The sequence below is a fragment of the Malaclemys terrapin genome, chromosome 17 (assembly GCF_027887155.1).
Source record: "Malaclemys terrapin pileata isolate rMalTer1 chromosome 17, rMalTer1.hap1, whole genome shotgun sequence".
In the NCBI taxonomy this organism is placed as follows: Eukaryota; Metazoa; Chordata; order Testudines; family Emydidae; genus Malaclemys; species Malaclemys terrapin.
Genome location: NC_071521.1, coordinates 1142572 through 1426556, shown reverse-complemented (window position 1 = coordinate 1426556; position 283985 = coordinate 1142572). Strand labels below are relative to the sequence as shown.

General features: G+C 45.2%; 1 protein-coding gene and 1 long non-coding RNA gene across 3 annotated transcripts; one reads left to right on the top strand and one right to left on the bottom strand.

The window, feature by feature from the left end:
- Positions 1-64660: 64660 nt before the first annotated feature.
- LOC128825409 (uncharacterized) lies at positions 64661-101951 on the bottom strand. Of its 2 annotated transcripts, none has more exons than XR_008442667.1 (3): positions 101877-101951; positions 72122-72301; positions 64661-65343 (listed from the first exon to the last, which is right to left on the bottom strand). It is a non-coding gene; the product is annotated as an uncharacterized LOC128825409 (long non-coding RNA). The 2 variants fall into 2 exon arrangements; XR_008442666.1 differs by lacking the exon at positions 101877-101951 and adding an exon at positions 101156-101352.
- LMX1B (LIM homeobox transcription factor 1 beta) lies at positions 101525-231371 on the top strand. The gene is made up of 8 exons (XM_054007899.1): positions 101525-102026; positions 102584-102770; positions 214186-214418; positions 220980-221158; positions 221835-221912; positions 222386-222452; positions 224809-224970; positions 226859-231371. The coding sequence occupies exons 1-8, from the start codon at positions 101888-101890 to the stop codon at positions 227014-227016; spliced, it is 1203 nt and encodes a 400-aa protein (XP_053863874.1). The 5' UTR covers positions 101525-101887; the 3' UTR covers positions 227017-231371.
- The last annotated feature ends 52614 nt before the right edge of the window (positions 231372-283985 follow it).

The window sequence follows — 283985 nt, the reverse complement described above, 5'->3', positions numbered from 1 at the left end:
TAATTTTGCCAAATTTTAATCTTTCAGGCTGCAATTTTCCATGCTGGGAGTCTGCCGTAAGCTGGATGTTTTTGAAAAGTTTCATCTAAAATGATTCAGCCGTTTCTAAGAACCAGAGTAGGGGAGATGGATTGTTTTGCTAATGTTAAAGTCTTACAACCATTTTGCTTATCTCCAGGCTGTGAAACGGGAATTTGAAATTTGATGGTGGGTGTCATCCTGGTGTTGGAGAAGTGCCTTTTTCTGTCCCTGTGAGTTACAAGCTTCTGACAATTGTCATTTGCATATGCTCATTAGAGGCCTGTTAGAGGCGGGCAGCAAATTCTCTGAACATTCCATTTTTTTAAAACCTTAGAAATTGCACCCCAAAAAGCTGTTAAAGTTGAAAAATCAAACACTCAAAAGCTGGGAAAAGTCAGAATTTAGGGATTCTGTGGAAAAACAGTGAATCACATGAATCATCTACATGTTTCCTGAAACTGGGCATGTGCCAGTTGTATTTAGCTGTAACTGTGTTGGGTGAATACTTCCAGTCCAAAGTCTCTTCGTTAGTTACAAAGTTTAGCGACCTCAAAGTCCTTGTAATTAAAAACTGTATTATAAAGCATACCCAAAAGGGGGCCAAATTAAGGTTGCACAGGCAACCATAAATCTGGCTTTTCCAAACATTTCAGGGCTTGGCTTTGCAATCAAAACAATCTTATAACGTAGGGTCTCTGTCAGAGAGAGAGAGCGAGAGAGAGTGTGTGTGTGTGTGTGTGTGTGTGTGTGTGATGCATCCCTCAATCCTGTACTGAAACCCTTTGCTGTATCAAGAGCTCCAGGATTAGCACTAATGCAGTTCACAGTGACGTGTCCCATTGGGGAAGCACCGGCCTCAGAGTGCCAAAGATTTCTATTGGCCGAAGTGGCACGATGCATCCTGCTCAGTATGGAGCGTGTTCAATAGGACTAGTGAGCACTCTGTGCATCGTGGGGTGGGCTCGCTTGTCACCATTCCAGAAAGCTCAATCAACAAAAATTCGCTAAGTCCAAACTTTCAACCTCCCTCCAGTTCCCTGGTCACTGCTTCCTCCCAGTGACTTGGCAGCACTTCGGCTTTTCTTCACCCAAATGGCCACCCACAGAGCCACTCTCCGTTCCAGCGTTTCCTGTTTGAAACTGGACAGACACCATGAATCCAGGCTGCATGTGGCTCCAGGTTGGTCCCTGCCAGAACTTGAGAGCTCTCTCCAGGCCCAGAGCGGCTCTAATCAGCTCCAAGTTCCAAAGCCTTTTTACAAATGTTGTAAACTGGAATTCTGCAAAGTTTTATAATTAACTCTGAACTACAGCCCCGGTCTGAGTTCTGGGGCAGTGCCCAGCTCTTACAGTTCACTGCTTCCCCTGCACAGAGCTGGGCTGCACTTCGCTTGTTGACTACCCCGTGAAAACTCTTGTAGTTGCACCAGAGGGATATTGCTGGGGCTGGCACTGAGCAGAGAGAGGCGGGACTGAGTAGCAGAAAACATTTCCTAAGGTGAGATCTGGTCGACGGTTGGCTCCTAAAGGGAGTGGGAAGAAGCCCCATTGCTGAGCCAGGGTTGGAACAAAGCCTTGAAAGAAATCCCTGGTTGGAACAGCCCTGCCTTGCCTGGGGAGGGAGAGAGGGGTGCGATCACGGCTCTTTTATCTCAAACTGAGATTATCGGATTTCATCCTATTTTTTCCCTAGGAAGCCTAATGGAATACACTGCTCTGCCTGGCAAGTGTCACCGTACAGCTTGACGTGTCCCCCATGGCTGGAGAAGGAACTTCAGGTCCCAACTGACCTCCCTCTGGAAGGCGACTGTGGGGGTCACACGATGTTTGGACTGAACAGAGTGCCGGAGCTGGGAACGATGCGGGGATGTGGCCGGCACATCACAGCCAGGCGCCACTGGAGCCTGTCCCCAAAGGGGTCCCAGCGCCCCTGGTGTGAGAGTACCAGGGCACAGGCAGTAGCTAGGGTAATACCTGCCCAGAACGTGGGGCTTAAGCCTGGTCCCTGGTGCTGAGGAGCTGGAAGTTCTGCAGAGACAAAGTGCCCAGAGGGAGGGAGAGCCCCATGTCACTCCAGCGACTCCTGCAGCAGATGTGCAAGGAGGAGGGTGGAGGTTTGCCATGAGGCGGAGTCCGAAGCAAAGTGTTTGGTGCTGCAATGGACTCAGGGCCTCCAGGGGAATTTCTCGTCCCTGCCCAGAGGGTCTCTCCCCAGGTGCTTCCGGTGCCAGCAGTTCGGCAGTGCGAATTGCAGGTGGTATCTACATCTCCCGGAGCTGGGCGTGGCCCAGTTGTGTATGGTGGAGGGCTTTACGCGCAGGGCACTGCCTGGGCATTGTCTCGTTGTGAACTACAAGGACTACCAGCCATACGCTGGCCTGGGACCAGATCTCCCTCACTAGCGGCATACCGCTCTCCACAGTGTCCTTTCACCCAGCGCTGGGACAGCACAGAGGCATTGTCTGGAGTTGGGACCGGTGTTGTGGGTGGATAATGAACGTCCTCAGGGCTCTCAGAACAAGTGGAACCTTCCCCGTGTCACCGTGCGGGTGGGGAGCTCCAGAACCCAGCCTAGTTAATGTGCCAGGGCTGTTTCGGTGGGCGCAGGGTGAGCTGCCGGTGTCAAGCTATGGCCGCCCGTTTCCATCCGGGCTCGACACTGAAGTAAATGTTTACAGCTTGCACTGGCCCTGCAGACCCCCGCTGCAGAGTAAGTGAACAGCCAGGAGGCCGACAGCAGAGATTAACTGAGAGTGCATCACAGGCCTAATCCCGCACCTGTCAACAGCTACAGCCCACCTGAGGGCCATAATAGGAACATGTGTCTATGTATGGGCAGCGGCAAAACTCCAACCTTGGGGGACTGGAGAGACAGGCTGCCCCAGAATTCAAGACATGCCAAATGAAGAGGTTTGCCTTTCGTGCTGGAGATTTACTTCTAAATTGTACCCAACCTGACACAGTAAATTGTGACCTTTGGCTTCTTCTTTCACCCCACTCCCTCTTGCTAACTCAAATATTTAGAGTCATCTTTGAATTCAATCAGGTGAATACCTGACTCTCTGAGATTCTCTGCAGGCATGTGTTTTATAACCTCCCTTTTCAAATCAGCACCATTTCCCCCACCAAAAAATAAGAAACTTCATCTTAGAATTGCTGTGGGCACCTCCCTGGCCCCTGCTGACTGGGCAGGCCCGTGGGAGGAGGTGGGTGCGAGGATATAAAACAGAATTAGCCCATCCCGCACTTCCATGATTGAGTTCTTCTCCTACTGTCCATTTGATGCATTTAACCCCGAGGAAGAGTGCTGTGCTCAGGTAATGACTGCAAACCTCAAAGCACCTCTGGGTAATTAGCTCTTGCTACTATAAGTGGCCAGGCTGTCTTGCCCTTCAAAGTGTGAGATTCTGCATTTCTGGGCAATAGAAGTACAATGTTCTTACCAGAACAACAGTGTCAGAGAATCACGCAGTAATGTCTCCAAAGGCCAGGGGGCAAGTCGCTTTCAAAGTCTTATTTGTATTTGTGTTTGCACACACGCATGTACAGGATGCAATACCCTAGACCAGGGGTGGCCAACCTGAGCCTGCGAAGGAGCCAGAATTTACCCACATACATTGCCAAAGAGCCACAGGAATACGTCAGCAGCCCCCCATCCGCTCCCCCCTCCACTCCCAGCGCCTCCCGCCCCTTCCAGCCCTGCCAATCAGCACCTCCCCCTCCCTCCCCGCACTTCCCGATCAGCTGTTTCGCGGCGTGCAGGAGGCTCGGGGGGAGGAGGGGGAAGGAGTGAGGGCACTCCAGGCTCAGGGGAGGGGGCGGGAAGGGATGGAGTGGCGGCAGGGCCTGTGGCAGAGTCAGGGGTTGAGCAGTGAGCACCCCCGGCACATTGGGAAGTTGGCGCCTGTCGCTCCAGCCCCGGAGTCGGTGCCTATAGAACGAGCCGCATATGAACTTCTGAAGAGTCGCATGTGGCTCTGGAGCCACAGGTTGGCCACCCCTGCCCTAGACTTTACCGAAATCCCTGTTCTCCTGGCTTCTCCTAGTCTCCCTCTGCTCTTTTCATTTCCCAACAGAGCTCATCAAAATGTTGCCATTTTTGTTGAAACGTCCAAAAAAGGGAAGTATTTTTCAACCCAAAACTGTCTGTCTTTCCCAAGTAACTGATTCCCAATACTGCCCCTGAAACAGTTTCAGCCCCGAGGCTCTGTTCTGAAATTACTGTTGTCATTGGGTTCATCGCTGGGGGGCAGGGAGCTACAGTGGGAATAACACCCCACGGTTAGGAACTGCACGTCTGTTCTGTGGGAGCAGGAGAAACCCTCTAGGCTTTTAACTGCTTCAGTGGATCACCTTGGAAGGATGGTGCCACCTTCGTCCTTTGCTTGGCAGAGTGAGGTGGTAGAAAAGCTTTGACTGGCGTGTTCCGATATGAGATCACACACTGCCCATAGTGATGGGGTTTGGGGAATTAAGGTACTTTCCTGTCTGCTGCAAAACATAACCTGCTGGAGCTGATCAAACCAAGTGCAAGGGCTGCAGAGCTCTGCCTGGCATACTGCTCCCTACCAGCAGCAAACAGGCAGAATTCTGAATGAAATTGTCTTTTGTTCTAAAAACCTAAGCCACTTTGCTCCATAAATCTCTGCTCATTGAATCATCTTCTCCCCTTCAGCTGAAGTGCTATTCTCTGTTTGATGTCTCAATTACTCCTCCTCAATTCCTTCCTTCTTAGACAAACTACAGACTTTAAACCTCCACCCTGAGGGATTTATTGGAGCAGAATACAGAGCTCAGTTGCTTGGGTCAGAGACATGATTTCCCCCTGAACTATCAGGGAAGATTTCAGTCTGTGGCTGCTTAAGGGGGTTGGACAGGAGGGAAATGGCTGGCTGAACTCAGTTCACATTCCACTCCTGATGGATCTGAAACTTGGCAATCCTCATACTAGCTGCCAGGAAAAAAACAACCCAGGCACGCATACAAAATACCACAACTTGCTATGCACTTAACGGCACAAAGCTGAAATGCTCTGAGTTTCTATAATCAATAGATATAATGAATTGAGGATTGCATTCAAATGAACTAGTTATCTTCCACATTGCCACCAGTATTTACAAATACTGGTTTGCGTTTTCCTTGCACAGATCTGTACCTGGTGCACGTGAAGCAAAGGGAGACTTGTCTCTGGTGCTGCGGTTTGTTTACTAAGGAAATGGAATAAATGAATTTGAACATTGAAGGCCGACTTCTGCTCTGTTTGATACTCAAACCACTGAGAGCTGCAATTTGTCTTCAAAAATGTCACTGCCTCCCAAATTTTAACCCCAAAACAGTCTTTGTTTTGTAAAAAACAAGGAACTACATGCATGAGAGTTAGAGAGAAAGCCAGCCAAAGGACTCTGGAGGCCTGGACACACACTTTGGGAATTTGATTGGTTGGTTTTGTTTTTCACTATGGTTTGTTTTTCCTACAGTATTAAAAATTAACTTGCATTGGGAATTTTTTCAGATATTTGCCTTTTTAGCACATATCTCTGAAATGATTGATAAGCCACCTAACTGATTGTCATGGCCCTGGAGAGGGAAACATCTTTTGCAGTTTAATAAAAAACCCGCTCACTTCTCAGTTAATAAGTGTTGAAAGAAGCATAAATAGAAATAACACAGGATTTCCATGACTAACAAGATGACCACATCAGTGAATGTTGTTTGGGGTTACAAATGACTCAGCTTTTGCCTCCCTAGGGTAAGATGTTTTATTCCATTGCAAGCGAGGCTGCCAACACGACTTTGAAGGTCTGACAAACTCAATATAACTTGTGTTCAAAACTCGGAAATGTTTGAATGCACAGTCAAAAAAAATAAAATAAAAAAACTTTTAAACTCTACTCCATGTGTGCAGATTTCTTAAAGATAAAGGAGCCCACAGCTTTATCCGGCTATTGCTGACTCTTTTCTTTTCAAAAGCCTTTTCAGATGTTTTCACTTTTCTGCTTGCTTTGTTGAAAGATGTAAAAATTTAAGACAACCACAAAGTAAACATTTCAAAACTTTCTATTTTGAAAATTAGTGACATTTTCAAAATCCCTTGAATTCCATTTTCAGAAACGAAGATAATTTTTTTAATTTAGTTGACAAATCATCCAGCTAGATTTTTGTTTATTCACAGCCTTTCTTTTATTTTTCAAAGAAAATAGATTTATTATTTAATAGAAACACTAGATAAGTAGATGTCTTTTTCAAAATAAAGCAGGTTTTCTTTATTAGAGTGAAATAGTAATGAACTCATCTGCTTCCAATATTTATAAAGAGTAGAGAAGGCCATTAATTCTACTGGTTGTGAATAAAACCATCTGTGATTTCTTTCCATTTGATGTGTTTTGGTTTTAATATACATTTTTCACAAATAAGTGCAGGGTTTTTTTGTGAAAATGTCACATTCAGAATCTCATAAAGAAAGAACGCAAAGAGAGGGAAACGAAATGTTTTGTTAGCTAAGTAATTTCTCACCTTGCATACAGAATAAAATCCATGCCAACTTTAACACATTAGGCGACAGAATTACACGTTCAACTCTAATGCAATCCATGACATGTTACAAGGCAAATAGAGTATGTTTTGAAGTTTGTTTTCCTTTGGGAATTATACAGTACGTTTAACCTAATCTGTCCTGACACTTGAATTATAACATGATGAGCTTCTTCAGAGAAGCATAACAGTGGATGCCTCCTTTAAAAGCAAAGCAGAAGTTAATAAAATGAGCTAGATGTCAGGGGGAAAAGTCTAATCAAATCATGGTGTAATTCTCTAGAGAACATAGGTTCAAGTTATATTTTTTTCCACCAGAAATCTTGGAAGTCTAATGACATACTTCTTCCCAAGGTGAAATTTGACCTCTAGAATTTTGCTTGATTAAACCAAAAACTGTGAGAATGCCCCAAATGGGACCACTTTGTAGTTTGACTTATGAGTGTTGGATCTAAATTAAAATAAGTATTCATCCAGCTGCTCTGCCGGACGTCATTTTACATCCTTCCCACCAACTTGCATTGTGGAGCCTGCACTGTATTGTAGTTGTCCTTGTTGTCATGCTGAACAACTGGTTATGGTGCAGGTTACACACACACACACTCACACTCCTTCCTCAGGAAACTTTGCGGAGATGCGGTGATGGTTGAAAAACAAACCCAAGGTAATTTTCTTTGAGCGACTTTAATGACTCTTTTGACATGCCCACTTTAAATGCTGGATGTTCTGCAGCGGGTGAAGCAGAGATCCTTGAACTATAGGATTATACTACAGGGGCCTGATCCAATGTCCATTGATTTTAATGGGATTCTGGATCAGGCCCTCATATTTTAATCCATTTGAAGAGACTTAAAACAAATATGTTTCACAAAAGGGTAAAACTTCTCATCAGATGCGCTCTGTAGCAGTGCAAATGATGGAACTGTGACAGATTAATTAATCCCAATGATACATCAAGCAGAAATTCTGCGAAAGGCTCTTGCAGCCTGGTCCGGGGAGCAGAGGGTGCTCGAGCTGTTACTGGGAAGGTCTGAGTCAGTGCTCAGTACCGTAAGCCCAGGAAACTCTCACTAAAACAAAGCCGCCCCTTAATAGGCCATTTCACAAACAAGCTCACTGTTTCCAGCACACGCTACATGCGTTTTATGTAGACCACCTGTTTGTTAATGTGACCTCCTTTGGTTCTGAACAGTGATAGATCAGACAGGATTTGCTGGGACCCTAGAAGTGATCTATAGGCTTCAGCTTTACTGCAGCTGAAGCTAAAGTTATTTATGTCTATTAGCAGTTTGGTTATCATGGGAAAGCAAAGAGGGCTTTCAGGGAAACTTGAATTAACATTAAGTAGGACCAGATAACTTTGGCGCACGTGGTATTAGGCCTAAGAGATTGTACTGATGGTGTGTTTAGTGATGATACAATACCTCACTTAGAAATTACCATTGTCATCAAGTGACTGTAACAAGATGCACATAAGCCCATATGCAAAACCCTTCTTATTTAGTTTTTCTCTCCCTCTCTGTTATAACTAGGACTTCAACTTCCACAAGTCCAGAGGTCCTACTCAGGAAGGCGTTACCCAAGACAGATCTGCAGCTGTCCTTCCCAATGGACGCCCGGAGTCTTCCATTTCATACTCCCCTATTCCCATCTCCCCAGCCCCTCACAGGAATCCCTCCTACCTGGGCAAATCATGAGCTGGGAGCTCGGAGAGGTCAGGCCTGTGGCATTTCCCTCATCCAGTGACCTGCTCTGCCCTGCCCAAGAGGATCTTACAGCCCCTCAAAGGGGTCACTGACACATGTTACTGACAGACAATGGCTTTTGGATTAACTGGAAATTCTCAGGAAAACATTTCCATTGTCCTCAGTTATTTTGGAGATTCTTATTTAAAAAATGAAAACCTGAAGGAAACAAAAAGGAAGGGGCAATGTTTCTCTGTTTCTGTTACTGTCCTGTAGGAGGGGTTCTGACTGAGTCACTGCTTGTGCTCTCTGCTGTTTCCTGGAGCTTTGGTTACACATATTATTACACATCGTTTTTATATTTTCAGCTTTGTTTACTCTTGAGTCATCTTCTCTTTACCTTTGTCAAAGTTCACAGTGTAAGCAAGAGCGGCGGTGTGGCTGAGGTAAGATGAAATGCCTTTAGATGGTATTTTGAATATTATAACATTATTTTGCTAGACTTATTTGTGTCCTGCTATTGTGGGCTGTAAGAGCAACTGTTAAAAGCAACTGTCTGTGATTAAGTTTAAAACTAACCTATCCCAGTGTCTCTGGGCTTTCGGAATGCTGTCTCCAGCAAGCACTGATGAGCCCACTAACAACATAGAGAGGATTTAAGAAAAAAGAAAGAAACCTTGAATTGTAAAAAATAGCACATTTTTAGTTAATTTCCAACATGTTCTATTTATTGCCCACAAAACAATGGACATGGCTCATGCAGAGCCTCATGTGAAGGAGAGTCTGTTGCTGTCTATGACACATTAGCCATCTAGAGCGTCCTATCGGACAAACTAAAGAAAGCAAGCAGTTCGCTATCTGGGCGAATAAGTCTCTCCAACTGAAGTCTTGAATTGCACTGGGATGTAGCAGTTTGTGGAGCTGGCAGCTTTCCTGCTGGGGACTGTGGGACCATCATGCTGCTGCCAATGGATTTTCTTCTGGATTCTGCAGCAGGAGGCCTGCACTTTTCTGTGGCTTGCCTGAGTTCTGGACTTTTCATGAGAAAATTACATCAACACACATGCACAAAGGAAAGAAAGAAAACAGGCCTTACTAGTTCAGTATTGAATAGCAGACGGATAAAAAAGGTCTTACTCAATTTGCTCATATTTTATTTTTTAACTTAGTTGTGGTCCAAAATTGAAGGGGAGATGCCTGTGCAGGCAATGGGGCTCGGTCTGGCTGTCCAGTAGCCACCTGATGCGTTTGTTAGGGGTAGCTAGTTATATTTGCCTAGGCATATGCACCTGTGCGAAGCCAGTGCTTCCAAGGGTGAATGAGATGATATTGGTGGGGGAGGCTACATTACATGTGTTTGTTAAAATTCAGAACAATGGTAGCTAAATAAAAGCAGCATAATTCTACTGCTTAGTACCAAATGTGTGTATGTCTAGAAACCCAGTACTGTATCCTTTGGAAATGAGCACTTCATAAATATACCTGTTTTACTCACATACCTAAGGGACTGGCACAACCCCAAAGGGGACATACTGAGGGGAAGGACAGGCAATGACATTTAATGGCTGCTGTGGGAGAATTTGTGTCTCCTCCCTAGAAAACCTCTGCTGCATGCATCATACGTCTGCTACTCTTCCTGCCAAGTCTCTGACATATTATATTTGCACATTCTGGCCCTATTATTGTAATAAGTGCCAATGAAAAACCATTCAGCAATCCACTGTACGTGAGAGAGAGCTGGAAATTACAGTGGGAAAATGTGTGTGTGCATTTCGAGCAGCGAGAGCAGAGTCAGATACACACAGGGTGTGGGCAATAAAGCCAAAGATCCAACATGACTCATTAATTCCCCCTTTCAAATTCTATGTCACAGGTTGAAGAGTAAAATTTGGGTGTCACAGTGTGGCTGGCCCTTTAAGGGAGTTGAGCCCAGCCTCACCTGTGATGGATCAGCTAGGAATCTGGGGCTATTAAACCTAGCAAGCAGGGTTGTGGGCTGCATGGGGCTGGAAGGGTTCTGTCTGAGATCAGTGCTTGATGGAAGGGGGGTTGTGCCTGGGGCAGGCCTGGGAGCAGAGTAACTCCCAGGCAAAGGGTCTCTAGGAGACTTGGAAAAGAGCTTCCAGGAAACTCCTGGGTCAGGGTGGGGGGGAAGAGCACAGTCTGGCTGACCCTCAGGCAGGGGGCCTGGAGTGTGGAAAGCTGTAGGGCATAGAGAGGTGCCCGTGGAAGACCCTGGATTGGGGGAAGGGGTGATTGATGTAGGATTTTTGTTACCAGGTTTATGCAGAAGAAATAAAGCTGAAGCCCTGAGGAAAAAGGCCTTGGCCAGACTCTGGGTGTGGTGGCAGGGCTTCCTGGGCTGAGGGAGCAGGCCTGTGGCTGACAACAGATTAGTGGGAAAACTAACTTGTGTGTGCGGAGCTTAGTTAAGGTCAATGAACACAAACACAGCTGATCCCTGGAACCAGGGCTGCCCGGGGGGGCAAGTGGGGCAATTTGCCCTGGGCCCCACAGGGGCCCACACAAGAATATAGTATTCTATGGTATTGCAACTTTTTTTTATGGAAGGGGCCCCTGAAATTGCTTTGCCCCGGGCCCCCTGAATCCTCTGGGCAGCCCTGCCTGGAATAACCAAGGCCCTTCCAATAGGTGTACAACACCCTGCTTGTTTGTGCACGTAAGTAGTTTCCCTACTAATGCCTTGTACGTGAGATGCTGTGCGTTCCTTGGAGCTGCCAGTTAGAGCATTTTGTTTCAAAAGTATAATCTGAGTCAGTATGACACAGGCCACGAATCCCCTTTGTTGCTGAACCGAACAAATTAAATTGTATCAGTTTGGGGTGTGGGAGGGACTAAATACGCCCGGGTTAGTTTCATTTTCACCTGAAAATGTAAAACCTATGGTGCAGGCGGCTTCACTAAATAGGCCACAATGTCCATGTCTGAGAGCAGAGCGCTCGATGCTTTTTTACTGCCCAATGTTGCGGGAACACTACGCTTGGATTGTGTAACCGGATGTACTAGATACACTGAAGCTGAGGGCGTGTTAAACTGTCACTGTCTGCATGCGAGGTGCCTGAGAAGGCCATAATGTCTGTAGGTGAGAACTGGTTTATCATGCCCACAAAACACCCTCAGACACTCAACCAACAAGCCAAACGCCCAAAGCCAAAAAGTACATGGTAGAAAAACTTCACAGCATCTGGCCAAACCCTGCTGGATCTGTCGGTGGCCCCAGATCACTGGTAGCCACATGCAAAACTTTGTTGCAAGTACAGTCTGAAGAGTCCGTTTGGGGCTGGGGCTGGTGATTGCAGGTTAGTTTCCCTCACCAGGGGAGACAGGTATTAGAATGAAATCTGCCTCCTCTTGCCCTGGCTTTTCATGGGAGACAACTGTGGCGCTTGGCAAAAAGAGCTCTCCAGCCGGTATGCGTTTCCCAGCAGGGCGCAGATTCAGGACAGCCCTGGTCTCCTTGGCATGCAAACCTGTGCCTGATTTCTTCTCAAAAGGGCCCGAAGGAAGTAAGCAGATGTTCTTATTAAAAGCATTGAGTATCAGCAGCTCCTGAGATAGTCAGTTCCTTAATTAGCTGACCAAACTGGGGAAAGCAAGGTGTTTCCCAACTTCTTAGTAATGAAAATAAGACCTCCAAGGTTAAAAGACTTCTTTTAAACTGCACCAAGTTTATAGGTTGCAAAATGTTCTTTAATCAGTATATCCTTAGAAGGCCTAACCACACGGTCACGGGAGTAGGTGGGATATGAAGTGGCACTGCTGGGAAACATTAGCAGCTCTAATTCTGAAGCATTTGCTGCCATTTCTAACGGCTAAATACTTGGTTTCTCTTCACAATAAACTCATTCAAAATGGTCTCTTTATTCCTTAAATCCATATATACCACAACGATTCACATTAGCTCTGCTCCCAGGAATCTAAACACTTTCCAACATTATTTTAACATTTTGTCGTTCGTTTGAAAATTAACCCGATTCTCCCCCCCCCCCCCCCACCAGTTTTTCATTCTCCATTTGACATCCTTTCATCCTCAGGTGTTTTCTAAGTCTGGAAGGAGCCAAAATATGCAAAAGTGGGCATCATAAAGGAGCCTTGAAAGTTAGAAAGTGTCCCTGGGTCGCTTCTCTGTCTTTGCTCCAGCCTCTTTGGCAAGGCTGACGTCAGGACCCTCCATGCCTAGAGATTGGCTGGCAACCTGCTCCTACTATAAAGAGCGGGAGGGGAAGGAATAGCAGCCATTCTTCAAATTCCACACCATCTGGGAGTGTGCGTGGAGTTGGTTCTTTTAGTTGAAGGGATATTTAGAAACTGGAAGGCACTGTCAGTTCGATTAGAGTAAACTGATGACAGGTTAGATTTTGAGCAGAGGTAGCATTCATTATTGGTGCAGCTCTACAGGACAGTGGGCATTTCTTTAGGTGCTTTACAGTTAATATTAAACGAGTTTTAGATCCAAGATCTGACCAGTGTAAGCTGAGAAAAACTTGCCTGGTAAAGTTTGGTTCTTTATGCTCCAAATGTGACCAGATAAAGTTTAAGGGGAATATTCAAGGGGAAAGGGGTATGCGCAGAGGGCAAGTTTTACTACCCAGCTCTCCCTGCCCGCTCACTTTGGCTTTTCCTATTTGAAAGTTGCATAAGCCGCGTCCAGCTGAACTAAGCTTGGCACAGGCACTGGGAAGGGGAGAGAGGCACCCGTTCGAAAGCTCCCACCCACCCCGAGGAACGGGGGCCAGCAGCCTAAGCAAAGCCCACAAGAAGGATTTAGCTGTGGATTCAGCAGTCCAGCATCTCTGTGACACTTCCCCTCCTGCCATGCATCACTTGGGTGTATAATCATGTGTGGATGTACTTTAGCATGGCTATATTTAGAACAGCTGATAAGTAGTAACTGCTAGAAATAGGTCTGTGTGTGCGCCAGTGAGGAGGGGGCATGTTGTGATAAATTGACCCTAAGCTAAATTGTTTGTCTCTGATTTTAAAGAGTAAAACGATTGGGTCTTGGGGCGGTGGTGCAATGGCTGTTTGTGTGTCACCATAACTTGGGGGGGGGGTTAGTTTTGTAATTTTTTAAGGTGGCAATTTATTTACTTCCCTGCTGCTTCCTAGAGGGCTTTCTGACATGCCCTTCGTTTCAATCCTAATCTGTGTCATTGACTAAATGTACCTAGTGACTCAGAACCAAACAGAACCTGAAATATCTGTCAGAGTTTTAAGAAGTGTCATTGTTTTTCTCGGTTTCCTCAGCCTCTGCCCCTTCTGGCTTCAGCCAGGTCTGGAAGCAGAAAAAGTGAAATACAGCTAGTGAGGCTCTTGTGAAATCTCACTGCATGGAAAGCAAGGCATCCTGCAAAACCCCTGCAGCAGTCTGACCTTAAGAGCTACACACGATCTACCCACCCATGGCTTTCCTAACATGCTTACCCCTGTGGTACCTTCGATCCAGCCTGGTTCATCTAACAGACTCAGGATACTTCACTTCAGGCAAACCTCCAGCTCGCTTGAGGTTCTCCATCACTAGTGCAGTGCTGCGCTGCAGAAGGCTGGGGGGTATAGGATCATCCATGGTGCTAGGAGAGCCATTGTCAGCTCATCAGAAGAAAAACTGAAAAAGATTAAAAGTAGACATTGAACAGAGATTCCTCTTCTCTCGGAGTGCTCATAGCGTACAGCTCCTGGCACCACATGCATTGCCACAAATATCACTGAAGCTTTGGGGTTGCTTTGCTAAATCATTTGGCACTGAGACCTAACACACAGCTTTCCCTAGACAGCCTGGCTCCTTGGGATCTGGATAGCCAGTACTCCATCTGGAACCCAACCCAGCCATAACTTCACATTCCCTTCCTTTTACAGGTTTAAATCAGACATGGGCCATTCCTGGGGCTGAGATGTGTGAGGGGAGGAGAGGATTTCATTGTCTTTCAGGAAGGATGGGTTTCTATGAGTTTTCTTTGTAAGTTGCCTGAGAAAACCATCCTGGGATGCATGAAAGCATTTGGGGCTTCTCATGTCAGTAGAAATCAGGACGGGGATGATTCTATTCTATTCTAGAGAGATTCTGACACCTACAGTCTTGCAAATCTGCTTGATCTCCATGGCCCAGGTTTGTGGATTGGATGCGGCTACGAATTTTGTATCCACGCAGGGCTCTACTTATGCCAGGCTCGTCACTGTAGTATCTGAGCACTCTGCAGTCATGCATGAAGTGATGGGACCAGCATGTGTGTTGTGTTTGGTCTCTCATCATCTCCCTGGGGGGGGTAAGGGAGGGGGGAGTGTTTGCAGTAGAGAGTTTTGCTCAGGAATTATTTTATAATAAATTATACATGCATGTTGCTATGTGTTTGTGTTCGAGAAGGCAGGGCAAAGAACTGTGCCTTGCACTTGGTGTGAAAGGATATCTGCACTGTGTAAACACCACAGAGTGAGACAAATTGTGCTGGGTGCCCCGGGGGGGATAACGAGGAGTCACAGAGTGAAACTAAGCCAGGCAGATCCACAGGCATAGGGTCATAGGCCGGAAGGGACCTCACGAGGTCTCTTGTCCAGTCCCCGGTGCTCCTGACAGGACTAAATATTCTCTGGACCATCCCTGGCAGGGGTTTGTCCAACCTGCTCCTAACAATCCCCAATGATGAAGATTCCACAACCATGGTTTTTGTAGAGGGAAATCATGCCTCACCAAACTACTAGAATTCTTTGAGGGGGTCAACAAGCATGTGGACAGGGGGGATCCAGTGGACGTAGTGTACTTAGATTTTCAGAAAGCCTTTGACAAGGTCCCTCACCAAAGGCTCTTAAGCAAAGTAAACTGTCATGGGATAAGAGGGAAGGTCCTCTTGTGGACTGGTAACTGGTTAAAAGATAGGTAACAAAGGGTAGCTATAAATGGTCAGTTTTCAGAATGAAGAGAGGTAAATAGTGGTGTCCCCCAGGGGTCCGTACGGACCCAATCCTATTCAACATATTCATAAGTGATCCGGAAAAAGGGGTAAATAGTGAGGTGGCAAAATTTGCAGATGATACAAAATTACTAAAGATAGTTAAGACCCAGGCAGACTGCCAAGAGCTAAAAAAAAATCTCTCAAAACTGGGTGACTGGGCAACAAAATGGCAGATAAAATTCAATGTTGATAAATGAAATGAAAAGTAATGCACATTGGAAAATATAATCCATACTATACATATAGAATGATGGGGTCTAAATTAACCACTCAAGAAAGATTTTGGAGTCATCGTGGATAGTTCTCTGAAAACATCCACTCAATGTGCAGCGGCCGTCAAAAAAGTGAACAGAATGTTGGGAATAATTAAGAAAGGACAGAAAATATCATATTGCCTCTATATAAATCCATGGTACACCCACATCTTGAATACTGTGTGCAGATGTGGTTGCCCCATCTCAAAAAAGATATATTGGAATTGGAAAAGGTTCAGAAAAGGGCAACAAAAATGATTAGGGGTATGGAATGGCTTCCGTATGAGGAGAGATTAATAAGACTGGGATTTTTCAGCTTGGAAAAGAGATGACTAATGGGGGATATGATTGAGGTCTATGAAATCATGACTGGTATGAAGAAAGTAAATAAGGAAGTTATTTACTCCTCATAACAGAAGAACTAGGTGTCACCAAATGAAATTAATAGGCAGCTGGTTTAAAACAAACAAAAGAAAATATTTTTTCCACACAATGCACAGTCAACCTGTGGAACTCCTTGCCAGAGGATGTTGTGAAGGCCAAGACTATAATAGGGTTCAAAAAAGACTAGATAAGTTCATGGAGGATAGGTCCATCAATGGCTATTAGCCAGGATGGGCAGGGATGGTGTCCCTACCCTCTGTTTGCCAGAAGCTGGGAATGGGCGACAGGGGATGGATCACTTGGTGATTTCCTGTTCTGTTCATTCCCTCTGGGCACCTGGCATTGGCCGCTGTCAGAAGACAGGATACTCAGGCTGGGGAAATGGTGGCCTAAGAACAGAGGTGAAAGTCCCATGGTTTGGGACTCTGTTAGAGACCAGTGTGTGTTGGCTGCTGGGTGGAATGGCTGAAGTAGGCGGCCTTTCCCATCTCTAGTGTCCAGAACGCTGAGTTTTCAAACACAAGCTCACTTGCTATTTACATTGAATATTTAGAGCTTCTCTTTCCATCCTAAAACTATAAAAATAAATGGCCCAATATATTCTGTGTTATAAAACCCGAACTGAACTGATCTGTGAGCAGGGCATCTTTTGCCTGGAACCTGGTTTTCTGAGGGCCCTTGAAAACAACAGCATTCGGAGTACACGAGGCCAGACTCGTAGTAGCCCAGGGGACGCTTGTAAGATGAGCACTAGGAGGAAAAGGCTGGCTTCCAAGAGAGGCTTGAACTAGTGTAATTCCCCTCATCTAGTGCCGAGTGGACACCTCACTCGGTGGGTTAATTACCACAGCATGAGCCTTGTTACTTAATTACTGTTACGTTGGTAGCATGTTTCCCAGCATGTTTGTCTGGCTTTGTATCTGAATTCTAGTCAGGTAGTTGGAGTTGGGAACTGGGACTCAGGACTCCTGGGTTCTATTTTGACTGCAGATTTTCTGGGTGATCAGGACCAAACCACGTAACTCCTCTGGGCTTGCATTTTGCTCTCACTTAGTTGTCCCCTGTTAATTTCAGAAGAGTTAGGCCTGATTTTCACCTGGGTAAAAGAGCTCCAACTGTGGCCCTTTATGCAATAATAATAATACTGACCAGCAGCACCTCACAGAGGTGTTGTGATGAATGAGCAGTTTCTGTTAGCAAATCACTTTGAGATCCTAGAGTGAAAGATGCTGTTGTTCTGCAAATGTTGTGCCATTAAACGTAAAAAATTTAAAAACCGGAAATGCCGTGTTTTTTCCACCACTTACTGCTTACACATATTGGGGAAAGTCCATGTCCTGTCATTGTAACTGTTCTCTCTATGCTCGACTGGGGAACGGACCTGGAAATGCATGGGCATGTGCAGCCCCCTCGGACGTCCCTGGGAGTTACACGCACAACTGCCAGGCTAATTGGGCAGCTTGTGGGAACTGATGATGCTCAGCAGTGTCACAACTAAGGAGGGAGGCAAATTCATTTTCTCTAAAAATGTTGGGGGAGGGGGGAATATGTAGCTAAATATTTTAGTTTAATTTTTAAAAGAATATACAAACATCTTTATCTCGAAATATCCTTGGCACAAAAAAGAAAACATTCGCTCTTATCAGCTTCTATCATTTAGCATTTTCTTACATATTTATATAATGTTCAGGGAAAAAAAAACAGTTTTCTGGACATTGAATAAATGAAACGTGCACATCATTTTGTGGTGGGAGGGAGAGGGGGCATGAGTGCAAATGCAGAAACTATCAAAATATTATTCATACAATTAATGCATTATACAAAATGAAATTATTATTTTAATCTGGGGCTGCCAGCCAGCTAAGAGGCAGAAGACACCTTTGTGCCAGACCCTTGGCTAGAGCAGAGAAGTGTGTAGTGCACGTTGGGGTGGAAAGATGGTCTGTAGCTCCCCTGTGCCTTCTCCCAGTCCTGCATATGTTGTGTACAGGGCCAGCCCCCGGCCAGGTTAGAGCAGCCCTCAGGCTGATCTAGCTGAGACCAGCGGCTAACAGCCCCAAGGGGCTTGGTGCCACATCGGCGCATCCTCCAGCCACGCCTGCTATGCTGGCCCCAGGGTGGGGGACGCCATAGGAGCCAGTGTATGGTTCTTTGCCACTGGAGGATCCCCGTTCCACTGACGTGATCACCAGCTGAAGGCCAGAATCTGCTAATATGGCACAAAGCAACCGTGGCCATCTCGCAGCATCTATCTCCAGAGCAACACTCATCTGAAGTTCACAGACAAGGAAAACAAGATACTTTACACACTCCCACTTGTCTCTCAGGTTCCAAAGCTCAGAATATACTGAAAACACATGGCAAAATATGGCTGTACCTCCCACGGGACTGTTCTGAGCTATACAAGGGGTATACTGTGACTAGCCTTGGAAAGGCTTGACTTGGAAACACAGACTTGGAAAGACTTCCTAATACAAAACATTAAAATACGCCTGATTTGGGAAGCTGTGGGTTGGCCTCCTCAATCCCAAAAGACAAGCCTGTTTGTAACCCAAGTCTGAGTGACGTCCGTTTGCAGACAAAAACAGAACCAATTTCCCATATGAAGACGCTTTCTCTCTTTTAGTAGTGTATCGATAAACTGCAGCACAATCAGTATAATTTCATACTGGCATGCGCCTTAGAACTGTGACTTGCTGCAAAACTCAAACTATGGATTCATTAAGAAGACACCACCCAGAATAAATCCAGAAGGATTAAAGTAGCAATTCTGCACTATTCTGTTAGAATGTACCATGCCACATATTGCATTTGGCTGTGTGCATGCTGGTTAGGTCACGGAAACCTTATAGTGCATGAAAGCATTTCAACTAACTGAAAACAACACTAGATACAGGCATATTTTTATATTCAAGGAACTATTTTGGAAAGTGGAATTTTGTGATTTAAAAAAAATTCAGGAGTCCATATATAGTTTTTGTCATAACACCAAAAGGGAGCTAGTGCAATCTTTGTCAAATTAGAAACAGGCTTGAGTATTAGTCTTTACGCTGATGGTACTCAGGTATTAATCCATTAAAGTAATCAAAAGAGCTTAAATAAGAATCTGAAGGCTGCAATATATATGTCACTGAACAAGCTGTAAAACTTCCTGAAAAGGTGATTTCAAAGCCATATTGCCCAAGGTTGGCAAATTGCATATTTAATTATTTTGTCAGTCCCTCTTTCTACTCTAATCTTTTGGTAAAATACCTTTAGACATATGAAATCAGTTAAGATAATTAGGGTATGATGGAATTAGGTGTTACTTGATTTTTAAGAAAGATACTATCCTCTGCCTTGGTATAAAATGTGTACAGAGCCCAAAAGCTAGCCTGTATTGTAATGTTTTCTTTTCTATAAAGATCAAAGGTCTTTAGCCCCTTTCAAGATGTCTGCAGAATTTGTTTCCTAATTATACCACATTTACTTACTTGTGTGCTGGGACATCACAGTTAACTCTTTGATTGTAAAGATGATATTGGACCTTCATCCAGATGACTGCTGGCCAGCAAAACCCTTGCATCTCTAAATTGTTTTTTTAGATTACCCTGGCAACTCTAATTCTACTATTTTGACACGGTGTTTGCTTTATTTTTAATACTCAAATCCTCTCCAGAAACAATTTGTTTTTCCGCAGTACGAGTTTATACTTTCATTACTACCTTTTACAAGTTTACATATTCTTCATGAACAAGAGTGAACCAATCAGGCTTTGATTTGCCCGGGAGTTGGAATTGTTCTGACCTGATTGTTATGCTCTTTCCATGAGGTGGTGCCTGAGTTTCTATAAAAGATTTGGAATTAGAATTTTTTGGCTCACTTCACTGACTTTATTTTTCCCCAGCAAGAGAGATATAAAAGTGTGACAGGCCACCCCAGCAATGTGAAAGCAGGCTGGACGGTTTGCAGTTTCTGTTGTGAAGTTACAAAAATCAATTTGATTAGAATAGCATGAAATCTATAAAATAAAAAGCTAAAACATTCATAGGAAAAGTCTAATATGAAACATTTTTAAACAATGTGTTTTATTTAGTTTTTATCCATTTCCTTTCTCATATTCTTTTGAACTTTTTTGAATCTTCTCATATGTTTCCTAATTACATTTGCCTTTATGATTCCCGTCTCAATATTTTTTCCCTTCTACTAAGAGTCTTTCAACATGAAACATAAAAACACCATGCCCAGCCTTTTTGAGAGAATATTTGGAAAAAGTCAATATAATTCAGAAATCACAAGTGCCCACAAAACAGTGGAAAATGAAGCTAATGCATAGATAAAATAAGTGAGTTTATTTAAGATTTTCTCCTTTCTGGCAGCTCCAGAAACCTGAAAGAGGCTGTTAATACCTTCTCTTTATTTCAAGATTTTCATTCCTACTATTTAACCTCTTTAAAACGCTACTGACTTAAACTGACAGGAAATACAAATTACTCTGTTTGGACCTGATCCTCCAGGCCCTAGAATTATTAACTGGTGTTAGCAGGCATTTGGCACATAGAGGACTGGCAGGATTGGTCCCTCCATGGAAAACAAAAATTGAATTAATGTTTCTTTCCCCCCCCCCTTTTTTCCCCTGGAGGGTGAGTACGCTTTGGCATAACAAACATTTCTCTTGGTAGCAGATAGAATGTGTTCCAGGCTGAATATTTTTCAGAAATCTTGAGAAAAATTACCTGCTAGCAAGGATGAGGCAGACCCTCCTTGCATCTAGTGAAGCAGCACTCCTAGGAGTCTGCGCCATAAGATGTGACAGAAAACTGCGAATAATGGTAGCCCCTTATTACTATTGGCCAAGATTTCCAAAAGTGACTGGTGATTTTGGTGTCTACGCTGGCGCTCCGCACTTTGAGAGTCAGGCCCTTCTAAGGGGTCTGAAGTTGAGCACTGAAAATCACCAGTCATTTATATCTTGGCTTTTATTTAGACCACCCGACTCTCTTGCTAGGGTAAAATTCAGCTCTCGTGGCATCTCCATGCAGGAATGGATATCTCGGGGACTGGGGTTTGTCCATTTGGGATCTTGAAGGATCCCGAAGCACTGACCGACTGTGCATTTGTACGTGCAGCCATTCCTTCCCCCACGGCCACCACTAACACATACTGTGCTGCACCATGCGGCAGGAGAGAAATTTTGTCTGCCTGTGGCACCTTGTCATTACCCAGGCCGTAAGCTCTTTGGTGCAGAAACTGTCTCTTTACTTCAGGTCTGTACAGTGTCTGGTGGAAAGGGGCCCTGACTGGGATCTGGAGACATGGCTGTTTTACACATTCATAATCCCGCGGCTATTTATCTGTTTTCCAAGAAACATGCAACCTGCTACTGCTTACTGACAAGTTTAAAATAATCCCCACCCTTTCTTGTAGCCAGTCCTAATGGTGCATTCAAGATTTCACAGTGCTTCTCACCAACAAGATCTCATCCAATTTAGAGACAAACTAAAAATTGAATGGATTTTACTGAAATTTCTGGGAAAGGCAAGAATATCTCCTGTCACTGTTTATATTCTCCAGCTTCCTTCTGAGAGGATGCCAGGGTGGACAAAAATCAAGGATTTTTTTAATTAAAAAACATTAAATTTTATAGTTTAAATAGTTTTATTTTTAAAAAGGAAAACATCATTTAAATAGAAAAACAATTTAATATTAAGTTTGAAAGAATGACAACTAATATAAGCCCTAAATTTACAATAATCTATTAAAATAATTTAAATTATTTTTTAAAAACAATATCCAAGCAGTACATGTTTGCTGCCCAAGTTTGAAAGAAACTCAGACCACTGAACTGCTGGAAATCCTTGAATAGCATCTGGAACCAGAGTTTGTTCAAGAGTTAACCCAGCTTTTGAGAGCAGTAGTCAGAGATAATATTTTCATTTCAGTTTATTCAAGTAGTTCAGGTCAATGACTAGTTCATTCAGAGTTGAGAAACCGATAGAAATTTGAAAAAGCAAGAAAGCATGTTCTCCTCTTCTAATCTATGAATAAAAATGAGGTGTGAGGATGAGATCTATTATTTCTAAAACTTTGAAGGATACAGTGACCAGAAACAATCACAATAATTCTCTAACTATATTTACATAGTTTACATTTACTTCCTTTGTTAATAAGCTGGTTAATTTTAAATGCAAAATATATTTTGATAAATTTTCTTTTTTCCCTTATTATATCCAGCACATATAAGGAAGTTTTATTTAACCAATAAACAATTTTAGAATCCTGGTTTTTTGCTTTTTAATTAAATTTAAATTTCTATCTAAATGTAGCTTAACACAAATTATGAGTAAAATTAATCAGCGTCTAGTAAATAAGAAAAGCATTATTCACCATTTTCTAACATACTAAAAATGTAAAAATTAAGAATCTGAATCAATTTAAGTTATGGTACATAACTGCTTAAATAAGCGTGCACTGGTATCACATACCCTCCCGGTTACCAAAGAGCAGTAGCAAATGTTGTGGAAAGGCTGTATCTAGTTGCTAAATAACCTGTTTTAATGGTTACCAAGCAATGAGAATCCACCTTTCTTTAGAAAAATAACTAAAAAGTACAAATGCAAAAGAAGATTAAAATCTATCATTTATATCAAGGTTTCCTGTTGCTGATTTAAATCACGATTAAAATTGGTGTTTTAAATCACCTTCAATCCACCCTGGAGGGATTCAACGCATTGCAACACACGTTGCTGCTTCCCTTGGTCTGGCTGAATCAGACCTTCCTAACTGACTGCATACTCGGTCTTCGTGAGGACATGGTACACGGTGACAGTACTGATCAGTCACTTTCCCGTCACATCTTTCATCCCGCAGAACATCAGAGTCTTTTGCCCTGAAGTGATGTTTTCTCTCTACAATTTGTAGCTGCTTCTGACATTGACTCACATGCAAATAAATAAATCCAGGGGATTTCTAATGTCCTCCTCACACAACAGACTCAGGTGAAACCTCAAAATCAAAGGCCTCCACATAGCAACCGACATGGAGCTCTGGGTAAGAACCAGGGCTGAGCTGACTCTCCAGGGAGTTATCACGTTACTGATGCTTAGAGCATCACATGACCGCAGCAATAGTGTCATTCCCCGCTGCTCATAGGGGCAGATGATTGCGCTTGGATATCCGCTAAGAATGTTGTGTTGTTGTCTATCCTGTGATGCCTTGTAGCTAACTTGCCATGCAATGCTGTCCGCCTTCAGCTCCAGTTTTGTTGTTGGTGGTTTTTTGGTAGGGGCTGGGTGTTAAAGTTAGAGGGAGCAAGGAGAAGTGCATCTCACCTGCCTCTACTTGAGACCACAGAGACATTTCCCCCGCCCCTCCCCCGGCAGGAAGAAGCAGCTCCCCTTCCTTGTTGGCTGATGCAGTGAGAGTTCCCCTTCCTGTTTCAATCTATTTTGGGTCCTGGTAAAAGCCCAAGATTCATGTCCTGATTGGCCTGTGAGTGCTGGCCTGGGGCAGTATCCATCAGACATGGAGTCCTCCTTGAGAAGCGAGGACATCTGCTATTTGTAATACTCTCTTTAGTCCAAGACCCTCAGTGTAGCCTCATGCTATGTTCTCGTCCTTTTACTTCTCTGGTTTGAATGTTCCATGAAGACACAACTTCTAATTCCTTCCCACCCACTATCATCATTTTGTCTTTCCCCAGACCACTTCCACCTCCTCTTCGCCCCAAGCCCTTTATCAGCAGAGCTCAACTGCTGTCAAGGAGTTTCACGGCCCCTCAAAAATAATTATGGTGGGAGTGTCTACAACTGGATTGCCATGGCTGCATCCTGGGGTCACATCAATATGTGATGACATCACATGGTGGCATAATAATATCACCATATTCAGTGCATTCATCCAGATAATATCACCATATTCAGTGCATTAGCCATCATAAAGCAGTGAAAGGAGCGCTCGCTCTCTCTCTCTGGTTATTTTGGGTTCTGCCGCTCCACATCAATCCATCCTGACTGCTCATAGGGGGGCGGGACTGGTGGCTGTTTTTGTTCTTCTGGATGTCAGGTGCCAGCAATTTAGTACATATACTTAATACTCACATGTACGAGGCAGTGGATCTAGCCCTCCTGTGATTGGTGCTCATAACACTCTGAGCCCTGATGGCACCAAATAGCTACACACAGCCAATTGCCCCTGCTTTACATTGTCCAACACACTTATCCCAAGCAGCCTTCTCCAGAACCTTATTCATTGTGTGTAGGTGACCCTTGAATTAGGAATTGCTTCCTGCTGTTCTGAACTTCAACTAACCATAAGAAGTCCCTATTGTCTGATCTCAAGCTATTGTCAAACACAGATGTCTTCCACATTTCCCTTTATACGTGTGAATACCAATGTCCCAACTGCCTGGTGTACTGCTGTTCATTATAGTCACATCTCAGCGATTTGTTCCCTGGTCTGGTATTCTTCATCTCATGTAACTAGCATAGCACCTACTCCTACGCTGAACCTCTTCCTGCTCCTGGTGGCCTATGCAACTTTTTCTGCTGGTCCTTCGGAGATGCCTTGCAAATGACAATGCATCTTAGTCTCATTCCAGGAGAGTGGAATGCCACAAGTGAGTAAAATTACCACAATCTCCCAGTCTCTTAGGCCCTGATTCAGCAAAGCACTTTAGCATGTGCCTAATTCCTTTTGCCTTCAACAGGATTAATCATGAGCGCAAGTAAAGCATGTGCTTAGGTGTATTGCTGGAATGGAGACTTAATTATCTTTACCCTAACAATTATTTTTCCATTCTTTGCCCAGCGTTGAAGTTAACTATTGTTTCCCTTTCATTTTCTCTTTTACTCATTTCAATTGGTGTTTGCTTTAGGAATCCAGCATTCTTCTCCCTATTTTCCATCTTACCCTTGGCCTCAGCTCTTTGCACAGACACATAGTGGCTGGTGTTCAGTCTTGTCTCTAACATTTGTTATTTATTCAGACAAGACTTCAAATTTGTCTTGTTTCATTATTCTCAGTTTGGGAGTGGTTTTCTCCATAGCACTGAATATATTTTTCCATTTAATCAGTGATTAATTATTCAGCTTCTGCTCTTCAGAAGCTCTGCGTCAGTTTGGTATGTCTGTTTGCTATTCTTCTTTTCTTTGCAAAGCTTTCGGTTTCAGCAATGTTGGCTTTTTAACTTCATGTTGCACTATCCCACATATTGGCCCAATTCAGTAGAGCATCAAAAGAACTCAAGTGTATCCTTAAAGTTAAACACGTGCCTAAATGCTTTCCTGAATCGAGGCCTTCTTCTGTCCAACGAAGACATGTCCATAAAAATTTCAAATGTAATTTTGATTAAGAAGCCTATGTCACTTTTCATGGAACAATCAGAACGTTCTACGGTCCTTGTTTTGTATATGGGTAAAATTTTCAACAATGCCCTGCACACATTCTGAAGAAACTGAGGTATGCAGGAGCCCAAGTCCCACTTGAGTCAAGGGGGTTTCCTAAGTCTCTTTTGAAAATGGGACTTGGGCTCCTGAGACTCAGTGCTTTTGAAAACATTTATCCTATGTCTTATTGAAGGACATGTCCAATTGCTTCATTTTTGTTTCATTTCCCTGCTTTTCACAAACTGTATTTGGTGCCGGATGCTAAATGGGGTGTTGATGGATTTTTGATGAAGGAATTTCATGTGGTCTCTTCTTGAAAAATTTCTGTGTGAGCTACCAAAAATCCCCAGGCTCATATCTGAATTCCATCTGTAACTCTACCCTTTTGTCCATAGTTTGTGTAGCCTAGTAAACAAATATTCATGGAGAAAAGAATGGGTCTTGACAATAGAACTGTCATTACAACTGCCTGTCCCCAACAGCTGGACTTTCATGTTCAGGTAAAATATATAGAATATTTAATTTTGCAGACTAACTTGTCTGCACTCAGGATTTCCTGGACAGCAATGGTTAATATTAACTAGCTAATCTTTAGAAACATTTCCCCCTGGAAACATCTCCCACTTTCCCATACCTAGTGGGCATAATTCTCTGCTTCTTGACATTGTTAACATTCCAGTAGCAGTAGATTGAGAAGACACCAGTAAAGGGATTGTGGAGCAACAATGAGAGAGTTTTAATATATGCACATAGAATTAATTCTGGTGCTAGGTTGGAATTCTACTGACATGCAGTGTTCTTATTCCTCACTTTTGAGAGAAAACCATACAGAATCGTTCTTCTTTGTATAAATAATTACAAAACTACAGTATATAGCAAAAACTTTTTCAAAATGAGGAAGTTTAAAAAGACAGTTTTAAAGGCAGTAGATTTCATTTGTACTATTAGGCTCATTAAAGTTTACTTTAAATAATTACATTTATGTCTATTAAATTTAACTTAATTGAATAAATGAATAGGAGACATTTAAGGTTAGGAAAAATAATTGTTTATAAAACATACATTAATTCCATGAACATTCTTAGAAGTTCACACTTATTTTTTATTTTGTAATAAGGAGGAAAGAATCATGCATTTTTCCCCATGCTTTAAGGCATTTTATAATTGGAATTTATGCCATAACTTAGCTTGTACAGTTATAAGTATATTTAAAGATATGTTAAATTCATCAAGCATTCACTTGTTAAGCTGGTTAAATATAATTATAAATATTCAAGCATTTACCTTGTTGTGACTAGGTGCAGCAGACACCCTTTAAGGTGAGACTCAATGATCTTCGTATGCTGAGCTGAGAAGAAGCCCATGGAGGATTAGGGTGTGTTAAGTTTCTCTTCAGACAGGTGCACAAACACTTCCCCCTTGTAGGTGCTACCTGCTCTTTACTGGACATTTATTACAAGTCAATGCAATTTCACAAAGCACCTGCATGCAATAAAAACCTATTACATGTGTGAGGCCTTAAGGAAATTAACAGTTCCTCCCTAGGGATGCATATTTTGTTAAGATGTTTATTACAGATGAAGTGGTCCTGGGGTAAAACATTAACAAGTTGTAGAGTGATAAAAGGAATTTTATCATTTCTCAGTGACATAAATAGGAAGAAACATTTAACTAAATCTATAAAATTCCTGTTTCCTAATGAATTTGCTTTAACTATTTATTAACTGGATCAACTGGCTGAGGCCACATTTGTTTGTTTGTTTGTTTGTTTTCAAAAAGCGAAATAATTCTATGACCAAAATCTGCTCCCAGAAATAAATAAATAAAGAACAGTTTGCACAGAGTAAGAAACATCAATAGTCTATTGTGAGATTAAGGAAAGCACAGCTCTAAAAGTCAGTTTGCTGTTGTCATATTGACTTAAGCATTAGATGTAAATTTCACCTTCTGTATTAAATTATAATAATAATATAATAATATACTGAGCTCTGAGCATCATATTTTGTGCCATAGTCCAGCAATTTATTTTTGGTTAGGATTACAAAAGCATATTATTTTTTTAACACCAGATTAACCAAGTTTGTCTGTGCTCCATTATTAGAGATGAAAGCATAGAGTACTGCCTTTGGACTAAGAATGCTGAATCTAATTGAATTATATGAATGTAGTTAAATGTCTACTTCAGAAAGGCTAGATTCACTTTCAAGATTAGTTACTTCAAGAGTTAATGGGCTATTTAAACAACATAGTCCAAGAGCCAAACACAGGTGGGCTGTGTTAATAACTTTATTTAAACCGCTTTTCCCCTTTGAGAGGCACAAGCCATCCATTAATGCATTCATTAGGGTTTATGGCATAGTTCTGCTTTTTTCCTAATGACACTATCCAGACTCAAACTTGCTCAACTAATTTAGCCCAGCTGCCCTTTGCCTCTCAGCAACAGGTCTCTTGTTCTTCAGTCATACATGCTAAAGTGTCACAGTGATTAGTTTTTGTTGCATTGCTACTCTTTGCAATATTGTTTTGTGTATTCTTTGCATCTGAGCCCACCTTTCCTTTGGGTATTTTCCATATGGCTCTGGGGAAATGCCCCACCGGGCAGCCATTGGAAAAGGCAGCGCAGCGTAAGAGCTAAAACCAAATTCCCGACAGTGCTTGCATTCCGATTTGATTGAACATAACAGTTTATTACTTTCCTCTAACTAAAGAAGCTAACAAGATTTAATATCCAGTTCTGCTGCAAGTATTTGTAACAGTTCCTTGCTGTTGCCACACCTTCACCAGTTCCCTGACTTTTTAAAGTGTGCTAAACTGAGTCCAAAGATGTTTGTCCCCAATGACGTTAGCGTTGTAAAATATATAATTGGGGACTGAAGTGCTCACTTCCACCAGTAGCTAAAACACAGGTAACCTGTGTCTGTTTAGTAACTAATTCCCCAGGTACTAATGAACATCACAATGAATAAGAATGACCAATGTGTCACTCTCAGATTAACAGCCAGGAATTGCATGTACAGAGTATAGACTCAGCCCTGTCAGCTGCTGAAATTTGCTCAGTTTATTTGGGGACTTGTTATCAGATTAGGGTTTGCAGGTCTAATATTCCTGGGATTTGGCTTTCAGGCAACTTGTATCCAATCTGAAATAGCCTTAACTTGCTCAGACCTCAAGCAATGCTGCGACCTCCATTCTGTTTACTGCAGCTGCTGTTCCAGTAAGAGCATATGCCCACTAGTGTGTATTAAAACCTGGCAGAGGTAACTGTCCCAGGGGATGGCATTGGGTGAGTTCTGGTTGGTGTTTGATAAAATATGTACGATGTTCCCCAAGTTGGCTCTAGTGTTCTTTTTCACCTGAATTTAGAAAGTTGATACAAAGTATGCAATACGCTGTAGGTATAAAACATGGTCTTATTTCTATGGAGGTGAACGATATAAATAAAGAACCACTACTACTCTACTCTGCCAAGGTCTCTCTATTGAGGAACTTCCGTTTCTAGTGTTAGATTGTAAACTCAGTGGGGCGGCAGATGTCATTTTATTAATCTGTAAAGCACCATGCGCCCACTGGTACTATATAAGCAATAACAGTAATGGGTGCTGCCTATTGCATTGCTTTGGGAGAGACAGAAGTATCCCCTTCCGGCAGATGTCGTCTCGCTATTGCGCGCTGTCTCTGGCACCTCGGACGGAGACAGGGGCAGCGTGGCTTGTTAGTAGCATGGCAGTCCAGGCTTGGAGGTGACTGGGGTTCAACCAGCAAGACAAAAATTGTGCTGACTGGCTATGGGGAAATGGAAGGGGTGCAGTGTTTTCTTAGGGCCCATCTGGCATCTTTATGCTGCTGCTCCAAGCAGGGAGCCAATATTTGGAACCTGGCAGAGCTGTTTCCACTGGGATTGGGAATCGACAATACGAGTCAGGTCTGTTCATGGTGTCACCTTGTTTATTTACAAGAAACGTACACCCAGTCCTGCTTCCCTGAACACACCGGAACAAACAGCGGGCAACTCCTTGCTCAGAAATCCCTGGGGCTGCCATGCCAAAGAGCTCTGTGCCCAGGATGCATTCTCCCTCTGCTTCCTGTCAGGGTCCTGCTCACACCCCTCACGGCTTCCTGCCTCCAACACACGCAGCAGCTTCTCAGTCCTCACAGCTCAGCTCTGATCTGCCATGAACAGTGCAGAGCCTTGGGCGTGGCCTCCATGGTCTGCAGTGGCCTTTGCTACGTACAGGGGCTAAATTGCTCCTTCCACTGGGCCTGAAAGAGTGCTTGGCTCCAGTGGCTGTAGCGAGGTCTGTGATTATCTTTGGACTCCCCCGAGGGCAGTCATCAGCACCTTTCTGTGTAACACTATAGTCTGTATATGCAAGACCAGCCCTGACGATTGACTGCTGATGGAGAACTCTCGGTGCATAGCAGAACTCACTGGACTTCCTACACCAGCTGCCTCCAGTCTGCAATGGAAGGGGTCATGCCCGGCATTCGAGGGCAGTCTGTGGGTAGAAAGAAGGCCTGATGGAGCCAAGCTCTGATATACTTGGTCCTCTACGGGCATAAAATCCATCCTTTATATCCATGGCATAGACAAAAGCAGGGCCCTGTGGGGCCAGGCAGCTGCGGATCAGGGAGCCACAAACAGTTCCCTGTAGCCGCCACTCCCTACTACATCTCCATGCAGCTCAGGGCCAAAGAGATCTGTTAAAGTGTGAGTCCATGATGACTGGTGACTATGGAACAGTGGAACTTCATCCACCCTGCTCTCCGTATGTATCAGAGCCAGGGCTACTGACATCACTGATAAAGTAACTGGTTTGTTGGGGGAGGGTCTGCTTTTTATTGTTATTGGCCAAAACCACAATGGGGCAAGGATCCAGCTTCCATTCTCAGTCCTGCAGCTCCTGCCACTTTGGCAGAGGGGGGTGAATTCCGTTCTGCCTTGTGCATCGGTAACAGAATTGTTAATGATGCTGTGACTCTGTTCTCTATTGCTGGTGCTGCTGGAGCCAGAGCCAGGGTGAACTTGTAGAGACGGCAGGTAGAAAATCATGTGTTACTTGTCAATGGAGCAGATTTGATCTGGACAATAAACACAGAACCACTTTTCAGATTAGAACTGCCCTCTTGATGTGGAATAGTCTCCCAAAGGAAATGGGGGAATTTCACTACACAGGACACTGAAAAATAGACTGGCCAAAGCCCTGGACCTTTTGTGGGCAGGGGGACAGAGTGGGTGGGGTAGGTACAAATGGCTTAATGCTCTAACTTCCAGGCGGTGTCTTGTATATGCTGATGATGATTTGTACTGCAGTGGTGCCTAGGGGCCCGTGCCCGTTATGCTAGATGTTGTATTATACTAACTGAACTGCACTGGTGCTCGAGGAGCAGAGCCCCTGCCTTGCTGAGCTCACAGTCTTATGCAATACAAAACCCGCGTAACAAAGGAGTGCATGGAAGGAGGAGTGTAACACTCAACCTCTCAGGGCTGCATGGGCCAGCCCTGTGCCCAACAGAGTGGTTCTAAAGCACGTGAACAAGTATTTCAAGACAGCTGGCGGGTTCCTGCGTGAGCTCTGGGGAGCTCAGGACCAGGGGCGGCTCTATGTATTTTGCCGCCCCAAGCACGGCAGTCAAGCGGCTTTTGGTGGCATGCCTGCGGGAGGTCCGCTGGTAACGCGGATTCGGCGGCATGGCTGTGGGAGGTCTGACAGTCCCGCGCCTTCGACGTACCCGCCGCTGAATTGCCGCTGAAGCCGTGGGACCGGCGGACCTCCCGCAGGCATGCCGCCGAAGGCAGCCTGACTGCCGCCCTCACGGTGACTGGCACGCCGCCCCCTGTGGCTTGCGACCCCTGGCACGCGCTTGGTGCACTGGTGCCTGGAGCCGCCCCTGCTCGGGGCAGGGCTGCATAGGTGAGCAGGGTTGCAGGGATGTGAGGACAAGGCCTGTTCAGTTCTCTTGCATGTTCTGAGGGTGAGCACAGCCCCCTAGTGTCAGCACCGTGCTCAGACTCCGTGACCTCCCCTCCCAGTGGCAGGAGCTGCAGGCCTCATTCCATTCCCCCATCCTCCCCTCTCTGCTGTGCCCCCCCGCATGCACCACACGCAGTCAGAGCCACAACAATGGCTGTGACGCTGGGTTTGAACACTGCTGCATGGCTTCAGCTCCTTCTCCTGGAACAAGAAACGTTCCTTGGCAGCACTGGGCTGCAGTTTTGGCAGATTTTCTTTAAGCTTCTGCTCTGTGCCCCTCCCAGCTGAATGGGGGGCTCCAGGCCTGGCTGTTTGGTTGAACGGAAAAGCCTGAGGCAGTGAGGTGGCTGGCCAGTACATTCCCCTTCTAGCTGACAGCTGGCTACAGCGCCCGTCTCTGGGATGATGGGAGCTGCCTGAGAGCCGGCAGCATGTGCACTGCAGATCCCTTGTCCCCGTGTGTCCAGCTCAGACAGGGGGTCATAAGGTTGTAGCCACAGAACGGGCCTGTGAGGGGGTGTCCACCCCACACTAGACTTGAAGGGGTTTAGGGGACCAGGTGGGCCAATTAACTCCAGAGGCTGCACCTGGAGGCGGAGCCAGGGAACAGGTATTAATGAAATGAGGCTCAGCAGGACTGGAACGGGAGGGGCCTGAAGACAGCCCAGGAGCTGAGAGCAGCTGTGGGCTGCAGGGAAGCAGTCTGCAGTCGCTCCCTGGGGTTTTGGAGGGAGTTTGGGCCGGCAAAGCCAGAGAAGGGAGAGCCGCAAGGTAGGAGAGGCTCAGAGGAAAGGCAGCAAGGGATGAAGTAGTGCAGCCTTTCGCTGCTGAGGAGAGGGCCCCTGGCTGGCACCTGGAGTAGAGGGGGGCTGGGGCCCCCTGCCAACTAGCCACTGGGGAAGTGGCACAGACGAGGCAGTGGAGAGCCAACTGCCTGGGACAGTTCGCCTTGAAGCTTTTGATCTCCAGGAAGGGAAGGACCATAGTGACCGGGCCAGAGGGCCGAGTCACGAACAGGCACTGCAGCTCCTGGAGCGAGAGGGGCCGCAGGGTGAGAGAGGAAGATGAGTGGAGAGACCCCCAGAGGAGGGTGCAGCACCTGGAGAGAGCTAATGCCAGAGCGCCCAGGAGGAAGCCCTTCTAGCGGTGAGTGGATCCTGTGACAGGGCCACAGAACTGAAGAAAGGAAACAGATGAAGCGGAGCAGGCTGCGGGAGCCAGAGCTGCGGTAGGTCTGGCCATGGAGTCGGGGGTGCAAATGCCTGTGTCTCCATGGGGAGGAGCAGCATAGGCATCCGTTCACATCTGGCGTTACTGCCACTCATTCTAAAGGCCGGCGTGGGAAACGACGGCCCAAAGAGAGGAGTGCAGCCTCCTCCGAGCTCTCGGCTCGACCCACGCTGATCCCAGCCCCTCACAGAGTGAGGTTTCTACATGGCAGACAGAGGGACATGCAGCTGATGGAAGGGAGGTCTTTGCAGAGCCGGGAAAGGCAGGAAGTGTGACATGCGTTTGGAACAGGGTTGCCAGGTGTCCGGTTTTCGTCTGGAACACTTGGTCGAAAAGGGACCCTGGTGGCTTCAGTCAGCACCGCTGACCAGGCCATTAAAAGTCTGGTTGGCACGGGGCTGGTAGGCTCCCTACCCGGCTGCGTGAGGCTCCCTGGAAGCGGCAACATGTCTGGCTCCTAGGCACAGGGGTGGCCAGGGGAGCTCCGTGCGCTGCCCCCATCCCGATCGCCAGCTCCACAGCTCCCATTGGTCGGCAATCACGGCCAATGGGAGCTGCGGGGGCTGTGCCTGCAGGCGGGGACAGCACACAGAGCCCCCCACACCTCCATCTAAGAGCCAAGGGACATGTCATCACTTCAGGGAGCCACCTGAGGTAAGCGCCTTCTGGAGCCTGCTCCCAGCACCCTCTCCCACATCCCAACCCCCTGCCCCAGCCCAGAGCCCCTCCTGCACCCAAACTCCTTCCTGGAGCTTGTATCCCAGCACCCCCTCCCATCCTCCAACACCCTGCCCCAGCTCGGAACCCCCTCCTGCATTTTGAACCCCTCGACCCAGCCCTGAGTCCCCTCCTGCACCCCAAACATCATCCCTGGCCCCACCCCAGAGCCAGCACCCCCAGCCGGAGCCCTCGCCCCCTCCCACACCCCAACCCCCTGCCCCAGCCCAGTGAAAATGAATGAGTGAGTGTGGGGGAGAGCAAGTGATGGAGGGGGGAATGGAGTGAGTAGGGGCGGGGCCTCAGAGAAGGGGCAGGGCTTCCGGGACAGGGGCAGGGCTTCCGGGACAGGGGCAGGGCAAGGGTGTTCGGTTTTGTGCGATTAGAAAGTTGGCAGCCCTAGTTCAGAAGTCCCATCAGGGTGCGCTCTTTTCCGGAAGATGGCAGGCACGAGGTTCCAGGCAGCCAGGCGCTGTCTGTTGTATTAAATGCAAAGTACATGACTCAGTGTCTTCCTTGCTCCTTGTCCATCTCAAGAGATGCAGAAATGTTTTACTGGGAAGTGGAGATGCTCCAGGACTGAAATACCACAACGAGCCTGGCAAGCTCCAGGTGTATGGGCAATCCAGTTCTTCTGGAACCCCCAAAATGCTGTGTATATGATGGGTGAGCGGGCGCGTGTGCATGCGTGTGTGTGTGTGGGAGAGAGAGATCCTTACCAACTTCTAATGATGCTCCCAATCCATTCATAAATGGCTTCCTAGCACACCTCACTTATCTGTGATCAGCAACATTACCTCCTCGCCGCTGCTGCTGTTCGCCAGTGAAATGGTCTGAAATGGCTCTAAGCTGCAAATAAATAGTCCCTACTGGTCTGTAGCAGACGTGCCTGCGTATCTCTTCGTACCAGGCATGGGTCTGTGATATTGTCACCGCTGACTCCGTTTCCCGTTTAAGCTGCGAAACACATGCCAGGAAGTAGGGGCCAGATTCTTACAGGTGTTTGGGAGCCAGTGAGATCTGCCTAGGTGCCTGGCTCCCACTGAAATCCAGTGAGCAGGGGACCCCTCAGCCAGCCTGGCCCCTTCTCACTGCACACAGGCAGGCGGGAGGTGGGAACTGGCTCCTGCAGCAATGCTCCTGCGAAGTGATTCTCGAGGACTGTCGGGTCCAGGGTGCAGGGGACTGGCCACCGAAGATGCTCACAGCAAAGGCTGGTGACAATGAGCCTGTGACCAAAGCGACCCCACATCTGCCCTTCAGTCAGGGCGGATTTCCAGTTAGGCAGCACCGGTGTTCTAGGGGCGCCTTACCTCTCTAAAACTGTGTGCAACATGGAGGTCAGCTGTGGGCGGGGGGGCTGAAGATGCTGTGCCTAGGGGCACGTAAGGTGCAAATTCGGCCCTGCCTTCAGGCATCCTCCTTGGCTCTAATCCACACAGGGCTTTTCCACTGGCCCCTGAGCCCAAAGGCCTTGCAGTGCAAGAACTACCCCAGGTGGCACAGGGGCTGCACAGCAGATGCAGCACGGGAATGGAATGGACAAGCCCATGCATGTATTACCTTTGGCAAGTAATCAAAATGACCTAATTGGTAACACAGTATTTGCCTTTGAGTCCCTCCCGTTGCTGGTTCCTCAGCTAGTCTGTCCCATTTCTCCTCTGAGGCACCCTGCAGCCCAGCCCTGCAGAGCTGTCATCTGCTGGCTTTTCCGCCCCTGTACAATGTGTCTGGCAGGGCTCTGCCCAGGTCACAAAGCCACTTCCACGACTGGCTGTCTGGGTGGCAGTCTTGGCCGGAAGGTGAGTGTGGGTGAATGTGCCCAGGAGAATGGGCAGCCCACCCAGTCAGTGTGTGGGAAGCTAGTTTTGCCAGTGCACCTGTCTTGTGGAGAGAAGGTCTCAGGACTGTTGTCTGTCTGGCACCTTTCCCCACCATTAACTCTCATACAAGAGAAGAGTGAAATTGGCTCTCCATTTGTCACTCCAGGGTGCTTTCTAAAGTACCCATTGTGCTGTTTTACACCTGGACACTGGTGTAAAATAAAGCTCTGGATACATGCAGAATTGCACCTGAATGACTGAGGAGCAGAAGTCTCCTTGTGTCTCAGTGGGAGGTGTGCCCCTGAATCACACAGGTTCCTCTGAGAAACCCTCCCAGACACATCCTTATTCACAGCTCCTAGACACCTCTCGCTTCCCACCAGTTAGCCTGCACTGGTGGCAAGGGGGCCATCATGGAACCCTGCAAAACCCTAAAGCCATCCCATAAATTGTGTACTGATTCCTAACATGATATACTGTGACACTCTGGGCTGATAACACAGATCTTACAGTTCATTAGAGGATTTCTTCTGAGGCCATAAAAGCAATGGAGGGGAAAAGAGAGAGGCAGGGCTCAAACATGCATAAATCTCCCTAACTACTGCTCGTATATCACAACCTGTAAACCTGCTGGAGAAGGAGATTGTACCTTAAACCTCAACAGAATAAAACATTTTCCATACATCTTCATTTTTGGGTGGTCTTAATTTTGTCTTTGATTTATCATGATTTTGCTTCTAGTTTGGAAAATAATTCTGTGCTGCATACATCTTACTTATAATCACATCCCGTGTGCTGTCCTGCGGACCCATATGTATATTAGTGTCCTTATGTCCTTACAGATTTTGAATTTTAAAAGGAAAAATATTGCATAAGCAGCTGTTCACTGCTCCCTTTAAATTCCTACAGTAAGGCTGGAGCTGCTGTTTTCTGCTCTAGTTTTTATTTGTTTGCACTATCACATTACATAAACTAAGATGCACAGTACTACAGTCATGTAATACAGTCTGAGACGAAAGAGTTTCAGGCATAAATAAATATATGTCCACTAGCAAAAACGAAAGTAATTCCACACATAATTAACTCCTCCAGATTCTCCGTCATAACTTAAGAAAAACGGTAATTGGCAGCCTTGATGATGAAAATCGTACTACAGGTGAAAGGATTCCTTTGTCTTCTACTCCGTAATGCTCTCCTTGCATTGTGAGAGCCGTGTGGGGATGTGCTAATGAAATGAAACGACTGTACTCCCATTTCTATGGCCTTGGCTTCTCAGCATGGGCTGGGACACAGCTGTGCGATTCAGGATCTCATTTTAAAGCAACCACTAGATGTCACAGAAGGCATGTGGCCAAACACTACTCTGCAAAGGACAAACACCCGTCACATTCAGAGGCAACATTCCACAGGCTAGGAAATAGCCAAGTCATGAGACTTTCTTCCTGTGCTTGTAGGGAAGGGGCTTTCTTGGGTGGACTTTTCCTTACCGATCCCCACCCCTGAACCTGGCCCATGTGTGTGTAATGGCATTTGTCACTTCCCCAAGCCAGTGACTGCACTATGGATGGGTTTGGTCACAGAAGGCAGCATGGTCCAGAGTGGTTAGAGATGGGAAGCGTGTTCTCTCCCTGGCTCCATGCACTGTGTGACCTTGTACAGAGTGGTAAGGAGATTTGTCCCTTACTCTCCCCATTAGGGTAGGTGGAGATAATAGAGTGGGTTGGAAAAGTGACGTGAGGTTTTTTTCCCATGACTGAACGGCTTTAATATTTACTCCCCTTTGTTGGGATTCCGTGCACTACACAGCACTTTCACCCCAGGATCTCTAAGGATCATGCGTTAACAACATTATAATCACAAATAATCTGAATACATTTTCACCAACTGCTTCAGTCCAGGTGCTCTCCTCCGCTTCAGCTCCCCAGGACATTCCATCCCTTTCCTGCCACTCCACAGCACCTGCTGATGTGATCAGTGATCGCTCTGACACAAGTGCCCCTGGGGTGATGGACATTCTCTAGTGACGGCCCATGATAAGCCAGGAGGGTGTGCAGAGGTGAGGTCCCCTCTGAACCCTGCCCCAAGGCCCTGGGCAGTGCAAAGTGAGAGCAGCAACTCCGCACAGAAAGCCTGTGCACAAGCCCCACCCCTACTCTCTAGCGGTCCCTGTGGCCCCATGCGGCTGGCTCTGGGGACCCCAGTCACGGACACAAGAAGAAGAAAATGCACCGGTCTGAGCCTGGTCCGTCCTTCGGTGGCACAACATCACCTAGCAGGGATCCCCCACCAGTGTGATTCTTGGGACTTCTCTGTCTCTGTCTCCAGCCTGGCTCCCCCTTCAGCCAAGCTTTGGGCTCCTGCATAATGTGCAAAGCCTGCCAGGCCCAAGAAAAGCCTCCTGAAAGAACAGCATGGCTAGGTTCCTGCGTGTGGAACATGCCCCTCAAAAGAACCTCCACTTGGAGAGTGACTTCAATGGTTTTCCAACAGCTGCAGGCACGTATCTGAACACCTCTGGGTGATACTTTAGCAACAGGAGCCAGGAACTGGTGCTTTAGTTGTCATCTCAGCAAAAGACAACAATGAATAAGGCCAGTCCGGGCCCAGGCCGAGATGAGAGCAGATCCCCAGTGCTTTAGCATCCAGAGCTTCCTGTCCACGGTGCTATGAATAACTCCATTTAGTGCGAACACTTGGAAACATCCTCCCCCCCCTTAAATCTTTGGTGTGAATTGCTTTATTCCTTCAAGGGAGCTGGGAACTGAGAATCCTGCTGCTGATACTGGCTCTGATGCAATTCATCTGAAAGCAATTGCACTACAAATCAGCTTTTGTCACACTGCCCAGGTAATGAGCTTAGCCATGGTCCGGAGAGAGACAGGGCAAGAGGCAGCCCTGTTTCTAGGGATGGGAGACAATTTATAACTTTCCATGCTAGCTACGTCCTGGGTCTCTTTCTGAGCAAAGACTCGGGCTGCACCCAGGCTGACGACATGCTCTGAACGGCAGGATAAAAGCACGACGGACGATGTTAATAGCATCCCAAACAACTGCTGCTGACGCTGGGTTACAAGGGCAGCAACAGGAAAGACAAAAATATTATTCAAAAAGTAGGCGATTGTTTTAGAGCTGGCTACAGCGACAGAGCTTCTCTGCTCAGTAGCTACCATGCCACCAGGGGGCTGGCAGGGTGGCCCTGTCGGGACTCCCACACTTCCTCTGTCTTCCATCGCTCAAGACCACAGGCGCCTCCCACCTCCTCCTGATGAGTCTGACCTGCGCAGCCCAATTTCCATCCTGTGCTATTTACAGACCGGCCTGTGAGACCTCGAAAGATGGGAATCACAAACAAACAAATATTGGTTTTATAATAGGGTTCCAGTGTGGTCTAAAGCAGAGAGCTGGGTGTCAGGACTCCTGGGTTCTGTTTCTGACGTAACCAGCTTTGTGAATGTCTTGGGAGCCCCAGATGAAAGGGGATCAACAAGGTCAAACCATTGTTATTTTTTTTAGTTATTTATTGATATTGTATCTGTTAGCATGTTATTGTTTGCTGTATCTATTAGCATCTCTGGGGACGTGTACTGAAGAAGCAACCACTCTGGAATCGATATTGGTCCAAATGAGGTTAGTGCTAGTGAATAGAACTAATACAAGAGGTGGAGGCTTGTAACCTGGGTCTGGAAATAGTCTGACTTTTCCATCACCCGCACATCTTGTCTAGTGCTCAGTCCTTATTAGACGAGCACACTCCTTATCAGTGAGTGGGCAGCATGTGACAGATGGAGTCTGGGGTGAGACTTGGAAGATTATCAGATGGGTTTGTGTCTTTTTAGCTACATTCTTGCAGAATGAAATTTCAGTGCAACACGTCTCAAGACAAATAGCTCATTATTCTGTCAAGCAGCCTTCCCGAAATCACGTGCAATGTTATCGGTGGTACTGGGGGAGGATGCTGTGCCTGCATGCACAGGTACATGCACCAGCCAGCCTCTGCCCGCACAGCCATGGTTTCATTAGCACGGCTACTCTAAGTTAGTGCTGGCGTCCCCTCGGGGTTGGCTTGTTCTCAAGCGGAGTACACTTGTGGGCCGGAGGGTCCGTGGTGATTGGGGAGGGTTTCCAGCAGCGAGGGGATAGGGTTGGGGAAAGAGTCATTCCGTCAAGACTTGGCTTCTGTTTCCTTGACCCTCGCATACACTCCTCTTGCTGCCTGCCTGCTGCAAGGCCTTACCCTCTCCACAGCTGAGAGCGGGGGCTGCTGGGGTACAGCTCCACTGGGGTGGGACATGCCCAACATCCAGTGGGGAAGTGGGAGGGGCGAAGAAGAGAGAGCCCCAGGGGAAGGCGGGGTGAACGGAAACTTGGAAGGAGGCTGACGGAGGGAGCAGGACCTTGTTTTATGTAAAATCACCTGCTGTGCTGAGCTTTCCCCATTATTAAGCCTAGAGCTTAATGCCACTGCATTCCCAGCCTGGCCGGCTAGCTGCTTAGGGCAGCCGGCCCAAATCTTTCTTTGCCCCTGACACCTCTGCTTCATTGCAAAGTAGTTTAAAGCTTAGCAGAGATTGCAGGGTACTCAGGGGTGGAGGTAAAATTAATGCTTGCGGGAGCCTCAATGAAATTAGCCCAAGCAAAGAAACAAAATGAATACAATAAATAAAGTGCACTTTGTCCCCTTTCCCGTCAGCTTTCGGGTAGCACTGGGCCTGTCGCTCTGCTCTCATCTCTGCCTAGCAAACAGAGAGAGCCCCTGTGCTGCACACACCATTGTATCTGTAGCTGGCATTTTATACTGGTATGTTTGAATTGCAACTGACAATGTGTGCTGCAAACGGCGGCAGGGACAGGCTGCTCCTTTCCTTTCGTACGTTGGGTATTTATTTCAGCACTAGCTGGTCAGACTGTTTTGACAGTATATTGCAGGAGGGCGGTGAGCGCTGTGCTCGCATCCCTCCATTCCGAAAACACAGAATTGGAAGCCCCAAAAATGAAAGTTAAAACTAACACAAAAATCCAGATCAAACGTAAGTTCAGAAAAAAATGGAAATCCCTCAAGCACGTCAGTCACAAAATGCATAAAGCCCCAGCGCACGGACAGCAAAACCCCCACCACACATTCTGCAGCACCGCTCACTGGAGCATGCGTTTCCAAACTTGCAATGTATGCAACCGAGGACTTAGACACTAACTCCCCCAGTGGCAGCCTTCTACATTCCTAAGGCATCAGACTGCTTGGGCCCCATGTCTGCTCCGTCATCGCTGGGTTCTGTGCAACCATCTTACAGAACCACCTGCTTCTGAGATGTGATTGGAGGTCAAACAGCTATCGACTGGTGTTTAGAAGTCGGTACAAATATTTGTAATGCCACCATCTGACACATTTCAAACTGACCCTGCCCTGTACATGCTCTGTATTAATTTTGGGAACATTTATTAAAATAAAAAGTATGTAATATTAAAGTGCTAGTCATTGCTCTAGGGCATCCCAGTAGGGTCTGATTCGAGGTTTTCCTATTTCCATACCAGAATAGGCAAGTTTTAGGCCTAAACTATCTTACCTCGGGATTGAATTCAAGTAATTTCTTTCCCTATTTCTGTTGCTTCTTCACCTGCAGATACTTGGCAGGGTTTATGCAAATGAATCAATGACACACCCTAATCATTAATGCTAGTGTAGTGATTGGGCCTACAAATTTATCCCAATTGTGAGTTCAACTGTGAAAAGTGAGTGAAAGTTCATCAAGTGTCACAATCTAGAACAACACATGACGATGGGGAAATGTGCAAAAGCAAAAGAGAAACTAAATCAATCCAACCAAAAAGGCTTCTTGAGCTAACTCAAGGACAGTGATAGGATCATGCCTGGTAAACAAGAACAGTGTGGGACTGAAAATCAGTGAACCAAAACTGGGGTGTCAGAAATCAGGGAGGACAAAATAATGCGGAGATGAGCTCTCTTCTACCCATCACTCCCTTTTAGAGGTCGTAAAAAAAGAGACTTTGGAAGGAAACTCAGGAAAGGGGAAACGCTGGTTTCCGGAACGCTGGCTGAGTGAAAGATGGGAGAAGGGGAAGGCGTGAGCTTCACCAGAATGGCTGCCATCCCCACTGGTTCCTGGGAACAGAGAAACATCCTGACCAGACTGAACCAGAGAAAGGGACCCACTGGCTCCCGTTAAATCCCAAACACCGACTGGGATTTGAGACTTTGTCACCCCACCTTCCTACTGTCTCCTTTTCCTTCCTCACCTTAATTTTTTGCTTTCCTATTCTCCCCTGTTGCCTTCTCTCTAAGAAGAGTCTGGCGCAGCCAGGCAAGACTGTATTTTGCAACGCTGCTGTCAGCCTTGACCAGAAAGAGGCAGCTAAATGCAATGCCCAAATCAGCCCCACACTGGTACAAGTTTGCCAGGTCTCAGAGTGGCTGATAAGACGTGTGCTGGGCCTGAGGTTGCAGATGAAAGTTAACATGAGAAACAGAAGCTGCATTTTCTATCTTTGCTCGTCTTTTCTCTCCCCTTTTGTGTCTGTTTTATCTCTGTAGGAAATGGGATTGAACTTCAACAACAGCTCCAGCCCATCTCAACGCACTTCTTTGCTCTTCCCCAGGACAGATGTTACCATCTAAGAGACTGTCAGACTGGGGGGGTTCTTTCTGAAAGCTTTCTCCAGCTGCAGGGACCCGGAAGATGGGCTATGGTTCAAATGAAAGCCTTGGTTCATACTTTACATTTCAAATGCTTTCACCTTTTTCTTTCCTGCCTTTTCTGTATCTTTAAGAAAAGGTTTAAAGGATTTTTAATGGTGTGTTTGCCATGGCACTAAGCAGGCTGAGGTCGCTAACTGCCACACCCTGGACGAGATAACAGCTTGGACTATTTGGGCCCCCGGACCCCATCAACATAAATGCAAGAGAACCCATGCATCTGCAGAGCCCATCTGCCGAAGGAGCACTCCTTGGGCCTACAGCCATCTTCAATGTCCCCTGATCAACCAGGGCAGGATGTTGAAATTATAACCGCATGTGACCTGGGAGCTTTCAGCTGCACCAACAATGAAAGAGTTAATGCAGTAGTTAAAAAGATTTTAACATGGGTCTGAACTGGGGACGACAATCCATTACTCATAACTCTTCAGAAACCTGTTGCCTAATTCTTTGCTCTCTCTCATGATTTACAGAACACTACAAAAAGTAGAAGAAACACTTTGCAGTTGGTTTTTTATTGCACTCTCCAAAGTGAAGAGTTATTATTCAGTGTTCACGCTGGACAAATGTGTTCCAGTGTTTTATGCGTCCTTTTCATCTGATCTGGCCCCATGTCTAGCCTGCCCTCCCACTCCAAGCAAGGAACTTAATGAGTTTCTAAAACTGACTGCAGCTCAAGCAGCCCGACTGTTGCACCCTTGAGGAGATAAACACTATGAACCTATACAGGTAGAAAGAGCTGCTCTCCATCAAGCTAGCGCAGATTATGAGAGGGGGGGGGGAGCAGCCCTGTGCTGTTCCCAGCCGGTTGGTGGTCAGGTTTAGCCGCTTTAGGAGGAGCAGGAGGCGACTGGAACATGTCCAGCATGGTAGCCCTCATCTGTGTCACCATGTTATTGTTGCAATCAAAAATGTAGCAGAAGCTTGGCTCGTGCTGTTTTATTAAAGGAGGCCCACGCACGTGAGAGCTGCCATGCTGGACAGGCGCGTATGGGGCAGCCTCGGAAGGGCACCGTGACATGCCCACGACTATTTGATTTTTCCACAAGAGCTCCCGGCTCACTTCAGTGCAGCCTACATGGGCCAACTGCAGAATGTGGCAACTGGCAAGGGCGGTTCCTTTTGAGCTGGAGCCAGAGAAACCCCGGCTCACACCCCTCAGTGCTGGGGCACTGACGAATCCTCTCAGAATCCCACTTGGTTTGCTGTGCCAGGGAGTAGCTGAGGGTTTTTTAGAATTCTTTTCTTGTGACTGGTTTCCTACTGAAGACTATTGCAGAGAAAGCGACTGCACCTGCAGTATCTCTCCTACCGTCCTGCCAGCTCCCCTCCCTGTGCCCCCCACCACTGAGGCTCTTTCAGGAGAAGGTATTTTCATAGCATTTATGCAAATGAATAAAATCTGTGCAGTAAGTAATGTCCCGCCGGGCCCATGGACTTCAGTGGTGTCACACCAGGGTCAGACTGCAGCAAGCCAGTGATATACCAGGTCCAAGCGTTGTCCAGCGAGTCCCAAACTGCACCCAGTGGTCGGTGAGCTACTTGTGGGTGGTTCCTGGAGACCTGGCTTCTCCTCTGCAGCTGCTTTTATACAGCTAGAAATACCTAGCCATATTTCCTCCCATTGCTGTGCACACAAGCAGCGGCTGTAGCTGCCACCGGGAACTGAGGCAATCAGACAATTAAGACAGGCTCCGTAATTTGAAAAGCATTTGTGAGTCTCTGCTGTAGCTCGGTGGCACCGCAGGCAGAACCCCAACAAGAGCTAATTTTTCATTCTGGACAAGAGAGTTCTGAGGTACAAACGAGTGCCCGAAAGAAGGCTAGTAAAGTGCCCAGGCTTAGCAGCGGTGACGCGCGTATCTGCTGGGTGCAGCGTTAGCCGGTAGGGCAGGCAGCTCCTGCTCAGTGTTTGTCACAGATCAGAAACACTAGCCCTTTGACAGATGCCACGTAGATCTTCATTTCCAAATTCGCCCATCTGAGAAACATCTGTGAACTTAGGCTGGCAAATCTCAAGGAATGCTCTGCCAAGTATTCCACTTCCTCTTTTATAGCTTTGTAATCCTTGCTTTGGATTCTTCATTGAAAAAGAAGAGAAGTGTGTGCAACTCTTCAGGAAAGCTGTGTAGATGCAGGAGGAGTTTTTGAAGAAAAGATTCATGGCATGAACAAAAAGCAGCCGTGCCTTTTACAGACAGGCCTCAGTGTTTTAAACAGTTATGAGCATCAGCAAGGAGGGGAAAGCAGATTAAAGAGTTGGAGGTTAAAGGGCTACGTCTTATTAGAAAAGACATAGGCTTCATATTTTCTCTCTGCTCTTATAAAACAGGGGTTATCCGCTTACATCTCAACAAGGCTCACTCACGTGCAGACAAGTCACAGGGAAAGAAGCGCTTTTCTTAAAGCTGTTTGTATAACAGTCACTGTCGTTTGTCATAAACCACAAAAGGGTGCTCAGGGCTCAATGCAGAGAAGCATTTGACAGTTTGGAGACTTAACTATTCCATGCGTCTCCTTTGAAACCCCACAGGAAACAGGCTTTCTTGCAGGACTTTCAGAACTTCCCCATTTTCAGTGGTGACATAAATACCATGAAAATAGCTCTGGGGTGCTTTGGTGTTTCTGCTTCTGGCCCCAAACCCAGAGGATCATGGAAATTTAAACAGTTACCTTAAGTAGTGGAACCCAGGCCAGCTTGGCTTTTCCTTTTGTTCCTCACTTTAGCTGGCTCAATTTGCCCCCCTCGCCCCCCAATTGTAATACCCAAGAGAAGAACTTCTCGAAGTACAGCCCACAGTCCACTGCTCATAGAGGGTTCTTTATTAGCTCCACACACGTACGATGGGGAGATCACCAAGCTGTCATCACTTCATCTGCACCCTCAGTAGATCCTGCTATTGGTATTTGGGGGCAAATCAGAATGTAAAATATGTGACAATTATTTCTGCTTTTAAAAAGCAAGAAAGAGTCCTGTGGCACCTTATAGACTAACAGATGTATTGAAGCAGAAGCAGAAGCATGTCATGCGTTTGACGAAATGGGTATTCAGCCACGAAAGCTTATATTCCAATACATCTGTTAGTCTATAAGGTGCCACAGGACTCTTCCTTGCTTTTTACAGATCCAGACTAACACGGCTACCCCTCTGATACATTTCTGCTTTTGTTTGCTAGAGAGCAGAGGCAGAAGGTCAGGGTGATGGGGCAAGATGGAAGGAAAGGGCTGGTAGGGGCAGCTGTATCCGATATGCTGTGTTAGTTCTGTTCTAGGTATTGTTCCTATCATCTGACTCCAGCTCAGATGCTCCTCTCACCAGCGTCACACCACTTCAATCCCATTTCTTTCAGTGGCATTTACACCAGTACGAGGTTGGAATTGGACTCCCTGTAGGATAAATGTGTAGAGGTGCACACCAATTCACCGGTGGGGGTATAATGCGCTTTTCGCTAGTTACCCTCCTTTTCCTTTTTTTGTTGTCTCCTTCTGGTTTCCTCACATGACTAGGTCCCTGGTGCAATCTATCTTTAGGTTCCTAGCTTCCCCACTTGTAGTTTTCCAGCCTACAAGACAGGCCGCATAGTGGAAAATTGTTTTTCCCTGTGGCTTGGCAGAGAGAGACCAATGTTCTCCACAGTGAACATGGCATCTCAGGAGTTGCTGTTGGAAGTGCCAGCCAGTTCCCAAGTTGCGTATCTCATCTGGCAGAACAAGAAGATGGTACACACTGCGGGCACCAAACTGCATGGCTGAGCCAGTGGCTGGCTTCAGGGCTGGGAATGGGGACACAGGACTCTCTCCTGCAGTGACTGCGTAGTGTTCCACATTCATAAGTGATGCACGTTCCTTTCCCCTCCAGCAGGGAGCCAAACATGTCTGAATCCCATTGTGGGGCTGCTGGGAGCATTCAGAGTAAGAGAGCATTGGCATGTACTTTGGGTCTGATATGAATCTGCCAAGGTGGCACCTAGGCCATAGGAGAGGGAAGAGAAGATAGTAGGGAGCATGCTTGTCCCGCCATCCTTGAAACACTGAGGAGGGAAACCCAGCACAAGGGAAACATAAAGGCAGGGCAATGAGACAGAAAAACAACATCCGATAATCAGCAATTAACCAAATAGGGTTATCCCCTTCCCCCTGCCTCCTCCTAATTTTAACAAACTTCCCTCCGTCAGCAAGGAATTATAACTCAGGGCAGGAATTCCAGCAACAGGAGAAGCAGCAATTCAGGGAAATGTCAAAATCTTTACTAATCCAATGACCTTTTTCAGACAGCGCCTGGATATTGCATAAAGCAACACTCACATCAGCTGGGGAATGCCTGCGTCCATGGCTCCTGGAGTCAGAGGTCTCTAGGCACGAAGGCTCTCAAGTTCTGACAAATTCTCTGTTCTAAACTCCCCCTTGTCTCCAGGTTGCTGGGATCAATCCGGTTAGGCCGGCAAGGCCCTTGGAAGGAATACAGACGCAGTGAGTCGCCAAGTGTACAAACTGCACAGAGAGATTTGAAGGGAACAGAATAATCCAAATCACCAGGCTAACCTAACAGGGGTGGCCACAAGGTGGCCAATATGTGTGCGGAGCTTCCCACAATAGCAAGTGGTTAATAAGGATCACAGGGTAATGTTCACATGCAAGAGCAGCCTGCGTTTGCTGGGCGTTTGGCAGGAGCATTCTGGCTGTGATCCTTACATTGAGCTGCTGTGCCATGAGCCACACACTGACTGGAACCTGGATCTGGGCCACTAGCTCAGAGCCAGCAATTCAACTGCTTTTCCAAAACTGAGTGCAGATGTGCTGCCACAGGCATATTTAAACCAGCACCTCTTCAGGCAGAAGCGCAAGAGAGTAATGGGAACTTCACATAGTTCACAAGAGTAGAGCTCCATCTCCTTCCCAGAATCATGGCAGTGTCTGTCTGCGTCAGCTCTGTCCGTCCTAGTCCCACTGCATTGCAATGTCACCGCATCAAACAATAGCCCCATGTCCTGACTAAAATGGCCAAGGGCCTGAGACACCTACAGTTACTAATGACAGTGCGCGTCCCTCCATGTCTGACCTGCTTTAACCCCTGGCACCAGGGATGTGGCAGAGACACTCCTTCTCGGCCACATCTATACTTGGCTACAGAATGACAGACCTTTTATGAAACAGCCCAGAGAGTCAAGACTAGAAAAGGCTGTCATATAAAATATTTCTGCTCAATGTTCCTGAATAGTAATACTAATTTTTATGACAATACAAGTCAATAGCTGATTATTAAGATATACTGACCTGAGCGGTAGATACTGACTAAGACTTTTTACTGAATGCAATAAGTCTTGATGTTCACCAACACGAGAGCTCTAATATTTCATGCATTCTGAATGTCTTCATCAGAGATCTCTGGAGATCTCTTAATTATAGCCATTAATGTAAAGTGTGTCACAATTTTTTCGTTTTGAAAAAAAAAGTTAAAGGGGAGGTGAAGTTGGGGATCCAGAAAGTTACGGCTTGTACATAAATTCTAGTTTCCATTGAATTCTGTTTGCCCAAGGCTGCCCAGGCTTCCATCTGCAATGGGCTTGGGAAACGCTGGTTCAGAAATCAGTGGACTTGATCCCTGAAAACTGAAGCCTCAGCTCATGAGTGTAACAATTCAGAGCTCAGTCCTACTAACCCTTAGTCATAGGAGTAATTCTGTTTCATGGGGAAGGAGCCCCATTACTGGACCAGGCTTACTCCCAAGAGTAAAGAGTTTGCAGGATCAGGCCCATAACACAAACTGGGAGGAGAATATTCCCCAGAAACAATTAACAACATTTTGTTTCAAGAGATGGGCTCTTCTCTCTGCCTCTGCACTACCCAGCCTTATGGCAAAGTCCTACAGAATTGAATACAGTTAGTGCTTTTCTGTAGTTTCTTTGAACAACCCTAACAAGGGTAGAGTTTCTTATCATATCCAATAGGGTGGTTTAAAACACCAATAGAAAATGTCTTTTCTAGTAAATTCCACGTGCCTTTCCAAGCTCTCACGCCCTGATAAATTCCTGTTCTCCCCATTACTGCTACAGGACTGGTCCATAAAGGAGCTTTTCACTCAAAGAAACTGCTCCCTGACAGTGTCTGTTGCTATTCATTGACAAATGCCCAGCTCTCCCACCCATCCAGACCCTCCCCACCCAAATCACTGCCCTTGGCTGGGGCAGCCTCCATCTCAGTCACTGCCTGCACCCCGTTTCACACCATCTTCACTTGCCCTCCTGAGCACAGGCCCCAGTCACACCAGCTCCCTCACGTCACTCCCCAGCCTCGCCGCCACCTTCCTTCTACTTCAGCAAACCATGCATGCCCCTGAGATGGAAAGTTGAAAACAGTCCAGTGCATACACAGGAGCCGGCGTGTGCCTGGAAAGTCACTGCTCAGCTAGAACTTACGTTAAAACTACCATAGAAGCAAAACCCACCCTTAGGCCTGGCCTACGCTACACATACGTACGTCAGCCTAATTATGTCAGCAGATGCACTACAGCCTTGTCCCGCCAATGTATGTGCCCTACTACACCGACATAATAACTCCACCTTCACGAGAGGTGTAGGGCTTATGTGGGTGTCGTTAGGGCAACACGGGGTCTGTGTAGACACGGGGTTACTTACATCGGCTGTTGGCTGTATTATAAGTTTCAGGGCTCCATGCTGGGCTGTGAAATAGACAAAAAACTCGGGTAGCTAGCACCAGGCTACCCCCAGGCTCCCCACTCCCAGCCGAGCTGCGCCCACACGGCTCCCCACGCAGGGAGCCGAGAGCCAGGGGGGCAGCTGGGCTCCCGGAGGGGAGCTGCGCGGAGCTGAGAGCCCGCGCTCTCAGCCCCCCACACTGTCCCACTTCAGTCGGTGGAAGTGCTCCTGGGGAGGACGTGCACCACCAACAGAAGGAGGGTAGTGGAGTGGGGACATCAGTCACCGCAGTAATTACCTAACATAGGTCAACTTAAATCCGTAGTGTAGACATGCCCTGCGATAACAGAGTGAGCAGCACCTGCACAGTGCTTGGGGGGCAGCAGCAGCAGCAATCCTGTGCCCTTTCCCGGGTGCCAGGTGCAGCCCTGGGCAATGGGTGCGGATCGGATCAGGGCTGTCAGCGAACTGAATTTATGGGCGCTGGTGTGGCTGAGACAGAGCAAAGGAGCCTTCCGGCCTTCGGGGCAGCCTGGCAGGCAGAGCGCAGCGCTCGGGTGACAGAGCCCAGTGCGAATGCCTGGAGAGCCCAGCTGTGAGGGGCCTGCGCCCCTCCTTGTTCTGCAGGCCAGCCTTGTGGAGTGGCGTGGCTGTAACGAAACACACTGCAGATCCCAACCGCCAGCAGCACGCTGCTGCAGCTGCCACAGGGTTAGTCACTGCTGCAAACACAGCCTGAGGCTGCCGGAGAGGGACCCGTGGGCGTGAGGGTGCAGTGTTGAGAGCACAAAGCCAGAGAGCGTCTGGAAGGACATGGGACAACTGGGCATCTCACCCAGGGCGTAGGAGTTTATAAAATGGGTGAGTCAGAGCTGAGGGATGGAGCATCTCCCCTATGGGCCCAAGCACCCTAGGGAAATCAGGAATAATGGGTTAGAGTTGCTGTTTTGCTCTCTTCTGGGGTTATTTTCATTGGGATTCCTGTGTGTTTGTGATCTGAGATCCAGGCTGCAAGTGAGACTGAGGCCGAAGGAGCAGAGAAGAGACCAGCCCCAAGACTTGAGAATCACCCTGGTGTGATAAAAAGTTCCTTCTCACCCCTACCTGATTTAGGTGCCTAAATGGGAACCGAGCTCTGCCCATTATTGCAAATAAAAAGGGGTTGAAGTCACTTTGGGGCCATCTGCTGGGCTGCAGCTCTAACTGCACCGAGAGCCTGACGGCCTCACAGAGCAGGAGGGGCTGCACAGCTGACGTCAACATTAACTTCTCCTGGGTATGGGGATTGTATAATAGACACAAATACATCAGAACCAGGGAGAGTAAATGGGTGAGAAGCAGGTGGACAGGTTATTTAATCCCCCCAAAAAGCGAGACACAGAGCCTGATTCTCCACTTTCTTTCCCGGTGCAAAGCCACAGTCATTCCATTGAAGTGTAAACCTGGCAGAAGTGAGGGGCTAATGAGGCCCACTGGGCAGGCACCAGACTCCGGCAAGCTTCTGCTAGCGTGTGTTGTGTTACCAAGCTAGCTGTGGCTGCGGCAGTAACGGCGGCGTGACTGTGGGACACCTGATGGCAGGCTGGGGTGGAGATCCGTGGCCTCAGAGTGTGTGTGGATCTGGGTGAAAAACACACCTGAAAAGTGGCGCTTAATTGTGGGTGCTGCAGATTTTGGGAGCCCAACTTGCGACACCTTGGGCTTGATTTTCAGAAATGCTGAGGCCTGCGTCTTTTCCATCGGCACCGAGCAGTCTGGGTGCTTGGCCCTTCTGAAACTAAAGCCCACCTACCCCAAGTCAGGAGGTGCTTCTGGGACTGTTTGTCCCTCACTGTTAAGAGAATAAGAGGGAGAAAGCTTGGCTCACCTAGGTCCCAATCCTTCGAGCTGGTCTGCGTGGCCAGGCTGAGCCCCCTGCAGCCCCAGGGTCCTCCCCACTGAACCAAGACTTTCTAACATGATTTTTATACTTTGTGTGGTTTGAGTGTCTTGGAGCATCGGAGCATGAGAGCGCGAGAGAGAGCCCTCGTGTCACATGGCTGTCCCACTGCTCTAGCAATGTGAATGCTGGCACACTTCTGTCTCCCTCGTGCTCATGTCCCTGTTCTCCTTTTCTTTCCTTTGTTCAGATGATGGGTGGATTCTCCTATTCCAGCTGCACTTGGTTTTTTTGTGCTGTCTCCACCCCATTGGAGTTGTGAGTTTCTATCCTACTTAGACCACAGGGCCCCTTCTCACTTGGGAGATCTGAGTTTGGATTGATCATAGGGACAGGGCAGAGTCTATGGATTTTCCACATACGATCTGCCGCAGTAACTCGGGGCGGGGAGGGGTTGGTTTATTTTGGAGGAGGGTAATTTTATTTTTTAGTCTAAAACAAGCCTTTAGAGGAATATTAATAGCCTACAGGCTACCACAATTTTCCCATTTGTGCAAGCAAAAGCATATTGATGGAGATGTGCACAGACACCCCCAGGCCCCTGGGGTTAGAAATCTTTCACAGGAAATTGTTGTTTTCAGACAGTTGAAAGCAGATCTCTTCTATTTTTAAGCAAGTGCAAGGGGAAAAATAGGAGCTGCTCAGGTGTGTTAATATCATTACCTCGGGCTCAGTCTCTGTCTTGGTGGAGCTTTCAATAGCCTAGTCAGAAAGAAAGACTTTATAAAAGACTCAGGAAAGCTGTTTTTAACAAAAAAATCTCCCTTGAAAATAAACCCCAGTAGGTTAATCACACAGCGAGGCTTTCAATTATTTTCGGCAGCCAAAGGTGAGGACATAAAAGAATTCAGCAGTGACACAATTGAAGGCTATGGTAGGGTCCAAAAAGTCCTCATTTTCAGAGACAGCAGCTGCACCTTGGTAATGAGTCCCAGAATGGAGCCATACATGTCTGTGGTTTGGACTTCGGTGTGTTTCGGTGCTGCTAAACTGTAGTCAGCCATCCAGCCAGCCTGGTCCAATCAGCCTGCTAACAGCTCTAGCCAGCGTTCCCTTCCTCACTCTCCAGGCTGGGGAGCCTTTCCCCTTGGCTACATCGCCAGAACACGGAGGGAAACCTCACCTAATCTCCTTGACCACATCTGTGCGTCTACTGTGTGTTCTTTTTTTCTTCCTGCCAACAAGGAAGGCAGTGTGTTTTCTTAACATTGGAGGGCATGATTTATAAACAACCATTAATGCTCCTTTTAACCTCTTTTTTCATTGTTTAAATTTAAAATTTTTTGGATGCAAACTCTTTAAATCAGTTCAATATGCTCTGAAGGGCTATGCTAGAATTCAGCCTGAATTACTTCCAAATGGAAACACTTAGAATGCGCACACACACACACGCACACACACACACGCACACACACACAGAGCACGTCAGTCATTTCAACGGACTCTCCGCTGTGCATATAGCTTTAAATAATTGAAGTGTTTCCAATATTTATAGATGCTTCTATTTGGTGGTGATTTGGAGTTATGGACATGTTTAGGTCAACTTTCAAATATAGGGTTATTGTGCAGCACGTTTTATAAGGGATTCACTCTGGGTTTAACTGGAGTTCTTGTGAAGCCATGCACAACTTTTGGAATGGAATTGAAAGCCAGGTTTGGTGAACCTGGTCTCAGTGTTGACAGAACCTGGGCCGCTGGAAGGTTTTGGATGGAAACTCACTGGTTTCACCTGATCCTCACTTTGAGTTTGGAGACTTATTTTAATTTGAAGCTCCAGCCCAAATTCAGAGAGTTCTGAACCCAACCCAAGGTTTGTACAAACTCTCCAGACTGGAAGCACAGAGTATTGGTCCTTGTGGAAGGTGTCAGATAGATTGAAACTAGTCAGAGCAAGAGTATGTTGCATTTTAAGAGGCCCTAACTACTCCTCCTTGAAGTACTTGTGATCTCTCAACGGCTCTGTCATGCCTGTGCTCCCCCCTGGTTTTGCTTCCATATTAAATCACAACATGTCGGTGACATATTGCTTCGGTGTCACATGGCCGCTCAGTGCAGGCTTCAGCTCTGCTTGCAAATGAGAAAAAATCATCAGAAGATAATGGAAAATTTACACTGTAACTGCAAGATTTGCCCTCATGAAGTTTTACTGAAGTGAATGCCTTTTAATCCATCTAATATAAAATTCCATAGGTGTGATTTTTACAGTTGAAAAACTACTGATGTAAGAGAAACAAGGTTTCTCATACAATAGCTGCTTTCTCATGCAATAAATGTGGCTGGCTAGAGCTATCTTGGCAGAATAGGAGTTTGCTTTCCTTCTGGCCGGCCAGAACTTGGGCTAGATTATTTGGAAGATGCTTGGCTCTCTTTCTCCTTGTCCCTGCAGGGGAGCCTCCCACTCATTTCCAGGGAGAATGACCCTCTTTGTAGGCATGTGAAAAATCTGCTAACTCACTAAGCAACTGCCACCGTTACTGATGAATGACCCACAACATGTAGCCGACAAACCAGCCTATGTCTAAGGAGAGCTGGAGATTCTTTGGGCAGGATGAAAGACTATCCTGCGGTGATGGGTCTGGGATTGACTAGACAGAACAGGAGGACCCTTCCATCCATAATAGCTATGCACCCTTCAGTGACATTCTTATACGTGGTCTGTACTGCAGACTGTAAAATCCGGTGCTCAAATGGGTGCGGGGTGAAGGGATGGTAGGCCCCAGACACAGGATCAATAGGCACCCCAAATAGGAATCATGAGTACCAATGACCCCGCTGCTTGTAATCAACTTTTTCCCCTTTCCCTGCCAGGAAGAGTGAATGTGTGGGTCTGGCATCCAGAACTCTGATGCCCATTTTGAGCAGTGGGGTTTGAAGTGACGTCTGGCATAACCCCCTATATCAGGCAGGTACTTATACACACACACACACACACGTACACACACATTTGTACCAGATGAAAATCCCACACCATTTCAAACCGACAATTAGCAACATCGAAGGTTAGAAAGTGGCATGATTAAGGTGACTTGATCCCAGTCTAGTGATAGGGCTGCTTGAAATATTTACAACAAAAAGATTTTTCATCAGAAATGGAGTTTTGTTAAAAACAAAATCTCTAATTAAAAATCATGTCAATGAACTATTTCATTATTCAAAAAAAATTCATAATAAAAACATTTTAAAAAATCACAAGGATTAAATCTCTTGTTTTGAAAAAAAGTGGGGAAATTTCCCACATTCAGTTTTTCGCCCTTTTGTTTTCCCCCCTCTTAAAAAGGGGAGAAAGGTTTTTTAAAAAGTGGTTGAAAGTGACTTTACATCTTTATTTTTCCCCACTGGAAGAGTGTGACTTTTCCCCACTTTTCCACTGGGCAAAAAGGGGAAGAAAGTTTAAAAATGAGGGGGGGGGACCCCTGAAAAATTAAAAACAAAAAAGTTTAAAACAATCTATTTTCCAAACAATACTAAAATTTCCATTTCATTTAAAAAAACTTCTTTGCACTTTTTTCATCAAAAAATGAAAAAAATTTCAACAAAACAAACAGTTTGTTAAAAACATATTGAAAGAAAACAAATTATCAAACAAAATAAAACACAAAACCACAACTTTTGACCAGCTCTGCCTAACAGATAAGATTAAAGACAGGCTGGAAATTGAAACTAGACAAATTCGAACGGGAATAAGGTGCACATTTTAGCAGTGAGGTCAATTAACCATTAGAACAGATTACTGAGGGATGTGATAAATTCTCCATCTCTTGGAATCAATAAATCAAGATCTTTTAAAAATATATGCTGTAGTACAACCACAAGCTATTGAGCTCAATGCAGGGATCAGTCAGAAAAATTCTATGGCCTGTGATATACAAGAGGTCAGACGAGATGATCAAAACAGTCCCTTCTGGCCTTGAAATCTATTAACCTGCACATTTCCATTGTCTTTCTTTTCATTTTTTTCTGCACATTCAAATTTCAACACAAGGAGTTGATTTTGTTATAAAAATGGTGAATTCCTACCTTGGAGTAGTTTCACAAAACATCTTATAAAGAAGTGTGTGTGTGTGTGTGTGTGTGTGTGTGTGTGTGTGTGTGTGTGTGTGATTTTATTACATTTCTCTCTCTCTCTAGTAGTATTTTATCTTTGCTAATGTGAAGCTGCCGTTGGTAATGGAAATGGTCAGATTTGGTCCTGGGTCAGATTGGGAATGCTGGTGGAAAACATCAGTTTTCAGATCCAAATCCTCACCAAGCAAAAATTCGTGGTTTCACCCAGCACTAACGACAGAGCAGCTGTAGCAGCAAAGGGGAGTCTGGGATGAATAGAAGAACCATTCAGCTTTTCAATTGTAGTTTTAGCAACAATGACCCTTCTGTTCTTATTTATGTGTCAGGTAGTGGCTGGCTAAAATATTAAGTGCCCTCTGCTTCACCTGGACCCTTAGCACCTTTCACGCCTTTCTTTCTTTTCTTTTAACCAACATAGACCTGCAAATGGTTTGTTATTTAATATACAAGACAGACGGAAAAACAACTGCAGCAAGCCCCTTCTTCTCTGAATTGTAACCGATGTATTTTAAACATTTGGTTAAGTAATTTCCAAAAAAATTCACCATCTTCTAAAAACAAATATGTACATCCATGCCATTCCCTTTAAAATTATATGATTTCAGTTCCTACCTGTATTTTAATGATGTATTTAGGATTTGGATGTGCTACCTAAAATCCACCAATTCAGAATCAAATAATTAAAAATATTAAAACTCTAGTGCCCCTGAATCCATGCGTCTGGATTCCCAGTCAAAAACTTGACATGAAATGTAACAATGCAACAATCTAAGCAAACAGTATCTCATACTTGACACTGTCAAAAACATTATTTTCTCCAGTAACTTAAGTGTGTGTGTTGTATACCAGCGGTATGTAAAATATGTTTCACCTTTTCTGATTGTGTTTACTAGATATTCTTTCTGATTCTTTTATTTCCCCCCAAAAAGGAAGCTGCGGTTTAGTAGTACAAACATTGTGAGCACGCAAAAGAAATGCCAAAAACATTTAAAACACATGTATGATCCAATGTTAGTTTAGGCTCAATTTGAAACATGTCAATATGCTGCTCAGGGCAGTATTTTACGTCTACTTCTAACCTTCTCCAGTTTTAGTCTTGCACACTAAATTTAATAAAAACCTCATGAAGTTCTCACACTCTGCATTTCCCAAATGCCAAGGAAAAGTGACTTGCAGTCAATCATAGTCAAAAAAGAGGTGTACAGTTCCAGCTTTGCAGATCATCTTATTTCAAACCCAGAGCCCTGCGTTGATACTGGGAAAGGGCATTTCACATGCAAGACAATTACATTGCTTCAGAGCATGAGGACTAGTTTAGTGGGGGCACCTTTGGATTCCATTTTCCTATGGCAAACGAAAAGATTTGCTAAAGCGTCTCCTGGAGAGGAGCAAGACCATTCCGACAGCTAGCGTAACAGTCGTTTTCCAAAACTACGTTGTAACTGGCATGGGGCATTTCATACCTATGACAGGATGGCCATAGCCCTGAAATGTAACCCTCTAGCAGAGCATCATGTGGCTGTGAACTGGCCTCTGTGAAATAGAACTGCTGTTCACTGGTTAAACTGCCTCCACATCTTACATGCTCGTAATAAATATGTAGATAGTGCTGTCCTGTAAGCATGGTGGTGCAGCCATGTCTTCCATCTCTCCCTGGCAGCTGCCATCTGGAGCCATGCCTTGGAGGAAGGGATTCCATTGGCCCATGCCGAAGCTTTGAGCGTTGATAAATTTCCATTTGTTTTACACATTCGTATATTTAAATAAATAAATGCTGTTGCTTTGGTATGACAAAGGCCCATTTGGCTAAAAGCAAAGCTGGAGAAAATGAGCAGATCCCAATTCTGGATAATGTTGCTGGTTTTGAAGCTTGGAAATTCAGTGTTGTCAGTTCTTGTGATATTTTATATTTTTTCTTGAGGCCCCAGCTCCTGGAGTCACGTGAACACCAAAGACTATCAGCTTTCATTTGACAAAGGGTAAATGTCTTGCAGCAATGGCAGGCCTGGCATTCACACATCACCCCCTCGGCCCCCAGCATCCCAAAGCAAGTGCACGCCAGTTTCCTGATGGTCAGCTCCTCCCAGCCTCTAAATGGGAACCTGAGTGTATCAGGGAAGGGGCAGCCCCCAGGGCCGGCTCCAGGCACCAGCCTGGCAAGCAGGTGCTTGGGGCGGCCGCTCCGGAGAGGGGCGGCACGTCCAGGTATTCGGCGGCAATTCGGCGGACGGTCCCTCACTCTCGCTGGGAGCAAAGGACCTCCCGCCAAATTGCTGCTGCAGATCGCGATCGCGTTTTTTTTTTTTTTTTTTGGCTGCTTGGGGCGGCCAAAACCCTGGAGCCGGCCCTGGCAGCCCCTCAAGTGACTTCCCACTCTGTGTGGGAGAGCCGCTGGCCTGGGGAGGTGGTGCTTTAGAGGGAAGGGGGGAAGAAGTTTCAGGCAAGGAGACCGAAGGGGCTGGAGGGGAGAATGAGCAGGATTTGACCTTATACACAAGCTTACAATGGAAAAAAATATTGGCCTTAAATTTCATGACAATTTTCTTTTCATACTATTGCAGCACGTTGCATCATGCCATACAGCAAGGGCTATTTGATCAGATTTAAAATATGCTTAACACCACCCCCATAAAGCCTACATTCAGGCAACTCAGGTTTTGGCCAGCAGTGTTGGACTCAACCCTTTTAGTCTGCGATGTGAAAACTGGCTGTTGTTTTAACACTACATAATATTTATTCAAAATGCATTTGTTGTCCAATTGTGAGAGCATTGACAAATATGCTGCATGAAAACATCCAATTTAAACACCCATTAAAAGCATCATAAGGAACAATAACAACTTCTGGCTAGACATAAGAAGATGCATGCCGCAGAAGACTCATGTAGAAAAAGTATGCACATGTAAATCATCAACAGCAGACTCATGCCCAAAACACTGTCTCCTGCTCCAGCAGGTAGTTCATTAAGATATCCTGGGGTTTAGGCACAACTTGTTCCGTCCTCTTGTGTCCCTGGGGAATCTGCAAACTACCCAAGCAGCAAAGGACACTGAGGAAGAATGCCATGATCTAACATACAGACTAGACATATTGAGGAAAGTACAGAGGAAAGAAAAGCTGGATTGCCCAGAGCTGTGTGTGTGTGTGTGTGTGTGTGGCTATGCTAACCTAGTGCAAAGCACTCGGCCTCACATTCTACTTCTACTTCTGGGACCTCCCCTTCAGAGCCCCAGACTAGGAACCTCACAAGGCCTGGGCTGATTTAGACACAGTCTGGGGAGGCCAGGATGCAGAACTCAGTCAAACTTACTGATGGTGCTTCTCGTTTTTCGTATGCTGTGATCCTAATCTTTTGGAAAGAAGGATGTAGCAAGACCAGAGCTTCAGGATTCATAGGGCAGGGCAACAGATGAAAGAAAACCGAACCCAAACCTACCTCCGGAAAGCAAACCAGAATCTTTCTTTTTTTTTTTTTTTAAGTTCGAGAGTATTTGCTAGAGTTGCATTGACACAGAGCCCTCCTTTGGATTCTGTGCTGTGGAAGCCTGGCACCTCCTGCAGGGGCCGCTGCCTGCCCACTCTCTCAGCCTGTGTAGACAGAGTTGGCACAGACGGCAGCAGAGTGTGCCACCTGCCTCTCAATTACAGCCTTTCCTGGGGACTGGCCAGTCTATTTGTTGTGAGTGTGACTGTGTCGAGCCAGCCGGACTGCATTTTCCTACAACTTCATCACCTCAGTCTCCTCCCCCCCTGGGCTGACGTTCACAGAGAGAGGAACATCCTGCATTTGGTCAGAAATTGCTAAATACTGAAATATCCCTGGGCGCTGTTCATGGCACATTGCCAGCCTGGCCAAATTAGTCTCAGCTACGATCTCATGATCTCTGGGGAACAGTCTGCACCTTCTGCGCCTTTATCCAGACCAAATTGGCCGTCCTCATGAGGTTTGTGCTTGACTAAGTTATAAGTAACCAAACAGCAGAGATTCATACACACAGGACCCCAGCTAAGCCTGCTTTCTTTCCTAAAGCCTGTTCTGTACGACAGAAACATTTAAAAATAATCTAATTATCATGCAAAATAATTCAACCTTCTCCCTCTCTTGCTCTGCATGTTAAATAATTCCTGTATGGCTCAGTCCTAGGGCCCTGACATTAAAGAGTGCAGTACCTTGCTTCATGACTAGCCTTACAGAAAACAGCTCAGTGTGAGTATGGGGGTGGAATTGGGCACATGATATTTATCCATTTCACCTTTTCTTTCCGGTGCCCTTGGTGTCACATGAATGTTCTCTCTGTAGATATGGAACTATTAGTTAGTTAATGGGGAAAATGGGAGGAGATGGCACTCAAGAATATGTAGCTTAGCTCCTGAGTTTTGTAGGACCTTGTTGCTATATGCACGGCACATGGCTTCCTCCACATCAGCCCTTAACACCGGGCATAGCCACGTTCAGTTGGGACAAATGAGCTTCTACTGAGCTGTTCAGGTACCTTGCCAGCATCTAGGTAATGTCTGTGACAAACGCACACAGGTCAAGGCTCTGGTGCAAGAAGTGGGCTGAAGTCTTTGGTTGATGCAGATTCCAAGTTAATTCACAAAGTTCTAAGAAATATGAAGATTCCCCCTCTCCACCGCCTACCCCACCCCAAGAACAGTTTTCAGTGCTTTGACATTTCCCTGCCCCATGGCTAAGGCTGGGCTTGAGTCTCCCCTTAAGGCCCCTTTATGTTACTCTGGCAGTGTCAAAAGGCCTTAAAATGGGTGGAAGCAGCCCCCTGAGAGCAGCTGCTCTACAAAGTGGTCTCCCCAGCCAGTGCAGAGGTGAGGTCAGGACTCCATGCTGACCCTGCCCCCAGCCCCTGCTGTAGGGATGGATGCGGGTATGGCTGGAGAGCTCTGCACTCCTGCTATTCTCTGTTTCCTAGGGCCTGGCTGCAGGGTCCCAGGATGCCGAAGTGCCACATGCCACATTTAGCAGAGTAACCGGGAGGCAGGTGCTGTGGGCATCTCACAGTCTTTGCTTTCATGACAAGAAAAATGAGTATATCCCTTTTTTTTCCTTTTTTTGCCATGTTGCACAGCCAGGACATTTGTGTCATTTCATCGATTGTCTACATGGAAATGCCCAGAGAGGAAAATAAATGGCTTTAAAGGTGCATGATGTCTTAGAAGTGTGCAGCGTGCTTTGGTCTCTGGGGAGTAACTTGCTTTCCCACTTTGAACCAGCACTTCTGATAGATTTCTGTATGTCTCCAAGCTATTTGCTCATCATTTACAGCACCCACTTCAAGCCTGAAATGAGGTTACTAATGTTTTCTAATATTTTTTATTAACCGCCTCCGCCATCTTGTAATTTAAAGCACCTGTCTATTTAAATTCTCCTTCTGACCTACTAAATAACCCTGCATGATACATACAATGAAACTAATGGCTTTTGGATGGTGTTGTTGAAAACTGACTTATGAAAAATGAGTTGAATGAGCCATACTGCAGGAAATCCTTTTCAGACCCATTGGAACACGGAGCTGGGACAGCGTTCTGCTTCCACACAGAGGACTGAATTCTGAAACAATTATCACTCACTTTGCACTTAAAAAATGAGGAACTTCTTGTGATTTTTCAGCATCATTGGGGCCACCATGGACCCCCTTCCTGGCATTCTGTGAAGAACGGCAGGGGCTTTGCATTCCACAGGTGCACAGGGAGGCTAAAAGCACTTGCCCCTGAGTACAGAGTTATGTGAAGAGACTTTCCACCACTCTGGGCATCACTTACTCTTATTCTTACAAAAATATTCGGCTCCGTTTCTCTGAGGATGAATGGTTAGATTTTTCCAGCAGAAGCAGCTTTGCATTTTTGCCTTAATTATTCCTTTACTTCCTCCGAGCCTGAACATACATGTCTGGAAAGGTAACAAGGGGACCCAGAAAATGTGGGTGGGAGGGGAAGCAATTACACATATCTGTGGTTTTGCAGCATATTTTGCAAAGGAGTCTCTGGTGGATACCTAAGGCAGAGAAAACCCATTGGGACTTGCCTCCAAACCCCATTAAAGACTATTCAAGTGATTTAATTATAAACCACTTAAGGCGACTCAGCCAATCAAATGAGACAAGGACTGTGTATCTGAATCTATACAGTGATACTTGCTGCGTGAATAGCATGTACCTAGATACAGAGACCGTAGAAACCACCAGCATCAGGGGTTCTCAAACTTCACTGCACCCGACCCCTTTCTGACAACAAAAATTACTTCACGACCCCCCCAGAGGGGGGACCGAAGCCTGAGCCTGCCCAAGCCGCCCTGCCCCGGGTGTGGGGGCCAATGCCTGAGCCCCACCGCTCCGGGCAGGGGGTCAAAGCTGAAGCTTAAGGGCTTCAGCCCCAGGCAGGGAGCTTGCAACCTGAGCCCTCGGGTTTGGCTTCAGCCCCATGCGGTAGAGCTCAGGCTTCAGCCCCAGGCCCCCACAAGTCTAAGGCAGCCCTGGCGAACCATTCAAAGGGGGTTGGGACCCACTTTGGGGTCCCAACGCACAGTTTGAGAACCCCTGGATCAGACCAATGGTCCAAACTAGGCCGGTCTCTCAACTTTCTTTCTATATGAGATAAAGACTGAGACGTCTATCCAGAGCAGTCCGGATAACATTGATACTGAGAATTGTCTGCAGCACGTCAATTGTTCAGAGCACTCCACTAAATCAGTCACCTTCACAGCGCCCAGAGCCATTGTGTCAGAGCAGGAGTTCCTGGCTCCTAGTCCCAGGGCTAGTTCATTTCAACATGCTGCCACACAAGAGACAGAAGCCATGGAAACAACCCTCTCCACTCCCGCTGTGTGTTACCAAGCCCTGTGAGTGTTAACACTGCTGCAGCGACTCCCAGGGCAGGCCGAGGACTGCAAACAGGGCTTGCAGCACAGCACAGCAGGCTGGGCTAGTGGTGACAGCATTGCCTGTGAGCAGTGAAAGAGGCAGAGTTCCTACTTACAGCTGGACCGGAGTCCTCACAATCAAAGAAAAATTAGCAAATATCTTGTAAGCAAGTTGCGGTAACCCCGGACTTCACAGCTGTCATTATGCTGCAGTCCCAGTGCACCTGGAATTCCCCAGTGACCGCAGAGAGCACGCTGAGCCTGCCACTCCAAAGGCACAAGCCTCAGCAGTAGCTGTTCATAGTACAGGTCACATGACACACCATAGAGCAATTCTGATTTTAGTCAGTAGGTAGCAGTGACGTGTGCTCATGCATCCAAAACTAACCAATTTATCCCATTTTCTGTTACTTCAGCATTATATAAACAATAGGGCTGGTAGAATTTTTTGTGCAGAAAGTTTTCCTGTAAAAATATACAGTTTTTGTTGAAACCAAACTTTTTTGAGGGAAAAATGTCAATTCTGATTAGATTCTTTTTGTCTCATTTTAACTTTGTGTCATTTCAGTTCAAAACTTCCTGTGGGAAAACTAAATTTTTCAAATGAAAAATTTCTAAAAATTTTTTTTTGGTCAGAATTTCCCTCAAAAAAAAAAACTTGGTTTTCCACCCAACTACCAGTAATAATTGATGCTTTAGAGCTAGGACAGCCCAGAAAAGCTTAACAAGTGGGGGTTTCAAAAGCAGGGCCGGCTCCAGGGTTTTGGCCGCCCCAAACAGCCACACACACAAAAAAAAGCCGCGATCACGATCTGCGGCGGCAATTCGGCGGGAGGTCCTTTGCTCCCAGGGGGAGTGAGGGACCATCGCCGAATTGCCGCCGAATACCTGGACCTGCCGCCCCTGTCCGGAGTGGCCGCCCCAAGCACCTGCTTGCCAAACTGGTGCCTGGAGCCGGCCCTGTTCAAAAGTGCCTGAGAGACTTAGGCCTGGTCTACACTAACCCCCCAATTCAAACTCAGGTATGCAACTTCAGCTACGTGAATAACATAGCTGAAGTCAACGTACCTTAGTTCGAACTTACCGCAGTCCAGACGCAGCAGGCAGGCTCCCCCGTCGACTCCGCGTACTCCTTGCACCGAGCAGGATTACCGGAGTCGATGGCGAGCACTTCTGGGTTTGATTTATCGCGTCCAGACAAGACGCGATAAATCGAACCCAGAAATTCGATTGCCTGCCACCGAACCAGCGCGTAAGTATAGACAAGCCCTTAGAAGCACAAGTCTGATTCTCTTAGTTTATTCTTTCATGGGAAACATTTCACAATTATTTACAAAGTTCAATACCTGTCAGAACGTTTTATTTGAAAACAATTATCATGTGTCATATGTTGCACCAGGTCATCTAAACCACGGATTGTGGCTACCACATACATATCCACGTCAGAAATACAAGAGGGCAATTTTGCAGCAGAAGCCCAGTAAGGCAAAGAGTGGGAAGGGCTGGTAGGACTTTCAGACATTTGTGTTCTCTACAGTGGGATGTGGGAGGAACTAACAATCCATTTCTTCAAATGCTGAGGAGATTTAGTAAGAGAAGGCCCTGGAATCCTGCCCTCCCTCTTCTTTCACCTCACCAGTCAGAATGAATTTAATTTTCCTGCTTGGTCACTTGTTTTTGACACCATCTACCCCCCTCGCCACCCCACCACTATCCACTCTTCCCTCTGAGGCTCTCCAAGAAACCCTCTTCCCGTTTTAATTACCGCAACAGCAGCAGGCACAGCAGCATGGCAGAGCCAGTTGATTTCCCAGAGCCCTGTCCATACTTCCCTCTGCCAAGCCCTTTACTTTCAAAACCAGGGGCACCTCTCGGGGGAGGGGGAGGGCATGAGGAGCCATCGTCACCCTGCCCAAGGACTCTCATGGTTCTATGTTCTTCTTACCTTCAGCTCATCAGCCACGTCTCCCACACCATGACGTCTCTCCACAAAGCCACACCCCCTCTGAAAGCTGTGCAGGGATGAGCACGCTCGGGGGCAATGGGTGACCAATCCCTAGGCTGCCCCAAAGAATAGCAATTCGACCTCAAAGAGACCCTCAGCCTAGCCAGACAAAAACATGATATTAATGATGGTCAGCTGATGAACAGAGATGCGCTTCATTTCTGATTCCCACTCCCATAGCAATCAGCTGGGCCACTGAGGTTATAACACAAGCCTTGAATGGCATTGCTGAGGTGAAAACAGGCAGCAAGTTGAGCAGGGGCAGGGGTGTGAGGGGGTTGGTGTCTGTGTAGAGGTGGGGAGAATTGTGTAAAAACTAAAGAATCTGCTACTTCAATGGCACTCATTTGAGAAAGCAATGTGCGGGGGGGGGGGGCACTGAGAGGGAGCCCTGAGCCCTGGGGAAGGTGCAGGGTTTGATTTGTACTGAAAGAGGTGCCGGGGCTCAAGCAAACATTTTTACTCTCATAAGCGGTACGGCAAGCCCAGCTCTGAACTGCCAGGCCCAGCGGTGCCGGGGCTCTGAACCGACAGGCCCGGAGGTGCCGGGCTTTGAACTGCCAGGGCTGGAGGTGCCAGGGCTTGGAACTGTCAGGCCCGGAGGTGCCGGGCTCTGAATTGCCGGTGCCTGGCTCTGAACCGCCAGGGCCGGAGGTGCCGGGCTCTGAACTGCCAGGCCCAGACGTGCCGAACTGCTGAGCCCAGAGGTGCCGAACTGCCAATCCCAGAGGTGCCAGGCTCAGCCCTGGCAAAAGCCTGGCACAAATTAAGCCCTGGGAGGGTGACAGATTCTCCACTTGAAAGGACAATGCCCTGTTTGCTCAGCACAGCAGTCTGAATATCGCAGGGCCAGCTGCATCCCCCACCTTGTATAAACTGTGAAATGTATTTGCAAGTAAAGGTTTTCATTCAGACTGATGCTTTCACGCCTACTGCTAGCAGCTGCCAACTCACAGGAAGATGCCCTCCTTTGTGTCCCCAGCAGTGCAGGAGCCCAGCGGAAGTGGCTGTAAATGCCATCTCTAGCCTGCTTCAGTGCTGTGCATTACAAGATACACCGTACAGACATCCAAATCGTTTTGAACCAAGCCCTGTGTTTCTTGTTGCATCGTATGATGCCAGGGTCAAATCTGTGCAGTATGCCTATGCCATGGATTGTGTACATACAGCAGGTTTGGTAATGGTGTGTCCTATGGAATAATCGGTAATGATGCGTCATTGTGGGTAGCAGATAGTATCCTTTACCCTTGGATTAGCCCCCGCAGTTAGCTCAGGGACAGGGTCTGGCAGAGAGTCAGAATCTAATACCAGTACAAGGTCTGCAACAGCTCGGGAAAGTAAGACTTAGCCAACCAGTTTGAAATGGTGGAAGGGGTGAGATAATAAATATATAAACAGGATTTAGTATCTAAAATTCCAGTATTACCTATAGTTATAGGTCTATCAGAGTTTATTTTATATACTGTGCTTAGAGCTCTGTAGCATTATTGCACCGCCATTCCTTTTTATGAATAATTATTGTATTAAATGTAACATTAAATATATAGAAATAGTGAATCGAGTATTATAGGCATTAAGCTGAGTATGTGCAATGCACTGAACAACGGTGTGTGCAATACATTGTCTAAGAAAATAAATAGCAAAGGAGGGGCTCGGGGTGAAATCATAAAATGCAAAGGAATACAAAATATTTAATACAGACAAGTAGAATAAGTCCCCATAGTCGAAAATGGAGCATACAGCCAGCAAGGAATACATGGGACAGGGCTTGATAAAGTTTTCTTGAGTTTTAAATTAGATCTTTGAATTCCTGAACGCACAATTCCTGAAGCAGCAGACCCATGACATATCTGACAAGCCCGGGGTTTCCCAGGTCAGCGATGCTTTCCATTCTTTGGGAATTAGAGATGGGCCCATCCAAATACCTCCAAGAGTCGATAGAGTGTAGACTGCGACCTAGACTCTAATGAAGCCTAATGGATGCCTTTGTTCCCTCGGGTTTGTACGAGACCAGCTGCTCCAAGTGGCCTTGGATTCTAGAGAAGTTTAACAGTTTCTGTCCTGTGATCTCCAGCAAAGACAGCATCTTGGGCAGCTCTGGTGGGCCATATGTTGTGTTCACATGGTGCTGGAGGTACTGCTGGCCTGCAGGGGGGTGGGGGGGCGAGGAGTACATCCACACATCAATAAAGAGATCAAAAATCAACTGCAATTCAGCATTATGCATGAAAAGACACCTCTTTTGATTGGCAATCAGGCCTTTGCTAACTGTGCAAATGGGAAAGGCCTGCCTTAAGGCTCTGAGATATGTCACATATCCAGAGAGAGGAAGGAGAAGATAGTTGAAGAGTCAGGTAAGGATACATGCTCAGTATTGGAGGCTGCAGATTAAAAAAGCAACTAGTAGCAAAGCAAAATGACTGACACCACTTAAAAGGGCAAGAGAAGTGGAATGGCTAGACACATCATACTCTAAATAAGAAACACATGGGAAATGTTGATCAGAGAATGCTGGCACACAGCTGAGGTCTCTGAAAAAGAAAAAAAAAGAGGAAACAGAAAACAAGATGGGAAGATAACATTTCAAAGCAAGCATTAAATGGGTAGCAGTTCCAGCTAATAGAGACCTGTCACAGTTTTTCCCAGTAGCACATAGAGAATTGCTGATGATCATTAACACCTTTTGCTGGGGATCCCAGGACAGAAACCTTTAATCCCCTCCAGAATTTATTATCAGCAAATGCAATTCTATGAATTTCTATTTCTCTCCAGAAATTGTTCTATAAAGTTAGTAAAAACAAGTGAAGCCTTAACTGCAACAACAACAAAAACCTATTATTAATTATTTAGATTTTTAAATAATAAATACTTGGGATTTAATAATATGATATTCATTAAAGCAGCCACCAGAACCACAGGGACCTCAAGTACATCAGCTTCCTTCTTATCTGTTTCTGTTTTTTTTCCCCACACCACCTTTGCTTCCTATGAGTAGCAGCCACCATGGACCTTTGGCACAACAGTCAGCAATGAGGAAGGAGGACTGAGACCCAGTTCCTGGCTCCCCAGTCTGCTGTGCAATTTCTTAGAAAATCTCTCTTTAAAACGCAAATTCTTTTTAACAATGAAGGTGGATGCAGTTTTTTTCAGCAACATGGTGGCTCATTCCTGCCTGTCGCTCTCTGTAGAGCTCTGCTGAACATGCTGCATTGTCTCCATTGTCTCTGGAGTGAAGCTGTGTGCCACTGCAGGGATCTGTTTTCATTGGGCTGGAATGTCAGCGCACCTGCTACAGAGAAAAAAACCCTGGAGTTCATTGACTGCAAGGGCAGATTTGTACAGTGCCCTCGATCAGCCTTCAACTACCTGAAGGGGGATCCAAAGAGGATGGATCTAGACTGTTCTCAGTGGTGGCAGATGACAGAACAAGGAGCAATGGTCTCAAGTTGCAGTGGGGGAGGTTTAGGTTGGATATTAGGAAAAACTATTTCACTAGGAGTGTGGTGAAGCACCGGAATGGGTTACCTAGGGAGGTGGTGGAATCTCCTTCCTTAGAGGTTTTTAAGGTCAGGCTTGACAAAGCCCTGGCTGGGATGATTTAATTGGGGGTGGTCCTGCTTTGAGGTGGGGGTTGGACTAGATACCTCCTGAGGTCTCTTCCAACCCTGATATTCTGTGATTCTATGATTACTCCTCAGGTGTGTTGGTTCTTCACGTCTGCCTATTTGGTGAAAATGAGCAGCAGCATCCGTTCCATCCGAGAGCACTGTCTGGGCCAGATGCTCAGCACATCTCAGGGATGGGGCAACACATGATGCTTTCAAGGGGAGCAGGACCAGGTGCCAGCTGTATGCCACCTCGCATATACTTCAAAGGCCATTTAAGCCAATTTTCTACCCTGTTGGCACTGCCAAAGCAAGGCCAAAGACATGGAAGAGAGACCAGAATGTGGCCCACAATCTTTCCAGCAGGTTCTCTGCCTCCACACTTCCTGTTTGACTTGAGAACTCAGTTCCCTACATCCTTTGAGGTTCTGCAGTCACTAGCCCCAAAGAGGGTGTAAAAGGCTTTGACACCTGTGCCTACTCATTGCAGGTTCTGGAAGTCTCCCACTGCTCTTGCCAGCTCTGCTCTGCCTCCCCAGATCCTGCAGGAAATGGTCACCAAGTGAACAGTATGTGTGTCAGCTGAACTGAAATTTGGTTTGGGTTTTGCAAAACTTTAGAGGCTGTGACTTGGTTTCATAACATGAGAGGTGGAATTTGGAGGTAGGGTTCTTGTGTAGACCTGCCACTTTTGGCCTTTGCTTTTGGTACGTACAAAACAGAGACAGGACCAACAAGCAATCAAGGCTCCAGACACCAACCAGTGGGAGACGTGGTTCAGTTGCTCCTGATGGCGTTGTGTGTGAAGTGGTGTGCAGCACCAGGGGCCGGCACAGACTCTCCCCGCGGAGCTGGAATATGTAGCCCCAGGAGTTGCAGCGCTGCAGGGAGCTAGCTCGGAACAGCAGCATGTGTTTGCTCCAGCCACTCGCTAAGAGGCCCCTTTGTACGGCAGGCGTCTCACTGGGAGAGAAGAGCAGCAGGTACAATAATAGGCGGCTGTAGACAGGCCACGGTCGTAGGAATCCGAGACATCATCTCAACAGGGCCACCCGGGGGAGGGGGAGCAAGTGGGGCAATTTGCCCCGGGCCCCACAGGGGCCCCCACAAGAATATAGTATTCTATAGTATTGCAACTTTTTTTTTATGGAAGGGGCCCCCAAAATTGCTTTGCCCCAGACCCCCTGAATCCTCTGGGCAGCCCTGCATCTCAATGAGACGTTGGCCATGAACAGGACATTCCTATCATGGAGACATTAGAAACCAGATGCATTTCTTTCTGGTATCAGGTGATGGCTGCTGCCCATGGCTCCCATCTGGGAGGGCAAACATCTGGCCTGGTCTCCCCTGGGCCTGCTCCATATTGGGCCTGCTGCTGACATCCATGTATAGCAGGAGATGCGCCATTGAAGCCACCAAGTCACACAGGGAGAGTGAGAGGAGAGTTGGGCTCCTTGTCTCTGGCACCCCAGCACCACTCGCCTGGAGATATCTGCTGGCCCAGGAGTCTGGCAATGGCTCTATTAACTCAGAGCAGGTTTTCTCCTAGGGCTCTGGAAGCTCTAAAACCAGCATCATAACTGCTGTGTGGAGGGAAAGTCACAAATCTGAACCCCTGCACCAGCGAGATGAAAATGACTACAGTGGGTACCATTAAAAAGGAAACATTGACTGCAGAACAGCATGAGCCCCCCGCTGCACTCTGCATTCCAAATGCAGGAAATGTCACTGCGAAGTCAGTACCATGGGGCAGGGCTCATTCACTTGCTTAATGGCACTCCCTGTACCTCAAATTCTGTAAATTAATTATTCATGACTTATACAATGCTTTACAGTGAGACGTGGCTGCATTCTAAATGTAAAAGCAATCCACCTACATTTTTTAATCAGTCTTTGTTATGAATGGCGGATGCTTGAAGCTGAAGCAAAAATCATCATCAGCTATATTTATTGGCTAAAATATTGCTGTATCCAAGCTTAAGAAATACCAAACACATCTGCCAGTGGCTAGAATGATAAGAAAGGAGAAATCTAACCAGTGGAAAATACATCATGTTTACCACAAGTTTAAAACAAAGAATCGGCAGCCATGACAGGATTAAATCGAGGACACCATTATTCCTTTCAATGATCTTTAGATGAATGCTGTGTCTCTGAGGAGGGTATAAGACAAAATGGAAGGCTTGCTGTGTGGATGCTTTTCTTCCCATGCACGTCAATTTGTTGCCTCTGTTATTCGATAGCAGTGTATAAATCTTACTCATTTCATTCCAGATAAAGGGAGACAACATCATAGGACCTGTGTATCTTTGCATGGGATATTGAGAACTGGACTCCTCATTTTCTGTAAATAAATGGTCAAATAGACAGGAATCTTCTCAAGCTTCAGGACTGGGAGAATATTTTAATGCATGTTCCAATCGGACAAGTGTGAGAGAGAGCCCACATGAGCCTTCCGCCTGCTCGGCAGCTTGTAACTAGGCTGGGGCTGGGAGAAGATGATTTGGGACCAGGTGCTGCCATCTTTATTCATCCTGAGAACAACATTGCCCCATGAGTAGCCCAACGTGGGGGCAGGGAGGGGGCAGAATACATAATGTGAGTAAGGGAGACACAATTGGGCCCTTTACATTTTGGAAATTAAAAGCATTCTAGGCTATTCATTACAGACTTACAAGCACTAACTCATGAATCGGGACACCAACAGGGCCGGCTCCAGGCACCAGCTTGGCAAGCAGGTGCTTGGGGCGGCCGCTCCGGAGAGGGGCGGCAGGTCCAGCTATTCGGCGGCAATTCGGCGGACGGTCCCTGACTCCCGCTCGGAGCGAAGGACCTCCCGCCGAATCGCTGCCAGGGATCACGATCGCGGCTTTTTTTTTTTTTTTTTTTTTTGTGGCTGCTTGGGGCGGCCAAATCCCTGGAGCTGGCCCTGGACACCCAGGTGATTTCCCGCAGCTATTTAAGTTTAGGAAGATAAAATTTCGGCTAACTTGTTTACTTGATTGGTGAGCACTAACTCTGGAATCCCATTTCACCCCCAGATAGCTGGGGATTAGGAAGTGCTTTCACTCCCACTTCACCCTCGGGTGAACAGGCGCAGCGCCGTCCTACAGCGTTGGAACAGCTGTTTTGAGGTAATTTCAACATACCTTATGCTTCAAACTCAACAAGCCAAACCCCCCATAAAGCAGACAGCAAGCACGTTGGTCTCTTTATTTCCTATCACAGCTATTTATGTGACATATTATAAAAGCCAATTTGTTAACCTTACTCGGTACTGGGTTTGCATTGGTTAAAGACTGTCTTTCTGTGAACCGTGTGCCTAAAGGGAACATTGAATAAAAAAAAGTGTTTAAAAAAAGTGTATGAATGATAGAAAAATCCCATTTTACAACCGGAAGGTTGTAGATTATTATCTGGGTCTGTTTTCACTTGATTTCTCACACTGCAGATTTACTTGGTTACAATGAAATATTGGGGTAAAATAGTTCTGGGGTGGCTATGTGTAAAGTGTTGATAGATTTTACAAGTCACAGACCCATTTTCATACACACAGGGAATTTTAATATCTATTGATGTTTCAATGTTACATTTAACTATATAATAAATGTAGCCAAAGCCAAATTCCAGCGCCTTCCGTGAAGCAAACTATGAAGCAGAGAGCAATGTGAGTAGTGAACCCAACTGGATAAAATCAGAAACAACCCAAAATTTCACACACAATTTGAATAAAAATAAACGTTTGTGGAGGTTAGAAAGTTCTTCATTCCCACGAGCCTGAGCACATCCTGGTGTCAGACAGAACCAGCAGCTCCAATGCCGTGAGGACAACTGCCCTTGTGCTATTTCTGAGATGACTGAACCCAGGAAGTGGTGGGAATCTAAAGGCAGGGCCTGTTCCCAGGAGAGTTCTAGCCTCGTTTCTACAGGGGTCTATGTTTAGATAAGCTTTGGATGAGCATCTGTATTTTGATACGTGCAGATATGGATCTTTATAGATAGCTATTAGAGTGAAAGCTGGTAGCAACCTCTTACAGAACACTTTCCATTATAAAAGATTATTACAACCTTTATTTGAGAAGCTCTAAGCTTGGCCTTGGCAGGAAGTAATTTTGCTGTACAGTTGTCCAGTGGTATGCAATACAACAGCAACGTTCCTCTCAAGCTCTCTTCTTCATATTTCAGGACATCTTGAATCTGTCTCTTGTAGTTACCTCCCTATATTAGGTCATTTGAGATCTAGGACCTGATTCTCCACTGTCTCACACCTGGTTTGAGCATTTGCATCAGTGCATAGTGAATGCAAAATGCTCGCATTCTGGACTGACACTCACTGTGCTGTTCTGGCAGGTTTTAAACTCATTGTGCTCAGGTGTAAATGAGGACAAAGGTGCGAGACCAGCCCTTAGTTCTAAGTAGTTGTCTGTGGCTGTGAAGATGGGATTGTGAAGAAATCACAAGTCAGGGAATTACTATTCACTCAAAAAGCTACAACCCAGTGAAATTACCTGGATAGTTTTGCAGATTTCAAACATCAAAGACTTTTATTCTTTTCTATCTCTCTAGGTATTTATTTGGCCTCCCTCTCCACAAGAGCTGAGCACCTCACAATCACTAATGGATTTTGCTGGGTTTGTCTTGTTTCCTGCACCCCAAAGAAGTTCTGCCCAGAGATTAAACGTCTCCTTTCTGGGAAGCGGTTTGGTCAGTATAAAAGCATTTTAAAACCTGCATTTTTATGAAGTTTTTATTAGTTGCAGAGCCTGAGAGATGGGCACTAAATAGAATATTGGTCAACAAAGGTATCTATTTAAAAAAAATAGGTTGACTCTGATTAAATGCAAATACTGAATTAAGCTTCATTTCCTCCTGAATCCAAGGTGTCCTTCCCCAAGGCAATACCTTCAGGACTGACCCCTCAGCTTCCCTCCCATCCTATGTAACAACAAGACCTGACTAGGAGGCAGAAGGGGAAAAAGAAGAACAGGAGTACTTGTGGCACCTTAGAGACTAACAAATTTATTAGAGCATAAGCTTTCGTGGACTACAGCCCACTTCTTCGGATGCATATATCAAAGGGGAAGGGGAAAACTCACCTTCTAGGGTGATAAACAAGCCTCTGTGCTTGTATTCCCTATAAACACTATTTCAGCTGATCTCCCCAATGCTGTTCATACACTGAGAGAGAGAAATAAACAGCCAGGCACAGAAACAGACTTTTGCCAACTGCAAAGAGATTAAATTGGCAGAAAAAGAAATTCTATTTTCCAGTTTCACAGCAGGTTTTACCAACAATGGAAACTATGAAAATTACTCACTCAGAAATGTCTAACGCTTTTTTTCAGGAATGTGCCCATTGTCCAAGGTACAAGCAGAGATGCCGAATGGTGTCAGTGCTCTGGGCATACATGGCCTGGGGAGCAGTGTCTTCCACCCAGTTTCCTCTCTGTTTGGAGAGTGGCACTTTGCACAGAACCATAGTGTAGACAATGTATAAACTGTTGAGAAAGAAGAAAATCACTTTGGGCTGAGAGCTTTGTCTGAACTTTGTCCTTTTCTCAAGCAAAGGAAAATATTATTTCACCCTTTAAAGAACCACACATAATAAGAGGCGAAATGTCAAGACCAATGTTGATATAAACCCCCAAGGAAAACAAACATCCATGTGGCTTCTCCAAAAGGTCTCACTCCTCACCCCTCTTCCCTAGTTTAAACAGATTTAGTAAGTGAGGAGGAATGGGAGGGAGGGGGGCTTCTCCAAGGGTCAATTCTAAAGGTCCTCTGTAAAGGCCCAATCTGGTACATAGTCTTCAAGAGGATGCTCAGCACCTGGCAGGATTGATCCTTCTGGGGTGGCGAAACCTCAGACTTTCATGATGAAAGCTCTGTGAATAAGATACAGGCATCTTGGCCTCACATGACAGGCATTTACAGGCCCCTGTTTTCCAGTGTCATGTCATATTGTATCCCTACACCAGAGGTTTACACAAAATGCCACGTATTGCTCAAGCAAATGATGCCACACTTCGGAGAGGATTTCACTTGCCTGACTGCAGTAAAATGGCTTAAAACAGTACATGTGAGAACCATGTGGTCAGAAGAGCAGAAAGATGCATTGAAAATGGAGATGTTATATTGTCTTTCTTACGGTATTTGTGGGTCTTTGGAAGAGTTGCATGGGGTATAGTCACACAAGACTTGGTAACTCCCCCATTGTCTTTCATATGAGACATACAGTTAAATCCTAGGCAACTCTGAAGAGATGGGGTGATGCATTTTTATGTAACAATGTACCTGTGTTAAGTGGCTGTGTATACTATTCGTATGCCAACAAAAACAAGAAACATATACCCAAGGTCTGGCTGGATCTGGAATAGTTAGCATGTGCCTCTATCCGTCGCCAAGAGGAGACTAGCCCACAACCGGTGCTGTCTGCACAGTACCCTTTGGGGCAGGGCGAGGGCTGGCAGCAGCACAGTCCAGTCTCTCCCTGGGGGTAAGAACAGCAGTTGTGCCTGGCAATGCCTAGAACCCGGCCACTTCCCACCCGCGCACATCCACACTGGGGACAGGCACAGTCAGCTATACTGCCCCTGTTCTGTGTCTCAGCCCTTCCTTATTTTCCTCTCCTCCTTCCCCCAGAGCTCTGTGCCCCTTGTGTTGAGTGACTGGGTTGGCTGTGCTTTGGACCACTGATCAGACTGCAAAGTGTATGGTGGGCTTTAAATGACATTCATTTCATTCTTGGTGGTGGAGCTGATCCGGGGGCACCCAGAACTCTTTAGCAGGCGGCCCTGAAAAATAAAAGCCCTGATTACTCTGATTTCACTAGACAGCACAGATACAACAATTTCCACCTACACCAACAATAATCACCACATTATGCAGCACAAAAGTACAAAAATGAATAATTAAAAATTACAGGCTGGCTCTGGGAGAGACCCTGTTATTATGTGCATCAGAAACAGGATAAATCACAAGTAATTCAGAAGCCACATTCCCAGGTTCACTCATAACCATCTTGGTATTTGGAGTCCCATTGGGAGCCATAAACGACATAGAGTCCACATTATAAAAATAAACATGAAGTTAAGTGGCAAGGATTCATTTACACCCAAAGGGGAAACACTTCACTGTTTACAGTATTGGTTTAATACAAACATAGCAAGTTTCACCTTCAAATACATCCCCAATTCTAGGGGAAGGGGATGCTTGGGGAAGAGGGTACTGGGTAACCCTACTTATTGTCAGAGCTGCAAGTCCCACTAAAGAGCATGTTGTCCTAGACAAGGTCCTGACATGCTTGAGCTCCTGAAGAGCCATGACAAATCCCTTAAATTTAGTCTTCAAAAATCATGAGATTTTAAACAGTAAAATTTGTGGTCTTTTTATTTGTCTTCTGCGTTTTGAGCCCTTGGGGTATCATATGTTCATGTTTTTCTCTGAAAGCATAAGAGCTAGAAACTTGCTTTCTTAAAACAATGAAAGCTGAGATTCTCACATCATCACCTGCCTCCAGAACCTGGGCCTTTTAGTAAAGCCCCAAGTATCAGGAGATTTGTGATAAAATCTCAAGGCCTGGCAAGACGGCCCCATTGAGTCAGAAAGAGGAAGGACTGAATAAAGACGGAGCAAGGACTTCAGCCTCAGGCACTGTCATTTTGCCTTTTACCTTATATTTGACTTTCTCTTTTTCCCTTAGCAAAAATAAAACCAAAATGTCTCGAAGAAGCCCAGATCAACAGTCAAAGTGATTATTCCAAAAGAGGTATTATTAAATATTGCTAGTCAAAATGCAAAATTATTAACAGTGTGATTCATTTGGGGTGGGGAAGAGTGAATAGACCTTGGTTGCAAAATTGGATTCTTAGCAAAATGCAGGGCAGGCTCAGGGGTGATTGACTGGGATCAGAGTCCCAGCACTCATGAAAACAAAACTGAGTGCAGCACTTTATTCACCCTGAGACAGCGCCAACATGCCTTTCTCCGACAAAACACCCACTGACTTCAATCTCTTCAACTCAATGGGAGTTTTGCCTGAATGAAGGCTACAAGATTCATCCCCTGTACGTGCTCTCAAGTACCCCTGTCTAAATCAAAATCTTAACTGCATCTTTATTCTGATCACAGGCTCCGTTTCAGTTAGTTCTCTAAACAAATGTTATTTGGACATGTGGTGTCATGGGAGGATATTGCAATGGCTCCAAAATGCTTTTCACCAATAAGAAACTAGCATTTCACTGAATCATGCTACCCTGTAATTCAGTTTGTTCTCAGGAAGCAAAAACTCCATGGGAGAACATGCCCAGGCAATGGTATGTTCCTTGGTATCAACATTGTTTTAACCTGTGGAAAACGGGTTAAAATTAAAATCAGTGGCACTTTCAGCATCTCTGGCATGAATCTTTAATTGTGTATAATCACAGTGCAATCTGTTGTAATATCAATAGATGGAGCTAGGTGAGAAAGGAAAGGTATGGAGGGAATCGTTCTCCCATGGCACAGATTTAACTCTTGATTTGACCTGATTAAGGACAGATCCCCGATTTAGCTCCTGAGGCTTTGAAAATAACAGAAGGAAATAGCGATATGCAGCCTTGCTGGAATTGGACCCAGTGGGAAAACAATGACAGTTGATCTCATGGAAAAGTCAAGAGTTGGAGCCAGTTCAGACTTCAGAGCTAACTAGGAGCACAGGGATGGGTGCAGGGGAGGGGAAGTCTGACCAGGGAGGTTGGGAAGACAGCTACAGGGAGAGAAGGCTTCAACACTGAACCTTCAACCCCCTTCCCCGCACCCCAGGATGATTCCCAAAGGGACGTGGTTTTGTCCTTGGCAGTGCAATCAGGATGTTCCCTTTGATATGACAGCCCGGTGCAATGCACCTGGGACTGGTGAGATTGGTGCCATCACTCATGATCAAAATGCATCACTGGTGATAATGCCAACCTGGTGGTTGCACCAGCACATTCACGGAGGGTGAAATTCACCCCTACTCAAAGGACCGACAGAGGCCGCCTAGGTATTATCTAAGCTCTACGGCTTAATATGCAAACTTTGCTAAGTATCTATCCATACCCTACAAACTGAGGATGATGGGCACTAAAGCAGCAATGATAACAAATAATTAATTGATAATAATTAGTTGCTTATTTATTTATTTGTGGAGAAATGACAGTTTGCTCAGCACCGCACAAAACATGTTTTCTGTCCCAAAGACCCTACAATCTTGGGACCTTATCCTGAAAATATTGACTCTGCTCACATGGGTACGGTTGTTCACATGCATACATGTTTGCAGGATTGGAAACGTATACAATTTCTGTGCATAGCATTTAACAGGCAGATAGATAGATAGATAGATAGATAGATAGGTTTATGCTATATTGTGTGATGTCTAGTAACCTGATCCAGCCAGGGGTCTGTAATGTAATTAGAAGTAACTGTGATGGCTCTGGTGCTATTGTTTATTATTTGCATTACAGTTGTGCCTAGGAGCCCTAGCTGTGGACAAAGCCCCAGTGTGCTAGGCGCTGTACAAACACAGAACCAAAAGACAGCCCGGACCCAAAGAGTTTACATTCTAAGTACATGGGTTTACCCTTTTTTGCTATTTCTCTCTGTTTCAGTATCATGGCCCAGTTTAGTAGGGTTATGGAGGGGAAACAAATATACTTGACAGCAAAATCAGGGAGTAAGTCCCTGTTCCTCCATCTCATACAATCCAATGTTATCTCACCTTTCACTTACTGATCTATGCTGACTACACAGCAGACCTCAAAAGCTCTGGAGAGTCAGGCCAGGTGAGCACGAGGGTGATGGAGCAAAAGCTCTTGTTTTCTTTGCTGGCCTAAGTGAGAGGAATTTGTGCCAGATTCCTCTCTTTGAGTCATAAGTGAGCAATTCCAAACCAGCAAGGCGGGGGGGTGGGGGGAGTGCTGTGTTACTGGAGGTGCCATACTTAAGATGAGAAATAAAACCAAGGTCCTGACTACTGATGAGCATGATAAAGACGCTATGCCAGTTTTTGCATAATAGCAGAGTGTTACGATCTAAGTTAGAATGATAACAGTCAGCCAAGATAACACTCTACCTAAATTCTCCTTCCAGTTTCAATTCCATACAACATTCTTCATTTCATGCCCTAAATTGCTTTGTATTGTAGTTATAAGCTATTGAACAGTTGCTGTAATACCCCAGAAGTGCTGCATTTCAGTGGTGGGTGAAGGGATCCCTGCATAGTGGTAAAGAGCTTTGGGGTCTCTTGCAATCAGGGTCGCCCAGAGGATTCAGGGGGCCTGGGGTCTTCGGTGGCGGGGGTCCTTCCGCTCTGGGTCTTCTGAGCACTTCGGCAGCGGGTCCGGGAACGAGTGAAGGACCTGCCGTCGAACTGCCGCCAAAGACCAGGAGCGGAAGAAGCTCCGGGTCTTTGGCAGCGGGTCCTTCACTCGCTCTGGGTGTATTCGGTGGCACTGAAGGACCTGCCAAAAACTCTCTTGGGAGCCCCTGAAAACTCTTGTTGGGGCCCCTGCGGGGCCCGGAGCCTGGGGCAAATTGCCCCACTTGCCTCCCCCCCCCCCCCCCAATCTGGGCGGCCCTGTTTGCAATGAAAGGTATTAGAGAAAGGTGAGATTATTTTTGTTGTTTTATTATTGGGATCAGAAATGCAAACTCTCACAGAAATCTCTATGCATATACAAGAAAATAACCTGACATGATCCCAAGCTTCTTCTTCTGTGTGTTTGTTTTGGGTCTGTGACACACATGAAACACCTCAGTGTCACTCCCCGGCGCTTGGACTTTTGAGAGCAAAGTTGTGGAGCTTGGGAGTTCTGTCGCCCAAGTTCCACACAAGACACTTATGCCACTGGGGTACCAGCAATGGTTCAAAGCAATTATAAAAGAAATCCAAAAGATCTAACCTAATGCATCATCTAATTAATGAAGTGTTAAAACAGAAATTAGGGGTCATATTCTTCAATCAGTTACACACATAAAGGGCTTTCAAGGATGTGTGGAGAGCAGAATTTGACTCTTTAAGAGTTTCCCGTTCTTTGCAGATTAATTTAAATGGGGTGGCAGCATAGATTGCTTCACAGCAGAATAACTGAGCAAATGCAGCTCATTATTTTGGTTTCACTCCAGTCTTGTCAGTTTCCTCTCTGCTGGAAGTAGGAGTTCTTTACTGGGAGTAATGTTGTGATGTAAAAAGAGTAAGAAATATCTGGTCACACAAATATGCAAAAATCTGGGATGTATTTCAGTTCTCTAAAAATATCCAGAGGGCAAATAACAAAAGGACAGAGAGCTTCCAGTTTTCAAAAAACAAACAAACAAACAAACAAAACACATTTTTTCACAATCTATAACTACAAACCAGTTATGCCTTCAACCCTAAAATGTAGCATTCAATAAAAACCCCTGGCAAACAAAATAGTAATTTACAGTTGTAGTTATCTAAATGTTCTATACTTAACATTTTAAATACTAAATTCTCATAAACACTGTTGTCAGGTTGATTTGATTCCAACTCTATTGTTATTATTATTTCTCAACATAAATTTGACTTTTAAATTTATTCCCTTTGTTATTTGGTTGTTTAATTTAGTTTTGATTTGTTTTAAAAGATAAACAGAAAAGGCACATTCATTCTATCCAGCAGGCTTTGGCCAAAACAAATGCACATCAAATACGCTATTTAAACAGAAACACTCATAAAGTTTTAACATTCACCAAATAATTACAGGACAGGGCTAAAGTCCAACTCTGTCTGGAGTCCAAAGGTTTGACGTATATTTAAGATAGAGATCAAATAGAATGTGCATTGGCATCTAATATCACCAAGTCTCCTACCCTCAGTGATGCATCTACTTTTTCAAGGCCAATAAATTTTAATGAACTTGTGGATTTATATCCAAATCACATAAAATGCTCTCCCATAGTCTATTCTAAATGTTCTAATACTGGTTTTATGATCAAAATTTGGTTCTTTGTTCTTCCAACATACATTTTAACACAAGGGCAAAGTAACTAAATGAATTAAGATGCATTTTTAAACATAATTGTAGCTTTCTGTCAAATATAGAAGAAATTTTCTCTCTCATTATTTGTAAATGGATTCTGCTCCTTTAATTAAATCTGCCCAAAGGTTATGGCAAGCAGTTTAGATCCCAGATTTGATCTGTCTGTAAAGAGCTCTAATCTGAGTCTGAATGGTGTCTGGATTTCAGCTCTCTATCTGTGTCTTCATTATTTAACACCCATTTCCCATTGGTTAGGTGGTCTTGGAGTCCAGCAGTGACGCAACTGATGTCTTTTCACACATTTTCTCATCTCTACCAATCAGATGTGGTGCTTTTCTCCCATGAGAACTTTAGTCCTACAGGCTGTTTAGCAACATTCAAGAGTGTCAATGCAGATGGAAGATTAGCAGACTAAGAGACAGGGCGCCCATCTTGGCACTCAGAGCCTCTGTGGCCCTGGATGAGTGACTTGTCCCCCTATCTCTGCCTCACTGTCCATGGGCTTATACTTGGCTTCCTGCCTCATAGCAGCATTATGAAGGCTAGTGTAGTTTGGGTTAGTCCATGGCATTTGGCCATACACCTGAGCACTGGGTGGTAAGGCCTGCATCAGACCAGGGAGAGCTCAAGGATGAGACTACGCCTCCGGATTACAGGGGATTGGCTGGTCCTGCTCCCGTCTCTGTGCCCTGCCAGCTCTATGGGCTGGTGTGAGAGAGGGCAGGCAGCTTGCATCCTCTGAGGGTGCCCTGAGGGAATAGCCCAGACACTTCCCATGTGCAATTGTCCCTGGCCCTTAGAGGAGAGTCTGCGAGTGGAGCTGGGGGGGAAGTCTCTGCCTACCTGCACTAGAGCCAGTACCAACCTGGCCCTTAATATTTGCATTTGAGACATGCTCTGAGAGGGCTAATCATTAATGACAGCCCTGCCTGGCTTGGGTGCTGGTGGGGGGTTCTTCAGGTCTGGAAACTTCAGCAGGGTCCATGTTTTGTTTTTGTTCTGTACAGCACCATGCGCACACTTAGTGCTCAGCACAGAAGGGCAGGGGATGTCTCCTAGGCCAGCCACCCAGCCCAGACCAATAGTTAGTTTCATAGATTCATAGCTTCCAGGGCCAGACGGGACCATTGTGATAATCTAGTGTGACCTCCTGTAGAACACAGGCTGGAGAACTGCTCGAGAACCATTCCCAGAGCAGAGCTTTCAGAAAAATATCCCATCTTCATTTAAAAACTGAATCCACCACAACCCTTGGTAAATTATTCCAGTGGTTAATTACTCTGTGTCAAAAATGTATCCCTTATTTCCAGTCTGAATCTGTCCAGCTTCCACTTCCCGCCATTGGATGGAGTTCTACCTTCCTCTGCTAGACTGAATGGCCCATTATTAAACATTTGTTCCCCATATAGATACTTATAGCCTGTAATCAAGTCACCCCTTAACCTTCTCTTTGGTAAGATAAATAGATTGTACTCTTCGAGTCTACAAGACATCTTTTCTAATTCTTTAATCATTCTTATGTCTCTTCTCTGAACCCTCTCCAATTTAAAAACATCCCTCTTGAATTGTGGACCAGCAGCTGTTGTGCCAATGCCAAACACAGAGGTAAAACAACCTCTCGATTCCTACTTGAGATTCCCCTGTTCAGGCATCCCAGGATCACATTAGCTCTTTTGGCCACAGTGTCACCTGGGGAGCTCATGTTCAGCAGATTATCCGAGACCCCCAAATCTTTTTTGCAAAGTCCTTGCTTCCCAGGAGAGAGTCCCCCTCCTCTAAGCATAGCCTACATTCTTTGTTCCCAGATGTATACATCTACATTTAGCCATATTAAAATGCATATTGTTTGTTTGTGACCAGTTTGCCAAATGATACAACTGCTCTGAATCAATGACCTGTCCTTTTCATTATTTACCACTCTCCCAATTTCTGTGTTATTTGCTTTGATTTTATGTTTTTTTTTCCAGGTCATTGATAAAGATGTTAAATAGTGTAGAGCCAAGAACAATTCCCTGTAGGACCCGATTGGAAACAGAGCTGCACGATGAAGATTTCCCATTTACAGTTACATTACAGTTAGCCAGTTTTTAATCCATTTAATATGTGATATGTACATTTTTATATCTCTAGTTTTTAATCAAAATTTCATGTTGTACCAAGTCAAACACTTTTCAGAAGCTTAAGTATATTACGTCAACACTATTAACTTTATCAGCCAAACTTGTAATCTCATTAAAAAAGATATCAAGTTAGTTTGACAGGATCTATTTTCCACTGCCCCATATTTATTTGTATTAATTACAGTACACTCCTCTAGTTCATTAGTAATCAAGGCCTGTGTCAGTTACTCCGTTATTTTACTCAAGATTGATGTCAGGCTGAAAGGCCTATAATTACCCAGGTCATCCCATTTACCCTTTTAAAAACTGGCACAACTTTAGCTTTCTTCCAGTCTTCTAGAACTTCCCCAGTGCTCCAAGACTTACTGAAAATCATTATTAATGGTTCATGTAACTCCTCAGGCAGCTCATTTAAAACTCTTGGATGCAAGTTATCTGGATCTGTTTATTTTTAAATTTCTGTCTTTAGTAGCTTCTGTTTAATATCTTTCAGAGATACTGGTGGAAAGAGTATTATCATCACCATGTAATGAGACTATATCATCTGTTTTTCCCCAAATATAGAACAGAAATATTTATTGAACATCTCTGCCTTTTCTGCATTATTATTGACAATTCTACCATTTCCATCTAGTAATGAATCCACACCATTGTCGGGATTCTTATTCTTCCTGATACATTAAAAAAACTCCTTCTAACTATTCCTTTATATGCTGGCCAGCCATTTATATATACATATATATAAGGTCTGTCAATTAATCACAGTTAACTCAAAAAAATTAATTGCAATTAAAAAAATTAATCGTGATTAATCGCAGTTTTAATCACACTGTTAAACAATAGAACACCAATTTAAATTTATTAGATATTTTGGATGTTTTTCTACCATTTCATATATATTGTATTCTGTGCTGTAATTGAAATCAAAGTATATATTATTTTTTATTACAAATATTTGCACTGTAAAAATGATAAACAAAATAAATAGTATTTTTCAATTCACCTCATACAAGTACGATAGTGCAATCTCTTTGTCGTAAAAGTGCAACTTACAAATGTAGATTTTTTTTGTTACATAACTGCACTCAAAAACAAAACAATGTAAAACTTCAGAGCTTACAAGTCCACTCAGTCCTACTTCTTGTTCAGCCATTCGCTAAGACAAACAAGTTTGTTTACATTTATAGGAGATAATGCTGCCCTCTTCTTATTTACAATGTCACCAGAAAGTGAGAACAGGGCAACAGGTATTTGCATGGCACTTTTGTAGCTGGCATTGCAAGGTATTTACGTGCCAGATATGCTAAACATTCGTATGCCCGTTCATGCTTCGGCCACCATTCCAGAGGACATGCTTCCATGCTGATGACACTTGTTTAAAAAAAAAGAATGTGTTAATTACATTAGTGACTGAACGCCTTGGGGGGAAATTGTATGTCCCCTGCTCTGCTTTATCCACTGTCTGCCATATATTTCATGTTAGAGCAGTCTCAGATGATGACTCAGTACATGTTGTTCATTATAAGAACACTTTCACAAAATGCAAAGAAGGTGCCAATATGAGACTTCTAAAGATAGCTACAGCACTCAACCCAAGATTTAGGAATCTGAAGTGCCTTTCAAAATCTGAGATGGACAAGGTGTGGAGCATGCTTTCAGAAGTCTTAAAAGAGCAACATTCAGATGCAGCAACTACAGAACCCGAACCACCAAAAAAGAAAATCAACCTTCTGCTGGTGGCATGTGACTCAGATAATGAAAATGAACATGCATCAGTCCACACTGCTTTGGATTGTTATTGAGCAGAACCCATCATCAGCATGGAAGCATGTCCTCTGGAATGGTGGCTGAAGCATGAAGGGGCATACGAATGTTTAGCGCATCTGGCACGTAAATATCTTGCAATGCCAGCTACAATAGTGCCATGCGAATTCCTGTTCTCACGTTCAGGTGACATTGTAAACAAGAAGCAGGCAGCATTATCTCCTGAAAATGTAAACAAACTTGTTTGTCTGAGCGGTTGGCTGAACAAGAAGTAGGACTGAGTGGACTTGTAGGCTCTAAAATTGTACATTGTTTTATTTTTGAATGCAGGTGGGTTTTTTTACATAATTCTACCTTTGTAAGTTCAACTTTCATGATAAAGAGATTACACGAATTAAAAAAATACTATTTATTTTGTTTTTTTACAGTGCAAATACTTGTAATCAAATAGAATACAAAGTGTACAGTGCTCACTTTATATTTATGTGTTGTAATTGAAATCAATATAGTTGAAAATGTAGAAAACATCCAAAAATATTGAAATAAATGATATTTTATTATTAACAGTGTGATTCATCACCATTAATTTTTGAGAGAGAAAGAGAGAGAGACCGACCGACCATCACTTCCTCTATATGCCAGGTTGGTTTGTTTAACCAGCACAGCCTTCGTCCTCTTCTTACTGGCGGCTGGACAAGGTCAGGTCATTGACCAGTGTGAGGCTGGAACAGCACTACAATGTTTGGTGTTTTCCTTAACGCTCCAGCTCCTGAAGGCACATTAAGGCCTGAAAATATCAACTTTCAGTTTTTAACAAGAAAGACGTTTCTAGGCCTCCTGGCTACAGAGAAAAGCTCAAAAACGTGACCTGAGTGCACCCTCAACACCTCAAAAATCAGAAGAAAACGACAAAGAATCCCAAATTTATTGTTAAGCTTTCATGATTTTTTAGCCAATCTCATGATATTTTGGGGGAAGACTCATTAATATTTAACACTTGGAGCTGGCAGTAGAGAATTTAATAGAACTTTTTCCATTTCAATCAAAGCAGGCTTTGCCTTTTAAGTGTTCCCGTCTCCACCTGCTGGCAAAGTGAAGCTAATCTATTGGCCTTGGCTGGAATAGGAGAATTTAGTGAAACCAAGTTCCCTCTTGGGGATTTTTCCTCCAAATTCAGGGCCCGCCCTTGTGTTACGTGCACACTCTATATCCCCACTAGGCACTCTGGGTGCACAGGGAATGCAGCATTGCACCCAGCAATGTATTTATTGGCAGATGCTCCATTTTAAAATGGTTTATTTTTACCATACTGAAATCACTGTAGTAATACAGCCTTTTTTAAAAAAAATTGACTCCTTTATCATTTTAAAATATATAAACAACTTTTAAATTGTTTTCCCTGGGCACTGGCAGGATTAGAACTGCAATTCCAAAGGTGAAAGGCCTGTAATTAATCCAGTGTGCCAATCAAATCCCATCAGTTAAACATATTTCATTAATATTTGTTTTTGTAATGTTAAGCCACATTATAAACATTTTAATAGTTCACATCTGTCTCTCATTGAACAATTGTAATTGAAATTAAAACTCTAGTTTTTCCAAGGTAATTGTATTTTAGAAATGCACATTCTTGCCAGTGGATGAACAACATTTTCAGCCGTATAGCTCTAAAACTGCAGAAGACTCCTCTTAACCAGAAATTAAAACAGCACATCATGTGTCCTGCACCTGATGGGAGAGAGTCAAACACTGTTCTGAGACTCCCCTTGGGACTGAGGATGAGAGATTCTGAATGTAAAATTACAAGGAGAGGCATAGAGTGTTTGTCTGTCTGTTCTAAGGTAATGAATCCATATGAATTGTACATTATTTATATTGCTTGCAAATGTTCAGAAACTCTTTTGATTTTTCCTTAAATCAACAGTGGCTATCGTGACAAGGGGGATGCTGCAGAATTTAACAAGGTAGCATGACACTTGTGCAACATTTTCCTTTTTTCACTTTGAAATGTAAATATACAACATTTGACAGAGGTTTCTTCAAATCTGTATCCTTTCCTAATTTTAACAGATACATTTTGATATTTTGTTGGTAAAATATTTCAATAATTAAGCACCATCTTTTCTGAGCCTTTTAGGTAACAGCCACTGCTTACCAAAAAGGCCAAGAGAAAGAATTCCAATACCAACACAAAAAAGAACTAAAAATCAGGTTCTATCCAATGTCCAAATGTAGCTAGAACTCAAATCACAGAGACTTTGGCTTTCCATGTGCCAGCTATGAAGCTCCTTCACACCAGTCTTATTGGGTTTTGGCTAGAAATAACTAAACCCTAATATATACATGGTCATAAATTCTGTGTGACCCATAATCCTATTTACTCTTCTGCTTTCACTGCTCTAGACAATAGATTATGAGATCCCCCTTTAACACATTTCAGCACCCTTCAAGGTAATCTTCTGGAATCCTGTCATGTGAGGAAAAAACAAATCACTGTAAACACATAAACATAACCAGTCTTACTCTACATTGCTGTCGTGAATATACTTATTTATAGAGCTCCATAAATGCACATGATGTTTTTATGTGTTTTCAACACACATAAAGACCAAGTCCCTGCTTTGGGCCAACACATACAGCAAACAGTGGAGGTGTCATCTGTTCCGAAGTCACTCTAGAAAGGGGCTGGAAAGAGGAGAGAGGGCTTATGAACATGGTTAGTGAGGCTGCTCCAAGCATAGAGACTGTGCTGAAAGGTGATGCAGAGCTGCAGCTGGGAGGAGCCCAAAGAAGCAGCACAAGGAGGCAGGGGAAAACAGTGCTCTTCGAAAGTGATATAAATGTGTGAAAGCCCATCGAGCTGGGGATTTTACTTTGACTTTCAAAAAGAGCATTATCTATTAATTGAAGCTGTTTCAAAGATTCCAAAGCCAGAAGAAAATAAAAACAGCCACACTGGGTCTGACCGATGGTCCATCCTGTCTCCAACAGTGGCCAGTACCAGATGCTTCAGAGGAAGTGAACAGAACAGGGTAGTAGGGTAGTTTCAAGTGACCAATCCCGTTATCCAGCCCAGCTTCCAGCAGTTGACGGTTTAGGCACACCAAGAACATGGGGTTGCATCCCTGATCATCTGGCTAATAGCCATTGATGGACCTATCCTCCAGACGGGACCAGTCTGACAATCTTGTCTGAACTCCTATATAACAAAGGCCACAGATATTTCCACAATAATCCCTAGAGCAGACCCTTTAGAAAAGCATCCACTCCATCTAAAAATTGTCAGTGACGGAGAATCCACCATGACTGCTGATAAATTGCTCCAATGGTTAATTATCCTCACTGTCACAAAGTTATGCCCTATTTCCAGTCTGAATCTGTCTAGCTTCAACTTCCAGCTATTGGATTATGTAATACCTTTTGCTGCTAGATTGAAGAGCCCATTATTAAATATTTACAGGGCCCAGGAGCATGGAAATATTTCTAGCTACCTGAGAAGGTGCCAAGTTTGGTAAAGTATATTACTGGGAAGACTAGATGGGGATTGGTGGATCATCAACCATCTGGCCCTGATTTGGGAAAATACTTCGGCATGGGCTTAAGTGCTTCTCTATTAGCAAATCATTTAAACATAGGCTTAAGTGATTTGCTGAACAGGGATGCTTTCCTGAATGGATGACTTTAAGAGAACAGCTCTATGAAGGAAGAAACTCTGTCCCATATGCAATAACTGAATTTGCTGGAAAACTAGAGTCCCTGGAAGTGCAAGTTGACATCAGGTGATCTATTACAGCCAAAATCAGTATTGGAAATGCCCATACTTATGAATTTACGGTTAAGACCTGATAGAGCTGATTTTTAAAAGGCAGATTCTGCTTGTGCAACCCAGTTGCATGAAGATTTTTACTTTCTCATCTGTGTATATAGGTGGCAGCAAACGTGTCCAAATGTGCAGGAAAAGTCTATCATCTGTGCAGACGAGTGAAATTTTTGTCACCTGTGCTTGCAGGTGATATTGCTCACAAGATGATGTGTAATTGGCTGTTCGGAGAGCCCATCAAAAATTTCTAGGAAAGCCCCTGCAGTCTGTCTGATGTTTTCAATGCCCTTACCCACAGAATGGTTTCATGCACCACAAAGGTGCTAAATGGGACTGCTGATTCAATTGTGCAACATTTATCAAAGGGCCTCAATTTTTATAGTAGATTCCACTCCCCACCCCACCCCCATTTTCTAGACACATTAAAGTAAACATTGCAGGAAATGTCCCCGGAAAGACTGTGCCTAAGTACCACGAGAAAGTGGTTTAAAGTAGAAAAGACCAGACAGGCTCTAACACCATCTTTTGCTGCCGCCCCCCACCCCCCCACCCCATGCCCAGTTATTGCAAATGTTATGGTTTTCTATGGAGACCCACAGCTTCAATGAGGGACTGAGTGTGAATGTCACAGCTTTAGAGAGCACACAGCAGAGCCCAGACATGATTTCATTCAGATCAAAGGGAGGTGCTGAAATAATTAGAGATGAGTCAAACTAATTTGAGTTAAGAAGAGTCAGCTAGGTTAATCTGTCATTGTCCAAATGAGGCTGACACTGAAAGCATTATTGTTCCTGATAACCTTTGAGCCCCTGAGCTCAGAATTCTTTCCGGAAGAGGCCTTTAGCCAGGTCTGCTCAGGAACCAGGCCCCCACAGCAGTATTTACATACATTTACTTCTCTACAAAGGTGACTAGAAACAGCCTCGGACATATTGATGGTGAAGGAGAGTGACTGAGTTCTCTACTCAGGGCTAGTGGTTGTCTACAGTGGGATAGGACCATGTTGCAACACCAAATAATTAGGAGCACTCTGGCCAAATAAAGTGTGGATCTGGTGTTCACGGATCAAACCCTTATGCCCCATAAAGAACTCCTGGGGTTGAGCCACCAAGTCTGGTCTTGCCAGCATCCAGCAGGCAAGATAAAACACTGACACATGAGAAGGCAGAGGAAAAGAAAAGCTGCCAGAACAAAACACATTTTCTTTCTATTATGGCCAGAGGCTTCGTGCTCATCTTTCCAGCGCTGGGCTGGCACCAGGTGAGATCAGGCCATGGTGTTGGATCACATCATACCAGGATCCTCCATGGCAAACTGTCAGGCAGTCTGTGTGTTAGGAAATTTGGAAATGAAACCTATGATCAAAATGGAACTGACCCTGGGGGAGGGAGAGGACTGTGAAGGGGCCAAGGGCAGGAGCGGGTGAAATAAGCCCTCACCAGCACAAGATGTCCCTGAGGCCTTTGACAGGCCAAAGTTTCAGTCCTACTGTTTCCTTTTCTTTCAGACTCTTTAGCCCTGTTTTGCTTGAACATGATGTTACCTTCTGTGCTGCACGTGTGCACCTCTAGGCCGCCTGTGCTTAGTCCTGAAGCAAATACTTCCACTTCTGCATTCTTTAATGACAGCGCAATAAGGACTAATGCAAAGCAGAACGGAGCTGCTCTGCTCGGCAGGTTCGCAGCTCGCTCTCACGTGTATAATTATATCGAGACTCCTGATATTTCTGGCCAAGGGTTCCCCCATTCTGTATGATCGTTTCTCATTTGCATGCAGGATCAGCGAGCGCCTGGGCAGGGCAGAACCATTCTCCACTCCCAGGCTCACCGCCAGGTTACTGTCCCCTGCTCCCAGTGCCCCTGTCACAGCGCCTGCCCCGGGCAGCCCGCTCAAGCCTGGCTCCTAGCCTGGGTCGCTCCGTGGTCAGCGGCAGGAGCCGAGGCCTGGGAGCGGCTGCAGTTACCCCAGTGCAGTTACCCCAGGTCGGTCTCACTGATGGCCGCCGAGTTCGGCCAGGGGGGAGCGGGCGGGAGCACGCAGGGCCCGACTCCCGAGGCAGCTGGACAGGCTCTGGCTGCGGCCGGGCAGTATCGGGCTGGGGGACCTGGACAGGGGCCTGGGGGGAGCAGCTCTGCCCCTGAGCTCCTGGCAGCCTTTGCTCTGCAGCTCTCGCCGCCCCCGGAAGCTGAGGTGCCCTGGCACCGGGTGAGGACCGAGGCGCAGCCCGGCTAGCCCAGGGCCATGCAGAGCAGGGACTCGCCCCCAGCCCCATGGGCCATCCCGCGTCATCCTGGAGCCAGGCCCGGGAGAGGGGAAAGCCCCCTGCGCCCCTGCAGCGAGGAGCCTGGCTCCAGTGACCCCCTCCCGACACCCCACGGGCTGCGCCCCAGCCGGGACCGCTCCCTGGCCAACCAGGCCGGCTAGACTGTTTCCCCACCCGCGATGGCGAGGGGCCGCTGTGCGCCCTGCCCCGGGCAGCCCCCTCGCGTATCCAGCCCCGGCCAGCGGCCGCCGGGGAGAGGCGCAGAGCCCGTCCGGGGCGTGGAATAGGCAGGGCGCGGCGAGCTCCCCAGCCCGCTGGGCTCCCCGTCCTCCAACGCAGAGACCCCCGGCGTCCCGAGCGGGGCAGGCCCTGATCGCCCGCTGGAAACGAGCCGGGATCGCCCGCCTGTCCGAGCAGCCGGGGAGGGACAGGCGGCGGCCAGCTCAGGCCGGGGCTGGGCGGGACCGCGCTCCCGCCTGCAGAGGCGCGGGGAGGCGTGAGACGCCGCCCGGAGAGCGCGGAGCTCGCCCGGCTCTTGCCCGGCAGCCTGTGGGCTCGGGTCCCCGCCGAGGCTCGGACCACGCCGGCTGCTCTGTTCATGGTAAAACGCGACTGCAAAGCCGGAGACAAGGCCAGTCCTGCCGCTCAGCGAGGCGTCCTCGGCAGGTAGCCACGGCAAAGGAGGTGCGAAACCGTCCGGTCGATAGAAACCCAACCAAACCGTCTGGGCCCCGGACCGGGTTCGCCTGGCGGAGGGTTTGCTCAGTTCGGACAGTGAACTGCAGCCCCCGAAGGGAAGGGTGCGGAGGTCGGTGTTTCAATGCGGCCCGCCCTGTAAAGCGGCGCCCGCTGACTTGTGTTTTACAGAAACAATTTACCGGGAGCGGGATTTAAATTAGCAAATCTAAAGGGATCAGGAAACCCCTTAGACTGGAGCCTTTGAACCCGGGACACCCCAGGCTCCGGCTGCCCCGGCTGGGTGTGAAACAGGACAAACACGTCGGTGCTGCTCACAGCCACTGCCCCTGACGGCGCGGAGGGGATCGAGACAATCATTAAGAAAAAGTTCGTGCTCCCCTCTCCAGGCTGGGATAAGGAACCCTCCAGATGTAAAGCACCGGGGCCGGGGGGCTTATTTTAAAACCAGCCGCAAAAAAAGCCTGGGAAAAAAACATTCGTTTGCTTGTGAAGGTATTTCGCTTTATTCGCGCCCATATCGCGTTTATTCTGCGGCTTCTATTAACATTAACTAAACCGGCCCCGCGATGTAACTTTCTCACTCTCCTGCAGAAGGAAAACTAAACAAGGAGGTGCTTTTTGAACTCCCGAGAGGAACCGGGCCCTTTCTAAAAGCTCCGAGCCCACGGCCGTGTTGGGGGTCAGTATTTTACACCGCAGGAGCAGACACACACACACAATCGCTGGGATTTGATAGCCTGGTTGTAGCCCCAAAACCAGCCGGCTGGCAGTTTGACGCTCAGTTTCTAGGCTATGGAGGTTCTGATAATAGCGATATTTCCGCTTGTAACAAACATCTAAAGGAACAATAACGATAAATAAATAAGAATGAACCCGCCGGACTGAGACATCAACAAACCGACAATCCCCCCGCGCGGATCACCCCTTGCTGTTGCATTTCTGCCTAAAAGCGAACCCAAACTGCAGGCGCCAGTTGTTGTCTTTTACCTGGCGGAAGGAAAGGGGGGTAAATGTTTTTTCCTCTGAATTACAGCAGGCCCGGACTGCGGAGAGCCGCCCCAAGAGTTAGCCCCAAACACCAACACGCGCAAGATTTGGCTCCTTAAGGTGCGATTCGAATTGTTCTGTTTTGTTTTAATGCCTTTTCCTTTCGTCTAACTATGAACGACGCGCCGCTTTGGGGCGGCCATTGGTAGGCCAAACCCGGCTAAGCAGCCGACTCCGATCACGGCCCTAGGGCTGTAAGAACTGATCATTTCTCAGCCAAACGAATAGTTTGGCCCTGCAAGGGCGGGCTTTTGCTCCTGCTCTTTGCGCGCTGCACGCGACTTTTCTCTTGTTTGCGCTGGCTCAGCCCGGACTCCTTGTGCCCCGGTTTGCTCCGGTTCGCTCGCCCCTGCCCCAGACACTCTTTAGGGAAAGGGGAGCCGCCTGGCAGGTCCCCGTCACTGCGGCTGGGCAGAGACACCCCCCGCCTCCTCCCCCAGTGTCCTGTCTGCTCAGCCCCGGCCGCGGCGTCTTCGGGCGGCGTGTGCCCCCAGCCCTGTTCTCCGGCCAGGCCCGGGCCTTGCCCGGCCTAAGCGCGGGATTGCTTCAGCAGGTGCGGTGCCCGTGGCACGGCTCCGCTCGCGTTTGGAAATGAGGCCGAAGAACCGAGCCAGCCAGGCCTCTCCCTCCCGGCGCTGCCCGGCGGCCCATGGCCCGAGCTGGAAATGCAGCGGGGCGCCGGGCCAGGACGCGCGTGTGCCGGTAACTCGGGTATCGTCACATCGCGCTGGCGGGTTCTCCCGGGCCGCCTCGGGCAGGGCCTGGCCACCACACACCGGTTCCTGCTCCATCACCCTCTCCGCGTCGCCGCTGGCCTGCGGATCTCCCTGCCGGGCGCTTGCTGGGTGACCCGTGGTCGTGCCCCGGGAGGCCCTGCCGGCTCCTACCGCGCTGCGCTCCAGGCTACCCGGGCTCGCCACTGAGCAAACCTCGCCCAGAGAAAAATGCGCAATAAAGGCCGTTTAAAAGCGTTGCACAAACCAAGTAAACCTCCCAACAGCTCCGCTCTGGGAGGCTGGGCTGAGGCCGAGCGCGGAGCTCTGCACATTCGTTTGCTAATTATTGTCCTCGACTCTGCGCGTCCCGAAGGCCGGCTCGGGTAAGTAGGGCCCGCCGGCTCGAGGGAAGCGTTCGCCGACGGACTAGTCATAGGGATCAGGGTGCCCGGCCGGTCGGCTCTGGCAGGGCGGAGACCAGCAGGGTTTCTGCGATTTTGCCGAGGGCCGCGCAGGATTGTTTTCTTAACTCGCCTGTTGCACGTTAGATTCGAAGCGAACTTTTTTTTTCTTACCTCCGAGGCTTGAATATAAAATAAAAATGAAGTAAAATAATGATCAGGAAACCTAAAAATCTCTCTCCCGATAAAATAATTTATTCGCGTGCATAGTTCTGCGCCTCTGCTGACAACTGACCTTGGCCAGTGGTGAAATTAACTGCAATCGGCTGCAGTGGTCTGTGTGCTGTGGTGTCTCACGTGTAAACGAAAACAAAAGGCAACAATTGTTTTCCTTAAAATCGGGGCTAAACTCGAAACGATTTTTCTTCGTGCCGCCTGCACGGGGCCAGCCCAGGGGGCAGGAAGAGAATTGAACGACCGAAAAGTCACCGGAGGCGCACAGCAGACACGCCTCTGCTCCAGGACAGTCCGGATCTCTAGCAAGGGGGAAATGTTTCGTTTACATTTCAGTTGCCAGGTTTGGTGAGAATACTCGGTTAGTGCCGGTTAGTGCTTGCCTGCATCACGGCAGTGCCGAAACGTGCGCACGGTCATTGCTTGACAAATAGCAACGGAGTTCCAGCGCCTCTGCGTCCGAGAGATACTTCGTGCAGAAAGTGACCGATCGAGGTTAAATGTGGTGCAAAGGGGGAGTCTCCAGCTTTGTGTCACGCGTGAAATGAGCTCGGCGGAGTGCGCAGCCTGTGCTGCTGTGGGAGACGGGTTACGCTGGGCCGCCAGGTCTTATCCACGGGGCTCCACGGCAAACATCCCCATCCTTTCCCCCTTCCTCCATCCCTGCACCCCTCTCCTCCCTCCCCATCCCCCTTCCTCCATCCCTGCACACACCCCTCCTCCTCCCTACCCCACCGCCATCCCTCCCCATCCCCCTTCCTCCGGGGCCCCACTTCAGCCACCTGCACTGCCCCAGCGGTGCCCGGTGGGGCCGGATGTCTGGGGCGAAGGCCAAGGGGTGGGACTGGCTGAGCTGAGGCCCTAGCTAGAGCAGCGTGGCCAGAACCAGAGGCGGGTGGGCGCTGGGCATCTGCTGCAGAGGGTTCCGGGCTCGGCGCTTTGCCTTCTGCCCTAATCTAACCAGCGCAGCCTTTATATCCGGCTGTTGCACATGGTTGCTGAGCCCCAGAGGAGGGTCCAGAGGAGGAAAGAGGCCTTATTCCTGCAGCCAATGTCCTAGCTCAGTGGCGCTCAACCTCGCCCCACTACTGCCCTTTCAGGGCTCTGGTTTGTCTTGCAGACTCCAGGTTTCACCTCACTTGAAAACGACTTGCTTCCAAAATCAGACAAAACCATTCGAAAGTGTCACTGCCGCACCGGCCCGGGGAAATTGCTGACTCGTTTTATCTGTGTGAAATTGTAGTTTGTCCTGACTTCGCTAGCGCTCTTCTGTAGCCCGCTGTAAAACGAGGCAAATCCCAAGAGGCGCTGATGCACCCCCGGAAGACCTCTGCGTGCCCCTGGTTGAGAACCACTGTTCTCGCCTGTCCTTCCCTCCATTCATTAATTCGCCTGGAGGCAGAGCTGGGCAGAGGAGCCTGGTGAGGTAAAGCGGAATGAGGTAAAATTACCTCAATGGTTGAGAGACAGAAAACAAAGCGTAGGAATAAAGGATCGATCTCATCATGGCAAAAGGCGAGCAGCTCTGGGGTCTGGCACTTCCCTACTGGACCCTGCCTGGCTTAACAGCTTTCCCGGGTGTCTGGGAAAGAGGGTGAATAGTGAGGGGGCAACACCTGCAGCTTACACAGACTGGCCCTTTCGCGGAGCTCTCGCCCTGGTGCGATTCACGATGGCGGGCGGGATTCGGAGCGGACACGCGCAGCGCAAGGCCCCCCCTGGACAGATGAATTTGAATGAATCCTACAAGGTTTCTGTGAACTCGCTCCGGAGAAGCCCCTGGGTGTCGCGGGGGAAAGCGCAACGCCAACAGCAGCTCACTGGACAGCGGGGGCCAGAACAAAGGTTAGGGTGTAAAAGGGGTGAGACAGGAAAGCAGCACTGAACACATGACAACAGCATTGTACGAGTCAATGGTATTTCGCACCCCCCCACACCCCCCCCCACCCCCGGGATGTTGTGAGCCGTTATGGCTACGCCCTCTCAATACACAGAGCAGAAACAGGAGGGTTGCCGGGATTGGGAACAAACACGCCCTAGTGCAGACCTGGGTTAGAAATTCATTAGGGGACACTGGAAAAAATAGGACTGACTAGAGAGGGGAGAGCTAAGCGGGGAAACCAAACATGATCTCGAAAAGGTCAGGGCTCTGCTGTCCTTTCTCATCACACAAGAACAAGGGGGACAGCCAATGAAAATAAGAAGGGATATTTTAAAAACTGATTAAAGGAAGGGCTTTTTGAAACAACGCACACTTCGTTAGCCAGTGGAACTCCTTGCCACCACAAGCCACTGAAGCCCAGGCTTTAGAAGGATTTAGCAGAGAATTCGTTTATAGCCCCTACATGTTTTATCCCATCGAATATAACAGGTTCTCCTTAGCCGCGTACGTGACTGTCGTGCTTGGGGCAAAAGGCGTCGCAGCCTGGGCCTAGGGAGGAACTAGGGGCAGGCGATTCATTATCTGCTCTGGAAGGGGTCCTGGCCGCTGGCGGAGGTAGGATTTGGCCAGCAGAGCAGCGGGTCCCTGTTTTCCTAGGAGAGCTCGGTTGTGAGGCGTGCGCCCCTCTGGCGATGCCCAGCCCACAAGTGCGGCAGGTCACTGGTGTCCGGCTGCCCCTGGGGAGGTGGCGGGGCCAAGCCGCGCCCCGCCGCGCCCTCTGTGCGCACCGGCCTTGCGGCGCTCGGCGGAGCCTGCCCGCGCCGCCCGCCGCTCTCTGCGCCCGGAGAGCGATGGGGGGTGATCCCAGCCCAAACGGGCGGCGTCCCGCTGCCCTGCGGCTCCCCGGCGCGGTCCGGGTGCCTGCGGGGCGCTGGCCGGAAAGCAGCTCCTCTCCGGGGAGGCGATGCTGCGCTCAGGAGATTCTGCGGCTTTGCCCTCAGCAGCTCTAACAAGCAAACGGCGCGGCGCAGCTTGTGCCTTTAATCCCAGCAATGGAGTCGTTCCTCCCGCCCCCCGGAGAGCGACACAGCCCGGCGCAGCCGGGGCGCCCGGGAGTCACTCAGCGCCGCCCCGGGGTTTCTGGCGCTCCCCCGGGAAGCTCCGACGGGCCTGGCGAGGCTGCGTTCCTGCCCCGGAGCGGCTGCGGTCCCGCGGGAAGCGCGCACAGAGATAGCATCGCTGCGGTGTGTCAACGCGCCCCCGCCTTAATTAAAACACTGTCTGTCGAGCGCTCGCCCGCGCGGCCTGGTTTCATGCGGCAATGCCCGGCCTTGGCCTCGGCGTGTCCCTTGGGCCCGCTTCTCTTCCCGTTCAAGCCAGTGGGAGTTTCGCCATTAGCTTTGGGCCTGATTCCAGCGAAGACTTCGCTGATCTTTGAACTAGTTCCTCTGGTGGGGGAGGATTGGCATGTAGCGTGCCAGCTCCTCTGGCACGGATCTGGTCCTTGACTGGCACTGGCAGACTTCCCCTCCCCTGCAGAGCCATGGCCAGGGGCCAGGGCTGGAATTATCCAGTAACGGACCAGGAGTGTTTGTAGCCTGGTTGTGAGCTCCTGGTCACGCTGCCTCCCCAGGAAACCAGCACCGCTGGGATGCGAGCGATGTCCCGTCGGAGGGGGGCAGATCCTCTGGCGGTATAAGCTGGTGGAGCTCCATAGCCTACTGAGAGGATTCAAGGGTTTGGCTGCTGTCTCTCTGCATAGAGAGAGTTTCCTGGGACCTAGCCTGGCGCCTCCGTCGCGCCTGACCCCAACTTCAGCAAGCTCTGCCTGAGAAAGGCCCAGGGGTTCGCCTGCCCTCGATATAATACCAGGTGTCTTGTAACTCCCCGGGAAGGGATGCCTGATGGGGTGCCCGGGCTGCACCTCAGGGCCCGCCCTGTGCCCTTTGGCCTGGCCAGGACCCACTGGGCCAGCGCACGGAGGGTGGGGCAGTCCTGGTCGGACCTGGTGCTGGCAGAGAGGCAGGACGGGCAGGAGGGAGCAGGATGGAATCATAGAATATCAGGGTTGGAAGGGACTTCAGGCAGTATCTAGTCCAACCCCTGCTCAAACAGGACCATTCCCCAACTAAATCATCCCAGCCAGGGCTTTGTCAAGCCGGGCCTTAAAAACCTCTAAGGATGGAGATTCCACCACCTCCCTCGGTAACCCATTCCAGTGCTTCACCACCGTCCTAGGGAAATAGAACAAGGAGCAATGGTTTTAAGCTGTAGTGGGGGAGGTTTAGGTTGGATACTAGGAAACACTGTCCTCTGCTCCCCTAGGACCCTTCACATGGCCGCTCCATCCCCCAACTCGCAGGAGCCGGGGCCGGTGGGGTTTGCGGCTACCGGGTGGGGATTGCGGGGCAGGCGCCAGGGGCTTCACCGGCCCCCAGCCCCTCTAATTAGCCAAACGCCGTGTCCCCGGAGTCAGGGGCCGCTGCCAACCCCTGCCCTCGGCTCTAACCCTGCGCGGTGTCCGGGCCCGAGCCCCGGCCCGGGCTCGCTGCGAACGGGCGCTGCTCGGCCGGACCCAGGCCCTCGTTTTGTTCACAACCATAATTAGCGTAGAGGAGCGAGTGACTCTAGGGCTCGGGCATTGGTAACAGCAGCTTCGCGGCTTGTTTACACGTGTCCCTCAGTCGGAGGGAAACCGGGGCTGGCGGATTATTCGTTGCCAATGACGGAGCTCGTTTCGGGTCAGAATTTACCGCAGCAGATTTTAATTGGTAGGAAACGTAACCCTGAAGATCCCTATTTACTCGGCAAACCGTTTCACACCTTTCAGCCAGGGCTGTCCCGGCCCGGCGAGGTGTGAGTGGGCACCTATGGCCCATGGCCCGGTTTCTTCTGCTTGATTGGGTGACAGCTGTTTGCTATGTGCTCGTTTGTAAAATGTAGTCGTCTGTGGCCTGAGCACTGTGTCGTGCAGCCGTGGGCTCGGTTCCGCCTGGGTAGGGGCAGGGTCGGAGGGCCGGGCGGTGAGAATTAGTCACCGCACGGTGCACGAAAGGGAGCTGGAAGGAAGGTTGCAGCCTGGGAGAAGATCGCGGGATTGGGGCTGTCGAGGCGCTGCTGGGCTTTACAGCGCCGGGGAAATTTGGAGCAATGTCCAGTGAAAAGGGAATGAAAATATCCTCACGCGCCATTGTTAACAGGAGCTGCGGGAGGGTCCGACTCACGTCTGGGGAGTGAAGGGAGCTTGTCTCTGGTCTCTCATGGGACTTGTCCGCTTGCAGGGGGCCGGGTGGCCTCACAGGAGAAATGCTCCGCAGTCCGCAGTCCGCAGGGTGCAGAGCGGAGCAGGGGCGGACACAGAGGTTTGGGCCAGGGCCCCCGTCAGAAAGCCCGGGGGAGCCGTAGCAACACCTGGTCTGGTGCCGGGTCAGAGGCTTTCTCGGTTTCCACAAAAATCTCCTTTTCTTAAGGGTTTCATAACTCAACTGGGAGGGACAGCCCCGTCGGTCGGGTCCCGGGCACTGGCGGGACGGATTTCCGACGTGTCTGGCGGAGTGCTAAACGGAGTCTTACCGCGTTTACACGTAGGCGGCTGGCCGCCAGGGCTGCGGCGGTTCGCTTTGTGTGAGGGTTTTCCCAGGCAGCGCCGCTCCCGGTTCCCTGTCACTGTTCCGTGTGAATTACTGAAGCGTCTGCGGGGAGAAAGTGGGAGCCCAAACTCTGTATCTTCCTTTCTCCAGCGCAGACAATGGGGTGTGGACGCCGAGCAAAGGGGGGAGCTGGGGTGGGTCCAGGAGCCAGACACGGGGCTGACACGAACCCTTGCAATCCGTATCGGGTCGGGCTGCGCGAGCAGCGGTCTCGGCCAGGGGACAGCAAGGAGCACTCAAGGAAGCTATTGGACAGGGAAATGAAATAGGAGGAAAAGTTAAAGTAACTCGACGGGTCCGATGGAGCCGGACAGCGCCGACGTGCGCTGCCCGGCCCCAGGCCCTGGGGGGCGGAGGCGGGAGGAGCTCGGCCCAGCGGAGCCCCTGGTTCTGCCCAGTTCAGGACGGAGCCGTGGCGTTGCTAATGCTGCAGTTAGTGCCCTGGCGTGCTCGGTCTCTGCTCCCTTCGGCACTTGCCTCTGCCTCGGAAAGGCCGGAAGGACCTGCAGGGCCGCAGCAGCATCTAACGACAGCCGGTTAAAGCAGCCCGTGGCTGCCCACCCCGCCCGCCAGGCTCCGAGTGGAAATGCGGAGTCACCCCAGATACCAACGAGCCCGGCCCCAGAACCAGGTGAAGGCTCCCCAGCCAGGCCTATCCCGCAGCCGGCCAGCAGAGGGCAGAGTGCACACAAGTCAGACCACACCGGGGCCCAGAGGGTTAGACAACTACAAAGGCAACAACCAGAGCGGAGACTAATGGCACACACACACACACACACACACACATACACATACACAGCAGAGACTAATAGCACACACACACACACAGAGCAGAGACTAACAACACACACACACACACACAGCAGATACTAATGGCACACACACACACACACACAGCAGAGACTAATAACACACACACGTACATACACACACACACACCAGAGACTAATAACACTCACACACACACACACAGCAGAGACTAATAACACACACACATACATACACACACACAGCAGAGACTAATGGTACACACACACACACACACACAGAGCAGATACTAATGGCACACACACACACACACAGCAGAGACTAATAACACACACACACATACATACACACACAGCAGGAAGCTCATAGTAGACCCAAAGCAAGAAACTAATGGCACAAACAGAGAGGTGGAAGCTAATGTACACAGAGAGAGAGCAAGAGCAGGAAGCTAATGTGTACACACACACACACACACACACAGAGCAGGAGGCTCATGGCCTATACACAACACACAGAGATGTAAGAGGCTAATGGCGCACCCACACACCACACAGACACACGCGTGCAGGAGGCTCATGGCGCACCCACCTCTGCACAAGTTTCACTCGCCACGAAGGCTCCTGCGACACAGGCCGGGTCGGTAACACGGGCCCAGCCCAGCCTCACTCTTTCTTGTCTTAGCGGCCTCGGGAATGATGCTCCGAATTGTGTATTTCTCGCCCAGCTCCCAGCAGAGCGGCGAGCCCTGCCCGGTCCCTACACACAGCGGCTTGGGCCAGGCTTCCTTTGGGTTTAGTTCGATGACGGATTTTTGTGTTTTAATGGTTTGATTTTAGTTACAGACTTTGAATGAACCGCCTTCGAATCCAGACGGCCGGTCGAGCAGAACACGGCCTGTGTAACACTCACACGCGGGGAGAGGGTAACAATTACAGAATTTGGTCTGATTTCTGTCGGAAAAGTGACCCTGACCAGAGCCGGAATTAACTGGACAGCTGCGAGCCGGACCGGGGAGGTTCCCCTTTCCCTCTGACCTCTCCCGCCGCCCAGTTGCGGAGTTTTAATTCGAAGTTAGGGGAACTCTTGAGTGAGGCGAGACCGGCTTTAGTTTTCCTCGCCATTGTAGGAGATAATTGTGGCTGGAGTCGGGCGAGGATGGGAACCGTAAACAATTAATGCCAACGAGAGGCTCTTTCTGCGCGGCGGAGCTCTGAAATCCAAGCAGCGTCCAGAGTTAAATAACCCAGGATTAGCTGCAGCGGGTTCCAGCGTTAAATTGTCCAAGCCAAAACCCAACGAGCCTGTTCCCAAACCCCTTCCCGAAAGACTGAGCTAAACCATAATCGTGCATTCCGGCGCGAAACCGGCGTGCGAAGGGCTTTGCCTGCAGAGCCCCAAACGGAGCAGCCAGTGGCCGCCCTTAACACTTGTCCTGCTCACTAAATACCGGCATGCTGGGAACCCGACAGACCAGCGCTCGGCTCCTTCCCTCGCCGCCACCGCCACCCCCAGCACGGGAACAAACCCAGCGAATTCTCGCCGCCGGGCCGGGCCCGGCTCGCCCCGGGGAGGGGAGGGGGTCGCTTGCCGCGCAACGCAAGGGGGGCTGGGGCGGCAGCCGACCCTGACACCCGCACGACGCCGCAGCATTATTTTGTCTTGTATTGTTTGCGCGTTTCCCGTTCAAACAGTGGCCACACGCCCGTGATTCAGAGCAGCCCGGTGTCCAGCCGGGCCCGGCGCAGCCCGGGCCGCGCTCCCTGGTGCCGACGCTGCCCCGGGGAGCCGGCACTGCGGGGCCGTGCGGCCGCGATCGGCCATTCCCAACGGGAGGAAATAAAGACCCAAAAATATCCTCCGGCCGCGCCAAGCACGGCTCGCGGGGAAGGTGTAAGCGCGCCCGAATCGCCCCCTGGATTCGCCGGGCTCCCCGGCGGTCGAGGCGGGGAAGGGCCGCAGGGAACTAACGCCTCTCCCCTGCCCTAGTGACTCCGCTCCCCACGAACGCGCAGGGCACCCCGCAGCTCCCCGGCCCCGAGGCGACTAGCTCCGCCTGCGGCCCGTCGCCAGGCCCTCGGGCCTCCTGCCCCGGCCGCTGCGGCTCTCCAGCTGCATTAGCCCGGGACCCTGAATCCCTCCGAAGCCAGGCAGCGCAGGGCCGAGCCCCAGCCGGTGCCGGTGCCGGCTGGGCTAAGGCCACGGGAGGGGCGCAGAGCCCTGGTCCCCAGCAGCCCAGCCCAGCGCTCCGTCGGCTGCAGAGGGATGCACTCGGGTTCCTCTCCAAAGGTGGCCCAGGCGGGCAGGAGCCCGGCTCGCCGCGCAGGCCAGGCCGTGCGGGATCTGCTGGCATTTCAGCTGGCAGCCCGGGCCGGGGGACGCAGGTTCCCGGGCACGGGGCTCTGGGGTCGATCGGGGTCAGCCCGGCCTCCGACTTTGGCGCGGGGAGAGCCCCGCGGGAGCTGTGTCTGTGTCTCCTGCCAGGCCCCCAGCCCGGCTCTGCCCGCAGCCAGCCGCACAGCCACCACTCCCCGGCGCGCAGCCAGGGCTCCTAAGCGGGCTGCCGTCCGGGTGGCGCTCCGGCGGGGTCCGCGGGGAGGTGAGGCTCTCTGCCAGCGCCTCTCGGCCGGGCCCGTCGCCAAGGGACCGCGGCTCAGATGCCAGGACAGTGCAGGGAGCAGCCAGCGCCAGCCCGCCGCGGCTCTGCTGGGGGCAGGCCCCGCTGTTAACACCTCCCCAGCCAGCGTCCCCCCCCAGGCACAGCTGCTCCCCACACGCGTGCCAGCCCCGGGGGAGAGCCGGGGGCGTGGGCCCCTGGCCGGGCTGCGGAGGGCTGAGACAGGCCCGGGGTCCCGGACACGCGTGGGGGGAAAGGCTCCTGCAGCCGGTGCCTCTGGGTCACGCGCGCTCGGGCTGCCCGTGGGGCAAACCCAAGCACAGTCACAAGCCGCGAGGCGCAGCTACATACCCCAGGACAGGCGGGAGAGCCCGGGGCGCGCTGCCCGCGCGGGGCCGCTAACTCGAGTGGGACGCTCCAGGCAGCTCTGGTCACTCTGCCCCCGGGGGGGTGGGAAGTCGCAGGGCCACTATCCCCGGCCGAGGCGCTCCCGAGAGCGCAGTCCCGGAGTGACGCGGCCCCGGCCCCGGCCACCCCGAGCCCGCGCACCTGGGCGCCCGCGGGGGGCTGCGGGGGCTCGCTCCGAGACGGCACTATTTGACGTCGAGGAGACGGATCACCTCGGCGCAGCGATATCAGGAGCGCCAATGGAGTTCAAATGTCAGCAAGTTTGAGGAGGGGTGAGGCGGCTGCACGGGTGGGTGTGTTCCTCCGCCGCAGCCCCGCTCTAAACGGAGCGGCTCCTCGGGACGCGGCTGGGCACAGTGACTGGGGAGCGCCCGGGGAGCCCGGCCGCCTCTGCCCTGGATCTCCCGCGGCGCCCGCCGGCCCCTGCCCCGGGGAGGGCCCCGCCCCGGCCCGCCGGCAGGTGACCCCCGGCCGCCGGCTGGAGCAGGACCTGACCCGATGGGCAGCAGCCTCCGCTCCGGCCCCTGCCCCGCGTCTCCGCCCGGGAACGCGCCGCGTGTCCCCCAGACCAGCCCGCGCGGCTCCCGCCTCCCCGCTGCAGCGTGTCCCGCACCCCGGCCCGCCCCGGCGCTCCGCGCGCCCGGCCCCGCCGCCTGACGCCTACCCGGGCCGCCCATGGATGTCGCCGCCGGCCCCGAGTCCCTGGAACGCTGCTTCGGCCGGGGCCCGCCGGACCGCGCCGAGATGCTGGACGGCATCAAAATGGAAGATCACCCGCTGCGCTCGGGCGCTGCCACCTTGGGCGTGTTGCTGGGTGAGTCGGGCTGTGCCCAGAGCCGGGCGCCCTGCCGGGCTGCCCGCCGCCGGAGCCGGGCTGGAGGCGCAGCTGCAGGGCGCTGGGAACAGCCTCTCCCCCCGCCCGGGCGGGCGCGGGGCTTCACTCGCTGGCTTTGGCGGGAGGCTAGTTTGTAAATGACCGAAACCAAATTATTGCTTCAAAGCGAATGCGGAGCGGAGCGCGGATTGCCGGGCCCTGCCGCCCGGGGGCTGCGACTCGCCGCACGCACTTTGCAGGTTGTGCGGTGACCCCGCGTAATGTGTTTGCAACTTCCCGGGGCGGGTTTGGGTGGAGAAGCGAGCAGGGAAGCGGGGCCGCGAGCCGAGCCTGCCCGGCGCAAACGAAATCGCGTCGATTTAAGTTCGCTTCGCGCTGCTGTTTCAGGGGAGCCGGTCCTGGGGAAGGGGGGATCCCGGACCCACGGGCCGAGCTGCGACAGCGCCTCGCTTGGCAGAGCCCGTACTGGGGCGCAGCTGGGGCGTTTCGGGGGCCATCTCCGCATGCCGCTCACATCCCTCTTTGCTGTTTCCTAGGGTCAGAGTGTCAGAACCAGGCGGTTTGCGAGGGCTGCCAGCGGCCGATCTCAGACCGTTTTCTGATGCGAGTGAACGAATCTTCCTGGCACGAAGAGTGTTTGCAGTGTGCAGTGTGTCAACAAGCCCTCACCACCAGCTGCTACTTCCGGGATCGAAAACTGTACTGCAAACAGGACTACCAACAGTAAGGCACCCTTCTCCCTTGCCCCGCACGCCTGCCGCCCGGGCCCCGTGCTCGCCGGGCCATACGCGCCTGCCGGGCCTTGCACTGGGCTGAGGGGACGGAACAGGCTGCCCAGGGTCCCCGGGAGCCTCTCACCGAGTTCTGCCGCCTTGTTGGGAAACGCCAAAAAGTTTTCAAACGAAAACCAGAAAAAGCCTCTAATGGTGCGGTGATCCGAGAGCGCCCAGCCACGGACCGCGCGCCCGGACCCCAGAGCGATTCGTTACGGGTTCAAATGGCCACGCTAGAAATGGGGGTTACGAGCCACGGATAAGAAGTTAAATAGTCCGCTGCCATTTAGCAAAGGGAGTTTGTATCGGGTGGTTTTACAAATGTTAAATAACACCTCGGTTGGTGTCCGAGTGACAAGGGGGTTATTTAGTTAGCGCCCCAGCTAAATTCGAGCTCAAATCGTTTGAAATTTGTGCCGGTAATTCGTAGCGTTTTTATTGAAATGCGCCGCGGGTAAATAATTCTAGGATTTAAAAACAGAAATGCCCTTTCAGTAGAACATTTCCCGCACGGCAGTTTTGGGTATTTGGAAGAATTTAATCTTGGTTCTAAAATCAGTTTGTTCCAAACATTATTAACAAAACTCGAAATCAATCGGACCACGGGCCGCTGAAGTTGGGAAGGTGCAAAACGACGGGGGGAGCCCGGGGCACGGGGCTTGCTCTGGGAGCGGTGTCATCTCGGGGAGGCGTTTAACAACCGGGATTTGTAGTTTAATTTTTAACGTAGGAATTAAATCCGAGTACTCGGGCTGTTGGGTGAAGTTAGTTGGATTTTTAACTGGCCTTTTGTTGCGAGATAACGAAAAATCGTTCCTGAGAAACCGTGCGAAGTATCAGCAGCCCCGTGTTGTCATTAGAGAAAAACAAGCAAACTCCGGGGAAGGCTGCGTGGGCAGAGCCGGCGCTGAGTGCAGGGGGCCGCCGAGCGAGCCCGTCGGTGCAACGAGACCCCAGCGTGTTTGCTCACCTGGCTAAAGGGACAGAAAGCGGCTGGTCTCCAGCCCTGCCTCCCTGGACGTTACCGGGGGAATCGTCCCGGTGCCCCCGGCCGCCCAGCACAACCCCCCGAGGCACCGCAGCGACGGATCGGTCAAACACACAGACCCCAGGGCAGGTTCCTGCCAAGCTCCCACCTGCTGCGCTCCGCCCGGCCCGGGGCCGGTCCCCGCTAGCGCGGGAATGAGCAGCGGACGGGCCGCTGTTCACGGCCCTCAGCTCGACCCGACTCCTGCCCGGGCTCGGTAGGCCTGGCTCCCGCCTGCCGGCCGGCTTCGCCCCTCTGGGCCGGGCCACGGAGCGGGCGGGCGGGCTGCAGGGTCCCCGGCCCCCGGGGACAGCGCTAGGCCCCAGGCCGACCCTTCGTAGCGCCCGGTGTGGCGGCTCAACCCCGGGCCGGGCTCGGGTCACTGCAGCTGTCTGGGCGCTCGCTCGCCCCGCAGCGTGTGGGCCCTGCCCGCGGGGCGGTCCTGCCAGCCTCCCGCAAAGGCCGCCGCCGAGCCCCCGATGTGCTGCGGACAGGGCGCAGGGGGACTCGGCCCCTCGGAGCCAGTCCCGGCCGCCCCAGCCGCCTCCGTGCATCCACTCCCGCCTCCCGAGAGACTTGACTTTATTGATACTTTTATTCCCCAAATGTCGGGCTGTGTATGAACCCGCCCGTTCCAGCAGCGATGCCCTTCTGCCACGCAGAGCTCCTGCCCCGCTTAGCTGTTGGCCTCCCCTGCAAAAGCCCACTTCATGCTTGTCACTAAAATTTAGGGTCCTTTTTGTGTCGGGAGGGGGGTGAACATGGGCACTTCAATCACTAGGACATAATATGGCTCTGCTAGAAGTCTGGCAACAAACAAAGAACAACAACTATTGGTTTGCATCAACTTTTGTCAGGCATTCAGCAGGCTTCCAGAAAGGGCCTGAAGTGGCTTAGTGGCAACAATGTGCATTTCATAGCTACAGCATGAAAATCCATCTCCATGGAAACGAGTAGTAAATGCTAACATGCCATGCTGAGTATAAATATTGTTGGGTTCTAACTCTTGTAGGAATGGCTTAGAGAGATGTCCCCCTAGTTAGGAGTTACAATAGAATGTGTAATTTCATACTGCAGCCTTAACCAATGTGTTATTAAAGAAGCTTCAACAGACCCAGATACTGCTATATGAAAAACCATAGCTGCCTACGCGTTCTCTTACTGAACTGCACGGATTCGTTTTGGGGGTTTTGGTTTTAACAAGTATTAATATTTTCACATATTCCCGTTTGTAACAGTTACAGAGAATTTAGTTTTAATAGGTATGTCAGATCCATGAAACATCTGACTGTATAAATAAACAAGATACTTCTCAAGATTTTTTTTAAATTAAGAAACGCTCTATTGCATACCCACACAAAATTCTTTGAAATGTAAAAGTGTTAGGAACAGCATGCAGGAGATGATTCCCTTTGCAGTCTGTAAAATAACAGAGTTTCGCAAAAAGACAATATCTTAGAAAACAAAACAATGGACTGTCCCTTTGTGAAAAAAAATCTTTGTTAGAATAGAAATAAATCCTCTTTAGAATTTTAGATATTATCAAAGGCTTCTAATTGTATAGGGGGAAATGGGGTGTCCAGGCTGACTAGCAATAAAAAGATATCAACATGTTAGCCTTTGTTGAATCACAGCACCTAGTGTGACATTACATGGTAACCTGCTGTGTGTGCCCCCAAGGACTGACAGCAGAAGTAGTTAATAGTAAAGAGAGGTGGGGGAAGACATGGTAAATCAAAATTATTTTCCCCTGAAATTGTATTAAATTTGAAAGATAAAGCATGTGAAACTAAACTGATATTGTTTCCATTCTTCCTCTGGCAGCTGTGTTTTAGGCTGTTGGAAATCTTCTCTTATTAGTAATTCTTGTTAATTAAAGTATAAAAATAACTACACACTCCTCCTTAATCATGTGGTGTGTGTACAAGTTTTATCAGCAAGAGTGTAGAGGGTTGTGTTGCCCATACGTAGTGAAGCTGTGAGTGAGTTGTACCGTCATCTCAAATGCAAGCTGCTACAAACCTTTACATCCCGCCAGAACGTGTCATGATGTATATGCACATGTTATTAAGAGATGCTTTTTTTAAAAAAAATTACAGCTTGAGGGATATGAAGAATAGTATCAGTAAAGTCAGATGTTTGTGTTACCTTAAATCCCATGTACGTACATGGCTCAGAGAAAAAAAGAGAGACTTCCAAAATTTTCTTAATCACTAAAAGTTACTGAAAATAGCTTTTCTGTATGTAGTAATGTAATTGAAAGACCAGATTTCTCCAGAACTCCCAGGACTATAATCAAGTGCTATGTGTATCTTTGGAAAACTTGGGTCTCTTCTTTCCAAAGAAAGCAAGCTTCTGAAGGGTCAGATATCAGACCTTAAACCTTCCACAGGGTCAGGAATTATTATTGCCTGTCCTCTGTAATTTGGGGTTTGTGGGGGAAAGGAGAAAACATTTTTTTTTTTTTGGTGGGTTGATTTTCTCTTTTTAAAATAAAAATGGTGTCTGTTTGCAGCTGTACTTGGATTTGAAATGTTAGAATAAATACTGAGGGAGATGGATTAGTGGCCAGGGTGCAGAATGAAGTGGTCAAAGGTGCATGATAAATGCAATGTATTACATGAATATCTCCACTACATCACCGGGCTGCATGTCTGTGACTTTGTGTATTTCAGCATCTTGGTCATATGTTCAATTCTGTAAATATTTACACGAAGTGGATAGTACAGACTGATCTTTTGATTTTGACATTAAATATTTAGTAGCTTTTGCAAAAATGTTACATTACTGCTGGGGCAGGAGTGCATTTGATTGCAAGTAGTTTAAGTGAAGACAACGCAGTGCTACAGCAGACACTGAGAGCAGGATCTTGCTAGCCTAACTCAAGCAAAAATGTAGACTTCAATGTGAGCTTTACCAAAATAAGAGGGCCAGGATTGGGCCCAAAGGTGATACTTTGAACTTGGAAAAAATTAGTTATCTCGCTGACATAAAGAAACCCACTGAATGAAAACTTATCAATAATAAAAAACCAAAAACAATGTTTCAGCTTTTGCAGCAGTAAAATCTAGTGCAGGTTATTTGCTCTCTTGAAATTACTAATTGTGGTATTTACAGCAGTGTTTTCTGCTACAAAAACATTGGTAATTATAAACAGCATAATGTTTTCCCATTTATGCTCTCCTCCCGTCATTTAATTGTGGTTATATTTTTCTGCTTTGCTGTGATCTAAGTGTTCGGGGTTACATAAATGTTGTCTTATTTCTTGCTGCTTGGTAATGTTCTGTAATTGTACATCCAGTTTTAATCTTTTAAGGTATGGTGGTTGATTTAGCTTAGTTGCTATATATATTCTTTGTAGAATAATGCTTACTCTGATTGTAGTTTTGGAAATAAAGGTAGTGAAGGAATTCATTTAGTCAAGGAATACAGTTGTAAACGGAATTCAGACATAAGAGCAGCCAAACAGCCACATTAGTTAATATTCCATATTTTTCACTAATTGGTTTTGCATTTTGTTTAGGGAAAGAAAGGGAAATATTTAGATTTTTATCAAAAGTACCAAGACATATCAGGCATTGTATTAGCATTCTTATTCAGTCCCGGAAAAGAAACATTGCCGCCTATTTCTGGCATGTATTGATGCTGTTCTAAATCTCTGGGCCTTTCTTTGTCAGTGATTATGCTGATTTTTTTTATGTGAAATCAACAAGGGTCAGTGCATGACTAAGAGGCAAAAGAAGTGCAATGGGCTACACTAAATTTTAGCCTTTCCGGATTCTGCAAATTCTCTCCGGTGAGTGAGACAGTCAAACTGGTATTTTCTAGTTAAAATATTTTTTAAATTGAAAGCAAAGTAAAGTAGCAAATGTTTTCCATTTTTGAAAATGTTGTTTTATTTTCCAGAGAAAACGTGTATCCTGAGAGCAGTTTGTGATATGTAGACAAAATTCAGGGCACAAGAGGTGACTTGGGCTCTCTGATTCAGCTACACGTAGTAGGGATCCTAACCATTTACTAACAGAAAGGTTCTGTTTGTTTTCAGTTTCACATTCTTTTAATCGGTGCACTCATCAGTACAGATTTTCAGAATCTGAACAAGCTAAAATTGGGCAGAGCAATGCCATCCCAGTCTATTTCATTTACCTCTTCTGGTAGATTGGCACTACTCCTTGTTAGGTTGTTGTTAAGAAACAGCATAAATGCTGATCAAAGCTCAGAGATCAGGAGCAGTATATGCATATGTCCAGAATATCAGATAATGATTAATTTATGGCATCCATTAAAATGCTAAAAAAGTGTTTTAAATGCTCTGGTACTTTTGCTGAAAATCTAAACATTCCTGTATATCAGATCAATCAGTCACATTAAACATGTTTTGCAAAACTAGTTTTTAATAATACCTATAAACAATTCCACTCCTAAAGCTGCATGAAACAAAGGCACTAGGCATCCGGAGCTTTTAGGAAATGTTACTGTTATTTCTCCCAATGACGTCACCTGAATAGCCAGAGACCAGGCAGAAAAACCTCAACTTGCTGCTGTGTCAGCAGGAATTCATCCCCATGTAACATGTATAAAAGGTTACAGAGAAGATCATTCCACAGGCTCTGAGAAAGCCTGGTACCGGCAGAGCCAACCAGGAGACTCAGTTTTGGTTTAGAGGATATTTTTAGTAAATGTTATCACAGAAATGGATTTCAACAGGATTTATTAATCTGAGTGGACAATTCTGTTTTTTAAAATATTAATTGAAACTTTTCTGGAGTTTTAAATTAATAATAACAACATAATTATACTCACTTATGGTAGAAAATATTAAGGAAGACCTTTATTTAATGTGGGTTATGTACAATTATATGAATTAGGAATAATTGATAATTTCTAAGGTTTAACTGTTAATTATATACAGAAGAGTAACCAATACATAGGACATCCATTGTGAAAATATTCTTCTTTGAAATATATTGTTGATATGGATAGTTCATACTCTGTTAAGAGAGCAGGTGATTTTTATTTTTATTTTTTTGGGGGGCCCAAAATTTGAAACAGATCAAAAATATACATGACATTATTTCAACAATAAATAACATATCATGGTCATGGTAAAATATATGAATACTATCTTATTTTCTCAGATTAACTGTTATTGGTTTATTTCCATTCCAACTGTGTGACCCGTCCATATTCATCTCTACACTGATCAGCATATAACGATTTATGAAGCTTAAAATGCTTGCTGCCATGGGGACTTGAAATATAGAGGGATAGTTAATAATAATTAAATACTTCTAAATATAGCAGGGGTGAAATGTCCATGAGAAAAATATTTTTTACATTCTACAATTATGATTCAAATTTAAGTGAAGAGTAATTTTCTTTACAAGATATGGTTTTATGAATTTTTGTCTAGGAAGTGTTCGCTTTTCATTGCTTACTGTACCTCATCTCATAACAAGGTGAAGCAAAATATTAGTGTACTTAATATTTGCCCTTCTGTTTGAATGAAGTATACAGTATGTTCATTCTGAGCTTAAGCCTGCATTCCCGGCACACTTACCGTGCTTGCAGTGGGAATTTTGAGTATACAAGGAATGAGGATTGGGCCCTCAGTAGGTGTAATGAAATATCGATATATAAATATAAACATTCTCCCTCTCTCTGTGTAATGTGTATAAATGTGCATAGACCCTCCCCCCCACACACACACACAGATATACACCTCTGCTGATTTGCCAAAGAAAGTAATTTTGGGAACCAGTAAAATATTCTTTTATTCTTTAGTATTATCATGCTAAAGGGCAGGCAAGTAGATTTTGTGTCTCAAAATCTTATGCTATTCAGTTTTCATGACAGTTTTGCAGGGCTTGTTAAATGTCTGTATAGCTATCAATAATGTTTCATAATTTTATTAGTGAGTGATTTTGTGCTACTTGGCCTGAATTAGATCATTGTGTAGAGGAAGTAAAGTCACAAGTGGGCTGTCGATTTTAACCCCTAATGAATGACAATAAAAAGCATATAACATTGGCTTCCACTATATAGTTATACCAAACCAAAAGGGATGTCTGCAAAATAACTACAGATAAACTGTTTCATATACTTACATTTTCCTCCTCTGATTTGTGTGATATATCATGCTATTTATTAAGTAGTATAAAATAAAAAACAGTGAGCAATGAATTATGCAGTAATTTCTAGTAAAAAAACAAACCATGTATTTCTTTTGAATGGTGAGGTATAAAGGTTTTCTTGGCATGTTTTTGAGATGACTGCTATACTCTCAAAGCAAAGTTTGACTCCTAATGAAATGACAGTCTCTTCTTCCCTACGAAATATAAAAAGAAGCGCACGTTTATTCTGACACAAAGGAAAAGGTTAGTTATGCATAGTGTGAAACCTGACAGCTGAGTTAGCTAGAGGCCGAAGTTGTTTGGGATTTATACTGGTGTAACAGAAAGCAGAAACTACCCTATCTCTGTAGCTGACTTGAATTATCATAGTTAGCTGCCTACTTATTATAAAATCTTTGTAGGACAGGACTCTGAAACTCTACAATGCTGGTATCAGATGCCTAAACCTATTACTTAAAATGCATTTTTTTAAAAAAGGATAGTATGAGAATCTTATGGGAGCCAGAAGTGGTCTCTGAATTAAGACATTTTAAAAAATGTAACAGTGAACCATGTAGAAGTTGGCTCCCAACAACAGGCGTTATGGCAGCATTGGTAACGTTTGGGAAATGAACTCAGGTTTTTCTCTGTGAGAAATTGGGTAAAAATACATTTGACTTGCAACTATCAATATAAGGTAAAGGGTGAGAGAGCACATACTAGGTCTCTGAGCTGAGGGAGCAGAACATAGGAGATAAGAAGGCAGATCACTTAGGTCAGAACTAGCTGACTTTTGGTTTTCAGTAAAAATCTCTGTAGTGTTTCTATTCTGTGTACTAATAGGCAAAATTCTGCTTGCCTTAGTCAGGCACATTGTCCCATAATTTCTAGATGCTTCTTTAAATTCAGGATCAGTTTGAGGCAGCAACTTGATAGTATGTTTAGTTTAAAGTTAGCAACCTTGGTTTTGGTTTTTTGTTCCTGGAATTATTTTGGCTAGACTGATATTTCTCAAATGCAATATAGGGTCTGGTTTGGGGGTGTTTTTGGTTTGATTGGTTTTGGTTTGGGTATGTCTGAAATTGCTTAGAGCATTGCACCTTGCCCAATTGGTGTGACTTAACGCAGTCAAGGAGATTTGGCCCAAGCATTGGCATCAGGAGGTCTTACGATGAGTAAAGATAATTTATGATTGTAAAAATGATTGTGGCAGGGGAATGAGGATGTTTGCTCTCTGGAAGAAATGAACAGGCTGTTTTCAAAACAGATTTGCAAAATAAACATCACTTGCTACTGAATATATTTATATTTTGAAAAATTATTTTTTCTTTTATACAGATACAAAGAAAATTTTGCTTTTTACCTGAGTTACTGTACTTGCAAAACACCTTGTAATTAGAAGGTATTATTTATAGCAAGTTATGCAGTTTAATATACAGTATGTAGATGTAACCCATCTTATAATAAAATATAGTTCATATAGTATGATACTTGCAATATCTTTTCAAGAGATAAAAGATTATTTCCCAAAGAGCTAAGGGTGTATTAGAACAGCCTTGCAAAATTGTAATGGAAATTTACCAACCTCAGTTCAAAACCTACTTGCTTCCCTTTTATCATGATGACTGACAAAATTTAGAGTGTTTTACTTACCCATCAAAAATAGCTATTTGCCGTGGGCAAGTGAGTAGACGTTTGCAAGGCTGAATTACAGAAAATTGTTAATATAATTATTCCTAGATTGTTACTTTGTTAGTGTGATTCATTCTTGAACTTGTACAGCGATCTGAGTACAGAACTTGCTGATGGCTAAAAAATAATTTAAGAAAGTAGCAAAACTGAATACCTTAGTTCTTAGGGACTTTTTATAATGCTTTACACTCTGGCATTTCTATCAGAAGCTTCATATATTTATGAAGAATATTTTCTCATCATCAAGGTTATTATACACCCTTTTCCCCCTCACCTAGACAATATCTTTTCCTACAGATTTTGAGACAAAATTGCATGCATGGAACTCCCATAGACTTCAACAGGAGCCATTCGTGTGTATCAAAGGGCAGAATCTGGCTCTTGATTTTACTGTAACCAATGTATTATTTATAATGTACTAGAGCACACATGTACTCTCTGTTAGAGCTAATGGAATTTATATGCATATGTTGAGGACCAGATCTGTCTTGTAAATGACTTCAGTTAAGAAGTTTGCTTGATTAAAGCAAATTGTATGTGTCCTTTAGTATAATCAGGAGCATCACTTACTTTGGATAAGAAAATCTTTCTATAATTGATTCTCTTGATAATGTCTTTGCAATTGTTACATTTGTGGTCGGGATAGTAAATATGCAAATCGGAGGCTGCATCAGGAAACAATAATATTCTTTTAAAGCTTCTCCTACCAGATCTAGAAGTTGCTAATTTATTTTTTCAGACTGACAGAAAACTTTCCTTGTGTTTCTGTTTACTTGCAGCTTGAATACAAATGCACTCCCTACTATTTCTGAAGATCAGTGACAAAATATGATTCTTGTGAGTCATATATGGCTGTGAATTGCAACCAGTAATGATAAGGAAGCTGTGACCGGGAATAGCATGTCATTGAAGTAACAAAAGTGTGTCAATGAGAAACATTTGTTCTTTCAGGGCTTGATCCTTCAATGAAAGTTGAGGGTGCTCAGTACCTCCAGGTCAATGGGAGCTGAGGGCACGAAGCCCTTTGCAGGGCTGAGCCCTAAGGCTGCAGCATTGTACCTGCCAAAATTCATTACTGAGAGAAAGGTTATAGTTCTCATTAACGTCCACCCCACAACACAGTTGTTTCCAACCCGCGGGACCCTATCTCTTGACATAATGGCTTGCCTACAGCTAACATTTTATACCACTTGGTACTTTCTATTCCTGCAGCTCCCTGTGGGAACATAATTTAGCAGATTTTCTGATTCAAACTTTTCCTCAGTGTGTCACAATTTCAATCCATTTCCGGAGAGTTTTTCTGTTTGCTGGAGTTTCCTTTTGGTATTATGTATGTATGATAAGTAATGCATCCTACGCCACACAAAGACATAGATTTCTTAGCAAATCAAAATAAAGTACTGTAGGAAATTATGAAATTACAGTGAGTAGCAAAAAAAAAAGAGAGAGAGAGAGAGAAATGAATACAGAATAGTGAAACTGTTTTGACTCCCACTTTGGGGCAACTCCCAAACTTTGTTATAATGAAGTACAACCATTTCTGATACATACCAGTGTCCCGAGCGACATCCACAAATACTCAAGCTCTTCTGCATACATTTAAATGTAGTAAGTGATCTGTGGTAATGCGTCATTAATTCAGCAGCCGTACCACATTTTGATTGTATGCCCTCAAATCCATGCTGGATCTAGATGGATTCATGGGGACCCACGGGCATAGGCATAGGGCTTTTGATTTCTATTACTAACGTGTTCATTTGGGGTTATAGCCATCATCTGCTGATTTTTCAGAAATTCTCAGAAGTAATTTTTCTGTTGGCATCATGAGTATTCAGGGCTGCCCAGAGGATTCAGGGGCCTGAGGCAAAGCAATTTCGGGGGGCCCTTCCATAAAAAAAGTTGCAATACTATAGAATACTATATTCTCATGGGGGCCCCTATGGGGCCCAGGGCCTAGGGCAAATTGCCCCACTCCCCCCCCCCCGGGCGGACCTGTGAGTATTGCATTTGCATCTCTGCATGTGAGAAAACATTTGATTTTCAGAGATGGTAATAATCATGCAGTGTATAGTCTGTCTGTGCTGGTTTGCACATACAGATGGGCTTGCAATCAAACATCTATTTGCAATCATTTTAGAGAGCAGTCTTCAGGTTGTTGGTGTGCGTTCTGAGCTGTGTGTTCCCCCTGAGGTTAGTGGCACATTCCGTATATGGTAATCATCAGCATATGAAAACACTTGCTGTTTAGAGCCATTTGTGCTACCAGTTCATTGGGCCAAGTTAGGGTCTGACTGAACCTGTAAATCCTTATTCACATGACTCCTGTGAGTAGTGCCGCTGAAGCCAGTTTCTCTGGTATGCAGTGGCTTGCAGTATCATGCAAGGTCTATTTACATACAGGATATAAATGCCTAGAGAGAAGTGAGTGGGACTGCTAGGGGCATAAAGGATTGGATTCTTTGTAGGGTAAAATACCTAATATTAATTACAACTTTAACCTTGTGAGCCATGCTCTACCCTCAGTGTTGGCACAGAGCTTCCTCAGAAGACAAGATAAGTTCCACATGTGGAGTATGATCCTGCGGGCTGCTCCGCTTGTGTTGAAGACAATGGAAGTTTTGCCATTGACTTCAATAGGGAAAACAGGATCAGGCCCCATATGGGTATGCGAATACTAGCAATTTAGGCTGTAAAGCTTCTTTTTTCATTCATATTGTTTCTCATTTGTCTGCCTGTAGTTTGCTTCCAAACAGTGTTATCTGCTGTGTGCCCAGGCTCATGGCTAAAGCACAGGGAGGGGGATCAGGAAACATGGATCTGTCCCCAGCTCTGCCACTGACTGTATGGCCCTGAGCAAGACACTTCATCTCGGTGTGCCTAGTTCTGTGGAGGTACAGTGGGAATGCTGATCATTGGGACCCATCTCACAGTGGGGTTCACTGAGTCTTAGTTTGTTAATGTTTCTAAAACATTACAGTCGGCCTGATGGTGAGCACAAGATAAAACCTAGAGAGAGAGAGATGAAGCCCTCTGGGCGCAAGTTCCCTCTGCGCACAGGGTCAGCACAAAGCCAGTGCCCCACTTAACTCCCACTTAAGCCATGATAAGTGAGACTTAAGTATTGCATTGGTCTTGTGTTGGCTCACTTTGGAGATCTTTTGCTAGAAGGCTCTATAAAAACACAAGGTGCATATTATGATGATGCTGATGATTATTATACATCAGATTCTCTTAATTTTATTTAACAATGTCCCTTTAGGTCCCAGATGATCAGCACTCAAGAAAATAAATGCTGCTTGCTTTTTGTCAATGATTTATTTTTGATTTTCAGATTTTAGTTTTCCAGGTGTGTAGTTTCTAACAGTGGTGAAAGATGATTAAGGCTCAATAAAAGCCAATCAACCAACACAACAGAACAGAACAAACAAAGCAAATAACTATACCCCGAACACCTGAAAAGGGGGAAGTGCCAGAGATTCCAGGAAATCCACTAGGGACTTTGCTGTCGATTCTACAGGGAAGATGCTTAGACTCTGCTGTGCTGGGTGGCAGTATGAAACCCTGACAGCTAGGGGGATGGCACGAACAGCATGGATGGGCTGATATTGTAGGTGCACATCTAATTCTCCTCTCTCGCCACTGTACAATACCAGTGACTGCAATGGCGTTTCAGTGGTGTAAATTGCTCCATTGTGGGCTTGGTTTTCACTGTGCCCAGGTTGGCAGGGTCCAGTTAGACTGGCAGGATTCTCAGCCTTCTGCAGGGAAGCAACTTTAACTTATGCCACTGAGGTAGTGTCCCGCAGGAGCTTTACGCCGGGGAGAACTGGGTATGACAGACCCTCGCTCCTCCAGGCCCTTTCCCTCCTTGAGGCCAGAAGAGGGGTTCAGGCTCCTTGGGCAGCTTTACACAGCAGGGCCCTGGCCGCTGCACCTCCACCTGCAGCGAGAACTCAGTGGACCGGAGACTCCAGTCCTACAGCTCCACGTCCCCGCTTAGAACAAGCCTGTTGCTGAGTAGATGGCAAACAATGACGAAATGTGGGTGGCACGAGCCGAATCCATTGCTGCGTTATCGGTAAAGCCAAGCTCCTGTTTGGATCTCTGGGACGAGGCAGAAACAGATGCCCTGGGCTTTATTTTCATAGAGTGTGTTTCTCCCTGAGGCCTAGAAAGGAACTGCCTCTGTATTCCTAGGTATCGCTTTGCCCCCAGGGGCTGGTTCGTTCTTTTTCTTCTAAAGATTCACTTTCTTCTAATCCAAACACTTGGAGGTATTGTAATGTCTGGAGACCGTCTTGCTTTTATTTATACACATATATAAGAAATGACTTGGCTGATGATTTCATTTATCACCATTTGCCTGGGCTGTAAGAGAAGTGCCCATACAATTTCCTTTGAAAATTACAAATGTGTGACAGTAACAGTGTTATGGCCACATGCTCTCCAACCATGAGTATTTATTTTTGCATTTATGTGACCACGGGTATTTGCACCGTTTTTACAATGTCCTACATCTGCATCTCAGTTGGTGAGTGTCTGGTCTTGCATGCATGCAGCAGTGCTGTGGTGTTGGACATGGAAGCTGGGATGAGCTGGGGTTAGTGCCAGTTATGAAATGATGCGAAGTTAGAAATAAAATTAAACTTTTTTTCTGAGAGAAAATTGGCTAGAGAGAGGTGCACAGACAGAGAACTTGAAGTGCTCTGCTGATATCATTACTTACTCCTCATGTAGACCATTTATGTAAATCTGCAAGCCCCTGTGTTTGTGGCAGGTAACAATTAGTGCTGTCAGCTCATGTGCCAAGGATTTATGCATCGTATGTGATACATGTAGAGATAAATGTAATTATTTCATTGGTAATAATAGGAAACTCCCCTTATGGAATGACTTAAAGAACTGTTAAGGACAGTGAGTCTAATCATTATGCCATGCCTGGCTCCTTGTTGCAGACCCAGACCCTACTGTGCCATGCAAGAGCTACAAGAGGGTTCTCGTTTGGGGGGCAGGGACACAACATTACGGCTGCACAGTTACGACTGAGTCATGCAGTGAGGGGTGATGGTGAAATGGATTTGGCCGCTGGCCAGGGACCTCTTAACTCCTGAATGGATATTGTGGGATCCTAGGGAAATCCCACAGAACTTGATGCATATTCCTCCCATGTCAGCATGGTCCCATAAGAGTCCATCATCTGTGACTGGGCCAGTTCCCCCAGGGGATTTTGGGGGTGTGGAGTAAATTAACATTGATGTAGCCCACATTAATTTACTTGGGAAAGTCCCCAGAGATTCCAGGGGGATGTCCTGGAGAGTAGACTTTACCCATTTCTGCCTTCTCCCAGCCCAGCTATCTCCCTGCAGACTGATAAAGGGGGTCAGCAGGATTAGTGCATGGTGCTAGTCTGTCTCAAGCAGCGATCTGCCCCTGTAGATTGTAGCCCAAATGAGCGGGGTTTCTGCTGCGTTCATTCCCTCTGAAGGAAATACCAGGGCGATGGAGTGCATAGACATTTAAGATAATACTTCATGTATCTAGTCTGATGACACTTACTAGTATTTAGCTGCTGAACTCACTGAGCTGCTATTTACTTTACAACCTAGCTGTAAGACAAGCCCAAAGTCAGCAAATTCTCTTTATTTCATACCCATCTTAAGAATCCTGGTTGTTGAGGGTAATTGAAGCCTGCTACATTTGTGGCTTTTCCTCCCCCCCCCCCCCAAACTTAAAAACTCAGCTCATATTTTGGCATTGGTTTGTCAGAGTGCACAGCGGATACATTCAATGACATGAGCTACAACATGCAATTTGTTGGATGCCACAATTAAACCTCAGGTTTTTTCACCCAGCCATTTAAAAGCCAATTGCAAGTTGTCACTCAAGCAAGAATACATATAAACAAGGGCAATGCAGAGCCCCAATTCCTAACAATGTGATTTTCATCACCCTACCTGTCTTTGGGGAGTCTTCAGCTTCCATCTGGAAGTTCCTTCAACCCTTTCCAGCTACAGCTCTTGAAATAACTAGAACAGAGAGAAAACCAAAATGACATTGAGTTTATTGCCATTTCAGAGAGAAAAAAGTGTTTGAAAAAGTTGATTCAGGAAGCCAGAGGAAGTTAAGTGGGAGACATTTGCCATTTCATCAGTTGGTTGGTGATAGCCATTCATGTCATAAATGGCTTGTGTCATTTGATGCCAAAAATAACACAATTTTCCTCCCCAAAGGCCTATAGGGTTTTTTGGCAATAAATGTTTATTTGTTAATAATATACTTTAAACAGCCCTGTCTTGACCTCAAGTCTCCAAAAGAATCTATCTTCTCTCAGAAAAATCCTACAAAGTTTGTGTAATTTTTCTGGGAATGTGTAATTGATGGGGCAGTGAAGGGTAGTGTGTTTGCTTTAACTACTGCAGCTGCGTGGATTAACTGTTTATAAGGGCCTACTGTGCTTTGAATGGCTACTTTCTTAGATTTCAAACGCTGGTTGACAGCACTTCCTAATGGTTTCATGGATTTGCTTAGGTTTGAACAGTAAAAATAAATTTCTGTATTAGGTCTTCCATTGTTCTTTCCTCCTCGCTCCTGCACTGAGATCCTTTAAACGTTGATTTACAGTAATGACATTTCATTGATTAGCGTGCTAAGTGCAGCAACTTGAATGGAGGATGGACAATATAATCACTTTAAATAGCTGATTTGGATCTCTCTCCTAAAAACCCTTGTCCCAAATCTTACATGGATTTCAGTGGGAATTTTGAGTGTGCAGGGAACAGTCTGTTTTCAAATGGTTTTCAACCTACTTTTTCAATTTACTAATTGAAAACTGGTAATCTAACACAAAACTACAGATTTGAAACCTTTTTCTGCTGACTTTGTGCCATTAGAGTGTTGCCAGAAAAATCAGATATTGTGCAAAGATACACAAGAGATGGAAGAGAAGAAAAGTACTTTTATAATTAAAGTAACATCATTGGTATTTTTCTCTAGAAGAAGTGCAGAAATAATATTTAATTTGAAATATATTACAATGCATTAAAGTTGTCTTTGAGTTAGATTTCTTCTATTTTGGCATTGATGGAATGTTAGTGAATGTGATTAGCAATCTAAAGATTTCTTCCCCTCCAGTTTATTGGCTACTAGTGGCTTGGTTAATGTTACGTGATAATTTTCAGCAGTTTTGTTCTAACATCAGCCAGCCTGCTCCTCCCAGTTGTGTTAAAAAGCAAAGAACTAAGACATTTGCTGGAGATTTTTGTTAGTCCTTAAAACAATCAGGGAAAGTGCAGTACAAGATTCTATAATGCAAACTGCAGCTTTTTGAATAAATGATGTAGGATTTTTTTTAATCTGTGAGCATATGTGAATTCATTTGAGAATTGAACTAACTTCTCAAGCCATTTCAGATTATTATTTTATACTCCAGGAGAAAGTTCAGTCAGTTGTGCATTTAGGTAAAATGAGACTGTTGTATGTATGAAATGAATGGAATTCACTTTCTCTTTAGCCCTTCACATGTGAAATGTTTAAATTATCTGGATAATTTGCATACTTGTGCAACTCCCTTAAAACTCATTCTCTTTCAATAACAATAATAGTTTATTGAGAATATCAGTCTGCATGTAATTAATCAGGACTTTTCTATGATCTCACTTTTTATTTCAGGAACCATAATTTCTAGTTTGGGCCCTGATCCTGCAAACACTTCTGCATGTGCTTAACTTTACTCCTGTGAGAAGGTCCCTTCAATGGGACTGTTTGCATGGGTAATGTTACTCACATGTACAAGTGGTTACAGGATTGAGTGCAAATGCCGGTCTACCTTCCAGAGAAATTTTCTGCAATAATCGGAGCATTTGTAACCTGTATGACTCTTCTCTGCAAGATTAGTTTGAGTGATGGAGGCTTAACTTTTCTATACATCCATTTTAGTTTCCTAGAGACCGCTCTTGCTTTTCAGTTTAGGGGAGGATGAATCATTCCAGTTAATATAAGAATACAAACTTCATCATGATATTGAAAATCTTCAGATAAGTTTCAAAATGGTTTGAAATCTTCATGCATTTCTGCACTTTCTGATTCCCACTGAAAGATCGATCCGGAGTAAATAGATCAGCATATTGAGGTCCGCTAATAATATTGGCCTGATCCTGTATAGGGCTGAGGGCCCCCAGTTCCTGTTAACATCACAGAATTGGAGGTTATTCAGCATCTCACAGGGCCCAACCCTGTCTGCTGTTGTCCCTTGTATTGGCCTTGCTAATGTTTAACTATCAGCTGAGAAAGTTACAAAGACAGCTGCACACAGCATACCATGGCGTAACACAGGCACACAACAGAACAGTGTCGCTCTGTGTGCACGCACACTGCAGGTCATCACCCTTGAGAGGGTTTACAATCCGTTCTTACTAAACACATTTACATTTTGTGCACCATATAACTCATGAACCCAGTAGGTGCAGAGACATGGGGGACGGAGAAGATGGCCACTGGAGCTGTGCTCAAATGGACTCTCTGAATGTGGGTTTGCTACTGGCCCCAGGCAGCTGTGGCACCAAGCTAACACCAGGGACTTGTGGAGGGAGTGTCCTAGGCATTATCTGGGGTAGTATGGGCAGCTCTCCCCCAACAGCCAGCAGCATATCCCTGCCCAAGATAACAGTCCCATGTGGGGGCGGGAGGTTGTCCAGGAGAAGCAATACTGGAACCGGGCCCTTTACATCATGACTGTGTGTGTGTGCCTGTAGGGACTGGGGTGGAACACGCTGCCTACTCCCGCTTCCCTCAGCAGACTCCACGTGTCTCATCCCTCAGGCTTCCTCCCAGGCCTGGGAGATCTCCCCACGGTAAGAGCTGCAATGTTCACACTCTGTCTTTGATGACACGAGAGCTGCGTCTTCACTGTAACCCTTCCCTATTTTACTAGGCCCCTGAGACACACAGAGGGTCTGATCTTCCTCTGACTCCCACTTGTGAACCCCGCTCGACCCCAGGGGAGTTACTCCTGATTTGCGCGAGAGGCTCTGCTGGCGTTTCTGCTGATTCACAGCAGGGCGTGAGAGTGGCAAAGCTGGACCTAAGTATCTGCTGCCCTTTTGTGAAGCAGAAAAGTACCTGAAAGTAGCTGACAGCAAAGTAGTCAAATGTGAAAGGTTAATATTGGATTGATCCTTTAGCAGGAAATTAAAACTCGTCCTTCTGCTCATTGTTTAGACGCTTCCATTTCTTCCTTCGCTGGTCTTGCTGTTTAACCCGCTGGCATAGCACCCAACTTCCTCCTCTGCTAATGTATGAGAGAACCCTTCACACCCACAATAGGGACTGGGCTTTATGCTATTTCTTGGTGTGAAAAGGGGCCTCAGCGTGGATATTTATCAGCTAGTTTGTATCTTTGTGCCGGCTGCACTCTTGTAATAGCCAACATTAACCAAGTTAAATGGCCACGTGAACAGGAGGAAGAGAGGAGAAGCAAAGGGGCAATTAAATGTAACTTTTCATCATGAAAAGGATTTCGCTGGTTTATCTTCTAATAAGATTATGTCACTAACACAAGTACCTAGAAAACCCTTGATTGACAGGCTCCTGTACTTTTATCAGGCAGTGTGACACTAAACCTCAGGGCCTTTTGTTCGATAGAGTGAGCTAACGGAAACTTGCCATCCTAATCCCCTTATTCATGTCAAGCACAGAAAAGAAGTCCTGCTCAGATGGCACCTTACAACAGAGTCACCTCCACCCCCTAGTAGCTGGATGAACATGGGACATCTTCTGCTTTGTGCAGGGCACAAATACTGCACCGTTAGAGCAGAGTGGTGTCTGGTGTATGCACATTCCACTCCTGATCATTGTATGCTGTAATTTCCACATCCCTTTGATGTATCTTATTTTGTGTCACTGGGAAATAACTTTTATTGACTCTGATGTTCAAGCCAGTGGGAGTTGTACAGTTACTGCAGCGCATGTCCCAGGATGGTGTGGAAGTATCAATTTATTCATTTCTTAAAGTTTTCTTTCTTTAGAGAAAACAGGTTTTAAAAACACAGGCTTCCCTCTGTTCCATGCATGTTAGAACCATGTAGCGAGAGGCTGCATTGTACTGCCTTAAATCCCCCATCCAGAAAAGGATTCCATGAGTGGAAATCAGAGCAAATGATCTTTTCAGCAGCATAGACTCAGAGAGAATTGCAGAACATTACTGTTGTTTACAGTAATTCTTAATCGGTTTATCATTTAAAAATCTCAGTGCAGAGTTTATCACTTAGCGCTAAAAGAGCAGATACCTATAGAATTTACTCCAAGTGTCATGGAAGTCAACAATTCATCCCAATAGTTGGTATTATAGTTTCATAGCTCCAGTCTTTTCTCAGTAGAGGGAATTCCTTTGTGCGTATCCCTGTGGTAACCTATTTCAACTAGCGGTTCCCTGTGGTGCTTTATTTACTTGTCCAACTGTTTGGAAGTCTGTTAGTCTAAAGATCAGATGCACTGAAACAAATCTTATTACTTTAACCAGCCCTGCAAATTCTTCTTTCTCCATTTTTATTGACTTCTCTTCAGCTAGAACTAATACACATGCAGCAGGTGGGCGAATATGTCTCTCAAAGTTTAGCCTCTCAGATTTAACGTGAGCAACTATAAATCTTTTTGTTTTTCTTGGAAAATGTGGGAAACCACAGGTATTTGAAAAGTTGCTTCTCAGTAGGTTTGCATAATTTATGCTGGTTGTCCTGGGCTGCTTTTTTTTTTTTTTTTAAGGAAATCAGGAAAATATTAAAAGAATTCTGCATTTGGGAGGATTTACTTATTTAATTTTTCCTTTTTGTTTTAAATTTTTTAAGTAATCATCGGAAAGGGAGGGAGCTTTGAGGTTTGGATTTTTTCTGTTTCTTTCAATCCAGCATCATCCCCGTACAAACAGAGGCTGAAATTTAATAAAAAGAATTTGCTAAAAGCACTAACCAACACGCCTGCTTTGGAGGGTGCTTTTATTTTCTGCTCTTTGGTTTTAGGCCAACTCCTGTTAATTTTTAGGAAGAAAAATCAGTTGGCCATCAGTATTTAAGAAACTGTTTTTTAGGAATTCCTCTAAAAAACTTGCCACCTCAGTGCCTTGTGCTCCCCAGTCTGTGCTCCTACTTGGCATAATCGTAACAATTCCTAGCTCTCCTAGAGCAATTCAGTGTACTATCCACTGCATAGCACTGCCTCCCCACATGGTAGAAGGCTCTCCAGTGCCCACAAGCCCCTAGGCAAACAATCAAATGCTGCAGAAATGGCGAATTTGTTGGATTTATAAAAACTTTTTCTCCAACATTTCCTTTTGTTTTATCAGGATTTATTTGTTTTAACTTAAATAGCAGCAGCTGCAGTCAGATCATACAGATAAATGAACATACAAACAATCTGAACACTTTGCTAAATAACACAAGTAAAGGAATCTACTGAATAATGATGCATCATTTGAACCTAGCTTGTATTTTTGAAATGTCTTCGCCTTGGCCAAATCTCACGTTCCGAATAATCTTGTGCAGGATTATACAAGCACGTAACTCAGGGCAGAATTTGGTCAAGTGGGTAGAAGACAATAAAATAAAAAGTATCTGAGTTATCAGTGAGGTTAGTGAGAAAATCTGTACAAATTTCTGATGTAAACTGCAAGGCAAACTTAGTGTAATGAATATTTGAATTGTGACACATAAAATAACATCCAAGCATGATTATGAAAGATGTTTGGAAATCTGTAAATGACAAAGAAACCATCAGATTTTGTAGCAAAGTCCCAGGATAATACAAGGTAAGGGCTGTAATCAATATTCTGCCATGTCAGATATTTAAAAAAACAGCAAGAGGCTGTGAATATTTCAGCAAAAATTCACTCTGGACAACAATCAGAGAAACACTGTTAGTCCCATTAATCTGTGGGGTTTAACATTTGAAACTTCTGGGCTCTATACCATTCCCCTTCATGCCTAAAAGGCAGTAACTCATTTTTAAAAAGGACCACAAGCAGGATGTCACATAGTAAAAACTAACAGGTCTGTTTTATTAGAAACTAGATGATGCAGTATGTTCTGCATCTATCAAAGGCAACCAAACCTTATACTCAGGGGAATGTCATGAACCTTTACACAGCAGCATGTCAGATACTCTTGACATGTTCTGCCCCTCTCTGAACAAGAGGGTCAATAAACAAGAGAAACAACAATCCACTTACAGTGAACTTGGTGTGGTGTCTTCTGCTTTCGGAGTACTTGATACTAACTTGTACTTCTTGAAAGAAAAATAACCTTTGGCTGGACCAAAAAAAAAAAAAAAACCTTTGGGGATTAAATTTCAGAGCCTCCCAGCCTCTGTCCCAACCCCCCACCAAAAGTTGAAATGATTTGTGTTCAAGGGTCTGTGACCCACGGAGGCATCTAGCAACAGAGAAAGGAAACATTTGGAGTTCAGAGGGACAGTGGGTATAGATGACCAGCGTAAGACAATGCAGATGTTTCAGATCATGAGTTCTCTGGCAATGACAGGAAAATGCCCTCCAAAGACCTGCTGAGTTGGCTCTCATCTTGGTTGGGTGGTTTTGTTTTGGTAAGTCTCCCCCCTCCCCCTCCTTAAATATAGTGATACCAGGTCCTGGTTTTTAAGTTTTTAGGATTTATCAGGAGGAATCCATCTTATTTGCTGGATTTGAGAAGTGAAGTGAGCTTTTAAAATCCTCTTGCCGTGTCTCCGATGAAATACACCCAACTGGTGGCTGTAATGATGTAGATGGGCTGATCCTGTTTCCACTGGAGTCAATGGCAAAACTCCCATTGTGTGTGCCTGATCCTGCCTCATAGTTCAGCCGGGGGCATTGCTGCTAGAAGGTTCTAATCTAGCCCCGTTTAAAAAGGATGGGGCACTGTTCCTAGCATGGAGGGGGCCCCAGTGGAAAGAAGTGTCTTTCTGCCTGTATTTGAGATAAAACTGCCATTTAGAAAATGCTTCTCAGGTTTGAAATTTTTTCTTCTTCCTCATGATGAGATGGAAACCATGCCAATGAAATGTCCCAGGGAAGAGGGTAACAATTGCTACTCTGCAGTGAAAGAGCCCAGCTAATGTTTTACAAATACATTCATAACACAAGGCTATTTTTATTTACTTTATTTATGGGATATCCTTTATTGCAGCCCTCTGTCCAGCTCTGGGGGAGAGGACAGGCGGGTACAACATGGTCATCTGCAAAGTTCTTTCACCTGGCTGGCAAAACTCCAATCAGCAGGGTCACAGGCCAGTTTGGCACGCCAGGGCTACAGCGGGAGTTTGAGGAGCCAGTGAGGGGGTGAACTGCAGCTCAACTTTCAGAAAGCTGGATTGTTCCAGGTAAAAGTCTCTTCACATGCAGTGCTTCATCGAAGTCCGTGAGGGTCTGCTTGTGACCTGGCTCCAGGATCCGCCCCAGGAGAAATAGGAGGTTGCCCTGTTGTTATTTGTAGGCCGTGTTTGGGTGGGGGACAAGGCAGAGGAGCACCCTTTTCCTCTTCCAGCTGGCAGCCGTGAGAGGGGAGGGTAGAACTGGCAGCTGTGCGCTCACCCTGCACAAGCAGTGCTCCTGGCCGGACAGAGGAGCCTGTCTGTCTTTCCCTCCCTAGCCCGGTGACCAAGTTTACAAACCTTTATACCTAAGAGAGAACAAAAGAAAGAAGACCCCTGATTCCCCAGAGAAACCGATCCATATTATTCAAAACTCATTGGGCCTTTCCATGCTTTCCCCTGCCCTCATAGTCTGTCACATTATGAAGCACATGGTGCATTTGAGATGTAAACGCCTCAGTACAACCCCCCTAATAACTAGGCTGTCCTGCAATAAAAACAAATGCTAACCCACCAAACCCCCAGATCCCTAGTGGTTTGTTCCTGGGTTTTCACACCAAATGTCATGTTTGACTTTGCAGCCCTGCAACTGCTATATTGGCAATAATCTAGTCCTGCCACAATGCTCCACTTTGCCAATGTTTAATTCACGTTGGGGGTTCTCTCTCTGAAATGATCCCTGCTTTGACGCTGTGATCGGTATTCATGTGAGGGAGGTAGACCCTCACTTGTAGCAACTGAGATGTGTTGAGCAAAACAATCAGCTAGAACAAAGAGCCGTTTGTTCCACAGCGAATTCTGCCATTTCCACAGCAGAAATTGCCAGGCGTTTCCCAGCACCAGCCAAACCTCCAGGGCACAACCCTATAGGCAAGATGAGGTTCTTTAGCCACTGGCCGCATTGGGGATGGCGCGCAGCGTTTGACAGCAGCTGTGACACCCTCCCGGCTGCCATGCTGGTGGGGTGCTAGGCTGATCTAGTTCTTATGCTGAGAGCAAAGCCTGCTGTTGTTCCAATCACAGGGTGCGAGGGGCCCCCCTTCACCTACACAGGCCTGAGCACGGCCTTGATTTATTTCAGTGGGGGTTGAGAGGGTTTGCTCAGCTCTAGCCATGACCACTCACATGACCAGTTTGGAAAAACACTTCCTCTTCCACCTCCCATCCTTTCCCTTTTGTCTGTTAGACCGAGAGAGAAACCGCATTTGTAAAGCGGATGGATTCCAGTGCAAGGAAAGGAGGCCACTGGGAGAAAGGGTGTGAGAGACCGCGCAGTATCCTAAACAGCAGAGCTGTTAAATACATGGGACAGCTCTGCATGCCACACTAGCCCCTCACCTGGTCTGCTGTCAAAGAAGCACCTGCTTTGTGCTCCTCTGTTTGGCAGGTGTGGAAACCGCATTCAGAACCAAAGTAATAAATCTTGGTGGGGTTGGAAAGCTTGGGGGGGGGGCACCTCTCCCCGGTTTGGGCCTGGGCTACAGCCGCTGACAAAGCCCCCACAGACAAGATTTTAAAAAGCGGCACGTTGTACGGACAGCAAAGCAGCACAGGCTGCCGATGGGATGAACAGGAAAGCAAATCCAGATCCTGAATTTATCTAGGTTAAATCTTAAGACCAATAATGGTGCATATTATAGGGCAGGGGTCGGCAACCTTTCAGAAGTGGTGTGCCGAGTCTTCATTTTTCACTCTGAGTTAAGGTTTCGCTTGCCAGTCATACATTTTAATGTTTTTAGAAGGTCTCTTTCTATAAGTCTATAATATGTAACTAAACTATTGTTGTATGTAAAGTAAATAAAGCTTTTAAAACGTTTAAGAAGCTTCATTTAAAATTAAATTAAAATGCAGTGCCCCCCGGACCGGTGGCCAGGACCCAGGCAGTGTGAGTGCCACTAAAAATCAGCTCGCATGCCACAGGTTGCCTACCCCTGTTCTAGGGTCTCTTTTAGCGATGTGGGTGGGAATTGGGTATCGGTTATTCCCTTCTCCTGCGCATGAGCCAGCAATGCCCCCATCCCCTCTGAGAGCTCCAGGGCACTCTGCCAGGCTCAGAGTTGGTGGTGGAAGAATCGTTTTGTGATGAAGCAGTTACAGCTGACACCCAGGAGCCAGGCATCTCACAAGAGCAACCTGCCTCATTGCATTAGCCACCGTCATCGTTCTTGTCAGTTGCGTGAGCTCCTTCTCCAGAAGACTAGCACCTCCATGCTCTCAGCAAGGGAGTTCCAAGGCACAGGACCAGCAGAGGTGGGCTTAGCAGCTTACATGGCTGGTCAGCCCAGCACCTTGCCCAGGCAGCATGTTACAACATTTCATAATTTGACATTATTTCAGTCGGGTTTCCCTGAATGCTAGGAGGAAAAGTCCCCAGCTATCTGCAGAGTGACAGGGTGAGGTGACAGGCTAGGTTGTGCCGCTGGAATTGGATTTTGCAGGACTGCAGAATTCAGGAGGAGCAGGCCTGTCCCGTGCAGCTCTGAGACTCGCCCCTGAGCTGGGCAGAGGGGGGAATGATTGGTTCCAGGGACTGTAAATGCCAGCCCGGCTCTTCCCTGCAGCTCACTGGAAAGGCAAGGGTGTCTCAGCTCCTGAGTGAGTTGCACAATTATAAAATAAGGGGCTGTGTAATTACAGCAGCCAGCTCGCTCCTCTTGCTGTGCAAACATCACACTTCAGAGTAATACACCTCAGGTGACACCCAGGGCCAGATCCTGCCCTTGGTTGTGCTTTGCAGCCCCGCTCACTCCACTAAGGGCACGGTGTAGCCTTCTCAGTAGCCTTCTCAGTAGCCTTCTCACATACAGCATTTGCTCTTTGGGTGCAACCTTTTCTGAATGCCACTTCTGCCCCGCCAAGAGTGGCATCAAGCAATCCTCCAGCCTGGCATTTCTGCACCGTTGAATTTAATTTGGTTGTCTCCCACCATCTCTTCCCAGAGTCTTGCAGAGAAGCATTAGAATCTTCTAACCGTGACAAATGTCGTCTTTTTTAAAAATGTGTCAATTTACAAACTGCTTGTCCAATTAGCTTCCCGTTTTGATAGAAAATTTCTCCTTCCCTCCCTTGTGATTAAGTTATTCTCTGAGCTCTGGCTCTGCTAGGAAAAGGGCTAGAAAATCGCTTTTCAACCCTCCACTGATGGGGTGCCCAGCTTTTAAGCCCATAATTGCTAATGAGCTATTTATTTAAAATGCTAACTTTTGACGTGAGCTTTGGCCCTGTGTACTAGCTTTAAACTAGATGAGTCCTGTAAGCTTTCTCTCTCACTTTACAGCTTTCATTGGTTGGTTGGTTGGTTTGTTTTAATGCCAGAAAGAGTAAAAAAAAAAGTTAGAAGACCATGTGGTTTCTGGTGAACACCTCTATCTTTAAGACATCATAATTAAGAAAACCTATGTCTGATTTACTTCTCTTTTGGTAAATAATTCTACCTCCACCTCCGATTTCGTCTGTCGTCGTTAGAACCCAACATGGGGCTCACAATGGTAGCTGAGCTGTGGCCAGACATCAGTCAGCCTCTGGATAGTTATGGTTGGAAGGAAGAGCATTCAAAAGAAACAAGCTGGGTAACTCTATGCTGGAAGATTTGCTTTAACCTTTTTAAAGCAAAGTTTTTCAATGACGATTATGTTTAGAAACAAATGATCCCAGTTTTCCATTTCTGGGCTGTTCTGTTTGACGCCAAGCTGCAGTCTGGGTTCCCTGGGTACAGTCCGTGCAATGTTCCACTGGGGCTCTGAGACCTGAGGGAAACAAACTCGCTACTTCTAAAATGCTGCGGAGTTAGCAGCAACGCTCCTGAGCCCAACATGGCCTCCGAGTACCATCTCTGGCAATCAGCTGATTCTTTAGGTTGTATGCAAATTAAAAACGCATCTGCCTTCCATATGTCCCAGATACACTGCTTATATGTGTTTCTTGGATGTATTATCTTAATCATACTTATTGGCCAATCCAAAAAAATTGGAAGTTTAAAATGTTTTCAGATTCATAATAATATAAAACTAACAGCTACAAAGCAAATGAGCCATGTGCCTCAGTCCAGTTGTAGTGTGCAATTATGATGTGCATTTAGCGGTTCTATTTCTCAAATGGAGTGAAATCTGTAGACAACAACTCCTATCTCCGGTATTTTTCTCTAACAGAGATCTAAAGAAAAATTAATTACACTTCTTTGACTGATTGTTATTCTGCTGAAGTATGGTTCTAATCCTTATTAACATTCTCTAAAGTCATGCATGAAATATGACTTTTGCACCACACTCTGTGGCATATGTTTTCTCTTTCCAGTGTATTTTTCAAACTATCTTCAACCCTCACTGCTGTTCATTATTTTAAGATAGGTTTAAAGTTTGCCACAGTCTCAAAACTGATCCAGTGCAGAGCATTGCAAGGAAAAAAATGACACATCATTCTGGTCATGAACACAAATTGCTTCTGATTATTTAGCTTTGAATGTTCTCCCCATACTGTTTTTATTAAAAGTCCCAGTATATTTACTCTTGATAGTGTCTTCAATTAAGTTAAAAAGGGTCCCTTTTCTATAGCAGTATGTAAAGAAAATAGTTGTTACAACCACAAAATTACCGTAAAAACCTGGTTCTAGTAAAATACTACTTCAGTTCAACAACCACAGCACGAAGTTTGCTGTTTTCTTGTAAACTTTCCAACCCTTAGATAAACAGACTCGGTATCTTCACAAAGGAAGAAGCATCCTCTCTTTGTCTGAGGATGGCTTTACAGCCCTCTGCAAAATACAAGCTCCCTTAACAAGAAATTCCGTTTTTAAACCTTGTTAATTATGATCTGAAATTTAATTTCTTGACCCTTTGGTTGCACTGAACTTCACTGCATGAAAAATGTTGATAACAAATTGATAAGTATCTTTGGGAGAGCTCTTCAGTTCTGAACGTTTGCTTCCTTATGAGCATAGTTAATTGAAATTTGCAATACTCGGAAGGAAAGTCATTAAAGGATACTGTGACTTCAGCGAACAGATTGGCGGGAATGTTTTAATTTTCCTTTTAAGGACGAATCCTGTAGGAAATGCTGTAAGTTTACAAGTTTTGGAAGTTTCTCTTCTGCTCTTTTCAAAATAACTAATTCCTCTTTTGAAAATATTGTCTACAGAAGGTGTGATGTCAGAGGTTTGTATAGTACAAGGGCATGACTGGATCTAACGTGTCTGGAATTCAGGCGATTCCAACTTTCCACAAATTACTTAAACTCCTTGGGGAAAGCCCACAAGCTCCTCAGTCATTTTCCAGTTCAAAGAGGTTTTTACCTGATGCTTAGGAGTCAAAATGCTGACCAGGGTTGTTTTTTGGCTACTATATTTCTTTGTAGGAGTCTTTGTTTCCATCAGTCCGTGAGCTCAGAAACAGCAACCACAAGGAAGGCACTTGCAGAAACAGAATGGTAAAAATCAAAGAAAGAAGCACGGCCATGGACCAGGCTTGTCGAAAAACAAGTTAATCCCCTTTTTTAAAAAATCATAAAACCAGGCAGGATACTAATATATTTGTAACGCTGTAGCCATTCTTCAGCTAGCAGCAATTACAAAGTGTCCCTGAATGAATATTTCACATGGCAGAGGCTATAAAGCTGTTTGTACTTTGAAGGCAATGGGGTATGGGGTGAAGGACTGTTTGAAACATGTCACTTTGAACTGCGATTGAGGGTCCCATGGAGTTGACCACCTCCATCTCCTCCCATGTTCCCTCAGAAATCTGGTTCCAGTCTGCAAGCCCTGGAGCCAGTTTGAGAGTCTGGTCGAGTGGCCCCACTGTGAGATGTCAGGCTGATAAGTGAAAGTAGAGACTTACTAGTGAAGATCAAGAGTTAACTGCTTGAACTGAATCTCTTAATATGTGGCAGTAGTTCAGTATGATAACAAAGGGGGTTTCCTGCCTGGAGAGACAGATGCTGCCTTTTCAGAGAGCTGCCTTACATTTGAAGTCCCAGCATATGCTCTAATGAAGGCCATTCTGAGGCTTCAGTAGATTGAATCGCAGAGAAATTCAGAGGGGCAAAAAAACCCAAGTTGCATTTGCAGGATCTTTATGAACTAATGTTTTATGTAACCCACAAATAGCAAAGCTATCAGTGAGAGGGGGAAGTTTTATAGCACTCTTTCTGTTCCGAATCAGAGCAGTCTTGTGGTTTAAGGTTTAGTAAAATTCCTTGCAAGATGACCAGATAGGTAACGATCCTGGCAGAGCTGAGAAGGGGACATTGTGGAAATACTGTAATTGTTCATGGAAAATATTAAGACTTCACTACTGTCTGAAAGCTTTGATGTTGTTATTGCTATTAGCATGTATATGGGTATAGTGCTAGGTACTGTACCAATGTAGAGAAAATGAGGGACTCTCTGCTCCAAATAATTTGTGTATTTACCTTCAGATTATTGAGAGTTTTGATGTGAACTAATGGACATAATTCTCTGCAATGTTGCCCCTTCTCTGTCTGTGTGTGTGTGTGTCTCTCTCTGTTCCTCTGGAAAAGAAGGCAACTTTGGAATGAGAGAGAGAGAGACCAAGCAATCAAGGTGTTCAGACAACACAGTGATGGGAAAAGAGTAAAACTGTACACTGCATGTTCTGAGCAGAGAAGACGGGGGAGTGGAAAACGTTTCTCATGGCTTTTCACTTTAATTGTGTTTTCATGATGCTTTTGCATTTTCTTGCTCTAGACGTCCAGTGGTTTTACTAGAACAAGCACTTGCAAAATGCAATTTTTAAATTTTAATCCTAGAATATTAATCAAAAGCAAATGATAAATTGTGCATTCAGGTCTCATCATTTCAGTTCCAGCTGTGCAGGTTAGTGACACAAGTTATTCAATCAGGGAATGGACACAGTGCTTTGTCACTCTCGTAGTTGTGAGTTAGAATAAACGAATATTTACAGGGAGATGCTGGGGAGTAATTCTGATAGGGAAACAGATTTTATGAAGACATTTGTGACTAATTCAAATAATAAATTGAGAACCCATGACCAGCTCCTGGGCACTTTGTAACAGAAGGGGAGATGAAATTTGTCAAATAAATAATTTGTCTTGAGTGATGTGCTCAGTGACAGGCTTGACGAGAGCGGAGTGCACATTTCTCAGTTGGTTTTAATTTGGGTGCCAACAGTAGGTAGCAGTGCTATGCTGGCAGGCAGTTAAAAGCTAATATATGGAGATATACCTATCTCCTAGAACTGGAAGGTCATTGAGTCCAGCCCCCTGCCTTCACTAGCAGGACACAGTGATTTTGCCCCAGGTGGCCCCCTCAAGGATTGAGCTCACAACCCTGGGTTTAGCAGGCCAATGCTCAAACCACTGAGCTATCCTTCCCCTCTTATGTGGATTGGAATAAATTAGAGCTTAAAATGCCAGGTTTTTCCTAAGTAACGGCTTAAAAATATTTTGCTTCTTGTTTTGAATTTGGGTCACCTAATGCTGGGAGTTTATACAGGTTAGATTCATACTTTTAAATTTCATGGCCAAATTTTTCTCTGACATCTCCAGTAATTCCACTGAAGCCATGTAAAGCCCATGTAAAGTTTGTGCAGCTTTATCTAACCTAGGCCTTTCAGAAGGAAGCTGCTAGAAGAGCGTGAACTCTTCAAACTCATGATAAAAGTGGTGTTGTTAAGGATAAATACAGAGCAGCGTTTAATAACTATAATTAACATATGCAGTTGTTTTAAAGGAATAGGAGCAGGCAGTGTGTCCCATTTTGAGGGAAAAAAAGAGCTTTTAACTTGATTTATCTGAAGAACTTTGTCCTGTACCTTTACTTATTTGAAAGGGGGAATTCAAAACCTCAGGGCCATTTCATGCTCAGGCTGAACACGACATCAGAACAGGCCTGATGCATGCAGCCAGTACATGTTGCTAAGTGTCCTGTTATGAGTAATGGAGCTAAACTGTCATGTGAGCCATGAGCTCGGGCTGTGGGCTGTGTCCATGCATCCATCCATCTTTCCAGAGAGAGGAAGACAGGGACAGAGATGTGCTCATTGATGTGTCTGTTTCACAGAGTTGCACCTTCCTGTAGTGCAAATTCCAGGCTGCTGTTCTGTGACAGACAGAGAAATGCTGACACTTCAGTATTGTTGTTTTAATTTATTCTGGATAATGGGATTTGTCATTGTACCTTGATGAAGTGAAAGTAAATGCTGTTGCTTCTGAAAGTGAAACTCATTTCTAGTAACTCCAGTCAGGGATTTGACTCTCACAGTTTGTACTTACTGGTCTGTCTTTGGTATTCTGTACCAGAGGACTGTACTGCTGCCTGGTACTCGGCCTCCAGAGCTCTTCACACCTTGGGCAGGAGCATCTGTATAGGAGGCATTTAGCCAAATGTACCATTTAGTGCAGGCTTCAAATAATGGGAAAACATCCTTATGATCTCGTACAGTGCCAACACACGTCACATGCATCTGCACGGTCTGTAGAAGGGCATGAGGAAGCTGGAGCATATCCTCACTGTGGCATCCTAAAAGAGCCCTGCAAGATTGCTGGTCCTAATGCAGTTGCTCCTTCTGTTTTGCCAGGAGAAAACACCGCTTTGACACGCTGCCGGGCCTGTGCCAAGTGATGGACAAGCTCTAGAGAGCCATCAGGCTGAGGAGAAAACCCAGTCCCCTGCCCCAGGAAACGGGACCGAGGTGCTGGATGTCACTTGCGGTTACAATGTACTCAGTTGCTCTGGAGCATTGAACAGGGAATCCTGCAAATAGGGTGACCAGATGTCCCGATTTTATAGGGACAGTCCCGATTTTTGGGTCTTTTTTTTATATAGGCTCCTATTACCCCCCCAACCCCGTCCCGATTTTTCACACTTGCTGTCTGGTCACCCTACCTGCAAACCAATCAATATTGGTATTGTGTGTCCTGTGGCCATCTGATCCTTTGCCCTAAATGTTTCTTTGGCACTATTAGAAAATTGCAAGGGGATGTCATGTATTAGTGGAGAGATCTTTGGTAGTACAGTTTTGCTACCTCATCTTTCCGTTCAGCAATCTGCAAACCCTACTGAAGGAGAAGCATCCCTTGCTATCCCTTCAGTTGATGGGCTGTGGCAGAGAGTGGCTCACACAAGCTCTGAAAGGTGAGTGCACCAAAAAGAACTCGTTGCAGTGCAGTTTACAGCGACGTTGACTGCTGGACAGATAGAATGTGCTGTGTGTTTGTGTCAGTCATTTCATGCTCTTGGGTCTGTTAAGCACACAGAATAGGGAAGTATCCAATGAGATAATCCATCCCTTACCTGTTCTGGTTTTATAGCAGTGAGAGGAGAATCAGGCCTTTAAACTTTTAGGATTAAGTCATCCTCGGATAGCAACTGGACTCCACCGAAATCTTTTCGAAGCCATGGCCATGTGATACAGTGCAAAGACTGCAGGAAAAATGCAATCTTCAAAGATCCCTCTCTTCGTTCTTTCTAATGCAGCAGTGTCCCCATAGCACTAGGTACATTGCATCAAACAGGCCTGAATTTCAGGAAGACTTGCCGTCTATCTGCAGTCCTTACATGGCATGTTACCTGGGTCTCTGGGCACCTCACAGCACCCTGCTGAGGTAAGGCAGTGCTGTTATCCCTGCTGGGCGATGCGGATCTGAGGCACAGAGAGGCTAGCCAAGGTCACACAGGGAGTGTGTGGCAGAGCAGGGAATTGAATCCAGGGCTCCCAAACCCTAAGCTGGTCTCTTAACCACTGGACCATCCCTCTTTTCCTGCTTCCACTTAGCCAGGGGGGATGAAGACAAGCCCTTTCCTTCTCCCCCCCCCTCTCCGATGCTCTTGCTCCTCACATCCTCCGGCAGCCCAGCCAAGCTTAGCTTCATGCCAGCTGCAAATCCCTCTGCAGGCTCCACAAATAAGGTTGCTTCGTGCACACTTTGTTCAGGGAGCCTCTCTGCTACGTGCAGCTGCTGGGAACACAAAGGAACCTCTGGGTCTTGGTTTACCAGCAGCGCTTGCTGGGTCTAAAGACGGTTATCTTCTGACACATGAGCCTTCAGGTGCCCACCAAGAGGCCCCTGGCAAGGGCAGCCCCAAGAGGAAAGAGATTTCATCATTCTGCGTCAAATGCACGGGTGCTGAGAGAGAGACCCTAGGAACAGGCTCTGCAGGAGGAAGTGGAAGCCTCATTCTTGTGTGTCTGCCTCACATCTTCTCCATAACAGAGCTGTCTGCTGTGCTGTATCTCGCACACTGAAATACTTCTGCCTGCCCTCTATTGAAGGTACAGGAAAGCCACCTGACTCATTAAGAGGGGGAGATATCTGGGACGGAAAGAGAGCAAAACCAGACGTGGCTTAGGCTATGCAGAACCAAATGGTTGGAGTTGGTTGCAAACCCAGGGTTTGGTTTTTGGCCCGTCTCTAATCTCAGGCTGGTGCACTCAGAGATGCAGAGAGCAGAACTTGGGAGCAGAAGAGGATGCAGAAGCTTTCTTCTCCTGCAGTCAGTTCCCAGTAGCATGGCAGCTGAGCTGTTAATTCCTGGGCAGGCGCTGCAGGAACAGGTCGGGGATGTCTCTGAGCAGGGGGAGTGTGTTGAGGACTTCATACTGTCATCATTTCATAGTCTGGTTCTTTATGTTTACATTTAATAGAAAATGTATTTACAGCTTAACTGCCCATGCTGCGAAGTGTGTTTGAGCCTGACTTGGCCCAACTTCTGTGAGCATCACCCCGGGTATAAGGCAGGTGCAACCACTGTTCTCCCAAGGGGCCTGGGACCAGCCAGCACAGCTCCCAGTGGCATAGCGGGGTTGCTTGGGGATATGCTGAGCCAGTGACTCCCTGGACACGGACACTGACACTGGCAGGACTTTTTTGTGGAGTCCTTGTGGCAAATTAAAGCTTCCTCCTGCAGCAGAAACACCATCTGTGCTTCCCTTTGGTAACTGGGCACTGCAGCCTCCAGCAGGGGTAGGAAGGGGAGTGCATTTTGCTTGAGCACATGCATGTATGTGTGCATGCGCGCGCGCGCGCGCACACACACACACACAGAGAGAGTGGGGGATGAATACCTCTGAGAAGATAGAACTTAGTTACCTAAAAGCGAGGCTCTGCTTAACTTGCGATATTGTGGATTCTGTAGTATTCAGCTTCCACCACAATTTTGACAGTAGAAGCCCTGGCTGCCCTGGAAGCTGAGAGTCAGAGTCCCCGATCTCGGCCCTGGGCTCTCTGCTCTCTGCCCCAGGTGGCTGACAGCGGAAAATCGCAGAAAAGTATTAATGGGCTTTATTCCCGTGAAGAATAAGATCCGTTATTACTTCTCTACAATTTTCCATGGCTTGTCCACAACTCAGCCACAATCTTTTGACAATCATCCCACAATTCAAGCAGGACCTTATCTATAAGGGAAAAGTTCCAGACTGAGTGTGCTGAGCGTCACCCCTTGCAGCTGTTTATGTTGCCGTGTCCTGCTTCTTTTCATGACCCATCTCTGCTGGGGCTGGATCGTCTGTAAGAGAGAGATAAGACTCCTTTAAAGCCCAGCCAACACCAGCACACTGTCCTCAGGGCAAGTTGGCACCTGATCCTTGTCCTGAGTCAGCATTTCCCTGGGAAGGCTTCCATGGGCACAGTATCTGACAGGTGTTGCCAGTGTGCTGCCTGGGGATGAAAGGAACCATGTACACGGGTGTGAACCTGCAGGGCTGAGTGCAGAGGGATGCTGGCCTGGGTTCGCGCACTCCGAGCGCTTGGCCATAGAGGCTGAACGTCAGGCAGTTCATGACAATCTCTCTCTTGCCTACAGAAACTGTTGAGCGAATTAGTATCACTGCTTTTACGTTCTGGCATGTCCAGAGCACACGAGGCACTGCCCTGACCCATGGAAGGAGGTCACAGCTGAGAAGACAAGAGCATGCAGAAAGGGAGACGATCCCAATAGCTACACTTATATAACGTGTGTGCTTTTGAATATTCATTTAGACATCTGCTGTTTTTGTGATGCCCTGGCTGCACACGCCCTGTCCTGGTGTAAGTTAAAGTGGTGCAGCCCTCGCTAGTGTGGACGCAGTTATTCCTGTGTAAAGATGTTCACACCAGTTTAGCTCACTCCTGTTTGGGAAGGGGAATAAAGCTCTTTTATAGAGATGTAACTGTACCCGCATTAACCATTGTACCAATAGAACCCTACTGGTATAAAATCACACCCTAACCCAGCGGCTCTCACAACACACCTCTTGCTGGTGGCTGCTCTGCCAAAGTTTCCTAAAATACTTAATTAACTTTAGGAAAAACAAATAAATAGGCGTGTATACACCTCCAAATCACTGTAATTGATTTATGGAGGGTTTGTTTTTTCAGACTCAATAATAAAAATAATTTACAGTTGTATTTTAGTGACCCTGGCTCCCACTGCCCCCCAGCCCCACCCTATTGCCAGGCTCCCTTCCATGGCCTCGCAGTCCAGGCTCACCCCACTCCTTGCCTCTTGACCATGGAGCCCAGTAAGGCTGGCCCTGCTGAAGCCCAGAGCCAGAGTCCCACAGCTGGAGATGGGAGGAGGCAGCTGGAGCCCTGCCAGCCCGGGGGGCTGAAGCCCGGAGCCCTGCAGCTGAAGCTGGGAAGGGTGGGGTGGAGGGCTGAAGCCCACCGCCGGCGTCCCATGGCTGAACCAGGGGGGAGCGGGGCAGAAGCCTGCCCCTGGAGCCCCTGGGTGCAGTAGGGAGGGGCTGCTGCTTTGCCACCTCCCCCATCTCTGCACAAGAGGCTGTCGTGGCTGCCGGAAAAACCCCTGGTGGCTGCATGTGGCACGATGGCAGCATTTGAGAAACACTGCCCTACCCAACATAGTTATACCAGTCCCTGTGTGAGAACAGCCCCACCTGTCTGTCCCGGACAGCATAGATAGCCAGGAACACACTGTACAGGCTGCATCCAGCCTTTACAAATGGTTCTCAGGTTGGCATTTGTGCATGGTTAGAATAGGCTCCCGTTTGAACTGGATTCTCCCCCCTTTCTAAATCTCCGTCCCTTTTTCAGACTTGCTCCTGGACTCTTGTGCCATCTGCACAGAGTTTGAGGGGGTGATGCATATTTCTCATGCCACTTCAGTTCTGGTTAAATGGTGTAAAAAATCTAAGATACTGTATGCAAGTTCTGAGGTTGGGGGCACTAAAGTACAAATTCAAACTGCTCTGGTATCAAAATCATTAGCAAAATGCAAAGTTGTGACTCAGCCTAATGTAATCTCACTGTTCCATTGCCCGGTCAGTGGAGTGTTTTACCAGAGGGTAGCATAAGCATCTTTTAAACTAAGTATTCATTCAAGGTGGAAATAAACTGAACTGAAAATGACTGAGGAGTGAGCAATGAGCAGTCCCCATAGGCCGGATCACAGTAGGAGAAAACACTTAAAGTTTCTTTAGTGCTTGCAAGTTCAAAAGTCATGGCTGGATTCAATTAGCCTGGGAGAGTCTCCGTGATAAACAATTCCTGTGGTCTTGAAGCAAAAGGGCTAGCTGCATGCAGCCGCTCTAACTACTTGGGCTCACCCTTTTCCCTTTGTGTTGGGAGGAACTGTCTCTCTGAGTGAAGGCTCGCCACAGTGTGTACGCGAACTCTGCCGAGTGAAAGGAAAATACAAATAGATATTCTTTCTGGTTAATGCATTTTTGGTTAGAAAATTCCCCAGAGCATCAGTTTAAAATAGACATGATGTTAGTGCAATTCCTTATTTTCTTTGATAAAGAACTGGAACATGTGGGTCTGTGTGTGCCTGTATCTGTGTGGTTGTGTGTGCAGCCTTGTGGATAATGTGCACATGGGGGTGAAGATGGGTGTTGCCGAAGTACCTGGCCTACCCACAGCCAGCGCAGAACCAGACAGGTGAAAGGCTATTGGCTGCCACATTTTGTGTGGTGCCCTCCCTTGGGCATACTATCTTCTGGAATCCTACTTCCAAGAATGCTGCCACAATCCATCACCAGGGTTCAGTTCGGTAATAACCACCCAAGTCCAAGAGAGGAGGAAGGACCCAGGCTATGTGTGTGAAATGGAGGCCCATTCTCCGCTCCCTGAGCACCCCCATGTTTCGCTGTTTCTCCCACTGACAAAGCGCATTGTCTCAGTACTCCTGAGAAAGGTGCAGAAGCCCCAGGGTGGCTGGATCATTTTGTAGTGCTTTCAGTTTGTCAATCAGACCCTGTTTTGGTAAGAAAAATGCCTTTTTATGCTACACCTTTTGCATGTAGATAGTGACTATAAAAGGTGGCATTTCAAAGCCTGCGGACACCATGAGTGATATTTAAGAGGATTCCTCTTCTTAAATGATGTGGGGCCAGCACCTCACCTACCTGATAGCTGCCTTGTGTGTTACTCCAGGCTTCAGGATTGGTCTCAGAGCTGCTTCTTTCCAGGCCAGCTGGGCCCATGGTAACTTGATGAACCTTTAGCCTTTGTGTTTGCACTTTATTTTCACATGGGTCAGTGCATTCAGAAAATAATTTTCCCAATATCAGCTATCCCACTAGCATTTCTTCATCCAGTATGTTCTAAAAGAAACTCCCCCATTCGGAGCCCCCGCAAGCAATCATTTCTTGTGATGAACATGTTTTGCTGGCATTAATTCATCTTTGCAGCTTTGTAGTTTTAAATGCTCTAAATGAAATCTTAATAGTGAAGTCCAACAAACGACTCCTATTACACATCCAGCTATCTAGTTGGCTATAAAACGTGTCTAGAAATCCAACTGTTTTGCATGTAGAGTCATAAGTCGTGAAGGTTGTTGAAATATCTCATCTTCAGGATCTCAGTTATCCTTCTGCATGCTTATCTAATGCTGAAGATTTATGCTCACATGCTTAGGGATAGGTTGCAGAGTATCTGTACAGTAATTGTAGAACACCAGATGCTTCCAGTATATACAACTCTTTTATTTATAGCAAAACTTATTAACACTGATAAGCTTCCTTTTGCAGCACATAAAGGAAATACTAACATCTCCCCAGCTCAATGGAGCCCACTCAAACAACTGTGAGTGAAAGATATGAAGCTTTGAGAAATATGTTTTCTAGGCAACAAAACAAACTGTGTAGGAGAGTTCAGTGAACGCTCTTAGATCATGTATAGTATTGTACCTCTAGCATATGAAGAGTTAGTTTCCATAGCAGGCCCTGATTTAACTCTTTACGGTGAAGTTCATTTTAATGCATGTCTCTGTGAGTACTCAAACCCCACTTAACACAGAGATGTAGGCCCTGCAGAAATCTTGCATTTTGAGGGGAGAGCAGATGTGGCGCTCTCCAGGCACAAATTTCCAAGGCCCCATCTACTTCAGCTTATGAAACCTTTTCATAAATACATCTCAGTACCGGCACCAGCAGTGGCTCGTGACCAATCAGAATCTAGAATTTCCAAATGCCATTTTTTGATGTTGCTGCAGTTAACAAAGCAGGGGCTACACGTACGTGTGAGGAGGTGCATGAGGAACCACTAATCTGTCATTGAAATGTCGACTCTTCAGATAATTGTGGCTGTGCCATCCGCTGGTCGGGAGCAGCAAAAGAAGGTTGGGCAGCTTCATTCAAAATGTTTGTTCAGCAGACTTTGTCCTTCTCCCTCCACCTTCTGTGGCACCCTTAGTGACACGCCTGCACGTGCCGTCTTTGCCAAAGCTAATGCTCCCCTGCATGTGGATCTGGCAATGTGACACGCACCTTGTCATACTTATTGCTTAGATATGTTACTGTAATGAAGCAGTCTCTAGAACAACAGCACTTGGATGGATTGCTAACGATTATACATGCTCAGGGGGAACTGTTATAATAACATACAGTCATTTACAATGGAAACATCACACGTCTGACGTCGGTGGTTAATTGATTATTAAACCAACAAACCCTGAAACAAATCAACCTTGAAAAATAAACAGTAAATGTAAATCAATACACTTAAAAACAGAACAAGAACTCTGCCCCAGGCAGAGATTTTGACTGCCCAAAAGGAGACGAGTCAGAGACTCCATGAGATCTGCTAGCGACTTCGCTATCATCGTGGAGTTTCCATGGAAGCTAGTGATGAGCAGTGGTCGAAAACCCATAGATAGATTATAGTAATTTTTCCATCAGTGTGCCCATATTTCTTCTGTTAGCTCTTAATTTTTGAGAGCAAATGAGCAACATGCAAATATATCTATATTGAGCAGGCACCTAAAGTGTCCTACATTTTCAAATTGATACAGTATTTTTCACTTCTGTCCTTCTAAAGGGCTGCTATGTTTCACCCCAGAGATGGCTGAATTTCAGGGGTGATCCTCACATATATTCTAGTGTCTTTAATTATCTTTCATCTCAAAGAATCCCAAACTGCCTTATAAACAATGAATATTGTGTATTATTATTTCATTGATTTAGTACTGTGCCCATGATCTGTCGCAGCCATCTCAATCAACCCATCTGCCAGAGACAGCATCGCTCCTACATACATCGGTGTCTAGCACAGTAACCCAGATGCACTTCTTGGGCATTGGGCTCTCAGACTAGCTTAGACAGGCTAAGTTGTTACAAAGGACTGCTAGAGTTGTGTTATTCATACTCTTGATCACGAAGGGTTTCTAACAAATAATTACCTCTAAAAATATTTACAATTAAGAATTCTGCGTTGGCATTAGAAATCTAACCATTTTGATTCCTTCTCCCTCGTTGTTTTCCATAAAGCACTGGCACTGGGGTTATCTAAAGGAAAACTGGAGCTCAATGTTGACCTCTTTAAATATTTGTCTTGCACTTCTCCTTTTAGAATGTGTCGCCTTCCTTAGCGATCCCAGATAACACTGAACTGCAGTGGTTGGTGACACTGGATCTTTGTTGGTGTGAGAACCAGATAACCCTACAGAGCAAACACAATGGTAGTTCAGTAAAAGCAAAGAGCCTTTATTCCGTGCAGTTCCGAGCAGCATGTCTTGCATGGAACCATTTAGGAACTTTTCTGTGGAAACAAACTTGCATACATTTTATAGTTCAGCACAATTCCTAAAGTGCTGGAGGGGTTCAGCCGTAGTCATGGAGAAAAGAACACCTGTTCTCTCCCTGCTAGTCAATGCTGGGATAGACATCAGCATCAGATAACCTGCTATAATCAATGGCTGTCTTGTGCCATTTGTGTCCAGTATGTTAAGGGAAGGAAGGACCTCTTCTGTGCCACAATCCATCACCACTTGGTGGGCTTGAGCAGCCAGGCATTCTGTACAGGAGTCTTTTCCCATAGATCTACTTTATGAAGCAAGAGAACATGGACACAAAGATGTTGGCCCTGTTTCTGCTCTCAATGAAACATGCACAATCCATGTGTCCAGAGCAGAATTCACTCACCGCTTCTGCTTCCTCTTGAAAGAAATTTGCATTTCAAGATGGGCCTCTCTCCAGCTCAGCTTCTGATCTGCAGGGAAGTCAGAATTCCAGGCTGTTTCTATGGCAGTGACTGTGATGTCATAGATGCAGAATAATGACTTCACTACAACAGCAGGTGGGTTGGCAGGGGAAGAACTCTGGGCTAACCTGGAAGTGTTATGACAACAAGCAGCGTATGAAAAATTGTTCAATGTAGGACTTGGCTTCTGTGTACAGAAGGCAAAGGCCTTGCAGCTGTGGCACTGACCTGGAACTCAGGATACATGGATTCTAGTCCCACCTCTGCCACAGAAGCCCAGTCTGACCTTGGGCAAAGCACTTACTCTCTTCCCTCCTCCCCTGGACCAGTGGCAGCCACTCCTAAAGAGTCAAATTGTGCTCCATGCCATATGCAGCTCTTCCCTGCAGGGTAATGCCTCGTCTCTAGGATGCAGCTGAGCTCAGTTCATGGGGAGAACAGAGGCTGGGTGCCACAGGAACGGCCTCATTTGCACTGGCCTGGAAGGGGCTGATCATCACAGAAGGAAACGAGGTCTGCAGTTGTAGCCAGCAAAAAATTGGCCAAAAATCAACAGAAGCATGAAATCATAAATGAGGTTTATTTTGGCATTATCTGGCCTGTCTTCATCGCACTGGTTCTGGTTACAGCAGCAGTTCTCAACCAGGAGTCCAAGGCCCCCTGCGGGGCTGCGTGCAGATTTCAAGGGGTCTGCCATGCAGGGCTGGCATTAGACTCCCTGGGGCCCAGGACAGAAAGCGAAGTGCCACCATCGGGGCTGAAGCCAAAGCCTGAGCAATTTAGCTTCACGGAGCCCCCTGTGGTGGGGGGTCCAGGGCAATTGCCCCGCTTGCTACTTCCTAACGCTTACCCTGGCTTTGATATGCAGAAATCCAGTTGTTGTGGCACAGGGAGGCTGTGGTATTTTGATAGCCTAGTGGGGGGGTTCAGAAAGAGAGAGGTTGAGAACCCCTGGATTACAGGATCCATTTGCAAGCCTAGATGTAGTTTTTCTCAGTGTGATTTTAAGAGAATTCCTTCTTCTGCTAAACACTAAGTAATATTTATCTGTGCCCATGCTCGGAAGGGCAGGGAAGCAGAGCATGCCAGAGAGGAGGAACTATTGCCTTATTACAGGAACTTAGCTCTGTGTGAACCCAGCAGCCATGAGGTGGCAGAGTGGGTTTAAACTCAGCTGTTTTGGAATCACCACTGACTAATGTTTGAAACCTCAGTGTTCACTTTTACCTGATGTTCAGTTTATCTCCGCTTCACTTGCTTTTTAAACCTGACATTCTTTGCTGTTTTCAGCTTTACATACTTCCCTTGGCAACCCAAACTGTAACCCGCTTTGACTGTTTCAAATATTTCCCCCTTAACTTCCATCTGCACAGGTGAAAGATGAATTTGGCCATTTAAAGCACATTCAGCAATATCTTACACTAGAGATTCCCTGAGCTGATGACAAGGACATTGATTTTAAGGAACCATGGAGCGAATCCATTTCCAATGTAACTGCTAGTGACTTAGTGGCGCATACTCGGGCTGAACTTGGCTCGTGTTTTTTCCTAAAAGCTCTAGCAGCTGCATTGATGGTGCAAAGGACAGCACAGATCGCTGTTTCTACCAATATAGTTTGTTGGCTCAGTCTTCCTGAAACAATGTAATGTAAACTCTTACCAGCAGGGCCAGCTCCAGGTACCAGCCTGGCAAGCAGGTGCTTGGGACGCCCGATCCGGAGAGGGGCGGCATGTCCAGGTATGGGGCGGCAATTCGGCGATGGTCCCTCAGTCCCGCTCAGAGCGAAGGACCTCCCGCCGAATTGCGGCCGCAGATCCCCATCGTGGCTTTTTGTTTGTTTGTTTGTTTGTTTTTTGGGCTGCTTGGGGCAGCCCCTACTTACAAAAAGAGCTGACTAGGGAAAAGCATAACACTGGTGCTTTATGTTCTCCCCATCCAGCTTTCACACACTCACAATTCACAGTGAAAATAAAGCCTGAACTGTGATATATTTATTCAGATTCAAAAGTTTAAAATAAAATCACAACCTTGTAACTAAGCAAACAAATTCAGATCAATGTTCTTTGTGGCATAAGGACTGATTCTGTACTTCTTCCTCACGCTAAACTTCCATTGACTTCAGTCTGCAGAACTCCAAAGGGAACTTTGTCTAAAATCAGGCCCAAAACACAAGCAATGAAAAAAAATCACTGGGCTTAATTTTGTGATCTTCAATCAAGCAAGATTTCCACTGACTTCAGTGCAAGTGCTATTCAGTTAAGACCCACACAGAATTCAGCCCACTTACAGGAATCTGACTTGCAATGTACAGATGAGAGTCTACAATGAAGTTATTGTATGTTGTGGATTGTGCAAGCCCTGTATTTAAGATGACTTGGAGTGTCGGTGTTGAGTTGTGGTGAGTCCTTAAATCATATGTATATGTGATACAAGGACTAATACCTGGGGATTTGTTGATATGATTAGAGCATGCTGCTCTGCTCACTTAGTTCATTTCACATCTGCCTCCGGAGCAACCTCAGGAGGAGTTTCCTTTGATTATTTTCCCTCACAACAGCCAACACAGTTTAAATAAAACAGGCTATGCATAATTAAAGGTGTCATTGCTTTCTCACTTAAAATAGTAGAAGGGCAGTGGACATAATTTCCTACTTAGCACTTAAAGGCTGCTCTTATTAACTATTACTATGATTAGTATTTACTAACCTCATTTTCATACTGGCATGCTGTCTTCAAGCCCTAAAGCCATTCTGTGTCTAATGTAATGCACGCAGCACAGCAGGGTATGCACCAGGTCTAAAGAGAGGGTGTAGACGGCATACAGAAATGCATGGGGTGCAGTAGGGATGCACAGTGCCTAAAGAGGCTATATAGAAATACAGGAGGAGGTTCTTCTGACCCCGGGACAGTTCTAGGAGAGACATGCAGGGAAGCTAAGCCCATCTCGCTGCCCAGCGTGTGCAGCCTCCCGCATCGTTCCCCATCCAGGCTTTCCCAGGTTGGGCCATTCACCTGCTTGAAACTCTTTAAACGCAAGAGTAACGGAAAGCATCTGGAGTGATTTCCTCCTTTCAAGAGAGCGCTTTGGACCCAGTGCATTGTGGGCATTGTGCTGTCATCACACCCCAACATAATCATGTTGGAACCATGCTCATGTGGTGGACAGCTGTGGTTCCTGGACAATGCACTGGTTCCAGGGTAGGAGGTGCCCACATTCAGAGCTAGCCTTGTATCTCCTTCCACAGGGGGAGAGGTTGTTAGCACTGCCCCCAGCCCTGGCTTGCATGCTGCACAAGTCTGGTGTGTGCTTATTTCATTAGCATAACAGAATCTGCACCTCCTGGTTTATTCCCCTGAGAACTGGAGGCATGAATAAAGAGATCACGCCCTGCTACTGGCCGTACTTTTGCCATTAAAGAGTGAAATCATGAAGAATCCTATGTCAGGGCTTGTGCTGATTACAGAGAGAAGCAGCAGATACAGTCTGATGTCAGGCAACCACACGCCCCGTCACAGACTCCAGGCCCTGGCAGCAGCAGCTGTTTGCACTGTAACCCTGAGATTACTCAGTGTCAGGCCCCAAATGATCAACTCCTCCACGGTCCATTTAGAAAGTTAAAAGATCTGACAATGACAGGGTTCGTCCTCTCACTATTCATAGGAATTAGCACCAAACTGCCAATGAAGCAGTGGACTGCTAGGGCTTGTCTGAACCTAGCCGGACAAGGCAGGCATTGAGTGGAGATTACTGATTGTATCCCTCCTGTGGTCTTGCCACCCTTAAAATAAAAATAAATTAATGGAGATGTCCTATCTCCTAGAGCTGGAAGGGACCTTGAAAGGTCATTGAGTCCAGCCCCCTGCCTTCACTCTTAGGACCAAGTACTGATTTTGCCCCAGATCCCGAAGTGGCCCCCTCAAGGATTGAACTCACAACCCTGGGTTTAGCAGACCAATGCTCAAACCACTGAGCTATCCCTCCCCTCTTATCCCATCCGCCTATCACCTTGCTCTGCCCTTTTGTCTCTCTTCCAACTTTTGCATCCTACATAATGCTAGACGGGGAGCAGTCTGGTCGGGCAGGGCCTGTCTGCAGAACTCAACACAACGGAGGCTAATAATAATTAATAATAATTGCCCCTGGTGTATGGTCATTTGTACACATGCTCATCTGTTGAAATAGTTCAGCTGTCACAGGGAAATAGACACCCATACTGGCAGCATGTGCCCCGATGGGTGGAGCTACGTCTCACCATCAAATCTTTAAAAAACCCACCTCGCTAATAACAAACCAGTAATACCCCTGGTTGGCCAGACTTAGCCGGCTGTACCAGATTCCAGGCCGGGTCAGAACATTTCCCTCAAAATATGAAGGAGAAGAAGTTCACAGAAATGCTCGCTCCAGATCTACCCACCATATCCCTGCTCATTCGTCCCCAGGAGAGTCACGCTATCTTGTCCCCTGTGTACGTGCAGATGGCTTCTGCCGGCAGATGGCAGAGATGGCAGTTCTGTCCCATCCCTCACCCTTCTTTCATAGTGGGCTCTGACCTGACGTCCCCTCCTTTCGACAGTTGCTGAGTGGCCCCTGTGGGAATTGACGGGTGGGTCTCAGTTGACGCTATCTGGCCACCTTTGGGGCAGTCTCAGCAGAGGCTGTTTTGGCTGTGGAAACTGAACTTCCCTGTTCGTGGTAGAGCTGGTCTCCAGGGCCAAGCTGGGGCACTTGGACAGGGAGGGGACGATGCAGAGAAGAGCCTCTGCTCTATCTGTTCTGATGGCTTTCAGGCCCTCACCTTTCTCAAAGGCTAAATTCATTCAAGACATTCTTATGCAGAGTCTCTGCTGGCTCTGCGATTGCTCTGGAGTAGAGTGGCACTATTCATTGGGAGGCTTTTCAGTCCTCAACACCCGATGTGAAAACAGAACCGGAACCAGAGCGAACAGGAGTCTTGGGTCCTTTGAGTAGCTGTGAAATGAGGCAGGTTGAAATGGTGAACAAATGAGAGGGCAGCCACTTAGCATCACATTTCTAACTTTGTCCAACCCAAATTAAAAGGAAAGCAGCAAACCTTGGCTGCCACTAAGTCACAACCTCGGCTCATTCCGTGGGCTGTTAAATATCGGACAAACCTCTGGTTAACTTTAGCCAGGGCCAGTGACAAGGGGCTTATTGCCATTGTAAATTGTAGGTAACAGTTTAATAGTTGTAATACCTGGAATGTTTGTTTTAATCGTGTCTGGGGTGGTGCAGAGCAGGAAAAGCATCTGGATCTGCAGTGGCTGAAGTAGAAAGTTGTTTTTCTGTTTACCATATGCCCCTTTGCCTGTCAGAATGCTGTCCGAGTGTGTTGCGTGTGCACGCTGTGTATGTGCCGTTAGTGGGTGAGTGTGCAGTCTGGGTGTGAACGTGGCTTGTTAAGGTTACATCGAGCTGTTCACCAGAGATTCAAAACCCATCTTGTTCTCGCTGGGAAAGCTCCCCATGGCTTGGGAGGTTCCAGAATCCCATTGCTACTGAGCTAGGGGCTGGTTTCCGACATGGAACTCAGGCCAGGCCAGCTGTGTCTAACTGCTGCAGCCTAACGTGTCGAGCCGATGTGTGTGTAACTTACCCCTGCTCACGGTCTGAGAGCCGCCAGGTCAGACTCCCACTTGGGGTGTAAGTAGGTCTAGGAGTGGCTAAGGGTCTGTCTACGCTGCGGTGAAAAACCCTTGGCTGGCCCATGCCAGCTGACTCGGGCTGCGGGGCTGTTTAACTGTGGTGTGACCATTCAGGCTCTGGGTCTAGGACCTTGCAAGGTGGGAGGGTCCCAGAACATCAACCCCGCAGTTCAACAGCTCCCTAGCCCGAGCTCTCGAGTCTGAGTCGGCCGGCATGGCCAGCTGCGGGTGTCTCGCTGCAGTGTGGTAAGGGAGTGTGGATGTGGCTGCCCTGTCTCTGAGTTTGCTTCTCATTCTGGGGGTGGGGGGGGCCTTACACAAAAAGCACTTTTTAGAGGCAGGAAACGTTCCCGTTAACCTGTGAATAATGGCCAGGTAATAAATGGGGCTTTGCAGAGCTCAGCATGGCAGGTCTGTTGTTTCTCTCTGTGAGACCAGCCCTGGGATGGATGGGGAGGGGAAGGGAGAAGGGGAGTGGATTTCGTATCCTGAGTGAGAAGAGAAACTAGGGGCTTTCCGCCACTGGGCTGGGCTAGGCCTTAGTCTCTGTCCTGACCATGTGGCGCTGCATTCCCCCGGGGTAGTCCTGTGCTGCCTCGAGCCTCACACACCCTGAAGCACCGTGTCTGCCCTGCGTCCCTCTGGCTGTGGGGTGTGAGTGGAGGAGTGAGTTATTGCAGGTCTGGAGAGGGGGCAGCTCACTATTACTCTGTCCCTGGCCGTCGCTGCCCCTTTCCAGTTCTCTAATCCCATTCCCTGCCCACCTCCCATTAGGGTGACCAGATGTCCCGATTTTATAGGGACAGTCCCGATATTTGGGGCTTTTTCTTATATAGGCTCCTATTACCCCCCACCCCCGTCCTGATTTTTCACACTTGTTGTCTGGTCACCCTACCTCCCGTGCGCGCACACCCACAACACAGAGCTCCGAGCGTACCAGAAACGTACAAAATGGGGCAAAGAAAAAACAGTCCATTCTTGACGTTGTAACAAAGGGCACCTACAGTTTTTACAAATAATTTGCCTCTTGATTTCCCACCCCAGTTCCCCGGGGTCTCCTCTCTGCCTGCAGCTTTCCAAGGTTGCACTGTGCCATCCGCCATGTGGATGTCCTTGTGCCTCCAACAGCCTGTTGTGTTTTAGGATCAGGAAGCTCAAACCTGGATTCTCTGCCCCATTTCTTAGGTAATGAAGCTGTCTGTGTGCATAACCCGCTGGCAGGGCTGAACGTGCATGGCAGGATGCTGGTAGGTGTGCATTGTTCGTTGAGATGGAAGCTAAGACTCATTTCTGGTATTTACCCAGAGGAGGAGGCCAAGGTGCAGGGACACAAGTGTTTGATGTTTTGGGATGCAGGAGACTATGCACCCAGTGGCCATTCCTTACTGCATAACCCATCCTTGGGGGGGGGGGGGGACCAATACATTCATTTAAAGAAGAAAACCCAGAACCAAGTTCAGAGTCCAACGCCACGTGAAATGCTTCACAAGCCTGTCGATAGTCAACCTGGAAACCGGATGTTTTGGAAGGAGAAGTGGCAATGGATGTTTTGCTGCATACGACAGCTCTTTTTAAGATTTAGCAAAAGAAGTCTCCTTGCTCTGTTCAGTTTGATCCCAGCCAGTCACCAGGGTTCAGTTTGGCAGGTTGTCTCCTCCTTGCATCAAAGGGAATGGGAGTATAAATGCTTGTGATAACAAGAAAGTGTTCACTCTCTTGGCCAATGTACAGTAGGGAAAAAAAAGACCATGAGTGATCTCACCCTCTGCTGGGGTCTGGAGAGTTCAATCCAGGCTCCAGACTTGCCATTTATTCGGGCTAAAAAATAACTATTTTCTTCTCATTATAAAGTTGGGTTCCGTTCCAGTTAGACTTACAGACAAAGGGGCAGAGGTGAGCAGTTGTTTCTTTTAAGTACTGGCTCTTGCACAATGATTTCACTTCCTTGTAATGTTACAGGATAAAAACTACAGTCACCCAAAGGTAGTGAGGCCCCTCTCCTGGAGCCCTCTCTGTCCTCTCCCAGCGTGGTGCTTCAAGACCCGCGATCGTAGGACGTTCAATACTTCTGCCAGTCAGCCCAGCCACAGGTTCTTTCCAGCTAAGCCGTGCTGGGGGATTAAGTTAATTCAGTGAGAAGCAGTGTCAGGAGCTCTCTCTAACCTAGCAGAACCATCCCCCACATTCCCGAACATGGTTACTGCGCCTAAACTGCATCAAGCCCTACAATTGTGCTGAAACTCCAATGAAGTAGAACTGACTCCTAAGAAAAAGATTCCTGGCCTCTGTAAATAGGAACTGATTTTCTCAGCAGCTCTGATTTGTGGTGTTGAACACACGTTCGGTGGCACACCATTTATATCTGCAGATACCTGCACAATTGCTTGTGAAGAGCAGCAGTGTGTGAAGCCTACGCTCAGTGTGCAGCCACCCTGCTTTGTGCTACCCCAGCTCTCCAGCTCACAAAAGAAAAAATAACTGAGATTTGTCTTGTCGTGAGCTGACAGTATAGCCAAGTGATTGCCAGTCCAATTTGGCAGTTTTTAATCATTTTATCTCTGTTCTCTGCTCTCCGGGGAGACAGTCAGTGTTTAGCAGTCTGCTCAGAAAGACCTTGGGGCTAGTTTCAGCGGCAGTGGCTCAGAGCTCCGATTATTAGCTCTGCTCTTAGGAGCACACTCAGATCTTTCCCAAGGGAGTGGTGTGAAAAATTAACACAGGCTTAGAGCAGCAGTGCACCAGCAAGCTCTGTAACTGTAATTACTCCATTGATATTCCTCACACAATAACACTGTCATCAGTCATTTACATACACTTTTTCTCCATGAAGAGGGAATGGCTGCTTATAACCCTATTGGGTGCTTCCCGAGCATGCATTATACATTGTGTTTGCTCTAATTTCAGACTCAGGCCTCTAGGAACAGGGAAGGGAGATGTGTAAAGACTTTTGTTTCTTCCAGAGTAGCAATAAGTATGATGCTCTCTCCAGAAGGGGCACATGAGCAGGCTAGAGAGTGCTGATGAGCTGACAGAGGAGGAGTTTCTCTGATTTAAAATGTTCATTGTAACTTTAAAAGAGATGTCATTATGTTTATAAATAAATGTATCTGGTTATCGAAACCTTATTTGCAGACTTGATTCCTTGTGCTTTGCAAGGCCTTATCCATTAATGGTAAATACAATTAGCAGAGTATTCTCCTGATTGCAGTAATGAGGACACAGTAGGGTCATTTGCTTTTGTGACAAGGAGCTGCTTTCCAAAATTCCTGTTTTAAAGCACTGAAAATAAAGGCTCAGATTCGTCCTTTGTGTCTCTAACTGCACGGATTTTTCTGGATGCTCAGGCACTCAGCCTCTCACAGGATTGAGTCATCTTTGAACTAAAGAAGTGCCTGCTGCCTTCTTCAGACAGCCCTTCTAACACCACTCCTTCCCCAGGAACAATCATCTGCTAAGTCAAAGGCCTTCTCTCTTCCTGACAGCGGAGAGCCATGGGCAGGAGAAAGAGAGGAGGTTTATAAAATTCCCATTTAGCACTTTCCTCTGAGCCTCCCAAAGACTCCTGTCTCCTCTAGGTCTGTAAACAATGTAGGATGGGGACTGTCTCTCTTTTTAAGCATCAATGTGCAATCCCCCATCCACCCAGAAGCCACATTCTGATCACAATATGCAGCTTTTCAGTGCCGTTTCCAAAATCAGCACACAGCGTGCATACACAACGATGAGCAGTTCAACTAGTTTAACATCGCCGGTCCCTTTCCTTCATCAGTAGTATGTGCTGTTACATACCTACTGTCATCTCACTGAGGCAGAAGAATGGACCTATGAGATTATGTAGTGCTGAAAATTCAACCAAGTGGGGCCTGGTTAGGGAATGAGAAGTGCACATCCTCACAGGCGAAGAGTTAAACTTCACTGGAAATCATACTTTAATTATCTAATAAAAGACTTTGGAGTCACATATTCCTGGGGCCAGGGCTAATACCACATGCAGAACAATAATAATCCTGTTTGAGCTCCAGCATGTTTATTGATGGAGTTCGTACCTGACAGGCGGTGGCCATCTCCTGCCTTTGCTCCTTCTCTGCCACTCTGCACTACACAGGCCTGCAGGGCAAAGCATCATTTATTGCTGTCACAGTAGAAATTCTAAGCACTGCAGCAGGAAGCATCTAGTGGGGGCGGGGGGTGCATGATAGTCAAATTTCAGTTGCTGAATATTTAATGAAGCCTGCCGTGTTTATTTGGTTAGCCTGTCGATTTTTATCGTTCTGTCAATAGCTTCTCATATGTGGCATGGTGATGATCTTTAGCAGCCTGTCCCCTGGGAACCCAAGCGCTAAATGCAATTATGGATTTTATACTGCAATGTGTTTGATATTTCCACTGATCTAATTTGCAGTCTGGTAGTTTATTGTTTGGCATTTTAATGGTGTTCAAATGCTATGGAAAATTTGATTTCTCTTTATAATTCTCCCTAACATCATTAATGCTGGTAGCAGAATGGCATATATTTTAGAAGGCCAAATATATAGGAAAATCATTTTTTAATATGAACCAAAATACCTTGAATTTTAACTAAAAGGAAGTTTGTGTTCTTTTTTTAATACTTCCCCTTTGTCGTTTTCCATTAAACATTAAAATTACTGTTGGGGAAATGGTAACACAAATCTTGGATCTTGCCAAACCAAATGCAAACAAAATATTTCTTCTGCTGTATAGAATACCAAGACTCCAGGGATTCAAAACTGGGGTCATGTATAAGAAAAGTCTTATTTGCCTTTTCTTCCCCATTCTGTTGCAGGCCACTGTTACTTGATAATTACTTCAATGTATATTTTCTTCTGTGACATTATTGGCAGAGATCCTGAGCAGCCACCTCACCAGATCATCCATTACTCTTTGGAAAAAATACATTTCTGCAGAATATTTAGGTTTTCAGTGTTGGCACAGACAGCAGACACATGGGGGTTCCACGGGACTGGCTCGGATAATTAAGCATGGGTGTTATTTTACACATCTACACCACTTTTATTGTGCAGTAACTCCTGGGTTACAGGAGTCCTCTGCAAAGGTAAAATAAATCCTTTAATTAACCACCTAGTCAGAAACAATTTAACTTCCTCAATCTATCTCTTAAACTGCATTAGCCCCAGATTTATGTAGAACAGCATTGTGTAATCATGATCTATTTACATTAAGGAGAATATGCCCTTCATTAACATGAGTGTACTGAGACAAGGAAACACAAGTCTGTTTTATTGGGTATCATCCATGGCTTTTAATGTTTTTATTGAATGTCTCCTGAATAAAAGCAAATGTATTCTCCTGGTAAGCAATGCAGGAGATTGCCAACAGAACGGCAATTTCACAAATACAGGTAGCTTCAAATTTCCCTATTCATTGCTTCCCCCTAAGCAGTGATATTTTAATGACAACAGCGTTAAACAGAAACCTTACCCTCACTGAAGCCCAGTAAAAGTCAAACTCTGTAATGACATGTTGGCAAGCAAAGATTCCACTTCTTTGAATGCTGAAGAATTTGTTTCCATCTTTCAACAGAGGTGTGAACACAGGGCCAGTCAGTGTAATAAATCTTACAAAATGCCAGAAATGGTGCGCATTCTTCGTGGTTTATGTGTTCAGGAACCTTAAATAGGTTCAAGAGGGTTTCCTTGTCTAATGTAACCAAGTAGAAAAGCTGACAAAAATAAGAAGTCATAAAGGAAATGACAATAGGTGCTAAAATCCCCAGTGGATGAATAAGAAACAATAGAGCAGTAGACTTGGTGCTTCAGCTCTACCTTCAACAGTTACACTCCTTGTCTTTACAATTAGTTTTCTGGACACACACGCATTCAGCACATTCTCAAAGCATCTCCAGTGTCTAATGTGATGCTCCACACCCATCCAAACCTCCTAGAACCAGGGCCGGCGCAACCCATTAGGCAACCTAGGTGGTCGCCTAGGGCACTACAATTTGGGGGGCGGCGACCGCGGTGGTATTTCAGCGGCGGGACCTTCCGCCGCCTAGGGCGGCAGAAAAGCTGGCGGCGCTCCTGCCTAGAACAGCAACAAACACGGCCTGTGCTTATCTGGGCATCACAAACTTTTATACTGCTCCAGGACAAAATAAGAAAGTGTTGCTCAAAAAGATCCTCCCTGACTTGGCAGATGGAGAGCACGGTGATGAAAGTCTGGGGGGTAATATTGTAACTACTGCATGGCATTTCTGTCCATGGAGCCAGTGCCTTATCAATTCTCTCTTCATCTCTGTTTAATATTCCGGTATATAAACATTCTGTTCAAATACTCCCCGGCTGGGGCTCAGTCTGACAGGCTCTTAGGAAGGCTGCAGGCCTGGTAAGATACGCCTCCAGAAATCAGTGAGATAGGCAGGAAATCCAGTGGGGTGAAAGTCACCCTTGTGCAGAGGGCTTACGGGGGATGTAATGGGCAAGAGGCTTCATGCTTTGCGCAGAGGTGACTTTCCCCTTTGGAAAACAGGCTCTCAGAAGGGTTCTGTCAGTCCTGAAAATAGGAGGGAACAGGTTGTCTCTTGGCATCTCTGCTTTGGTCCCAGCTGGAACCTGGAAGAGAAGCACCAAGCAAAATGTGTTATTTAAAGGACCAATCAGATTTGTTTGACCCTTGAAGAAGGTCCCATTCGGTTTGAGTTTGGCCGCAAAGTTCCTGATTGTTCCTATTTTATCTGTTCTGATCCACTCAGCCCCTACTCCCTAGCTCATGAGGGAAGCTCACGTAGCAACTGTTATCTGGCTGCTTTAGGGCCTGATTTAAAGCTCATCAATGAGAACAGCTTGCCCCTTTGTCAGTTTGTGTCATGGCTGCAGTGTTAGCTGCCTTCCTTGGATCCTCCACAGGCAAACCTGCAGCTGAAGGCAACCAACCTCAGTCGTGCTCAGCAGGCCTTGGGGGTGTTCTGGTGGGGTGAGGACTTGCACGTCGGCCCTGTGTTTGGATCCTGTTTGATTACTACTAGCAGATCCATGTGTTGTCTGGAACTAGATCAGATCCCAAAGTCACCTTCTCGTTTCACAGGATTTCTCTGACTTTAAAATGCTCTACGAGACCTCTGCTCACATTTAGTCAGGAAGCAGGTGTAGCTGCCATCGGGCTGGGTCACAGCCTAGATCTCCACTGAACTGAGAGCCTGCAGTCTGTAGTTCAGCCCAAAATAACCTTTTCCACTGAGTTCAGTACTGAACATAGGAGATTATAACAAACACCCATCATAGTATTGTGTTCCCAACGCTACTGCAGTCATGGGACACTTTCCCGCGTTGAAAGTACTGCAGCATTAGTGGTGGTGTGCCCAGCGCTGTCGGCAGGAGAGCTATCGCCACTCGTGGAGGTGGTTTTATGATGTCGACAGGAGAGCTCTCTCCCATCGGCATAGAGCGGCTACACGAGCGATCTTACAGCGGTGCAGCTGCATCGGTACAGCCGTGCCACTGTAAGCTCGCCTGAGTCAATTTAAACTTCAGGGTCTCACAGATTCCCCTGCTATCCAGCAGAAATATCACAAATCGGGGGAGGATTAAGCCCTACCCTATGAGGAAGCCAGACACACACTTCTTTGCTGGTATGTGGGTTTGCAGGAGTTAAGGCAAACACCCTTTGTAAAAACTTTCCCGAAACTTAGTTAGCAGGCATTAAGGAAGCCACCAAGTTCTAGAGGGAAGCAGGCTAATAACATAAGGTCTGAACCTCCTAGTGATCTGTTAGCAGATGATAGATGAATGTGCATCTCACTCAGCAGTGCCACCAGCCTTGCTCCATTCTTGAATATCTGTTAAGGTGTTAAGTGGACGACCGCAATCAGCAGTGAAATAAGATCTGTGTAATCTGATGTTCCACTTAGAAAAGAAAACAAAATTCCTACCACCTAATATGAGACTACACCAGTCCCCACAAGAAGTGCTTTCAAGGAGCACTAGGTGTGTGATAAAATCTTGACAGCTCATTATCATTTATAATTTAGAGATGGGTGTCGAGCGGGAACCACAAACAGCCTGCAACAGCATTTCCAGGGACTTTTATTTGTGGTTGTTCCCAGTGAATAGACTCAAATAATAATGATAATAGTGACAATTAATAATGCCAAGCTCTGATATGCTGCTTTGCATTCATTGCAGTTTGTTCTTGCGCTCAGATCTTCACTTACTGGTGAGGAGAGCCTGCCTGCAAACACTCCACCGATCTCTGGTTCTGTGCATTGGGGAAATGGTTTTGGTGAATTCAGTGTAGTACGAAGTTATTCTGTGTGAGAATGAGTAGGGGAGAATTTGGTCTCTACAGTCCCCGGGGCTGCAGAATGTTGTGGGGACCCTGATGGAAGCAAGCAATGGCGTGACCATTAGAGGACGTGCCCATCTAAATGAACAGCTGGGACAGGCCAACCCAGAAACAGCATTGCACATTGCTGCCTTTTCACCTGTCGCCATCTGATTGCGTTCATCCAGGTCGAAAGGAGTACAGAGGCTTAGCAAGTTGTAACAGAATGCACTGCACGGTTTGAAGAGAAGGCAGAAGTCAGCACTATAATCTAGGGTTTCCAGTGCTGGATGTAGAGGTCCAGGAACGCAGAGCTGGGGGATTAATGACGTATCTGGATGAAGTAGAAATACTCTTACAGCTCAACCCTGACATTAAAGGGCCAGCTGGCATCTGATTGCGTTGGGACAGCTGGATTTGGCCCCTCTGATTTTGTTGGCCCCGTTTCCATTAAGCTGGTGTTTTCATCACGTCTTCACGTAGGGCAGGGGAGTACAGCCCTTTGCTAGCATTGTAGGCGGTCAGCATTTTCTTAGCTCATAACCCAACTCCTCTGCCTCCCCCCTAGCACCAGAGCAGTGACTAAATCTGTCCCCATTTTGCTCATTCCTCAGATTAACACTTTTATGCAGGGTCAGCAGTTCAAGGAATTATGAATCATCCCGGGCAGGAAGTGGCACCGTTACCAAGTCCCTGCTACATGGCTCCACCCCACAGTCACCACACGCTGCTCTGGAAGCCTCTTACCCAGAGGCTGACTTGTCCCTTAGTCTCTGTGGTATCTAATCACCTGGAGAAAGCTAGTAGATGTCCCCTCTGAGCCACCCGGGAGCAAGGAGGTATTGTCACCCCGGTATCGATGGAGATCTGTGGCACAGACAGGGGAAATGATTGGCCTATGGTCACATGAGAAGTCTGTGACAGAAATGAGAACTGAACTGAGTTGCTGTGAGCCTCAGCCTCGGACAATACATGCATGTACAGCCCCCGTGAACTGCTGGGACAGGAGCATTGAGAGCAGATACATTCCCAGGAGTAAGGCTGCCTCATTTCACACATCTAACACAAAGGGGGAACCAGGGACCGAGAATCATTGCTGTCTGCCTCTTTCGTTCGCAAGGAATAAATTCTGTGGCTATGCCTGCAGGATGAGCCAGGCTCCAGAAAGGGTCCTTCTCTCTGTCTAGATCAGGGGTAGGCAACCTATGGCACGCATGCCGAAGGCAGCACGCGAGCTGATTTTCAGTGGCACTCACACTGCCCGTGTTCTGGCCACCGGTATGGGGTGCTCTGCATTTTAATTTAATTTTAAATGAAGCTTCTTAAACATTTTAAAAACCTTATTTACTTTACATACAACAATAATTTAGTTATATATTATAGACTTATAGAAAGAGACCTTCTAAAAATGTTAAAATGTATGACTGGAACGCGAAACCTTAACTTAGAGTGAAGAAATGAAGACTCGGCACACCACTTCTGAAAGGTTGCCGACTCCTGGTCTAGATCCTTGCCAGTGTGCTGTGTGGGGAATGGGGAAATCCCTCCCTGACGCCAGATCCAGTGAGATGAATCAGAATAATCACAAATCCAGAGTCCCTCCATAGGCCATGCTAGGGCTGAAGTCTGCCTGAGTCCGATCAGCCTGGGGACCCCTTTGGCACCACAGACAAAGGGTATTTTTATGAAAAGTTCATTTAGTTTGATCTATGAAATTGAATGTAATAGCCAAGAAAAAATATTCCAGTGACAAATGTATCACAATCATTATTAATAAAAGCCAGGACATTTTGACACTCTCTATAACAAATGTGAGCTTGCTTTGTTCCAGACTCTCCTTAAAATAGTTGGGTTTTTACTCTCCCAGCATGGGCTCACTGTGATTTTAGGATTATAATTGTAAATATGAAGGAGAGATTGCCAGGAAAGAATTCCATACAGCAATTTCTAAAGCCCTGCGTACAGTCTCGCTGAACCAGGCGTCTAAGCCAAAGAATGCCACTTGTACCAACCAGCAAAAACTCATACACTGATGATAATAGTGCCTGGTTTCTGCAGACAGAGGCTTTGGAGATAAAAGAGCCCAATGATCACACAATCCTGCTGTCCTGGCTCCAGGCTGCAGCTGTGACTGCAAATACCCAGAAATGGCTTCACTCCTGCTTTCACACCAAATGCAGGAGGCTGTTCTCTACAGCGCTCTTGCCTGCCTTGTCCCACAAGGCACAATGTCCTCCCTTCAAACAGCCACGCCGCCAGCCCTCAGTCCCGCACCAGGAGCAGCACCTGGGAGAAGAGGAGCTGGCTGAAGCAGAACCCAGGTGAGGCTGAGGTATTGCCAGGAGGAAGGGAGTCCACTTCCCAGAACTTGTCTCCTGCATGGCATGCCCTGCAATCCTAGGAATCCATAGGGAAGGCCCAGGTTTACTGGGTTCTGCCTCACCTGGGGGCGGGATGAACTAGATGACCTCTCCAGGTCCCTTCCAGCCTGTAATACATGTGGGCCAGATTCTCCTTTACACCAGGGTCAATACAAAGTGACTCCGATGAAGGCAGGGGTGCTCCTCCATGTTTATGCTTGCAGGAGAGATGAGGATCTGGCCAGTTGTGTCAAATTCCTCGGTACAGTACAGATCAATCGCATTTCCCACACTCCCCAGTGCTGCCAGATGAGCATTACAGTGTTCAATGCGGTCACGTGGGCCTGAGGTGAATTGTTTTGTACAAGACACCAATGCTACTTCATAGGAAGGGTTTGGTTCTCTTCCAGGCTCTTGCAGACGTGGCCATTTCTACACCCGTTGTGCAATAATGGAGGATAGCAATTAGAGCAAGGGAGGACAAGAATCAAAGATGAAATTCCCTGTGGCAGAACTTTCCCTATCTGAGTGCATGGCCCTCAAGCTGTACGGCTCCTACCAGCGTGGGCACTGCCAGCAACTCACCCTTCCTTTGGTGTAACACGGTGAAATTTGGGGATCTAAATGAAGTTGAAAATACTGATTATGATACACAGATAAAGCGCCATGTTCTAACAGGCAGTTCGGGATTGTAACGTTATGAAACTGCTCTGGAATCAGCTGGCTGGTTATTAGCATATGACCAAATAACTGAAGTATGAAAAAAATAGTCTGATAGATATTTTCAGCAGTTGCCCATATTTCTGCTTTCATCTTTTATTTTTTTTAGCTAGCGAGAACAATAGCTATCTGTCTTTCTATCTAAGAAATAGATATATACAGCTTAGATAGGACATACTGATGATTTATAAAGTCCTGTTCAACTTTGCATAGAATGGATCGCAAGATAATTTTCAAAACACAAATGAATGGTTTTTTAGTCAGAAAGATGTGAGGATCCCACCGCAGCCTTGCTTGGTGGTGCCGGGGGGGTAGCAGAGTTTGCTGTGTTGGGACCCTGTGGCATAGAGATGACTGTGATTCAAGTCTTGCGCCCCGGTGATGCAGCAGAGAAAGTTTGATCCATCGGCAGCACAGTGATCAACAAAGATTCATATTCTTTTGTCATAAGTACGTAGAAACAGCAACCTGAATCCCTGGTGCAGTGCTCCAGCCAATGTACCATAGCTAGGAAGGGACACCTCTTTTGTCATATTAGCAAGTTTACATTGGGTCATTGGGCTTTATTTTATTAGCAGTCTCCTTCCCTAATATGATACTGAAAAGCGTGGCTGAAAAGAGTCTATGTTCCCTTTCAGGTAGCATGATACAATTTACTGTGCAAGTGCTTAATGCACTAGAAAATTGCCGATGGAGTAAAACAGAGCCCCTGGAAAAATTAGCTGAAGCCTGTTATACCTTTCTGGGTCCTTTTTGACCCTGTTCACAGGAGCAGAACTTCTTAGATAGCAACAGGACAGCGTGATCAGAGAGGGAGGCTTGTCTGGATTTGTACCACAGAGGCCCCCTTTTTTGCCATGACCCTTTGTGGTGAGAGAGGAGCCCAAAAAAACTTTTTCAAGCCACCTCTGGGCCTTGGTCCCTGGGCAAAAGGCTGTTTCAGGGGAATCCTCTCCCTTGTGAGAATCTAAGGCCCCAAAATATCAGTGTCCCCTAGCAGATGTGCGGATACCCCGGGTCTGTGGTAGCTCCCAGAGATCTGGGCTCCGAGGGCGGAACCCATCACTACTTTTAACTACACTCCAACCGTCCACAGCACAACTGGGCACTCTGGAGTTTTCAGGCTCAAACACACGTGGTTTCCAGATGGGGCCGAACATGGCTCAAAGGAAAGATCAAGACATTTGGAAAAGGAATATGGTGCCATTTGTAATTAAGCAGAAATACACAGTTGTGTCAGCAGGTTGCTGGCACTCGTATAGCTTGGCGAAGGACTCTGAATGTGAATTAAATGGAGATAAATTCTTCCTGTGCATAGAACCCTCTGAAATTATGACATGAAACCTGAAAAACCTGCTGATGTGGAGTCTGCAAATGCAATGTTTGCCAAACTGCAAACTGAAAATGATATAAAACCTTCTGCAGTTTAGTGGAGAGAAAAATTATTGACAATAGGTCCCCACGCTGGTGTGGCTAATTAGTTGAGATTGATGAGTATGTGCAATTGTGAAGCTACTGGACTACAGCTTCAAGTGGCGTGTCAGGCAATAAAAAAATGACATTATGAAAATAGCAGGGTTGGGACACTGTGTACTTAAAAGAAAAAACAATACATAGCCAAAAATGTGTTCCTTAAATGCTCACTAGCCACTAATGGTATAGGCTGGGGACTCTGTATAAGAAGAAGCACTTGAGGAAATCTTCTTAAGGTACTTCGTATTGGAAAAGGAAAGTTCACCAAGACATGCCAGCCCTTGTCAGCAGGCTGGGCGTGATAGCCATAGACACTTAGATGCCACGGTAATTAGATAGATAAACTGTACAAGTGTGAATACATGGCTAAACGCAGGGAATCGTTAGGAGATTTCCAGGCAAGATGGTAGCTGAGAGACAGTAGCTTTTATAGAGAGGTGAGTCTGATTCTCAAGCCTGTTGTGGCAGTGCAAAGGGGCCTTTGTGTGAGGGTAAAGCACATTTAAGTCTAGTGTGGCCCTTTTGCGCTGGATCCCTTGGCCAGCGTGGGGCCAAGGGGCTTTAGTGTAACTGAGAGTTTGGGCTCCACCAGAGGGAGGGGAAGCCTGTTCTTGTGCTGAAAGGCCCCAGCCCCACTCCAGTTTCTCTGCAGCCTGTGAATCTCCCTAATTTCGGGGCTAGCCAGCAGAAATATTGGAATTCTTTAGTGCTGGATGAGTGAGTCCAAGTGATTCATTTCTTCACTCCAAAGCATAATTCTAAGCAGCTTCTTTTTAACTGAGAGGATCAAAGTCCCCAAATGAAAATGTGGGGAACTCGATACTTCTCCACAAGTCTGATAGTCATGGACAATATACATTTGTAACTGAAACCTTTTGGGGTTTGCGTAATACAATCTCCTTTCTGTAACCCCCACCCTTTTCTCAGTCCTCATGACCCTGCTGCAGCTAAGGGACCGGACAGTAGAAAAACATGTCAAGCATGAAAAGCAGCAACTTGAGGGCAAACATGACCCCTCAACTGCTAGTTACAGAACTTCTGAAAGTACGTCAAGCAAGCAGAGTCAGCTAAAAAGGGAGGCCAGGGACACCTCATGTTGTGCAAGATGGGAGGTTAGGGCTTTGCTCTTTAGAACTAAAGTGTTTTGTTTTAATCATGGGGAGAGCTGCTGGCTCGACACTGTGTGAAATGGATTTAGAAATCCTGAGGAAGGAGGAATTTCTCAAAACAGTAAGGAAAACAAAAGTCAGCAACAGGGAAGAACTGGACAGCATTTTTACAACAGGAAATGTGGAGGATCCTGAAAAGAGAAAATTAATTACACTGGGAGTTTGATCCTGTTAGCTGTTATTGTTGACACCTCATCATTTCTAAACGGAGATGCCGCTAAAGCAATTGTTTCACTTGACATTGCTTTGGGTCATCTTTGTCTTACAAAGAGCAAATACAGCATCAAACAAGCACTTAAGCCAGTATAACAAAAATGGAGCATTTCACGAGCAAACTGTTCACTTTGGGAATCTACATAATCAGCCGCAATATGTCTTCTGCGTAGAATGTGTGCTTTGATTGCACCAAATATTTTGCTGTATTTTACTTTTGAAGGTAGAATAAAGGTTTTGTTTTGTGCACTGGAAAATGCTAGCTATACCTATTTTAAACACAAGTGTAATGTTTTATAGCCCATAGAGGGATAATTACAAAGTACAGAATCACAGATTTCATAGCAGATTTTCCCAGGGGTACAGTTAGGAAAACAGTATGTGTCATGTAGCCAATTTAGATAATGATTCTGATAAAGATAAACTGAATTGTTTATTATAAGTAATTGGGTCTACAAAGGCCTAAATGACACAGATGAGTGCACTGACTTAGAAACACAGGAAACAATATTCAGCCTCTGACTGTATGTGCTAGCTTGTCTTTGCAAACACTAATGCTTCCCTCAGAGTTCAGTACATGGAGTGCATTTGACATGTTATTAATGCCAAATTTAGCCTTTTTAATGCTGTAAGAGTCTCAGGAACATCTGTGATTAAAAACAATGCGAAGGTTTTTCATTGCTGAGATTCCAAGGTGATGACTTTTGTGAGTTTCCATGCAGGAAAAGAATCATTCTTATGTGAGCAATCGACTGATCAGGAACAAAGTGTCTCATTCACAGGTCTGGCAGCTGAGCTGGAGGAGACACCTGAAAGCCAGAAAATGCAGAAGAGAAAAACGCCAGCCATTTTTACTACTAAGGAAGTCCTAGGGCACATTCATAGCTGAACCATAAAGAAACTGGCTTGTAAATACAGCGTCACTTTACCACAGGCATGAGATTACTTGTTGAGTAGATTATCTCTCTTGAGATAAAACGAAATCCTTCAGACTCGAGTAGAGTATCTTGTCTAGCCTATTAGTATATGACAAGATGCAGTTTGGGCCTAGTAAGCCTCTATCAATCACAAGATGAAGTAAAGCCCTAATTATCATTTAATTGCTGCCTTCAGCTTGAGCTGCCCTTCTTCACAGCTCTCTGCATCCATTTGAGATTAGGTTGCACTAAAATGAGAACCTTAAAGGGCCAGGCAAAGGTGTGAAATTCCCTGGGTAACTACATTAATGACAGTGTGTTCTTGCTGCTGGGGAGTTTTCTGTTCTCTATGAAGACAGAATGAGTGAGGGCAAAGGGAAATAACGGGGAATTGGTAACAATAGCTCTTAGCCATTTGTTCACTAAAAAGAATGACACAGAACATGCTGCTTTGGTCAAACTCGAGGGGAACAAAGAAAATACAACTCGTCTACATTTGATTTTATGCTAATATTTGTGGGTTATTTTGTTTAATAAGAAAATGCTGTAATACTTACCCAGCATAAGCAGATTACTAAAATAACTTTTATTAACCATATTGTCTTTTCTTTGTTATTTTTCTGGGACATTTTGACACCATGTGGGTTTGGGTTTTTTAACATAGCTCCGTGTTTATATTTAATTCTAGACATTCGATGTGCCAGATGTATTTTTTTTAAGCAAATTGCAGCAGCAGAACTCTTTTTGTCATTATGAATTTCTATCTAGGCAACAACACTGACATTGATCCTTGAGATGCCTTTCTATACTGTATAACTTCCAAATATCAAATCCATTATCTGGGATAATTATTGGCCATTGGCACCTGATGCGGAGAGTTTTATTAATAGAGCCTAGATATTGTGGCGATCAGTACTTTAGAAATGCACAGCTAACTTAAGAGGGACTGCTTGTCTTCCCTATTTTAAAGAATAGATAAATAAAATGAGTCTCTTGATTTTTAAAAGTGAGCCCCTGAAAACTTGTATTGGCTGGAGTAGAGGCCCAGTTTGTACTGGCCACTTAACCATCTTCAGATAAAGAACAAAATTACCACCATCATTTTACCAGTCTGCCTGGCAGACAAACGCTCTTCTCCTTCATGCTGTAGATATCACAGCATGTGTACACAGTGCCATATAATGGGTGAAATGTGCCAAACTCTAACAGGTCCATGTCCCAGGGGGAGATACAATACAGCAGGAAACCTGTATTGAAGAGAGTGGAACTCAAAGGGTTAAATATTGAACTGTTAATAAGATTTGTTGGTAGGCTCTATAAAGGCAAAGTTAAAAAAGGTCTGTTGAATTATCTAGCATCAAATCTTATCCAATAATATTTAAAATAAAAACATGATCCTGATACATTCTAGTGTCACTTCCTAACAGTAACATTTTAGCCAATGCAATGTACATACATTTAGCCATCTAGTGTTGAGGGGTTCTCAGCCATCCACAGCCCGTCTGAACCCCCACCCCACCCCTGTTCTTCCATGATGTGTATGTCCTTACGAGCCTATTGGTGCTGCTCTTTAATTAGGGATCATAGACAGAACTCTGTTGGCTCCTGGAGAGAGGCAGAAACTAGGACTCAAGGTCTCCCCAAGATCAGTGCCAAACTAGGGCATTTCTTTTCTCTCCACGTTTTAGTTAGGAGGCATTTTCAGATGAGCACAATATAACAGCAATGAGGTCATTGTGCAAGGTCTGTGCGGGACAGCGGTAAATATGAGTATAAAATCAGCAGTGTCCTATACAACAAAGGACAGGGAAGAATAATGTCTTGACCGCTATCTAAGTAGCCGTGTAAACTCCGGTACAGCAGTTATAGATTGGGAAGTGGTTGTTTTCCCAGTAACTAGCTTTGGATTCTACATTAACATGCACACTGATCAAATACCTCTCCTAGAATCCACTGCAGGCCACATATTTTAAGCATTAGGAAACCTGGATACCAGGCAGATGAATTCATACATGACAATCTGTGCAGGAGATCAGGTAGCCCCATGGTTGGAGCATATGCACAGGGAACCTAACTAGCAAATATTACAGATGTTCTGAGGGTAAAATTGCTGCACTTTCCAAGGAGTGTGGTGTTAAAGCAAGGTGACTGGCTTGATCTCGTTTAAAAAATAGCAAAGCAGGAAAAGGAAGCTTCACTTTAGAAACAAAACACGCTTGGAGTTCGACAAGTGCGGAGAGCTGTGCTGATGACTGGAGTCTCCCTGACACGAGGTAACAAAGAAAGAATCCTCGTCAGTTTTATCTGGACATACATTTTATAATCCAGTTAGGGGGAAGATAACTGTTAAAGGCAAGAAAGTGCACATCGCAGTTCTTGCTCTCTGCCAGAATCTTCAGGAAAGACTTTGATTTTTGGAATGTTTTAACTCGACAAAGCACCTGGCCAATGGATCTTTTAACATATTTCACAAATACCGAGAGTGCTTCCGTGCTGAGACCCTGTATAGCAGGATTTCAGCCAACAACAATTTGTACAACCAAGTTATAAATCTTTGAAAATACAGGTTCACAATAGGCGAGCTGGTGCTGGTTTAACCCTAGCCCTGCAGAGTCATATTAGACTGTTTGCTTAGTTCTACAGTAACTGATCTAAAATTGTGATACATTTATTTCTCCATAGCTATTGCTATGCAATATTTGCTTACAAATTATAGCACGTTCCAGCATAGGATCTAAAGGATTTGACTGATAGTAGCATATCAAGCACATCTGCATACCCCTGCACATGTTCAGGTAAAATATTATTTATTCCCATTTTACAGGTGGAGAAACAGAAGCACAGAGAAATTGAGAGACTGCCCCAGAGGAGTGGCAGTTCTGGTAGGAGAATGCAGGTCTCCTGACTCCCAGTTCTGTGCTTAGACCCTCCTTATCCTAAAGGTGTTCTGGGGAAGCACAAACTGTCTGGAAACTCAAACAGAGTGCAGGGAGTTTTCAGGAAACCCCAGTGTCTGCAAATGCAGTATTGACAGGCATATGAGTTCAAAAATCATGAGTTATGCTCCTAAAAATCATGAGATTGATCATTGTTTTTAAATATAATGATGTTTAAGGCAATGTGGATTCTTTTTAGTTGCCTTCTGGTCTCTGAACTTACACATGTCATGTGTTCAGGCTTTTCTCTGTACCCATAAGGACAAAAATTTACTTAAAAAAAAAAAAATCCTATGGTTCTTGTGCAGTCCGTGGACTCCAGCAGCAAGGAATTTCAGAAAAATGCCAAATATCACAATGATGAAATCGTGAGAGATGCCTACGTTGAAATGCCCAGGAAGTTTGAGAGGCTCAAACAAAAACAAATTCAGAAAGTGGCTGAAGAACAGGACATTTCAGAGGAATTTCTGCAAACGGTCAGGATGAAAAGCTTCCTCTTCCCACCTAACAGATCTCTCTATCGTCTCCATGATGGGGTGCTCTCGGGAAGCTAATCAGAGTATCACCACTCGGGGACAAACATGGTTACGACAACACTGCAAATGACCATTTAAAATGGAAACTTCACAATAGGATGGGACCAACATGGCTACAACAACTCTGCAGGAAACACATTATTACTTACCTTCTAATTGGTCATGTAGGATTCTGCTTGCTCCAAATTCTCCTTGAACCTAATGATCAGGTGGCAGATTTTCATACATCACCTGCAGATTGTGTGCTGCTTTACAACGTATTACTGTGCTCTGATGATCAGTACATTGGCAGTGTCACCCGTGGTTGGCAAGAATCAAAATCTCTACAATGTGTTTATGGTTTTAAGGCTTCCGACTACAGCTGTAATTCACTGCAGAAAATTTTAATCCAAATTAACTAAGTGTTACCCCAACAAAGCTTCAGACCTTGCATCCACTGACCATTGTGAACTGTGAAGGCCTATAGGCAGCCCAGTGCCTGCCCACCTGGTGGAGTGACCCCCCCCCTGCCATTTCTATGAGCCCTATTCAGCCTTCTCCTACCAGGAGTTGGGCTGTCCACCTCGCATACTGGAACCATTAACCCCCTTAACTCTCAAGCCCAGCCTGGCACTGTGGGACACTGGGACAAGACACCCACCATCCTTTTACAAGGATCCTCCGCGCCCAACAATGAAACAAACAAGCCCTTCCTAAACTGCCTGTCCTCTGGTTCAAGACTCCATAACAGCCAATACCGGTGCCCTTGGTCATTAGCAACAGCGCAGCATCTGGGGTGCCTTCTGTAGCCCTGCCCACAAATCTCATGTGGGACCCAGGGAAAGGAGAACTGCCCTGGCAGCTTGGCCAGAGTTCCTTCCCTGCTTTGATGTGGTGATTGGCCTAGTACTGTGCATGCCAGTATGCTCCACCAGGCTTTCCCGCTGCCCTGGCTTCTCCAGAACACAGGGACTGCAAATATAGCCAGAGCCTGTGAGGGCCAAGCCCAAGGGGGTCTGCATGGGAAAGAGCCCCAAGGAAGGGAGGTGTCCTTCCTCCCTGACCTTCCCCCCATTCATGGGCCAATCCTCCAGTGGGCTGGGGTGGTTTAAATCCATGAGTTGTGAGTTACTCCAAGCTGCCGGATCCTCTGCTTGCTCGAAGGCAGTGACCCACCAAGGACTGGGATGGGAGGCAGTGAAGGAGGGAGCACATCACTCCAGTGCCCCTGTGTTTGCCTCTGGGGCATTGGGAATCTAGAATTAGTGAAATCAAAGCCATGAGCCTGTGTGTGCCCGTCTCCCTACGACACCCAGCTCTCACTGTCATTCCCCAGGAACTGCTGACCACTTGGCTGGCTCAAGCAATTCAGTGCAGCAATGAAACAGTCACTGTGAGCATGTCCTTAAATTAGGATGGAAAATTAACCAGTGTGAATACATGTGCAGCAGATGATGCTGAGCTCTGTTACACAAGCCATTGCACTGGAAGCTGGCAGCTGGATGAGAACTCGCACCGGGTAAATGAGCTCTCTTCACAGCGTCAGGCTTAGCTCAATGGGTCATGATTTCTCTTGATCTCATGTGGTCTTCTGCAAAGTAACTTCAGTCCTGGCCGCACTAGCTTTGACCCTCCTGGGTTTCATTGCTAACTATGCCTTCACTCTGATGTGATGGGCTGGGACTGGGGGCCATCCAGGTGCCGCAGGCAGAGGTACAGTATTAGCCAGCACAAGGGCTCAGCAAGGGCACCCTACCAGAGAGAATGTTTTGGGAGGAGAGGCCCAAAAGGTCCTCATGAAGAGGGCTATTTGTCTCTTCAGTGGGAGCACGTCTGAAAGACTTCTGTAGGCCTTGGGACATTCCCAGGTTTTGGCTGGGCAGATGGGAGGGATGTTGAGGTCTTGGGGACAAAGTTTCACAGATTTTACAGTAGAAAGCTGTTTTATTAAAATGGTGAATTGTTACCCACTATATTTACAAATGATTGTTAATGCCTCTTTCTCCACCCCCGCAAATCCTCCCGTTTGTGTGCAGGAAAACCTGTGACATTTTGCATGTGGGCTAGCATTATGACTGTTTTGTTGTGTTCGTATTGAGCTACTCTCCCAGGGCCTCACTTTGAGTCAAGGCCCCGTTGTGCTAGGCCCTGTACAAACACACTGGAAGGCTGACTTCAGTGGGACTCGCAGGGGTCTGCGCGTGCTGAATCAGGGCTAATTTAGCACCTAATGGGCTAATTTGAGAGGGGGAGAGTCTTTTCCTTTCATAAACTCATAACCATCCCCTTCTGCATATGCTCCAGAAATCAACCTGAGTTCCCCAAGGTCAAAAGAATTCAGACAAAACCCGAATTGCTGATTTACAAAACAGAAGCTAATTTTTCAGAGTGAAAATTCTGTACCAAATATTTACTGGCATTGAAGGGACCATTAATAGGGGCGGGGGGGAGACAGGGCGTGACCTTAATACTGCAAATAGCAAGCTTCCAAGACAAGAGTATAGCAATTCTTAAAGAATTTGAGTAGCACATTGTTCTTTATTATGAATATATATTGGGTGTCATACGCCCTTATTATTAATTCACAAGATTTTTTTATCTTTAAAAAAGCCATTTCATTTTAATAACCCATGTTACTGTTCCATTAAAGGAAAACCTTAAAGTAGATTGAAAAACAACAAAGAAAGAAAGTGCTGAGATACTGGTACATCAGAGATACAGTTCTGGGGTAAAGCAGCGGTTGTGGCATATACGCACAGGCTGTAATCACCAGTGATACATAGGATGGTTTAGGGGATAGTATTTGAAGGAGAATTCATTATAACAACACCTATTAAAATAAAAAAGGCGCTATGCCAAGTACTTCTGCATTTCAGATGTAGCGTTCTAGGTCATAAAGCCTGAGAACCCCTGGGGAAAAGAACAAGCAGTAGCAAAGCAGGACTGTTCAAGTCAGGGACTCACAAGCCAAAATCTACACTCAGGTATGCACATGTAGTTCCTGACTCTCATGGGTGCCGGATATGCTTTTGTGAGGGCAGAGTTAGATGAGAGAGGAGGTGGCTTTGTTTTTTGTGTGCTGTTCTTGAGTAAAGAAGATTTATTTGCTGCTCCTGTCATTTGCCATCCGCATCCCAACCCCCAAGGTGTGGTGGCTCAGTGGTTCAGGCACTCAGCTGCAATCTTGAAAGTCATGGGCTTGAGTCTTGCTCGATCTCATACTGAAAGGCCACTTCCACTTCACCCGGATGCAAAACAGGAAGTAGATCCATTGGGTCAGGGCTGTTAAAGGCGGACAGATGCAATGCTGGCTACGTCACTTCCTCGTGTACTGTTGCCTCTGAAACTGACGTGCCATAACAGAACCAACCTGATGAGCCATTGGTTCAGGGGAACTTCGACTTTGAATGATTCTTGCAACCCCAGCAGATGAGATCGGAAGAGTTGGGATCACTTATTTTTTAGGAATTCTGATGGAAATTTTTCGTAACTCACAGAGTTCTTTCATTTCATTGGGGATTACGTCTTTCACTCCGAGCCTGATTTGCTTCCAACAACAGCAATAATTGCCCATACTTTTACTCAAAAAATAATAAATAGACCATAATGGTGAGTAGAGAGTTTACATTCCCAATGGAAAGAATACATCTGTTAAGATGAGTTTCATTAAAACGTTAACTGAAACAGACGGGTGAATTTTAAAATTGATTCCATCTTTACCCAGCATATTCAGAGCTCAATTGAAGACTGCCGTTATGAAGCATTCTTTATTTAAGATAAACAAAAAACATGGTATAAAGGAGGCCTTCTCTCCCTCCCTCCCTCTCTCTCTTTCTCTCTCTCTCTCTCTCTGGGTCAGTATCTCAACCTCTTGATTAGATTTGGGATCTACTAATTAGATATAATTCATTATCTGCAAAAATGAGATCAGAAATCAAGAGCTGCTTTTCAAAATAAGGCGATCTTTCCCCTCATCCATCATGGCTATAAGTAACCAATTTAAAGTCAGACGAATGCATAACCAGCATTATTACCTTGTCATAACTAGTTAGGGAGAAAGACCTGGAATAAGCTGGCATTATAAATGGTTTTTATCACATTATTTTGCAGTTATTTGTCAGCCACTTTGCTTAAGATAAATGCAGAACAAATAATCAAATTATAAAACTAAATAATGGAAAAGATTTTGTGTTAATTGCAAAAGCAAGTCTCCATATTATAGAGCAGTGTTTACAGATTTTCTTTTTTTGAAAATATTTTCAGATATTGGATTCAAAGAACTTGTAGGGCAGGATATAAGAAATTGGGACCCAATCCTCCTGCAGCCTTTACTCACAAAAGTACACCCATTGCAGCCCATGGAAGCTATTCATGTGATTAAGGACCACTTACTTACACAAGTAACAGTTGAAAGATTGGTCTTTAAATCACCATAACTTTTTTAATCCTACTTTTTTGTTTTGCATCTTGTTTTTATATGTGGTTTTCATTAGCTGTGAGTTCTAATTACAGTAAATAATAGTTAATTTCTCCATTAAAACATGTAGAAATGATTTAAAAGTCTTAGCCAGCTGTGCTGGGTATCAATCTGATATATGCTGTAACTGGTGGAAGGAAAATTTACAGTACAGGGTAGGAAATAGAACTTTCTTTGATTTCAGAATGTTCATCCATCCACGGCTGATTTCCCTGGTGTGGATATGTACTCCAAAAGTTGGATTCACATGCTGTCCCAGCTTGGATATGGGGAAGTACACAATTGAAATTAAACAGTGGCCAGGAGTTGAGTATGGGTTCAGCGTCATGGAATTATTGTCATTAATAGCTATGTCTGTACTCGCTTTTTTTTTTTTTTTTTTTTTTAATTTCTTACCAGTAATAGCAGCAGTGAAAGCACTCCAGTACACAACATGATAGTAGTTTAATGCCCTGGGTGAAATCCTAACTCCTGTGAAGTCAATGGGACCTTTGCTGATGACTTTATTGTGGCCTGGAGTTCGTGATACGTTACATAGACCTTCTCTGAGTGTGGAAACTGTAAGGGTCAGATTCTGCTTCCAGTGACACCAGCATGAAACTGGAATAACTCCCTCAGAGTTAATCTTAATTAACACTGTGAGTTACTGCAGATTTACAGCAGTCACTGAGAACTGAATGAAGCCATGAATTCTTAAACTCTATTTTATTTAACATTTGTAACCACTCTTAATAACTTCCCCAGAAACTCCAAAACATCCCAAAGCAAGAGCCCAACCTTTCAGGGGATTGGACCCAAAGAGAGTGAGGCCTTTGTCTCCAGAAATTATTGTTATGTTTTGTTAGAAAAAACTAAGTATAGCTCTGGCTACAAATGTTTTTTTGATTAAAATATATAGTTCTGATGAAGAAAAGTACCTTTTCTGGCATATAAGAAAGAAAAAGTCATTTGACCATGCTGCAATAGTGGATTGCACACACAAATTGGAATGTTTGCTGAGGAGATTAATTACTATTCAAAATTCCAGATTTTAAAAAAATTATGGATGGGGGGAGGAGGATTCTGCGTTGGCCATGACAGTTAGACCAATGTGATTTCAGCTGCTGGAGTGTAGCAAGTGGGAAATCATTATCATATTATTTGCTTTACACCAAACTCTCCTCCAAAAATACATTTTTACACATTTGAATGACCTTCCCTGGTTCTGCTTTAATTTGACATTGCCTTGAGTGACATGTAGGTGCACCCTTTCATGGAGAAAAATCATTTAAAAGTTCCTCAGCTGAGACTCTCTGTTGTTTTGTTTTTCATTAAGCTGCAGCTGATTAAAAGTGTAAACACAGTTGCCGTTTAAAGTGTAGTGGAGCAAGATTCAAAGCAATTGCAGAGGACAAGCCATTATGACTTGCACATTTCTTCCCTCAAAGCCTGAATTATTGCTTGCCAGGGCAGGGAGGTTTTTTCTAGCTTTTCAAACCTAAATGAAAATTTCATGTCTTTTGTCAGCAAGCGACTGCCACCAGCTCGCTTGTAGAGAAGGTTGTTGTATTTTTAAGTGCTGCAGTGGGGTGGAAGTCTGGAAATGGACAAAGGCAGTGATTCCAATCAAACTCTTACTTTACGATGCTGCTTTAGCATTTGCGTCCTTGATGCTGTTGTTGGATTAACTTTGTGTTTCAAAACAAATCATTTTTGAAAGACAAAAAAAAAAAGTTTCCACTGAATTTTGCATTCAGGATTAGTTTAAAGGGTTGATCAAATACCAGGTTCGAAACAAACTTTCTCTTTCCTTGTTAATACAGTTTAGGTGGCTGAAGAGTGAAAAGGCTTGACAAACTGTTAGCATTAATATACTGAGCGTAATGAACACCAACCATACAGCACATGGTGCTTGTCTGCTTATTGGTGAATTTAACTCACTTTAATTGCAGTGTTTCTTACGTGATGGAAATGTTGCCCTCAGAGGAACCGTTTGGGTGAGGAATAATGTATTTGTGTAAAATAATAAAAAAACCAGACTAGCAGATAATCTGCTGTAGTAAATTATGGTTTAATAATTATTATCTAGATGGTGTTTGGCTTAGGGTTAAAGCAGAGGCACTTCTGGAAAATAGGATAAAAGCTTGCCTGAAGCACAGCCGTCGGGACTCTCTTTTGCAAGTGATACTGGTGGCAAGACATTCACTAGAACACCTGGGAATAAATTGAGTCTGCTGGGAGGAGAAAGTATCCGCCCTAAGGGCATGTCAATGAAATAGAAGGTGACAATAAGCCTGAGGCCTGTTTTGACCATATCACATGGGTCTCTTGATTCTATTGAAGGTACAACCTGCCCTCTTAGCAAATCTGACACCTGGGAGGTTTTCTATGCAAGTGGGAGGTGTAAGACCTTTCCCCTCTAGCACAGAGCTGGTGCCGTAGGCAGTGGGACACTGGTGGTGTTAGGACCTCCCTTATGTCTATCGTTTGTACTCTGAACATTGAATATCATCCTCATTATTCATCCTAGCACACTAGAAACAGCTGGTCTTCAAGGGAAATTACCTAATGAATCAACAATAAGGCTATTGTGTAGGCGTGACATTTCTGATAATAAATTAATGCTTTCAAGAGATTGACCACACTTGTCTGGGTCTGTAAGTTACAAATTCAGCTGCAGCTCCCTGTGCTGTTTTACATAACTGAGAACTGAAAACCTTGGAGTTTCACAGAAAATAGTCCCCCCAATTTCTAAATCTACATCACAGAAATTCCCTCTTCTTTTACTAGGAATAATCCAGGCTAGGTATTTCTGACTGGGGCTTGGAAATGATTTTCATTTGCTTTTGTTTGAATCAATAGTCTTTGTTGTGTCATATTTATCTTTGAATTAAATGTGGAATTTAAATATTTTTATATTGGAAAATGTAAACAGGCTATAAATGCAAGGGTTACATTTTTATTTCATTTAAATGAATTATGCATTTTTATATTTCATGTATGCCTTCACTTGAAGGATTAATTTTTCAGAAACATTTTCATGGCATGGAAAAACAACTAGATAATCTATTCCTAACTTTCCAAAATTATCTGGACATGCCTTATTTATTTAAAAATGCTTGGCCCATGTGAAATATGCTTCCAAGATTTTTATTTTAAAACATGCTTCTCTTTGCATTTGCAGGTGTCACTTGCCTTTTGCTGTGTGCACATGGACATATATGATTAGTTAGCAGTTCAAAAAAGGGACTCTTTGCTTCCTCTGAACTGAATGCAAATGATAGTGAAATACAGGCATAATATCTGCTGCAAATGCTGTGTTTTATCTCTATGGAATTCTGTGGAACCAGTTCCTTAAGTTTTAATACTATGAGTCTTTTCATAACCATCCAACAAGTAAAAAGGACAGCATTTTTGTTTTTTGCCAGATTTCTTGGGGCAAAATGCATACTTGCAGGATATGAATAAAGTAGGCTAAGGTAATCCAAGCTGGGAAGGAAGTCTGTATTCTTATGCAAGTAGTCGTGGAAGTTAAAAATGAGATCTAAGGCAGAGAATACATGTTTGAGCAAGTATTTTGAATATAAAGAACAGCTACTATAATAATATTTGTTTCTTTTCTTCTGCTAATGGTTCCTTCATTATATAAATGTCTAGAGGACGTTGCTCCTCTGCCTGCTGATAGAGATCGTGTTCTCAGGGGCTGCAATGTATCACGTTAAGAGTCTATATTAGATGGTTCACACCACCAAACCAGCATCAGCAGAGATGATTTTTGTTTGAACAATTCACCTGCTGCCTTAGTTTGATTTGTTGCAGTGCCGGCTCTGAGCAGTGTCTCAGGCTGTGGAAAGCAGTGTGGTTTTGAGAAGCCAGGAGCTGTTTTCTCCAGCCCCCAAGCAGTCCAGAATTACCCACAGAAAGGTGATTGGCTGTCAAACAAGGTGGCCATGCAGGCTGCATCTGGCCCTTTCAGCCTGGGACCAAGGAACCAGTTTGGATACAGTAAGAACCACCCTGAACTACTTCTGAGTGCCCAAAGCTCGGTCTCATTTCAGTAACATTTTCAGGCACGTGTGTGCACACACGCACACACACTGACATTAGGAACTGGAAGTGGAACCACCAAACAGCTATGAAAGAAGCTGTCCGTGTGGTATTTTTGACCAAAGTATTAGCAACCCCACAACAAACCTGTTCTTGCAAAAGTCCCCCCCCCCCAAGCTGTAGCTGGGTTTGAATGAGCTTTGGAGACACGTCTGGCAGGAGTGTTGTCTAGTGGTTACAAGCAGGAGGAGAAGGTGGGAGATCTGGACTTTGTTCCCAGCTTTCCCATTGGTTCTGTGACCTTGAGCAGGTCACATTTTCACTAACTTTTGGCCCCTCACTTTTATTGGTGCCAGGGCCGGCTCCAGGCACCAGCTTGTCAAGCAAGTGCTTGGGGTGGCCAAAACCCTGGAGCCGGCCCTGATTGGTGCATGACTTGAGACACCTGGGACTTGATTTGGAGAAGTGCTGAGCGTCCAGCCATCAGAGCTGAGTACAGCAACACTGGAAACCAGGCCCCAGGAGTCCCCAGAATGGAGGCACCCAGAATTAGTGGACACTTGAAAATTTTAGGCCTTTACTTCTCTGTGCTGTAGTTTCTAAATCTGTAAAATGGGACGAATTATTGACTCACCTCACAGGAGTGTTGTGAGCTGAATCAACAGTGCTGTGAGATCTTCCCATGGAAAAAGGGTTAAACAGGACAAGGTATAATTGTTACAACATCAGACCCTTCTGCAAACTTCGAGAACATAAATTTCCAAACCTTTGGCAGTCTGCATCTCTAGGGGAAAAGGGGATATTTGTTGGTTTTGTCTAGTGATATGTTTGTTTTTATAAAGTCAGTTGGTTTTTCGCCTTCCTCTGCAGCGTGGGGCATGGGTCACTTGCTAGAGGATTCTCTGCACCTTGAGGTCTTTAAACCACGATTTGAGGACTTCAATAACTCAGACATAGGTCAGGGGTTTGTTACAGGAGTGGGTGGGTGAGATTCTGTGGCCCGCGTTGTGCAGGAGGTCAGACTAGATGATCATAATGGTCCCTTCTGACCTTAAAGTCTATGAGTCTATGAGACAGAAGGAGAATCCTGATGGCAGGAAAAAAACTGTCGCTTGGTGTCAGAGAACTTTTCGGTTACCACCCAGCATCTCAGTGAGAACTGAGTAAAAAACAGCCTCCCCTGCTGGACAGTGTCCTGGGCCAGGCTTATCTGGGGCATGGCATAGAGACAGTATTGGTCAGTCTGGTGGTTGGCCTCCTCCTGCCCGTAGACAAGGAGCTGTCCAGCCGTTCTTGTTCTGCTGGCCTCTCTGAAGCATGGGATTCCGCTGGTCAGCCTCCAAGAGGCTGCCGGGCTCAGCAGATGTTAACACCCTGGAATGGCCCAGCCCCTCCACTCAGACTCCGCCCTGAGGGTGTGATGGGTCCCTCACCCTGGCCTGTCCTATGCCAAGGCTCGGTTCCCCGCCCCCCCATGTTGTTCAGGGACTGTAGGAAGCGTCTGGAGTGCTGGTGATCAGCACAGGCTGCATGGCCAGCAGTGTGGAGAGGATGTTAAGGGCTCCACATCTCCCTTGCATATGGTGCAAACACCAGGTTCTGCTCAGAGAGGGGCTGTGTGCCAGGGAATACCCGGAGGAGAGGCCAGATTGATCATGTAGGCTGAGGGAAACCTTCCTATGGGTTGAGTCAAAACCTCGTTCAGGCTGATGTGTGAACTTGCCCTTCGGTGCTTACTTTGTGCCAGGCTGAGCCGCAGCACCGCTGGGCTGGCTGCGTCAGTTATGAACGTAAAAAAACTGCTTGAGCGCCAGCCCCTCTTTCCTTACAGATGAAGCCCTGGCCTCACCTAGAACCAGGCCTAGCCCAGCCTGCCTCGGCCCTAGCACACGTGGGTCGGGGGTTCAGCTGGGTAATGTGTGACAGGTCTGGGGGAGAGAACAGACAAGCATGGAGCAAGAGGCTGAGGCCAAAAGCAACAAGACCAAGGAACAGCCCGTGCGCACAGTGACCTTGGCAAGCACTAGAGAGGGAGATGTGGGTCTATGTTCTTGGCTCCTCTGGTGTCTGAAGCAGGGCGTGAGCCCTACAGAAGGAAGTGCTGGAACGCAGGGCCCTGGGAGGTCCCAGGAGGGAGCAGAGGGGAGCAGCAGGGCAGTGGGGGAAGCTGGGGGGAAGACAAGGGCAGTGGCCGAGCTGGGCAAGGCTCTAGGAAGCAGGGGGCAACTCCCACCAGAGCCATCCCATCCCTGCCTCCCCCTACCCATGCCCAGCTCCCGCTTCCCACAGGGGGCTCAGCTGTCCAGGCAGCCCCACTACCCAGCTCCTGACATCACCTGACTCCAGCTCCACCCTGGGTTGCAGGTGGTTCCACCCCTCCTGCCCCCCCCCTTCCCTACCTGGTTCCAACTGCAGCTTCCCCAGCTCCCTCCATGCTCCCCTGCCGCTGAGCACCCTGGCACCAGCACCTGCTGGCTCAGGGGACAATACATCCAGGGAGGAAAGAGCTGCCTGACCCAGGACTGGTGCCATTCTGTTGCCCCCAAAAGTGCTGGAACGGCATTCCCGAGCGTTCCCGCATGACCTGAGCGCCAGTTTGGAGAAGCAGGACTTTGTACATTCCTTGTAAAGAAGCAAGATTGCATCAATGAGAAAACCAGACTCCATCAATTTCTTCTTCCAGCCAGAACATCCCAAGGGCCCTGAAATTTGACTAGCTGCTCGGGTCGAAAAGAGGCAACAATACATTACATTGATTGTTCTTTCTATCTGTATGTGTGGCTATGGGAGTCCCGGTGCCCTAGATCACAGCTGTGAGAGGAGGGAAACTACCTTCACAGGTTTCCAGGGAGAAAATAATACGTTTTTGCCAGAGCAAAAAGCCATGTTTGCTTGCACAGTGCGTAAGAACTACTCCCTGCATGGAGGCTGTGAGGGGATAGCACAGGGAGCTGAATTCACATCCAGAGCCTTTCATCCGGTTTACCGGTTTGCATGCTGTGGGGTGAGCAAAAGCTGCTCCTGCTGTGTGTCATGCTGCATACAGAATGAGCTGCTGATCCGCCCAGCCGCGTCTGGCACCCTCAGCAGGGAGACTCAGCGCTGAGCGGGTGGCTGGAGCTCCACACGCCCTCGCTAGTGGGGGAGTGTCCTGGCAGGACAGGGTGGGAGATCATAGCAGACGCTTGCTCAGCCGGCCCTGATCAGCAGTGGGCATTGGTTCCCAGGCTGGCTGGCTGCAACGTCTAGGCAATTCATTGTCCCTGCAAAACAAGTTGAATTGGCTGGGTGCTTCTGAGTAGTCAGGGGAGCCTGCTGCCATCCTTCGTCTTCTCTCTTCAGGACGTTGCTAGGGGACAGGAGGCTCTGTGTATCTCTACACTTCACCTGGCTAAAGAAGGAGCCCAGAGCGGGTGAGACGCCTTTGGCTGTATTCTTCCTCAAGCACGGTTAGCCTGTGCCGGTGTGGAGCCTTCCCATCCAACACTCCCCAAAATCCCACTTGCCAGCAAATTAGATCATTAATTATAAATTCCACTATCAGCCCTGTGGGACTAATCATCCGTTCTGTAAACAAAGGCACAACAGTGCGAGAAAAACTCCAGGAGCCTTTATGGAGTGCTGTGACCTTTGAATGTAGAAGATATTGGTATTAATTGGTTGGTTAGTTGTTGAGTGTGCAGATGGTGACTGCTCAGCTCACTGCCTGAGCAGCTGGTAACTCATAGGTACATCCTGTTTATAAAGCAGTATGTGAAACCTGGGCCCGGTAACTCCTAGGCCAAAGGTGGAGGTGTTCACAAGAGAGAAACCTGTGGCCTTAAAAGCATGGTCTGTGGTTATTCCTGACATAACTGTAACGGCCCATGTCCTCATACCCCCATCCCTGCACCCCCTTGATCATCAATCCCTCTGCTCCGCCAGCTCCCCAATTACATGTCAAGAGCCGCACTGCATCCCCTACTCCGAAACCCTGGGTAGCTCCCTGTTGCTCCTTGGCCTTAGTAGGAGGCCTCGTCCCCACTCCCCAATCTGAACACTTCAAATGCATTTAATACCTGGCGCTGGGTGCACGGCCAGAGGAGGGGTTAGGAGCAGTAGCGGCTTGTTTATTTTGAACATAGAGATGAAGCTAATTAGAGGGGGAGGGGTTTATAATTACCAGAGCAGAGATTTGCATAATCATTTTGATTATTGAAAACAGCCATATAGTGACTTTCCCAATACCTGCCTTCCGACTGGCTAATAATGGCCCTTAAGCCAATCAGAGCACAGGGATTTGCATGTACACAGAGAGCCTCGAATGGAATGATAGCTGAACTGCCTCCTGGTGGTCCCTGGCTGCAGCGGCGCCGTTCCAGTATAATCCGTTATAATTTAATGAATTATAAATGAAATGAAATTTTCTTGTCCTGCTTCCAACTTTTTCTCCAGATTCGTAGAGAGACGTGGTGGGGGAGGGAATATCTTTTACTGGACCAAATTCTGTTGGCGAGAGACCAGCTTTGGCGCTTACACCGAGCTCTTCCTCAGGACCCGACACTGCACATATCTCCCGATTCCTGTTTCTGGGCTGGGAGGCCAAAGCTCTTTCCTGTGTCCGGTAACAGAGATTCAGGTGAAATAAACCAAGATTTTCTAAAGCTGTGTCATGCTGTCATTTCACCCTCCCAGGCTGATTCCCTGATAAAGAGGTGATGTGTTTGGGAGCATAGAGAAGCAGCAGCAGTTCCGTCTCCAAAGTCCGGCTTCAAGGCATAAGGTCTATTGAGTTTCCATGGTGATGGCCACAAATTCCTCACCAGCTCTTCAAAGTGAAAAACATATTTGTTTTGCTAGCGCAACTTTGTAGCACAAAAGCTTTCTCGCTTTCTCTTTTTTTTTTCTTTTTTCTACATAACACCTGCTAATCTGCACTTGGTCCCTTTGAAGCCCCCTGCTGATCAGAAATTCAAATACTTTTTGCATGCTAATCTCCCTAGTAATCTGAAGTCTTTGCGTCTTTCATGTTCTGTCCATTAAAAACAGTTTTCTTTATCAGTCACCAGAGAAGGTGGCCCTGTTTGCTCTCCATGAGAGGATGAGCTGATGGGGAAATCGCACCGTCGACTGCTTGGGCACTCAGCTCTCAAGCTGTAGTACGGACTGGCCAAAGCTATCCACGCAAAGTGTTTTAACCATTTGCTCAGGCACCGCAAGAGGATTTAATCTTACAGCAAAAAGCGTCTTGCTTTCATTAGCTCCTTCGGGAACTTATCGCTCTGTGCATGGCTGCTCATTGCTTGTACAGATCGTGTGCGCAGCATTACACGCTCAGGCTGAGCTGGGAACACAATGCCTCAGCCTCAGCACGTTAGTCACATTCTGTTTTATTGTTTTACATTTCTACTCAACCTGAAACAAGTGTGGCTGAGAAAGCCAATGAATGACTGTTTGCTACAGTCCTTTTCTGGCTGCCTGCTGGATAACGGTGCTAGGAATGTGGGCTGGCTTTGACGTGCTCGGTGCTAAGCACCCATAACTCACTGGCTGTCGAGGGCACTCAGCACTGAAGAAGACTGGCCCTGTATGTTTCAGATGCACTGAAACTCCATTGCATCGCACACACACGCATCAGTCCAGAAACCCGAACATTCGGGGCAAACCCGGCCTGCAATTACTCATGAGAGCTCCTTTCCCAAATAAATGGCAAGACAGGTCAGTATATTATGGTGGCTTCCTACCTTACCATGAGCCCTACAGGAAGTATAGCTACCGCAGGAGGGACCCCTTCTGTCATCAGGTAGAGCTGTGCAGTCAGCCTCTGGAGCACAAGGTATGGCAGAGAGGTAACTGCATACAGCTCTGGGGTGGGGCACAGCAGTTGTTTAACACTCTGCACCCAGACCAGCAAGCAAGTGAGAAAATCCGACAGAGCCTCTTGTCCAGGTCTTCTCATATGTGTCTTGGCTGCTGTGCTTCCCTTGTGCAGCCATGGATCTACCAACCCTGTTCCACCCTCCCCTTGGCTTGCTGTCTTTATTCATCCCAAGGGGGTAACCAAACCCTGCCTTGCCAGTGCAGCTGTACTGGGCTGTCTCTGCCAGGACCATGGATGAAGAGGGCAAGATTCGCTGTAGGCAAGGAAGAGCAACGTAACCAGCTGAAAACTCAGGATTATTGTAGGAAGGCAGTGTATAGCCTTCTGGTTTGGAATTTGGCCAGGGTCATTGGAGTGGCAGGATATTTTCTCTGATGCAGCCAGTCACTTATTGCCAAGGTCTGCTAAGAGTGGAGATTCCCATTTTATTTATCACTGCAGCTGAATAACCATTTCCTTTTATTATAACTGAAGCCCTTGACGCTGAACCAGTTCCTGCTACATCTCAGCTCTGAGGGAAGCCTAGAGATGAATCTTCCCCCGCTGCTCTGATGTGTACGTGCTCCATTGCTGCACAACAGCAGTTCATGCAGATGGCATCTCTGGCCTTTACTCGTTCCTTCCGCATGTTCTGCAGCCATCCTCGTTCACATTCAGCAGACACAGGCTATTCTCTCCCATTGCACTAGCCCAGGCCAAAAATCCAGTGGTAAAGTCTTGATGTTTTAATTTAAGAAAAAAAAATCCACTCCATGTTTTCTGTCTAACCCCATTTCTATTTAAGATGTTTTCCTCTCCGAATGACTACAGCCGCATGATAATAGTATAAGGTTCATGCCTGGCTTTCCTTGTCTTTTGAACCATAATATGCCACCCATTTTAAAGCTGAACTCCCCCGTGAATACAATGGGAGCTCTCTAAAAAAAGCAATGGCCTTTGATTTTTCTCTATTTACAGCCAATTAAGGCCCGAGCCTGTGAGGTAATTAGCGACCCCCATTCCCTTTTGGTCCCGGTTGGAGTTGAGGTTGCTCACAGGATCGGGCCCTGGCCCATTCTCAAGTATGAGACGTAAGGCCAAACTCGCCTCGCTTTTTTTATTCAGACTCATTTTGAGCAGCGGCTCAGACTGGAGATTTGCTGAGTAAATAGTCTCAACAATAATCTCAGCCTGATTCCAACTAATTAAATCCTGTACAAACATCCCTCTCTGGGCCAATATAGTGAAAGACAACGAAAACACAGAAACCAGACAGAGCTTTCCTCCAGATTTTGCCCGGCCCTTTAATCCTGTATCTTTTGAAAGATAGTAACGTCCTTAAGATGAGGGGGTCAGCCTTCTTGCCCTCAGCATCAAGCAGTGGAATTTTTCAATAATGAACAGCTGGGTCACCAGCGACACAAAAGCTGCTGTAATATCCTGTAGGCTTACAGGGCACAACAGAAATCCCAAAGCAAATCATGATGTACACAGAATGGGACCATCCTTTTCTATTAAGGAGGCCACTTCAAACCAGCCTCAACTCCACCTTTTCTCCAGCTTTTCGGAGGTGGGATTATCCCCTGCGTATATTTAATCACACGTTGGGGGATGGATTTGATTGCCTTTTTAGAGCTGGAGTAAGTTAAAGAACCTAGACTGGTGCACAGAGAAGAAGAGGCATTCTTAGCTGAGAGATATTTACAAACAAACATTTAGATCAGGAGGCGTTTTAACATTGCTGCAGATACTGAACATAGGCTCTATGCAGTCAAGTGAAATGCAAAGGGTTATAGCTTTATAAACTGTAGGTCCAGACAGAGCAAGTGCCAGGATATTTTTTAAGCTTTTAGCCTTTTTCTTTCTTTTTGTTTTCCATGGAATAGATGACATTCTTCAGGAGAAGATGGATGAATTGCCCTAAATGCCCATTAAGGCAAAAAAGTAAATCAGGGTAACAAAACAAAAAACTAACAAATGGTAAAAATGTTTTTATGTATTACAAAAGTCTATGTACGATGTATGTGAGATAAGTTAGAGATTCCTGATTAAAAGCAGTTTGTGTCAAGGAAGTTACCACTTGCAACATGGAGAACATCTGACAGTGATTAAATGGAGCTAGCTATTAGATTTTTCCTAAAGAAACAATAGTTAAACATATCTCCACAAGTATGAAACACTTTATGTACTGTATCTGGTACACCTCATTTAAATTGACTTAGATGGAACAGACACACTAAGCCTAACTAGTAGGTTATTAAGAATATAAACCTGGTGCCCAAGAATTTACAATCAGTTATATGGGAGGTATCCTGACTTTCCTCCTTTTCCCAGTGCTTTCATTTACTAAGCATGTGCTGTAAAGATGTCACATTTGCAGCAGGGGACAAGTTTCGGATGTTTCTTACAAACAGTTTTAAGTTACATTGCTGTGGCAAATGTCTCTGTCTGTAAATACAGCATACACACAGCACTGGAGCCTCTAGAGAATAGTTTGGGAAAGTACAGATACATGTATACTTTAGATAGAACCGTCTTCATTTATTTATAGACTTTAATACATTTTGATAGAAAAAAAATTAACAGAAAAGTTGTTTTCTACAAGATGATGAACAGTCAAAAAAGTTTTCAGCTCTGCTAAACCACTTAAAGGTTTGGAAAATATGTCTTAAATTAAACATATCATACTTTTAATACTAGTGGTTAGCAAAGAAGATTTGGAAATTCATCCAGCTTGAAGTATACAGTAGTTGCAAATCAATGAAGTGTTGCAACTAATAATCATCATTTAATATGGGTCCCCTGAAAGTATCTTTTAATGTCATTGGCTTACAGATCAAGAAACATGTTTAGACAGTTGTTACAGAGCTCTATTTACACTGGCATGCCCTAATTCACATAAAGAGCGAGGAAAGAACAGACGAGTCAGAAAATCTTCAGCATTTCAATATGATTTTAATTACGATTTTTCCTGTTATTTTGTGAGATGAGTGGGCAGAATTTCTAATGCTCCACTGCTTTTAGCTCAGTCAATATGACATTTTTGGAATGCACAAATCATACAGTTGTGTCTATATCATTTTGCACATACTAGTCACATTTAAAGGTTTCTAAAAGGATGCCACTTCCATTAAAAACTGAGGGAGACCCATTTTCTAGTCTGCCTCTTGCATCATTACATCCATCACCAGGTCTCTGCAGTGGTCAACGCAAGATTCACTCAGGGTTATTCCAAAGGTTCCAAATGAGAAATGTGCTGAGGACCTGCTGCTAGTAGGTGGGAGCTTACGTAGTCAGTGTCCCAAGGGATTTGGACGCTCCATGTATTGTATTCATATAACAGCATTATGAAATTAAAAAAAAATGAGAATGAACTATTCATGCAAAGCTCTTCTCCCTTTTATGTAACTCACTGACAGACACAAAATTAACTTGAAAATGTTACTTAGAAAAACAGCAAGAGAGAAATATGTTGCAGGGAAAAGACTTGAGAGCAGGGGAAAGATTTTGCTACTCTTTTGTCCTGTTCAGCTGTGCAGAATTATTTGCTAGGTTAAAAACTATGAGCTGGGTTGCTTCCAAGTAGAAGCCTGCATCATACACAAAACTCGCCAGAATTTGTTCTTTTTATGGGAATCATAGATTCAGTGGAGTCAAGTGAAGGGACTCGTGAGGGTCACTTAGAGAAGCCACTGCGTCATGGGTATGTATCATGGGGTGATACTTAATGGGTGTTCTATATGAAAGGACAGCTTGAAAGGTAGTTGTTTTCTCGTGGCTGGCTTTGTTTGGAGGAAGGAGCTCTTGGTTAAGAGTCACCTCTTGGCAAAGCTTCAAGCCATAATCATTCCAATTAGGTGATAGTTTTGAATGACCTGCTCTGTGAAATGTCAAACACTGAAACGTGGTTAGGGGCCAAGGGAACCAAAGTGCTGAGCACATTTTCTGGGCCATGCTGCCCTCGGATCCATGGAAGAACTGGGCATTTTTATCCTCTCTGGAAGATTGTGATGAAAGCCTGATTATTTAGCACAGCGTTTGTTGGCTCTCAGCTTAGCCTGCTTTGGGCAGCTTCCAGGGTGGCCTGGTTGAGGGTCAGAGTGAGAGGTGCCGCTAGCCATTGGCATAGCTGTGTGAGGACATTAACCAAGCAGCTACCTGCTGGACTGTTGGTTTACCCGTGAGCGCTACATGTTTTTTCAAACATAAAAGTCACAGTCATGTCTTCCCACTCTTGGTTTCACATGCTAGGCCCTTGACTGGTGTTGTTATTCATTGTTATTATGGCTGTGCCTAGGGATGAACCCAGATCAAGCCCTGTTGTACTAGTCACTGTATAAACACAGCATGGTGGGCAATCTCTGCCCGGAAGAGGTTACAGTCTAAATAGAAAGGACAGATGAAGGGTTGGGGAAACAAACAAGCAGAGTGAGCAGCGTGATGTCAGCAAATGTCACATTAATTCCGCTCTGTGTGTGTGTATTAGCTGAGAAAAACTAAACAGAAAGAGAAGGGATGAGAGCAGGGGCACTGAAGGAAGGGAGTTGGGAGACAGGGCAGGGGAGGATAGAAGAGGGCATGAGGAGTAGGTGTGGAGTGGGATGTGTCTTCTGCACAGTGCTAATCAGGAAGAAATTTAAAAAAAATACACCCATGCCCTTGCATCTCTCTAGAATTTGGCATATAATCCATCTGTACGGGGACAACAGAGAAATGGCTTCTGTTAGCTTTTAGAAGCCAGAAATTGTTTGGATTCATGGCAAAGTCATAACTATTAATATAGCCACACTCGCTGGCAATGGAGTCATGGGCAAGTGCTCAGTAAAACCCATCCAATTCCAGCCCTTGGGGCCCAAGCTCACTCTCATTGAAGGCTGTTGGCAGAAAGTCATGTAATACTGGAAGTTTCATACCAGTGCGTTAGGCCTGCTGTGGGATCAGGTAAAATGATCGTGACTGGAGTTAGACCATTGGTTTTTACACACCCTTGTTGTAAAAAGGAAACTGCAGCTCCCATGTGGGGAAAATTACACTCCTGTATGGGGAAAACAATACACACCTTTGACGTCATAGAGAGGGGCTCAAAAAGTGTGATGTGGGGTTTTTCTCCACATTGGCTGCTGGAGTGTGTCCGTGTGAAACGAGTGTAGATGTATGTGTAAAGTGCACAATCAAACACTCCATGGAAAAACACAGCCCACAGCCCCATTGATAACCTGATATGTGACTTCTTTTTATCCCCCCTTATTCATTTACCCTTTCTGGATGGGCTAAGTCCTTGCCTCATCCTCACTCAGAGATGTGAGCTGATGATGTTCAAACTCACTCACTTTGCGGAGTTTGGCACTACTGGTGATTCTATGACAGTAATGCCACATAAACTCATCTAAACATCCTCCCTGGACTTGCAAATCTCTAGGGTTCTCTTCCACTATCTCCTCTGTTCTGGCTCCCTATGGCCCAGTGTGATACTCCTGTCCCCCCTTAAATCTTGGGTGCAGTTAGCAAGGCTGCCTGGAGCTCCTGCAGAGTTCTAACACCTGGCTCCTAGCAGGGGGGATTGACAAAACAATCCTGCATCCCTCCACTACCTCTGGACTTGTGCACTTCTCCCCTCAGGGCACCCTGCACTGCTTGCACTGCGAGAACTCAAACTGCCTTCACTATATAGAGAAACATGTCGGGAGTGACCATGCCAGCCGTTGGCCTAGCTACACCCTGCCCATCCCCTTTTACACATTGCCAAACCATTCGGCAGAAAGTCACTTCAGCATCTTTTAGTATTTTAGTGGTTCCTTTCCTGCTATTTGGTAAATGGTTAACCGACATAGGGTACTAGGAACCTAGCACTGGCAGGGACATCTGGGGTCATCGAGTCCAGCCCCCTACTGATATCAGATCACATCATCCTGTTCATAAATTTATCAAGCTCCCTTTTAAAACTGAGATTGTTTGCCCCCCACTGTTCCTATTGGAAGGCTGATCCAGAACCTCACGCCTCTGATGGAGTTATTTACTCAGAAACAGAACCTCACTGTCCTTTGGAACGACATGGGGCCCATTATTAACTGGCTTTTTGAACTCTTCCAAAAGCCTGCAGAACACAGAGATTTAGGGCCTGATTCTGATCTTGCTTGAACTGGTTTTAGTCCATTGTGACTCCCTTGACTCCCAGGGAGGTATTCCTGATTTACACCTGCATAGGATCAGAATCAGGCTCTTCCCTTATTAAACTTGGTCCTGTGTAGCAAGTTTCCTGCCAGAATTCACCTCATCCTATTGCTTCCCTGTATGTATTATCCAATGTAATGTTGTTGCTGATGGATTTGTTGGCACCTTTCATGCTTTCATGCAAGGGCATAAAGACTCTCTTCTTATTGCCTTTTAAATACATTAGGAGCAAGAGAAAGACAAAGGGAAGCGTAGGTACGTAGTGGGGAAGCAGAGCTAGTAATTGATGACATCAAGAAGACTGAGGTGTTTAATGCCTATTTTGCTTGAGTCTCCACTGAAAAGGTTAATGGTGACCAGAAACTCCACACCATTAATATTAACAACAAGGGGGAAGCTATATCGGAACTGTTAGCAATTACCTTTGAGAACTCCTGGAGGATGGGTGAGGTGCCAGAGGACTGGAGAGGAGCTAACATAGAACCTGTCTTTAAGAAGGGAAACAAAGAGAACCCAGGGAATTATAGACCATTCAGCCTGACTTCGGTACCTGGAAAGACATGGAACAAATTATTAAACAATCAGTTTGTAAGCACTTGGGGGTTAATAGGAATAGTCAGCCAGGATTTGTCATGAACAAATCATGCCAAACCAACTTTGCCAGGGTTACTGGCTTAGTGCATGGGACAGAAGCAGTAGATGTGACATATCTTGATTGTTACCAAGGCTTGACAAAGTCCAACATGAAGTACGCTAGGGAAGTGTGGTCTAGATGCATGGGTGCACAACCAGTTGAAAGACTATACTTAAAGAATAGCAATCAATGGTTCACTGTCAAACTTGGAGGGGTTATATAATGGGGACCCGCAGGGGTCAGTCCTGGTTCCGATACTATTCAATATTTTCATTAATGATTTGGATAGTGGGGAGAGTATGATTATAAAATTTGCATCTGACACCAAGCTGGAAGGGAATGCAAGCACTTTGGAGGACAAATTCAAAATTCTAAACAACCCTGACAAATTAGATAATTGGTCTGAAAGCAACCAGATGAAATTCAATAAAGACAAGTGCAAAGTGCTTCTCTTAGGAAGGAAAAATCAAATGCATAACTAGAAAATGAGGAATAACTGGCTAGATGATAGTACTGCTGAAAAGGATCTGGGAGTTATAATGGACCAGAAATTGAATATGAGTCAACAATGTGATGCAGTTGTGAGAAAACGCTGATATCATTTTGGGGTTATTAACAGAAGTATCGTATGTAAGACATGGTAGGTAATTGTCCCGCTCTGCTCAGCACCAGTGAGGCCTCAGCTGGAGTCCTGTGTCCTGTTCAGGTTCCATGCTTTAGGAGAGATGTGGATAAATAGGAAAGAGTCCAGAGGAGAGTGACCAAAATGATAAAAGCTTAGAACACCCTGATCTATGAATAAAGGTTAAAATAACTGGACGTGTTTAATTTTCAGAAAAGAAGACTTGGGAGGGGGGAACATGTTTACAGCCTTCAAATTTGTTAAGAGCTGTTATAAAGAGGACTGTGATCAATTGTTCTCCATGTCCACTGAAGGAAGAACAAGATGTAATCGGCGCAATCTGCAGCAAGGGAGAGTTAGGTTAGATATTAGGGAAGAACTTTATAAGCGTAGTTGAGCCCTGGAACAGGCTTCCAAGGGAGGTTTCTAAGGACAGATGGGGTCTAGGCTTGTTTGGTCCTGCCTCAGCACAGGGGGCTGAACTTGATGACTTCTCGTGGTCCCTTCCAGCCCATCATTTCTATGTTTTTATGATTATTCTCTTTGACTCTCAGACTTTTTTTTTGACAATTCTCATTGAGTTTTTGTTCCGAAAGGCCCCCTGTGACTCTGTACATACTGTACTTATTCCCATAGGGCACTGCACTTCTCTTGGACAGCCCACAAAGCTCCTGGTGAGGTGAATGACAGCTGCACATGTGCCTCAAGGAGTGGGTATGCCCCCTCAGCATCTCTCCCAAGCCCTGCCTTGGAACGATGCTGGTCTTGTCTCTGCTATTTCACTGGCAACTAAATTTGCAAAATCTTTCCTCACTGGTTCATCCAGTTCCCCCCAGAATTTGCAAATAGAAATGCATGGAAAAGTGTCTTAAAACAGGCTGAAGTTTTAGGTGTTCAGTTGACCTTTCTTCCCACTTGGAGGTATGGCCCACAAGCTGAGGAATGGCAAGAGATGTGCTCCTAGCACAGCTGCGCCACACGGCTTTCTCGTTGACAGTTTCCTCTAAATGAAATCTGAGGTTTTAATCCATTCTCGTGAATTCAATCTCAGGTGAAACTGCCATTGCTGCCACCAGCAAATACAGATTTTCATAGTGGAGAAGCTCGGTTTCCATGTCAAATAAATCACACGTTTCCTCACGTCGACCCCCCAGAGAAGTCTGCCTGTTACTGGCAAAGCATCATGTAGGCCAAGGGGTTTGTGTTGGTGGCCAGGAGAGCAAAGGGTGAGAGGCACAGTAGTGCTGCAGCAGAGGGATCCCTGCAACTCAACCTGCAGCTGCACCTACCTCAATCAAGTCAACTCTCCAGTATCAGGAAATCTTCAGGCTGACTTGTCATCAAGCAAATAATCTGCAAGGCACTAATCGATGTTTGCTCAACTAATCCTGCCTCACCTCCACTCAGGATGGCTCACACCGCCCCAGGGCCCTAGTTACAGCCACTCCCCTTAGACTCAGAGGACGCGATGAACCAGTGACTGAAGCAAATGTGTGAATGTTGGGGCTCAGAGTGAAAGAGAATGATTAGAAATGAACACAGAGCTCACTCAAAGCCCACCCTGACCAGTCTGTCTCCTTAGTGCTGTCGAGTCGCCTATCGCCTATCTCCACGTTTCATTTTCTCCTGCTGCAGAACTCTAGTAAAGCCCATTCGTATCTAGAACATGTTCTTAGTATTTATTAGTATTTGTTTTCAGTAGCTCCAACAATGTGCTAGGTGCTTTCCAGTCACCAAACAACCCCGTCCCTGGAGAGCTTGTGCTGTGTATCACATTTACACCAAACTGGAAATCCACGTGTCGCTTTTTTTGTTTTTCTCTCATTGTTCATCCATTATAACCAGCTCCATTGTAAGATAATGGAGGGGGTGAGCTTTCAACAAAAATACCCGTTCGGACTGTTCTTACCAAAAAGAAACCATCTTACTCTTACTTTGCCAGTGCAAAACACACACTGCTGCAGAGGAGATATTAAACAAAAGCACTGGCTTGAAAAGAAAAGTGGAAGCTGCCAGTGGTGATCGGATGACAGATATTTTTGTTAGGAAATAATACCTTTCTCCGATTTCCTGAGGGTTGAATACAAAGCATAAAACAAGGGATGGTGATGAAATCCAAAAGAATTACCTGTGTGTGTTCTGCTGGAACAGAATAAACAAGTGCCTATCTGCAGTCCAGGTACACAGGCACTATTTGGACAGCTGTATTGTCCATTGAAAGGTGCTGCTTGATAGTAGTTTGAGGATAGTAATTCTGGTTTGCTACGAGGTTCACATAAAATTGTATGTCTCTATAGAGATACCTGCATTAATCAACCCCACACGGCCTGGAGTTTAGATTTCAGGATGCATACCAACCATTAATATAAAACACACTCCAGTGAGAATTCCCTGAAAAAGCTGCACTTGCCAGAGCAATAATAGCAAAAGGTCACCTTGGATCAAATTTGCAAAAGGTCAGGCGCTGGTGGCGATATCAGCCTATGCACACAAGCAATCACAGAGCCAAAAGTTGGTAGATTTGTTGTGCTCACATCTACCCCAATACCTGAACCAATTGGGGATATACTTAAAAAGTTTCTTCCATTCTGACAGATTATGTGATGTGAGAGGGATTATCCACACAACAGGAAATGTCTCTGGGAGTGGTAAAAACGGTCAGAATGGAAGACACATTTTAAATGCCCCCATTGAACTGGGCAGGCTCCGTATTTGGTGTTCTCCGGCTGCCTTACTAAGAATGCACCATTGAAAATCACTACTGTATTGCAAGCACAGCCTTCTAGCATAGGCTTGTATGTTTCATGTGCCACAGCATTATATATGTAATGGGACATGGAGCCTTTCAGCTCCAACTCGCTAGTTTGAATCCAGTAGGAGTGGAATATTGTCTGATTGCTGTTAAGCAGTCTGCATTAAATGGATGGGAGGTCTCAGTTTACTAATAGTGGTTTCTTTTACATTCCTAAAATACATTGTCAAATTACCTCTCCGAAACATTCAGAATCTTACATATTGCTGTGCTTTTCTCTCCGCCCCTTGAGCCCCAACACAGGCTGACAAACTTCAAGCACAAAGAAAAAGCGGAGTCATAAGTAAACATTGTTTCACCGGCTATTCTCAACAGACATTCTGAAAACTTCCCAGTTTATTCTCAAAAGTGTAGCTTTCTGGTTTCAAGAAAAGATGCTTCTAGAGATGTTTGCCAATCACTGAAAGAGGCTGAGCGTGGCTTAGCCTTTAGGGATATGAGGCATATAGCAATCAGTCCTAGGGACATCAGTGGAAGAACCTGCGCAGAGTGAAGCCAGCATAATCTGATGGTCCTATATAAAAAACTCCTGCTATTAGAATAGTTTTCAACTTGTAATATTTCAGTGGGTCAGATTCTGCTCTGAGTTACACTCGCAGCAGTGTAAATTGAGAGTAACTCCAGTGCCGGTAGTACAGTTACTGCAGATTTAGACTGGTATACAGGATTCCATTGTTGTTATTTAGCTGTGTTCTGGCACTGCCCAGAGGCCCCAGTAAAGCCCCACTGAGCTGGTCACTGTACTGGTTGTACCCCCTAGAGAGTTTACTGAGAGCTGAGAATGCAGATGATGCATTCTCTGGGGAAAGACACACGAATTGTCATTTTAAAACATAGTTTATTTTGGAAAATAAAAACTCAGGGCGAGATTCTCCCCTGGGATGCCTGTGAGAGGCTTCGGTGAGAGCCCCAGGCACTCATCCATGTGCAGAATCCAGCCCAACTCTGATCCCGTTCCCTAACATGTCCAGTGTAAGCCTTACAATATAAAGATAAAATGTAAAACAGACACTGACAGGGATTACAACTACTGCTTAAACCGGGGCAGATTTTTACCTTGTGCATGGGAGCATTTGCTACAGCGTATTGTCAGACTCCAACAGCTGCACAGTGACCAGCTCCTCTGACAATGTCCTTTTTCCTTTTTCTGGACGCATATGGCACCCCTGAAAGTGAGAGATCAACAGCTCCAGCCAGAGCCAAGCAGACTGCGCAGACGGTTCACTCTCCTACCCGTGTTTTAGACACGGAAGATAAAATGTGGGACTCAGAAGGTGGTATCCAAATATTTAACACAAACCATTCTGCGCTGTGCCCCTTTTTAGGCTGTCAGCAATATCCAGTAAATTTTCCCAGAGAATCACTGATGTCTGCACCATAGATTCAGTGTTACTCTTTCCTAACCCTCTTGTTGTGCTCAAGATTTACCTTTGCCTTTGGGACAGCCTGGTGTTGCTAAGCGAGAAGAATAGTTGTCTTTCTGGCATGTTTGGGATACTCGTGCTTGCATTCAGGCTGCTAGGCAGACACTTCAAATAAGTGTCAGAGGCTGAAATGCCAACCAGCGCTGCTAACTCTGGCATTTAGTTAATTTTCTTGTACAAAATGCAGTCGGGGTTCCAAGGAGCAGTCACCAAACATTAAGTTCTGGGGGATAGAAGAATGAAAGAGGAATTCTTTGTTTGAGCAGCCGTTTCTCTAAGCATCTCAGAGAGCTGTAATCGAGCCAGAGGCTTATAATGGAGGCCCAGGAGAAAGCATCATAGAGTTGAAATGAACCCGCTTCACTACAGGTGTCAGGCTCAAGAGAAAGAGAAACTGGAGCAGAGTCTTAGAACTATGGCCCCAGCTAAGCCCCTGGCACTAGCCTCTTTGGCAGCCAGTTGGTTCCACGTAAATAACGTTGCATCCTCACGTTCCAGGAAGTGGGATCTTGTGTTCATGGGATTCTTTTCCAGGCTGAATTCTGTCTGTGCCAATGGTGAGCAAACGCTGCAAACAACATAAACGCAACTGTTGTCATTGAACATGCATCATCAAATGGCCTCTCCAAGGCCCTGATGCTTTAGGCGCATGATTAACTTTAAGCATATCAGTGGTCCTGTTGGTTTTCATGGGAATAATTCATATGCTCAACATTAAGCATGTGTTAATATCTGCATGCTGGGGGCCCAGATAAATAGTTTGGTACGCTGTGCAGGATGAATCGAGATACAGAGGGCTTGCTTCTTATATTCCTATTGACACAGATCAGTTAGGCCGTATCAAGTTTAAAAGTATTTTAGCCACAATATTGATGTATTCAGGCTATGAGACGTCTAATTATAATGTAGGGTTCCTTTAAAGGGTTAATGTGGGATCTTTTTAATTGTCAAAAGAGTTTCAGGCTATTAGTGTTGGCATATTCTTCAATAATCTGTTTTATTTTTACCTGCTGGGAGCTTAATTAAAAAACAAAGAGGCTCAATTTAAAGCCCATTACTATGCTAATTTTGTAAGAACTGGGCGGTGATTAAGAAGCTTTAAAAAGAGGAGTTTAGTTTGCTCTAGGGAATGGGTTGGAGGCAGGTTTTATTTCGTTTCATTAGCTAGCTACAATTATTTATAAACTAAATGGAAATGATGATATTAAAGAGTAATGAAAAAAACAGCATCCATGTATTATTGAGCAGCGGAACTTTTTTTAATTTAGCATTGAAATGTGCAGGGCCTTTATTATTGCAACTCGCAGTTAACGCAGCTAAATGCAGTTGTTAAATATAAGACTCCTTTTAAATATGCCCATAAATACAGAGCTTCTCCTATGGATCATTGGAATAAGTTTATAAAGACATCAATGTGACAATAAAGATGAACCACTGGCTCTTTTTTACAAAGATTTTATGAGGTTTTATGCAGGAAAATGCCTTAACACAGAATAAATTACAAGAAAGTATTGTATACTGTATGCATTTCTGTGTATGTTATACACACACACACACACACACACACAAATTTTCTATTATATTTTGTCTCTCATACAAACCATAACCCAAAATACCATACAGAAATAAATGTTGTAAGACAATATCTGTTCTAACGCACACAGAAAGCAGATGTAGAAGAATGTACATTCCAAGGCAAACAACAGAAAGAGAAAGACACTAAGAGGCACAGGAAAGGGATACAAATATCTTTGAAGATGAGATTTGTTAAACTGTTGGGTAAGGGTGAGATGGAGAGATACCAGTGACATTGTATTCTAGCCCCGCCCAGCCCCAGTCCTCAGCCCCAGTCCTCAGCCCCACTCACCAATCTCCTCCCCTTAGCTTCAGCCCTTTTCTGCTTTTACCCTCTTCTCCTCTTCCTCCCCACCTTTCCCTCTCATCTTCCACCCCACCCCGTTCTTTTACGTGGCTTCTTGCACCTCCTGTCCTTTCGAGGAGACTGTTAGCTTGAAATCCACTAGTGAAACTCTGAACAGGGGTTGTATGTGCAGATTTCGATTCAGCACTGGCTCAGAGGGAGGAGTGCAGGGTTGCCCCCACTTCTCACCACTGACTGCTGTGTCTCATTGCTTAAATTGTGTGCCTGAAATCCCAGCTCAGTCCTGGGGAGTCAGTGGGAGAGTTTTGCATGCGTAAAGACTGAATCAGGACTCTGGACTGGGTTTAGTGTTCAGTTCCATACGAGATACATTCAGTTATTAATGCTCTAGTGACCGCTAAGCAATGTGTAACAACACTCTAAACACGATGCTTTGCAGAATCTATTTGATGCCTGGCCCTTTAAAACTAAGAAGCTGTTTAAAAGCTTTGGGACTCAACAATCAGCACAAAGAGAGGGGAAAAGATTTCTTTCACTAGTACCTCAGTGTCAGGTGTTGCTTGTCAGTCTGCAGGCACTGGGGCTGGGGTTAATCATTGCTGGGCAGGGCATGGGCCTCAGTCAGCAAGTTACAATACAGAAGCCCTGCAAGGTCCATTGTCCTCATCACCCAGGTGCCTGTGCCGGACTGTATCCTGCAGCCTGTTCCCAAGGACAGTGGCCAACATATTGGCTGTCCCACCTGAAGGGCTTCCGTCTCTTCCCTTTGCAGTGGTGCTGGAACAGGTTTTGTAGTGGGGGTGCTGCAGGTGGAAATCACGTACTTGGGTTGTTACTGTTACCTCAAGCCAGAGGGTGCAGCAGCACCTCCAGCACCTCTGCCCCTTTACAGACTCCTGCTGACAGCAAGATCTATTCAGCTTCAGCTAACGAGCAGTTCTTGTCGCAATGTTACTGTTTCCGTAATCCAGTAAGGACAGTCATTATATTGTCATGATCACCATTACAGTGTCGAGGCCCATAGTACCCTCCTCCATGACCTGCTGCACATGGACTGATGGAGCTCCATGAGGTATGTCTGTGCAAGGCTAACTGACCAGTGAGCAGATGTTTACGTTTATGACCATATCATTACGCACTAGGGCCGCAGCCGGGGACAGGATGGGAATTCTGCGGTGAAGACTCTGGCAAAGTGAGAACGGAACCAGATCACCAGAGTCCCTGTGTGACCTTCAATTAGAGACTCCCCTTGATTTCAGTGGGTTTTGGATCAAGCCGTTAGAGTCTCCAGGCCTCAGTTCCCCAGCTGTCAAACAGAGATCACAGTATTCCTTCCTCCCAGCCTGTCTCTGCCTCGTCTCTTTGACTGCAAGCCTCCTGCACCAGGGCTGCCTCTCACTGGCTGTGTGTCTCACCCTATGGGCCTTGGTCATCACAGTGCTGCACTGGGAAAAGACACTTTTTTCACACTCAGGTCACTTAAACATGTGGCAGCCAAATTTACCAGCCTTCCCCCCACACATCACTTTGGGTTGGGAACAGGCATGTGAGAAATGTCAGAGCATGTCCTGCCCCAATAACTGCAAATGCCTCCTCTCTGGTTGCCCCAACACCCACGTCGCCCCCTTCAACCATTCAGATTGTCCCCATCCCTCTGACCACATCTCCCTCCCCCATGTCTGCATCCTTTGACCATCTCTCTCCTCTCCACCACACTGAGTTCAAACTACATGCAAGAGCTCTGTGTAATTCTACCAGTTGATACTGATAGGCCCATGTCTCTTAGACCCCTGTCCTGCCCTTCCTGCTTCATCAGTGCTAGTAGCTTCAGCACATACACAGTGCCCATTCCTCGCATAATAAACGGCTGCATTTTCTTCCACCTCGCCTGCTGCAGAGACCCTGCCCTCTCCTCGGGCCCTGGCTTCTGAGATACCTTCAAGGAATTCGCTGACTAATCTATTCTATCATTATTTCTCCTCTGAGCGAACCCCTCCTTTTTGTGGAGGGAGGTGGTTGAATGCTAGGAGAGAGGGTGTAGGATGCTGGAATCAATGCTGGAAACTGATGTGAGCAGAGACAATGGGGCTGAATTATGGAAGGATGGGGGGAGAGGTGTATTCATCATGTTTAACCTTAGAAAGCCATGTAACCTGGAAGCTGCATGCTTAGCACCTGACCACTTTTCCTTTCAACCCCCTTCTGTCTTCTGCAGGGCCGGCTCTAGGCACCAGCGAACCAAGCACGTGCTTGGGGCGGCACAATTTCAGGGGTGGCATTTTATTTTATTATTTTTTTTTTTTTGCTTCAGCAGTTGCGCTCCCGGTGTTTTTTTGTTTTTTTGGTTTTTTTTTGCTTGAGGCGGCAAAAAACCTAGAGCCAGCCCTGATCTTCTGTACATTCTTTGGGGCAGGGGCTGCATTTTTGTGTGTTTAGAAAGTTCACGGCATATGGTGGGTGCCATTGCCAGCTAAAGAAATAAGATAAAAAACAGTAATAAAAACAAACGTAACAATAAGTTCAGAAATGCAAAACGCCATGCCAAAGGAGACGTGTTCCCTTGCTTAGGCCCCAATCCTGCTCTTGGTTGTTCTGACATAAAACTAGAGTAAGACCACTAAGGGCAATAAAGCAAAGTTTGCTCCTTAAAAAGTATGTTTGCTAAGAAAATGGGACCTATTCACTTTTAGCCAAGGATGGCTGGTCACTTGCAGTTCCATTTTCAAGGGTGCCTGTTATCAGGACAAAGAACAGTCAGGAATTATGTGGCATTTTCTGTGGTTTATTAACAGACTTTTTTTTTTTTTTCTTCCTACTTCTTGCAGATCTCTGGTGTAAGATTGTTTAAAACATCAGAGACATTTTTCAAGTCGACTGTTGCTGAAAGATAATAAAATTGCTGTTGGTTCTCTACTTAATTTGTTTTCAAAACTATTTTCTTTCCACTGTCCCATCTTTTAAATTCTGTTATTGACCTAGACTCATCAGGCCAAAACCCTCCCTGGGAATCCCTCTAACCTAAATGGGAATTACGCCCAGTAAAGTTATTTTTCATTAAAGAAATGAATTATGACCAAGTTTAATACAGAAGTTAGAACTGCTTAAAGCCTCCAGCACATCTGTGACTCAAATGTCTGAAGAAAGCAGCAGGACAAGCACTATCAAAGTCTTGTGTGCTGATCTGGAGTATGTAATGATGTAAGGCATCCTTTACCCGTTCCGTCTCTGTTAAAACAAAATAGCGCACATGGCTTCCAAACTCATGTCAGGCTCCAGACCTCATGCTACAGTTCTACCTTACTCCAGCTAGGATGAGTCTAACCGCAGAGGTGCCTGGTGGGATAAAGGTCATATGGCAAAGAAGCTTCTAAACTGTTTTTGGTTCTAAAAGGCAAATGGGGCTACCCAGGAGCCCTGAGGTCTTTTAAATGTCCCCTGGCCTTCTTCTGACCCTGCATACACCTTACATTCTTCCTTTAATGATTGACACTCAGTGGGTAGGTGCCTCGAGGCACATCGAAGTTGTAGCTGCTTCTTCATCAAAGTGACTGTTTACAGCTGGTTTGAGTTGGATGCCAATAAACAGGATTCTTTTTGTCTCAAAATAAAAAGCAGCTTAAGTCCCTAATGATAAGGATTTTGTGCTTTGTAGAGCAAAAATTCAGCGAGGTTGAGACAGCCAGGCCCTCAGCTTAGCAAGTCAGAGGACTTTATACTTCCAGCTAAATCGCTTTTATCTCCTCAAGTGACTGGGCTATAGATTCTTATCATTGTGGCAGAAGTGATGAGGGTAACATCTTTAGTTGGAAATCATTGGCAACATGTGGTGAAAGCTTAAGATGTTGTCACACTTTAACTTGGTCCTAATCTGTTCAAAGGCAGTTCAGACTTTCTAACTGCACCAGCAGGTAGACAGAGTCAAAGACCATCAGGGCAAAATAGCTCATGCCATTCTTCGGAGAGTTTATGACTTTCATAAAAGTGGTACAAAGAAACTGCAGCAGTAACTGTTATTGTCTAAATGAAGAGCTTATGTTCACCCAACCATATTTCATTAACTTGTACCTTCCAAGCTTCTACATTTCCTGCCTTGTTTGTGCAGTGCTGGAAGCGATGGTAAATGTTTTAATGCCTATTCTAAGTGAAATGAGAACAAGAGAAACGTACAAATTATCCATCCTCATACCTTTGACTTTTTAGTAGCATTTGGCCAACTGACTTACACGTATGAGCATCTACAATTAGCAGGTAGCACACACAGGCCATACGTGTCTGAGAAACGGGGATCACACGTCCCCAGAATTTCTGACTAATACAATGTGTGTTATGAATTGTGAAATACTATGTTGATGTGGGATCCAAAAATGAATCATTAGCTTCCAACAGCAAAATGACAAACTGTTGGCAACACTTTAAATGTCACAAGTGGAGATTCTTGAGGAGAATGGTAAAAAATAGATTTGGGATTTGCAATGGAATTGGGCGTTTTTGAAAATCCAGTGATTTGTGAATAAGGGTCCAATCCTGTTCCCATTGATATCAATGGGAGTTTTCCCCTTTACCTTTATTTGGAGCAGAATTAGACACAGATTTTTCTCTCACGTTTATCATTCACAGATGGACTAAGGACTTCAGGTTTCTTGATGAGCAAACTTCTTGCCATTCAGAAGATACATTTATTTTTAAAATAACTCAGTCAACTGCTGTGTGTCATGGACTACGAATAAGGGAATCTCAGTCTGAGCAGAATTTATTCTGCCACCTGTTCAGAAAAAAGCATCTAATTTTGGAAATGTTCAATGCAAAACCCAAGAATAGCGTTGGTTCCCCCCACCTTGTGTAGAGAAATCTAAGCAGTCTGAATTGCCATGGCAAAGGAAATTAATGTACTGCCAGAACATGCTGAGGCTATTGCTCTCTCTATAGTTCCTTTTTCAGACTTGTTAGTCATTATTTACCCGTTTTGATCTGCTGAAAGGTTTCACGTAAGATTTTTTAAAAAATCTAACTCTCAAAATGTTATTTCTATATGTAAAAAGCTAATCATGTGTTTAGACAAATCTAGCATTATTCTCCCAATTGTGTGAATTAAAGGGCAGAAACCCCCTCCCAGTGCTACTGGCTTTGTAGATGTTTGACTCAATTTTCAAACTTTTCAGCATGTGTGGAAATGTCCTGTGCAATGTATGTGCAAGTGGTGGAAACGCTTAAAAACAATATTGAAGCTGTAGGTGCAGGGCTCTCTGGCTTTGCTATGTGGTCTTGCCTATCAGTAAATCTGTATGTACGGGTGTGAAGAGTCTCGTTTACTAGATCCTAAGTACAAACACAGATGTAGATATGGGATGCCTACAGCTAAGTCTGTAGCTTGTGATCATCCTTATCTACCTGTATCTCAATAGGCAGAGTTTGGCGATTGACTCAGTTTCCTGTAACTCAATGACTCTGGGTTGTAGAGCAAATGCTGTGATCACCATGGTAGAATAAACACCCTACTGTTGTTACTACCATAAAGATGATGAATCAGACATTCAGATTCTTCAAATAAATCAGCTTTAAAAGGGCTGTGTATTTTCCCTCACTAGTATTAGTACTGTCTTATTAAACAAGCTCATTAATTTTGACTCCTTATTACAGGAATGAATTAGCATTCCAAGATATTAACGGACACATCTGCAGTTGCTCCTGTGTCTTTTCTCTCTCAATATTTTTTTATTCATTTTTCATACAAAAAGAAGAGAAAAGGGAAAAATGTATTTTCTCTTTCCTGTTATATCTAGTAATACCTGATAACGTCTCTTCTCTGATCTCTCTGTTGCGGTCTGTGCATTTTTCTAGTTAGGAGGGAAGGGTTTTAAGAGAAAGTACGTGACATGAGTGGAAGAAACAGAAGCTGCTTTCATACATTAAAAGTCAGACTGATAGACAAGGATTCGCAGCAGAATATAGCAGAGCCCTTTGTAAGACAAACAACAAGTTTTCATGCTCAGATGGAGATTCTTGGGTTAAATTGCTATCTTTGAGTTCTGAACTTGGAAAGGTATTAAAGTGGAATTAAACCTTTACACAATCCAGCTCTTGTGTCATTCAGGATTTTTTTTAGGTCTGTTTAATTGTACATAGCAGCAGGGTTCTGAGTGACTGGTGCTCTAAAGAAATAAGGGGTAGGGTTAAGTCTGCAGCCCACAGCTCTCGGCTAATCCTTCTTGTTCCTTGAAGAAGGATTTACTTTTGCTGCCAGCTTGTGAAAGACTTTCCTGGTCCACAAGAGATTGTTGTGGCTTTCCTGGGGAGGTGCGGTTGCTATAGCAGGGAGTCACGCCTGGCTATTCTCTCAAACCATACTGAGAATGGGCCAAAAAAGAGCCGAAGAAGAGTAAAACTGGGGATTAGAAAGTGGAACAATGGGAGACAGGAAGATAGGAGTGGGAACAAATAGGAATTACAGCACCAAAAATAATGCAAAGTGACAAAAAGAGGAAATAGAAAAATAATAGCTGACAGTCTGGCTGAAAAGAGAAACTACTACAAAAGAACAATTTATTTTCAACTGACAAAGAAAATAACAGGGCATTTGGGAAATAAGACACAGTCTTGTGTCTTAACATTATTTTTGTTCTTATTGGACTGCAAGCACATACTGCAAATATACAATATCTACCCATCTCTGCCATGATCTGTCTATTCCAAACTAAAACAGCAGGGTTTGGTTTTTTGTTTTTGTTTCTAAGGCATATTGCTCGTGGAGTTCCATCTCTGCAGATTAGATCACGGGTAATTCTGGAATTTCCATACACAAGCATTGCTGTTTGGATCATTATTAAAAGAAAAGTGCCAACTCTACACTCTGTTACATTTCTTGAATGATTCCCAGAGTAGTAACTGCTGTTAAGAAAATGCCATCAGTGCTCTCATTTGTTTTCTTTGTTGCTTACAGGACAAATCCTGCAGTCGTTACCCACGCAAAGCGCTTTAGCTTTGCCTAGGCAGGGACTGTGGAGCCAATCCTGCAGGAGGCTGTGAGGCAGTAAGAGGCCTCCAGTCCCAGCATTGACTGGGCTCAGCAGCTTTGGAGAATTACCCCCTGAGTGAAGACAGTGAGATTTCACCCCTCTAGGATTTGCCCTAGGTGATACTTTCTTCTTCTTTCCCATGCAAATCAAATGGGGAAAAGTTGCACAAAGATTTGAACTTTTCCAAGTGAGTGAAGAGAAGCAGAAAGCCTCAGTCAAGTTAAAGAGCTTGCCGAACAACAACAAATTAAGAAAAGTTTCTTAAAAATAATAATAAAAAAGTCATCTCTGCCTCTCACAGCAAATCTCTCTGAATGCCTGTCCGGCACCCTACTGTTTTATATATAGGGGATGCAAAGCGATATAGCAGATGAAACATTTTGTTTATAAAGTGTCTGTGGTTTGTTTTATTTCACATGTTTTTGCAATATAGATAACAGATTACACCATGGAGCTTTCACTGCCTTGTGCAATAATGATACTACAAAGCCTTTGTAGGGGTATTAATAATAGATTGTGTTGATGAGTTTGGAGAAGCTGGCAATAGACCCCCCACTGCAAAGACATTAACACCACAGGACTAAGGTATCTTTTCCTTGCAAATCAGTTGCTAAATTGGCTGTGCTGATGGGTTTGGGCACAAGCTCTTGTACAGCATCCCTGCAGTAGGCACAGGAAGTTATTTTGTTTTATACTGGCATATACCATTTTTTCTTTTTAATGTTTATAGTTGAGAGGAAAGGACCTGTATAAATTCTTTCCTTAAGTCATTCTTGCCAGCCAAGAAATAATTTATCATTTAAATCTAAATTGCATTGATGGGTGATTTTTTCTTTACAACTGAAGGCCAAAGCACTGAATCATGAACATATAATTTCTCTGCTTCTCTTTCATACCATGGGATCTAGGGCCCTTATAGTGAATTGCCATATAAAAGTGTATTAGCAGAGAAATTAGCCATGTTGTTAGCAATGGAAATTCACAGGAAATTGTAGTTTTGGAATGCCATGTAGTGTATCAGAGTGATAAGCCTTCTAGTCAGACTCATTAATATTCAATACTTTGGAGGCAAAACAAGCCTTATGTGCAAAGACTGGCTTGTGATGTAATGCACCAAATTCTGCTCAGGGTGTTAGCCATGTAACCATGTAATCAGTGGCATTGCACAGGAGGAAAGGGAGGGTGAATGGGGTGTTTCGGGGGGCGGGGGGGGGGACGGGTGTAAATCCTCCGTGCTCTGCAGAGTTCCTGCAGAAACGCAGACTGCCCGTTGTGCACTGTGCTTTCATGGCACCTTGATATATTTTGGAGTAATACAAAAGGGATAACACCACATGTCTGTGTCTCAAGTATTTTTTTGAATCCATGGACAAAATAATGCTATTTCAGAAAGATTTACACTGCCTGAAAGTATAGTTCTAAAAAATCATCACATCTTGTTAATCCATTAGGCTTTTTAATTGCAGCCATGACTTTATGAATTCAATTGGTGCTCTTAACTTTTATAACACTTTCCACGCTCCAGAACAGATTAGGAGAAAATTGCAGCCATAATCTGTACAGTGCAATTGCCATGCTATAAAGAGGAATGGGAGTAGCTTGGAAGAGCAATTGGATTCCCAAAGGTGGAGCACAGTGGAGCAATATCAGTGACTTTGTAAATGAAAAATTGTTTTAATTCTGTTCTAGCAGCAATAATTTGATTGTTCATAAATTTTTCCATCAAGTGTTGTAAGGACAAGATGTCATAAAATAAAGCTGTGTGACAGTGATAGAAGACAGCAGAACAAAGTGGTCAATTAGGGTGTGAAAATTAAAAAGAGAATTTTTTTTTTCCCATTTGCCATGTTCTGCTTGAAGCAAGACGCTCCAAAGCACTTTACATTTCCCTGTTACGTAGAGCTGTGGAAAATATCATGAATTAAAAAGTTAGATCTGTGATTCCGCATGTGAGTCCTGGTGAAAGCACTGAAACTATTTACAGGTTTAAAATTATGCATGTGCATAAGTACTTTGATAGTGATGCAAGTCAGTTTCCATATATCATATATCATAAGATCCCATGTTCTGAGAGAGTATCTGTATTCGGGGAGCGGAGTCATTGGGTGAACTCATGACTCCATTAAAGTCAATGGCAAACAAAACTCCCATTTACTTCAGTGGGGCCAGGATTTCACCCATCATGTGACATCATGCTACCTTTTATTATTATTTTATATAGCCTTTTCCATTAGGTGGCATTGCCAAGCAAATAATAAGGACCTTAAGACAACACAAATAAGATATTCACTGAAGTGTTGGTGAGAAAAAGAACACCAGATTACTGTTAAGATGTGCTATAAACAATTACTCAGATTTACACTTCAAATTCATACTGGAACATAGAATCATAGAACTGGAAGGGACTTCAAGAAGTCATCTAGTCCAGTCTTCTGCACTCATGCCAGGACTAATTATCTAGACCATTCCTGACAGGGGTTTGTCTAACCTGCTCTTAAAAATCTCCAGTGATGGAGATTCCACAACCTCCATGGTCAATTTATTCCAGTGCTTAACCACCTTGACAGTTAGGAAGTTTTTCCTAATGTCCAGCCTAAGCCTCCCTTACTGCAATTTAAGCCCATTGCTTCTTGTCCTGTCCTCAGAGGTTAAGAAAAACAATTTTTCTTCCTCCTCCTCCTAACAACCTTTTAGATCCTTGAAAACTGTTATCATGTTCCTATCCTATCTCCTAGAACTGGAAGGGACCTTGAAAGGTCATCGAGTCCAGCCCCCTGCCTTCACTAGCAGGACCAAGTACTGATTTTGCCCCAGATCCCTAGGTGGCCCCCTCAAGGATTGAACTCACAACCCTGGGTTTAGCAGGCCAATGCTCAAACCACTGAGCTATCCCTCCCCCTCAGTCTTCTCTTTTCCAGACTAAACAAACCCAATTTTTTCAATCTTCCCTCATAGGTCATGTTTTCTAGACCTTTAATCATTTTTTTTGCTCTTCTCTGGACTCTCTCCAATTTGTCCACATCTTTCCTGAAATGTAGCACCCAGAACTGGACACAAAAGTCCAGTTGAGGCCTACTCAGTGCGGAGGAGAGCGGAAGAATTACTTCTCGTGCTTTACAACACTCCTGCTAATACATCCCAGAATGATGTTTCCTTTTTTTGCAACAGCGTTATGCTGTTGACTCATATTTAGCTTGTGATCCACTATGACCCCCAGATCCCTTTCTGCATTATTTCTTCCTAGGCAGTCATTTCCCATTTTGTATGTGTGCAACTGATTTTTTCTTCCTAAATGGAGTATTGTGCATTTGTCCTTATTGAATTTAATCCTATTTACTTTAGACCATTTCTCCAGTTTGTCCAGATCATTTTGAATTTTAATCCTGTCCTCCAAAGCACTTGCAACCCCTCTCAGCTTGGTATCATCCACAGACTTTATAAGTGTACTCTCTATGCCATTATCTAAATCATTGATGAAGATATTGAACAGAACTGAACCCAGAACTGATCCCTGTGGGACCCCACTCGTTATGCCCTTCCAGCATGACTGTGAACCACTGATGATTGCTCTTTGGGAATGGTTTACCTATCAGTTTCGCACCCACCTAATAGTAGCTCCATCTAGGTTGCATTTCACTAGTTTATTTATGAGAAGGTCATGTGGGACAGTATCAAAAACTTTACTAAAATCAAGATATATCACGTCTACTGCTTCCCCCCAGCCACAAGGCTTGTTACCCTGTCAAAGAAAGCTATCAGGTTGGTTGACACCATTTGTTATTAACAAATCCATGCTGACTGTTACTTATCACCTTATGGGGAGGGATAGCTCAGTGGTTTGAGCATTGGCCTGCTAAACCCAGGGTTGCGAGCTCAATCTTTGAGGGGGCCATTTAGGGAACTGGGGTAAAAATGTCTGTCTGGGGATTGGTCCTGCTTTGAGCAGGAGGTTGGACTAGATGATCTCCTGAGGTCCCTTCCACCCCTGATATTCTGTGATTCTATTATCTGCTAAGTGTTTGCAAATTGATTGCTTAATTATTTGCTCCATTATCTTTCTGGGCACAGAAGTTAAGCTGACTGGTCTGTAATTCCCTAGGTTGTCCTTATTTCCTTTTTTATAGATGGGCACTCTATTTGCCCTTTTCCAGTCTTCTGGAATCTCTCCCATCTTCCATGACTCTTCAAAGATAATTGCTAATGGCTCAGATATCTCCTCTGTCAGCTCCTTGAGTATTCTAGGATGCTTTTCATCAGGCCCTGGTGACTTGAAGACATCTTATTTGTCCAAGTAATTTTTAACTTGTTCTTTCCCTATTTTAGCCTCTTCTGATCCCACCTCATTTTCACTGGCATTCACTATGTTAGACGTCCAATCACCACCAACCTTCTTGGTGAAAACCGAAACAAAGAAGTCATTAAGCACCTCTGCCATTTCCACGTTTTCTGTTATTATTCCCCCCGGCCCCATTGAGTAACAGCCCTATCCTGTCATTGGTCTTCCTCTTGCTTCTAATGTAGTTGTAGAATGTTTTCTTGTTACCCTTTATGTCTCTAGTTAGTTTGATCTCGTTTTGTGCCTTGGCCTTTCTAATTTTGTCCCTACATGCTTGTGTTATATGTTTATATTCATCCTTTGTAATCTGACCTAGTTTCCACTTTTTGTAGTACTCTTCTTTGAGTTTCAGATCATTGAAGATCTCCTGGGTAAGCCAGGGTGGTCTCTTGCCATACTTCCTATCTTTCCTTCGCAGTGGGATAGTTTCCTCTTGTGCCCTTAATAATGTGTCTTTGAAAAACTGCCAACTGTCTTCTATTGTTTTTCCCCTTAGACTTGCTTCCCATGGGATCTTACCTACCAACTCCCTGAGTTTGCTAAAGTCTGCCTTCTTGAAACCCAATGCCTTTATTTTGCTGTTCTCCCTCCTACCATTCCTTAGAATCATGATAACTTTCACACAAGTTGCCTTCCACTTTCAAATTCTCAACCAGTTCATAGCTTTTAATGTTAGTGTTCATCTACAAGTGGTAGTATTACCTACAATGATAACTAAGGGGGTGGGTTAGCAAATGCTCTTTTCAATTTTTGCTATATAAAAAGATGAATTTTTGTTAGCCTCTTTCAGAAGGGTTACTTTTTCATAAACTTTTAATTTTTATGCAGACTTTATTGGTTCTTCAAGAAAGTGAAATGGCTTAGTTTTACTGAAACTTCAACTATGAAATTGCCTTCAGAAAAATAAGTAATTATTTTTTTCTGAAGGGAAATTTGAAATATTCCAATATTTCTTAAAATGAATTGTTAATTTTTTCCCAAGCCATAAACTGAAACTTTTCAGTTTTGCTTTGGCACAGTGGGGATATTTTGAATATTTGAATTTAATGTAACCAAGCAACAGTCTTTCCTTTTCTATATGCAGCCATAATCTAGAGGACACAACATTTTTTTGAAGTTCTGCTGAACCATATGTGGTGTTTCCGCCATTCTAAGCTGCATATAATGTGCGGCTGAAGTATGAGTAATAGAGCTGTGTTATGAAATATCATTAGACATTTAGTTTCTCTCTTAATAAAATTCAGTTGTTGTGAAAAGCCTATCCTACTTCAGTTCTGACATATTTTGTACCATATGATATGAATACCAAGTACATGCTCGGTTGGCATGGATGTATACCCATGATTTCAATGACATACAAAAATCATTGTCAGTATACCAAAGTGTCAGAGTTAAAAGTTATTTACAATATTTACCAAAACCAGTGACAATAATCTTTGCATAATTATTACATAAACAAAAGCTTAGATATCTGTTACATTTTTTTCTAACAGAGAATGTCAGAACAACTTGGAAAGGAGAAAGGAGAAAATGATTTAAAGTCTCTGATAGTCAGACAGCAGCATCTGTCATCTAGCGTACATCAAATATCTTAATACCTTCCTATTTATTGCTTCACTGCAGAAGTCATGTAAAAAAAACAAATTGACTATTTTTATAACTCTATCCTGTTTAAAAAACCTCTTGAACCACACTTAATTTGAACAGCAAATTTTACACTGCACATTGAGATCTCTCAGCTCATAATAAATTAGTTATAATAAAACTATTAAAATCTATTTGCCCACAAACAGAAGGAAATTAAGGGCTCTGGTGAAGCAACAGAAAGGTAAAGGGCAGGTTGTTAGGACGTTATAAGAGTAAACAGCAGAACAGTGATTCTCAGGAGCCGAGCAGGGTCAAATTTAAAGCAAGATAACTACGCTAGAGATAATAAATCAGTTGTACATATTAAACACCAGATGGTTCTGCCCTATGCAGGAAAGCACAATGGATCATATAACTGTGCCTGTGTTTGTAAGGATTACTGAATCAGCCTGACTTCACAGGGATATCCTAACATATAAAATCTTAATGGCCATTTCCGCTGGTGAACATTTTCATCTACTGTTTAAAGATAGGACCACATGTCTCAGACATTTCGTTGTCCCCAGAATGTATATTTCATTAATTTGATAAGTGCAGCCATTTTCAAATGCAGAGTGTATTTTGCTTTCTAATACTGTAAGGTTGTTTCACAGCGATTATTACCAATACTCAAATGAACAAAACAGTCTATTGTTCCAAGCTTTAGGTCAGCTAAATCCCCTAAGTGTTTCAGGCATAGATGCAAACACACTTACAAAAAAACCAAAACTATTGAGTTGTCTTTCTGAATTGTCCAGGCAACAGAACTTATTTATGAAACTCTTGCAATCATTGATTCAAAACAAGGTTTTCTTGTTCTGCTTTTCTCTTTTGTCTTCTTTGAACAATTTTCTTTGGAATGTTTTCGTTGTGCTTAGGAGTCAGAGATTTCCTGGGGCTTCTAATGAAGGCATTTGATTCCCACTCTCTGCATACTTTAACAAGTCCAAGGATTTTGAGGTTTGATGTTAACTTGAGAGAGCTGGAGATAATCAGCAACGGGGGTAAAAAGTCAGTTATGCAAATTATTTGTAAAATGTATGACAAGGCAAAAGATCCATTTCTCCAAATGCGGTTAGTGTGGGGCATAGTCTTTGTCTCAGCTCAGAACATCCACATGTCGCTCCTCAAATTTATTGCTTTGATTGAAACCTGTATAGGGTGATCTGTAAAGTATTCCTGCTATCCTAGGCTTCTCAACAGGTTTATTACCATTCGTTTATAAAACGAGCAGTCTAATGAGCAGTGTTTTAGATCAGAGATATCAAAGTCTGGTCATTTGTCAAGATTAGTTTCCTGTTGTGAGACTGCCATGTGCAAAAAACATACATAACCCTGGGTTACTCTCTGGGAGTTGAAAAACCTATAAGTACTCTATCTGATAAATGTAATGAAATTTTCATAATCCCAGAATTAAATGTGATTCACTGCAGTTTGTGTGCATAGATTGCCAAACACGCCTCACAGGTTGAGAATGTCTGAGCGTTGGTGATGGCATTTTTTATATTTCCAAGGGTAAATGTAAGGGAAGGTGTGACATCCACACAGTAATATGAAACAGAAATACAAATCTAATGTAATTGGTAAATTGAATGAATTAGTATTATATTAATCTGTCTGTGACTCATTACAATGAAAAGACCACCAGTGATAATGTTACTACAGAAACACTGCCTCTCTGGGTACAGCAAGTTACCTGTAAATAACATTGACTATTTTACATTTACATTATAAAGCACTCTGCACCCTGAAGAATATCAAACCACTTCACAAGGCATGGAAACACAGAAGGTGGCAGTCAGGTGAACAATGCACTGCAAGTACAACAGGGGGGGCAAGGGAAACTCGATCATTTCTATGTACACATTTAGAAAGAATGAAGGTTACTTTATACATGTTCTTATTTACAGTTCACAAACTACAGAGCAAGGGAGCTCTGGAGCCTAAGTGTGTTATTGAGATGCTTTTTTGTACATCAAGTTACATTATTGTTTCTGCTTCCACTGGGTGGTGGTAGATTTCATGTCTTTCTAGTGAGTCGATTTCCCATTGGGAGAGAAATTAGTGGCACTACTTGGGGTATTATCTAGTGTGATTTGTTTGTTTACAAAACATGGACCAGTCCTGTTAGCCTGGAACACAAAGGGCCAAAACTACACACCGACTAGTCCAATGGCAAAACCACAGCTAAGACTCACCAGCTCAAGCCCTGTCAGCAAGGAAAACTCCCTTCTCTGTCCCACTGGGCTCAGTCCCTGTGCCTTTAGCACATGCGATCACGTCCCCTTTTCCTGCTCGTGTCCAGCACTTTTCACCTGGAATCCCCTTAGCCCAGAATTACCATCTTAGCGTTTTATCACAGGATGCTCAGGGACTGTTCTGCAACAAGGAGAGGTTTGGCTCAAACAAGTTTGACTAGATTTAGGCTACGTCTACACTACGGGGGGATCAATTTCAGATACGCAAATTCAGCTACGGGAATAGCGTAGCTGAATTCAACATATCTGATCCGACTTACCCCGCTGTGAGGACGGCGGGAAATCGACCGCCGCGGCTCCCCCATTGACGGCGCTTACTCCTACCTAGGCTGGTGGAATAAGCGCGTCGATTCGGGGATTGATTATCGCGTCCCGACGAGACGCGTTAAATCGATCCCCGAGAGATCGATTTCTACCCGCTGATCCGGGTGGGTAGTGAAGACAAGCCCTCAGTGTCTGCTGTAGCCAGCGCCTCTGCTAATCTCCATCCAGACAAGAAGAGTGTCCCTATCCCCTCAGAGACTGTCTGGGTGCAATTGTTGTAACCTGCCTTCATGGGATCCCTTGGGCCAGGCCCTTTGTGTTTATACTGAAGCTGTCCATAGAAAGGGTTAGAATGCATCAGTAATTCAAAACATGTTTAATTAACAGCACAGCCGTCTCACGGAGTTTCATTCTGTATTATCATAGTTGCAGGAGCAGCAAGGAGACTCTTTTAAGGATCCTCCTCCCTGGAGTTACAGGACTATGGCCACTGTCTAAAATACCTTTTAAAGATCACTTTAAACAACAGCGTTGATTTGAAATGCAAATGAAGTCAGGAAGGTTGAGACTGCAGAGGCTGCAATTTCCCCCTTGAGAAGCTGTTCTATCTACAGCCTGTCGGAGGCTGTTCCCACCTGTTGGGCTGGTCCCATCCCTCCTTGTATCCATCCACCTGAGTTGTAGTGAGGCGAACACAGGTTCACTGTCACAGTGGTGTGAATGAACGGATGCCAGTGAGAGGAGTTTTATGCCTTCACCCCAGACTTGGTAATCTTCAGCTTGTTCCATCACAACAACTCTTCAGGCAAAAGATACAAGCTTAATTAAACTGAGCCAAACGGGTTTAAACAGTTAAATAGAAATGACTTTTTAAAGCGGTTAGAACTGTTTGCTCCTTGTCTTTTAATTAAGGCTGTCAAGCGATTAAAAAAATTAATCACGATTAATCGCACTGTTAATAATAGAATACCATTTATTTAAATATTTTTGGATGTTTTCTACATTTTCAAATATATCGATTTCAATTACAACACAGAATATAAAGTGTACAGTGCTCACTTTATATTTATTTTTATTACAAATATTTGCACTGTAAAAAACTAAAGAAATAGTATTTTTCAATTCACCTAATACAAGTACTGTGGTTCAATGTCTTTATCATGAAAGTTGAACTTACAAACGTAGGATTATGTACAAGAAAACCCTTCATTCAAAAATAAAATAATGTAAAATTTTAGAGCCTGCAAGTCCACTCAGTCCTACTTCTTGTTCAGCCAGTCACTCAGACAAACAAGTTTGGTTACAATTTTCAGGAGATAATGCTGCCCACTTCTTGTTTACAGTGTCACCTGAAAGTGAGAACAGGCGTTCGCATGGCACTGTTGTATCCGGTGTTGCAAAATATTTATGTGCCAGATGCGCTAAAGATTCATATGTCTCTTCATGCTTCAACCATGCTGATGACGGATTCTGCTCGATAACAATCCAGAGTCAGATGCCACCAGCTGAAGTTTGATTTTCTTTTTTGGTGGTTCAGGTTCTGTAGTTTCCACATTGGAGCGTTGCTATTTTAAGACTTCTGAATTCATGCTCCACACCTCGTCCCTCTCAGATTTTGGAAGGCACTTCAGATTCTTAAACCTTGGGTCAAGTGCTGTGGCTGTCTTTAGAAATCTCACACTGATACCTTCTTTGCGTTTTGTCAAATCGGCAGTTTAAAGTGTTCTTAAAAAGAACATGTGCTGGGTCATCATCCGAGTCTGCTATAACATGAAATATATGGCAGAATGCGGTAAAACAGAACAGGAGACATATAATTCTCCCCCAAGGAGTTCAGTCACAAATTTAATTAACACGTTATTTTTTTAAAAAGCATCATCAGCATGGAAGCATGTCCTCTGGAATGGTGGCCGAAGCATGAAGGGGCATATGAATGTTTAGCATATCTGGCACGTAAATACCTGGCAACACCGACTACAAAAGTGCCATGTGAACGCCTGTTCTCACTTTCAGGTGCTGTAATTAAGAAGCAGGCAGCAGTATCTCCCATAAATGTACACAGAGTTGTTTGTCTTAGCAATTGGCGGAACAAGAAGTAGGACTGAGTGGACTTGTAGTATAAAGTTTTACATTGTTTTGTTTATGAGTACAGTTATGTAACAAAAAAAATCTACATTTGTAAGTTACACTTTTACAATAAAGAGATTGCACTACAGTACTTGTATGAGATGAAAAATACTATTTCTTTTATCATATTTACAGTGCAAATATTTGTAATTAAAAATAATAATATAGAGTGAGCACTGTACACTTTGTTCTGTGTTATAATTGAAAACAATATATTTGAAAATGTAGAAAAACATCTAAAACTATTTAATAAATTTCAATTGGTATTCTCTATTGTTTAACAGGGCACTTAATCACAATTAATTTTTTTTTGAGTTAATCGCGTGAGTTAACTGCGATTAATCGACAGCCCTGCTTTTAATCCTTTTAGCTATTTTATTATGCAGGTGCACCAAATATTTCCCTTTTAGGGACTGACCAGCTAACGCCTTTTTATACTTTTGTTAAGTCAACCAATACAAATGTATGGTCAGATTTTCTCCCTCTGTTAATAGTTTGCATCTACCAGCAAAAATAGCTGTCGGAAAATCCAATGCACTGTAGGAAATGAAATGGCCTTATTTTCTGGAGGTGTCCCAGAGTCTCCTGGGGCATCAGATTCCATTTAATAGGCTTGGTTCATTATGGATCCAAAGAGGAGCTTGTTGGCTGGTTTATGAGGCATGTACAATATACAGGCATGTGAAAGTTCTCTCCCACCTGCCCATACACTCCGCCCACCTTTTCACTAAAGAACTAGTAGCTGCCATTTTGCTGTATTTCCTCAGCTGAGACAAAATGAAGGCCTATGAGGCACATATCTAGCAGCCACGGTAGGACATGCACCCTGTAATGGAGTCCATTTGCCTGTTAACCAAAAGGTGGTCATTTTGAAAAACAAAGAGAAAAAAACCTCAGGACATATTTTTCTTTTCCCTGTAAGCAGAGCAGAGCATGTCTACAATACAAATACCTATGTGCTGCTCATTGCCTTGGAAACATGGATATATTACAAGACCTTACCTTGCATTTCTATGTATTGCCATGAAAAGATGCTAAAATCTAGACGCACCGAGCACACTATATGCTACAGGAAATTAATTAATCACTCACCTTTATTTGAAATGGCGCCTTTCATGCAAGCTCACTGGGGGAGCTTCCCAACTGCCATTAGAGAATCAAAATAAAACTAAATGAAATGATTCAAGCGTCACTTTCGAAAATGAACAATTGCTGAGAGTGGGGGCGTTCTGAGAGTTTCATGAACTGTAGTGAGTGTTCTGGAGTCTGTGATTATGGCAATGGTTTAGCGGGTCATACACTGTGTACCTCTGGAGGAGCCAGAGGGGGGTTCACATCCTTCCAAAAGGTAAACTACCTTCTCTGAAACAGGTTAGTCTGGAAATGACTCAACCGCCCCAGGAACACTCGTGTTCTTCCACATATCTTGCCCAGGCAATAATGCCCCTTCTTCTACATACTAAGGATCCCTTTCTTGTTTCAATGCTCATTTGTTATCCTCCACAGCAATAATTATACTAGGACAGTATAGTTACAAAATCACTATTGGGTTAGGTATCAGAAAATTAGTTTGGGTAGCCTAAGGTTTGACTCAAATCTTTCTCCAAAAGTTGAACTGAACTGCATTTGTTTAAAGCTTTCAGAGAGATTAAGTAACTTTTTTTTGTTCACTTTTTCTCTTGTGCCTCTGGAACTCTTGGGTTCATCCCCTGATGGAGGAACAACAACATTTTGAGACAGAGGCTGCTCTTTGGGTCTTTCCAACCCGACCAAACCACAGGTGCCCTGGAAATCTCATGAGGAAACTAGAGCTCAAGAGACTTCTAGACCAAAGGGTTCAGAATTCAAATAAGTTGGGTCCCGCTGGAGGTACTGAGGTTCACCGGTCGCTAATGTGCTAAGCCGTGTGGCAGGCTGATCTGCAGTGCAATTAAAATCTGAACCTATTTTTCATGTTGAAATAAATACGGTACACGTTCTGACATTTCCCCTTCCTCCCTTTCCTTCTCACAGGCTATTTGCTGCTAAGTGCAGTGGCTGCATGGAAAAGATCGCCCCAACAGAATTTGTGATGAGAGCCTTGGAATGTGTTTACCACTTAAGCTGCTTCAGTTGCTGTGTCTGTGAACGACAGCTGAGGAAAGGAGATGAATTTGTTCTGAAGGAAGGACAATTGCTCTGCAAAAGTGACTATGAAAAAGAAAAAGACTTGCTGAGCTCTGTGAGCCCCGATGACTCAGACTCAGGTGAGCTCTTCTTGCACCTGTTCCAATTGATAGTTATGAACGGGCAAAGTGGGATGGAAAAGTCAGAGCCATCCTGAGCCCTAGATTCACAGGGAGTGGAAGAAGAGGTCACAGGGCCCAGTCATTCAGTCTGATTTTGAAGACCACCCATAGGTGCCCTTTCTTTCAGACTCCATTGTGCTGGTGCCTTGACCCCTTTGCCCTTGGGCACTGCCCGTTAGGAGCTATCCCCAAATATCTAGTCTAGATCTTTCCTTCCTTAGCTTCAGGCCATTGCTCGTTGTCCTACCATCTTAGTAGAGGACAAGAATAATTTACAAGATGCTGAGATCCAAATAAGGTATTGCCCCAAAGCCTAATGTTGTCAATGGGAGTCTTTCCATCCATTTAAATAACAGATTGGGGTTGTATCATACACCCATATTTCCTACCTGAGTATAGACAACTTGCTGTACATGCACATACATACAGGGTGTGTTATACATGCAGTATGGCGTGAGGAATACACAGAGCTGGCTTGCAAAATAGACTTAAAGAAGTGATGTAATTTCCCTGAGTTCTCTGAGATAAGTGTCTCTCTGCCAGTCACAAGTGGGAATACTAAGAACAGGCACAAATGCAATATTGAAATGTCAGGGACTTGAAGGAAACTGAACGCTGAGCGTGGCATTCCAATTGTGAAATTTGTGTTGCACTGGCAAAAGCAGTGGCTTCGTGTCCGCAAGATCAGTGGCTCTCAAACTTTCCAAATGACTGTATCCCTCTCAGGGCTTTGATTTGTCTTGAGTACCTCAATTTACACCTCACTTTAAAACTACTTGTTTACAAAATCAGACATACAAATACAAAAGTGTCACAGCTCACTATTCCTGAAACATTGCTTATGTTCTCATTTTTACCATGTAATTATAAAATAAATAATTGGAATATAAATACTGTATTTACATTTCAGTGTGTAGTACATAGAGCAGTATAAACCAGTCATTGTCTGTATGAAATTTGAGTTTGTCCTGACTTCGCTAGTGCTTTTTATGTAGCCTGTTGTAAAACTAGGCAAAAATCTAGATGAGCTGATGTACCCTCTGGAAGACCCCTGCGTAGCCCTGGTTGAGAACCACTGTGCTAGTGCAGTCTGAGTAGTTCGCTCTGACACTAAGGAAGTCCTGCAGCAGGTCAAGGCAGGACGGAGGGGTTAACTTAAAAGATACCAAAAAATAATCCAGACTGGGCATTTTGCCACCAAATATTGCCACCTAGAGTCATAACATTTAATTTAGTAACTTCTGTCACACAGAGCTCACTCACCATGCAGACACTTCCAGAAGCTGCACTTCCTGCCAGTTTTAAACACGAGTTACAGGAAAAATAGCATTTACTTGTCTTCCTTTTTATAAAAAAAATTCCTGAGAATTATTCCAACCCTCCTGGTGGGTAACTGTCACAGGTCAGTTTTTACCAAAGCAGCAGTACTTGAATTGGAATAAAATGAGTGATCCCGTACCCCATCCTGCTCCGCAGAGCGATGGTGCCCACCCTGCAAAAAGAGAGATTCAGGTGTCTCAGTTTCTTCTCATCAGTTCATTGATGTTAAGGCCAGAAGGGACCTTGATGATCACCTGTTCTGAGCTCCGGCATAGCCCAGGGCAGAGAACTTCCCCCTGTAATTCCTTCGAGTGAGGGAACCCTCCTTCCCGGCTACACAAGTGACTGTTCTCAAGCCCAGCATTTTGTTGCTGGGCTGATTAGCCCACCTTTTACAAAGACATTTCCATTCTCTCAACTCTGCTTCTGGTATTCCACTAGCAGCAGTGAAATGGGGTAGGTGACATAACGGCCTGGCCTCACCCCCCAAAATCTCGAGCCCTGCCATGAGTAACCGACAAACAACCAAATCGGCACAGAGCATGTTATAATTTTACGAAATCGGGCCTGAGCCCTCTGATGTGGATGTTTGTGATTCATTGTCCCAATACTTGGGAAATATTCATGCCTTTGACACCCCCATACTATGAGACTCTGTTCTACTTCTCACAACTGCCTCTGGGGAACCCCTTCCATTTCTACCTCCCTCCCCTTTAGTGGTCCTCTGGAAGAAAAAGCCCAGTGGCTTTCAATGCACAGTCCCCTTGTGATGTCTTTGAGAGCAGCCGATTGGCCTGGCCCCTGCATCTTGAACTATGGTGGGGAGAAGCCCACCCCCCATCAAATTCCCAGGAAAGATTTTCTAGGGAATGAGTACCCTGCCTGCCCTCCATTCTGAGCCGGGGGAGCAGCACCAGACAGTGAGGTGAGTGAGTTAATATGTCATGCTTTGATCCCCACTCAAGCGTTTGCAGCTCTGGTCTCAGCAGAGATCAGGCTCCAAGCCCACTAGCGTTTGCAATTCCAGAAGGCATGGGATTCCTCTTTGCCTTATCCATTCATCATAATTTGAAAATCCTGCATTGCTGATGTGCCATCTCTGGCTCCCAGGCTCGAGACACGTACAAATCATTGCTAGTAGGCATTGGAACCACTCATCTATTTCTGAGAAAATGTCTAAGAAAAACAACGATTATCATTCCATTAAATGTACAAGCAACATGGATATTTGCTTCAGTTTTATGGGGAAAATATATTACTCTCAGTCTAACTCGGAGCAGTTTTTAGCCTTGATCTTTGCTTTGAGATCCACATCCTCCACGTTGTTAAAATTTTGTATTTCCATGTCAGGAATGTAGCGAGGCAAAGGACACTGCTGCCTCAGCAGGATGTGCAGCTCTCAAGCCATTTCTAGAGCTGGGTTTTATTTAGTGCCAGACCATATTTGTAGGCCCTCAGACTCCTCATTTCATAAACCTCAATGTGCAGGTTTCTGGTTCCTAGCAAATATGGCCACTAAAATGTATTGATCTAGTGTATGTGGGTCCCCTACTGCTTTTCAGATAGGATGTTCTCTCTATGTGAAACTCATTCAGGAATACTCAGGCCTTACTCAGACAAATTCCCATTGAAATCATCAGTCCCTAGTCTTCAGTACATACGTGTTTCTGTCTTCATCCACTTTCTGCCAAACAACAGCATTGTGGATGGGTCTCTCCTGTTCTCCCATGCTACGTGTTAGCATCACAGCACACAGGCAGTGGTTGCCAGCTGTCAGCTGGCTTCATTTGACATTTACTTCTGACACTGATGCACACATCCTCCCCAGCCAGAGTCCCCTTGTGTGTCATGATCAAATCAGCAAGGCCTAGGAGGTATCAGGGAAGCATAATGATGTGCATTTGAGTTCAGCTTTACTTGCCCACGATACACACAGTAGCATCTCCAGCAGATGAGAAGCATTTTTTTCATTGACAAAGAACCCCAAACCCCAGCCCACTCCATCCCCACAAAATGAGTGTCACAAGACATTTTTCCTTCCATTGTTTAAAACAGTGAAAGCCCAATGCTCCCCATTCCCTCTGTGAGTGCAAATGATTTCACACAGCTCTGGATGAGTGCACCTTCTTCTCCAATCAAATATCCACTGGCCACAAAAATAACTCTTCAATGAGCAACATGAACCTTCACAAACCTTCCCATAGAAACAGCAATCTGGAAAGTTAATGATGCCACAGTTATTGAAATGACAGAACTGCTCTTTAATCGTTATACAAAAGGTGCCTCTTAAACTGAAATACATGGAGGTGCATGTGAATCAGCTCCTAAAACGAATTAAAAGTCTAACTTGTTAATTCCCCAAATACGATATTTGAACGTATCAAAATTATAGTTTCTTAATTTTAAAGATCTACAGAATAGTATATTAATGTTTTCTGAATGAAAATCAGTGGTCTAGTGAAATTCATATAAAATAGACCTATTTGAATGATAAATTTTGGCCACAGATATTGATGTGGACACATAAGTTATTTCAATGAGGACAAAAATATGCACTTACTCATAAACCTTTGGCATGGGAGTTGGGATTTCTCACTACTAACCACTAATGCACACTACAAATATATTTATGCTATAAATGCACATACACAGAGTCTAATATATACTTATATGGACCCAGGCCTACACACACTCATAGAGGCTCATGCACAGGCCACACATAAAAGCATAGAATCATAGGACTGGAAGGGCCCTTGAGAGGTCATCTCGTCCAGTCCTCTGCACTCAAGGCAGGACTAAGTATTATCTGGACCATCCCTGACAAGTGTTTGTCCAACCTGCTCTTAAAAATCTCCAATGATGGAGATTCCACAACTTACGTAGGCAATTTATTCCAATGCTTAACCACCCTGACAGTTAGGAAGTTTTTCCTAATGTCCAACCTAAACCTCCCTTGCTGCAATTTAAGCCCATTGCTTCTTGTCCTGTCCTTAGAGGTTAAGAAAAACAAATTTTCTCCCTCCTCCTTGTAACAATTTTTTACGTACTTGAAAACTGTTATCATGTCCCGCCCTTAGTCTTCTCTTTCCAGACTAAACAAACCCAGTTTTTTCAATCTTCCCTCATAGGTCATGTTTTCTAGACCTTTAATCATTTTTGTTTCTCTTCTCTGGACTCTCTCCAATTTGTCCACATCTTTCCTGAAATGTGGCGCCCAGAACTCGACACAATACTCCAGTTGAGGCCTAATCAGCGCAGAGTAGAGTGGAAGAATTACTTCTCATGTCTTGCTTTACAATACTCCTGCTAATACATCCCAGAATTATGTTAGCTTTTTTTGCAACAGTGTTATGCTGTTGACTCATATTTAGCTTGTGGTCCATTATGACCCCCAGATCCCTTTCTGCAGTATTCCTTCCTAGGCAGTCATTTCTCATTTGGTATGTGTGCAACTGATTGTTCTTTCCTAAATGGAGTACTTTGCATTTGTCCTTATTGAATTTCATCCTATTTATTTCAGACCATTTCTCCAGTTTGTCCAGATCATTTTGAATTTTAACCCCATCCTCTAAAGCATTTGCAACCCTTCCCAGCTTGGTATCATCCGCAAACTTTATAAGTGTACTCTCTATGCCATTATCTAAATTATTGATGATGATATTGAACAGAACAGAACCCAGAACTGATCCTTTCAGGACCCCACTCGTTACATCCTTCCAGCATGACTGTGAACTGTGTGAACCACTGATAGCTATTCTCTGGGAATGGTTTTTCAACCAGTTATGCACCCACCTTATAGTAGCTCCATCTAGGTTGCATTTCCCTAGTTTGTTTATCAGAAGGTCATGTGGGACAGTATCAAAAGCTTTACTAAAGTCAAGATATATCACGTCTGCCACTTCCCTCCTATCCATAAGACTTGTTACCCTGTCAAAGAAAGCTATCAGGTTTAGGGTGACCAGATGTCACGATTTTATAGGGACAGTCCTGATTTTGGGGTCTTTTTCTTATATAGGCTCCTATTATCCCCCACGCCCTGTCCCGATTTTTCATATTTGCTGTCTGGTCACCCTAATCAGGTTTGTTTGACACGATTTGTTCTTGACAAATCTATGCTGCCTGTTACTTATCACCTTACTATCTAGATGTTTGCAAATTGATTGCTTAATTATTTGCTCCATTATCTTTCTGGGCACAGAAGTTAAGCTGACTGGTCTGTAATTCCCTGGGTTGTCCTTATTTCCCTTTTTATAGATGGGCACTGTTTTTGCCCTTTTCCAGTTTTCTGGAATCTCTCCCGTCTTCCATGACTTTTCAAAGATAATCGCTAATGGCTCAGATATCTCCTCTGTCAGCTCCTTGAGTATTCTAGGATGCATTTCATCAGGCCCTGGTGACTTGAAGACATCTAACTAATTTTTAACTTGTTCTTTCCCTATTTTAGCCTCTTCTGATCCTACCTTATTTTCACTGGCATTCACTATGTTAGACGTCCAATCACCACCAACCTTCTTGGTGAAAACCAAAACAAAGAAGCCATTAAGCACCTCTGCCATTTCCACATTTTCTGTTACTATTTTCCCCCCCTCATTGAGTAAGGGGTCTACACTGTCCTTGGTCTTCCTCTTGCTTCTAATGTATTTGTAGATGTGTAGTGCACTGAGAGAGATTATTGAGGTTTTCCATAATATGCAGAAATGCAGAAACAAGTAATATGTTAAAAGTTACCTCTGGGGCTGCAAAAATATTAAAAAAACAACCAATTTTAAACTATATAGATTTGATTAAAAGAACTTTTAGATTTTTAATAACATTTATATTTAAAATTTCTTTCTTTTGTAACCTTAGAGGTAACCACAGTTTTTAAAGTCATACAATGTACAGCATAGAATAATCAACAGGGCCTGATTCTGCAAATGTTTAAAGACACTCACATGAGTAGTCCCATTGACTTCAGTCTCAGTTACATGCATACTTAAGTGCTTGCTGGATTTTGGCCTGGCGTTTATGCACAAGGTCCCGTTTAACATGATATCATCCGACTTAGGGTTAATTTTAAGTTTTAAAACAAATGAAGGGTAATAGCTGAGTTCATTATCTTAAGGGGGTGTATTGTTACTCCATGAATATATCCTTTCAAAAGTCCTATTCTCTTAGCAAACCAAAGAGAATGTTCTGATAGTTTTTGTTTCTTGACAGTTAAAAGTGATGATGAGGATGGAGATGTTAAACCAACCAAAGGACAAGCAAACCAAGGAAAAGGGAGTGATGATGGAAAAGACCCAAGGAGACCCAAACGACCAAGGACAATACTTACAACGCAGCAGAGAAGAGCATTCAAAGCATCCTTTGAAGTGTCTTCAAAGCCATGTAGGAAGGTAGGCTCTTCAGCAGAGACCCGCAAGCAATCTGGTTTTCTGCTGGTAGCCCACAGAACACAATACCAAACTCTGTGGAAAACCCTTACACAAGGGAAATATTTGGTTGCTCAAAAATTTGCTAATAAAACATGAACTGATCATTTACCATTAGAGTCTCAGGAATCATGTGGCCCCTCCAAAACTGAAGAAGTCACTTTTCTAAGGAGATGAGTGCACATCCCCATTCCTGTAGTTATTGTTCCAGCCCTGGCTTTACAAAATGTAACCAGGATGTTCAGTCATTTATAGCAGATAGGACTGTGGAAAAAACTATTTGCATCACTGGTAAAACTGGTGGAAAATCACCTCTTTGTGAAAGGCAACATACTTTGCCGTTTCTGCTCCATTTTTTTTTTTTTGCTGTCTGAAGTGTGTCTTCACTGTGAAAAAGTGACATTTATCTGCATCTATAGAAAATGTGTCACTTGGGATAAGTGTGATGTGTCTCAGGGTTGCCATTTGCCTTTGTTCGTGGTGACAAATTGTGTTTATTGGCCAAAATATCAAAATTTTATTCTTAGCCAAATTTACAAATCAGTGTTTCATAGGTTAAAAAAAAAAAATGACATGATCTCTCTCCTGACCCACCTACTTAGGTGTAAGTTAATTCTTCTTTAAACATTTCCTCCTGTAGGTCAGAGAAACACTAGCAGCTGAAACAGGACTCAGTGTGCGAGTTGTCCAGGTCTGGTTTCAGAACCAAAGAGCAAAGGTAAGTTATTTGTCCAAATCTCAAAAGTAAAGCCTGAAGCACGTGTACAGTACTCCCAGCAGCAATGGCAGCCATGCACAGCTCTTCCCTTTCACTAAAAGGTCTACGTCACTGAGATAACCAGGCAGGAATTAGGTTTTATAAAACCGTTTTGTGACATGTGGGCTCCTCACAAGTGCATATTTCTGCATGTACTGCACAGACTATGTTCATGTAGGAAGGCCTATTTCCAGACATCTGCACCTAGAGTAGAATGGTCCAAGCAATGCTAGATAAGGACTAGTTTGTATATGCAAATATGGAACTGCAAACCCAAATTTATATGCTCAGGAATGACAGTTGAGCCCCTGGTGGGGTGTACGGGAATATACACACTGTATTGATAGGTTTGACATTTGCACAGAGTTTTGTAACTAAACCAGCTCTTTCCATTCAAATCCATGAGATTATCCTGTGTTTCCTGTTTTATTCAGATGAAGAAACTAGCACGGAGGCATCAGCAGCAGCAGGAGCAGCAAAATTCTCAGCGACTAGGGCAAGGTAAAGCCATGTTTGTGATGGAAGCAGGGAGAAGGGAAGGGGCTTTGTGGGTTTATCATAGCGTGTGTGGGAGGGAGTATACAGCCATGTGTTCGTCCATACAGAGGACATCGCTTTCTATTGTGCACACAGTGACCTATACTCACAGAGAGAGGTTCTGTTCACACCGGCCGGGCCCTCCGGTTACACCTGTATCTATCATTGGGCCAAACCTCCTGGGCCCCTACTCAGGTCCCTGCCATCCGCTCCCTGTGGTCAAACCTGCAGGAGGATAGAGGTTTAGGGGAGTCCCCATTTGTGGATCCCTCAAACCAGTTTTCCCCTGCCATAGAAAAGGGTGCTGTGGCCACTCTGAATCTGAGGGATCCACAGGTCATTTGTGAGGCGCAGGACCACCCCTACCATACGCAAAGTACGCAGCTGCGTAGGGCACCAGGAAACTTGGGGCACCACATTGCCTGGTGCCCTGCGCAGGTGCGTGCTGCTCCATCCCTTGCCCCACCTCTTCCCCAGGCCCCACACCCCCGCCCCTGCCCCAGCCCCACCTCTTCCCGCCCCTGCTCCGCCCCAGCCCTGCCCCCACTCCACCCCTTCCCCAAATCCCCCACCCTGCCCCACCTCTTCCCGCTCCTGCCCCACGCCCACTCCACCCCTTCCCCAAAGCCCCCGCCCTGCTCTGCCCCAGCCCCACCTCTTCCCGCCCCTGCTCCGCCCCAGCCCTGCCCCCACTCCACCCCTTCCCCAAAGCTCCCGCCCTGCTCTGCCCCAGCCCCACCTCTTCCCGCCCCTGAGGACTGCAGCAGGGCCAGGCCTGCACTCACCGGCGGCAGGAAGTGCAGGGACCCGACCCCAGCTGCGCCACTGGTGAGTGCTGCGGGGTGGTTCCTCCCTACCCCCCAAGCCAGCCCCCCCTTCCGGGGTCCCCCCCTACCCCATGGGGGAGGGGGCCGCATCGGGCCCCAGAATAACTAGGGATGGCCCTGGGAGGAGGCCCAGTGTCTGTGCAGTGGCCCAGTGTTAGGTGGCCCCTTAGCAGTAGCAGCGAAGTGCACCGATGCGAATACTGTACAGTCTGGAGATGCTGATGGGAATGGAAAGGGGACGCTGTTTGGCCCCCCCGCCTACTTCTGAGCCATTCCAGTCTCCACATTCTTCCTAGCTACTCTGAAACTTGCTCTCTTTGGATTCTCAGCAGCCTATACTCTGAGCTGCTCACTAGTATAATGAAATGCACGGCGTTCATTCCTCTCGAGCACTTTTTCACAATTACTGGTTATTTGCACTGCTGTGACGTGACAGGCAGCATCAGGGCTCCATTGTGCTGGGCACTGGGCACTTCTCTGCCCCAAAATGCATACAGTGTAATTGGAGAGAAGACACAACAAGTGATGGAAGATTGAGCAGGAAGTCTAATCATTCTACATCAGCCTCATCAGAGTCAGGGCCAGGGGGTTGGGAGGCACCTCTGATTCCAGGGAGACATTTGCAGCATTCGTTCTGCCGTCCTGTTCCAGGAGCTAGGAACCTCTGAGCAAGAGATGAAAAAAGATGCCTTTCTGATTGTACCAGATCCCTGTCGTTAAGGGTCCAAGTTTTCACTTGATCTGCATCCACAATCAAGACCAGATTTTCCAAGGAGCTGGTTGGGAAACCTGGCCACTGACTTTGCTGCCTAAATGAGAGTTGAGCTGTTTTGGAAATCTGGCTCTAACTGACCCGCAGGATAAATGCTCCCCTTAACACTGGGATTTCCTACTGGCTGAGTTGCAGCTGAGTATGTGGTAGTTGGGTAGCAGCGATTTGCTGAATGCCTAACTCTGCCTTTGTGAGACAGTGTCCTGGTCTCTCACATTCACCCCCCAGGAGGCAGGTATTTCCAAGCACTGCTGGTTTCTGAACTCTGGGCACAAACAGAATAACTTGGCCATCTCACTGGTGCTCTGGGCTTTCCTGTAGTTCCTTTAAAATCTAACTGAAATGGGTCAGGGCTATTCAATTCTCTCCCACAAAGTGGGATTGAGCTGCTGATTTTTCCCAGGAAGAGTGATGCTGCAGTAGAAGGACCTGGAGAGCTGGACAGTGTGACAAAACCACAGACCTCTGGAGGACACACGGTTTCTAGCAAATGGTGATCACTTACTACACTGTCTTTGACTCCTCACGCACTGACCCCGCGGGGAGCCCAGGGCTGGTTGGTCCTAAGAGTGTTTTCACTATAGTAGAAGTTTTAGTAATTCCATCTCACTAGTGGCCTCGCATTCCAGTGTAGCACAGAGTGGGCAGTAAGCAGGGTATAAACCCCATGTGTTCGGCTTCATGGCTAAGCTGCAAATGGATTCCGCTGTTTGTTTTGCAGAAGTAATGTCCAACCGAATGGAAGGAATGATGACATCTTACACACCACTTGCACCACCACAGCAGCAGATTGTAGCAATGGATCAAAGCAGTTATGGCACGGACCCATTCCAGCAAGGTCTTACCCCTCCACAGATGCCAGGAGACCACATGAACCCCTATGGTAAGGCTCTCCACGTACCGGGAGCAGCACTTATCTGTATGGCAGTTCAGACTGCAAAGGTTCAGCCTAGTGATTTATTTTTTCAATATTTTTTCTGCGATTTGTGCTAGAGCATATATTGAACCAGCATAGTTTTTATTTTTATTTATTTATATGCACAAAAATGGGTAGGAGAAAACCTGTTCCAGGCTCTAGGCACCCTTAACAAATATTTCAAAATACAGTTCTTAGCAATTACTAATCCAGCAACGTTACCCACCCCCAACGGAGTCAGCCAAGAGTGACCAAACAGAAATTAAACAGCACCAGAACCCCCCTCCGCCCACCCTCACAGTCCTTCCCTTTCCCCCAAAGCTCAGAAAAAAGCAGGCATTTTGCAGCATGCTCCCAGGGCCGCCCAGAGGGAGGGGGCAAGTGGGGCAATTTGCCCCAGGCCCCACAGGGGCCCCCACAAGAATATAGTATTCTATAGTATTGCAACTTTTTTTTATGGAAGGGGCCCCCGAAATTGCTTTGCCCCAGGCCCCCTGAATCCTCTGGGCGGCCCTGCATGCTCCAACAGAGGGAATGAATCTTGTGGTCCCCAAATGCAAAAATTACCATCTCCATAAACTCCCTCAAATGGTATGCTCTGACTTGTTAAAGAGCAGCTCTTGTATTGCTGCGAGATGTGCCAGGACAGAATATTCCCTCCCGGACTTATATGATACTTTCTGACCTAAGATAATTACTGGCTTCTACCCATTTCCCACTCACCACATCACATGGCCAGGTGTAACCAAATGGCACCTTTTACATGGTACTGCTAATGCTACACGAATGTAAAAAGCGTCATGGCTGTTACAGGACTATTACAGTCTTGGATTTAAATATGATTTAAGAGGATTTTTCAAACTGTGATAGTGACCTTGTAGCCCAACATGGCTCAGTTACGTCACTTTAACTTCTATGAAGTATGGGCACATTGGTATTGAGATGGATACATAGCTCTCTCGGTAACACTCACTGGAGTGACGTGCATGCAGCAGGAGGAAAGCAGACTCTGCTGTGTGCAGTTGTGTTTGTTGCAGAGAGGTGCATGCACACTGGGCAGTTTGGTAAATGAAACAGAGGAGTCTGAATTTCAAGTGTATTTCATAAAGAAACTTGAAGCCCAAAGGAACTTTGGAGGAGTCGGGTTTGGTGGCTAACATTTTGCTTGGCTCGCTCAATGAATCCCCACTAGAGAAATGGTCTGTGCCTCAAATCAAACACAAAGAAATACAATGCAACCATTTCAATTGAGTGCCACTGGAGCACTTTCTGGTGCCCTCCCAGGTGGTCAGTTGACATTTAAGCCACGAAAGGAGATAAAAGGCAGTATTGTCTCTGTTCCAAAACAAAACTCCATTGCATTTGCAGATATGACTTTTACTACATTGTGTCTGGGTGAGGAACATTTTTTCCCAAAGAGCCGTTTCCCATTGTCAGCATTGGGGGCCTGGTCCTGCATTAATTGACTACCCAACGTTTCTGTTATGGAATGCAAGGTCCCAGCTCGTGAGGAGCATGTGATCCTCCCTGCTCTCTGTTGGTTGTCTGCTCATGTCAATTAGAGAAGAATTTTTTATGTGCTGGAGACAGCAGCGTAAAGGAAGTGCTTGCAGATTTCCTCCTTCTGTGCAGCATCAAAGCCATCGAAACACCTAGAATTTGATCTCCAGTCCCTGTTTAAAGAGCAGAGCCTTGCAGAAAAGTTAATTTATATTAGCTTAGGAAAAGAAAACAAAATGTATTAGCTTTTACTTTCACTTGTAAAAGACATTGTGCCTCCGAGTGCCTGAGAATCCCGAGTCTGTATTTCTCTCTCTGCACAGAACCAAGCTTAATTTGTACATTTTGTTTGCAGGAAACGACTCCATTTTTCATGATATCGACAGTGATACCTCTTTGACTAGCTTGAGCGACTGTTTCCTTGCCTCCTCAGAAGTTAACTCCATGCAGGCTAGAGTAGGAAACCCCATTGACAGGCTGTACTCTATGCAGAGCTCATATTTCGCCTCATGAAAATAATAATAATAAAGAAAACAAATAGCTGGTGTATCTTTAGCAAGTGACTTTTTGCAGAGCAGACTCTACAGCCATATGTTGCCCAGCTCTTCCTTCACAGTGACTCCTGCCGCCTCTGGACTGCCACGAGCATTTTTAGGAGGACCATATATTACATCAATCAATCAACCCACCAACCCCCCGCCCCCACTCACACATAGACATCCTCAGTTATCCAGCTTGGACCAGGCCTGGGACGAATGGAACACCCAGCTCTCCAGCAGCCCTGGGTTTGGTTTGAGCTCCGCATTGTAAAGGAAATGACTGTGTGAAAAGCTAGACCTTTTTCCTTCTTTCTTTCTTCCTTTCGTTTGGATATTTAAACTTTTTTTTAAAAGCCACTGAGACTGACATCAGTCGACCATATGACGAATAAATCAAAGAAACTGGAGACTCCTCCCCTTTCTTATTGCATGACTCATGCTATGTTGTGGATAAATTGCCATTTGAACTGTGAGACGTTAATGTAAATGTGACGTTCAACATTTGTTTCCTTTCTACACTTTTTCTACATAACCCTCAATCTGCTCCTTAGTTTATAGCCCTTATACTGTATGATACTTAGAAAAACTGGTTAACAAGAAGCCTTGTGGCAAAGCCAGTGATTTCATAATTGAAAAAGGTCTATGACCCTGGAGAGAAGCTGCATGTTAGGGACAGATGCATTTAGATTAGTATTAATCTTGAATAATTAAAACAAAAGGTGCTTACACGACACAGAGCTTTATTTAATTTTTAATGTGTGAGAATAAACATTTACTTTTATTTGTAAGTAATTTAGTGCCAACTTTCAAGCCTAGACTGTGATTGGCAACCACGTGTTGTTCATTCTGTTCTGTTTATTTAGGTTTTGCATGAGACATAAATGTGCTACACTCCATTGTCCATCTGGAACAATTAAGACCTCCTTTAATTAATTTTCTTCCTTTGTCAAGGAAAGCGCAGGATCTAAACTCCTAGCCCAGACCCTGAGACGTGTCCTTGACATGTGCACCAAGTGACAAAGAACCCAGAGAGCATGAGGCTCTGGCACGAGCCTGAGTCTGATCTCACTGATGCAAGTTTCACACATTGATGTGACTCTCTGTTGCCTCCAGTGGTTACTCCAGACCTACACTAGCGAAATGGGAGGAGACCCGGGCTCATTATGCAGAGATAAAGAGGACTGTCTCAACAGCCCTTGCTGAAGTTTGAGCAGCCATTATAGATTTTTGTAGGGCATAAAACATGATAAATAATAATATTCTAGTTATAAATATTGCCTGCAGACAATAATTATCAGGTGGAGAGCCAGACAAATATGCCCATGTCTCGTAACGGAGAAGACTTAGTGAGGAACAATTTGGCAAGGTAATAGAAGTAATGATAGGGTGTGTTCAAAAACGAATAAAGATGGGTGAGGAGGGAAAAGTTAGGTATGTCAGGCCCATTCTTAAATAAATGTGTTCAAAACACTGACCATACCAGTGAAAACCAAGTTCAACGTGCTGGTTAATTTAACTCCTGGCGTGTGACGCATGGTGCAGGCTCAGGGGCTGCAGTCACACATAAGATTCAGTGCACTATGCAAAAATTCTTAAGCACTCAGAGGTGTCTGGCATATAGCCATGAGGCCCTCCATGCCACTTTGATGGGCCACAGGCAGCCAAAAATGTAACAGACTCCACAGCCTCGTTACATTCGGGGCAGCGTATGTATGTTCCAGTTTCCTGGGATAGTAGCACTGCCTGCTCAGGATAGGGCCCGGCTGTCATGGGAGCTGCCCATGAAAAGTTAAGCACCCTTTTCTGAACCAGAAAGGGCTACTTCTTGCTTCCCAAAGGGGTGAATACCAAGTAGGGCAAGAAAGAGCCGAGTCAGCCAAAAAAGGACCTGCATTGCTCTGTGGCAAATGGTATAACTCATCTGGGACACAGATTTAAAACAAAAGAGGGCAAGAGAGCACTTTTTACATCACAGGTGATTATTAACTCTCCCCACTTCACTAAACATGGGGAAAACAGAGCCACATCCCATCCAGGGGTGGCAAAGCAAACAAAAGTGTTCATTCCAAACAAGCATGGGTGGAGCTCAGAAACCATTTTACGCCTTTCTTAAAACCCAGCTTCCATGGCCAGGAGAAACACAAGCATTTGCACCTTGGTGAGGTGAGGAAAGGCTCCATTGGGAAAGGAAGTCTTCATATCATGCAGGAGAGATGGCACGGCTGGAGGTCTCCCTTCTGCTCTGCTGCCCACAGCACAGTGTCCCAAGTCAGGCAGAAGGGCCCTCTCGCTTGAACACACAGACACACCCCCGGGTTGCTCCATTCTTTCTAGTCCACTCCAGCCCCAGACGTTCTGGGCTAACAAAGCTCAAGCCATCTCCTTGCTACTGCATGTAGCTCTCCTACCTTGAACAGGAAGTAGCCCAAATTGCAACCTGCCAGTCTCACAGCAGTCACGGGTCAATCACAACTGCATGCATTCTGCAGAGCCCCTTTTTATCTCCTGGGGCGGGGGGAAGGAGCGGCTTTACCAGTTAAAGCAGGGCTTGGGAGCCCATTGGATATCTTCTGCCAATTGGGAGGAAAAGGCTTGACTACCTTTGTTCTAACCCAGGCATCACCAATTTTTCCCCTTACGCTGTACCAAAAAACACCCCTGCTCACACTAGCTGGTATCTGTAAAGAACTCAGGTGACCTGGATATTTCCATTGCATTAGGAGCCAGAATTTGAGCATTTCTCATGTGGTACATTGGAAACATTTGTAACTACCCACCTCACAGGATTAATCCCACCCCCAGCAAATATCGCTTTTCTCAGAGCAGGAGTGTCTTCACAAGCTCCAGCCTCTGATGTTTATGGCATCTACACACCATCACAGGATCCCACCAGTCAGACCTCCTCTTTTACCAGTGCAGAATCAAAGGCCATAATTAGTGAATGTTGAGACTTGTCTGAGCACTGTAATGTGCCCCACAGTCTGGAGACTCCCCTGCTCCATGTCTACCTCTGGTTCTGGGCTGGATGTTGAAAAAATCCACTTCCAAGAAAGGAATCAGCAAGCCCGCTTTGGAGCTCAAGTATCGATAACCCTTCTGCTGCTCTTGGGATGGCACTATACCACCTCGGCATGTATTGCAATGTAGGTATAAATATACTCTCGGCTGTGCCTTTGGTGTGTTGTATGGCAATGCTTAGCCATGTGTTCCCCCATATTATGCTCTAGTTGGTGCCAAGTGCATTGTACATGCGATCTCTTGGCCAACATGGCTAACTATATTTCCAGTGCCAGGGTGAACTGAAGCCAATCAAGAGGGGGATGCACTTTTAAAAGCATGGCCAGTCACTTCGAGCAGGCCAGTGATATCTGGCAAAGGCCAAAGTTCATTAAAGCAAAATAAATGTCACTCTTATTTGTAGTACGGATTATCCCACAGGAGCGTGATCATTGTGGTTTTAACCCGGGACCTGCAGTAAAATATTATAAAGCAACCTCTGACCTTTTTGATTTCTGGTTTACTCTTGTATTGTCAAGGGAAATGTCACTGATCAGGTGAAAGTAAAATGTGTAATGGGCCATACAGCAATAATATCTTACACTGAGTCACATTGATAAATTCTTGCCCAAAACTCTTAGCATCTGGCAGTTTCACAGAAACCACAAATAGTGATTGTACATATGGGAGTTTGAAGGGTAGAGGTCATGACAGCAGTTTATTACATGTACCTTACAGTGATAATTCTCTCTAGCAATTTAACCTCTCTCTCGTATAAATACATCAAGTGAGCTCTTCATAGCATTTCAATCATGCTGTTTTGGCTAAAGAAGGAATACTTAGGCTAAAGCAGTGACAAGATGCAATTAACTAAAAGAAGATTGATTAGGTTTGTGTTCACGCAATAATATTGAACGAAAGGTTATCATAATGTGAACATGCTAAATGATAGCTTCCTCAGAAGTCTGTATTGTGCAAATGATCAATTCTGTGCCCAAAAGTGATGCTAGCACACTGCAATATTTTCCTGCATCAGATGCGGTAACTAATTGATGCAGTATTTAGCCCCTGTACTCACAGACCAGCACACGCTTTTAACCTAGTAACTAGCGTGTTTCCATTTCATTGTGTCACTGCCAATGGAAGAATTCCCCCACAACGTGCAGCTCATCTCAGGCCTATACTAACCACAGTCTCAGTATGATGCTGAGGAGAGGGACTTACTTTCCAAATAATTGGCTTTATGATGCTAAATGTGTTTCATGCCCACCAAGTAGGAGATAATTATGGTGCTGTCAGTAAAATAATTTTTGTTTGCCATCCAGGGCTGGCTCCAGGGTTTTTGCCACCCCAAGCGGCGGGTCGGGGGGGTGGGGGGAAGCCGCAATCAGCGGCACTTCGGTGGCAGCTCCACTGTGCCGCTTTCTCTTTGGCGGCAGGTCCTTCCCTCTGAGAGGGACCGAGGGACCCGCCGTTGAAATGCCGCCAAAGAGCCCGACCTGCCGCCCCTTCCCCTTGGCCGCCCCAAGCACCTGCTTACTGCGCTGGTGCCTGGAGCCGGCCCTGTTGCCATCTCTAAGCTGAAACATGTCCCACAAATCTTGGTCTTTTTTCTTCTTCAAATGCTTTGTCACCAAATGTGTCTGCGTTCTAAAGCCCACTTGCTGCTAGCCATGCACAAGGAGTGAGCTGCAGCATGAACATGTTTCACTCTGCTCAGTGTGACTATTGCCAGCCTCAGGAGAGGGGTGCTCTGAGAAGGCCGGTGCCTGTCTGTCAGCAGCAACGTGTCCACTCTGCAGCACAGTCACTGGTTAGGGAGGCACCTTCAGCCTGGTAACGCCTTGCAGAGTGGTTGATGTAATTCCACGTCCCTTTCCCTACCCGGGGCAGGATTCCTCTTCACCTTTTCTAATGATCAACGATATTTCAAGCCACATCCCTCATTCCGCCCAGAGACTCATGGTCTCTCTGCTCCTGACGGCCAGATGATCCATTCAATTTGTGACATCACCAGAATTTCCATGGTGATGTCACACTAACTCAATAAGACTCCACTACAGGACCCAGGAGAAAGAGACGCTTCATCCAACCACAAGGGTTGGTCACAAGAGCAAAAGGAAAGAGAGGACACATTAGCGATCCCATCACAGCCACAGTACTTGGAGCCAGTTCCAGGTACACAATGTTACAAAGTTCCCATGTGCTTTACATCTCTAGAGCCTGAAGTATTTGGGAGGTGTGTTAATGAGCAGCTGTCATTGTGTGTCTAAGTCCCACTTTAGTGTGCCCTCCTCTCCTAGCACAGTGCCGCTGTGTGGCACAGAGGGCACGAATAGCACATCCACAGCAACTTGAATTCAGAGCAAGTTAAGTACTTAACCTGCCATTCAGCAAGGTACTTCAATACAGGCTTAACTTTAAGCAAGTTCTGAAACCCTGTTGGCTTCAACGGGACTCAAGCATGTGTACGTGCTTTGCTGAATGCAGGGGGATGACTCCATGTTTAACTCCCTTGCTCAATAACTTGGTAACTGCTAAGGATAAGCACAGAATCATAGATTGATTTCCTGATTCTACTGCAGGCTTCCTAACGGTACAACTTGGCTGCTCTTAGGTCTGCACAATGTTGTTTCATTTAGCAGTGACTGTGAAGGGACTTCCAGCTATTTTGCAGTGGGAACTCTGTTTTTAAGTGGACACCCTTTTTTAGCTGTGTATGGCTGTATTACTTGTATATTTATATATTCTGTATTTATGTTACCAAAATGTAGTATTTTGTAGCTGTCTGTTACAATTTGTTTAACTTGTACAAAATATGCATATGCTCCCTCATACTTAACCACCTGCCTTTCACAGTAGCTTCCTGCCCCTTGCTCTCTGTGTTGGTAACACGCCACCAGAATGTGTGTAGATTGGATCTTTTTTATTTAATTACTTGTCATTGTTAAATTATTTATTAGTGTTTTTTAAATTTCATTTCACTGCATTTTTTTCCTGCCACTGTCACCTGGCAGCTAAGGTATATGAGATTCTTATACATTGCGTTTCTGCCCACAAAAAAAAAGAGATTACATTTCAGTATATTTGTAAATAAAAGCAACCTGTAAACAAGCCAGCCATCTCCTCAGTGTGCAGTTTGTGTCTCTTTCGTTGCAGTCGATGTGTGCGCAGCATGCACTGTGTGAGTATGTGTGGTGGACAGGGGCACTGTGTGCTCATGTGGGAATTCATGGGGAACTCACCACCCTGGGCGTAGTATTTGACTCGTACTCTGAGTGAATGTAGCACTGTGGAATGTCAGGCACAATCTGCGTGTCCATGTCCTCCATTTATCCTTGATGCAAATACAGCACAGGCAATGCTAGTGCAAGCTTTCCTCACGCTGCCCTCCACCATCATTTGCAGAGCCCACCTGTTGCCGCAGGAGAGGAATGCTCACTCCATGGATCCTGGTTCTCAGGCTCTCGGGTGGGACTGCCCTGGGATGGAGGCACGTGGTGTGGCTGCATCCATTAGGTAACCAGACTGAGCCAACTAATATCCTTGGCATGCGTCCACTGCACCAATGGGGCCTTTTAACATTGTAGGCAGGGGTGGGATCCAGCTGTCACTTCTGGTGTCTATGCCCCAAGCGCTGGACATCACTCAGAAGTCGTTGGTTTTTCTGATGAACGTATGGGAGAGAGGGGAAGGTGGGAGCCCAGCTGGCTGGAGAAGAGGGATTCATTCTGCCCCCTAACGAGAGAAGGAAAAGTTCTATCTTACTGTCCTGGTAGCAGCACAGCGAGGATCCCTCTTGCCTCCCCCAGTCAGGTACATCCAGCCTCTCCACAGGATGGGGGCGCCCAGCTCTGGTGCAGCCGCAGCTTTAGCTCCGGAGCTCTCCCAGGCAGACGTGCGACATGCGCACTGGGGGCACCGCGCTCACATGGGCCCGGCAGAACTAACCGATGGGGCCCAGGGAGAGATGGCCTAGCCAGGCTCCACACAGCAGCACTGCAGCTCTGAACGGGTTTCCTGGGGAAACCGGCTTTGGCTCCAGCCTGGGAAATGGGGCCGAGGGCTGGTGCTGGCGCTGCAAGTGAAGCCGACGCACACGCTGTGTCTCGCTCACGGGTACCAGCCCACCGGGCAGCCCCTGCTTCCGGCTTTCCAGTCCTTAGAGCAGTCGGACGTGCGCCGAGAACGGGAGCCTGCCTAGCAGCTGAGCAGCTGCCTGTTTGGGTTCAGCTGGAAGCCTGACAAGCCGGGATCCCCAGAGGCCTCAGCCAGAGATACAGCGATCGCAGAGCTGGTGGGGAGCTCCCAATTCCTCCCCCGCCCCATGTGAACTCTGCTGGAGGGACAGGACATCGACTGGGGCAGTGGAAGCGAATTTAGCCCATATTAATAGGAGCCATCAACATTATTCTACAGAAACTATTTTTGATGGAAAATTTCATTTTCAGTTAAATGCTTTCCACACAAAATTTAGGTGTTTATAGAAAAAAATGGAAAGCCCCCAAATTGAAAACTTTCCAACCAAAACCTTTTGGCTTTGTAATGAAAATGTTCAGCGTGACAACAAAAAGTCACCATTTCCCTGGAAAACATACCCTGTCTGACCCGCTCCACACGACAGGGACAGAGGTGGCACAGCAAGGGCAGTTGCTCCAAAGTGACCTCGTTCCAAGCTCAGCACAAAGGGGACTGGCTTTTGGGCCTCCAGTTTGGAATCGCGTCTCCTGATAGCAATGCAAAGTGGGCGGGTGGCGGTTCTGGGACTGTTCCAGCCCATGGCATAGAGCTGCCTTGTTGCAAAACAAAAAGTGATGTCGCCCTGGAACAGGAATGTAACAAGAGAGGCAGAGTCTTTATGAGAGAAAAATTATCCAGCCAATTACTGCCCGGCAGCCTTTGGCCAGCCTCCTAGGTAGGATCTGCTCCTTGAGCTGCCCTGGAGAGAATTTATTTAGCGTGTGCAACTGTATATAATGAGCCAACTTAACAGCACTCGCCCCACACTGCCTTGGCTGGCCCAGCATGCTGCTGTCAGTCCCTGCGGTGCAGTGCTCATGTTGGAAACAAAGTACCAGTCTTCTCAGTGCCTGGGCACAACAGTTCCTCTCTGCTGCCAATTATGCCAGGTCTGTGCAGGTAGCACACACCTCCCAGGCTGCTGGAGAGTTCAGGCAGCTCATGGTTGCACACACCTGTATGTAAAACTGAATGGTCCATTGGGGTCACTAGACTGGGCTACAGCAGCACACTACGTAACTTCAGGGACTATCAGCAAAAGGGGCTAAAAGCGGTACTGTTGTACTTGAGTACTCAGAAATGACTCTTTCCATACATGGTATTTTGCAAGCTCCCCCCAGCATAACTAATTCTGCAGTTGGTGTTTGAAAGGAATGAATCACAGCAGAGCTCCCAAGACTGGAAGTCCAGCTCTACACCAGGCAGAAAGGTTCTTCAGCCGGGTTTTGTTAGTTTGTGACCTCTTTGCCCACGTGCAGCAAGTGGATGGACAAGCCAGGTCCATGGGGCTCCCAGCATCATAACTGGTGAAGTGAAGAGGATTGATCCCAGCTTTTTTGAAGTCTTCAAAGTCCACTGGGACATCTGTTGAACTCAAAAGCCTTTCTATTGGCAGTGCCTAGCTGTGGGGGTCACATCACTGACAGTACCTGCTCTCAGGAAAGTAACAGTGACTCCAAAGCAATTCTAACGGCTCATCTTGGGGTATAATTTATTCAAAGAGACCAACATCTTAAGGGCATGGCTACACTATGGGTGCTACAACCACACAGCTACACAGTGCTGCAGCTGTAGCGCTATAGTGGAGACACTTCCTGAGAGATGGGGGTTTTCTTTGACGTTGGTAATCCACTTCCCCAAGTGGCGATAGCCATGTCTACACCAGGGGCTAGGTCGGCTTAGCTACAGTGCTCAGGGTGTGTGAATCCTCCCCACGCCGAGACATAGGTAGGTCAATCTGAATTTTAAGTGTAGACCAGCCCTAAAACAGACAAATATATGCATATGGCCATAAAACAATCAGATTAGATAGATAGATCGATCAATAGATCGATAGATCATGAATCTAATCTATTGATCTATCTGAGTGAGTAAGGTTTGGTTTGCTCACATCTAATTCTCAGTTGCTGATCTCTGGGTTGCGGAGGCACCATTTCTTTCATTCTCCATGCACTTTAAGATACAGCTTCAATGTCTTTCTTTCATTTGTATAACTAGGGGGATGTCATTTGAGGTTTGTGAAGCCTTCCCCACTTCAGCTTGGAAATTGTGAATACTTTGCCAGACCCTCTAGTTCTGAGGTAACTAAATATTAATACAATAACATTCCATGATCAAACAGTTAATGATTTTCCCCCCAATATTTCTACCCATATAGGTGCCCATATAGCTGCTACACTTTGTCCTGCTTTCCCTCCATCTGTATAACTCCCTCTAATGGAGGGCAGACTTATGCTGAGAACTCAGCAAATTTACCTTTATTGCTCTGAGTCAAATATCTTTTTTCCTTTTGCTGTTTGGCTCCAAATTGCATCATCTCCTCCCTCAATGCTTGCTATTGGTGGAATGTCATTGAGGAAAAATGAATTGCCATTAGCAATTGGTTTCACCCAAGTCAGAACTAGCTGCTCAAATATTCATGCTTTGTGAGCATCCAATATTTATGAAGGAGAAATACAGTCGCCCTCAGCGGTTTCTGAATCTTCCCAAAAAGATACGTAAAAGAGATTAGCAAAAGGAAAAAAAATGATGATTAATATATTTGGGGCTTGGCGTTCTGCATTGTTTGTGTTGTGTTTTCTCTTTAGTGTCAGTGCGACAGAATGAAGCCTGATTTATATGACACAGCTGTAGCAAACAAAAGGAGAGGAGAGCAGGGAAATGGCTGGAGGTAAAAATGCCGGTGCAAAGGGCTAAAGGCCTGCACCTGGGTCCTGCTTCCCATGCTGCCGACCCCCCTCAGAGCACCTTGGACAATCAGATTATCTTCTGGACAGAGGAGTTCAAATGGCCCTTCAAAAGATTTGTCTTAATAATTGCCGCCTTATCTTAACTCCTCTTTTTTTATCAGCCAAACCGCTGCTGCGAGGCAGATCCTGGGGATAAGGTGCTGTCACTCTTCATTATTATTACCTCTTATAATGAAAACACATTTGTTCCTCTTTCTGTAGACTTGGAAAGGGTGTCGCCTAATGAACATCTGCTGTTTTATCGATATTTTTAATAAAGTAAAAGTAAAGTGATAGGGATAGGTCCTACTGTCTAAGAATAACCATACAGTAAACGCTGCTATATAAATAGCATTGCTGCATCTCATTCATTTGTACTCAACTGTAACCAATTGTTCTAGCGAGAATGAATCACATTTTTACATTTACAGAAAATTCTTCCTTCCTTGATATTGAATTTTTCAGTTATCCCCACAATGTGCTGGTTTCTCATCCATGCGGGAACACAGTAATTATCACTAGTACCAGCAGGTAAATTGTGAAATGAGAACAATGACAAACAATGTACATTTTTTCTTTTACACACCAGAAAACAAAACAATTCTGTTTGAAATCCCATTAGTGAATTTGGATCATGATACTTATCAGACAAAAGCCACAACAATTACTTAATTGCCAAACTTTTCTTTTACATTTTCAGAGCTAATTTTGAACTATTTGCTCCAGATGGAGACCAGTCCCTAATTGTTCATAATGGGGAAAGTGAGGATGCTGCATTGAGAAAGAATTCCATAATTTCTCTCTCTCTCTCGCTTATCCCTGTCCGCATGAATCCACACCCCGGCCTGATCCACCCCACTGCAGTCAACTGAAAGATTCCCATTGACTTCAGTGGGACTTGGAGCTGAGCCTCAAACACCAATATCCCAGTCACTAAAGAAATAGCACCTGGTCCGTGTGTATCATTCACTGTAGCCTTACTCTGGCCTAACCTTCAGCTTCACCATTGCACGGTGTGACGGGGACTGTGTAAGACGTTTCCTAAGACACTGTGGAGCCCACTGTACATGTTCAGAGCCACAGGTCAGCAGCCATGAGAAGAAAGACAATAACATGCAGGCGGAAGTCAAAGCATTGAGGTAATCTGCTCAGGTACCGCACCTGCTATGGCTGACCTAGCGCCCCCTACAAGGAGGCAGGATGGTATCATGAAGGGACGACAATGACGAATAGGCCTCACTAGAGAGATGAAAAGTCTCATCTCAACCACAACTACTATTCCCAGCTGTAATCCCAGGGTGCGACGAGGGTGTTGTTAGAAGCTGTTGGGGAGATTCCCCAGGTCTCCGATTCTCCTCTCTCACTGGTTTTACACTGGGCAAGTTTACACAACAGCACTATGTCACTGCAGCTGCACCAATGCAGCTGGGCCGCTGTAGCACGTCTGGTGAAGATGCGCTAGGCCGACAGAGCGCGTTCTCCAGTCGGCATAATGACTCCAGCTCAATGAGAAGCTGAAGCTATGTTGGCAGGAGAGCATCTCCCACCAATATAGCACCAATGCACAGCGCAAAACTTGTGTCGTTCGGGGGGGAGGGGGCGGAGGCTTTTTCACACTCCAAGCAATGTAAGTTAGCGTGACTTAAGCAGTAAGGCATAAATAATAACAAACGAGTTGCCAGTAACCAGGCCAAGGTGGAGTTACTGTCTGCCATTGTCAGATAGAGCACTAGGACGAAGAGGGTTTGAACTTTTTCTAGACGGATCAGAGAACTCAAATGGAAAGCAGCTTCACTTGCCCATCCACTCTGAGAAACCAACAGAAAATCAGAACATTTTACAGACATTAATTAATTAAACCTCATCCCAACCCTGTGAGGGAGAATAGCATATTTATATCTCTCCACCAGGGGCTCACCATACTGGGGGGGTCCAAATTCCAAATGCAGTGTTTGCTCCTCTCACGCCAGCGATTGAACGCTTGTTGTGAGAGCGTGTGTGTCTCGTTGTTCCCGTTCACTCCGCTGTCCCAGTGGAAGAGATGCTCTCATGTCCTATAGTAACTGAAAGGACATCGCAGCCGCTCAGTCCCACCAAAAGATGGAAATGGAATCAGAGTGCCCAGAAAACTCCCATTGCACCATCCTGCCACTTTGCCAAGGACTCATGCTCTAATGAGGCACATGAAGCCAACTCTCATCCTGCCAGAAGCACAGTGTCAGGAGAGGCCCAGGGGGCCCAGGCTTTCCCTCTCCTGGCCACGCTCAAGACAGCAGTGAGGTGGCTCCATGGCCAGGGACCTTCTGCCTGCACAGGAGGGAACAGACTGGGGCATCCACATCCCCGCCCAACAGAGAAGCACTACCAGAGTCCTGGTGCTGTGGGGTAGGGAGGGGCCTGCTGGCACTTTCCTGAGCCCCGTACACTGGGTGGAGCAGGAGCAGGGGAGGGGAGGGGCAGGGCTGCAGCTCGGCACCCAGCAGCCCCAAGTCTGGGAATTTACCCTTCCCCTTTACACGCAAACCTCCTCTCCCTGCACACTCCTTTGCCACATGTGAGCATGTGAGCCATGCTGTCTAATGCTTTTCCAAGGAGAGCATTTCACAACAGCAGCCTGTATAATTATCATGAGGAACATGGTGTATGAAACACATTTTTCTTTTATACACCCATTTTGTAATTACCATAGACCCATCCTACCCCCGGGGGGGAGGGGGAGGTGCGGGCGTGTGCGTGTGCACGTGCATGTGTGTGTACGTGCACGCGTGTTGTGCGATTATTAACTACACTCCTATGGCAGCTACAGACAGCAAGCTCACTTTCACATCCTCCAAATCCTCCTTTGCTATTACATTACCAGTGCTATTCACTCAGGTTTGCTTTTTTTGTTTCATTGTTTAACTTGTTGCAAGTAACTTGGCGACCCGCACATCAGGATGAGTAATTGCTGATCTGATTATCCAGCAGTATACACCGTGTGTGACATATTCCCTCACACCTGGGCTGTCAGATTGCTGTTGATAAGGTGCTGATAATAGGTAGGGCATGAAAGACCCCTGGTGAACGGCAAACATTCTCTTAATCTTCTCTTCACTGCAAGGCATTGGACTAAAACCTTGTGCTCTAGGCCTGACCAGAGAAGTCAGATAACAAGGCTCCCTTTGGCTGCAGCCTTTCCTACAGGATGCAGCAATGGGATCCTGGTGAGGGAGATCCCTAAGGCTAAAGAGGGAAAAGGCCCTGAGCACTCTTCACTTGGCCATGGGTAGCAGAACGAGGCAGCCGCCAGGGGCCACACCGAGCATTGATTCGTCCTATTGCAGCTTCCTATGAGTGCAATCCAGACACCTGAATCAGATCTCTTCCTGCACTGTCCCTCTAGATTTTCTGTATCACTGGATTTAACAAGGGAGCCTGAATTGACATCCTGGCCATGCTCCATCTACCTGATCTGTCTCAGTTTCCTGAGGCTGGATTAAGGAGGGGCCTTCACATTTATATTTAGGCACCTAAATATATTTGAGGATATGAGCCTAACTCTCATTGATTCCAGTGGGCGTTACATGCTTAAATAGCAGAATCACTGCCTTGGCGATCCCCTACATTTCCTTCCTCCTTTTGTTATTCTGCAACATTTAGCAAACAGTAGCACTTTCAGGATCTCAGTTCACTCCCACTCTGACCCTGATTATTTTGTGTGCTGGAATTCTTGCAGTTACATGTCTTATTCTGGAGAATATTGCCATCTTCATTTTCTCTCTGCACCTTTCTCTTACTCATTAATGCACCATTAGTTAGTGTTTGCTAAGTGCTTTGAAGATGAAAAGTGCTAAACAGGTACGAAGACTCATTATTCTGGTTATTAGAAAGGTAAAAGCAGTCTAGGACTCGCCTATGCCAGCATTTAATTATGCTGGTGCACTTTCGATAAACAGAGTCTGCGTCTGAAGCTGAGCCTAGCCAGACACACTGTAATTTTCAATCTCTCCAATGATGCAATCAACAATAAATACTCTGCACCATAGCACAGACAGGCCCAAGGGCTTCCGGTTCCTGGCTATCTGCATTTGAACTGAATTTCCATGAACCTAACTGATTTTGGTGGAATTTATCACAGAAATTGCCCATTTTGCTTGTTTCTTAATCTTCTGCAACTTTTTAGAGGCCTTTCAAGCTTCAGAAGATTCCTGCAAGACAACTGGACCATGCATAAGAAAGAACAGGCTTTTGAAATCTAATCTTCTCCAGCTCAAAATAGAGAGGTAGTGCTGTGCTGTTGACAGTGGGTCTCTGAAGACTTTCAATATACTTTTTATTCCATAGCTCTGGCACCACATAGGAAATTAATTCAGCGACAATATTTTCATTAGATTATAACCCAAGTTCTCAATCTTAGGCACATTTGTATGCTTGTAATACATTCTAATTACTTGTAAAGAATAAGTCTGTGTGCTGGTTGGTTTATTGAATATATTAAGTTAATGAATAAATAAATTTGTCTCCATGCTGGGAATGCCACTCGACGTCAAAGCTTGCCGCAGAAGGAGGGAACCAGAAACAAGTTTCATTTGCAGTGTTGGTAAATGATATTGTTAGTATTGTAGGTGGATTTGCTGCCCCTCCTATGAGTGATGAGGGAGAAAATCACCCCATTTCTGGCTAACAGCAGATAGACTGTTTGTAAGAGTGCATTATGGCTTTTTGAAGTTAAGTAGGAGTATCTCTCTCTGCACCCCACAACCCCCACACAGATCCCAGGAATGCGCCCTCCCTGGGGAACTGCCTGCTGTTCTGCTCTTCTACGCTGCACAAAGGATGCACAGCAGAAGGCACCACCAGCAGATAACATGCATCTAAATTCCCACTCCTGGGGAAAAGCCTCTGAATTTTTGACCATGGAACATTTTTTGCTTTCTCCTTAGGGGCTTTTTTTCTCTTTGAGAGAGAGAGAGAATGTCTGTCAGTTTTCATTACAAAATGCTGAATCTCTGAATGAATTTCTGCCTGGGACAAGACCAATAGAACTCCCTGTTTTGCTCAAAGGATGGAAATGAATCATTTTTGCGGTGAAATACTGAGTTTTATCAGTGGAGTTAATAGGATTCCCTCCTCCATCAAATAAACACACTCAGCAAGTGAAAGGCAAGAGTTTCAGACCCATCCAGCTGCGATTGCTCAAAGAGTTAGTCCAATAGTGGCTTGTACAAGCACAGAGCTAGAAGGGACCGCAAGGGTTGGATTCCTATACTAGGATTCCCTTTTCTGAAATAAGTCTCTTTTCTGATCCATAAGGGAGAGTACAGGTCTTAGCATGCACTGATAATGACACAGTGTTCTGGCCTAAACGCCATCCACTGCCCTGGAGCACTGGACAGATGGGTGCTTGAGGTCACTGGGAATGGCTGCTAGAACTCTTTCTGCACTACCCCATTGCCCCCAAGGGCTGATGCCTCTGATGAGGTCTCCTCTAAATTCCCAAAAGCTGCTTCAATGTCCCTTCCTGCTTGTGTCATTGCTGGGTGAAGATGAGGACAATAACACAGTAGATTTTACATGAGAATAATCCCTCCAGTGACCCCCTACTGAGAGAAGGCACATGTGACATGAGCAATACAGACCCATGGTTCTACCCTACTGGAGTCTCAAGGGAGCCCTAGGGGAAAAGGCTCAATACTGTACTCACTGCCTACAGAGAGGTGCCAGGCAAGGGACCGACACTGTGACTGAGGTGCAAGGAGGAATGGAAGTCCCTTTCCCAGCCCACTATGAAGGTTCACCATGGAAATAAAATAAGTGAAAGCAGAGGAAGTGGCTGTCTGTGGGGTAAAGGACAGCTGTTCTATGTGCGATGCCTCATTAAAGAACAGTTCATCTGTACAACGTACATAACCCCTGCCAAGCTGCCAAGCGATACCCCGAGTGCTCAGCTGCGTAGCTGCTGGTAGCAGAGAGGAAAGCTGCCTGCGGGCTACTTTCACTTACACGCCCCATTCTTTTAAGGCTTTGGAATATTTGGGAAAGGAGAATCTGCAGAACTTGTTTGTTTGCATCAGCTCATGCCCTGTTTTCAAGTTTCTCAACCCCCCTTTTGGAGCATGTGACCTGGGCCCTTCCTCTTCCACATCCCTGGCAATGTGCTCAGCATGTGCACCAAACCCTCATGCGCGGGAGCCAGGAACCGTGTCAGGAGAGTGAAAATCTGCATGTGATGGGAGCTGGAGCTGGAGCTGGAGCTGGAGCAGGGTTTGGCTTTGACACTCTGCAGTCTCAAAGCGTTGTGCAAAGCAGTGAGTTAGATACTGGCACTGCAGTGGTGAGGCAGGCAAGCCCACGGATGCCAATAGGGCTATGGAGGCTGGTGTAGCCAACAGCAGACTTTGGCGCCTAATCTTTCAGTTTTATCAAAAGGTTACTGGAATAGTGGCCAGGCACCACAGGGCTTTGGCTGCTATACAAAACAGATGAAAAAAGAAATAGCTGTCTGCCTCCTGTTAAAGAAATGCCAGTGTACATGCTCAATTCCTGTTTGGCCTCCATTTAGGTCAAGCACTGAGACAGTCCTCATAAGAGTTTGCAATGAGCTCAGTGTGTCTACTGGCAGCACCCCTCCTGTTGGACTTTTCAGCAGCCTTTGGACACTGCTGCATCACTGGAGGGGTTTGTCAAGAAGTTGTATAAATCTCACCTTTCTCACCACTTACAAATATACTTTTCCTGGATCCAGATACTTTAAAGATAGCCCATGACTTTTTCTTTCCTTGCCATTAGTACTTGCAGTCTTCTGGACCATGTGTAGACTGATGTTGACATTTTAGTCTTTGTGGGTTTCTGGATATCTCTCTCTCAGTGTGGTCTGATGATTCAAGCGACATCAAGCTGATTTCTTCACACTTCTCAGGGATGACTTGCAAGTTGGAATTACTATTTGTTGGTCCCCTGAACTCCAGATCTAGTCCCATCTTTGATATTTCTCTTCAAAGCTGCTTTCCAGTCAGCCTCCCCTTAAGGATCTTAGTCTGCAAGTTACATCATTTTTTTAACTTTACAATACATACTAATTATGACACCAGGTTTTCTTCTAGAGACTTTTTAATGATATACTGTATTATCAACAAATATAAAGATCTCACTTTCATAGATAAAGGAAGAGCTTTTCAAAAGCACATATAGGTGTTGGACAGCTAACACTCCTTTTGGGTCTTGAAAACCACCTCTAAACTCCCAAGGGTTCACAATATTTTAAAATAAATTATTTCTTTACAAATATCTGGCCATATTCTTCAACCAGTTCTCACACTGAATAGCACCTTGTAGTATAGCCACATTCACTTCAATGTAGCTACTCAGAGAATAAGAAATTACACCATGTGGTTATTGTATTAATTAAGATGACATGCATGGACCCAAAGGTGTTAACATGACCCAGTCCTGTCCAACATTACACAATATTAAACAAGGTCTGGGGTTTGGTATACACAGACCTCGGCCTGCTTAGTACCATGGCAAAAATGCCATTAAAAATCCTTTAAACCTTTTTCATAAAAATATAGGAAAAAAGAGGAAAAACACATAAAGCATTTGAAATGTACAGTAGTGAGTAAGGATTTCATTTTAGCCACATCCCTTGTTCCGTTAGCTGTATAGTCTTTAAGGAAAAACCCCCTGTTTGACAGTCTTTTAGATGGTGTCAAAGATGGTAATTGTCTTTTTTGGGGAAAAGAGGAAAAGTTAGTGGAGATGGGCAGAAGCTGTTGTTGCTATTTTAAAGTCTGACCCTGTTTCCTAGAAGACAAAACAAGACAAACATACAAAAAAGGGGAAAACAGAGAACTGCAAAGATAGAAAATGCAGCTTCTGTCTCTGGTATTGACTCTTACTTGCAACTTCAGAGGCCCAGCACATGGTCTGATCAGCCACTCCAAGACCTGGCACACTTGGCCCAGCACCGGGCTGTTTAGGGCATTGCGGTTAGCTGCCTTTCTGGTCGCAAGCTTACAGCATTGTTGCAAAACATACAGTCTTAGCCAGCTCAGCCACACTCTTCTTAGATAGAAGGGAACAAGAGAGAATTGGAAAAAGAAAAAGAAGGTGGGGAAGGAAAAGGAGACTTTAGGAGGATGGGTGAAAGTCGTGAAATCGCTTGAAAGTCTCACATCCCAGCTGGTGTTCGGGTAGAGCCAGTGGAGATGACCATGTCATCTGGCTCTCTCGCTCTGGCCTGGTCTGGTCAGAACATCTGTCAGGATTCCAGTGAAGAAGGTCCAGGGTCCCAGGAAACAGTGGGGGTGGCAGCCATGCTGGTGAAGCTCACTCCTTGCCCTTCTCCCATCTTTCACTCAGCCCACATCCTAGTAACCAGCTTTTCCCCCAGAGTTACTTTTTGAGGGCCCCAAAAGTGGAATGATGGGTGGAATAGCCCATCTCCTCATTATTTTGTCTACCAGTTAGGCCTAATTTCCAGTTCCACACTTTTCTTGTTTACCAGGTATAAGCTTGACATAGTCGTTGAGTTGTATCAGTAGTTCTTTTTTTTTTCACACTAAGTCTATCTTTCTGTCTCCCTTTTTCACCTTTTCCCATCGACATTTATTATTATAGGTTATTCGGACACTTTATTAACTTTCATTCACTTTTCACAGTTGAGCTTACAACTAAAATAAATTTGTAGGCCAAATTATCACAACACTAATGGCATCAGAATCTGACTCACGGATAAAAAATGTCAAGAATTTGCTACTACTACTACTACTAATGATGATGCAAAAATATATAATAGCTACCTCAACTAGCAATCAAACAGAAATTTCCAAAAGTGGACAATAGTAGCTACAAATCTGGAAGATACACGTAAATTAATTTACATCATCACCAAAAATAACTGATTATACCCATTAGTTTTTACCTAGTAAGCCTAGGCTGATAATTATGCTAAAGAAGTAACATCAAAGTAACAAAACAATATTTTATATAATTCATCATTACCATAACTGGTCAAGGTAACTGTTTTATATAGCTGACTGGAAAACAAAATTTTCATTTCATTTTCATTCGGACATTTGAAAATTTGTTTAAATTCCAAATCAGAACCAAAGGAACAAAATTCTTGTGGAACAAAAATTCTGAAAAAATGTGATTCAGAGACAATGAAATGTTTGATTTCGATAATGTCAAGCCATTTAATTTCAATACAGTAAAATGTTTTGTTTTGATTTTCTCACTTTGATTCACTTAATTTTGAGTGTTAATATAAAATAAATTCAACATTATCAAACAAAACATTTTACCTTATCAAAAAAAAAGAGAATAAAAATGATTAATTTCAACTTTCCCATTGAAAATTTTGTTGAAATCAACACATTGCCATGAAATGCTTCAATTTCAATGAAACTTCAGTTCTTATGAAAAAAAATTGTTGACATTTTTTTTACTAGCTCCAAGGATTGATGAGCAAAGATAGAGTAATTTTGTTTTGGAAGAAAGCTTCATCGCTTCTTTTGAGTTGCCTCCGTCAAACTAGGGCTTATCAGTACCATATTTCCCCCCAAATACCTTATATTTTGCTGAATTAAAGACAGAACCAGATCCTTATCCTCGGCAAAATGGAAGACTGGATGTATTATATGGTTTTTAACTAAAAGTGTTAAATAAGAGCTAAGGTTTGCTGGTATATTTAGCTCCTAACGATGATGTAATTATTACACAGAAATGATGTCCCCTAAAAATAAAATGTACAAAAATATATTGTATAAGTTGTATAACCACCTTACAGCCTAATCAACGTTTTCATCACCCCCTTTTCCCAATGCCATGGTTGGCCAGGGCTGAGGTTGTGAGCAGATTCCATCCATATTTTGAGCTGTCATTTGAGCCCTTTGGGGGGTGGAGGGGAGTTTACACACCATATTATACCACTGTCTCCTTAGATGTCCATGGCCTCTTTCACCATGCACTCCACAGCGAACAGTTCTAGGTAACTGGTATGGGTCATTCTAGCGACCTGGCCAACTCACTGTTGTTGGTTCCTTTGATGACTGCAGTCACACACTCCACTTTAAGTCTTCTGTGGAAGTCGTCATTTCTTAGTCTAGCTAGCCTTGTCATGCCTAGGACACTGCATAGGCACCTCATTTCAAATGTTTGCAGCTTTTGCTCCGGCTGCTTTGTCAGTACCCGTGTTTCACAACCACAAAGGAATGTGGGTACATTGAGCCAAATTAAGCACTGTATATGATCACATTTTAGTTGTAATGGACACAGATTTAAGGTTCCAAACATTCTGTTGGCAATATCCACTTGTCAATGTCATCTTCACACTGGTTGTCATATGTCATGAAGGAACCCAAGTAGAAGAAACGAGCTATTTGTTTGATGTCTACACTGTTAATGACTAATTTAACCTGTTTCTTGAGTTTTGATGTTACCATTAATTTAATCTGTTGTTCAATCACTTTTAATCCCCGTTCTCTGGCTGCTGTGTACAGGTTAGTTGCTGCTGCTTGGTTGTATTCCTCTGTAGCATGATCATTTTCAAGGTGACTGATAATGTGCCCTGATATCCTGCAGACTCCATCAATGATACTAGTTTTCCAAGTATAGAGCAAAGATGTTTTTTAAGTATAGAGCAAAAAATATTGGACTGAATATGTAACCCTGTTTGACTCAGAGCTGACAGAGTGGTTAATGGCACCTCCAAATCTTGTGTATGTATTCTTAGGATGGCCACATCAGCTACATGTTAACTATTTTCAGGGTAATAGAGAACTCTCATATGCTATCCCTGAGACCCTGCAGGGAGGTAAACTCTGCAGCAACTTTCTAAGAACTAGTCTCTCTGAGCTCCATTGCAGGATGGATCAGAAAGGTCATTTATAGTCACCACAGTTCAGGGGGGAAATTATTTTTAGACAAGCTGCCAAAGGGTAGAGCTGATGGTTTCAATCAGGTAGAAAGGGAGGAACAATGTTTAATGGATGAAAAGGACTCTTGTTTGAAGAAAGTTCACATTTAATGGACAGATGGAGTGTAAGAGAAAAAATAAACATGGGTTAAACATGGAATAACATTTTATCTGCCTGAATTTGGAATGGCCATGACTTTTAAGTTTAAGCATAAGCACAGTCTTAAATATCTGAAAATTGATCAGTTTGGCATCTGAGAATCAGGATACACGTCTTGCTACGTTAGGGGATTTTCTGCTATTCCGTTCTCAGATGGGTTATTGCTGGTAATAGTACAGAAAGCAACATGACTCTAATACCTGCAATTCAGGCATGTGCCTGCTCACACGTGAAGAGCAGTGCCAGGCTGGGTTGGTCATTATCTATCCTTACTGAAGAGGAGACAGAGTTGACTAGCACAGCCCCATATCCTTGCCAGATGCAGGGAACTTCCAGGCAAACTCTCCAGCTTGACTGATAGCAGCAGGGCTGACAAGATTCTGGCTTCGAGTAGGGCAGAGAACAGTTGATTATAAATGTAGAAAATATGGAGTAATCACTATAATAAAAATGGGCCAGTCCAACTTACTTAGGGTAAAATATACACAGTGTCTACATGGTGGGAAGCCAGTTTCTGTGTAAGGCACATTTAAAAACTGTCCCAAGTGCTCCACTCATGGGATAGCCAAGAAATAGCATGACCTAGGATACTCAGCATCTTCCAGGAAACAAATGTGGTGCAAGGACAAGCCAGAAACTTTGGGCAAAGGCCAGTGCAGATTCAGACTGACAGAGTTCACTACGTCCATACAGAGAGGAAAACGCCCAACATTTTTTTCAGATGCACAAGTTACACTCTCTGCGCCAGGAAGTTTAACCTGCGGACTGGCACTGACATGGCAGATAACCCATGCACACACTGATCTTGGCAGCATTTCAGGAGTAAGATTTTCACAAGGATTAACTGTTCTGGAACAATTTCTCCAATGTACTAGGCACAAATATTCTTTTCTTCTCAATCAGACATGCAAGTCTTCTTGTTCGGCCTCTACTTTCTTGTACAAACACTGTGGCCAATGAAAGGAAAATCCCACTCTCCAGTTATGTTTAGCTTCCCTAGCGACCTCTCAGTTGGTTTCCAAGGGTGCTGATGGAGTGCAGGATCACACACCACACTTGTTCCCCACAAAGATTCCAGTACTGACAGCTCTTCCGCTTCACCAGCCGTGTCTTTGGGGCAGAAGTTCACTTTCCTCCCCTTTACCACGGAAGGATCCAGCATGAGTCTTTTACTGTATTGCCCAGCGGCAAGAGGTACGTACACGTGTGTCTGGCTGCTGAGAGCCAGACACTGACATTTGCAGAGTGCTCCATCCAGTAGCTAGCGGCTAGCCAGCTGAGCTAGACCCAGGCAATACTGAGAGAGGCAGGCTAACTGGACCCAGGCAAATCGCTGCCCTCATGGTGTGTTTTAGCCTGTCTCTCATTAAAATCTTCTTCAGTGTGGTTACTTGTAGCATCTCCCATTTCTATTAAGCACAGGGACTCTCTGTCTCCAGTCCCATTCCATGTGCTCTGCACCTTCACTGCTGATAGCAGCTAATACCATATGCAGAGAGGTGGAACTTCTTTTAGGTTTTAGAAGCGGCAGAAGCAGGAGCATCGACAGGAAAATCTGCTACGTTTCCGACTCTTTGGCCTTCTCTGAGGGATGCTAATGGCAGTTTACGTGCTTAGCCCCCAGGAAAAGCACCCACTGCTGCTTACAGCACTCCTGTAACTTTCTGCATTCAAACAATGGCAGTGGATGGGGTGGAGAGGATAGGACCAGACAGCAAGTGTGAAAAATCGGGACAGGGGGCGGGGGGGGCCGGGGGGGAATTAAGAGCCTATATAAGAAAAAGCCCCAAATATCGGGAGTGTCCATATAAAATCGGTCACCCTAGGAGAGGCGGCCTAATGATTCAGCTTGTGGGTGTCTCTAAATCCTGACCCTTTGGGGCAGGGTCATATGAGCTCCAAAGTCCTGAAAAGCTGGTTTTGCCCAGACAGGATGCCTTTGGGGATTGGGCAGGAAATCTGCTCAATGAACAGGAACATAGGAATCGCCAGACTGGATCGGAACTAGGGTCCAACTAGTACAGTGTCCTGTCTCCAACTGGGGCCAGCACCAACTGCTTCTGAGGCAAGTGCAAGAAACCTTATAACTGAGCATTATGAAATAATCTATCCATAGGGGAAGGTTCTTTCTAATCCCATCAGTTAGGGACTGGTTTAAACCTTGAAGCCTGAGGGTTTAAATCCCTTTTTTTTAATCCGATCTAATGTAACAGGATGTTCTTGATTTGCATATAAAATCGTATTCTTCTTTGAACTCGGCTAAACTCTTGCCTCAGTGATGTCTTGTTGCAGGAAGTCTCACTGAGTTCGTTATGGGTTGTATACAAATTGTCAGATTTAAATTTGTCTTTCAATTGCACTGAATGTCCCCTTCTTCTTGTATTGTGGGAAAGAATACATAGGAGTGGCTGAGTGATCTTCTCCATCCATTCATTATTTTATATGCTTCTACCATGGCCCTCAGTACTTGTCTCCTCTCTAACCAGTCCCAGTCTTTTCAATCTCCCCTCATAAGGAAGTATTTCAAAACATTTATTTTCAACAGCCACCCCTGCAGCCCTCCCATTTCCACAATATATTCCTTGAGATAGAGTGTCCAGAATGTAACATGGTGTTTGAGGGGCATAAGCACCCCATTACTTTCTATAATTGCATAACAATAATTTCAGTTTTACTTTTCCATATTCTTTATGCATCCTAACATCTGGTTTTGTTTTTGACTGTCTCTATGCATTGAACTGAGATTTTAATTGAGCTGTATAAAGTGATGTCCTGATCTTTTCCTATAAGGATAACATTTAATTTAGAGTCCAGTAAGGTGTGTGAGTAGGCATGAATGAGACATCCCCCTCCAGTGTCCATTACTTTGCATGTGTCAACCATGAATTCCACTTGCCACTGTGCTACCCATTCACCAGGCTTGGTTAGGGTCCCTCCGGAGCACCTCACAGTTTCTTTAGTCATAACTGACCTAAATTATTTTGTATCTTCTGCAAACTTGGTCATTTGATCCCCTATTCCAGATGATTAATGAATACACTAAACACCAATCCTAGCACAAAGCCATGTGGCATCTTTTGCCATGATGAAAATCAACAATTTGTTCTTATTCTGTTTTCTGTTTCTTGCCCAATTTCTGATCCATGACAACACATTGTTTCTTAACCCAGATTACTTAGATTACTTAATAGCTTCTTGTGTGTTACACTGATAAAGACTTGGGATGGTCAGAATAAAGATGAACATGTGGATAATTTATCTACTATTTTGCTGAAACACTTAAATGGTTCTAGTAGTGTAAAGTGGCACAATTTTCCTTTGTACCCTAACATATCAGGTTAATCTAGTGGTTTTATAACTCTGCCTTTAATAACCTTTAGTTTGGAAAGAAGCGGAACAAGAAGGGCCAGGATAAAAATATATAGAAAAATGAATGGTCTGGAGAAGGTAGATCAAGAACTTCTGTTCTCCCAGTCTCTTAACACAAGAACAAGGGACCACTCAACTGAACAGAAAAGTGGCAAACTGAAAACTGATAAAAGAAAATACATTTTCTTAAAACATGTAATTAGACTGTGGAACTCATTGCCACATGATGTTGTTGACATTTTCATGGATGACAAGAATATCCAGAATTATAATAGTTAATGCTAATGAAGAAATTGAGACGGAGATAACCCCTAATAGTTAAGAGATTGGTTTAAACTCCAAAGTAGGAGGTTTTAAGATGAGACATTCATGGAGACAGAATATCAAACATCTTATACTGCAGGGTTTCTTATACCCTCCCATGTTGCATCTGGTGCTGACCACTCTAGGAGACAGGATACTGGACTAGATGGACCTCAGGTCTGATCCTGTCTTGCAGTGCCTACATTCCTATCATTTCAGCCAATTGACCTTCTCTGGAAGGGAGGCTCAGTGCCCTGCAATTCCCCGGCACACACCTAGCACTGTTTTTGAAGCTATGTACAACATTTGCTCATCTCCAGGCCTCTGGTATTATAGCTTTCATCAGCATCTTCCCAGATGTTTGAGCACTGCGGTTCTCATTAGGGAACAGTCCTCACCAGTAAGACAAAGTGCTGTTCCTGCCAATGCCATTGTTCTGCTTGCTAGTGCCTCTGAAATACGGCTGCCGACAGCGATGCCTAGGACACTGCCTCCTCAGGCTGGAGCGCTTGCAAGAAGTCCACTTGCTTTGGTTTGTACTCAGGACTCCAGGCCAGAAAAAGATGGGGCATGTCATCGGAGTGACCATTGAGTTCCAAAGCGCTGAAACTCCACTGCCCCATGCTGCCTTCCCAGAGGACTGAGCAGACGTCATGGTACTTATACCAGTAATTAGCTGGTGGTAGCTCCGACTTTGGGTCCAGCCCACTCCAATGGGGCCCCTTTAAGACACCAACATGTAACAAAAAGACAGGCTCTGCCGAGTCTGACATGCTGTATCGTCAGTGGCACAGTCTGTGATGCACGGCTCCTTGGTGACCAACTCACACTCAAATTTTCACACGAAGGGCCTGGTTTTCCAGAGGCATCAGCCTGGTCTCTAATCTGAAGCTCAGAAATTGTCACTTGCAGATGCAAACACATGCATTTCTACAGCTGACTCCCTGATTTGGGAGTGAAAGTTCAGAGACCAGTTTTGAGTATAGCTCATGATATCTCACAAAGCCAAACAACGGGCACGGCTCACATGAGACCTTCCTTGAAGAAGAAACACAAGGGCCCAATCCTGCAACACTTCCTCAGGTAGAGTTCAGTGGGACCATGCATGTGAGCGGCTGTTACTCTGCGAGTTAAATTCTCTGCTAAGTCTGGGCAGACTAGTGGCATGTAAGTGACGCACAGGATTTGGGCTGGCCCCTCATGCCAGAGTGAATATGAGTGAGGGGCACCGAATCAGGCTCAGAGTATGTTTTCATTTCTAGTACTGCTGACAAATTCATTTACCTGTGAGAGATTGAGCATCCAAGTACAAAAGTGTTGTCTTATTTGTTGTCTAATAACGAGCCCTAGAAGAGTGCGTGACTTGTACAAGGAAACATGCAGGAGTGGAAAGGTGCATAGCTCAGCTGCAGGCTCTGATATAATTATTAATAGCAAAACTGCCAATTAAAATAGTTTTCAAATGATTTAATAAGTTATGGCTAGATAGCAATTTGTTCTTCAGCAGCTTGTAATAAAGTATTGTATAAAATCCACTAGCAATAAAGTCATACCATGTGATGCTGCAGACAAGTGTAAATTTTTCCCCCTTCAAAGAGTATATGTAGCTTTTAAATACAGGTTTTTAAGTTGCTATAAAAAAATCTATAAAACACCATATTATTTAATAAATGATTGTAAAGTTTTTTTTTATATATGGAACTTTAATATAGAATGTTACCAAGGCATTAATTACATATTGTTGTCTGTGATCCAGCTTACAAATTAAACAGGATAAAGTGTCCGAAAACCACTTGCCATGTGGCAAACAAACAGAATACAACACGCAGGTAAAGGGCTCAGCCACAGGAATGCTTTGAGTCTAAAAATATTATGTTCCTTTTAATCAGCAAAATGAAGCTTTGAAATGTGGCACTTAATTCTGGTCACAATGAAACACAACTTGGATTTTTGCTTGTGCGGAGAAAATATTTTCCTTTCTTCTAATATGGACAAACTTCCCCCCCTCCACCCTCCTCCTCTGCCCCCCCGCAACTTTTGTGAAACCTGGAATAGTTTTCAATGAAGTCTTAGTTATTTGTGAATTTAATGGCAGACCAGGGAGTGCTGTACACTAGTCAGAGAGAGAAAATGAGAGAGAGGCAAAGAGGATTGCTTTTTAAAAATCAATTTGTTGTGGATATCAGTGTGAATACAAATTAAAACAACAAAAAGAGCAAAGTAGTCCAAAAATTAAAGCAAAGACAGTTGTCACACAGAGGTAGAAAACATAATGTAATGCCCCAGGGAAGTGACTACAAATAAATTCTCAGGCACTTGGAAAGCTAGTGCAGGGAAGAGTTGGCCTTATTCTTAGCTCTTCTCATTGTTGGTTCCCTGTCTGAATAATCAGTAAAGGACCAAGTGACCAGGTGTTGGGCATATGAGTCTAAGACATCCCAGAGTTTTGCAGCCCCTCCACTCACTGCAGTTCATTAAGGGTTCACATTTCTGCAGCTATTACAATTCTGGCCGCTCTGCATAAAGCTTGTAATGTCATGGAATGTAATGCTCCCCTTGACCCAGGAAGGCACAGAACGGGACTACAGGCTGGGATCGTCAAAGGGATGTGAGAAGTGAGAGTCCATTCACTAGGGTTGGGCACCTGACTCCTTTAGGACCCTCTGGAAATCCCAGCCAGAGCCAGCTGATGCTCCCCTCCCCCCATTTCTGTGCTGTGTTCAGTGATTTGTGACTTAAGGGCACTCCCACCATCCATCTCGGGTGTTACCCAGAGAGTCACAGCCCCGGTCAGACACCATCTTTTTCATCTTATGAGTGGTAAGATGAGCTCAGAAAAGATTTTGGTGGTGAGGCAAGTGATGAAATTCTGCGGTGTTTGATTTCATCAGGCTGGAGTTGTTCTGATGCCTGATGTATTTAATTGCCACATACTGTTAGATGAGCATCTTCTGGGGAGGGAGCAAGCACAGATAGCAGACCCTAACTCTAGGAATAATTCATTTGCCATCAGACGAGTTATGAATGCAGTATTTCAAATTAGTTAATGGCCTACGAGCCACCCAGACCGTAACTATTAGATGGCAAATCATTTAAACTGTATCTATTAGAGAAGTGAGAACAACTATTTCCCAGAGTTTGATTAATTTGTTTAAGGGAAAACGACTTCCCTTTCCATGTGAAATGCAGCCCTTGGAGATGGCTATCAGCCTCTGCTACTCCTGCACTGAAGGAGTCAATATCACGTGATTAGCGCATCGGGACAAGGGAACCATTAGAATTCAGGAGCTGACCATTTCTCTTCCAGACAGGAACTGTATGTATTATGCTGCCTGGGTTTCCTACTCTGTGGGTTAGCAGAAAGGAACACGTGTTAATCTGGCCCACAGCACAGAGGACTGTGCCATAAACATGCAGTGCAGACAGGAACACAGATCGTTTTTAAAGGCAAGAAGAACAGGAGTACTTGTGGCACCTTAGAGACTAACAAATTTATTAGAGCATAAGCTTTCAGGGTCTACAGCCCACTTCTGTAGTCCACGAAAGCTTATGCTCTAATATGCTCTATGCTCTGTTAGTCTCTAAGGTGCCACAAGTATTCCTGTTCTTTTTGCGGATACAGACTAACACGGCTGCTACTCTGAAACCTGTCATTATTTAAAGGCAAGGTGCAGTATGGCTGAGAGGCCAGTTGTGTTGTCTGACAGATTGCACAAGAGGTAATTGCTGCCAGGGCTGGTGGGTTGTGGGACAGCTGTGGCAACAACATGCTCAAAGTGGAGGGGCATGCGTACTTCACCTTGCTTTGCAGTGCCCTTGCTCTCGTGTCTGTTGGGCTTGCTGTGCTAGGGAAGTAGCCAGTTCATGTGGGAGCACCTCACACGTCTCTGTGGCTCTACCTCTGCCTGATACTGGTGGGGCTGAGCGCTTCTGAAAAGAGCTGCCGGCCACCCTCCTCTGCTGTAGAATGGGTTACTACAGAAAGGTCACTCGGAGAATGCAGGAGTAAAGGGGAAAATATCTCTGGCTACGGTGTCTACCACTAACCGTAATGCACCACGACAGGAGTATCTGGTGAAGCAGTGGGCTCCAAGAGTTCATCCCCTCCTGGGAAATAAAGAGAGAAGCTATTTTCTGAGCAGTGCAGTTTGTCCATCTGAACCTGGGGCAGACCTGGCTACTCTGGCTTCACCCTGCAGCAGGCCAGGATGAAATCACCCAGACTCTGAATCTCCTGCACTGGAGCGATTTGTGCTGTCCAAGCATGTGGGGTTTCCGTGGTTTGTGAATAAAATTCAGTGTGACAAAGAGCTCCCAATGGCCTCAGCCCAGCCTTGTGTAATAGGCTCTCCCCGTGGGCAGACAAAGATCTCCCATCCAAAATGTTTCTCCTCCTGGTTCCCTTTTTGTCACTGTGTGTCTGTCTCTCTAACCGGGCCAGAATGTTCCCTCTTCGCATCTCCGAGCAATGCAAACAGGAGAGCACAAAGGCGGGTAAGACCCTCAGTGGAGAGAGAGAGGCTACATACAAATCGTTGGGCTGACCAAATTACAGCCCCAACAGCCTGAAACATAACAAACATTGTTTTTCTATTCTCCAGGATGCACCAGCTGAGCCCAGCTGAGCGGCAAGGGGCGGGGGTGGGGGTCGGGGGATCAGCTGTGGGCCTGATCCCATCTGCATCAAACCATCTTTGTTACATGCAACAAAGAGAAGAAGAAAGGACTTTTGTCCTTTAGTGCAAGACCAAGCAACCTGCATCTAACTGGCCGGGCCAACAATGAACCGGATGGGATTCATCTGTTGTTTGGCACTTGAGATCATGCTGCAGTGTTGAAATAATGGGTGGTGCCTTGTTTTTGTTATGACTCAGTCTCGCTTTGGCTTTGTCTGTGCCAGACCTCACAGCCGAGAAGAGCCGCTGGCATGGTTAGATCTTGCTGAGAGATGGCTATGGAATAAAGATAGAGAAAGAGTGTGAAAAAAATTGCAGTGTCAGGCTTGAGTGGGGACTGAGGTCTCTTTCCTGGGGAACTGGAAAATACAAAGAGCCTGGGGGCTCTGCACTGGCACTTACCAGCACCTTTCTGAGACTCCCATGCCCACTGTAGAAATCCCCTTCCTGCAAATCAACCATAGAGGCCCGCTATGCTAAGTTTCAGCTTGGAGTGAGGTTTATGGCTGAGCTTTCTCGCTTTGAAAACAGAGTATAACATTAGAATAGAAATACAAAAGCCTTAACCGTAGCCATGTGAACATTGTGCCACAAGAGCAAAAGCTTCCTACCCATACAGCAGGGGAAGAATGCATTCCATTCAGGGGTTCAAAGGCTCCTGTCGGAGTGAGGCATGCTACCGTACACCCTTTCCTGATGCTAATCCTATTCTGCTGGAGATCAAGTCATTTTTGTGTGAGTATTTTTCCTTGGCTATAGAAAAAAGATACTTAACCACAACAAACCCATTGCCAGCAAATGTCAATCTTAGCTACTTGGGTCTATATTATATGCGCCAGCTACCAATTTCTGACAGTCATTTACTTTTTACTGCAGAGGTACCTCACACATTGACAGAGAACTCTTGGCAATCAGGGCTTCTTGGCATTCTTTTGGAAGCAAGCATATGCAGTACTCCAAGACATGAAAGCAACTTAATTAGATTTAGAGCTAGAAGGCACTTACAGTTCCTTGTTAAATCTTCTCTTGCAACACTTGCTTGGGAGTGCAAGGAAATTCTCCTTCCAAAGGAATTATTTTGTTAGTTTGGAGAAGAGGCAAATGTAGGAAATAAACTTATTTGGTTACCAAACAAACAAACAAACAAAAAAACGCCACCAACACCCAAGTAGCTGATCATTCTAACTTTGTGATACACATGACGTGAGGCGTGGAGACAAATCCTTCATATTAACGCGGACCGGAAAGGAAGCAGCTTGTATTTTTAGTTAGTACAAACCTGCCTGAAATATGCTTTTTGCTTTGAACCCAAACCTGCAGGTGTTTCACAAACAGTGGGAAGGAGCACTTGTGGTTATGTCATTTCATATAGTGCTAGTGAAGATTCTTGTTTATTATTTCTATTGTGGTAGCACCTGTGGGCCCCAGACGGGGATCAGAGCCCTAAAGACTGTATCCGCCGCAGAGACCCCACCATCTAGGATTTAGATTGCACAACAGGAAATGGAGACACATGGAGAAGGACAAGGTAACAGCAGGAAGTCACTGGCCCGTAATCACAAGTGGCTAGCAGCTAATCAGTATTTATTGCCCAAGTGAGCACAACATGGAGACTTCTCCCCACTTAAACATGAAAAGCGAGTTCAGTGCCCTGAGTCTCTCTGCTGGGACAGCCAGTTACGGGGGCGCGCTGCTTTTGTGACGTACAGCTAGCTGCAAAGAAACAGACTGAACCCCCCAACTCATTTCAAGTTCCCCTACCAGCCAGCACTTGGTATCAGTGTTTGGTCATTATCAGCCTGAATTAGAACTGGGGACCCAGAGGTGAGAGGGGCTATAACAATTACTAGTCCCTGTTTGCACCACATTCCATTTCATGCATGGCTCAGCTCTGAGGCAGGACTTCATTCCTTGCTAGTGTTTCTAGCCCCAACCTAATACTCAGTAATTAATTTTCAAATTTAAGTATCTTGGCTTACTGAAAAATCTTTTCAAAAATACTAAATTGATACAAGACTCTACATGAAAGACTTCCAAAATTGCATCCCTTCTAGCAGAAATATATTTTACTCTGATACGCTATTGCTATAAATAGCAAATGTTCACTCTTGCAATGTCAGTTGATTTGCATGGAAAAGTCAAGAGAAGCAGAAAAGGAGAGTAAGTTAATGTAGCTAAAGGAGCCACAGGCAGTAAGGATGGACTTTGCAAGGTGCAAAAGAAAAGAGCAATACTAGTACTAAGCTTGCCATAGATGATGAATATGGTATCAAGGATGGTTCTAAAGTAGACGAGTTACTGAAGTGCAGTTTGAATTAGTCTTTAACATTCAAATAAACAAAAATAGTGAAAAAACAGATGTGATCACAAAGTAATGAAACCTTGTATAATAAATACAATACTTTGCAAACAAAGAATGTTTGTCACTCATAATGATTTTCACGCAGGCCTCCCAAGCATTCTGCAAACATTAATTAACTAAGACAGAGGATAACCTGGAGGCAAGTATTATCATTTCTTTGATCCTGCTAAGAAGCAGGTTATTATTTATTATACACTTTTCACAGGTGGATAAACTGAGGCACTTGATGTTAGTCAATATTTTTACTAGTGATCTAGAAAAGGGGATAAAGAACGTGCTAATTCAATTTACATGTAAAACTAACTTGGGAGGAGCCAAACTAGGAGGACAGAAAGGAACTACAAATTGATGTAGAGATGTTAGAAATACGAGTAGGAAATAACAAGCAAAATTAAATCTGAAAAACTAGAAGCTACTGTAATGTATACAAGAGGCATGCCTGGGATGTGCATGGGGAATATTACCATCAAAATATCAAATACCAGGGAGTAACTTGCAAAGCAACGATGCCAAAAACAATGCAGAGCTGACAGCAGACAGCAAATTAGGTCCTCAACGTCACGGGACCATCTCAAGTGTGCAACGCTAAGCATCGGCAAGAGCCTTTGCAGGATAAAGGCCTAAATATTTGTTTTATTCAATGCATTTGCGATGGGTGGCAGTGGTTAATCACAGGGCTAGTCTGGCTTTCATCTCTTTCGGATGGGCTCATCTATTTTTATAGTTGCTTAGGCAACAACACTTCCTGTCTGAAGGATACTTACAGCAGTGCTTGAATACATCCTCCAGCTCGGCATCTGAGATGTAAGTCCACAGGCTTCCCTGTACTAACGTGGCGTTGGGAGCTACCATTGTCCTTAGCGGCGGCGGCATTCTCATAGCTCAGTCAGCTCAGGTGACTGTAAATATCATAGACCCACAACAAAGGCATTGGAAGCAAAGCAAACCACACAAAGCCCATGGTGGTTAGAAGCTTCTTCTATTGAGAAACAAACGGCAGCCTTGCTGCCCTGAAGGTACAGTCACTGTTTGTCCTGCAGAAGACAGACAGACCCTGTACAGCTTAATTTATTGCCCAGAGCCCATTGCATTCTAGTTTATTTTCCTTCAGTTTCTTTCTTGGCTTCTCTCATGCTCCCTCTTCCATCTCAGGCTACCGCATTGGTGACACAGTGTTCCCAATAAGACACGTTCCCAACCAGACCGGTCAGGCCTTCTCTCTTTGTGTCCCAGCTGCTGACACTGCTTGTTGAGCAGACCTGCCTCATCTACAGAGGGTAGAATGGACTTTCAGGACACACAGCCCAGACAAATGGGGCAGCAAGAGGATTTGTTATTGTAGTACAATTTGAGAGAGAAAATTTCCTACTCAGTTCTTTAAAAATCTAAGGGAACTAGCCATTCCTTCCAACACCTGCACATTCTGGAACTTCAGCAAGACTCTTTTGAAAATGACAGAAGAAAAAATGTAAAAGTTGCTTCTGAGAGGTAGCTGCATCTAAGTGTTTAGAGCAGGGGAACTGATGTCAAGACTCCTGGGTTCCATTCTCAGATCTGCCAATGACTCATCGTGTGACCTTGAGCAATTTTTACTTTGTCTGCAACTGAAAGATAATATCAGCCTCCAAGAGGCATTGTGATCAAAGCATTTTCCTGTCCTCTCATGAAAGGTGAAAGTTATTATTATCCTTTAAAAATATTAGAGTCAAATTGTTAGCTTTGCGATATAAGAGTTAGGGATGACAGAATCTATTTATTTAAGAACCCTTCAGTTGGCAACAGTATTGCTAATTCATTTTTCCCTTTTAATAATAACTACATATCTTGTATATTTATTGGAGTAATTAATTACAACAGACTGAATTACCAACCAAGTGGAAGGGGAAATGGAACCACTGAGCAGCAGTTCTTGGCCACTGATTATGGCATGTAAGTGGCAGCATGCTTTCTCGGCTAGCTCTACTGTTCAGCAGGAGCTACACTGCATAGTAGCTGATATTTAGCCCTCCTACAAATGGTCCTGGCTTCTGCTGCTCCTGATTTCAGACTCTTGAATCAGATTTCCAAGACTCTGCTTCCCATTCGTAGTAATTCCCGCCATACATCCAAGCAACACACATCTTTTTTCAAGAATGCCTAACCCCTGGTTTCCATCCCTCAGAAAGGATGCAGTACAACGGAGAGCGGCATTTTCCTCATTTACTAGGCCCCTCCCAGTGGAAGATTTTGCATCCTGCTAATGCCAAGAAAAACGATATTTCACAAACTTGCAGGATTTTGTTTTACTTTTGCTGTGTGTGTGTCCTTGGCACACTCGTCAGTTCAAAGTGTAGAATTAGCTGAAAATGAGTTACAGATGGGCACACAGCGCACCAGAACGCTGCCATTTATTTAAGACCCTTTATGTACATGTCCCTTACCCAAAATGCAAAACATAACAAGAGTTGGCAAGAGAAAGACGTCTCTGCTGCTTGTTTTTATAACTGCTTTAATAAAATGATCTAGGCACAGATTTGCCATTTTCACTTAATAATTGTGCCTTTTTCACCTGCCTTGGCAGAAGAGCTGCCGAACATGGAAATAAATCAAAGAGCAGGGAGGAGGATGGGTTTGATGTTGTGCCTCTGCTGTCCTGCTACCCCACAGTAGCACACACTGCACAGTCTCAGGTTCAGAATTCTGTTTCCCATCAGAACCTCAGGAATATGCCCTGCCTGCCCACTGGATCACATAGCAATGGCGTTCCATGGCCAGGAAAGGATGGTGTCTAGTGCTGGGCCACAGCCTGGTTTCTGGGAGCTCTTTACCTGAGGCACCCTAGACCTGCCAGGATTTTGATTGTATCACAAACCTGAAAGTCATCAAAAGCAAAGTTTGTACAGCACTTTGAAGGTGGTAAGTATTGTTATTTATTTCTTGAGCCCTTTAACTGAGATACGCATTAATACTGGTTACAGTACAGCTCCATGAGAGAAATATGCCTGCATGAGGACAGTTCTCTTCCCTTTAAACACAAATCAATGGCAATGCAAAACTTCCAATGGGAAGAAAGCAGCATTAAATACCAGAGAGGTCACACTTTTACTGCAAATTCCTTTGTTAGCCTTGAGGGCCATGATACAATATTAGAATTAGCAGGAGTGTTCTATGTAAGACATTGCAGGTAATTGTCCGGCTCTACTCAGCACTGACGACGCCTCGGCTGGAGTCCTGTGTCCAGTTCTGGGCACCGCACTTTAAAAAAGAGGTGGACAAATTGGAGAGGGAGTCTAGAGAAGAGCAGCAAAAATGATAAAAGGTTTAGAAAGCCTGACATATGAGGAAAGGTTAAAAAACTGGGCATGTGTAGTTGTGAGAAACAAAGACCAAGGAGGGGACCAGATAATAGTCTTCAACTATGTGAAAGGCTGTTACAAAGAAGACGGTAATAGTTGTTCTCCATGTCCATTGAGGATAGGACAAGGAGTAAAGGGCTTATCTGCAGCAAGGGAGATTAGGTTCGATATTAGGAAAAACTCTCTAACTCTAGGGGGAGTTCAGCTCTGGAACAGGCGTCCAAGGGAGGTTGTAGAATCCCTGTCACTGGAGGCTTTTAAAAACAGGCTGGACAAACGCCTGTCAGGGATGCCCTAGGTTTACATGTCCTGCCTCAGCACAGGGGGCTGGACTAGATGATTTCTCGAGGGCCCTTCCAGCCAGACAGTTCTAGGATTCTATTGTACTGGGTCAGTGCAAGTACCTTTAATGTGTCTAGTATGGGATACGCGATAGTGTACCCTGACATGACCGGACAAGCACTTAGCTCGTTGGTGAGCACTACAAAATAATGGCAACAGCACATGGAAATAATTATTTCAGGAAGTGAGTATCTCAGACTGGGTTTTTGATGCTCTGCCTCGTAGAAGATACAGTCATGTGACTTGGAAGAGACCTGGCTGCGTGGACTAATGTTTAGAGAGTTTTTGTTTCTTCCCTTTGACTTGACTCTTTTACGTCTAACTAGAGAAGCTCTTTTCCCTCTTCTAAAGGGCTTGTCAGAATCAGTTCCTGCTACTAACACTGGCTGTGAGTAGCCTGCAGGCTTCTTGGGATCCCATCAGAGAAATTATCCACCAAGTTCACACAGAAACATGATAAAACTTTTCATTACAAGTTGCACTAATTCCTTGCTTCACCAGCCCATCCCCAGGTCCTCCCTTACACACCCTAGCCCACTGCAGTATGGGTGTTTGTTTCACACAGAAATACATGCTTGTTACAGCGAGAAATATACACATGATATCTTTAAAATGCCCACCAGGAGCCCACATTCCCTGGGTCTGTTCATCCCTGGCAAAAAATTAATGCTTCTCCCCTACCCACAAACCAACTTCTCCATGTTCCACCAGTAAAGTCATACAGTTAAATAGATGATCTCAGCATTATTTCCATGGCAACCAAATATGATGTCACTAGCAGATGATAATGATTAATTGACTTCAGGCTCCACGGGAGGGAAAAGCTCCTATTCAAAACACAAACATGTCTGATAACAGCAGGAAATAGAGAAGACAAGATCAGAGGAACATTCTGGGGTAAATTTCTCTCTGGCCAAGTTTTCCCCAATGTGACTGTACCATTGTAAAGGGTAAGGGGAGACTTGATTTTACAACCTTAATAACACATTAATATTAACCTTTTGCATTAAATTACTTGTCTCATTCTGCAGGAGCAAATGTATGTTATTAATTATTATTAATATTTATTAGGCACCAACAGTGTAATCAACACAAGAAGGCTCTGCTCCAAGGATTTTAAATCTAAATTAATGACACATTATCTTCTTACCTGGAGAGTCATCAATACAGTGGGTCTGATTCTCCATTGCCCTGTATCTTGAGTTATCATTTACACCTCTTCTCCCAAACTAAACCTCTCCACTCATTCAGGCAGGTGTTGTGTTTGACACACGGTTTGCACACACTGTGCACATGACACAAGATGGCAGGCAGTTGGGCATCAGGCCATTTGCAGCTTGCTACAAAGGTCCCTCTCTGCCTTTGTTTGGAGGCCCTTTCAGAGATCTGCAATCGGGACATGTACAAGTTTCCATTAATCGGCCACATACAAGTATCTGCAGCTAGAGAGGATCTCATGTTCTACAGGAAAAATTATTCTGACACATGGAAATTTTTATAAGCACCTTAAATGGGCCTTCCAGTCATCTTAGAATGCCATATTTAGATTAGACAGACAGATCAGATCAAAACAGAAAGGAAAGGCAAACCCATTCTGATCAACTAGTGAGCCCATCCTGCACCTGATTATTTTCTGAAGGTTAGGGTAACATTTTTGCTGCTGTTGCCTCGGCACCTTCTGCTTCTGGCGGTGAGCAGAGGTGCAAAAAATGAGAAAAAACCCTCTCTCTTACCTGGCTTCTGCATTCTGGTTTCTGTTGGGCCAAAAATTCCTTAAAGAAGCCAGTTTCAGAAAGACTTGCAGCCCAGATTTACAAACCCAAGAGCTTTGAAAAATTTGCATAAAGCTTGGTTAAGCATCTGAACATCTGAGTGTTTTGACTTCCAGACCATTTGAAGGTTGGACTTTTCCCTTAGGACTAGGGACAAGCTCTGGGAAGAGTGAACCACTCACATGGTTATTATTTATGCAGCACTACAGATATGTAAGATGCTTTGCAGACACACAGAAAATTATAAGAACCTGCCCTGAGGACTTTACAAACCACAATAGACACAACACAAGAAAATAATATAAAAGGGTGTGTACATGGGTAAGTATGACAATGATACCACAGTTAGAGATCAAGAGTTATTCTCATTGCTACATACACATCTTGCAAGCTCCTTTGTAAAAGTTATGAACATCTGGGGACATAGTTCAGAATGAAGGGCAGGAACTGGAGGTGAGCAGTGCAAAACAGGTAGGTCATCAGCACCAGGAGGCTATGATTATGATTGCTGTTACTGTTATTATTTCTTTTACAGTAGAACCTAGAGGCACCAACTGAGGCCAGGTCTCTGTTGCGCAAGGCACTCTACTAGCATACAGTAAGTAAGCGTCAGTCCCTATACTACAAAATAGGGACTAGTGCTTTTGGGGGATCAACATGATCCACCTTGCAGGGGTCTGATTCCCAGAGGGCTCAGGGCTTTTTGAAAGTCAGGCCTTTTAAGTATATCTACTTGGATGTTCAAAGTCACTAGTCACTTTTGAACTCTTGGCCTTGTTTGCAATGGCCTGCATGTTGTATTTTTACAATTCAGCACCAGTATTTGCAGCACTGTAACTGAGATCAGAATCTGGGTCAAGGTGCTTGCTCCCAAATTAGTTTGAAAGTTTCATACATACAAGCCCAGTGTTCAGTACGTACACAGATATTAATAACTGTGGGGACAGAGGAGATGCTGCTGTGGACACTAGAGTGTAGATTGCAGCACAACAAAAGAATTTTGCAGCCGTCTTTTCCATAACATTTTGTTAAATATATTGTGGCTTCATCATCACTTACAGTTGATTTTGGCAAGCACATCACATCACAGTTCTCAAAGCTGTTTGTCCCTCAGTAAATCCATGCACCACTCTGGTATATTCCAAGCCATGCATGTTTGGAACAGAAAATAAATAAAATGAGATAAACTGTGCATAATTGGTAGCAGTTTCCTGCCACTCCCGACTAATAGAGAAAAAAACTCAATTGCTGTTGGCAAAAGGCCCATCCAAGGTAGAGATTGTATAACCCCCCTTAGGAGACACAGGAAATGGATGGGGTTTTTTCATACAAATAGAAACAGCCTTTGACTGTGTTTTCAGAAGGCCTATGCAAAGCAGGAAGAAGGCGCCAGATTCACCACTGTATGACGCCACTGCCAACTGGAGTAAATGCACTGATAAATCCAGCTGTTTTTCCTGCTTTGCACAGGGTTCATTGATTTCATTGGGGTTACACTGGTGTCAATCTGGATTAATGCAGTGGTGGATTAGGCCCAAGTAAAGTAAAATGAGGGTGATGGAGGACGAGGAAGTGTTAAGTTGGGAGGATGGTACTTCATGGAATGGTTCAGGCATTTACTCCTATCTATAAGAAATCCATCCCACTTTATATAATCATGCATAGTCAGATAGTGTCGTGGCACATCAATCACACAATCATGCTTGCTTATGGACCAGCCACTTGTCTCTTTGTTATAAATTTATCTTATTGAAGGGCAATGATCTGAATGTCAAGTGGCAAATCCGGGCTGCCTCCTCTTGTTCCTTGCCCTGAAAAGGCAATTCGTTCAACAAATTACCTTAAATTCCTCCAGCAAAATCCTTCTAATCAAAGTGTCCCATCCTAGAGATACCCCCTCCTGACTCTTAGGGTCATGTGCCAAAAAACACAGTATCCATAATTCTCTAGCATTACTATCTACAAATATCTTCCCTGAGCTATCAATGCCGGGGCATATTGTTATCAGCCCATGAACCGGGCACAATAATGCATGGGCACTTTGTACCACTGTGTTCATCTATGACTCCTCCTTTGTTACTGAGCTAAATAGGTCACGGGGCACATCTGAAACACTAAGAAACGGAGATAGCAATCGATGATTTTCTCTGCCATTAATACTGGATATCACCAACTGCTTGCTGCTGTAACCAGAGGCTGTGGAGCACCATTTAAAGGTGGAGGGCATAGATTGGCTTCCTGCACACACCCTCTAACTCTCTTCTCTCAGGCACCCACCACCACCACCAGCCTAACCACCATGGCCCATGACCCCCGATACTCCTCCACTTCCAAATCTGAATTGTGACCTGGTGCATGGGGTCACAGCACCACTCAGGTTTGGCCCAGCCAAAAAAGTAGTCGGGCCATGGCCCAGGTACCTCATCCCACTCCCTAGCTCCTCGGCCTATGCCTGTAACTGCTCCTTTTGTGCTGCCCAGGGCCGGCTCTAGGCACCAGCAAAGCAAGCAGTTGCTTGGGGCGGCAGATTTGCAAGGGGCGCAAGAATCCAGCCTGGGAGGTGAGAACCAACAGGGGCCCCTGGGAGCTGTAGTTCCTTGGTTAGCTCCCTGCCTATAGAGCCAGCCCTGGAGCAGGGAAAGAACTACATTTCCCAGCATTCCCTTGGCCACTAGCAACAGGAAAGGGTGTGGGAAAGGGGTATGGAACTGAAATCTGCAGCTTGCTGTGAATGGTAGGAACAGAGCCAGCTCTAGGTTTTTTGCCACCCCCCCCCCTGCCTACACCCCCTGCTGCCCCAGCTCTGGCCCCCACCTGTACCCTCCTGCTGCCCCAGTCCTGGGCTCTTCCCCTCCCCCACCCGCACTCCCCTGCTCCCCCAGCCCTGGGCTCTCCCCTCTCCCCCCCCCCCGCACTCCCTGCCACCCCAGCTCTGGCCCCCACCTGCACCCTCCTGCCGCCCCAGCCCTGGGCTCTTCCCCCCCCCCCGCACCCCCTGCTGCCCCAGTTCTGGACTCTCCCCTGCCCACACCCCCTGCAGCCCCAGCTCTGGCCCCCCCCTGCACTCCCCTGCTCCCCCAGCCCTGGGCTTTCCCCCCATCCGCACCTCCTGCTGCCCCAGTCCTGGGCTCTTCCCCTCCCCCCACCCGCACTCCCTGCCGCCCCAGCTCTGGGCTCTCCCCCAAAGAAGGAATTGGGGGGACTAAATGGAGGTGCACCTCTCTATCTGAAGCCTAGCAAGGGAGGTATGTGGATCCCACTAGAATTTAAAATGAAAAGTAACTGAGGGGAGGCTCTGGACCTGGGCAGCTTTAGATACAGTACCAGGCACTTAGGAGGATTTCCACTTCTGAGCCATGGAAGCAGAAATTGACTTTTCCTCTCCAGATATAGCTAATATTCAGAAAGGGAATCTAGCACCTGCCTTCCTCAAAATTCAGGAGTGCTCAAGCTCAATTTGGGCAGCTGTTACTTCATTTCCCCCAAATTAAATATACTGATCCACTGGAACTTGCTGTAGAAAAAGTAGAATAAATTGAGCAAGAAATGCTTCCCAGTGGTTATTAGGACTGGAATTGCTATTTTCAACAGCCATTGCTTTTTTTTTTTTTTTAAGTTTTAGTTTTATTTGTTTAAAAGGAAGACAGTGATAGTGCATTCCCCATAGAAACAAAGAATGGAACAAAAGAATAATAAAGGCACCTCAGTTTTTCCTCATTTATGTCGGACAGTCTTATAATATGCATCCAGATATCCTCCAGTCACACAAGCTGAAAACTGTTCCACTTTACTGCAGTTCTGTAACCATATGGGAACCAATCCTGTCTGTGTTCTGTGCACATCCAAAATTCCTGCTGAATGACCCGCCCTGGGAGCGAGTTACCAGTGACCCAGGGCTGGGGCAGCAGGAGGGTGCAGTTGGAGGGAGGGGATGAGCCCAGGGCTGGGGTGGGGGGCAGCCAAACATTTTTTTGCTTGGGGCAGCAAAAAACCTAGAGCCGGCCCTGGTGCTGCCATACAGTATAGAAGATATTATATAAGGTCCTACTGTGCTTGTGGATGTGCAATTGTTGTCTCTCTCCAACTGGCACCCAGCAATCCTGAATCCTTCACCTCTACTGCTAAGCAGCATTTACCACAGCATTTCCTACAGTCTGTTACTCCTGTTTCCTCCAATATGGCCATGCAAGTTGTGCCAAAGAGCAGTTGTTCCAAGCTGGCTGTTGACTGGAGTAGAACGTTGACAAACATGCTTCGGAACTGGCCGACTGTGTACGTGAATAATGGGCAGGGCATGTATGTATGTATCATTGCGTCAATGCGTCATACCATTTTCACTGGAGACCCGTGTGAATTAAATTGAGTCCTACTGGTTAGGCTGCTGGTGATGGTGGGTGCCCGAGAGGAGACGGGGAGGGTTAGAGGGTGTGTGCAGGATGCCAGGTCCTTCCTGAACAGTTCACCTAGCACAGTTTTCACTAGAAAATGTGTGTGGGCAGCTGACAGAACTAGAAGAGTCCCCCAGTGACTTGCTATCAGGAGAGCAACCTGGGCCCCACCTCCAGCATGCAGTGTTATGATGGAGAAGAGGTGAATAAGAAACAAGCTAATTTGCTCATGCACATGATGGCCTTAGAAGGTAATGTTCCTTTCCAGGACCTACCGTTCATTAACTGGCTTGCAAAGCGCTCTGCTTATCTCTGACAGATCCCATGTTGCTCAAATCTCTAGTAACTATTTTAAGGAGCAGCTATGTCCCAGTTCAGGAAGCAGCAGGAGCCAGCAGAGCAGGCAGAGGTGTAAGGCCAGGCTGTTTAAAGACAGCCAGGCAGACTGTCAGGTTGTAGCTTTCCCACATTTTAACTGTCATGCCACAGTGACAACAGTCAGAATTGAACTGCTGCAGAATGGAGAACAGTTCTGTAGTTACAAGAATGGTATAAAGTTTTATAAAATCTTCAATGAAAGTGGCTTGTTAGAATTTTCAGTAATTTAAGGTGCTTATTATTCCTCCAGGCATGGAACTCATAAATATTACTCAGTGCTATTTGTCATTGGCTGCTCTGTCTTGCATAAGGTAAAATTAGATACTTATCTCTATATTGTTAATGTATTAAACATTAGGATTTATGGGTTTTGAGAACTCACTTGCTCGGAGAACATTAACTTCCTTGATGAAAGATCTTAATGCAAATACTAGGAGTGTCAGTGTGCACTGTAACACAATTATGGGTTCTGAGGTGTGAAGAAGCCCCAGGCACATGAGTAGGCAGTTTCCTTACCACTTCATAGCATTGCAGGTCTTCTGCATGATATTTCTGTCTGTCCCCCTGTAGTAGTCATCTCATTTCTCTCCACTAGAGCCATCAGGTGAGGAGTATACCTACACATGGTATCTAAGTGCAATTATTACTTGGATCATCCATGGCAAACAGTGCCATCAACTTGACCCTTTCCCTTGCTATCCCCCAGGAAACCAAGTTGAAGGCATTGCCTCTGAGATGCAGAGAATCACATATGAACCTCTAGGTATGGAGATGGGCTTGTTTCACAGCTTCATTGATTTTTTTTTTGGGGGGGGTACTAAAAGGCTGTTGGAAATAACAAGGGACATGCATGATCTTTGAACAACTCTTAAATGAGCCTGTGTTCCCATTGTACAGTAGAAATACACCATCTTACGGAAAGTACATCGTGGAGTCTCTCTAGACAAAGCTGCATACCATATTATCCAGTCAGTGCAGAAGACTGACTAGAATCAAAGTACAGATTTACTACCTCCACATATGAAAAAGTTGAGTCACAATTGGCCAAACTTAGATGTAATGAGAAATTCCTTCATATTATACTGGGCTCCAAGTTCAGAACTATGCAGTACACATAAAGCTCCAATTTATTTCTCTCTAGCTGCATCTTTTCTAAATCAATCCGTGTGATACTCCATTAAGAAATATTTACAGCTCGTTCTATACATTGCCATTCTGCCATTCAAAAGGAACAAAATGTTCTCACTGGAGTATTTGAACAACATTTTGTTTTCAACGACATCTCTTATTGTTATTAGAACATGAACTGCTTCCATTCCTGGTGCCAGAGTGTTTGAATATAGGATTGGTTCCCCCATATCTTATTTAAAAAAAATAATCAGGCCACTTTTGCATTTTGAAGAAGACGTTTTTCTTTATTGTGGTTTCAATTTCCAAAGAACTCACTGGTAAGTTATTCATCGATGATGTCTATGACAGAAATAAATGATGCTGTCTTTCTTTGAGCTGTATCATGCTAGCGGGTGCCATAGGAAATGCTGTAGTTCTCTCTCCCTTTTTTTCCACTCACATTATTTTGCAGTGAGTCAGACATTCACTTTGCAGTTGGAAAATGGCCCATTCTTAATCCATTTTTCTAGTGCATCTTCTAACACTAGATACAGACAAACCAACAGAGACCCCACCCACTCTGTATTTGAAAGGATGCCCTTTGTTTTGTGCCTAATGTCTTGCGACCTGTATCGAATAAGGATCTCCTAATAACCATTTAAAAATACGGGTGAAATTCTCCACTTACATAACATCATTGAAGGCAATGGCTTTTCACCAGCAGGGAGTTTAGCCCTGGATTTTCAAACACTCATTATTGAGAAGATAAGGTAACGCGGTAATTTTATGCAATGAATTATATGTCTTGTGGGAGGAGTGCCTTCCCTCACATTTTCCATAATGCCCTTTGCTTCCCTCAGACAGTGATGGTCATTCCACATACACATTTCTGTTCATGTTCTTGTACCATGCCCATGGTACCACCTGTGGTGTCATAGCATCTTGCCGTGCTCTGCTCCGGGCTTTTCACAGTTTGAGATTGAGAGACAGACTTCACAAGCCAGGGCAGCCACATGATGGTAAATTCCTTTCTGTGACTTTGTTGTGCTTAATGGACATTATATGACACCTTTACAGAGATGCTGCTCTCCAACTCAGGCAGCATAAGAAAAGAGTAAAGCACAGAGGGGACTAATGTGTGACTATGGAGTTCATAGGCCCACTCTTCATCTGTGTCATGTTCTAGGCTAATTTTAGATGGCAGAAAAGATACGTTTCCTGGATAAAGCCAGAAGTGTAAAGAACAGATCTGGTTCAGCTCACATGCTCTCACAGCAGGTGGCCATTACAGAAAGTTAGAATGAGCTCCCACACCAAGGAAGCCTGCTGCCTAAGGACTACGACTTCCAGCATGCCACAGTCAGAGCCAGCTGTTCACTTTTTTCACCTCAACTCAAGAGAGAAACTCAGAGAGGATCATTTTAGACTCCATTTGGAACATCACAAGAACCTCCACCCTGGTGGAACTTCTCTCTACACAGATGTGTGACCCATCATGCAGGAACCCCATGGATTCCTGGGACACCCTTTCTCAGCTGTCTGGTGCTGATGAGCCTGACCTCCAATTCATGAGCCTAAAAGGTGAGTCAGTTTCAGAGTCTAGATCTTAAAATAGGAAAATGAAACTAATCAACCATATAGCGGGTTCGCAACCTGTAGCAAAGGAAAGCTCTATCAGGTCTCACCAGTCTATCTCCTGGGGCTGTGTCAGGTTCCCCCCTCCCACCCACCCCCCACACACAGGACCTTTTTTCTTCCTTTCTTGTCCAGGGTAGATTTAAATGTTGAGGGTCTCCACCCCTCCCCTGGGAGTCTGTTCCACAGCCCAGTAGAGGTCACTGCTAGCCTAAGCTTCCTGTTAGTCCTTTCTCCCACTATCCTGCCTTTTCCCATCCTTCCCCTTCACGTATCTGTAGATTGTTGCCATCTCCTCCTGAGCTCAGCTAACTTCTCCCACTTCTCTAATCTCGCTCGCACCACTTGTATTATTTTTCTGTCCCTGCTAATATTTGCAACTCTTTCCATTTTAACACAATTAATGAATCTCATAATCTTGCTGTTTATTCCCACTCCCAGATCATTGATGAAAACTAAAATAATGAGACTGGACCTAACCGATTCCTGGGGAGCCCCCTGGACATCTCCCATTAATATGATACATGGCTGTTTAGCATCGCCCTGTTTAACCACCCAACAGCTAATTTTCAGTCCACAGGACTGTGTTCCTATCCCTGTCCATTTGCATGTATTATTCAGTACAGGTGCAATGAGACATTGAAGCCAATGACTTACTCAAATCTAAATATTTAACAGTTCCTTCAGTCCCATCATCTACTAGGTTAGTAATACTATCAAAAACAGCCATGTGGTTTGTCGGTCAGGATAACCTTAGGACTCCATCTGCCTACCCCCATGCCCAGAACTACCAATACAAAACCATAGGGCATCATCACTTAGCAGTGTAATCATAAAGAAAAGTTGTGTTGTCTCCTTTTAACATAAATGGACTACAGCTACACAAACTTGTGTGTGTGACAGAACTGCCAGCTGCATTCCACGAGTGTGCACTGAAAAGCCACGGTCACTAGTCCTCAGATACTATGGTGATGAGCACAGTATAAAATATTTGATAGGCATCTCTCTTTCCGCCTACCTAGCGTTAACCACTGAAATATAATTTTGCTGAAGTTGAACAGCTTATATAAGTTAATTAAACCTGTCCCAAGGAGTGGCTCACCTTCAGATTTCAAATATGTTAGGTTATTCATAGATTCATAGATTATAGGACTGGAAGGGACCTCGAGAGGTCATCGAGTCTAGTCCCCTGCCTGCATGGCAGGACCAAATACCATCTAGACCATCCCTGATAGACATTTATCTAACCTACTCTTAAATATCTCCAGAGACGGAGATTCCACAACCTCCCTAGGCAATTTGTTCCAGTGTTTAACCACCCTGACAGTTAGGAACTTTTTCCTAATGTCCAACCTAGACCTCCCTTGCTGCAGTTTAAACCCATTGTTTCTGGTTCTATCCTTAGAGGCTAAGGTGAACAAGTTCTCTCCCTCCTCCTTATGACACCCTTTTAGATACCTGTAAACTGCTATCATGTCCCCTCTCAGTCTTCTCTTTTCCAAACTAAACAAACCCAATTCTTTCAGCCTTCCTTCATAGGTCATGTTCTCAAGACCTTTAATCATTCTTGTTGCTCTTCTTTGGACCCTTTCCAATTTCTTCACATCTTTTTTAAAATGCGGCGCCCAGAACTGGACACAATACTCCAGCTGAGGCCTAACCAGAGCAGAGTAGAGCGGAAGAATGACTTCTCGTGTCTTGCTCACAACACACCTGTTAATACATCCCAGAATCATGTTTGCTTTTTTTGCAACAGCATCACACTGTTGACTCATATTTAGCTTGTGGTCCACTATAACCCCTAGATCCCTTTCTGCCGTACTCCTACCTAGACAGTCTTTTCCCATTCTGTATGTGTGAAATTGATTTTTCCTTCCTAAGTGGAGCACTTTGCATTTGTCTTTGTTAAACTTCATCCTGTTTAACTCAGACCATTTCTCCAATTTGTCCAGATCATTTTGAATTATGACCCTGTCCTCCAAAGTAGTTGCAATCCCTCCCAGTTTGGTATCATCCGCAAACTTATGACCTTGAAAATTAATTTTGCCAATCAATTCATCTTCTTTAACCCACACATTTGCCAGCTAAGGATTAGATTACTGCAATAGGCTGTACCTGGGACAGCACTTTAAATCAACCTGGGAACTGAAGCTTGTGCACAACAAGGCTGCTGAGTAAATGGAGTAGCTGGAGCACATGACACCACTGCTCTGGGATCTGCACAGGTTGCCTGTTGGTTTCTGGGTGGAGTTTAAGGTGCTGGTTTTAATGTACTGCATGGCCGATCACCATTTCCCCCATGCTATCCTGCCAGATCTGTGGTCAGTGGAACCCTTCATACAACAGAGAGGGAGCTGTCAGCAGAAAACTTTCAAAGAGGGGTCCTAAACTTTGGAATTTACTATGCCCAGTTGCTCCAAAATAGCCCAGATTTGTTAAGGATGAAAAATTCTTCTCTTTACCCAGACTTCTGTAAAGGGAGCAGATGATGAGGGCTGAGATTTGTGGAGGAGACAAGGTATGGTTTGGGATTGATTTAATCTCTGGTTAGCCATTTTATTATTTTCTGGTTTGGGGGAGGGATAAATGTCAGTTTTACTTTTGACGTCATTATATTTTTAATTATATCAAAGCACAGGCTAGGCATTGTATGTAAATCCAAATAAATACAATCATAGAAGAATCCTAAGATATGCATAATTTAACAGATTTGTGAACTTTTTTGGGGGAAAAGAAAGCATTTGGGGGAAAGAGTGGAGAATGTGGTATTTGTACTGAAACTGCCGCATCAAATCAGAAAAGAGAAAACTTTCATATATTGAAAACAATGTTTTCTTGCATTTTAGTCCACTTTTGCATTCATTTAACATAGGTCCTTTCTTATTGCATGCATTAGGGATGTTTAATTGAAAGGTTACATACAGGGTCATCAACGTGGCACACAATGACTCTAGCCTTACAATACACTTTCAACTTCAAAGGGATTGGCGGCATTCCTGAACCTTGTACCAATAAGCACTAATAACACTGAAAAATGAAAACCAAAACAGATGTCTCCAATAGCATTGGTTCGTATTAGCCGTTCACAGCTATTCTTGCACCTCTAGGCATAATGAAGTGAAGTCTTCTCAAGTTGTGTGCAAAGTTGCATTACACCACAGTAATGCCATTGGAATGTTCACCTTCATTTTCGCTTATTTCACACTTGACAGACTGTCGCCATTGTAATCTTAAGAAAAGTTGTTTAAAATGTCATTTTAAAATGCCCTAAAATATGTAAACTCCGATAACTGTATGTATTGCTTGAAATTCATTGTTGACAAATGTTCATTGGAAGGAATAATCTGAACTACACGTATACATTGCTGAGTTCTAAATTAACTCTCAGCACTGAGGAAAAAGACTTAGGCATCACTGTGCAGCTCATTGGAAACCTCTCATTGCCCAGTGATGGTCAAAAGGCAAGAGGTTAGTTTTAGTATTATCTTTTCTCTCATTCATTATACATTCTACTATATTGACATTATGTAAATCAAAGGTACGCTCTCACCTGGAAGTCTGTATTCATTTCTAATCAATTGAGCTCAAAGAAGAGATTACAGTAAAAAAGGGGTCAATGGTGTGTGACAACAATTAGAGAGATGGAAAGATTTTTATATGAGGTGAGACTGAATAGATAGAAGCAGTTTACAAAGGGAATGAAATAGGGTAACACAAAATAATGAGTGCTCTAGAGAAGTTAAATCAGACACTTCTATTTGCCCTCTTTCGTAATACAAGAAAGGGCACATTCAATGTAATACATTCAATGACATTGAAAAACAACATATTTAAAACTGATAAAAGGAAATACTTTTTCTTACATGGTGCATAATTAACCTGTGGAACTTCCTATCACATGATAACAAAGATCTGGGGGTTTAGTAGGATGTCAAAAAACAGCCCCAGTTACATTATATAGGGATTTTTTTTAAATTTAGAAGGGATCTAAATACTCATGATTCAAGGCATAAAGAAATTGCTAAATGACGGGGGGTTACAAGAAACTTCCTGTATGGGCAGGTTATCCCAAAATTGTCCATTACAGTATTTCTTGCACTTTCGAGGCACTGGGCACTGGTCCTATGAAGGACAGGATACTGTATTAGATGGACTACTGGTCTGATTGCATATTGCAATTTCTATGTTGTCATTGTGGAAGTAATACATCTTTGACTGCTTGAAATAGCCCATCAAAAATAAAAAATAAAAAAATTAGCAGGGATCCATCCATTAAGAAAACATTTTCACTGTAACTCAAGATCATGGGTCTGTATCAGAATAATATTTAGACTATCAAACCCTAAAATATCTATTTGTCCTTGGTTTGCAAAGCTTTCTTCTCCATGTGATTTAGTCTAGTTTTCTACAATATGCCCAATGAGTCTGATTCTCCCACTTTGAGAGAACAAGGAGGAGAGGTGACAGAATAATGAATGGCCTACAGAAGGCAGATCAAGAACTTCTTTCCTGTCTCACAACACAAAACAATGGAACATTCAAAGGTGGCAAATTCAGAACTGATAAAAGGAAATATTTTTCCATACAATGCACAATTGACCTGTGGAACTCATTGCCATGGGATATCACTGAGGGCAAAATCTTGGCAGAATTCAGAAAAGGATTTGACATTTGTATGGATAACATGAACATACAGTGTCATAATAGTAAATATTAAAAAATAAGCAATTATCCCATGCCTGTCTACTGCAGGGCTGATTTGCATCTTCTTCTGAAGCTTCTAGCACTGATCACACTGTCAGAGACAGGACACTAGAAATGGACCTCTGGTCTGACCCAGTCCGACATCTGTGTTTCTAGACTGAGTCAAGCCTTTCTCACCAAACAGTCCCAGTGATTTCAGGGGTTCAATAGGACAGGCATTTACAGACCAATATATGCATTTAAGCAGAAGTTTAGAATTTAACGGCAGTTTAATGCCTTTCAATAGGTGACAACATACTGAACATTTATTCATTAGTTTAAATATTGAGAGTCATAGGTACAACATCCTGGGTACTTGGCTAAAACCCTCATGTTCTAATCAGAAGAGCTAATATAATGAAGACCCTACTATTTTTTATTGTGGATTTCTATGATAGATTGATTTTCTTAGAGATCAATATCAGGTTCAGAGAACAGACGTTCTTAATTTAGCATCATATGGAGCACCCTCCCTCTTCTCCATCTCTTCCTCCCCCTACGCTTCCACAGACACCCAAAGACTTTTTATACCTTGAAAATGCTAAATCTGACGCTAGGCTGCCATCTCATGCCTACCTCTGAAGTTAAGCCGGAAAAGCCCAGTGCTTTCTTAGCACTGGCAGTAAGAATGCAAATTGGCAAGAAAGGAAACTACTAATTGCCACTTCTGTGCAAATGAAAATAAGAGAAAGCAGATGATCTACCAGATGAACCATCTCGGTACACATTGGTTGGTGAATAACTTGTGTATCTTGTTATGCTGAGGAAGGGAAATGGAAATCTATTACAGTAAACAAGAGGGTCTTTTAGGGTATTTTGAGATTTCTGGGCAGGTCTCCCAGGTTTCCAGACATGCTGAAGTAAATGAGTACCCATCTCTGCCTATTGCATTATCATCACATAGTATCACTATACAACTCAGCACATTACATTGAACAATTCCAGCAATTCTCCACCCTCATACAATGCCTCTTCTCTCAGGCAGTGTAAAAAGTGTAAGGACGCAATCAAATAAAGATTTTCTGATCTGTAAGAGACATTGGTTTTCCCTGCAGTCATTGTCTGACTGTTCCTTAGTGCATTCTTCCTCTCAGATGAAGAATGCTATCGCACAGCATACCATGCAACCAGATCAATTATACTAGGCACTTTTGGAATATTAAGAATGGGCTTTTGATGCCTGCACGGATCTGCAGGGACCCTTCAGCTTGCTGGAGGGAAAGTGTTTAAGGCATTTATTGTGTGCTGTACCACGTAGACTGCATAATTTGACTTTACAAAGGAGAATAACCCTGAAGGGAGACATCATTCAAAAAAGGAAAAAGAGAGGGAGGGGGCATTAGCTAGGGATGGTGTGCTCAAGTGGCAGGCTCAGATGTACTGCACAGCAGCAAAGCAGCTGTGCAAGGGATTTCCTCCAGGTGGAAATTCACCACTTTTTTGAAGGGGAAAAAAGCTCAGTTTCTACTGCAGTAACATGGCTGCTCAGCTTCTCATCTGTGAACATTTCTCTGTTGTCATGTGTCACAATCCTGTGGTTCCTACAACCTGATCTTGGTTACCTACTGCTACCATCAAGGCTTCCCGCTTGGAAATTTTACCTCCGGGCACCCCTCCCTCTGCTCTTTTGTTACCAGAACCATGTCCCCAGGAGTGGAGATCCCCTGACTGGTATGGCAAGAGTTCTTTGAAGGCCACTGAAGAAATCCCCATTCACCCCCAGCTCCACTCCAGGCTGCATTAACAAATTGATAGTTTATTATTTACAATTAAAATCCATGAGTGGCCACCAGTAGTGATCATCTGGCAGCGACCACATTCCTTTCCAAGCCCTGGAAATCTTATTTTATATCCCAGTTCAGCTTTCCTTTTCATCAGCCATGGACTCCCATGTTCTCCCATCCTGGTCTCACCACCACCCTCTCAGCAGCCCAGACCTCTGTCATCCCTGATGGACCAGTCTCTGGAGACTGGAGAAACCTTTCTTGGCAATTTCAGCCAGCCTGGACCATGCCATCTCCAGCCGGCCAGTCTCTGCACTCCTTCCTCCCAAATTTCCTCTCACTGCTGACCAGCCAACGGACATCCCAGCATGGCTCTTAGCCACCCAATAGGCCCTCTCAGAGTCCTTAGGTTTCAAACCACTATCTCCCTTCCTCCCACATATTTTATCTCCCACAAACCTCATACCTAAATTGATATAGAACCATAGAATCATAGGACTGGAAGGGACCTCGAGAGGCCATCTAGTCCGGGCCCCTGCAGCACTAAAGTATATAAACACAGCACAAACCCTAACATTCTCCACACCATTAAAAAGGGCTTTGCTTTGGAATGACCCAGCAGAAACATGATTTTGTTGTTGTTCTTGCTGGTTTGCCCAGAAGTGATTGTGTCCAGCAGTCAACTACTCTCAGATCTTGTCTACAGCTAGATTTGTCTCTCTTGCTCCTGTCTGAGTCTCGGTGAGAATTCACTACCTAGTGAGGCCTAGAAAGTCCTTCCTGCTGAATCAACGGGCAGAAGGTGAAGAGGAAAATGAATCCAAATGACTCGGATGGCAATGATGAATCCAAATGTCTAGTGACTTGGACGGCAACCAGTTTGTCTCTGCCTCTGCTAGACTTAATGCGATCATTGTGAGCCGCCTGAAAGATCTGGAGCAAACCGATCACTACCAGCCGATTTGCTCTGTTTTCTTTTAGCTGCCATCCCAAAATACTTCACAGCAGTAAAGGCTCCACAATGAGGTGCATCCAGATGCTTCATCCAGATGATACATAAAGTTCAGGAAATTCAAACACACATCTGGGTACTAAAAAAAACAGCAATAAAAACTAAATTTTTATTAATAAAATGAAAAGAAAACCTTTTTCCAGATTAATCTAAAGATGGGCTGATTCAGGTAGCATTAAAATCCCTGGGGATAATGGGGTAACCTGCTTTGCATAGCACACCCAGCAATCCAGGTTGGGTAACAATGAGACTCATAGAGCTGCTGCTGGCCCTAAGAAAGACTGGGATAAAGTTTAACTTCTACTTTTGTTAAGGGCACAGCCACGCTAACTGAACTGACCACCAGCCTGAGGGCCTGGCTGACAGTTCCCCAGCCAGTACAGAATGTTGTTTTAAACGTAAGTAAAATAACTCAGAGGAAAATGGCACTAGCAGTTCTATGTGCATTAGGTAAGAGAAATGCGCATCAGGTAAGAGAAATGCACATCAAATCCAGGGTTAATTCGCTCCTACAGTGACAACTGGGTCAGAAAGCCATGGTTCAGTTCTAGGCCTTTGTTCAGTGCCTAGTGCCTTAGCCCTTTATTTGGGCAGGATCGTTACTTTCATAGAGTCTGTGGAATCAAGAGAAGATTGCACCATTCAGGGGTGGTTGAAGTGCCAATGTCCCTGAAGGCCCAAATGCTAGAGATGGGCAGAGTACATGAGGTGGGCATGTATAAATGTGAGAACAAGCCAGTCAGCACACAGGTATGCCCACCTCCTCTCAATGCCATTCCTCTTGTATCACAGGATTCTCCGGGCATCATATCCAGAGTGGTTACTGCACTGGTATAAGTCCCTTAGCCTTTGTTTGGCCTTGTTCTTCAGACTGCTACAAGCCCACAATAATCCCCAGAAATGCACTGCCCATCCGCTGCTTAAATGTGTGGTACAGTACATCTAAAATCCATTGTGAACATGGTGGTAATGTCTAGCCTGTATCCTGGGGCAGGGAAAGGTAGTGAATCCATTTTTCTGTACTGAATAGGCTGTATAGATGGTTTTGGTCAGGCTGCTACGATAATTGGTACTTGAAATAAAGTTAACGCCACTGCTTCATGGCTATCTAGAGAGATGAAATACTGATAATCTAATGTCCCTTCTGTTTGTGGCAAGAACAAAGGATGTAAAATGGCTGCATTCCTTTAAGTTCAAACCCCGCAGCTTCCTACTGCAACTGAGGGCATCTTGCTAAAATACTACAAGCAAAATAAATGGCCCAAATCTCCTTGCCTGCGAAGGTGCTGAGTGCCTCTCTTCCAGTCCTGGCCCTCAGACATGGAAAGAGAGCGCAGCCTGCAATGCAGAGACAAATGAAAGAGAAAAACTCGGAAAGAAAGGTGGAAGGGCCTGTGGATCAGCATTTAGAACAATGTGGTACAGAGGAGAAGCTGCTGGCGCCCACAAGGAGAAAGCATGAAAAATTCCTTGAAACTTTAAAGATAATCCTTCCCACCGCCTCCATCTAGTGTTGTGGATTGCAAGCTGTCCAGAGCACAAATTTCAGAGTAGCAGCCGAAGTGGGCTGTAGTCCACGAAAGCTTATGCTCTAATAAATCTGTTAGTCTCTAAGGTGCCACAAGTTCTCCTGTTCTTCTCAGAGCACAAATGTATCCTCATTTCAGGTCTAGTAAAGCACTGAGCTGAACTACTAAATACACAAATAGCAGCTCAAGCTACTGCTGCACTGAAAGGGGGGGGTATAAAATGGAGCCCAACTGGGGTCATGCCTCCCCCCAATCCCTCGCCAGACCCAAAAATACAGGGGGCGACACCACACGCATTCTGGGAGCAGTAGTGCCAAGGTAAAATTCTCCCTTCCTCCACCAAGCAGCCTTTGGGAAAAAAATTCCAGGAATGAGCTAGATTGAATGACAACTCAAGGGCTTGTGATTGATTTGGTTGCAGTTGTGTGTCTTTGTAAAAGAAAGCAGGAGAAAGCAGCAAGTAAACCAGGAAACAACAAGAGAAGCACAAGTAGTGTGGCCCTGCCAAGAGAGCAAGCTTTTTGTGCAGAGTGCTAGCTAGATAGGCAGGCTTGGAATTGTGCACAAGGAAAGTGCTTCCTGTTGTTTGATCCTAATATGTTTAGGGAAGCAGGACTTTCTCTAATGCTTTGTAAATAAACAGGATTCAATCAAAAATACCAGACTCTATTATTATTTCTCCTAACAGAAACAACCCAGAAAACCCCAAATATTGGCCAACTTTGGGGATCAAAAGGGGTAAAAAAAAGTCAGATTGCATTCTGCCATGTTCACTCTGAACATTCTCTCCCTGTGCTGATTGTCTTTTTGCTCCAGCCTCTATTGTACCTCCCTCACTGTCTGTAACCCCTCCTGCCTCATCCCTTCCTTTGTTTTTCCATCCAGCTAAAACCCTCCTAACATAACTTCACTGAAAGGATTTAAACAACAATAAAAGGGGGAATCACAGAAAGAACATGACATTTGCAGCCATCGCATTGTTCACTCTGTTTGTATGTTCTCTCCGACTCTCTACTCTTTGTCCACCTTGTCTAATTGGACTGTAAGCTCTCTGGGGCAGGCACTGTCTTTTGTCCTATGCTTGTGCAGTGCCTAGCACAGGAAGGCCCTGTTCTCAGCTGTCCCCTGCACATTACTATAATGAATCCAGTAAATAAAATAAACAAATAAATGCACAGTGATGAGGACGGCAAAGGGAAGACCAGAAGGGTGAGAAAAAGTTAAGCCTGAATCCCAGTGCCATGCCACCAGATGCAAAGCAACAAGGGAATTAGTGTTGAGCCTGAACCTTGCGTCTTGTGCTTGGAAGTAAAATCAAAAGCTGCATTGTTTTGTCCTTTTCTTTCTTCTCTAAAAAAGTCAAGTCCGAGCAACTACGTGGTGACAATTTGCTGGGAAGAAAGGGCTGGAGTGACAGGCTGGAATCTGGTCTCCTTTCCCTACAGACCCAGTACAGCCTGGGCCACAGCAGAGCCAGACTCTCTCTGACACAAACACCTTCCCAGTCCCAGCCCTGCCCAGGTAGGATCCCCAATGAGATGACAGTGTATTCTAGTGTGCAGGTCCATTCCATCACAAGCACCACTGATAAGATTGGGAAACAATGAATGTCAAAGACAGTGGTGGGTTTTGTGCTGGGGCTTTTTGTCTACTCGGAACTTGCCTTGGAATCACCAGCATGTTTCAGATAGGCCACTGGACAAAATGCGCAAGGCTCTGAAGGTTTGTCCCCTGATATCTCTACCAGTCCTCAGAGCCCACCCACATGCCCATCAGCCATCAAATCCTCTTTGAAATAATAAACATGCAAATAACCATTTGATCCACTTCCTCCAACCACATTAGAAAAGCATGGGTTGTTACTCTATTACCAGGGACCATTATCCAAACTGAGCACGTGAACTCTGCCAAGTGAAATGTAAAAATATAATTAGGAAGGCCAAAAAAATAATTTGAAGAACAGCTAGTCAAAGACTCAAAAAGTAATAGCAAATTTTTTTTAAGTACTTCAGAAGCAAGAAGCCTGCTAAACAACCAGTGGGACCACTGGACGATCGAGATGCTAAAGGAGCACTCAAGGACAATAAGGCCATTGCAGAGAAACTAAATGAATTCTTTGCATCAGTCTTCATGGCTGAGGATGTGAGGGAGATTCCCAAACCTGAGCCATTCTTTTTAGGTGACAAATCTGAGGAACTATCCCAGACTGAGGTGTCATTAGAGGAGGTTTTGGAACAAATTGATAAACTAAACAGGAATAAGTCACCAGGACCAGACGGAACTCAAATGTGAAATTTCACAACTGTTAACTGTAATCTGTAACCTATCATTTAAATGAGCTTTTGTACCAAATGACTGGAGGATAGCTAATTTTAAATATTACAGGCTGGTAAGCCTGACTTCAGTACCGGGCAAACTGATTGAAACTCTAGTAAAAAACAAAATTGTCAGATACATAGATGAACATAAACGTAAGCAGTCATGGGATAATAGGGAAGGTTCTCTCATGGATTGGTAACTGGTTAAAAGATAGGAAACAAAGGGTAGGAATAAATGGTCAGTTTTCAAAATGGAGAGAGATAAATAGTGGTGTCCCTCAGGGGTCTCTACTGGGACCAGTCCTATTCAACATATTCATAAATGATCTTGAAAAGGGGTTAAACAGTGAGGTGGCAAAATTTGCAGATGATACAAAACTACTCAAGATAGTTAAGTTCAGGTAGATTGCAAAGAGCTACAAAAGGATCTCACAAAACTGGGTCATTGGGCAACAAAATGGCAGATGAAACTCAGTGTTAATAAATGCAAAGTAATGCACATTGGAAAACACAATCCCAACTATGCATATAAAATGATGGGGTCTAAATGAGCTGTTACCACTCAAGAAAGAGATCTTGGAGTCATTGTGGATAGTTCTCTGAAAACATCCATTCAATGTGCAGCGGCAGTCAAAAAAGCAAACTCAGTGTTGGGAATCATTAAGAAAGGGATAGAGAGTAGGACAGAAAATATCATATTGCCTCTATATAAATCCATGGTACGCCCACATCTTGAATACTGCGTGCAGATGTGGTTGGCCCATCTCAAAAAAAATATATTGGAATTGGAAAAGGTTCAGAAAAGGGCAACAAAAATGATTAGGGGTATGGAACAGCTGCCATATGAGGAGAGATAAATAAGGCTGGGACTTTTCAGAAAAGAGACAACTAAGGGGGGGAATATGATAGAGGTCTATAAAATCAC

What these genes read in the sequence shown, in the direction of transcription:
- LMX1B (XM_054007899.1), top strand. Translation starts at nt 101,888, where the DNA reads ATGGATGTCGCCGCCGGCCCCGAGTCCCTGGAACGCTGCTTCGGCCGG. An exon ending in TGCAAACAGGACTACCAACA is followed by an intron (nt 102,771 to 214,185) that starts GTAAGGCACCCT and finishes TCCTTCTCACAG; the next exon opens with GCTATTTGCTGCTAAGTGCA. An exon ending in TTCAGAACCAAAGAGCAAAG is followed by an intron (nt 221,913 to 222,385) that starts GTAAGTTATTTG and finishes TGTTTTATTCAG; the next exon opens with ATGAAGAAACTAGCACGGAG.